Source organism: Oncorhynchus keta, chromosome 36 (assembly GCF_023373465.1).
Source record: "Oncorhynchus keta strain PuntledgeMale-10-30-2019 chromosome 36, Oket_V2, whole genome shotgun sequence".
NCBI lineage: Eukaryota > Metazoa > Chordata > Actinopteri > Salmoniformes > Salmonidae > Oncorhynchus > Oncorhynchus keta.
The window spans coordinates 10961837-11197353 of NC_068456.1; the positions used below are offsets into that span (position 1 = coordinate 10961837).

The window sequence follows — 235517 nt, forward strand, 5'->3', positions numbered from 1 at the left end:
GTAATTAAGTGCATATTGTACATATTATAGCACACGTTATTAAGATGTTGAATAGCTTATCTAAATTTAAAGATCACACCATTCCTGAAAGCCCCATTGTGTTCAATAGAGCTGTGCACAGGAAGCTGTTAGTCGGTGGGCTCTCCCTCCACTTCCTGTAGCCAGCCCAGCGCTGACCTGCCCTGTGTTGTTATTAAGCATTGGCAGCTCTGCTCTGGGGGAGAACTGCTGAGCCATCAGCTGGTAAACATCATGACGGGGACATTTACCCCATATCCATCTGCTTGGCTGCTGGCTCTGAAAGAGCAGGAGGTTTTTTTTGTCCCTTGATCCTCCTGAGCCAAACTTATAGTCCTTGAACCAGGTGGATGAGTGTTTCACCTTCAGTTTTCATTCAATAAAGTCAAGTAATCCAGCTTTGACATTAGTATTAAACTACCTGAAGCTGATGTTGCATCTCAATATTTGAGAATCCTTTTCTATCACAAAGCATGTTTTTGTGCTGTTAAAGAGCACAATTGGTTATTTGGTCTGACTTTACTGCCAGTGAAATATTCAATGCCATTTATCATACTGTTATTTCTCTGCCTGCAGGACAATGAACTGGAGAAAATCACCAGAAGATTCACCATTGAGCTGGCCAAAAAGGGTTTTATTGGTGAGTCGTGTCTGTGATCAGGGGAACACTGAAGGCTGGTGGTGAAAATGTCTGGCGGTAATGTGTATGTCCGCATGAATACATGGTCCCCTGTAGTGGGGGAGGGGAGAGGGGGTTTCATGAGCACACGGCGCAGCACAAACATAAATAACCATGATGAGAGAGGAGTTAAACAGAAGGCTTGACGAGGGGAAACTGTACACCAGAAAAAAATCTAAGACGGAAAAAAATACACCAAATATTTTTGAGGGATGTCAGAATTAAATAAGCAGTTCACATTAACTTCACGTTCTTTGTAACAGTGACCTATCATTCCCAAGGACCGTGTGTTTCAAGAGTTATTTTAGGATGATGCTTTCAAAGTATGAAGTACCCGTGACCTGACTTCAGGCTTTCGTAGGGGTTTTCTAGCCTGACAAGTCCAGTGTTTTAAATAGGTCAAGAATGGCACTCTTTATGTCTCTGTTATTCAAAGCTGTAAATGTCGTTCACATGATCACTAAATCAGGAAGTTCAGAGGAAGCCAGTTATTAAAAGGCATTCCAGGAACATTCTTCCATAGTGGGATGAGGGGACTGTTTATATAGCGACATGTCTTGGTTACACGTCATGTGACTAGACTACATACAGTACACTGCTATAGCTTCAAAGTGGGCCATGAGTGCCTCTATCTAAATACAGTACTACTGTTTCACACCAACATATTTAGATGGGTCTACATGCATTTCAGTATGAGTTTGTTGTTGGTGTATTGTTTGTTTCTTCTTGACTGAAGGCATTTTTTGTTATCCTAGAAGTTCACTTTAACCTCTCTTCTTTCCCCTGTCAGGACCTGGCATTGATGTCCCTGCCCCTGATATGAGCACTGGAGAGAGGGAAATGTCCTGGATTGCTGACACCTATGCCAACACCATGGGCCACCATGTACGTGATCTCCCTATGAGAACTCACTGCCCTGTCGTGGAAATGTCCTGTATTACCAAATCATGAGAGCAAACCACACACAAGTCAGAGTTATCATAAAGTCCATCTTTAATTATATGAGCTCCATCACAACCCTGTGACTCTCAGATCAATTCAGTGTCTATAAATGAATTCTCTGAGAGTGCTTACATATTTGCAACTGAGATCCTTTATAGCAAAGACACACATAGCCAGACAGCATTGGCTATACATTATTGTTCAGTTTGGTCTCTTAAATGAAGCTCTTATCTCGTTCTTGGTACAAAATAGTACCAAGACATTATCTCATCCAATGGTACATAACAATTGTCATTTTAGACACTCCCATCCCAAATACAACCCATCCTGGACTAGCTCACAGAGAGGAGAGTGAGCCTCTAGGTCAAGATAAGGGCAACCTCAGAGGGAACATAGAATGGTTCCAGACACTGCCATCCTCCTCTCCCCGATGGGAAAAGTAGGGAGTGACTGGCACACGGATATTGTGGAGTCAAGAGATAATTGGTTCCCTCTCAATCATCCCTTCACATGGTTTAAAAGATACGTTTACACATGACACATTCACAGATGAGACTAACCAGACCTCTCTCCTCTCTGGGCCCAAGTAACTTTCCCACATAAGCATGCTATAAAATGAATAAAACATCTTATTTATAAATGTTACCTAAAGAATTCTGATTCTGCCACGACAGCCCTCTCCCACAATAGACATGGTGTTTCCCCCAGCACTTCCTATCAACTAAGCTAAACAGCTTTGAACAATTATCGTAAACCACTTAAATGAAGGAAACTGTAATATAGATAACTTTCTCAGCTCTTCCTCTGCTTGGTATTTTTTATCACCAAGAAATATGTTCATGTCTTATCAACCTTATAACCAAGCAACTATGTTACATGACCACAAAGCAAAACGGTGTACAGTAGCTAGTGGTCAAGTGATAAGTTGTCATTGTTCTGTGTGTACACTAGCCATCCTTATTGACTTTGCGGAGTAAATATTTCCTGTATGTCACTTTTTAGTTTTTGTTCCTTTATCCCTTTTGATGATTTTAGTTTTTACACAAATTTCTGCTGGCCGTTTTATAAGACCCTTATTTTCCTGTCCTTAGGATATTTGTTCCTAGTCTACTGAAAGACAAAGCTCTAGATTCCATTAAGTTTAACTGTCTCTTGCTTTATGACGCTTATATGTTTTGTTGATTGCCAGGGAGGCGGTCGGGGAGCACTACAAAAATAAAGCATTTCAACTTTACACTAGAACTTCTACCCTATAGCTTAGTCATAGAGGTTGGCCTCAGTCTAAAATCAGAACTACAGAGATGTGCTCTTGTCCTGTCTAGGATGAAAACTTATCACAGTTTGAGGACAACGCTGTGTCCATGTAGGCCTCATGTTGGGACCTTTTTGGCATAGTCTTCCAAATAGACTTGTTTCTGGGATATATTGATGTCATTATTGTAAAGAGTCTCGCTAGAGCCTTCTCTTTATCCCTCGGATGATTGGTCTCTGGAACATCACAAAATGTGTCGATCACCATCCAGTGTGCCTCTTACAAGGTTGCAAAACTACTTCAAATAAAATGGCCGTCTGCTCCTTTTATTGGCTTATGTGAACTTGCTAACTCCACCACTAACTATCCACATGTTCCTCTCCTCTGTGTCCAGGACATCAACGCTCATGCCTGTGTGACTGGTAAGCCCATCAGCCAGGGTGGCATCCACGGAAGGATCTCGGCCACCGGGCGAGGAGTATTCCACGGCATTGAGAACTTCATCAACGAGGCGGCCTACATGAGCCAGCTGGGCCTGAGCCCTGGCTTCACCGACAAGACCTTTGTCATTCAGGTACACAGACACAGCATTTATTGATTAGGAATGGCATTTGATTTACTTTCATCAGGTCTCAAAGCACTTTACAGTGTATGGGATGGCAATATAGTAAAAGGTACAGTACCAGTCAAAAGTTTGGACACACTTACTCATTAAAGGGTTTTTCTTTATTTGTACTATTTTCTACATTGTAGAATATTTGTGAAGACATAAAAACTATGAAATTACACATGGAATCATGTAGTAACTAAAGTGTTAAACAAATCAAAATATACATTTTAGATTCATTAAAGTAGCCACCCTTTGCCTTGACAGCTTTGCACACTCTTGGCATTCTCTCAACCAGCTTCACCTGGAATGCTTTTACAATGCTCTTGAAGGAGTTCCCATATATGCTGTGCACTTGTTGGCTGCTTTTCCTTCACTCTGCAGTCCAACTCATTCCAAACCATCTCAATTGGGTTGAAGTCGGGCGATTGTGGAGGTCATCTGATGCAGCACTCCATCACTCTCATTATTGGTCAAATATCCCTTACACATCCTGGAGGTGTGTTTTGGGTCATTGTCCTGTTGAAAAACAAATGATAGTCCCACTAGGCGCAAACCAGATGGGATGGCGTATCGCTGCAGAATGCGTGCCTTGAATGTGTGACTTACCTCCTCCATGCGTCACGGTGGGAAACATACATGCAGAGATCATCTGTTCACCTACTCTGCGTCTCACAAAGACATGGCGGTTGGAAGCAAAAATCTTGTTTGTACTCATCAGACCAAAGGACAAATTTCCACTGGTCTAATGTCCATTGCTCGTGTTTCTTGGCTCAAGCAAGTCTCTTTTTCGTATTGGTTTCTTTTGTAGTGGTTTCTTTGCAGCAATTTCGACCATGAAGGCCTGATTCACGAAGTCTCCTCTGAACAGTTCATGTTGAGATGTGTCTGTGACTTAAACTCTGTGAAGCAGTTTTTGGGCTGCAATTTCTGAGGCTGGTATCCTTTGCAGCTGAGGTAACTCTCGGTCTTCATTTCCTGTGGTGGTCCTCATGAGAGCCAGATTCATCATAGCGCTTGATGGTTTTTGCAACTGCATTTGAACGTTTCTTCAAAGTTCTTGACATTTTCCAAATAGACTGACCTTCATGTCTTGAAGTAATGATGGACTGTTGTTTCTCTTTGCTTATTTGAGCTGTTCTTGCCACAATATGGACTTGGTCTTTTACCAAATAGGGCAATCTTTTGTATTCCACCCCTACCTTGTCACAACACAACTGATTGGCTCAAATGCATTAAGAAGGGGAAAATGATTTTATTTAAAAAAAAAAAATGTTTGGTTAGAGGTAGCAAAATGAGAGACTACTCTAAAGGATGGCAGCCACGCTGTTGGTATAATCACTAAATAGCAGACATAGCTTGTTAAATGTTGATGTATAGAGGACTGTCCTCCCACCTACAGTAGAAAACTGTGTTACAGCTAATTACAAGCTGTACTGATTGGAGGCTGCACCATGTGTTATCAATATCAGAAGTGATCCATAAACCCACTGGACCAGAAGACACTACATTACACTCATTAACAAGAACGTAAACATAAATGTGCATTTGGTACATACAAGCGGAACAGGCTTAACAATATGTGACTTACAAGGCACTCAGGGTAAAAACAACTCCAACCAATGTTCTTATTTTTATTCTGAAACATGTCATTCTTCCTTCTCTTCTCCCAGGGTTTTGGTAACGTTGGAATGCACTCCATGCGTTACCTACACCGTTTCGGGGCCAAGTGTGTTGGTGTTGGAGAGATGGATGGAAACATCTGGAACCCCAATGGCATCGACCCCAAGGAGCTGGAGGACTACAAGCTGGTTAGTACACAACTCATAGCTACAGTCACTAACCTACAAGTTGATCTCTCTCTGGCTGTTTCATGCCAATGTGGAAAGCACGGTCTAAGGGTGCCACCTAGGGGACGTACAGTCTTCCTACACCCAAAGTCCTCCACAGCCGTACAGCCAAGTTGGCTAACCATTTGAGGTGCATGACCAAGGATATACTTTGGTCCTGTAACTGTCTACTGTATGTCTCATTCTCTTTCTCTCTCGTTCTTCTCACCAGCAACACGGCACCATCGTGGGCTTCCCAAATTCCACACCATACGAAGGCAGCATCCTGGAGGCCGACTGTGACATCCTGATCCCGGCCGCCAGCGAGAAGCAACTGACCAGGAATAACGCCCACAAAATCAAGGCCAAGGTCAAAAGTTCAACAATCATGTCCAGACCAGCAGTAACTCTTATTACACACTGAGTAACGTGCAGTAAATCCACATTAATGCAGGCTAACGTTATATAAAATGTACCCAATCATCACTGACCTCTATTGAACGTCACTAACAGTAGAAAGGTGTTTGTGGAAAGCTGAATTCGGTATGTAAAGTGTATTTAAATTGTCTTGTTTTTCCAGATCATTGCTGAAGGAGCCAATGGACCCACCACCCCTGACGCTGATAAGATCTTCCTGGAGAGGAATATCATGGTGATTCCGGTGAGAGGCTGTATGCAGATTTCAGATTGCATATTCCTATTTTCTAAGTTTTTGCAACTTGTAACAGGTTCCATTAGATTGTGTTGGTCCTGGAGACCTAGATATTTTTAGGGCTGTTTTCACAGACCCAGATCTAAACATTTTGGCCTAGAAGTAGGCCAGGGCCCGTATCCACAAAGCATCTTGGCGTCGGAGTGCTGATCTAAGATCTGTCCATACGATTGCATTCTTATTCATTATGAACTTAAAAGCAAAAGTGATCCTAAATCAGCACTCAGACGCTTTGTGGATACGGGCCCAGATTCTGACTTGTTAAGTCTACAGTGAAGACCAGGATTTCCTGAACATTTATTAGTTGGATTGTATACCTCTGGTCTCCAGAGTCTGACTCTATTTCTTTGAATGGAGATTAATCATATTTTAAACTATTGTTTAGAAGCAATTTTATGCAGATAGTTGCTTTATCTGTCTCCGTGTAACTTACTCTTTGACTTCGCAGCTCTTGATTGCCTGTATGTTACAGCATAGCTGTAAGGTTAGTGTTTGCAAACTAGCCCACCATCTCTTGTTTATTCAGGACATGTACCTGAACGCTGGTGGAGTGACTGTCTCCTACTTTGAGTGGCTGAAGAACCTGAACCATGTCAGCTACGGTAGACTGACCTTCAAGTATGAGAGGGACTCCAACTACCACCTGCTCAGTAAGTTCGACACCTCCCAAACCGTAGGGATGCACTCACCCCTGCTAGTGCAGCCTCCTCTCTGTTATGCCACATAAATATGGATTTTGTTGGTGAAAATATTGTCAATATTTGGACTTCCGCAAGGAATGAATTTCAAGTCAAAGGTCTTCATTCCTTGGTCCGACTGCACTACCTGCGGAAGTCCAAACATTGACAATATTTTCACCAGGGCAAAGTGAAACAGTACTGGGGGGCAGTGATTTTCCTCAGTGGAATGGCCATAGAGAAACGATTGGCAGCACACATTATGGTTAAGAGAAACTACTTACCAGTCTTGGCTTTGGGCAAAGGACCAACACAGTCCACCAGAACCCTGCTGAAAGGTTTGTCAAAAGCAGGAATAGGCTGCAAAGTTGCAACCAGTACAGATTGGTTCTGTTTACCCGTCCACTGGCAAACATAATAGGATTTACAGTAAGACACAACATCCTGTTTCAGACCAGGCCAATAGAAGTTACGCAAGATATGGTCATACGTCTTGTTGACATGCCATACTATCATCATGAGGTAATCTCAGTATAACTTGTCGAAGTGCAACTGGAACGACAATTTGAGATCCACTGGGCCATTCGTCCTGTCCAGACGTAGCCCAAGAACACCATTTCCACATTAGAACACCATCTCTGTCAAATAACCCCTCTGGTGTTTGATGAAACAGCGGGTTGAGGGAAATATCTTTACTCTGTTCAGCAATCAGCTGCTTCCTAGACGTCAAAGTGTTAACTGTAGGAACCCTATCTTCCTTCAGTGGTTCTACAAATTCGCTCACCTTTGTGGTTTTCAAAGGAGAGGTCAACTCCGGTTTATTGAAATCAGGATCACCAATCTCAGACAGATCCCACCATGGGCGATCTATCGGCACACGCTGGGAACACTCTACGGTACTTTTCTGATAACCCATCAGGTTACTCTACTGAGTTCCTTGAAAACGACAGGATCTGTCACAACCTTCCCTCCATCCAAACAGTTTCCCAAAATGAATGAGACCCCCTTCACCGGTAGGTTAAGCCTCACTCAAATGACATCGGAAACAGAAATAAGATCAGACTTGAGTTCCACATTATACAAAGAACTTCCATTCAAACCATCTTCACGCTTTGTACTAACACAGTGGTTCCCTAACTTTTTATAGTCCCGCACCCCTTCAAACATTCAACCTCCAGCTGCGTAGCCCCTCTAGTACCAGGGGCAGCGCACTCTCAAATGTCATTTTTTGCCATCATTGTAAGCCTGCCACACACACACGAGGCAATACATTTATTAAACATAAGAATGAGTGAGTGTTTGTCACATCCCAGCTTGTGGGAAGTGACAAAGAGCTCTTATAGGACCAGGGTACAAATAATAATCAATAATTTTGCGCTTTATTTAGCCATCTTACGTATAAAACCTTACTTGTTCATTAAATTGTGAATAACTCAACATAGGTTAATGAGAAGGGTGTGCTTGAAAGTATGCACATAACTCTGCAATGTTGGGTTGTATTGGAGAGAGTCTCTTAAATATTTTTCCACGCAGTCTGTGCCTGTATTTAGTTTTCATGCTAGTGAGGGCCGAGAATCCACTCTCGCATAGGTACATGGTTGCAAAGGGCATCAGGGTCTTAACAGCACGATTTGCTAAGGCAGGATTCTCGGGGCGCATCCCAATCCATAAATATGGCAGTGGCTTCTGTTTTAAATTACATTTTCACAAAATCGGTAAGTGGACTGGAGGCAGGGCATGAAAGGGATAACGAATCCAGTTGTTTGTCGTCAGTTTCGGAAAAGTACCTGCGTAATTGCGCACCCAGCTCACTCCGGTATTTCGCTATATCACGTTTGACATTGTCCGTAAGCTTGAGTTCATTTGCACACAAAAATCATACAATGATGGAAAGACCTGTGTGTTGTCCATGTTAATGCAGACAGAGAAGAGCTCCAACTTAATCATAGCCTCAATTTTGTCCCGCATATTGAGTATAGTTGCGGAGAGTCCCTGTAATCCTAGATTCAGATCATTCAGGTGAGAAAAAACATCACCCAGATAGTCCAGTCGTGTGAGAAACCCGTCATCATGCAAGCGGTCAGACAAGTGAAAATTAGGGTCAGTAAAGAGAACTTTAAGCTTGTCTCTCAATAAAAATAAATGTTTAAATACTTGAAAACCAGTGCACTTCTGTATGTTGTAAAAGCGTTATATGGTCACTGCCCATATCATTGCATAGTGCAGAAAATACACAAGTTCAGGGCCTTGTTTTAACAAAGTTAACCATTTTCACTGTAGTGTCCAAAACATCTTTCAAGCTGTCAGGCATTCCCTTGGCAGCAAGAGCCTCTCAGTGGATGCTGCAGTGTACCCAGCTATGTCTCACTGTCATGGCTTTTGTGCCATCAGTACAGATACCAACACATCTTCACCGCCTAAGTCCATTTGATGTCACAAAGCTGTCCAGTACTTTAAAAATATCCTCTCCTGTTATCCTGGTTTGCAGAAGAGGATGTCTTCCTTAATTGACCCCCCATAAAGGTAACGGACATATACCAGGAGCTGTGCCAGGCCCGCCACGTCTGTTGACTCATCCAGCTGTAACGCATAGAATTCACGGGCTTGTAAGTATGCGAAGTAGTAATTGTTTCAAAACATCTCGTACCATGTCACTGATGCGTGGTGAAACAGTGCAGATGTAGTACTGCTTGTAGTAGCAGTACTACCAGTACAGCTGGTATGCGTCTCTATGGATGGGGGGCTTACTTTTATTAACAATTTATCCATTTTCGAGGAAACGGAATGAGCAGCATCTATTTTTGGCTACATACATTTTTGGGCGGCCGTTAGTGGAATTCCCGTGAGAGAGTAATGGTTAATGTGATTTAATGTTAAGTGTTTGACTAACATACCGTAACTAGTTGCTGAAGTGTCAGACAAAGGCAAAACACCCTGCATAATGAAGGATTGGGCCACCCTAATGTGTCGCAGTATCTTCACCGGCTGTTTAAAAGTATCGCCACTCTGCAGAGACACGAACCCATCTGAAACGGAGTTCATGCACATATGATCCCAAATCGTGGTTTAGGAGATCCACCATTCCCAACCAGAGACTTAATGGGCTGGAGGACTCCCACAAAAAGAAACTGCTTTTTCTCTGTCTCAAATTTCTGTTTCAACTTAGGCCACCGAGAGACAATGTGTCCTTTCTCACGGCAATGAATGACAAACTGGTGGATATGAAAAACCTGTTTTCTGCCGATCCTTATCTTTGGCCACTGTAGAAAAGGACTGAAACCTCCTCACTAGCAGGTGACTTATCTGGATAGCTTTTTGTGTAGGAATTACAACTGGGTGCTTTGTTTGAAGGTAGTTTTATGTGTCAACACAAACTCATCTGCAAAAACTTCAGCTTTCTCGAGATATCCTTGTGCTCATAAATGTGGCTTGCAACCCTTTCATGAAGTGTTGTGTTTCATAATTTACAGAACTGTTGTCTGTATACCTCTGGGACCTACTCTTAAGCCCAAAGGATAGCAGCATTAACAGTATCATCATCTGAACTCTTGTCAAGCGATAAAGTGGCGTACACTTTGAGCCTTTCCCCCAAGGACACTTTGGAAGAGTCGTGACCAAATATCTCGGTGTAGTAGTCTGCTCAAATAGAGTAAAATATACATCCACCTCCTTTTTGTTAAAAGGCGGTACCAGCCGGCTGTTCTGACCAAGATCAAACTCTGTTGAGGGTGCCAGATGCCTGACTGGATTCAGAGTGCTTCCAGGTCCATCTCTCTTAATCGAATGACATGTTCAGGTTCTTGATGTTTGGCTGCACGCTCGTCTTGTCTTTCCCTGTGCTCAAACTCTAATTTCTGTTGTTCCAACTCAGCCTTTAGTTCTAACTCTCACAGCTGTACGTTTTACAGGACTCACCCCACTACCCCTAACGCCCTTTTCATTAGCCTCTCTGTCCGAGAGGAATTCCTCCTCCACCAAAACAGTACACAACTCTTTGACTACTGCTTTTGGATCGCCAGATGCCACTTTGACGTCATAATGCTTTGCAATGATGAGCAGATTCGCCTTTGTACATGTATCTAGCATCTCCCATGTAGGATATTCTACATTCTTCCAACTTAAAGTCCATGGCTTTTTTTTAAAATGATCCTGTGTGTGTATATATGCAACGTTCAAAATGATTCCACCAATCTTATAACCCCTCAGGGTGTACTGAATTTTGAACATAAATATCTGGGCACAGCAGAGCTTCAAAGTAGTTGATTAGAGCCACTACCATACTCATGAGAAACAAGATCCCGGACGAGCCCCCATTTTGTTACGTTCCCATACGACAAACTCCGTGTCGCACACAACAAAGGGAAATAACTAAGAAAAAAATCGCTGACAAACAAAACTTAAACAGGTGGGTTTTAGGAGGGGTTCTCAAAGACACTCATGGGGCTGTCCCAGAAAGTTGACTAGCAACAAGTCTGGGTCCTAAAAGACACCCAACACGAATGCCATCTAAATTTGCCCAAGAAAAGGCAAATCAAAATAAAAACCTAAACCAACTTAGGGAGCTAAAAGCAAGTGGAGCAAACCGAAAGGGAGAACTCTCAGAAGAAGAGTTAAACTGTGGTCAATCACTTCCAACATCTCTCATGCCCACTCTCTCTCGAAACCTGTAAAACACAGACACAGGACCGGATTTAATGCAGGGGTTTACCGAGGCTGAAGCCCCTGGGCCCAGATCCGTGGGGGGCCCAAAGAGGCAGCAAAAAAAGTAAATATTTCTTTATTTTAAAACACATACTGTATATATTAGATATGTAGTATATATTTGTACTTGTAATTTTTGCTGCAACCATCAACCACAGGAGGATTCAGGAGCCTGCTCTCAATGAGTGTAGACAGCCTGCTGCCTCTGCTAATTACATTTACATTTTACATTACATTTAAGTCATTTAGCAGACGCTCTTATCCAGAGCGACTTACAAATTGGTGCATTCACCTTATGACATCCAGTGGAACAGCCACTTTACAATAGTGCATCTAAATCTTTTAAGGGGGGGGGGGTGAGAAGGATTACTTTATCCTATCCTAGGTATTCCATAAAGAGGTGGGGTTTCAGGTGTCTCCGGAAGGTGGTGATTGACTCCGCTGTCCTGGCGTCGTGAGGGAGTGTGTTCCACCATTGGGGAGCCAGAGCAGCGAACAGTTTTGACTGGGCTGAGCGGGAACTGTACTTCCTCAGTGGTAGGGAGGCGAGCAGGCCAGAGGTGGATGAACGCAGTGCCCTTGTTTGGGTGTAGGGCCTGATCAGAGCCTGGAGGTACTGAGGTGCCGTTCCCCTCACAGCTCCGTAGGCAAGCACCATGGTCTTGTAGCGGATGCGAGCTTCAACTGGAAGCCAGTGGAGAGAGCGGAGGAGCGGGGTGACGTGAGAGAACTTGGGAAGGTTGAACACCAGACGGGCTGCGGCATTCTAATTGTCAGATAGGGGAGGTAGAGGGCCCATGTAGGTAACTGCTTAATGCAAAAACAACTGCATAATCAATAAATCTAACTGTTCAATTGTGTTAGTCAGGGGCTGGGCACGAGGCAAAAACATCAAGTTAAAAAAAAAAAATATCCAACCACACGAGTTCGCTCTCAATCTTGAAAATACACCAGAGCATAATTTTGCCACAGAGGATCAATTGTTTCTAAAAAAGATAAGTGGATTAAATTTGATCAAACTTATACAGGTAACTGCCAAAATAAAGGAAGCGCCAACAAAGTGTCTTAAAAGGGCTTTGGGCCACCACAAGCTGCCAGAACAGCTTCAATGCGCCTTGGCATAGGTTCTACAAGTGGACTTAACCATGCCAGGACAATGCACACCACACACCATAACACAGACTTTGTATCCTTAATTTACTCAAGGGTTTCCTTTTATTTTGCCAGTTACCGGTTGCCTATGTTCGGGAAGGCCGCAATTTGGGCAGCATGTGTGCCAGTTATATATGTTGTGGCCATAAACATATAACCCATAGAAGGGTTTTGGAACCTCTAACCCTGGCAATTTGACTGTTTAACTCATGGGTACACTAGCAATGGCTGACTTGAATGAGAATTGCCATCTATGGATTATATTTATACTGTGTGGTTAGTTGTGGCTGTCTCTTTGCCTTTTGCAAATTACAGACAGACAGACAGACAGACAGACAGACAGACAGACAGACAGACAGACAGACAGACAGACAGACAGACAGAGTGTTGGGCACAACCCCTCTGTGCCTGGAGATATACAACATTATTGTCAGTCACATGCAGAGTTTCCAGGAAGAGGTGGTTGCTGATTGTCTGCAGGCCATGTCTGACACTCTCGCTCACCCTCTCTCTCTTTCCCGTCTATCAGCAGCATCAGTGAATGAGGCGGTCTCACATTGTGCACATGCATTTTCACACACAAACCCTTTATAACATTGAGTCACTCATGATGAGCGGATTAGCATTGGATCTCTATCCGGCTGGTCATCTTGCATTCAATTATGTCATCCTATGTAGGTTAGTGTTTTCAGTACATTGCAGGGGAGGTTTGAGCTGGGGTTATGCTTGTGACCGAATGGGAGGTTTTCTGAATATTTCAGAAGCTGAATCCATTCACCAGTCCCATGAGTGGCAGGATTGGGTAATGTTGGAGACATGGTAGAGGGCTCAGAATAGAGACAGCTGTGCGTTGGCAAAAAGTGAAAATCTATACCAGATTATTAATGCAAGTGAACAAACTAATCTAAATTTAGTTCACTTTATTGTTCAGTGAGGATTCATATAGACTAATACATATCATCTATTCATATACATATGAACTGTCTGTGTTCTCCCTCAGTGTCCGTCCAGGAGAGTCTGGAGAGAAAGTTTGGGAAGCATGGGGGAGCAATCCCAGTGGTCCCTACCTCTGAGTTCCAGGCCAGGATCGCTGTGAGTACAACCCTTTTGTGCTTCATAGGAAAATAACTCTTGTCTTTACACCTGTTCACCTAATGTGAACTCCATTGAACGCATTAACCTTGTATGGGACACCAGTAAACAATGCAACCTGATCCTGATGACAGACTATCCCCTGAGGGGATTTATCCTGGGAAAACCCGCTCCCTCCCTGATGCCACAGTCAAACAGACTCCTTTAGGACAGACTTGTAAAATCGTATACGTCCTCTGCTTGCTGTTTTCCCCAGCCACCGTTTTGTCCATTAGTCTCAAAGATTCAAACACATTACCTTAGTGTTGATAAATGAGGCGCACTGAATGACAGACTGGAGATAAATGCTTTGGTCCTGCAATTTCATTATAACCAAGTTGAGAGAGATTTCAAAGTTGAGCTGCGTTTCTCTGGAGATGAGTAATGGTTTAGTTTAGTAGGCTGTGCGCTCTGAGCCTTATTTTCATTGTATTATCTTTTGTTTGGTTCCAGGGCGCTTCAGAGAAGGACATTGTGCACTCAGGACTGGCCTACACCATGGAGAGGTCTGCCAGGGTAAGAGGCTGATTGCTTAAACATGGTTATCTGTGCTAAACTATTCCTCACAGGTCCAGAGGTTTTGTTGAAAGGAAATGCTGTCTTAATCCAACTTGATGTCCTGAGGCATCTTATTTGGGGTAAGGAAGTCTTGAAAGTTGAAGGCATCAAGTTCCATTTTCTGTTTTATACATCTCATTACTCAAACAGCACTAAGCAGTGAAAAGGCAATTTTCCCAATGCCAGCTCATAAAAGGAATCCCTCTTGAATATGCGTACACACACACACACACACACACACACACACACACACACACACACACACACACCCTCTCACTGGTTTGCTGTGCGTGCGAGCAGAGCCTATGGGTAACTGGAGAAGCCAGGGCTTTGTTAGTCTCATTCGTTAAGCCCCAGCTCTGACGCTAGAGAGAGCATGAGGATTCAGGCCATGACCTGCTCCTAATCACACGGACCACCCTCTACCATTAACACACCATATATCCAACGAACACTGATGACTTTAATGTCACGTCTGACTGAGGATACAGTAACTGCATAATACAGGGTTTCCTGTACCTCATCCCAGGAAATGTAATACTCTGTGCAGACATACTGCCTGACAGTCTGCTGGTTTATTACTTTGTTATATTTCCCTGGGGGTTATTTCTATACAATTGCACACAGATGCTTTATTATCCTGTGGAAATGGATCACTCCATTGAAAATGGAACAATAGAGGTGTATTGCTGTATGTAACAAATGGCGAAGGGAGAGGCAAGTAATGAGTACTTGGAAGGGACAGGGAGATTTTATATATTTGAGTTGATGTTCTTTGTTTTCTGTTCCCCTTTTTAGCAAATCATGCGCACAGCTAACAAGTACAACCTGGGCCTCGACCTGAGGACGGCAGCGTACGTCAACGCCATCGAGAAGGTCTTCAAGGTGTACAACGAGGCTGGTCTTACCTTCACATAGGTGGCACCTCCACAGCCTCTGTCCATCCGAGCAGACCCAGGGCCCCGCCTCTCCCAGCCTTTATCTTTATATAACGTTCACGCGTTTACATTTTACACATGACCGTTAGCTTTACTCTTTGCATATGTATTTCAAGCAAATCAATACACATTCTTTTGCATTCTCATATTATCAAGAGACCACATGTTCTAGCTTGCTTTGAATCCGCTGTTATGAAACTACTGTGCCTATGGTAATTTTTTTTGCCTGTAGTCATTCCATCGATTGAATTGCTGTTACTATATTATTATGCCAGGTAACACCAAAAACTCTGGTCTGAAGCTTTTACGGGCTAGTTATTTTCTGAATTAGTGCTGTGCTTGTTCAGTGTCTGTTACGGACATACTGTTACTTCACTGACAGAGTTGAAGAAGTTGGTTAACAGAATCTAGAGCAGGGACACACGTAAAGCCTTAATTTCTCCTGTGTTGAAGTGGAGTAGGTTAATCATTTTTATCTGTACCAGAATGTTTTTTCTATTTAAGGTCAGTCCACTTACAGTATAAAGCAGTGTCTACACTTCTCTGTTGACATGACACTAAAAGGATCAATTCCAGAAGATTGTTCTTTGTTGTTACTGGTGTTCGCTTGGGCAGCCACAGTTTGAGTGTCTTTCTCTGCGTTTTTGCCTTTGTTTAATTCTTTGTCTCGCCTCAGAACTTGATCAAGGTCGGTGTGGGTTTTTGTGCTGAATCCTTAGGGCTAATGGAAGGGGAGAATATGTGGGAACAACATTTTTCTTTATATCAGCCTTTGACTGCTTCAGGATTCTATGTAACATCATTTGTATAGCCTTTTCATTGACGAATTCATTAAACTACAAAACGATTGATTGTGTTGATTCAAACCAAACTGTGATTCCCTGTGGGGTATGTAAAAGATTTTTCCATGGAAGCAAATTCTGTTTATTTTGTATATCAACAGCTAGTTATTGGCTGCATAATCCCCACTGTACCTATTTCATCCAACACTACAACCTCTACGGGATGGGTGTTGTTAACGTGCGCTAATGTGACTATAATGACGTAAGTAACAGCCAACTTTCCAGGACATAGACTTGTCTTATATGGGCAGAAAGTTGAAATCCTTGTTAATCTTACTGAAGTGTCTAATTTACTGTAGCTATTGCAGTGAAAAATGCCATGCTATTGTTTGAGAGTGCACAATAAACGCTTATCTCGGCAACTCGTTTGATACATTCACCTCTGAAGGTAAAATAATGTACTTACATTCAGTAATCTTGCTCTGATTTTGTCATCCTGAGGATCCCAGAGATAAAATGTAGCATAGTATTGTTTGATTAAAAATCTATTTTTATATTAAAATGTAGGAACTGCGTTCTACAGTTTGAACCCCTGCTGTCTCAGTTTGAAACTTTGCACATACACTGCTGCTATCTGTTGGCCAAAATCTAAATTGATCATAAACTCCTGTGTGATTTTTAATGGCCTTTCTCTTGCTTTTCAAAGATGGAAAAAAAATGTCTAAACGCATGTTTTGTTTGTATTATCTTTTACCAGATCAAATTCGTTCTCCGACATTAATTTCACATTTCCAAACTTCAAATGGTATCAAGAATATGTATATCCTTGCTTCAGGTCCTGAGCTACAGTCCGTTAGATTTGCGTATGTCAAATGGGTCAGTTCCTTGCTCAGACAGGCATTTGAGGCGGCAGGTAGCCTAGTGGTTAGAGCATTGGGCCAGTAAACGAAATGTTTCCAGATCGATTCCCCGAGCTGACAAGGTAAAAATATGTCGTTCTGCCCCTGAACAAGTTAACCCACTGTTCCCCAGTAAGCCATCATTGTAAATAAGAGTTTGTTCTTAACTGACTTGCCAAGTGAAATAAAGGTAATAAAAAAATGAAATGTAAAAACTTAAAAAATAAATAAACGTTTTACTTACTTTTAAAATATAATACAAAACATTAACATTACACAATGCATTGTGACAGTATTGGGTTGTCAATAAAATAATATTCTTCATAAGCAATAACCATAGGTATGTCAGATTGATTATCAGGTCCTGAGTTAGATTTTGGTATGTCATTTTAGTCCAACATTTTTTGAAAAGGGTCTGATCCTTGCTCACCTGAGCATTCAACAGACTTTTGGGATAAACATTTTTATTTACTTTTCAAATATAATACAAAACATTAACATTACACAATGCATTGTGACAGTATTGAGTTGTCATAATATTCTTCATAGGCTATATCCAGAGGTATGTCAGTTTGATTGATCTGTTACCAGAATAGGCTCATCCCTAGCTCCAGTTCCTCTTATGTCAAATTCAGATCTGAGACATGCATAGACGATGTGTATATCAGAGAAATGCCCCTGGGGAGCAGGGACATCATTGAGATTGCTAGTGAGGAAAATACACACAGGCGAGAGAGGGATAGGACCAGTAAGATTACATTGAGAAAAATAAACTGCTTCAGTCTGACTCAGAAAAAAGAGACTTCCCAAATGATCGCACTTGGTCTGCGTTGCTGTTGTCCTTCTATTTGCCATCTTTCTCGCCAGATATCTCTCCTGCAATGTCTCCCAGTAGGTCGTTCAGGTCTGAGGGATAGGCAGAATTGATTAGAATTAATAGTTCGAAATTATACAGATGTTATTTATTCTGGTCTCTAAGCAGCAGCAACACAAAAATACAGCAGCAAAGGTTCTATCAGACTTTTTTTCAGGCACACCAGAATAGAATACATTAAGTTTCTACTTCATAATAGTATGTAATTTGTACTTCACTGTACTATGTAGGGCATTCAACTATAACCACATTAACTTTACCTTGGTCACCTCCTCCGCTACTTGACTCTTTCTCATCCTTGCCAGATAAGAAACTTCCAAAGCCTCCTTCCTCTTTGCCCTTGTTGCCATCCATTAATCCTCCAATACCGCCGATACCTCCACTGATATCCTTGCTGGGCTCCTTCTTCTTTGAATCATCTCCTCCAACCGTGGGCTTCACCTTCTCTTTACCACTGCTTCCCCCGCTGGGATCCTTCTTAGAGTCAAACATAGTCTTCACCTTGACTTTGGCAGCTTTAGCTGCAAAACATCACCAAATGCACTGTTTAGAAAACTAACCAGAAACATATGACGCATGGAACTAAAATGAGACTGTGTTATATTTGCCCCTACCAAGTTTTAAAGTTACAAACTGTGTGATATCATACTTGAAGATTTCAGAGAAAGCAACTGTGTACGACATAAAAAGCAACATATGTGTTTTATTGATTTGGTGCCATGTGCCAAATTCCTGATTACCGTCTATGGGTGTAGTTGTGCATAATGAACTGACAGCATCGTCCAACAACATTCCGAGCCAACACTTCTTAGGCCTACATGTTGTAAACGCCTAGGTGATTACACCGTCACGTAATTAGTTCCATGGATAGCAAAATTGAGCATAAGTAGCATAAGTGGCTTAGTTTACAACACAATCCTAAAAAACAGGTGCAATATATTGCATTTGCATGTGTCATCGTGTGCTGTGTTTTGGTTAATCAGCACACATTGATGTCAATGCCCTGAGGTACCGTACCAGTTACAGTCAAATCTTAAATGATTTCTCATCTAATTAGAGTAAATGAGAAGCTGAAAAGCGAGGCTCGGATTGTTTTAAAGCATGCTGACCTTTACAAAATCAAATTGTATTTGTCACATGCTTCGGAAACAACAGGTGTAACTTAGACTAACTACTTATGGGTTATTTTCCAACAATGCAAAGTTAAAGATAAATAAAAATAGAAAGTGACACGACAAATAAATACACAGTGAATAACAATAACGATTAAAATAACATGGCTATAAACATGGAGTACCAGGACCGAGTCGATGTGCAGGAGTACGAGGTAATTGAGGTAGCTACAGTATGTACATACTGTACAAACCATACAAACCATTAGGAACACCTTCATAATATTGAGTTGCACACCCTTTTGCCCTCAGCAGACTCTAAAAGGTGTTGAAAGTGTTGCACAGGGATGCTGGCCCATGTTGACTCCAATGCCTCCCACAGTTGTGTCAAGTTGGCTGGATGTCCTTTGGGTAGTGGACCATTCTTAATACACACGGGAAACTGTTGAGCATGAAAACCCCAGCAGCCTGGGTGTTCATGACACACTCAAACCAGTGCACCTGGCTACCATACCCCGTTCAAAGGCACATAAATATTTTGCCTTGTTCATTCACCCGCTGAATGGCACACATACACAATCCATGTCGCAATTTTTAAAAAATAATAATTTTCTAACCTGTCTCTTGCCTTTCATCTAACACTGATTGAAGTGGATTTAACAAGTGACATCAATAAGGGATTATAACTTTCACCTGGATTCCCCTGGTGAGTCTATGTCATGGAAAGAACAGGTGTTGGTAATGTTTTGTACACTCAGCGTATATAGGTCGGGGTAACAAAGAGGCTTGAGGAGTGATGGTTTTAAAAGACAAGGCCAGATCATTATTTACAGCTGAAAGAGGACTTCCACTGAGCTGCTTCAAAGAGAGTTACTGCTTTTTATACACCTATCTGAGCACACAGGACAAGGCAGTGGGAAAACAACACACAAAAACAAGGCAGGTCTGTCCAAGTAGCAACCGCCCTCAAATGCGACATTTTGTATGACAGAGCCACAACAACAAGAAAGCATATTTCTGCCTTTAATCATTTGCAGCTGCTGCAAGCCTCACTCCAGCTAATGCAAGGTATGACAGTGAAACTGCACAAAACAACCATACAGAACAGAAGTAAAACAAAGTCACCCACTTCTTCCCCTCCTCACCCAACCTCATCTGCTCCCCCCTTTACCCCCATCTCCCCCTCAGGACTCACCTGCCGTATCCACTGCCTGGTCGACATATTTGTCCGCTGAGTTGCCCAAAATGCCTTTGAGGAAAGACATGTCTCTGAACAGTAGTCAGTAGTGTCCCTAGAGCAGGTTGTGTCGTGAGAGAATTTCAAAGTAGTGTGTGGGGGCAAAGGTGGTCATGGAGTCTTATAGAGTTTGGCACTTTCTGTCCCTGATCCTATGCCTCTCAGGGCTCTGCTGATTGGCCAGAGAGGTCAGGGTGTATCTCAGGATGGTAGGGAGGTGGGCTGGCTAGACTGGTTACACTGGTTTGAGGATCGGATTCTGAATAGGTGATGTACTGTATTTACCTAGTTACCTACATACTGTATGTAAATATACAGTGGGGAGAACAAGTATTTGATACACTGCCGATTTTGCAGGTTTTCCTACTTACAAAGCATGTTAGAGCTCTGTAATTTTTATCATAGGTACACTTCAACTGTGAGAGACGGAATCTAAAACAAAAATCCAGAAAATCACATTGTATGATTTTTAAGTAATTCATTTGCATTTTATTGCATGACATAAGTATTTGATCACCTACCAACCAGTAAGAATTCCGGCTCTCACAGACCTGTTAGTTTTTCTTTAAGAAGCCCTCCTGTTCTCCACTCATTACCTGTATTAACTGCACCTGTTTGAACTCATTACCTGTATAAAAGACACCTGTCCACACACTCAATCAAACAGACTCCAACCTCTCCACAATGTCCAAGACCAGAGAGCTGTGTAAGAAAAGAAAATTGTAGACCTGCACAAGGCTGGAATGGGCTACAGGACAATAGGCAAGCAGCTTGGTGAGAAGGCAACAACTGTTGGCGCAATTATTAGAAAATGGAAGAAGTTCAAGATGATGGTCAATCACCCTCGGTCTGGGCCTCCATGCAAGATCTCACCTTGTGGGGAATCAATGATCATGAGGAAGGTGAGGGATCAGCCCAGAACTACACGGCAGGACCTGGTCAATGACCTGAAGAGAGCTGGGACCACAGTCTCAAAGAAAACCATTAGTAACACACTACGCCGTCATGGATTAAAATCCTGCAGCGCACGCAAGGTCCTCCTGCTCAAGCCAGCGCATGTCCAGGCCCGTCTGAAGTTTGCCAATGACCATCTGGATGATCCAGAGGAGGAATGGGAGAAGGTCATGTGGTCTGATGAGACAAACATAGAGCTTTTTGGTCTAAACTCCACTCGCCGTGTTTGGAGGAAGAAGAAGGATGAGTACAACCCCAAGAACACCATTCCAACCGTGAAGCATGGAGGTGGAAACATCAATCTTTGGGGATGCTTTTCTGCAAAGGGGACAGGACGACTACACCGTATTGAGGGGAGGATGGATGGGGCCATGTATCGCAAGATTTTGGTCAACAACCTCCTTCCCTCAGTAAGAGCATTGAAGATGGGTCGTGGCTGGGTCTTCCAGCATGACAACGACCCGAAACACACAGCCAGGGCAACTAAGGAGTGGCTCCGTAAGAAGCATCTCAAGGTCCTGGAGTGGCCTAGCCAGTCTCCAGACCTGAACCCAATAGAACATTTTTGGAGGGAGCTGAAAGTCCGTAATGCCCAGCGACAGCCTCAAAACCTGAAGGATCTGGAGAAGGTCTGTATGGAGGAGTGGGCCAAAATCCCTGTTGCAGTGTGTGCAAACCTGGTCAATAACTACAGGAAACTTATGATCTCTGTAATTGCAAACAAAGGTTTCTGGAACAAATATTAAGTTATGCTTTTCTGATGTATCAATTACTTATATCATGCAATAAAATGCAAATTAATGACTTAAAAATCATACAATGTGATTTTCTGGATTTTTGTTTTAGATTCCGTCTCTCGCAGTTGAAGTGTACCTATAATTTTAAAAAATTACAGACCTCTACATGCTTTGTAAGTAGGAAAACCTGCAAAATCGGGTGGTGTATCAAATACTTGTTCTCCCCACTGTATATATACATTTATGACTCGTCCAATCTTTCCTTGACAACTTTTATCCAGTGCACCAGAGGGCTTTTAACTTGCTTTTTGATCGTGAATTCCCTGACTGCTTGCCTTTCCCCCGAATAAAATATTATTTGTGGCTAGGTAGCTAATTCACAGTAGTGCAGTGAGTAGCCTGTGAATGTGTATGTTGGGGAGGGTGGGTCTTGGAAATGGAAAGGTTGGAACGCCGCTCTGTCTCCTCCCTCAGTAGGAATGCTTGAAAGAGCGGATGACTCACCATAATGATACTTTTGCTCTCACACGCAGACACAGAGATGAGAGGTGCCAAAAAGCGGTGGCCTGGATACAAATCAAATTTTATTGGTCGAATACACATATTTAGCAGATGTTATTGTGAGTGTAGCGAAATGCTTGTGTTCCTAGCTCCAGCAGTGCAGTAATATCTAACAATTCACAACAATACACAGATCTAAAAGTAAAATAATGCAATTAAGAAATATATAAATACTAGGACTAGTGGCACTTACTAAAATACAGTATATATATGAAATGAGTAAACAGTATGTAAACATTATTCAAGTGAGCAGTGTTACATTATTAAAGTGACCAGTGATTCTATGTCTATGTACATAGGGCAGCAGCCTCTAACGTAGCCGGCTACGGTTAGTTCAGGGTAGGGTACTGGATGGAGGCCAGCTAGTGATGGCTATTTAACAGTCTGATGGCCTTGGGATAGAAGCTGTTTTTCAGTCTCTGGGCCCCACCTGTACTGACCTGGCCTTCTGGATGATAGTGGAATGAACAGGCCGTGGTTCGGGTGGTTGATGTTCTACCTGTCCTGGAGGGCAGGTAGTGTTCGCCTGGTGATGTGTTGGGCAGACCTCACTACCCTCTGGAGAGCCCTGCAGTTGTGGACGGTGCAGTTGCCGTACCCGGCGGGGATACAGCACGACAGGATGCTCTCGATGGTGCATCTGTAAAAGTTTGTGAGGTTTTAGGGGCCAAGCCAAATTTCTTCAGCCTCCTGAGGTTGCGCCTTCTTCACCACACAGTCTGTGTGGGTGGACCATTTCAGATTGTCAGTGACGTGTACGCAGAGGAAATTGAAGCTTTTCACCTTCTCCACTGTGGCCCCGTTGATGTGGATAGTGGTTGGCTCCCTCTGCTGTCTCCTGAAGTCCACGATCAGCTTCTTCATTTTGTTGACGTTGAGGGAGAGGTTATTTTCCTGGCGCCAATCTTCCAGGGCCCTCACCTCCACCCTGTAGCCTGTCTCGTTATTGTTGGTAATCAGACCTAGTACTGTTGTGTCGTCTGCAAACTTGATGATTGAGTTGGAGGCGTGCATGTCCACGGAGTACAGGAGGGGGCTGAGCACGCACCCTTGTGGGGAGTTGAGGATCAGCGTAGTGGAGGAGATGTTTCCTACATTCACCACCTGGGGGCGCCCCTTCTGGAAGTCCAGGACACAGTTGCACAGGGCAGGGTTCAGACCCAGGGCCCCAAGCTTAATGATGAGCTTGGAGGGTACTATGGTGTTGAAGGCTGAGCTGTAGTCAATGAACAGTGTTCTTACATAGGTATTCCTCTTATCCAGATGGGATAGGGCAGTGTGCAGTGTGCAGTGCAATGGCGATTGCATCGTCTTTGGATCTATTGGGGCGGTATACAAATTGAAGTGGATATAGGTTGTCCGGTAAGGTAGGTGATATGGTGAGGTGATATGATCTTTAACTAGCCTGTCAAAGCCTTTCATGATGACAGAAGTGAGTGCTACATGGCAATAGTAATTTAGTTCAGTTACCTTTGCTTTCTTGGGTACAGGAACAATAGTGGACATCTTGTAGCAAGTGGGGACAGCAGAGATTGAATATGTCTGTAAACCCTCCAGCCAGCTGGTCTGAGCATGCTCTGAGGACTTGCACAATTGGCGGCTGACTAACTACCTTTTTGCCCCACTGCATATACATATATACAGTTGAAGTCGGAAGTTTACATACACCTTAGCCAAATACATATAATCCGAGGTAAAACTTCCCTGTCTTAGGTCAGTTAGGATCACCTCTTTATTTTAAGAATGTGAAATATCAGAATAATAGTAGAGAGATCGGCAGGATCAGGGATCGGAGCATGGGAATTGGTTTTACTGGTATGGGATCTTTAATTAGTATATATGTATCGGTGCATTTAGTTTTGGTATGCGGCCCTGGTTGGCCTTGGGTTTTAGTGGAGCCTTAATGCTTTTTGGGGGGAGTGGGATGGCGGTGTGCTGACGGGCACTCGGCCGGCACTTTGTGCATTGAATGTTTTGCTCATCTTTATTTATTTTGCCAAGACCTTCATTTTTTCATGAAGAATAAAACATTTACAGTTAATAGCAAAATCACAAGAATGGCTTCAGATCAAAGTCTACATTGAGAACGAAGGGAGCAATGGTCTTTAAATTTAAGACCCAGGCAGCCTCTCATTTTAACAATAAATTGTCGGTCCCCCCTCTCCTGTGTTCAATGCCAAAATAATGTAGGGATGAAATCAAGTGGTAAGCTTCCAAAAAGTGGTCCGCAACTGGGTAGGTCGATTTTGCACCTAATGGTGCTACGATACTCTGAGATTTGTACTCTTAATTGTCATTTTGTTTTACCCACAATTTTCTTGGACACAAGGACAAGTTATAAGATAAATAACTGCCTTAGTGGAGCATGTGATAACACCTTTGTTTGGGATCTGTTTCCCTGTTTGGGGGGTGTTTTTGAAGGGTCTACATCTGTAAGTGCCATTGTATTGAGCGCAGCCATTTCACTTGTAGTTTCCATCCGGTAGAGGTGCAAATAGACATTGTGCAGGGGTATTTTGGGGTGGTAAATCAGTTTGCCAATTGATCTCTGAGATTTATGCCCCGTGAGAATAGGACCAAGGGAGAGTTCAACACTTTACCGATACTGTGATCGGAGCTTAGAATGTGCCAATGTTTGTGAACGATTCCCTTAATTCAGAGCACTTACAACAGCGGGTAGTAAGACTGCAAGAATGATTATTTTTGTGAGACAGTCCTTGAAAGGGATGTCTAGATTTGTTTGTGATTTTCTCAAAGCCGGTGACAGCTATCAGCCCTTAACATACTGTTATGATCAGTAGGTTTCCTGTAAAGATCAGTGTGTAGAACATTCTCCTCACACAAAATCAGAAGATCAAGGAAACTGATTTGACGTGTGTCAGATTACATAGTAAATCTCAGGTACTCAGAACAAGAGTTAAGAAAAGCATGGAATGCCTGGAGCTGTTTTGCATCACCCCTCCATAGGGAAAAAAATCAATGTACTGTTTCCAAATAATGTTAGGCAAGAAAGCATTTGAGAGGACTGAGAATGGACTGTTTTCTAACTATTAGCATAGTTTGGAGCCACGGGGATTCCAAGGCAGTACCCTTTGTCTGAATAAAGAGAGTGAGGTTCATTGGGGTAACGTTGCAGAAGAAAATGTTCCATGGCTTCAATACCGCCCTTGTGTGGAATATTCATGTATAAACGACTCAACATCGAAAGTTACCAACAAAGTATTCTCAGGGAGAGGATCAAGAGATTCACTTCTGAGTTTTTTGTAAAAGGTGTTGTCAAGCTGTTGTCTTATGACTCAATCACATAAACTGTCCTATCCATGAGTACAACCAACCCACCCTTGTCAGCAGGGTGGGTAAGGACTGACGTATCAGATTGTAAATCAAGCAAAACTTGTTTTTCATCCATAGGTAAATGAATGAAAGATATGTACTCATGTTTGTTCTTTAGCATGAGCTGGTGCACACCCAGAGATGAGTTTTTAATTTAGAGGTGCCAACATCTTTTGTGTAGAGATTACCAACATATTTTTCAACGAGTGTACATTATGTCTCAATAGTGATTACGATTGGCTGGAAGTTTACCTTTAAGTAATTTCGTGTCCAGTGGTTTAATTTATTTTGTGTCAAATGTGAGGACACAATGAGGGGGGGGGGGAGTGCTATTCAGGGGTTCCCCTTATTATGTGCTGGTCAGCGAGCCTTGGAATGACTGGCGCGATTGTGGTTAAGAAAGTGTTACAATGTGTTATTATGAAGTACTAACAAAAAAGTTACCAGAATATGAAATGATAGGTGGATCATTCCACGAAATGAGTCCCTTTTGTGTAGAGTAACTTGGTGAATTATTTATTTTTATTTCACAATTTTAACATTCTATCATAACACTTACAACAATGGACCATGGTACTACTATGGTACTTTCATTCATACATGGTACTACTATGGTACTTTCACTCATAGCCTTGAAGTATGATGGTACTGCCATTGTACCTAAATATCACCACGGTATGACATCATTTATACCATGGTATAGATCTGAATCATGGAAATGTACAATGACTTTAGCTTTGTAGTGTGATGGTACTGCCATGCATCTAAATAATACCAATGGTATTGCCTAGTTTATACCATGGTATAGATGTGGATCATGGAAATACCATGGTTTTAAACCGCATTATGCATTCTACCATGGTAAAGCACAATTATGCTAAATGGTACCAAACATTATTATAATGTCCCATTTTATTAATTGTGTTACCATAGTTCAATGGCAGTATAATGCATTAAATAAATGAACACCCCAAGGTCAAAAGAGGATGGTTGGTATTATATTGATTAATTTATATACCAGTATGCGTAACAGAATAACTTTACGTCCGTCCCCTCGCCCATACCCGGGCGCGAACCAGGGACCCTCTGCACACATCGACAACAGTCACCCTCGAAGTCACCCTCGAGTTACCCATCGCTCCACAAAAGCCGCGGCCCTTGCAGAGGAAGGGGAAATACTACTTCAAGGTCTCAGAGCAAGTGACGTAACCGATTGAAACGCTATTTAGCGCGCACCGCTAACTAAGCTAGCCGTTTCACATCCGTTACATATGGTCAAGTTTCTATTGTTGGTCCTAGTTTGTTACATGGAAGAAATAGGGAAATTGTTGGTATGATAAAGGTGTAATTAATAGTAGTGTTTTTTTCTCATGTTTGGGTTCCCTGTGTTGCCTACTTGAAATGTGGGAGAATGTGCGATATATTGTAGCCTAATCTTTATCATTTCGTAATCATTTACAGCATTTAAAGTCAAGGGGTGTTGTGCTTGTTTCAGACAGCAGAGAGAGCCACTCGCTCTAGTGGTTGCTTCATCCGCTTACTCTTCAGTGTCGCTAGCCTGCCTAGTCGGTGTCAGTTGAATGAGAGAGTCATGCCAATTGAACTGAAGAGAGAAGCACCAGATAAACTAAATATTTTCAACGTTATCGTAACGGTGGGCATAGAAGCGAACGTCGGCTAAAGTTAGCTCCAGTCAAGCTAGCCTGTCATAGTCATGGCGACAGAACCAATGAACGTTCACACAGTGTAACTTGCAGTTTTTAGGGATATTTTGATAATTACATGATACATGTATCTGTGAGAAGATGATAATTAAAACCTTTTTACAAATATTTTTTTTATTATGGCTATTTTTATAATTGTATAAGAAGCCAAGTCAGAGCCAACTGAGAACTGTATTGAAGTGATGCACCAGATAAACATCACTATTTTAAATATTCAAAGTTTCAGATCATTCATTATTTTCACCAGTGGCTGTTCTAGCTTGTATGGCTCCCACCCCTAAAAAGCACCATTCTGCACTAACTGTAATTTTTATTCAGGCATATGGAACAACACAAATAAATGACCATAACATTTAAAACTATATAAATATACAAAAATAAAACTCCTAAATATAAAAAAGAAGTAACAATGACAAATAGAAACACATTTGTTGAATTGGCACTTGACCATCAATACATTACCCATCCCCCAACACTGTCAACCAAGAGTCAAGACTAAACCAATTCACCTGGGTGGTGTGTAGACTGGTTTTATATTATTCTTAACAATTTTACACAAACCATACAAAAATGCAACTATGTCTGTGAAACTATATATTCACAGTTATGAATGAATTGTGGTTTATTTGGTAGCATTTCATAGCCTGGCTGATTTTAATAATTGCATCAGTACAAAGTTAAAGGTGTGCTATTTTATAGATTCCCCCTACCTTGGGCTTTCAGTGGGGAGACCTAGGTCAACCTACCCCTGCCCCATCTCATACTTCTGAGTGGGAGACCTTTCCAGGCAGTAGCCTGCCTAGCTCACAAACTAGAATCAGGTCGCCCACTCCGACAAGGTTAATTGACCCACAGTCCAACACGGTGACATGATATCATTGACATGACGTGTAAATGAGCGATAGAAAACCGATCTCGCAAATGTCAGCATTCCCCCCCAAAATTGTCCGGGTGTCCCATGCCGTCCCCAGCAAGATGCCGCCCTGGGCGGCTGCCCATGTCGCCTATACCTAAATCAGCCACTGTTTCTCACCATACATTAGTAAGGTCTCAAGCAAGGTTTATGAGGATACACTACTAGACCATGTGTGTTGTGGTTTTTCACGGAGTTAAAGGGATTTAAGAGGGTACTAGGCCTATGCTTTGCCATTGCAGAGCAAGTATATTACCTGAAAATGGTGGGACACGGACATCATAATACATTGTAAACAACTACCATGCTTTCATGTTTCACTACATGCTGCTAGTACGAAAGCATGATATTTGTTTCATTGTACTACCACGGTTGATTTGTGTACCATGGTAGTACAATTGGGTGAAAAAATATGTTTTTTTTGGTCACTACCATTGCAAGAAAATACCATGGTATTTGCACCAGTACCATGGTATTTTCCTGCCATTGTAGTGACAAAAAAAAAACATGGTATTTGTTTCAATGTACTACCATGGTACATGTTTGTAAGGGAAAGAACATATGTTAAATTTAAAGAGCAACTGCCCCTAAAAACCAACACCTCATTTGTAAAACAGCCTGTGGCATCGATATGAGTTAAACATTTATTCTGTCAAAATTGACTACAAAGTGTAAATAGGATAAGTTTGGTCATAAAGTCAGTCTTGTCCAAAATGAGTATGTCAAAATGAGAAAGGAAGGTTGGGTTTATTTCAATCCTGCCCACAGCTGGCCGCACACAAGTAATCATCAAGTCAGAGTGCAGCTGCACGAGACCCGATGTTAATGCCTGTGGTAAATGTGGAATCAATTTGTATATCCCTAAGGGGCTAATTAGGGACCATTGGTAAATTACACTGTTAAAATTTCAATGACTTAAAGAGGGACTGTTTTTCCTGATTTGGCCTTGTTATAGATTTGGTATATAAGAAATGTTAGTGGCCGTGGCTGAATTCAAACATCAGTCAGGTTCCATTCATTTTTTGAACTGGTTCCAGGGAACCTTCAGACGAGTCTGGTGAGACCTGTGGGCATCCTAGAGAAGTGTGTAGTCAACTGTTTGGATGCTTGCAGATCCGCTGCACCGAAACACTTGTGGGCATCGTAGAGCAATACAGAGAACACCATTGTGTTCGGTAGACTCATCTGTCCATAGAGGGGTCATAAGTTTTGTAGGCCAAACCATTTGGACACTACAGACGATTTGGTTTTTGATTTTTGGGATGTCTCATGGTCTGACAAACACAGCTCTAGCTCTGTCACCTTCCTCCACAGATCCAGAATCGCGACATAGGTGGATGCAGTTGTTTGAGACGCATCCAATGCCAAAAAACATATCTAGCTTAAACTGACATTTTTATGGGGATTTTTTTTATTTCTGCTGGGGCGTGGACATTGACCTCAGGGTTTTAAAATAAAAAACGCAGTCGCCCACTCAAGAGGTTAAATAAAACAATTACAATATTAAGTGCCAAATAAAGTAACAGGGTTGACGATTTCATCTTAAATCTGCCATAAATCCCCTTGTGACAGGGGGAATGGCAGCTTGTTGCGTGCAACAGGGAGGGGCAATTGAATGCCAGCTTCACCATTAAAAACAAACCAAAATGCTAGCCTGTCTATCTCTGGGTAACAGGGTTGACATGTTATGCTTGAACCGTTCAGCTTTCCACCACAAAACACTAGAAAATGGCCAAAAGATATAACCAGCTCACCTGCTATTACAATATGATTTGACTATTAGAATTTCTTTAGATTGTTATTTATTTTTTATAAAAGTTTCATCATAGTTGCCCTTTCCTGCAGTCAATGACCAAAAGTTCCCTCTTTGGCCTCATGGGTGGAATGTTACTATACTGAACAAAAATATCAAGCAACATTCATTGATTTTGATTTTGAGTTACAGTTCATATAAGGAAATCGGTCCATTGAAATACATTTGTTAGGCCCTAATCTATGGATTTCATGACTAGGCAGGGATGCAGCCATGGGTGGCCCTGGGAAGGCATAGGCCCACCCACTGGGGAGCCTGGACCAGCCAATCAGAAATAGTTTCTCCCCACAAACGGGCTTCATATACACCTCTGCACCCCCTTTACCTGCTGACAATCCCACAGGTGAAAAAGCTGGATGTGGAGGTCCTGGGCTGGTGTGGTTACAGATGGTCTGCATTTGTGAGGCCAGTTGGACTTATTGCAAAATTCTCTAAAATGACGTTGGAGACGGCTTATGGTAGAGAAATTAGCATTGAATTATCTGGCAACAGCTCTGGTGGACATTCCTGTAATCCGAATGCCATTTGCATGCTCCCTCAACTGGTGTTGTGACAACTGCACATTTTAGTGGCCTTTTATTGTCCCCAGCACAAGGTGCACCTGTGTAATGATCATGCTGTTTAATCAACTTATTGATATGCCCCCTGTCGGGTGAATGGATGATCTTGACAAATAAATGTGTGCACAAAATTGTAGAGAAAAATATATTTGTCTTTATGGAAGATTTGGGGGATCTTTTATTTCAGTTCAGGAAACATGGGGCCAGCACTTTACATGTTGCATTTATATTTTTGTTCAGTGTAATTTTTGAAAATGTCATAATTAATAAAAAAATATATATAATTAACAACAAATCTGGTGTTTCTATGTCAAACAGTTTTGTTATATTTCAGTCTTCTGTGATGTACATAAAGTGTAATATTGGGACGGAAACTCAAAATGTAATACATTTCAACTCGATCTGACATGGTACAGGTCTTATTTTTTTAAGCCCATAAGCATGTGAGATGTATACTTTTTCCCCCAAGACTACCAAGAATCACTCTGTGACCCTGATTTTAGCCCAGTGCAGTAAAAGGTTAAAACGAGAGTTAAGTTCACATAAACTTAAAATGGGGGACAGTTGTTTTTGTGCCTTCAAATGAATCACTAATCACTTTAAATAAATAATAATCAATAACTAGGCCTTTACAATGTCGGTTAAAACATGGAAAAATGTTGGGGTTAAGTGGGTTAAAATCTTCCTAGAATTCACATGTTGGCACTTTAGCAAGTATTTATTCATATTTAAAATGAAATGTATAACATTTTCCATGTGGTCAATATTACTGGGAACTTAATTTAATATATTTGTAATATAGTTAACTAATTCTAAAACACTGAGAAATATAGACATTTAATTGATTTAGACATGACCCTCCCCTGGACTAAATTTAAAAAATACTAAACCTTCCCTCAGACTGAAATCGAAAAAGCATGACCCTCCCCAAAATTCCTCCATGTACCACATTCCGTGAATTCTGAAAGGTCCCTAAGAATATGAACACTTTCTAATATGAAGCCAGTATGATGAAAGCGCATTAAAATGCCTCTCCCATGTAATTTCCTTGGAGCCCAGTAAACCCTGATTTCCTGCCAGTGTCATATTGAAACATGTAAATTATGTGCAAATGTTATCGACCAAGTGAACACGCTCTACAATCTCTGGCTGTGAGAGCTGTACATACTCTGTGGCCTGTTTATTAGGTACACCCGCCTAGTACTGGGTTAGACCCCCCCCCCCAACCCTTTGCCTACAGAACAGCCTGAATTCTTTGGGGCATGGATTCTACAAGGTGTCGGAAACGTTTGTTGCTCAATTGGTATCAAGGGACCTAACGCTTGCCAGGAAAACCTTCCCCACACTAGTACACCACCGCCACTAGCCTGTACCATTGACAACAGGCAGGATGGGTCCATGGACTCATGCTGCTTACACCAAATCTTGACTCTACCGTCAGCATGACGCAACAGGAACTGGGATTCGTCGGACCAGGCAATGTTTTTCCACTCAATTGTCCGGTGTTGGTGATCGGGTGCCCACTGGAGCCGCTTCTTGCAATGTTCTTGGTAAACTATTGTGCATGAAAAGCCGAGGAGGGCGGCCGTTTCTGAGATGCTGGATCCGGCGTGCCTGGCACCGACGATCACACCATGCTCAAAGTCGCTTAGGTCACTCGTTTTGCCCATTCTAATGTTCTCTCAAACAGTAACTGAATGCCTCAATGCCGGTCTGCCTGCTTTATGCAGCAAGTCATGGCCACATAATTCACTGTAGGACATTTTTTTGTGAACGGGGTGGTGTACCTAATAAACTGTATAGTGTATGTTTGACCGTGAGTGCATCGTGTGTGTCCATGCCTCCTTGTGTGTGCACGAGTGTGTCCATTCATCCATCCATCCGTATGTGCCTGTGTATGTACTGTATGACACGTGTTCGAGGTATGTGTTCATGCTTTGAGTGGTGAAGGTGTGTTTGCTTCTTCTCTTATCCCTGGCGAATCACTCTGGTGCAAATGGAAGTGCAGGACATGTGGCTTAAATAAGTAATAGCTCTGTGGATGTTACTAACAAAAGCCAAGCGCTCTGCTTTCACCACTCAACACCAGGTGGCAGTTGGGAGAGCGTGTGACGTCTATTGCTGCCACTGCTCCTTTGCTGTTGGTCTCTCTGCAGATCAGCACAGCAGCCAGCAAGTCAATAAAATAGCAGAATGGTCATCCAGTTTACACTGTATGGTATTATTTACAGAGGCAGTAATTATGCTCCACTGCACAGATGTGTGTGGGGTGGGTGGGCTGAGAATAATAAAGGAGTAGCCAAGAATATCATGCAATAGAAAGTGTAAATAATTCAAATGAGCAGTCTAGGTATGTTTGCCTCAATTTGGTATTGTTTCGGAAATTATTATGCCACAGTGAAAGATAATAAAAACAGAAAAAAAAGGTATTTTGGATTTAAACATTTTTATTTCAGTTCAGTTGTACTGTTTATAAAAGAGTCTGCTTTGATACCAACATATATTTGCATGTCTGTGTGAATGTGTGTCACCTCTAATTCTTGGATAAATGTGTGATATGTGCATTTTAATTTGTGAGGTTGTTTTTAGTACCAATTAATGTGTGTCTGAGTATGTGTCTGGTTGTTAGTAAGGCAACATGCAATCTCGTTTTAGATGGCTTCAAAGGGCAAACACTGTAATGGTTTAAAATACCTGTTTTAGACAGGGGAGCAGACACAGGGGAGGGGCCAGGGCACATTGTTGAGTGACAGGAGGTGTGTCTTGTATGACTGAGCAGTAAAAGCATGACGAATGGGTGGAGAGATTTGTTTCCTCTGAGACCAGATGTATGGGATGTCAAGCAGTGGAGGCTGGTGGGAGGCGTTATAGAAGGATGGGCTCATTGTAATGGCTGGAATGGAATAAATGGAATGACATGAAACCACATTTGACTTCGTTCCATATATTCCATTCCAGTCATTACAATGAGCCCATCCTCCTATAACGCCTCCCACCAGCCACCACTGATGTCAAGGTATTTCACCTGGCGACTACTTGCATCCACTTCTGAGGTAGGCCTACATACTGAATCTGTTGGGCACTTTATCTTTAATCTGATCACATGCAAAAACACCTCAACAGATCTTATTTATTGCCTTTCATTGCAACTAGTGGAATTATAAAGGCCATTGCAAACTCCTGATGTAACCGTTCTCTCTTTGATAACGCTATAATTGCAGGCCCAGGTTTGAGTGGAAAGACAGCTGGAAACACCAGACAGTATCTGTTTATGAGATACATAGTTCCCTGTATGTACTGCAGCCCCATTGAAGGTGTGAGACTGGGTAATGTGATCGGTCATGTGAATATGGGGAGTAAAACAGACAATATGATACTGTTAAACCATAACTCCACTTTCACTCCGACCCTGAACCCCGATCTGTCATAATAAGGGGATGTCAGGCATTAAGACACAAGGGGTTAAATATACACAGGCTTCAAACACATATTAATCAACAAACCTGACTAAAGCATACACTGACATAAGTACATCTACAGTATAAGTACAGGTGTTACGTTAGCTGACAGCGTGAACACTACCAGTAAGTCTCACATTGCCGAAACTCTTGGGGAGAAAAACTATATATTGTTCTGAGAAGTCTTTCTCAACATTGTGGTGTATATGCGTGTGTGTACTGTATGTGTGGTAAGGTGATCTTGAGTGGGCACAGGGGATGGTGGGTGAGGATGGTCACAGTGGCAAGGTGGGTAAATGTCGGGGATGAGGTATATGGACGGTAAAGGCATTAGGGTAGGAATGTGTAGAGTGTTTATGGTTGAGGGTTGTTTTGGCTGGGGAGGATCTTTTTCATTTTTTGTTGTTGTTTCCATCGATTCACACAAAGAAAGCATCCGAGAGGAGACGCTGGGGGCAGTAAGGTTCCCCAGGACCCACGAGGTGACGATGGGATACGCAGGACAAGCAGCAGCTCTTCTAAAACAGAAGACGAGGGAGACCGCTGCTAATCACTGAGGTCAGGACCAACACTCCTGAGAGAGAGAAAGAACATTTTAAATATTGTGAGTGAGAGAAGCAGAAGTAACAGATTTCTGCTGCAGATGTATTCATCAAAATGGACTTGCCAACATGTGTGTTTTGGCAGAGTAGTGGATTATCTGGCATCTTTGGTGCCACCCTAATTTTCAGTCCCCATGTATTAAGAGGTGTGCTTTCAATATATGAGAACATGTAGTTCCTGCATTAGGATATGGTTGACTGATACCCAGGTGTAAAAAAATCCCCTAGCTCACATCTAACCCCATACCTCACACCTAACCCCATACCTGTCACTGTATGTCCATTTTGACTCTGTGCGCTGAGGCTTTTGGCCATGGCTCTTCAGTTAAACGCTTTACCTTTACATATTAGTAGATCGCCTGCTGTTATTTGGATACTGCATCAAATGTCACATCAATTTTAGGACTGCCTCAAGCACATCAAATTAACATATCGCTATTTCAAGAGGATATACCACCTTGCTCCCTGACTATACGTAAACACTTGCACATAAATATGACCACACACACCTCCATACAAGTACAAACACACACTCACCTACTGTCCGGCCTGCTCAGCTCCCTGTGAGAAGTCACCCTGAGTGGCACAAACAAAGAAAGCGGATTAGCAAGAGAACTAATATATACATAATCTCTACTACTACTACTACTACTTCTGCAGCCACCCATGCTGCTACAGAGGAGAATGGTGATGACAACTTCCTCTGATGTAATCTCCAGCTGAGCATGTGAGTAATGATTTGGAGGAGGGTTAAGCTGGAGAGAAAGAGAGATGTTAGTGTTTTCAAACCACGGTTCTGGTTAATCGACATGCACAGGCATCTCTTTAGTAGGGTAGTTATGGCTTCAACGGCAGACAATGAATTGAGATATCAGGGGCTCAGGCACTCAGGAGAAAAGATCCTTGATAGTTTCCTCAGTTGATTAATGCCCAACAATTACCATGGCAATCATCTGTATTAGGGTAGAAATGATAATTCATGGCATGGAATTAGGATATTAGTTTGGTGAATGGTGTGGAGTTTGATTGTGATTATTCATGGCAGTAGCAATATTCCCTGATTTGGTTATAGAAATGTTAATATGATGTTATTGCTGTGGGAATAATTATGAGCTCAATCACCAATATAATTATTCCTCTGATTAGAACCGGTGGGTAATAATTCTAGCAAGAAGATGCCGCAATCATGTCCTTATCACATTCTATAACAGTGACGGAAAACGTGGTAATGAGGATGATTTGTGCCATATCATAGTATGTCTACAGTTGTTTACTCTGTACCTTGCCTCTACTGTACTCTCCTACAAAAAGCTTTTTAGTGCCTTTGAAAATGAACATATAATAGAGCCGGGAGAGAGATGTAGCGATGGGAGATTGAAAAAGGAAGGGGGTTGATTGCCTGCTGCGGTGAGGAGCGATTGAGAGATTGTTAGGGCTGTGGATTTAATTACAGATGGATCTAGCTTTGTATTACAAAGAGCCTGAAAGAAGAAAGGACACACAGATGTACACTCACGCATGCCTGCATGTTCACCCACACCCACAAACAAGAACAAAGAACATATTTCAATTGAGTGGAATTAAGTAATGCTATCAATATGCTGCGAACAAACAAAGATGTTGTCCCAGAGTACACTCCATCTGTCCTGCAGCCATAGAGCCCAGCCTGCTGGGTCAGAGGCAGGAGACGCATGTTAATGTAGCGGGGACACCGCCATCTTTACTGCACTACAAATGACCACAACATACTGGAGGGCAGCTTTTAGATTAACCTTCATCAATTTCATATTTGAAAGGGATCTATTCTCTACCTTTTAAATTCATAACATCTTTTCAATGGTCTGTATTCCTTTGAATTCATTGTATGATTTGGGATTGGGGGCTTGTGTTCTTGCAATTTTTTTCTCAATGGGGCCTACACACTTCTCTTGTATTTGATATTCAGACTCTGCAGGTGTGGCAAACCTTGCGCGCTCTGAATAAATGTCATTCAATCGCTAAAAACCCATTTGCTGGCCAACAGATCTTCTCATTGAGTTTTCATTCAGTAGGGTTTTCAGTACATTTATCTTAAGCCATCCTAAATATGATGTACCTTTTTAAGTTAGATTTTTTTCGACACTCACTGGAATATATAGAGAGAAAGGGTTCCAAATATTAGAGATCATTGCTGGAAAGCCATCTAAATATATGCATGTTCGTCCTAGTTTCAGCACCAATTGGTAGTTCAAAAAAATACTCATTTTGTAAATTATTTTAGGTTTAGGAAATTATTTTTGAATCAAACAGGTTTGAAGAGCCTTTACGCACTAAAGAAGAAAAAAAAGGTGGCTTGATTCATTCTGAAAATGTCCACATTCAGTTCTTCAACCCATGGTAATGTAGGAAGAATAGTGTACAAATGAAGGTAAACGAAACAATGTAATTAAATGGACTGATAATGCAGGCTATACCAACTGAAGGGAACTAACAGTAAATTGGCAGTTGAATATGCGGTTATTAGGCCTGCAGACGGTCGATACTGATAGTGGTTCATATTTAACATGATAATTAAGACATAGTAATGCCAAAAATAAAAATAAATGACATTTGAGAGTGCCCATCTCTGCAAGGTAGAAGGCCATACAAATTCTGCATAATGGCACAGCGTTTCTTAAACTTTACTGTGGGAAAGTTAATATCCTTCAGTTTTCTGCCACATAAGTGTCATTTGTATGTATAATTCCCTTATCCAAACGCATTACTCCTTGACCTCTTATCAAGTTGTAAATTATAGTGCATGTAGAATGGTGATATTTCTATCAGGAAAAAGAAAAGAAAGGAGATACTTTTCCCACATGGACCCGGCAGGTTCGCTAGACCTTATTCATGGTTTGCTTGTGCGTAAAGATGGTGGAATTAAGTCAAGGTCAGAATAGGGTGTAGCTGTAGACACACTGCATTTATTCCATCTCCACCCCAAACAAATAGCGTTTGAATAGCATGCTATTCTCATGCTTAAATTCAAGGTCAGAAAACGCAGAGATAGAAAAGTGCATGAAAAGGTATTTACGTTCCATATCCCCACGTTTCACGTGGGTTGGAATTCTACCCAGTGTGAACATACACTCGCAGCTTGAGGAAATGTTGACTCATTTGGAGCTGAGCAGTCGCACATCCATCTGTCCTCCTTCAAGCCAACCAGCACCCAAACACCACTGTAGCCTACCAGCCAGCATCCACCTTGACTGCTAATTACTGCATATAAAGTCATGGTGCTTCAATCACAAGGCAATAAAGGCAGCAAGCATCATGCAGTGCATTCATTCATTCATTCATTCATTCGTTTGTTCTACTAAACTCTCCACCACACCCCCCTTCCAAACCAGAACCAGCCACCTCAGTTACAGCTTCTTCCTGTCCCTGTTCCTGCCAGACACCCCAGTTATGGATGGAAAGAGAAGAAACAATACAAGTTACCAACAACACTCACAGACACGAAAGGTCCAAGTAGGCTTTGATCCTTTAACTCAGCATTCCTTATAACTGACAAGAAATTTGCACACAAGTCAACTTCGAACAATCAGTGTTATTGACCAGGTTTAGATTGTTGATAGAAGGACATGTTGAAAACTCCTCTCCTGGAATCCCAAGGTTGATCTCAACTCTGTTATAACTAGGGTTGCAAAGGGGAGGGTATAATACTGGAAACTTTTGAAGTTTACCAGTAAACTACCAGAATTTTGGGAACGTTCAATGAATATGACATTTTAGCAGATGACATCTAGTGGCCTTTTTGGGTACTTCAGAGCGTTTTGGGTCTTATAAAACCATACCAAACGTAACATATCGTACTAATTTGAATGTCCCCGGATTTATATTTACTGTTATGTCTAGTCAGGCTGTGGGGTCAACCCAGGCTGTGGGGTCAAACTGGTGAGAGTTGTGAAAAAAGACAATAGTTAGAAGAGTGCCATTGTTGATTATATGCTTTTCTTGAACCCTACAATCTATCCACTAGAAACACATGGATAATATGGACTCATATGTATAGAACATAAAAAGGAATACTATAAACTAATGCATTCGGTATACGTTAGTCAAGTATAATTGACCAAAGTTACCATACATGACCTGTTAATTACAGATAGCTTTGCAACCCTTGTTATAACTGTATATGGCTTTAATTCAACCACCTCTAACCGACCAGCCCACAGTTCCCTGTAGAGGAAAGGAGTTTGTCATCTTCACAATATGAAAAGGCAGGATGTGACGCACCTGGTTCACCAATCCGGAGTTCACTGCCACATTCTCCAACCCCTCCACTGTTTGCTGAGACAGCTCATTGGCCCCGGCGACCGTTGCGTCCCCGACAATATTGGCCTGGTCAGTCGTTCTCTGGGCCACTGGGAAAAGGGGACAGGGAGTTGTCATACTCTATCCTTGGACCAATGTTTCTCCTCAGAATTTGGTATGTGAAAAAACCTGTGTGAGTCTGATCCCTGTATAGTTAGAAATGTAATGCAGTGTATTTTCTGTGGGTAGTGTTGCGCTGACCTGTGTTCACACCTGCTACCATCCCGTCCTTTGTCTTGTTCCCTGTAAAAGAGAGAAACAACCTTCTTAAAAAGAGGTCGATGATTTATGTTTAAATAGCGTTTCTCAAACTCAAAGAGCTTAACATTGGATGGGGGGTAACTCACCCCTTCCACCATTAAATGCAGCTTCAAAATCATTTGGTAATATGGAATAGCTCAGTAAGGACACCAAGTTTTGTACAATATACTATACACTCCACTACCAATTTATTTGGACAGTGAAGCTAAAATGTTTAATTTGGCTCTATACTCCAGCATTTTGGATTTGAGATGTTTCATATGAGGAAAGAGTACAGAATGTCACCTTTTATTTTAGGGTATGTTCATACAATACACAAAGTTTAGTATTTGGTCCCATATTCCTAGCACCCAATGACTGCATCAAGCTTGTGACTCTGCAAGCTTGTTGGATGCATTTGCAGTTTGTTTTGGTTGTGTTTCAGATGATTTTGTGCTCAATAGAAATTAATGGTAAGTAATGTATTGCGTCACTTTTATTGTAAATAAAATAGAATATGTTTCTGGTCACTTCTACATGAATGCTACCATGATTACAGATAATCATGAAGGAATCATGAATAATGATGAGTGAGAAAGTCACAGAGGCACAAATATCATACCTCCAAGACAAGCTAACCTCTCACCATTACCAATAACAGGGGAGGTTAGCATTTTATATCATACCTCCAAGACATGCTAACCTCTCACCATTACCAATAACAGGGGAGGTTAGCATTTTATATCATACCTCCAAGAGATGCTAACCTCTCACCATTACCGATAACAGGGGAGGTTAGCATTTTATATCATACCTCCAAGAGATGCTAACCTCTCACCATTACCGATAACAGGGAAGGTTATAGCATTTTCTGGCGTATGATATTTATGCCTCTGTAATTTTCTTACTCATCATTCTTCATATAAACAAACTGTAAAGGAATCCAACAAGTGTGTAGAGTCACAAGCTTGATGTAATCATTGCGTGCTAGGAATTAATACACATACGTTCATTTGTACAAATACTTAAAACACTTTCAAATGGAGGGGAAAGGGAAAGGGGGATACCAAGTCAGTTGTACAGATGAATGCCTTCAACTGTAATGTGTCTTCCATATTTAATCCAACCTCTTTGAATCAGAGGTGCGGGGGGCAGCCATAATCGACATCCACATCTTCGGCGCCCGGGGAACAGTGGGTTAACTGCCTTGCTCGGACTATATACATAAAAATGCTTTAATTTCTAAATAACAAATATGGATGAAAATACCCTCAAAGAAAAGGTGACATTCTGTACTGCCGACTCATGAAACATTTGATCGCAAATCCAAAATGAGTACAGAGCTAAATTAAAAGTTTTACCTTAACTGTCCAAATCAATATGTAGAGAAGTGTACATGCCCGATCAACATCTACAGGCTTCCCTAACACTTCAATACTTAATGATTTGGGCACAGAAACAGTCTCCCTCTCTCATGGTTATTTTATAGGGCCAGATCCTTGGTGTCTGTTTAAAGATCAATGGGTTCTGCTCAGCTGGTCCAGTACTGTCTGTTCTCTCCCATTCTCTCTGGGCCCTTTGGAGCTCAGCCCATCTCTGCCTCACAAAGAGTCCTTGAGGGAAGAAAAGGTCAGTCATTCCACCAGACACAGAACTGTATGGGTCGAGTCCTGCTGGCCAGCCAAACCCACTCAACGTCCTCAAAACAACTGGCATGGAGCATTGGAGTGGGTTTCCACCTCCCTCCCACTCAAATCACCAACACAATAAGCCTTGCTCTGTTCTCCCTTCTGACCCTTTGAGCTGGGAGACGTGTTTGAAAGTCCCTCCCAGTCCCCGCACAAAAACACATTTCTCTTGTCAAGCGTGTCATTGTTATTGTACTCCCTACACGACAATGGGCTAATTTAGTACTGGGGATGTAGAAATTGCCATGGGCTAAAGTCCTCCTGTCCTATGTAGAACACAGACAGACACAAGAGCCAGGCTATTGTATTGTCAATGCTGTAATCAATACAGAGGAGGTAATATCGCCAAGCAACTGTCGACACTGTAACATGGTCAGTTTTTGTGAGGAATCGAACAATCTGTGGTTACAAATACTTCCCCTGCAGCTAAGATGGTAGATACTGATACTATAATACATGACTACACATCCACAAAACACAATGTTAGAGTGATTACGAGCGAAGATAACTGAAATACAGCACCTCATTGTCTCGTAAGAACGTGATAGCATCTTTGATTTTGTATGTAGTAATCTCTGCACCCAGAACCAGATTTCACATGGACGCTGGCAAGCTAATTGTTTAGTCTGTCACGAGAGAGATATTTAGCATCACATGAACGCCACTCTGAACAACATTTATGTGTTTAGGGTGTTAATTTGAGGTGGGTTCCATTGCATCTCTCTCTGATTAATTTACACTGTCCTAGTCTAGAGTTTCCTCACATCCTGCTATGATAAGATGACACTTCTGTCAGAGACAGAAGAGGAAGCGAGACCAGAGGGAGGGAGAACAAAATGGCTAAGTGAATGTGGTGCTGAATGGAGAGCGGCACAATCTAGACATAATGGGATGATTACGTGTGCATATATACAAAGGTAACTCTGGCCTCTCTCCCTCCCTCCCCTCCTCACACTCACCATCCTGTAGCACTAGGCCTCGTGACTGTCTACCACCCACCCAGGAGCAGCTGAGCATCGAGCATCGGGCACACACACACACACAGGATTAGCACTCAGTGTAGATAGAGGCAGCAGATCAGGGACAGGGGGGGATTTGAGACGGTTCTCCTCTTTAAAAAAAATCCTAATCCATCTCTCTCATACCGTAGATGACTCAGACAGTAAAGTGCTTGATGCCTGGTGGGCCTTTGCTGTGTGTCAGTACGCTTCACTGCTCCGACCGCACACTCAGGGCACTCCCTCTTTTCTTAGTCCCTGTGGCTGTCTGTCTGTCTGTGCATATCTGCTTGCCTTTCCGGAGTAGAATGCTGCCACTCTTTTAGCCGTCACTCCAATCTCTGCCACCCCCACCTCCTTCACCCCACCACCACCCCACAGTCCACTTATCAGTGCTATCTGTCTGTCAGGATCGCTCACTGAGAAGAGGTGCAGGCAGTGAAGGAGAGCCAATGTCTTAAGACTGACAGTTGTTTGATCATAGAAAGGCAGATCTGACTGTCCCAGCCACAGTAAGTCCAGTGATGAATTTGGATGGGTATATAGGGATTCACACTGACAGGGATGGGGGGGATTGGTACGCTGCATTGACTTTCAGACGAAGAGGAGAGAACGACAAAGATTTTAAAAAGGAGACAAAAATGAAGCTGATGATAAGATATGACTGAGCAGTAATGTTAGAGGTCAGGTGATCTCTTTACATCGCTGTGAAGATCAATAAACCAGTGAAATGTGATGGGCTCTGCCCTCTGTGGCTGAATGGCTCCACGAGGTCCTTCAACAGAACAGGGTGGATCCCCTGTGGTGGGGATGCTTTTGGATTAATGGATAAGGATTATCCCACAGCCTCCTCCTCTGTCTCTGCTTATTGACAGCTAATGAATGAGAAACTGTAATTATTGGAATCTGAGAGTACGCCACCCATTCATTCATTGTCTTGTTACCTCATTGTCATGATCTCTTTTCTCTCTCTCTCTCTCCCTTTCTCTTCTCCCCTCCTTTTACCGGAAATTAAACCAGGAATCAGATGACTCTCAAATGTTTCATTCATTTGTTTATCGTTGCCCTCTTTCTCTCCTTCCCTCTTTTCCCTTTCCTCTTCTCCAGGTTGTCATCGCTGTAACAGAGACAGTGACAGAGTCATGTTTCAGCATTCTGTATGAATCTGTGTATGATTCAGTGTTGTAATGTGTCAGTGTTCTCTCGATGTCTCAGTGTTCTGTATGTGTTAGTGGTGCTCAGGGCTGTTGAACTGGCCTGTGCCGAGTTGGGTGGGGTTGGGCTGACGGGGGGGTTCTGACCATGGGGCGAGCTGCATTAGTCACGCTCCGAGACGCCCATGATAAATCTCACTGCTGCAGCGGACAGACAGGCATGTGGGTGGGTGGCATAGCAGATTCAGAGACCCCTCCCTCTCACCCCGGTAGCACCATATTGTACTATCACACATACAACCTAACAAGCACATACCCACCCATCTAAATATGTGAACACACACACACATCTATTCAGCTTGATAACACTGAGCAATATTATAGTACAATCACCCACCCCTGCTCTAAAATGTGTGTGTGTCACATGTAGAGAGATAGGAGATTGCATTTAATTTATATGACCATCAATATTATTGACAATATTTTGTTGGCCAATATCCACTACATAATGAATAGAATACCTCAGTACTGCTTAACCAGACTTTTCCCTCTTAAATTAGAACATCTTGTGCCTGAGGCATGTGCAGATAAATAAATATCTTCCTTCCTTCCTTTCTGCCCCTTTTATCTGCTCTTCTCCATTCTCTTGCCCCTCTCCTTCGGTCCTTTGTCATCTTTCTCTTTTTCCTTGTTCAAAATTCCCTCCAGCTTTCTACAGTATCTATGTTTCCATCACGAGTAAAATGTAGCACATGCACTGCCTGGATGTGGATCCCATTTTATTCAAACATCGCAGACAGACCAGTGCACTCACCCATCAAAAAACAAGCACAGCAGGCAAGCGTCACAGGATCAAAACGGAAACCAGATTATCCCACAGAAAAAAACTGTGATGTACTATTTTCAGCTAACCACCTCGGTCTATCCTCCACCATCATCACCACTCCTGTACTCACCCACATACATGACTCCCTCCTTAGTTTTGGCAGCTGCCTCCTCCACCCCTGCCTTGGTCTTCTCCGCTGCTGCCACGACGCCCTCCTTGGCAATTGAGAATCCTTTCTTCAGTGCATCCATGCTGGTCTGCTGTTATGGGGCTGTGTCTTTTAGCTGGCTCTGGCTGCGTCTTGGAGCTGGTAGATTAGGCTGCTTGGTGTGCCTGTCTGCGTGTGCGTCTGTGTGTGTGAGCGTGCCTGCGAGTGTGTATCTCTGCGTGTTGGGTGTGTGAGTGTGTGAGCGTACGTGCATGAGCTGCTCTTATGAGAGAGCGGGGCTGGACTGATCTGTACTGCTGAGGCAGACTGGAACACCCTCAACAAGGAGATCAGCTGAGCGAATGAGAGGGAGAGAGGGGGGGGGAGATGGAGAGGCTGGGAGAGAGGGGGGGGGGATGGAGAGGCTGGGAGAGAGGGATGGAAAGAGAGGGGAGAGAAGAGGTAGAAAAAGAGAGAGCAAGTGGGTGAGGAGCAGAAATGCAGAGATGGATTCCACAAGATACTGCTGCATTTCTCAGTTAAGCTACCTACCCCTATTTCTTCTGCTATCGTGCACACAGAGGCAAATACAAATAGGATTAGTGGATTATTCAAGACTGGATTTATCTGTGTGTCAACCCTAGAATGACACCTTTTCCATTTTATTCAACACCAAAACTGCAGTTCTCTGCTCTCCCTCACGACATTTAAGATACTATACAGACACTGATATATTGATATGATACAATGCAGTATACGATGATTCAATGAGATACACTTTATTGCCCATTTCCATGAAAATTCATTTTATGAAGTCAGCAGCACCTCCAACATACAGATTTAGGATCTCAATTTCAGCCAGTAACAGGAAATGTGAATTATTATGTGGATTATAATTAATGGTTTTGTAGGGGTAGAAAAAAAAATTTGTGAGGGAAAATCAAGTCTGACATTTCATTTTTAAACCTCTAGTAAACTACAAGTAAAACATGTTCTGCATTGTAGGAATGTTCTCCTGCAACAGGGTGATCAAATTAAGATCCTACATCTGTATTGTACATACTGTACATCCCACTATGCATAATTCATATACGGTACATATGTAGGATCTTAATTTGATCACTGTTTTGTTGCTGAGAATTTTCATGGAGATTAGCTTCTTGATTGACATAAATTCACTGAAAACCCACACTAACACATGGTTATATTAACAGTATTGCACTTTTCATGTAGCCTATTTTTGGCCAGCTAAAAGCCTAACCACTGATCAAGCAACATTATGGACCAAATATTCAAATACTGTTGCTGCAGGATTATTCTCGTTGTGACAATATATGTCAAATTAAGATCCTACATCTGTATATACACCACACTCACTCGTACATTAATAAGCAGGTTTCTCCCTGGAAATTGAGATGCCACTTCGATCTCTGAAACCAAGAGGACTGGGAGGAGGAATGGATAATAAAAAAAAAATATTTTACCTTTATTTAACTAGGCAAGTCAGTTAAGAACAAATTCTTATTTTCAATGACGGCCTAGGAACAGTGGGTTAACTGCCTGTTCAGGGGCAGAACGACAGATTTGTACCTTGTCAGCTCGGGGGTTTGAACTTGCAACCTTCCGGTTACTAGTCCAACACTCTAACCACTAGGCTACCCTGCTGCCCCATCATGAAGCCCAGAGCTATAATTAGCGCTTGTGAAGCTAGTTACACATGGCTGCTAAAGCACATCCATTCAATACACACAGCATCCCCCCACTCTACATCAAAGTGAATGGCAGAGAGCCCTTTTAGATTACCTGACCTGTAAAAGCTATCCAAACTCATGGTAATACTAAATGGCGGTGCAGATTTTTTTAGAGATATAGCCAAATAAATATACAGTAGTATCATTGTATATGTACGTATGCTTCAGTTTAATAAAGCTCAGGACTTTCTATAAGGAGAGTGCTGTAGTGCCATTGAGGGAAACATTCAAACAACAGGGTTTATGGTCATCATGACTTGATGTTCTATCAGAGAAACACAAGTTGTTATTGATGTCGGCTGCACTCGTCTCCACTCAACATTATCCAGCAAGAAATAGAGATCCAGACACTGTCACTCTCCTCTGTATCAGTAAGGAAATAGAGATCCAGACACTGTGTCACTCTCCTCTGTATCAGTAAGGAAATAGAGATCCAGACACCGTGTCACTCCCCTCTGTATCAGTAAGGAAATAGATATCCAGACACTGTGTCACTCCCCTCTGTATCAGTAAGGAAATAGAGATCCAGACACTGTGTCACTCCCCTCTGTATCAGTAAGGAAATAGAGATCCAGACACTGTGTCACTCTCCTCTGTATCAGTAAGGAAATAGAGATCCAGACAATGTGTCACTCTCCTCTGTATCAGTAAGGAAATAGAGATCCAGACACTGTGTCACTACCCTCTGTATCAGTAAGGAAATAGATATCCAGACAATGTGTCACTCTCCTCTGTATCAGTAAGGAAATAGATATCCAGACAATGTGTCACTCTCCTCTGTATCAGTAAGGAAATAGATATCCAGACAATGTGTCACTCTCCTCTGTATCAGTAAGGAAATAGATATCCAGACAATGTGTCACTCTCCTCTGTATCAGTAAGGAAATAGAGATCCAGACACTGTGTCACTCTCCTCTGTATCAGTAAGGAAATAGAGATCCAGACACTGTGTCACTCTCCTCTGTATCAGTAAGGAAATAGAGATCCAGACACTGTGTCACTCTCCTCTGTATCAGTAAGGAAATAGAGATCCAGACACTGTGTCACTCTCCTCTGTATCAGTAAGGAAATAGATATCCAGACACCGTGTCACTCTCCTTTGTATCAGTAAGGAAATAGATATCCAGACACCGTGTCACTACCCTCTGTATCAGTAAGGAAATAGAGATCCAGACACTGTGTCACTCTCCTCTGTATCAGTAAGGAAATAGAGATCCAGACACTGTGTCACTCTCCTCTGTATCAGTAAGGAAATAGATATCCAGACACTGTGTCACTCTCCTCTGTATCAGTAAGGAAATAGAGATCCAGACACTGTGTCACTCTCCTCTGTATCAGTAAGGAAATAGAGATCCAGACACTGTGTCACTCTCCTCTGTATCAGTAAGGAAATAGAGATCCAGACACTGTGTCACTCTCCTCTGTATCAGTAAGGAAATAGAGATCCAGACAATGTGTCACTCTCCTCTGTATCAGTAAGGAAATAGATATCCAGACACTGTGTCACTCTCCTCTGTATCAGTAAGGAAATAGAGATCCAGACACTGTGTCACTCTCCTCTGTATCAGTAAGGAAATAGATATCCAGACACCGTGTCACTCTCCTCTGTATCAGTAAGGAAATAGATATCCAGACACCGTGTCACTACCCTCTGTATCAGTAAGGAAATAGAGATCCAGACACTGTGTCACTCTCCTCTGTATCAGTAAGGAAATAGATATCCAGACACTGTGTCACTCTCCTCTGTATCAGTAAGGAAATAGAGATCCAGACACTGTGTCACTCTCCTCTGTATCAGTAAGGAAATAGAGATCCAGACACTGTGTCACTCTCCTCTGTATCAGTAAGGAAATAGAGATCCAGACAATGTGTCACTCTCCTCTGTATCAGTAAGGAAATAGATATCCAGACACTGTGTCACTCTCCTCTGTATCAGTAAGGAAATAGAGATCCAGACACTGTGTCACTCCCCTCTGTATCAGTAAGGAAATAGAGATCCAGACACTGTGTCACTCCCCTCTGTATCAGTAAGGAAATAGAGATCCAGACACTGTGTCACTCCCCTCTGTATCAGTAAGGAAATAGAGATCCAGACACTGTGTCACTCCCCTCTGTATCAGTAAGGAAATAGAGATCCAGACACTGTGTCACTCCCCTCTGTATCAGTAAGGAAATAGAGATCCAGACACTGTGTCACTCCCCTCTGTATCAGTAAGGAAATAGAGATCCAGACACTGTGTCACTCTCCTCTGTATCAGTAAGGAAATAGAGATCCAGACACTGTGTCACTCCCCTCTGTATCAGTAAGGAAATAGAGATCCAGACACTGTGTCACTCCCCTCTGTATCAGTAAGGAAATAGAGATCCAGACACTGTGTCACTCCCCTCTGTATCAGTAAGGAAATAGAGATCCAGACACTGTGTCACTCCCCTCTGTATCAGTAAGGAAATAGAGATCCAGACACTGTGTCACTCCCCTCTGTATCAGTAAGGAAATAGAGATCCAGACACTGTGTCACTCCCCTCTGTATCAGTAAGGAAATAGATATCCAGACACTGTGTCACTCCCCTCTGTATCAGTAAGGAAATAGAGATCCAGACACTGTGTCACTCCCCTCTGTATCAGTAAGGAAATAGAGATCCAGACACTGTGTCACTCCCCTCTGTATCAGTAAGGAAATAGAGATCCAGACACTGTGTCACTCCCCTCTGTATCAGTAAGGAAATAGAGATCCAGACACTGTGTCACTACCCTCTGTATCAGTAAGGAAATAGAGATCCAGACACTGTGTCACTCTCCTCTGTATCAGTAAGGAAATAGAGATCCAGACACTGTGTCACTCTCCTCTGTATCAGTAAGGAAATAGAGATCCATACACTGTGTCACTACCCTCTGTATCAGTAAGGAAATAGAGATCCAGACACTGTGTCACTCTCCTCTGTATCAGTAAGGAAATAGATATCCAGACAATGTGTCACTCTCCTCTGTATCAGTAAGGAAATAGATATCCAGACAATGTGTCACTCTCCTCTGTATCAGTAAAGAAATAGAGATCCAGACACTGTGTCACTCTCCTCTGTATCAGTAAGGAAATAGAGATCCAGACACTGTGTCACTCCCTCTGTATCAGTAAGGAAATAGAGATCCAGACACTGTCACTCCCCTCTGTATCAGTAAGGAAATAGAGATCCAGACACTGTCACTCCCCTCTGTATCAGTAAGGAAATAGATATCCAGACACTGTGTCACTCCCCTCTGTATCAGTAAGGAAATAGAGATCCAGACACTGTGTCACTCTCCTCTGTATCAGTAAGGAAATAGATATCCAGATACTGTGTCACTCTCCTCTGTATCAGTAAGGAAATAGAGATGCAGACACTGTGTCACTCCCCTCTGTATCAGTAAGGAAATAGAGATCCAGACACTGTGTCACTCCCCTCTGTATCAGTAAGGAAATAGAGATGCAGACACTGTGTCACTCTCCTCTGTTTCAGTAAGGAAATAGAGATCCAGACACTGTGTCACTACCCTCTGTATCAGTAAGGAAATAGAGATCCAGACACTGTGTCACTCTCCTCTGTATCAGTAAGGAAATAGAGATCCAGACACTGTGTCACTCTCCTCTGTATCAGTAAGGAAATAGAGATCCAGACACTGTGTCACTACCCTCTGTATCAGTAAGGAAATAGAGATCCAGACACTGTGTCACTCTCCTCTGTATCAGTAAGGAAATAGATATCCAGACAATGTGTCACTCTCCTCTGTATCAGTAAGGAAATAGATATCCAGACAATGTGTCACTCTCCTCTGTATCAGTAAGGAAATAGATATCCAGACAATGTGTCACTCTCCTCTGTATCAGTAAGGAAATAGATATCCAGACAATGTCTCACTACCCTCTGTATCAGTAAGGAAATAGAGATCCAGACACTGTGTCACTCTCCTCTGTATCAGTAAGGAAATAGATATCCAGACACTGTGTCACTCTCCTCTGTATCAGTAAGGAAATAGAGATCCAGACACTGTGTCACTCCCCTCTGTATCAGTAAGGAAATAGATATCCAGACACTGTGTCACTCCCCTCTGTATCAGTAAGGAAATAGATATCCAGACACTGTGTCACTCCCCTCTGTATCAGTAAGGAAATAGAGATCCAGACACTGTGTCACTCCCCTCTGTATCAGTAAGGAAATAGAGATCCAGACACTGTGTCACTCCCCTCTGTATCAGTAAGGAAAGTAGGATGGGGATATATCCTGAGGTAGCATGGTATTACTAATGAAGCTGATTAATGTCCGATTCTCTGTACGATGCATGTGACGTGAATGTATGAACGAAACAGACATTGAATGAGAATCACATGGAAAGGAGGGGCTAAGAGAGTGCTACAATATGTGGAGGTCAGGTGTATGGGAGATTGGGGACTTAAAGTCTGCTGTGTTAGGGCTTATTGGGATGAGAGGGAATCGGAGACCCAGAGTTTTAGTCCCAGGGGTGTGGATGTCCATTGGAGTGTAAAGAGGAACCAACCTCAGGAGTAATGAAATGGTTCTATGGACCCATTCAGACAACCAATGACCTCATCTATTAATGAGAAATGGAGGATTGGCTACACTGTGATAATGGGTTTTACAATACAGCCTACTGCTGCTTTGGCTTTAGATATACATTGGTGGTACAGAAGGGGGGTCATCCCCTAGCTCCATTTGCGACCTCATAATATTAAAAGGTAAACATTATACAATTGAAAATAATTATCCCTTAATATGTAAAAAGATAAAGCTCTTAGAATGTGAGAAAATATCTTCCCAGATGATATTTATATTCAGGGTAAGTGGCCAATTGGAAAATTAATGAAGAGCTGCAAATGGAGAGTGATAATTGGATCATTTTTTGCACCATTATCTCTGCTGAAAATCAGTTTGTTGTCCGTTCGGTTCCCCTGGAGTCGTCCATTTCAACCCTGAACAGGCTGAAAAAGGCTGACGTTTCACCCCTGTGATCGGGTTTGTTGGCCAGACACCTTGCACAGTCGCAGATTTGCAGCTGCCTCCCTCCCCTTGTGTCCTGAATCCTGGGCAGAAAACTGCGTGACTCAGAGAATAACCTCGAGCAGGCAGACAACATGGCAGCCTGCCTGCAGCCCCAATACCCGACCAGCCTCCTCCAGCCACCTTTCTCCCTCCTCCCTGCAGCCTCAGTCTCTCCTCGGATTGGCTAAGGGCCAGCGCAGGGCTATTTTTAGAGGAGCTCACTTCTCGTATAACAAGGAGAGAATGCATAGTGGATCAGCTCCTATGGGTAGCTGTGATAGCAGATCGCCCTCCTTACAGGAAGGTGTGGAGTGATACGATGGTCAGAAGAGCAGTGGTCAATACAGATTACAAGACTGTCTGTGAAATATCTCCCTCTTTACACCCTCCCTTCCCTATCATGTGCCATGGCACATGACCATGTTGGGAGTGGCAGCAGGAGGCAAGGCCTATAGACCAGGGCAAGGAGAGTGATGGATGTCCACAATCTCCACATCCACCGCAGGCTGAAATCAAATCAAATGTATTTATATAGCCCTTCGTACATCAGCTGATATCTCAAAGTGCTGTACAGAGACCCAGCCTAAAACCCCAAACAACAAGCACGGTGGCTAGGAAAAACTCCCTAGAAAGGCCAAAACCTAGGAAGAAACCTAGAGCGGAACCAGGCTATGAGGGGTGGCCAGTCCTCTTCTGGCTGTGTCGGGTGGAGATTATAACAGAACATGGCCAAGATGTTCAAATGTTCATAAATGACCAGCATGGCCAAATAATAATAATCACAGTAGGTCGGGGGGGGGGAGTAAATGTCAGGAGTAAATGTCAGTTGGCTTTTCATAGCCAGTAATTAAGAGTATCTCTACCACTCCTGCTATCTCTAGAGAGTTGAAAACAGCAGGTCTGGGATAGGTAGCACGTCCAGTGAACCGGTCAGGATTCCATAGCCAGAGGCAGAACAGTTGAAACTGGAGCAGCAGCACGGCCAGGTAGACTGGGGACAGCAAGGAGTCATCATGCCAGGTAGTCCTGAGGCATGGTCCTAGGGCTCAGGTCCTCAGAGAGAATTAGAGAGAGCATACTTAAATTCACGCAGGACACCGGATAAGACAGGAGAAGTACTCCAGATATAACAAACTGACCATAGCCCCCCGACACAAACTACTGCAGCATAAATACTGGAGGCTGAGACAGGAGGGGTCAGGTGACACTGTGGCCCCATCCGATGATACCCCCAGACAGGGCCAAACAGGAAGGATATAACCCCACCCACTTTGCCACGGCACAACCCAAGGGAGGGCGCCAACCCAGACAGGAAGATCACGTCAGTGACTCAACCCACTCAAGTGACGCATCCCTCCTAGGGACAGCATGAAAGAGCACCAGTAAGCCAGTGACTCAGCCCCTGTAATAGGGTTAGAGGCAGAGAATCCCAGTGAAGAGAGTGGAACCGGCCAGGCAGAGACAGCAAGGGCGGTTCGTTGCTCCAGAGCCTTTCCGTTCACCTTCACACTCCTGGGCCAGACTACACTCAATCATATGACCCACTGAAGAGATGAGTCTTCAGTAAAGACTTAAAGGTTGAGACCGAGTCTGCGTCTCTCACATGGGTAGGCAGACCATTCCATAAAAATGGAGCTCTATAGGAGAAAGCCCTGCCTCCAGCTGTTTGCTTAGAAATTCTAGGATTCTAGCAAGCCCATGTAATGCTTTGTAGGTTAGCAGTAAAACCTTGAAATCAGCCCTTGCCTTAACAGGAAGCCAGTGAAGGGAGGCTAGCACTGGAGTAATATGATCAAATTTTGGGGTTCTAGTCAGGATTCTAGCAGCCGTATTTAGCACTAACTGAAGTTTATTTTGTGCTTTATCCGGGAGCTGAAAGGAGCTGAAGTCCTTCATTAGGATTCAGCTTTGGCATAAAGGATGTGTCAGATGACTTACAGACAAAGTCTGCTAAATCTTAAAAAGCTCCAGTTCTCCCCACCATGTGGTCGCCTTTTATGTATTTTGTATTCAGTGGAGCATTTCAGATACAGTACAACACCTCTGTGTTGAGAACCACAGCACCCCTACCACGGCCAAAAGCTCTTCACCCCCCGCAGCAACCTGCCCAAGCGCCCCCGCTTCTCCTTCACCCAAATCCAGATAGCTGATGTTCTGAAAGAGCTGCAAAATCTGGACCCCTACAAATCAGCTGGGCTAGACAATCTGGACCCTCTCTTTCTAAAATTAACCGCAATTGTTACCACCCCTATTACGAGCCGGTTCAACCTCTCTTTCGTATAGTCTGAGATTGGAAAGCTGCCGTGGTCGTCCCCCTCTTTAAAGGGGGTGACACTCTAGACCCAAACTTTTACAGACCTATATCAATCCTGCCCTGCCTTTCCAAAGTCTTCGAAAGCAAAGTTAAACAGATCCCCGACCATTTCGAAACCAACCATACCATCTCTGCTTTGCAATCTGGTTTCCGAGCTGGTCATGGGTGCACCTCAGCTATGCTCAAGGTCCTAAACGATATCGTAACCACCATCGATAAAAGACAGTACTGTGCAGCCGTCTTCATCGACCTGGCCAAGGCTTTCGACTTTGTCAATCACCTCATTCTTATCGGCAGACTCAATAGCCTTGGTTTCTCAAATGACTGCCTTGCCTGGTTCACCAACTACTTCTCAGATAGAGCTCAGTGTGTCAAATCGGAGGGCCCGTTGTCCGGACCTCTGGCAGTCTATGGGGGTGCCACAGGGTTCAATTCTCGGGACAAGTCTTTTCTCTGTATGTATCAATGATGTCGCTCTTGCTGCTGGTGATTCTCTGATCCACCTCTACGCAGACGACACCATTCTGTATACATCTGAGCCTTCTTTGGATACTGTGTTAACAAATCTCCAAATGAGCTTCAATGCCATACAACACTCCTTCCGTGGCCTCCAACTGTTCTTAAATGCTAGTAAAACTAAATGCATGCTCTTCAACCGATCGCTGCCCGCACCCTCCCGCCCGACTAGTGTCACTACTCTGGACGGTTCTGACTTAGAACATGTGGACAACTACAAATACCTAGATATCTGTTTAGACTGTAAACTCTCCTTCCAGAGTCACATTAAGCATCTCCAATCCAAAATTAAATCTAGAATCGGCTTCCTATTTCGCAACAAAGCCTCCTTCACTCATGCTGCCAAACATAACCTCGTAAAACAGACTATCCTACCGATCCTTGACTTCAGCGATGTCATTTACAAAATTTCCTCCAACACTCTACTCAGCAAATTGGATGTAGTCTATCACAGTGCCATCTGCTTTGTCACCAAAGCCCCAATTAATACCCACCACTGCAACCTGTATGCTCTCATTGGCTGGCCCTCGCTACATATCCGTCGCCAAACCCACTAGCTCCAGGTCATCGATGAGTCTTTGCTAGGTAAACCCCGCCTTATCTCAGCTCACTGGTCACTATAGCAACACCCACCCGTAGGACGCGATCCAGTAGGTATATTTTACTGGTCATCCCCAAAGCCAACACCTCTTTGACCGCCTTTCCTTCCAGTTCTCTTCTGACAATGAATGGAACGAATTGCAAAAGTCACTGAAGCTGGAGACTTGTATCTCCCTCACTAACTATAAGCATCAGCTGTCAGAGCAGCTTACCGATCACTGTACCTGTACACAGCCCATCTGTGTATAGCCCACCCAACTACCTCATCCCCACATATTTTTGCACTCCAGTATTCTCTACTTGCACATCATCATCTGTACATCTATCACTCCAGTGCTAATGTTAAATTGTAATTATTCTGCCACTATGGCCTATTTATTGCCTTTCTACGTTTGCATATACTTTATATAGATTTTTCTATTGTGTTATTGACTGTAGGTTTGTTCATCCCATGTATAACTCTGTGTTGTTGTTTTTGTCACACTGCTTTGCTTCATCTTGGCCAGGTCGCAGTTGTAAATGAGAACTTGTTCTTACTAGCCTACCTGGTTAAATGAAGGTGAAATTTAAAAATAAATTAACAATGTTTTTCCCAGTCCAGTAAGGGCAGTAGATACATGTGCTTTACTAAGATCAGGCAGCTTTTGTTTTGAGCTCTCTCTTGACCCAATTTAAACATGTATTTTTACCATATATAGACACACCCTATGTGTTTAAATCAAATCAACTATATGCACTGAGCTTGACTGATCCTTTAAGCACACTGCTCAATTAAATCATTAAGACACACAAATGACTATAGAGGGAGTATGACCACAATTGATTTGATTGTACTCATACTTTTTCTGCCCTTTGTTAAAAAAGAATGACAGCGAGTGACTTTGTGACTAGCACCGTTGTCGCTCTCGCACCTCCATGTGCTGCAGCTACCATTACAGAACAGTGGTTATCGCGCTGAAGCTGCAACATAATTAGGGCCATTTCTGATGGAACATTTCTGTTACCGAAATCCCTCATTTGTTTAGGATAAACATGACCTATTCCCTCAACCCTTGTTCTCCTTATGACACATGTATGCATCTCATGCACGTGACCAATAGGGCCTGACCTACAGAACCAGTCAAAAGTTTGGACACCTACTGTACTCATTGAAGGGTTTTTCTTCGTTTTAATATTTTCTACATTGTAGAATAATAGTAAAGACATCAGAACTATGAAATAACTCCTATGGAATCATGTAGTAACCAAAAAAGTGCTAAACAAATCAAAATAAAAGTATTTGAGTCGCCACCCTTTGCCTTGATGACAGCTTTGCACACTCTTGGCATTCTCTCAACCTGCTTCATGAGGTAGTCGCCTGGAATACATTTCAATTAATAGAGCCAATCAGTTGTGTTGTGACAAGGTAGAGGTGGTATACAGAAGATTGCCCTATTTGTTTAATGACCAAGTCCATATTATGTCGAGAACAGCTCAAATAAGCAAAGAGAAATGACAGCCCATTATTACTTTAAGACATGAAGGTTAGTCAATGAGGAACATTTTTACTTCAAGCTTCTTTTTGCAGTCGCAAATACAGTCATGCGCTATCATGAAACTGTCTCTCATGAAGACCGCCACAGGAAAGGAAGACCTAGAGTTACCTCTGCTGCAGAGGATAAGTTCTTTAGGATTTCCAGCCTCAGAAATTGCAGCCCAAATAAATGCTTCACAGGTTTCAAGTAACAGACATCTCAACATCAACTGTTCAGAGGAACTGCGTGTATTTTTCATTTCTCATGAGAACACATTCTCATTTACAGCAACGACCTGGGGAATAGTTACAGGGGAGAGGATGGGGATGAATGAGCCAATTGTAAACTGGGAATTATTAGGTGACCGTGATGGTTTGAGGGCCAGATTAGGAATTTAGCTAGGACACTGGGGTTAACACCCCTACTCTTGCAATAAGTGCCATGGGATCTTTAATGACCTCAGAGAGTCAGAACACCCGTTTAACGTCCCATCCGAAAGACTGCAACCAACTCAGGGCAGTGTCGCCAATCACTGCCCTGGGGCATTGGGATATTTTTTAGACCAGAGGAAAGAGTGCCTCCTACTGGCCGCCCAACACCACTTCCAGCAGCATCTGGTCTCCCATCGAGGAACTGACCAGGACCAACCCTGCTTAGCTTCAGAACCAAGCCAGCAGTGGTATGCATGATGGTATGCTGAGGTAGTCGCCTGAATCAGGCCTTCATCGTCAAATTGCTGCAAAGAAACCACTACTAAAAGGTCACCAGTAAGAAGACAATACTTGTTTGGGCCAAGAAACACGAGCAATGGACATTAGACTGGTGGAAATCTGTCCTTTGGTCTGATGAATCCAAATTTGAGATTTTTGGTTCCAACCGCCGTGTATTTGTGAGACACAGAGTAGGTGAACGACTGAGCTGCCATGGTTTGAAATTAGGGGATTACAGACAACATCCGCACTGAGCTAAAGGCGAGAGCTGCAACTTTCAAGGAGCAGGACACTAATCCGGACTCATACAGTTGGGCAAAAAAGTATTTAGTCAGCCACCAATTGTGCAAGTTCTCCCACTTAAAAAGATGAGGGGCCTGTAATTTTCATCATAGTTACACTTCAACTATGACAGACAAAATGAGAAGAAAGAAAAAAAATCCAGAAAATCACATTGTAGGATTTTTTATGAATTTATTTGCAAATTATGGTGGAAAATAAGTATTTGGTCAATAACAAAAGTTTCTCAATACTTTGTTATATACCCTTTGTTGGCAATGACAGAGGTCAAACGTTTTCTGTAAGTCTCCACAAGGTTCACACACTGTTGCTGGTATTTTGGCCCATTCCTCCATGCACATCTCCTCTAGAGCAGTGATGTTTTGGGGCTGTTGCTGGGCAACACAGACTTTCAACTCCCTCCAAAGATTATCTATGTGGTTGAGATCTGGAGACTGACAAGGCCACTCCAGGACCTTGAAATGCTTCTTACGAAGCCACTCCTTCGTTGCCCGGGCGGTGTGTTTGGGATCATTGTCATGCTGAAAGACCCAGCCACGTCTTCAATGCCCTTGCTGATGGAAGGAGGTTTTCACTCAAAATCTCACAATACATAGCCCCATTCATTCTTTCCTTTCCACGGATCAGTCGTCCTGGTCCCTTTGCAGAAAAACAGCTCCAAAACATGATGTTTCCACCCCCATGCTTCACAGTAGGTATGGTGTTCTTTGGATGCAACTCAGCATTCTTTGTCCTCCAAACACAACGAGTTGAGTTTTTACCAAAACGTTATATTTTGGTTTCATCTGACCATATGACATTCTCCCAATCTTCTTCTGGATCATCCAAATGCTCTCTAGCAAACTTCAGACGGGCCTGGACATGTACTGGCTTAAGCAGGGGGACACGTCTGGCACTGCAGGATACGAGTCCCTGGCGGCGTAGTGTGTTACTGATGGTAGGCGTTGTTACTTTGGTCCTAGCTCTCTGCAGGTCATTCACTAGGTCCCCCCGTGTGGTTCTTGGATTTTTGCTCACCGTTCTTGTGATCATTTTGACCCCACGGGGTGAGATCTTGCGTGGAGCCCCAGATCGAGGGAGATTGTCAGTGGTCTTGTCAGTGGTCTTGTATCTCTTCCATTTCCCAATAATTGCTCCCACAGTTGATTTCTTCAAACCAAGCTGCTTACCTATTGCAAATTCAGTCTTCCCAGCCTGGTGCAGGTATACAATTTTGTTTCTGGTGTCCTTTGACAGCTCTTTGGTCTTGGCCATAGTAGAGTTTGGAGTGTGACTGTGAGGTTCTGGACAGGTGTCTTTTATACTGATAACAAGTTCAAACAGGTGCCATTAATACAGGTAACGAGTAGAGGACAGAGGAGCCTCTTAAAGAAGAAGTTACAGGTCTGCGAGAGACAGAAATCTTGCTTGTTTGTAGGTGACCAAATACTTATTTTCCACCATAATTTGCAAATAAATTCATAAAAAACCCTACAATGTTATTTTCTGGATTTTCTTTGTCATAGTTGAAGTGTACCTATGATGAAAATTACAGGCCTCATCTTTTTAAGTGGGAGAACTTGCACAGTTGGTGGCTGACTAAATACTTTTTTTGCCCCACTGTAAGAAATCACGCTACACCCTCCGACGAACAATCAAACAGGCAAAGCGTCAATACAGGACTAAGATCGAATCCTACTACACCGGCTCTGGCGATCATCGGATGTGGCATGGCAGGCAAACTATCACGGATTATAAAGGAAAAGCCAGTCGCAAGCTGCCCAGTGACACAAGCCCACTAGATGAGCTAAATGCCTTCTATGCTCACTTCGAGGCAAGCAATGAACCATTCATGAGAGCACCAGCTGTTCTGGACGACTGTATGATCATGCTCTCCATAGCCGATTTGAGTAAGAACTTTAAACAAGTCAACATTCACAAGGATTACCATGACACATACTCAGAGCATGCGCTGACTAGCTGGCAAGTGTCTTCACTGACATTTTCAACCTGTCCCTAGCGCAGTCTGTAATACCTATATGTGCCCAAGAATGCCAAGGTAACCTGACTAAATGATTATCACCCCGTAGCACTCACATCTGTAGCCATGAAATGCTTTGAAAGGCTGGTCATGGCTCACATCAAAACAATCATCCCAGGCACCCTGAACCCACACCAATGCACATACCGCCCAAACAGATCCACATATGACACAATCTCTACTGCACTCCACACTGCCCTTTCCCACCTGGACAAGAGGAACACCAATCTGAGAATGTTGTTCATCGACTACAGCTCAGCGTTCAACACCATAGTGCCCCCCAAGCTCATCACTAAAGCTAAGGATCCTGGGACTGAACACCTCCCTCTGCAACTGGATCCTGGACTTCTTGACAGGCCGCCCCCAGGTGGTAAGGGTAGGCAACAACACATCGCCATGCTGACCCTCAACACAGGGGCCCCTCAGAGGTGCGCGCTTGGTACACACGACTCCAACACCATAATTAAGTTCTGATGACAACGGTTGTGGGCCTGATTAACAATGACAATGAGACAGCCTATAGGGAGGAGGTCAGGGACCTGGCAGTGTGGTTCCAGGACAACAACCTCTCCCTCAACATTTGCAAAACTAAGTGGCTGATCATGGACTACAGGAAATGGAGGGCCAAGCACGCCTCCATTCACATCGACAGTGCTGTAGCGGAGTGGGTCCAGAGCTTGAAGTTCCTCAGTGTTCACATCAGTGTTCATATCTTGGTCCACACACACCAACACAGTTGTGAGGAGAGTACAATAACGCCTCTTCCCCCTCAAGAGACTGAAAAGATTTGGCATGGGACCTCAGATCCTCAAAGTTCTACAGCTGTACCATTGAGAGCATCTTGACTGGCTGCATCACCGCTTGGTATGGCAACTGTTTGGCATCCGACCGCAAGGCGCTATAGGGAATTGCGTACGGCCAAGTACATCACTGGTGCAGAGCTCCCCGCCATTCAGGACCTCTATACCAGGCGGTGTCAGAGGAAGGGCCTATAAAATGTCTAAGACTCCAGCCACCCAAGTCATAGACTGTTCTCTCTGCTACCGCAAGGCAAGCGATATCGATGCACCAACTCTGGAACCAACAGGACACTGAACAGCTACTATTCCCAAGCCTTCTAAATAGTTAGTCTGGGTAGCTATTTGGTTAACTATTTAGCCATCTGCATTGACCCTTTTTGCACTAACCTTTTTGACTCATCACATACGCTGCTGCTACGGTTTATTATCTGTCACTTTAATCCTATTTACACCGTGTGTACACAAACTGAGTGTACAAAGCATTAGGAACACTTTCCTAATATTGAGCTGCACCGCCTTTTGCCCTCAGAACAGCCTCAATTCGCCGGGGCATAGACTCTACAAGGTGTCAAAAGCGTTCCACAGGGATGCTGGCCCCTATTGACTCCAATGCTTCCCAAAGCTGTCAAGTTAGATGAACATTCTTTGGGTGGTGGACCATTCTTGATACACATGGGAAACTGTTGAGCTTGAAAAACCCAACAGCATTGTAGTTCTTGACACACTTAAACCGGTGTGCCTGGCGCCTACTACCATACCCGTTCAAAGGCACTTAAATCTGGTTTTGCCCATTCACCCTCTGAATGGCACACATACACAATCCATGTCTCAAGGCTTAAAAATCCTCCTTTAACCTGTCTCCTCCCCTTCATCTACACTGATTGACGTGGATTTAACAAGTGAGCTCAATAAGGGATCATGTGTGAATCTAAGTGTGCGTTCTCTAATTCTCTCCTTCTCTCTTTCTTTCTCTCTCTCGGAGGACCTGAGCCCTAGGACCATGCCCCAGGACTACCTGACATGATGACTCCTTGCTGTCCCCAGTCCACCTGGCCATGCTGCTGCTCCAGTTTCAACTGGCCTGGGCCCTAGGACCATGTCCCAGGACTACCTGACATGAGGACTCCTTGCTGTCCCCAGTCCACCTGGCCATGCTCCTGCTCCAGTTTCAACTGTTCTGCCTTACTATTATTCAACCATGCTGGTCATTTATGAACATTTGAACATCTTGGCCACGTTCTGTTATAATCTCCACCCGGCACAGCCAGAAGAGGACTGGCCACCCCACATATGCTCTCTCTAATTCTCTCTTTCTTTCTCTCTCTCGGAGGACCTGAGCCCTAGGACCGTGCCCCAGGACTACCTGACATGATGGCTCCTTGCTGTCCCCAGTCCACCTGACTGTGCTGCTGCTCCAGTTTCAACTGTTCTGCCTTATTATTATTCGACCATGCTGGTCATTTATGAACATTTGAACATCTTGGTCATGTTCTGTTATAATCTCTACCCGGCACAGCCAGAAGAGGACTGGCCACCCCACATAGCCCGGTTCCTCTCTAGGTTTCTTCCTAGGTTTTGGCCTTTCTAGGGAGTTTTTCCTAGCCACCGTGCTTTTACACCTGCATTGTTTGCTGTTTGGGGTTTTAGGTTGGGTTTCTGTACAGCACTTTGAGATATCAGCTGATGTACGAAGGGCTATATAAATAAATTTGATTTGATTTGATCATATCCTTCACCTGGATTCACCTGCTCAGTTTGTCATAGACAGAGCAGGTGTTCCTAATGTTTTGTACACTCAGTGTATCTACATACCTAAATTTACATTGTACCCCTGCACATCGACTCGGTACTGGTATCCTGTCTATTTCTTTTCCATGTGTTGGTCATTTTGACATGTTCTGTCATTGTAAGTCATTGATGATGCATGCTGTGATAAAACTATTTCCCAAGGTGGGATTAATAAAGTAGTACTTTACTCGCACTACATAACCAAGTTATCGTTACTCATTGTGTATCTATTATTACGTGTTTTACTTTTCTATTATTTCTCCATTTTGTTTCTCTCTGCATTGTTGGGAAGGGTCCACAAGTCAGCATTTCAATGTTAGTCGACAACTGTTGTTTACAAAGCATGTGACGAACACAATTTGATTAAGTTAAAAAGGTTGCCCTTCAGAGAGGAGAGGGAGGATAGAGCTGTGATACAGTACATCTTAGTGTGACGACCACTGCTTTATCCAAAAACCTGAAGGTGAATGACTGCTGGAGTGCTGCCTGAAAACCTATTGTTAACGTGTCCAAGATAAATAACAAAACATTTGCTACTAACACATCTGCTGTGTAGATTTGTTACTGCCAAGAAGAAGAATGGGAGGTCAATCATGTAGTTAAAAAGTCCTGTAAAATGTTGCTGTCCGGGTTAGGGTTGGGTTGATGCATTTTGGGTCACTGTTGTCATGAAAACAAAACAGGGGCATGGAGGGTCATCAATACAGGACCCATGCACGTAACCTCCCTCTCATTAAATGTCGAGAGAGGACCTATTAGCAAGGGGGTGCTAAATTACACATGGTGGTTGAAGCATGCCACTGTCTGATGTCCTCACCTAGGGTTTACTACAGTACATAGGCATGCAGTGTTACGGGCCAAGTGTATTGCTCATGGAGACTGATACATCCATCCAATGGACTGTATCAGTCCCCTAAGTCGAACAAAACAAAGGCTATCAATGAAAGAGTTATGAAAATATGGTGTAAATCCAGTTAAATTATGATCTTGCAGCAGACATTAACAGTTGGGCCAGCAGGATATCAATACTGATGCCATTTGGACTAATCGTACCCATTTACACTGGAGCTCCCCAGGGGTGTGTGCTCAGTCCCCTCCTGTACTCCCTGTTCACCCATGACTCCATGGCCAGGCACGACTCCAACACCATCATTAAGTTTGCAGACGACACAATAGTGGTAGGCCTGATCACGAACGACGAGACCACCTATAGGGAGGTCAGAGACCTGGCCGGGTGGTGCCAGAATAAAAACCTATCCCTCAACTTAACCAAGACTAAGGAGATGATTGTGGACTACAGGAAAAGGAGGACCGAGCACGCCCCCATTTTCATCGACGGGGCTGTAGTGGAGCAGGCTGAGAGCGTCAAATTCCTTGGTGTCCACATCAACAACAAACTAGAATGGTCCAAACACACCAATACAGTCGTGAAGAGGGCCCGACAAAGCCTATTCCCCCTCAAGAAACTAAAAAGATTTGGCACGGGTCCCGAGATCCTCAAAAGGTTCTACAGCTGCAACATCGAGAGCATCCTGACTGGTTGCATCACTGCCTGGTACGGCAATTGCTCAGCCTCCGACCACAAGGCACTACAGAGGGTAGTGCGTACGGCCCAGTACATCACTGGGGCTAAGCTGCCTGCCATCCAGGACCTCTACACCAGGCGGTGTCAGAGGAAGGCCCTGAAAATTGTCAAAGACCCCAGCCACCCCAGTCATAGACTGTTCTCTCTACTACCACATGGCAAGTGGTACCGGAGTGCCAAGTCTTAGACAAAAAGGCTTCAACAATTTTTACCCCCAAGTCATAAGACTCCTGAACAGGTAATTAAATGGCTACCTAGACTATTTGCATTGTGTTGTCCACCCAATCCCTCTTTTTATGCTGCTGCTACTCTCCGTTTATCATATATGCATAGTCACTTTAACTATGCAATAATGTACGTACTACCTCAATTGGGCCGACCAACCAGTGCTCCTGCACATTTGCGAACCGGGCTATCTGCATTGAGTCCCACCACCCACCACCCGCCAACCCCTCTTTTATGCTACTGCATGTTCATCGTATATGCAGTCATATCTACATGTACATACTACCTCAATCAGCCTGACTAACAGGTGTCTATAGCCTCGCTACTTTTATACCCACGCTACTGCATGTAGCCTGTCTTTTTACTGTTGTTTTATTTCTTTACTAAACCTATTATTCACCCATTATCTTTTTTGCACTATTGGTTAGAGCCTGTAAGTAAGCATTTCACTGAAAGCTCTACCTACACCTGTTGTATTCAGCGCACGTGACAAATACATTTTGATTTGATTTATGACTGCACAGGCTCCTAAACGGACCCTCTCACCATTCTCCAATGTTATATCAACACTAATGGATCAACACTAATGGAGTCAACTATAGTCTGTTAACCCCAGCTCCAAGTGCCAGAATCCATAGAGCAATATTATTGTGGTAGTAATCGGCTAACCACTTCATAGCTGTTACTCAAGGCTCTCCATATCATTCTCCACTCTCTGGCTCCTCTTCAGGCAGTGGGAGAGGACAATCCAAGTGTCCTAATGTCCGTTAACCCCAGAGTCTAAGCCCTGTACAAACCGGGGGGCTTACTGCTATTAGCCAATAGAAACGCAATGAATAATATATTCACTACATGGAACAACAGTCCCCAAAGAAATCTAAAGGAAGTTTGTTCTGAAGCGTCTGTCCTATATCTGAGCGAAATAAGAAATATCATGAAACTATATATATTTTACATGTATTTATCCCCTTTATTTGTCTTCTCCCACTGCCTTATTTTAGGCACTGGGTGAGTCTTCAGACGACAGAACGGAGAAAAGCATAGTGTCTGTGAGAGTCTCAGCTTCAAAAGAGAGTGGTCATAGTTTCTAGGCCAACCTTTCGGACGTTACAGACGTATTTGTGAGAAGACTGATTTTCGAGACGTCTCCTGTACTGACAAACACCGCTCTAGCTCTGCCATCATTAACTGCGGATGTGGAAGTGCGATATCGGCAGATATAATCCTCCCCCTATTTCTCCACCAAATGCCTCCATTCAGGGCAATGATAAGTAAAGTGCCAAATAGCGGGCCTGCTGCCAGTTAGTTCCAGACAGACCCACCAAGCAAAGGCTGCTGCCACCACACCTTGCAGATCAGTGCATCGCTGCAGTCCGTCCCATCATGCACCTGTGTATAGTCATACAGTGGGGGCCAGGCAGGAGGAGTAACGAGGCCATAAAACAAAAATCTATGACGCGAGACGCAATAGATATTACCTCAGAGCAGCCAGCCGTGGCACCAATACAGTCTGCTGCCGGCGTCCCACTGTGTCACACAGCAACATGGAAAGGGTCATGTCGCCACTATAATATTGATATGGCTATTGGCCAAATGACTATTATACAGCACTCCCTGTGAAACAGAAGTCTAATATACCCTCAAAGAGATATTATGGTTTTCACAAATTTCTCTGATTAGATTTCCTCCCCCCCCAACCCTTTTTGTTGCGTCTTAACTAACACTACAGTTCTATTTGAAAACTGCTCATGTGCATGATTTGACTGTTGTTTCCTTGTATTTTGACAATAATGGTGCAGTACCTCACATGGCCTCCTCATCCAAACAGCAAGAGGATGCTTTTATCCAATTACTGTGGGGCCCAGAATTTACAGTATCAGTATGGGTGGTGTGTGTGTGAAACAAAAGTATGCCTGTTACAAAATATCTTGGAAGTTGGCCATGGGCCCGTGACATTTAACTTGTCATCAGCTTTGTTAGAAAACTGTTGGGTGAGTCACAGCCTTGGGTTATTTCAAGAATCGCCTGCACCAGGTTACTGATGTTTTCCTTTAGGTACTCAGAGTCCCCACCGGGGTCCCACAGTAAAAAAAAAAGCTGCCTATTTCTCTCTCATTGTCTTTCAAGGAAAATCAAATCACGTTGCTTCTCTTTTGGAAAAACAAAAACACTAAATTGACAGTGTTGGAGTCCAGCTTTGCCAACTTTGATGTTGAGCTTGGTCTAACGCCACAGAACCCTCCAACCCCCCTCCCTCCCTGTCCCTTCAACTATGGCCCTGTGCACTCCTTGACCTTTCGACATTTAGGACATTCATCATCGGCCCGGAAAGGCTCTATTCCTATGTCAACTTTAAACTTCAGTCACAGTTTTTTTCTCCAAACGACATCTATTCTGTGATTTAAGAGGAAACTCATGCATTGGGCCTGCTGGGTAAATAAATTAGCTATATACCCTCCCCGCTAAAGCCAATACATCATTTGCACAGTATGGGGAACTACTGTTGGATGCATTCCACTTGAGTTTTGAAACCAGTTGGGTCTCGTATAAGTATGTGTACATATACAGTGGGGAGAACAAGTATTTGATAACCTGCAAAATCGGCAGTGTTTCGTACTGACAAAGCATGTAGAAGTCTGTAATTTTTATCATAGGTACACTTCAACTGAGAGACGGAATCTAAAACAAAAATCCAGAAAAATCACATTGTATGATTTTTAAGTAATTAATTTGCATTTTATTGCATGACATAAGTATTTGATCACCTACCAACCAGTAAGAATTCCAGCTCTCACAGACCTGTTTGTTTTTCTTTAAGAAGCCCTCCTGTTCTCCACTCATTACCTGTATTAACTGCACCTGTTTGAACTCGTTACCTGTATAAAAGACACCTGTCCACACACTCAAACAGACTCCAACCTCTCCACAATGGCCAAGACCAGTGAGCTGTGTAAGGACATCAGGGATAACATTGTAGACCTGCACAAGGCTGCGATGGGCTACAAGACAATAGGCAAGCAGCTTGGTGAGAAGGCAACAACTGTTGGCGCAATTATTAGAAAATGGAAGAAGTTCAAGATGACTGTCAATCACCCTCGGTCTGGGGCTCCATGCAAGATCTCACATCGTGGGGCATCAATGATCATGAGGAAGGTGAGGGATCAGCCCAGAACTACACGGCAGGACCTGGTCAATGACCTGAAGAGAGCTGGGACCACAGTCTCAAAGAAAACCATTAGTAACACACTACGCCGTCATGGATTAAAATCCTGCAGCACACGCAAGGTCCCCCTGCTGAAGCCAGCGCATGTCCAGGCCCGTCTGAAGTTTGCCAATGACCATCTGGATGATCCAGAGGTGGAATGGGAGAAGGTCATGTGGTTTGATGAGACAAAAATAGAGCTTTTTGGTCTAAACTCAACTCGCAGTGTTTGGAGGAAAAAGAAGGATGAGTACAACCCCAAGAACACCATCCCAACCATGAAGCATGGAGGTGGAAACATCATTCTTTGGGGATGCTTTTCTGCAAAGGGGACAGGACGACTGCACCGTATTGAGGGGAGGATGGATGGGGTCATGTATCACGAGATCTTGGCCAACAACCTCCTCCCATCAGTAAGAGCATTGAAGATGGGTTGTGGCTGGGTCTTCCAGCATGACAATGACCCGAAACACACAGCCAGGGCAACTAAGGAGTGGCTCCGTAAGAAGCATCTCAAGGCCCTGGAGTGTCCTAGCCAGTCTCCAGACCTGAACCCAATAGAAAATCTTTGGAGGGAGCTGAAAGTCTGTATTGCCCAGCGAAAGCCCCGAAACCTGAAGGATCTGGAGAAGGTCTGTATGGAGGAGTGTGCCAAAATCCCTGCTGCAGTGTGTGCAAACCTGGTCAATAACTACAGGAAACGTATGATCTCTGTAATTGCAAACAAAGGTTTCTGTACCAAATATTAAGTTCTGCTTTTCTGATGTATCAAATACTTATGTCACGCAATAAAATGCAAATTAATGACTTAAATCATACAATGTGATTTTTTTGGATTTTTGTTTTAGATTCCGTATCTCACAGTTGAAGTGTACCTATGATGAAAATGACAGACCTCTGAGACATGCTTTGTAAGTAGGAAAACCTGCAAAATCGGCAGTGTATCAAATACTTATTCTCCCCACTGTATATATACTGTACATATACACTACCGTTCAAATGTTTGGGATCACTTAGAAATGTCCTTGTTTTCCATGAAAATATACATGAAATGAGTTGCAAAATGAATAGGAAATATAGTCAAGACGTTGACAAGGTTACAAATAATGATTTTTAATAGTAATGGTGTCCTTAATAATAAGTGTCCTTCAAACTTTGCTTTTGTCAAAGAATCCTCCATTTGCAGCAATTACAGCCCTGCAGACCTTTGGCATTCTAGCTGTCACTCTGTTGAGATAATCTCACAACAGCTCAAAAGGGTTGAGATCCGGTGACTGTGGTGGCCACTCCATTATAGACAGAATACCAGCTGACTGCTTCTTCCCCAAATCCTTATTGCATAGTTTGGAGCTGTGCTTTGGGTCATTTTTCCTGTTGAAGGAGGAAATAGGCTCCAATTAAGTGCAGTCCACAGGGTATGTCATGGCGTTGCAAAATGGAGTGATAGCCTTCCTTCTTCAAGATCCATTTCGCCCTGTACAAATCTCCCACTTTACCACCACCAAAGACCATCATATTGCCTCCACCATGCTTGACAGATGGCGTCAAGCACTCCGGCAGCATTTTTTCTGCGTCTCACGAATGTTGTTCTTTATGATCCGAACACCTCAAACTTAGATTCGTCTGTCAGTAACACTTTTTTCCAATCTTCCTCTGTCCAGTGTCGGTGTTCTTTTGCCCATGTTAATATTTTCTTTTTATTGGCCAGTCTGAGATATGGCTTTTTCTTTGCAACTCTGCCTAGAAGGCCAGCATCCTGGAGTCGCCTCTTCACTGGTGTTTTGAGGGTACTGTTTAATGAAGCTGCCAGTTGAGGACTTGTGAGGCGTCTGTTTCTCAAACTAGACACTCTAATGTACTTGTCCTCTTGCTCAGTTGTGCACTGGGGCCTCCCACTCCTATTTATTTTCTGGTTAGACAGTTTGCGCTGTTCTGTGAAGGGAGTAGTACAGAGTTGTACGAGATCTTCAGTTTCTTGGCAATTTCTCGCATGGAATAGCCTTAATTTCTCAGAACAAGAATAGACTGACGAGTTTCAGAAGAAAGTTATTTGTTTCTGGCCATTTTGAGCCTGTAATTGAACTCACAAATGCTGATGATCCAGATACTTAACTAGTTTGACAAAGGCCAGTTTTATTGCTTCTTGAAATCAGAACAGTTTTCAGCTGTGCTAACAATTGCAAAAGGGTTTTCTAATGATCAATTAGCCTTTTAAAATGATAAACTTGGATTAGCTAACACAATGTGCCATTGGAACACAGGAGTGATGGTTGTTGATAATGGGCCTCTGTACACCTACGTAGAAATTCCATTTAAAAAAAAAATCTGCCATTTCCAGCTACAATAGTCATTTACAACATTAACAATGTTTACACTGTATTTCTGATTAATTTGATGTCATTTTAAAAATGGACAAAAAAAGAAATTTTCTTGCAAGAACAAGAACATTTCTAAGTGACCCAAAACTTTTGAACGGTAGTGTACGGTCGTGGCCAAAGGTTTTGAGAATGACACAAATATTAATTTTCACAAAGTCTGCTGCATCAGTGTCTTTAGATATTTTTGTCAGATGTTACTCTGGAATACTGAAGTATAATTACAAACATTTCATAAGTGTCAAAGGCTTTTATTGACAATTACATGAAGTTGATGCAAAGAGTCAATATTTGCAGTGTTGACCCTTCTTTTTCAAGACCTCTGTAATCTGCCCTGGCATGCTGTCAATTAACTTCTGGGCCACATCCTGACTGATGGCAGCTCATTCTTGCATAATCAATGCTTGGAGTTTGTCAGAATTTGTGGGTTTTTGTTTGTCCACCCACCTCTTGAGGATTGACCACAAGTTCTCAATGGGATTAAGGTCTGGGGGGTTTCCTGGCCATGGACCCAAAGTGTCGATGTTTTGTTCCCCGAGCCACTTAGTTATCACTTTTGCCTTATGTCAAGGTGCTCCATCATGCTGGAATAGCCATTGTTCATCACCAAACTGTTCCTGGATGGTTGGGAGATGTTGCTCTTGGACGATGTGTTGGTACCATTCTTTATTCATGCTGTGTTCTTAGGCAAAATTGTGAGTGAGCCCACTCCCTTGGCTGAGAAGCAACCCCACACATGAATGGACTCAGGATGCTTTACTGTTGGCATGACACAGGACTGATGGTAGCGCTCACCTGGTCTTCTCCGGACAAGCTTTTTTCCGTATGCCCCAAACAATCGGAAAGGGGATTCATCAGAGAAAGTGACTTTACCCCCGTCCTCATCAGTCCAATCCCTGTACCTTTTGCAGAATATGAATATGTCCTTGATGTTTTTCCTGGAGAGAAGTGGCTTCTTTGCTGCCCTTCTTGACATCAGGCCATCCTCCAAAAGTCTTTGCCTCACTGTCCTTGAAGATGCACTCACACCTGCCTGCAGCCATTCCTGAGCAAGCTCTGTACTGGTGGTGCCCCGATCCCGCAGCTGAATCAACTTTAGGAGATGTCCTGGCGGTTTATGGACTTTCTTGGGCGCCCTGAAGCCTTCTTCACAACAATTGAACTGCTCTCCTTGAAGTTCTTGATGATCTGATAAATCGTTGATTTAGGTGCAATCTTACTGGCAGCAATATCCTTGCCTGTGAAGCCCTTTTTGTGCAAATCAATGACAGCACGTGTTTCCTTGCAGGTAACCATGATTGACAGAGGAAGAACAATGATTCCAAGCACCACACTCCTTTTGAAGCTTCCAGTCTATTATTCAAACTCAATCAGCATTACAGAGTGATCTCCAACCTTGTTCTCGTCAACACTGACACCTGTGTTAACGAGACAATCACTGACATGATGTCAGCTGGTCTTTTTGTGGCAGGGCTGAAATGCAGTGGAAATGTTTTGGGGGATTCAGTTAATTTGCATGGCAAAGAGGGACTTTGCGATTAATTACAATTCATCTGATCACTCTTCATAACATTCTGGAGTATATGCAAATTGCCATCATACAAACTGAGGCAGCAGACTTCATGGAAATTAATGTGTCATTCTCAAACCTTTTGGCCACGACTGTATATATAAACAGTGGTGTAAAGCACTTACGTAAAAATACATTAAAGTGCTACTTAAGTAGTTTTTTTAGGGTATCTGTACTTTACTATTTATATTTTTGCCAACTTTTACTTTTACTTCACTATAGTCTTAAAGAAAATAATGTACTTTTTACTCCTTACATTTTCCCTGACACCCAAAAGTACTTACATTTTGACAGGAAAATGGTCCAATTTACACACTTATCAAGAGAACATCCATCCCTGGTCATCCCTACTGCCTTTGATCTGGCGGGTCACTAAACACAAATGCTTTGTTTGTAAATGATGTCTGAGTGTTGGAGTGTCCCCCCTGGCTATCCGTCATTTAAAAAAAAATGGTGCCGTCCGGTTTGCTTAATTTAAGGAATTTGAAATGGTTTATACTTTTGATACTTAAGTACATATTAGTAATTCCAATTACTTTGGATACTTAAATATATTCCAAATTAAATACTTTGACTTTTACTCAAGTAGTATTTTACTGAGTGACTCACTTTTTCTATTAAAGGTATCTTTATTTTTACTCAAGTATGACAATTGAGTACTTTTTCTACCACTGTATATAAACTACTATGCTGCATATAGTTACACAGTTCTAATAAAATAACACAGAGACCAGTAACGACCAGAGCTCTCCTCCTTGCCCGTCCCGTCTGTGTGAGGCAACCTCTCTCCTGGTGGGATGTTGATCCCCAGCCCCATCTAGCCATAACATCTGAGGTTACCTCTCCGCCCATAAAAGCTGGCAAAACAAGGCCCATCTGCTTTCTACGTGTAAAACTAGCGCCACCTGCTGATGATCCAGTGAACACTAATTTATCTCTATGCTCATAATTTACCCTGGGGTCCCCCGCTGCTCCGGCTGCAGCCAAGAACACAAAATCAAGTCCACGATCACACAGACCACCCGCAGGGAGCGACCCCACTGCTAGAGCTACATCTGGAAGCAAACAAGTAAAGCACAACGCAGAGGATTAAGTTCTTATGGAGAAGAAAAACATTTCCTTTCTTTTTGTTTTCCTTTCAACGGTCAGAATCTAGGGCAGCAGACCCTACACTGTCCCAGCCTGTTACTGTACTGTATATGATCATGGTAGTCTGTCTATTTTAATGGGCTTCCACAATCTGTCTGTCCTTGTATATAAGGGAGGCACTTCAGATGTCCCCAGGCCCTGCTGCTACTAAAGAGTTACAAGGGCATCCATGTTTAGGAGTACAGTAAATTATACCATAGTGAACAAGTCTGTCCTAAGCACTGGGGAAGACAAGCACAGCAACAGCACACATTCCAAGTCAACTCTTAAAGTTAATGTGACAATAACACTGTCACTGAGACTTGTACAGAAGTGTTACCATGGTAGGTGACTTTCACTATAACCACTCAACTATTGGAACATCTGTCGCCATGGCGATACAATTTCAACTCAAACACTGACTCATCCTGAAGCTAAACAACGTATCGTCATAACGTCATTCATCTCCTCTTTCTCACACTGCTGCCAGTGACATGGGGAATCCCACTAAATATTTAATAGGTGATTGATTACTCATATGGGCCAGTTTGTGATCATGGTGCATAGAGACAGAGATAACCAGAGGGGCAGTCTGAAGTCTCTCCCATGCAGATACATTTGACTGATTCACTATATCCACTGGCTAACACCCCTTTACACTCCTTTAAAAAACACGTCCAATCCCTCGCTCTCTCCCCTAACATCCTTTTCCTGCACTATGCCAATCGGAGGAAGAAAGACAGAGGCGAGGTGATAAGAACATTAGAATTCCAGTGACCTGCCAACTTGCCAAGAGAAATGGGCTGCTTCCTCACCGGCCCGGCTGGTGTGTGTGTGCTGCGTTTGTGCTTGTGTGTGTGTGGTGGTGGTGGGGGGGGGGATCCTAATAACACCTCCAGCCTGTGGGCTTGAGAGAGGGGAGAGACACACAGCCAGGCTCATTGTTCCAGGGCCTGCGACCTTTCCATAGGGAACTGGCTGGTGGGTGGGAGGCTCATTTCCGAGGATTGTTGGAGAGCTTTGAAAACTTCAGAAGGAGGGGAGATGTGGTGTGAGTGCATGTGTTCTACGAGTATATGTGAGTGAGGGGAACAGGGGGAGGGGAATCAGACTGGGGAGGATTTTTGGAGATTGGGCGGGGTATTTCCAAAACCCACTCTTTTAAAACAAATAGCAGTCCCGGAGAGGCCTCAGATGCTTTTGGCAGCTAGCTAGCGTGGATAGATCAGGACCAGGCGGGGAAGCAGACATGACAGCCGTGGGGGAACTGATGCTGCTGGTGCTGGGGCTGATGGTGACGGCCCACTGTGAGGTTAGGGCTAGAGACCCTGAGGTGGAGGAAGAGGACCAAGGCTTGCCTGTGGAGAGAGGAGGCTGGGATACCCAGGGGGTGGGTGTCCACCCTGGACCTGGGAAGTTTGACATCCCCCACCTGAGGAATGGACCCAATGGCCGCAGACCTGATATCCCTGGCTCTGCCCACCACCCCGTAAGGTACGGACCACATGGGCAACCCCATCAGGCTGGTCCTGGACAACACCCCCTGGGTCTGCTGCCCAAGGAGACTGCACCAGCACCAGGAGAGGGAGGGAGCTACCCAGCCCGCACCGGGTAAGTGTTTGTTCACAGTAGCCACTTCTCAGCTGATAGGCAGCCAGTGCAGACAAGTATCTATAGGAGTAGAAAAACACACCACCTGTAGATCTACAAACACACAGATGCATCTCAGCATGCACATCTAACAGAACATTCAATGTTTGGTCTACCAGCATGTATGTAATAGCAGCAACTACCCAGGTCGAGAACCTGGGGTAGCACACAAATGCCTAGAAATATGTCTTTTATGAGGGCTGGGTTTCAAACGGGGGTGTCTTCCTGTAGGCTTTTTCCCTCTCAGCACATTCAACTCTTTCCGACCTCTCCTATGTGGAAACATTTGGTATCTCTTCAATCTTCCTCTGCAATCAGCACGAAGCTTGTGCTCATGGGGGAAACCAAACAAAAGGCAAAGTGGTTTAGCAAATATTTACATGTGCCCTCAGCAGAAGGAGTCCGTAAACAAACTGCTACGGTTTCATTGGCCGGGTGTGTCATAACTAGGCTCATGGTTTTCCTTCGACAAGCCTAATCAATAGTAATTCATCTTAATGGCAGAGAAAGCCATAAGACAGCCATAGGTTTCCTGTACTTTGTGCTCAAAGCCCAAGCTGCTGGCAGAGCCTGATCTTTGCCCCAGACAGTTACTGGACACCGTCATTCTTCTAACCCAGATACATACATTACACCCCAAATTGTCTGATCCCCCGATAATGTGCTCCCTGAGGAGCTAGCCCAAACAGCCAGCGATTAGCCCTACTTAAGAGCAGCCACTTAAACGTTTACTTTCCGATGTTGCTCAAAGAATACCTTTTTCTTGTGTGTCACCCCCATTACTGTAATGGAGTGCAGGTTTGGGCCGGGGAGTGTGAGGTTGTGACCTGTGATATCTCTGATGGACAATTTTCATTGGAGGCTCTTCTGGCGGAGGAGGCTGGGGGGGGTTCAACTTGTGAATAGAGGTATATTCAGTCAGTGTGTGAAGAGCTCTTACTCTGCAATGGAAAAAGTATACTGTCTTTTGCTACCTCGGAATTCAACCCAGGTTCATGGTTAGACTGGATATGTGAAAAGGTATTCAGGCGAGTCCTTCCTCTTCATTGTTAAAAAAAAAATCTATGCACTTTGGCCTTGGAATCTGTAAAGGGAAAACACATTGGTTGTTAAGAATAAAACTAAACATTCTGTAAACTGAAATGTCAGAGTGAGCACTGACTACGAAAAGGAAAGTGTTTATTCTTCTTCTTCTTAAAATGTCCATTTCTTGTTGTTACAAACTTATATTTGTCCTCCAACAGTGTCGGAGTACCTTTTAGCACATGAATAACACTGACTAACAGATCAGATCTCCGTGTATTTTAGTGCTGAATGGTTTTCAGTACAGTGTTATTGGCATCCCCAGGGTGTAACAGATCCGGTTGTTTTGGTGTGTATACCGCCTGAGAGAGTGCTCAGGGTCTAGATGATACGTATGTGTGTGTGCTACGATAATAGGATCATTCTCTCCGGTGGTGCAAACATTGTGCTTCACTGCTGGGTCTGAGGAGGTTTCATTCTGCACACAATGCATATGTAAGAACCCAGGGGGTGGGGCGATGAGTGTGGATATGGAAGGGGCGTCGGGATGGACGGCTCACGGCTGACCTGAGGCTTTGGGCCATTGGGAGCTCTGAAAGGCCACAGACAGGGAGGGAATGTACTGTAGACCTGTGGGCTACTACATTGTAGCTAGCAAACAGAACTGTGTGGACGCAAAGTGGAGCAGGCCCAGACAACAGGCTAAGCAACTCAATACATGAACCCGTGAACAAGGCAAGTATGAGGGAGGAGGAGTTAACTGCTTCAGCTGTTTTAATTCATTCTGCTCAGATATTTAAATGCAACACAGAGCACTCTAGTGTGTGATGGAGGTACCATCTGTAGCATCGTCTCTCATGGCATTGCATGATTAACTGTCCTTTTAAACAAATGTCTTTCATTACGCACTATCATTACAATCAACATAATAGGAAGAAAAGCTCAAATAATGAAATCAAGACATGTTCAAGTCTAAAACCTGACGCTCCGGCTGGGGTCCGTAGAAGGGTTCTGAGGCTGTACTTAGCCCCCTCGTGGGAGGCTCTGCCGTGGGCTGATTACATCTCCCAGCTCCAGGTTCCAGAGCGGAAACTCCGTCCCATCCGCTCCCTTCCTATCTCTCAGCCGACCGTTCCGGACCACTCGGAAAAGGGCCTTCCAACCCACCACCGACGCAGCACGAATGGCTTCGTGTCTGGAATGGATGTGTGGCAAATTCTGCTTTGTTGCTGCTATGCGCTCACTTTACACTCACCCTCTGACTCACGGTCATAAAATATGGCCGAAGGGGATCAGCTTTGATTCTCAGTGTGCTTGGCCTTGCCGCTCTGCCAGTGGCATTGGCACAAAGGCCTTTTGTGTACCATCGGGTTTCAGAGTCCATGTCGACTCAATGGCTAACAGGGCCTCCATAATCATCTGGTTATTTTCTCTTTTGTTTCCGAATCAACATCTGCAGCAGTCAGGGTCCACACTTTGAACACTCTCCGACACAATGTGGCTTTTCTTGAACTAAATAAAACATGTAAAAAAGGCCACAGCGCAGTATAAAGGGGACAGTGTTATCCAGGCCAGCTGTACTGTATAAGCAACAAGCAAAGAGGAGTCTGGGCTTTGAAACTAAAAACAAAGCTCTTCTGTTAATATTAGTTCTTCACTTATCTTGCAAAAGGAGTATCTGGGTCTGGTGTTGTTAGTACTATAAAAAAAATAATGATTTAGCATCATGACATGACTCTTCAACCTTGAACAAGACTACAGAGCCTCTTAGCTAACTTGATTAACCGGGGCGGCAGGGTCGCCTAGTGGTTAGAGCGTTGGACTAAGGTTGCAAGTTCGAATCCCCGAGCTGACAAGGTACAAATCTGTCGTTCTGCCCCTGAACAGGCAGTTAACCCACTGTTCCTAGGGCGTCATTGAAAATAAGAATTGGTTCTTAACTGACTTGCCCCGTTAAATAAAAGGTAAAAAAATAAAAAACTGTTTGGCAACCTCGGCTCTCCTCCCAGCCAGAGGCCTAATCAACCCCACTGACCTCAATGATTAGACTGTGGGAGAGGCCGGTGTCGAAGTGTGAACACAGCTCTAGTATCATATCACCATGATAGAGAAACTCCCCACCAAATCTGTGTGAGGGTTTGCCAAATGCATTTGCAGTGGAAAGTGACTGGGGAAAAGGATTTGAGATTCTCTTCCCCAGAGTGTGTATGTTGTCTGTGTTTGTGTATGTTGATATGCTGCGTGGGGGAGTGTCCCAGGATAGAGTAGGTTACGATGTATGAGAGCGTCAGAGACTTCCTTCCTGGTCGACGCCAGAGATGGGAGCCGTAGGCCTACAGGAGGTAATTACACAGCTATTGTGCTCTCCCAGGAATGGCCCTCCATGATGTCACAGCAGACCAGGAGGAAGTGACATGGGGCAGATCTGACGCAGACCTGCCAAGCGAGTAGCATGCCGGTGGGGTTGAGCGTGGAAGGGGCAAGTAATCGTAGAGGTCAAGAGGACAAATTAACTAATTGGAATTCACATTGAGAAATGTGAATTTCCAATGAAAATGTTCAACTGTTCAGGCAAGCAGTATGTGAGAAACCTAATTCCTAGAATTTTATGAACCACATAGCCACTGCTGGGGTCTGGTAAGAATCCAGTCTCCACTTTTTTCTCGGCCAGAAAGTGAGTGCACATTTCACTTGGGATGGCAGAAAGAGCAGGGGTCACCAGACCAACGTTCCCATATTGTAAAAAATGGCATAATATTGTTCTATTGTGTAATATCAAAAGACGAGCTCGAGCGCAGAACAGCGTTTGTGACACACTAGAGGCCAAAACAAACTGTACGGGGACAAATAGTCAAAGTATCAGTGACCCTCCAGTCATTCCACCAAACATTCCACACTCGGAGTTTACATTCAGTCCTGCTGAACAAGGATATTGCTCAAGATTTGATCTGTTTGGCATCGGAAGGGAAACAATCTCCTTGTATTTGCTGTCTTATGGCGATCCTCACGTACTGAGCATTTATTAGAGGAGCTTGTTTGTTGTGGCACTGTTTAGTCTGTGTGGAGGTGAACACTGTGGTAGAGCTGGAGCCTGTTCGAGGGGGATCAAGAGACCGTGTTCTCTCAGTTTATGAAATATGAGATTAGTGCTGGGTTGTTGTGACACCCCTCCCACTAACTCTTTATTCAGCATGAGTTCCCCTCCTACAGAGCCCACGCATTTATAGCTATCCTGGCCAAGAGAAAGACAGGCTTGGATCGGAGTGAGGGAAAAGGTGAACCCTCTTGTTCTCCTCATCAGTAGAGGTCAAATGTCTCCGGTCTACACATTCTCAGGCTCTGCAGTCTGGAATAATTCTCAAACGAGCCGTGGCGGTACGTGTGTCTGTACAATACATGAAGGACTTTGGCCACACTCCAATATCAGGGCCACAACGATGTGGTCACTTGCTTGTTAACCACCTGTTGTCTTGGAAACAGAGGAAGTATTTTGGTTTAATCCTCTCCACTCCTCTGCAGCTGCACCCCTGAATACTTCAAGGGTCTTTGTTTGGAGTGGCCTGGACACAGAGGTGGTAGATTAGAGAGCTAATGACACACTCATGTTGAGGATCCTCCAATACAAGGTCCTGGTACCATGACTGAGGAACAGAGAGGGGGGGATAAGGCTGAGAATGGCACATGCATTCATAGCTATGTCTAAAAGGGATTCTTAACCTTGAACGGTTGAGCTAGGTCAGATAGAGCTTGTCCTACTCAGGAAAACCTCGCAGTCAAACGCACATAAACACACACACGCAGAGTTAATTAACCCTTGACCCGTGTCCCCTCCGTACAGTGCTACAGACCACAGTGGGAGGGAGTGGTTTGGCAAAACATGACAGCCACTTCACTTTGCCTTTCCATCCACGTGGGGTCTCTGAGTCACAGGTTCAGCAAGGTGAGCCAGAAAAAACACTAAACACCAGATCTGACGTGTCACACTCTAACTGCTCCCCCACCACACACGTCAGTTCGAGGGGCCCCAGGGCGCCTGCTCGCCTGGTGTTTACAGTCAACTCTTTCCCTCGCTGATGACCTCACGTCTGATCGTGTCTTGATTGCGAGGGACAAGGGGGCGTGGGGTTCGTCTCAGACAGGGCCACCCAGGAGCGGTGAAATCCATCCCCCCTCCACACCTGTTTCACCTGGGTCAGGGGCCGGTGGAGAGATGACCCCTGCTGTGATGTAGACTGACCCCTGGCTATCTTTCATCTTCTCTAATGGGATGTTTGGACAGTCGGTCTGGAACAGGTTAGCACAGATCAGTGACGTGCTGGTTAGGCAGGAGGGGAGAGCCGCTGTAGCAAATGAAGGTCATGGGGGTCAAATGGAATACGACGGCATAAGTCTCCAGAAACCATCTGAGATAGATAAATACTTGTGGAATTCATTGATATCAAACAATTCTGCTGGAAAATGAAAGGGAATACCATTTCCCTGATTAGATATGCAGACAGCGGTGTGAAGGTCCTGAAAAGAAATCCAGCCCATAGATGTCTTTGGCCGGTCATTAGGCGCTATGTACGTGCTGAGAAGGCAGAGTTGTAAGCAGGGAATCCTTGTTTCAGCACTACCCTTGGGAGGAACCAGGCGGGTGAGTCACCATGCCAAGGCTCTGAAGCTGACTGTACAAGTGGGGGGGTGGATAGGGGTCAGGAGGGAGACCGCACTAGGAGCGATAAGACAACTCAACAACAAAGCCCCGGTAAAACGGAAAAATATTTGTGAAACGCCTTTTGAAATGCAGGCCACCCAAACACACAAACAATACATGCTTTAAGAGTATAACACCAAATAAGGTCGAATGAAAAGGCAGATGCTGCCGCATGGATTTGAATGTTTGGCCCTGTTCACAATGAATCAAGATAAATGAAAAGGAACACTATGCATTATAACTGTTAAGTTATGGGAAAGTCCAGTGGTCGGTGCCTCTCTGGAGCGGATGTTATGTTTGTAGCCCTGACCTGTAGAAACAGGAAGGATAACCACAGAATTGCAAACAAGCAAACTGTGAGACAGCAGCAGCAAAGACGGAGAGAACTATAAGTCCAGGAGGAAGATGGACCTTCACCCCTGGCAACCTGATTATCTCAACCGCCTCCCAGCTTCCTGTTCCATTACACATAGATATTGAACAGTATCAATGGAACGCTGTGTGCTTGTGTCCTCTTCCAGAAACTGGTGTGCGTTCGTGCACCGCCGCATTGAATCCATTGTTGAATCCTGTGGCACAGAAAAATACACCATCAAGTCCCAGAGCCCCTGTCCCAATGGCACGCCTGACTGCCAGCTCGTCATGTGAGTTCAGCCCACTGTGCATTCAAACGTCAACTTCAACCACATGTTAACAGCACACTGCATTACATTACAGATTGACAATGCACACTCAAATTCCCCACACACTGCTCGATCCAGCATTCTCATATAATAACAATGATAACACAAATGTCTCCAACACACATCTTATTTACGATCCATCAGTTCAATTTGCAGGCGAAATCCAATGTGTGTGTGTGGTTGTAAACCTTGTTTTCTGTGTTTAGGTACAAGCTCTCTACCCGGCCAGTGTACAGAGAGAAGCAAAAGATCTTCACAGCCCTGTTGTGGAGGTGCTGCCCAGGACACGGAGGGGAGAACTGTGAGGAAACAGGTGCTGAAACAGAGATGCACACATGCTGTATACTTTAGGACCCCTAGTAGTGGCGATTTTAGCATGTACATCTTGGTGGGGCAAACAATCAAAATATGTTCAGATGCATGCCAGAAAAGACACTACACTAAACAATACATTAATTGCACTATAATGGTGACAAGCGGTGCCCACATACTGTTAGGGCCTAGATAAAGCTGTCCCAACAACAGAGCTTTCTTTCCAGTAAAATGGAGTGAATCCTTACCACTGCTACACCTGGCTATCAGCGCAGCCTTGTCTGGCAACGAAACAGTTCATTCAGTCCTTTACTGCCTTTTTAAAAACATAGTCGATATGGCTGACTTGCTTAAACAAATGTGGGTTCTACTGACAATTGAGATGTAGAAACTATGGCATGAGGGAAAGATGAGCGGATAAGAGGCATTCTGTAATTTCGATTAAGGCATTAATGAGCGAGCTACGATGGACGTAGTCAACATGACTATGTGTTCAGCACTTTTGAAAACTACAGCGACAGAAGGCAGAACATGGTCTGCTCTTACAGTATTTTCCCTGTAACCAAGTCAGAACCGTTGGTATAAATAAAGGGGGCATAAAAGCAGACAATGAAAGCTCTTACAATATTAGATGACATTTCTCAAACAGGTTATAGGCTACATGTGCAGCACCACCGAGTCAGAACAGTAACGTTAGGCGAAATTAAGAAGTGAAAATACACCAAATTATTAGCGTGATGCACATGGGCTACTAACAGTTTACTACACAACAAACACTTTGTATTACACCATGGCTTGTGATGTGCTCACTTAAACATGAAGGTGGTGCGGTGGTTTTGTCATCAAACTGTCAAAGTTTATCATTCTCTGGATTTATGGTGGGAACTCTGAGAAAAAAAAGAAACACAGCTACTCCATTGAATAGCAGGCTACTGTTTGCTTTGCAGTGCTTGCAGTTAGCCACTGATTCCTTCCAAATGACTCATTGAATTTGCAATTTCCAACCTGTTGTGTAATCTTCATGGCCGATGAGCACCGATACGTTTTATCTATAATTTCTCTTCATATGACAATGATTAAAAATTATTTGCCAGTAGATTGTCGACTTGATTCATGATGATGACTGCTAACTAAGACTTGGAAAGTAAGATGTTGACATGATCAGTCCAATCAAAGCTACTGTACATGTAACGTGATTTGATGTAATTTTATCTGTGGCCAATGACCTGGAGTCTTCTTGGAAGGCCACTTGTAATATAACTCTATGGCAGGACCCAAAGGGCTGAAATTTTGGATGTCTACTCTTAATAAGGACATAAACTTGGCAATGACGTTGTGTCCCCATGAGTGACAGAACCCTGAGCCAATCACGGCAATATGATCCTATTTTATGCTGGCTTGCCCCACCACCACCACCACCACCACCACCACCACCACCACCACAGAAAGCACTGAGCTGAAACACCTGCATTTTGGAGCTTTATTTGGAGCTTTATATGCAGCTTTATTAACTGAATGAGAGATGTAAAAATTAAAAAAATTATAAATATATATATTGCTTTCATACTGATATGACACATATTAATGCCAAAATAACATGCAAAACAGGCAAGACCCCCCCCTGCCCTGAATGATGGGCTGCCACGGCCCCTAAGTCGACAAGCATCAACACGGTTGAGTGTTAGTAATTGCATTTTGGCATAAGAAGTAACCTCATGGTGCAATATGTTTCCACAGGCCTACTCGAGACTTTCTCCAGGATTAGTTAATGAGTTTGGCTCTGACTCTTTGTACTAAGAGCAAGATTTAGGTTCATTCTCAAACAGATTTCCCATGCGTGAAATGGCCCTTAACTCGGCGATAGACACTGGCTGAGAAAGTCATGTGTTCACGAAAGCTGGTGGAACCAATAAAAGTAACATCCACTCCCTGCTATCCTCTCGCTTCCTCTTTCCCTCAGTGTCTGACCCTGCGGACCCTACGGTGGCAGGACGACCACATACCAGAGACACTGAGCCTCACCACACAGGTAGGTCTGCTCATCTGACCCGTCTGTTTACATGTTGGGGGGGTTGACTGGGTAAGCTGGCCTTCAATCAAACGCCCCGTGCCGCCCTCTCTGCCTCAAACAAACTGAGGAAACGCTAGTGCGCCAGAAGAAGGAGCATTTGTATAAAAGCTATAGCAGGCCGTGGGAAGTTCATCTCCCAGGGGAGGGAGGAAAAGGGTGTGTGAACCGTTCTCATGGCATCAAGCAAGGCTGTAAAGGGGGTGTGACCTAGAAATAACTAGGGACCTAAAAATAACCCTCTGCCCTTTTGGGCCAATTCTAGGCCAAAATAAAGACGTAACGTCCTCCGTTATCGGCTGGTCCACTTTCAGTACCTCCACACCCCTCATAGAGAGGGCTTCCTAAACCACAAAGGTCTCATAACTAATTCTTGACCACTACTGGAGTCGAATAGCCATTGTGTTCCACACACTAATCAAGCACACTCACACACACAGGGTTGGCTGAAGTGGGGTCAGAAGTGGGGGGACAGAGAGCTAACCCAAGGCTATGTTCTCATGGTCAGGGAAGAGAGACACAGCTACTACTCTGTGCTACTGTGTTGAATGAAAGCCTCTCCTAACATCCCATCAATCTGTCTGTTGGTCTAGGTGCACAGTCTAGACTCACCCACCAGGCTGAGAGGGAGCAGAATGACTTCCAGGCGTCTGAGAATCCTCTGTACGAACTCCATGCCTCAGAGGCTGACAACAACAACAAACACACAGAGTCCCGAGAGTCCCCCTCATACCCTCGACAGGCCCAAGAGCACATCCCTCACCATGGCTACGACCACCCCCACAACCCTAACCACCACCAGCGGGATTTCAACCATGGAGGTAAGTTGGGACCTTAGAATCACCAGTGCTGTACTAACATGTTAATCACAGTGGGGAAACATTAGGATGCCTGGTTAAATAAGCTATAAGTTAGGACCACCAAGGCCAGGATTGTGACTGTGCTTTAGGAGGTAAATCAGGGCCATGAAAAGGAGGCAGGGTAATCATCAACACCCCTAAAATCAGGGCCATGAAAAGGAGGCAGGGTAATCATCAACACCCCTAAAATCAGGGCCATGAAAAGGAGGCAGGGTAATCATCAACACCCCTAAAATCAGGGCCATGAAAAGGAGGCAGGGTAATCATCAACACCCCTAAAATCAGGGCCATGAAAAGGAGGCAGGGTAATCATCAACACCCCTAAAATCAGGGCCATGAGAAGGAGACAGGGTAATCAACACCCCTAAAATCAGGGCCATGAAAAGGAGACAGGGTAATCAACACCCCTAAAATCAGGGCCATGAAAAGGAGGCAGGGTAATCATCAACACCCCTAAAATCAGGGCCATGAAAAGGAGGCAGGGTAATCATCAACACCCCTAAAATCAGGGCCATGAAAAGGAGGCAGGGTAATCAACACCCCTAAAATCAGGGCCATGAAAAGGAGACAGGGTAATCAACACCCCTAAAATCAGGGCCATGAAAAGGAGACAGGGTAATCAACACCCCTAAAATCAGGGCCATGAAAAGGAGGCAGGGTAATCATCAACACCCCTAAAATCAGGGCCATGAAAAGGAGACAGGGTAATCAACACCCCTAAAATCAGGGCCATGAAAAGGAGACAGGGTAATCAACACCCCTAAAATCAGGGCCATGAAAAGGAGGCAGGGTAATCATCAACACCCCTAAAATCAGGGCCATGAAAAGGAGGCAGGGTAATCAACACCCCTAAAATCAGGGCCATGAAAAGGAGGCAGGGTAATCATCAACACCCCTAAAATCAGGGCCATGAAAAGGAGGCAGGGTAATCAACACCCCTAAAATCAGGGCCATGAAAAGGAGGCAGGGTAATCAACACCCCTAAAATCAGGGCCATGAAAAGGAGGCAGGGTAATCATCAACACCCCTAAAACCAGGGTCATGAAAAGGATGCAGGGTAATCAACACTCCTAAAATCAGGGCCATGAAAAGGAGGCAGGGTAATCAACACCCCTAAAATCAGGGCCATGAAAAGGAGGCAGGGTAATCAACACCCCTAAAATCAGGGCCATGAAAAGGAGGCAGGGTAATCATCAACACTCCTAAACCCATGTATGACCCCTGCTCTAACCTCTGAGACACTCATGCAAAGACACATACTGGACACACCTGCTCACTCACCATCTCATAGTCAATAAAAAAAGTAAATACAATGTTAATACAAAACTGACAGTGAAATACTCCTATTTCTCTAAGCTCCTGTCTGGCATGTTAATACTCCCAGCTGTTATTTATGCACTACTGTCTGGTCAACTGCCTGTCTCATTCACATCCTCCGAGAGAATCGACAGGCTTTAGAATAGTGCTGTAAAAATAAACACAGTTGAAAGGGGGAAGGCTTGATCAGGAAAAATACACGTACATCTATGGGGAGCATTTCCACGACTCCATCCCTCCACAGTGACACCTCTAGCTTAGTGCCTCCCCCCTTTATACTCATTACAGCTTCCTTCTCAGGAAATCCTCTCTTTCTTCTGGGAAAAATCCCCCCTCCATTACATTGTGTGTGTGTGTGGATGATGTAATCCGCAGTGGGATGGTGATATAGCGTGAGGTCTCATATTACAGCCACACACAGTGAAGGGTGCCATAGTTTTTGCTGCTGTGGTATATTTTCACTTCCTGTGACATATTATTCTTGTTTGGGAAAGACTCAACAGGCTAAGACCATGACGTAATGTCTGGATGAATAAATTACCAATCAGACTTCCATCAACTCAGACTAAAGACAAATCGGCCTACATGTTATTGTTAAAGTTTCTCTTTAACATAGCAGGGAAATTAGTGAAATTATTTGAAAACACTACTTTCCTACTTCTTTTCATCGGTGGGATTTAAAAAAAAAATAGAGAACCTCTTCCAACTTTGTAGAACTCTCATGGCAGGGGGCGACCTGATTTCCTCTCTCAGTATGACCTCACTGTATCTGACCTCTTAGAGGGAAAGCATAAGGGAACAGTGTTTTTCTCCCTGAATTAATGGAGGGTCTTTCCAATGTTATTAGAAAAACAAGCCCTAAATGACGAGAGGCCCTCTGATCACATAGATCACACTTTAAAGCAGAGCAGCTTGGGGGTCTGGACTCTGTCCAGATACAAGGGTGACAGTGTCAGAACTGGGACTTATTCCCAGGGGGCATACATGTGTAGCCTCGCAAGTTGCCTGATCTCGTGAGTTTACATCAATGTTCGCTGCACAGCAGTAATCAGTCTGGTAAGACCAATACATAAGGGAAATTAAATGTCCAAATATAGGTCTGAAAATGTTATTATTCCTATTTTTGGCAGCTTGCCATTTGACTTTGAAAACAATTTTTGGGGATAAAACCAAACACATGTTGAATATTTCTTGAAAGACAAAGGGCTCTCATAACTGTTCCTAAAGAACTAATGGCACAACTGATATGACTGGCCTTTACAAGAGAATACATTCTAACAGGTATTGAAAAGGAGTCTTGCTCTGTTCCTATACACATTAATGTGTGTAGAATTGTTGAGGTGTCATCTCAGCCTTGTGCAGTTACAAAGTGGATACGTCTAAAACTGAAAATATGTCTAGTTCTGATGCTTTAAACCGATTGATGTGAGTAAATATTGTGCTCTGACTTCCTGGATTGTCTCCCAGATCCAATCAGGGATGAGGTGGAAGCTGTCCCTCTACTGCCCTACCAAGACTCCCAGTCTCCCCTCCCTCTACTCCACATGATGGCCCTGCTAATGTCCCAGCTCCAGCCCATGTTGGATGGCTACAACCGCACCTTGGAGCACCTAACCCAGGAGGTTGAAGGTCTGTCCCGGGATGTGGCTCTGCTCCAGAACTCTCAGTGGGAGGTAGAGGAGGCAGCCCTGCGTGGAGCAGGGGCTGGAGAGGGTCCCGAGGCCTTGGAGGCTAAGCTGGAGCAGAGTTTCCAAGACACCAAGGAGGTGAGGAGGGAACTGGAGAGACAGAGAGCTGAGATGGCAGACAGGCTACACTCCCAGCATGCCATGCTGCACTATAACATCACCAACTTCAAGACAGATATTGACGGCAAGATCAAACGCAACCACAAGATGTTACAGGTCAGCGAATCACTCATTAATGTATCTCATGGCATGGTAACGCAACTATTTCATAATTAAAAACTTTTAGATTTAGTTCCTCACTTCTGCGTTAGTAACAGACTTTTAAGACTTGCACATTATGGGCATTAAGTGAGAAAAATATTCTTCATGTCTTTCATGGCTCCTGGGTAGGTTAATCTCCAGTCCATGAATGCCACCCTGTCAGACATGAAGCTGGAGCAGGACCGTCTGAGTGAAGTGCTCCAGAGGCACCTGACCAACCCAGGGGCCAGGAGAGAACCCAGCCAGGTCCATCCCAGTCAGGCCCAGCAGCCTCCAAAGGACTCAGCAGTGTGGGAGGCTATCGCCCGTCTGGACAACAAGGTGGTCAACAACACAGTGAGGGTAAATGCCCTGGTGGAAGACCTAGAGATGGCCAATGACAACGTCCTGGACCTGAAGAGGGGCTTCCGAGACCTTGAGGAGAACATTGCCCAGACGGGGAGGAACAGCCAGATCCAGTTCATGGAGACGGGCCTGGAGGTGGAAGCGGCTAAAGTAGCCGTGCTGAACCGCGTCAATGAACTGGCCAGCAACCTGACCATCCACTCGGAGCAGCTGCAGGAGATGGAGACTGACATGGACTACCTGTACACACAATTCTACCAGAACGTCAGCGCTGCCGGAGACTGTGACTGCCAGGCATTCACCGCCTCCTTCTCCCGTCTGGAGCAGGGCCTGACCAACGTCACCGAGCTGGCCAACGACAATCGGCTGGCCCTGGATGGAAGCACCGATGCTGGGTCGGAGCACTGGGGTCCCTCTGTGGACGACGTCATGGCCTCCCTGGCCTTCGAGCAAGAGAAGACCAGAACTCTCCAAAACAACCTGACTCAGCTGATGACCTCAGTCCTGGGCAGCCACAGGGACGTGCTCAGCCTGCAGGAGAGCGACAAGAGGTTGGAGGCTGAGATGCGCCACCTCTCCAGCTCCTTTTACTCTTTGTTGAAGGACGCCATCCGCCACACTGAAGTGCTGGAGATGCTCCTGGGGGAGGAGGTGATGGGGTTCATGGACTGGCCCCTCCACAAACAGGAGGCTCACTCCATCCCAGCGCTGCAGAAGAGGCTCCAGCACATGCAGCATCAGATCAGGGGCCAGAACCTCAGCCTCACCACCCTGCTGGAGGCTGTCCGGGCAGAGGAAGTCCCATCCTCAGACGAGCCCTCCGTGCTAGTAGACTTGGCCTCCCGCGGGCTGAAGAGGAGGAGTGGAGACCAGAGGAGTGACCACCTCATGGACTCAGCAGCCTCTGAGGACAGGCAAGACTACTCGGACAGTGACCTGCGTAGCCTTGAGAAAGCAGTGGAGGAGCTGGGGGAGAAGGTCAACAGGCTGGAGTACAGGCCTTGCCCTGCCAGCTGCAACATCACCAAAGACAGCACCGCTGGTGGTGTGGAGGCCAAAATGCAGGTGGAGGTGGCCTGGCTGAGGAAGGGTCTAGAGAATCATCTGCGGCTCTTTAAGAATGTCTTCAGTAACTCAGAGGGGCTGGCCGAATCAGAGAGCACCCTGGACCTGGACCAGCTGTGGGCCCTGATGAAGAGGAAGGAAAGGAAGAGAGAGAGGAAGCGCAAGGACAAGAAAGAGGGGATAAAAGATCATATTGGAGAGCGCGCTAACCTTCGCAGCAGGAGGGATACATCAGGTAGGCATCAATCTATTAAAAAAACAGGGAAATGCCAAGATAAAGGAAACACTTGAGGAATGCAAATTATATTGAAAGCAGGTGCTTCCATACAGGTGTGGTTCCTGAGTTAATTAAGTAATGTCCCATCATACTTAGGGTCATGTTTAAAAATGCCCAGTTGCTCATTATTTTGCCTACAGTGGCCTTTCATCTACTGCATACTCCTCATGTCTTCTCCTTGCCTCCTTTTCAAAAACCCATTGGAAGAGAAGGTCAGAGGGGAGGGACCTCTGGCTTTCTCATCCAATGGGTTTTGAGGAGGCGGAGAAGAGAGGACATGAGGAGTATGCAATTGAGATTCTAGCAAAGACTTCGAAAGAGGGGTGTCATAGGAGCATAGGGGGTTAAAAGGGTGTGTGTTTGTCAGTCACCAGATCGCAACCCAATTGGAATACTTATGGGAGATTCTGCAGAGGCGGCTGAGACAGCGTTTTCCACCGCCATCAACAAAACACCAAATTATGGAATTTCTCATGGAAGTAGTGTCGTATCCCTCCAATAGAGTTCCAGACACTTTTAGAATCTAAGCCAAGGAGCATTGAAGCAGCTCCCCGTCGTGGTGGCCCAACACCCTATTAAGACACTGTTGGCGTTTCCTTTATTTTGGCAGTTATCTGTACCTCTATCATGCTGGGCCACATCTCTTTCTAAACCTCCCTTAAGACCAGAATGCACTTTAAACAAAGAAAGATCCTTGGGGATCTATACAGTGCAACACCCTCAAGTAAGTGTTAGCAATGGGTTAAAAGGAGCTGTTAGCATGACTGAGGGTATCAACATTACCAGAAACACTAACAGACAACACAAGACTGCCCCCTGGTGAACATTTCTTTTTTTTTAGTTCAAGCTTATTAAGTGATCCAATCATGTGAGTGTCTATGACAAGGGTTCATATGAACAGATAGCAGAGAACAGCTGACAATTCCCTGTCTCTTCTCTTTCAGTTCTATCCAAGCTGAGGGACAGTCCCCTGATGTTTTTGGCCAGAAGCATACAGCGCAGCAGACCAAGTGACAGCCTGCTGGTTTCGGGGGACACATACCTAAACCTCGGCCAGATGTACTCCACTCACACTGGGATGTTCCAAGCACCTTTAGCAGGGGTCTACCTCTTCGTGCTGACATTGAACTTTGAAACTGGTCCCTCGCTATCTGGGCTGAGGAGAGAGAATGGGGAGCTGGCTGCCACTCTGCATCAGGACAAGATGGCATTGTATGGCCCCGTCACCCGTGTGTGTCTCCTACAGCTGCGCCAAGGAGAGGAGCTCCGTCTCGAACTGTTGGAAGGGACTCTGGTGACTGATGACCCTAAGGACAACGTCTTCGCTGGGCTTCTCCTTCATCACACCACCTGAGGGAGCTGTGGCCGGTCTGCAGTCAGAGGAGAGACGTTGGACTGAGCGAAATCAAATCACTAGACTAACAGCTGCTATGCCACCCGTGTTTCGATCTCTTACATTGATACTGGGAGGAGCGTATATAAAATGGTTGAGGGAGTATAAACATGTTTCCTGTGTCATACAGTATACCACTTAAAAGTGTTGCAATACAACTTCCCTGTTGTAGGCTGTTATAAGGGGAACGGGAGCATGAGCATTCTGGACCATAAAACCATATTCTATAGAAAACACTGACTCAGAATAGAAGGTGGGCTCTTTAAGATATCACATGCTACCATAATAGTGTGCCTTCAGTGCTTTATGACTGCAACATTGCTTATACATGTATGAGGACCCAGGTATAGAAAAAACATTTTCTACAAGACACTGGCTCCATACAGACTACAGTGAACATAAATCAATGAAGTGAAGGGACTGAGGAATTGATTGTGTGAAGAGGTGAACTCTATATTACAGTACATCAATATGCTGTATGTTTCTCCTCCAGTAGACGGACGTGCTAGACACCTTACTAGGTTAAGCCTCATCAAAAAGAAAGCGTAAATAACCCAAGGCCAGACCACAAAGTTGTGTACTAAAATAAGGTTATTTACTTAAAAATGGATACATTGGACAGGCTGTATAGAGAATAGTTTTCTTTCCTTGGTAAACTCAAAGGCCCGATGCTGTACAAAAACACATTAAAGATTTACACATTAAGAGATTATTCTAGATGGTTTTCTTGCATGTTACAAACGACAGGAAAACACTAGTTACTGCTTGGGTGAAGTATTTTTCTTAAATATCTACCATGTACTGTTAGCTTATTTCACAGAGAAACTGTCCTGACACACACACACACACACACACACACACTAGGATTTCAGCGGACATGCACACTTAAACATAAGCACACATTATGAGTGCAAACCCACAAGCACTGCTAAAGCTATGCAGCATATATGTTGTTTTACGCATTTGTATGGACAAAAGTGAAGCAAAAGCATTAGATAGAAGAGACAGCAGACACAATAGGACCAGGGACTTGAAAGAGAATGTTTTAAGAACACACTGGCCAAAACATAGAGCCTATGCAAGAGGTTGAACCATAACTTATCAGGGGCACAATCTCTGACGAGGCTTCCTCGTCATCATCACACCGGCAAGAGGTAAGGACAGTGGTTCAGATGAGGGGACATTAAGTTCTCACTTCATATTTCTCCTTTCTGTCCTGTCTGAAAAGTGAAAGATCTAAAAATGCAGTTCCTCTTGTGGTAAATGGTAATCAATGGGCTGGCTCTACCCTCCGCACTGGCCCACAGATAACGGCACTAAGGAAACCTGTGGATTTGTATATACAGTTGAAGTCAGAGGTTTACATACACTTAGGTTTACAGACAGATTATTTCATTTATAATTCACTGTATCACAATTCTAGTGGGTCAGAAGTTTACATACACTAAGTTAACTGTGCCTTTAAACAGCTTGGAAAATTCCAGAAAATGTCATGGCTTTAGAAGCTTCTGTTAGGCTAATTGGCATCATTTGGAGGTGTGTCTGTGGATGTATTTTAAAAACTACCTTCAAACTCAGTGCTTCTTTGCTTAACATCATGGGAAAATCAAAATAACTCAGCCAAGACCCCAGAAAAAGAATTGTAGACCTCCACAAGTCTAGTTTATCCTTGGGAGCAATTTCCATTTGCCTGAAGGTACCACGTTCATCTGTACAAACAATAGTACGCAGGTATAAACACCATGGGACCACGCAGCCGTCATAGCTCTCAGGAAGGAGACGCGTTCTGTCTCCTAGAGATGAACGTACTTTGGCGCGAAAAGTGCAAATCAATCCCAGAACAGCAGCAAAGGACCTAGTAAAGACGCCGGAGGAAATGGGTACAAAAGTATCTATATCCACAGTAAAACGAGTCCTATATCAACATAACCTGAAAGGCCGCTCAGCAAGGAAGAAGCCACTGCTCCAAAACCGCCATAAAAAAGACAGACTATGGTTTGCAACTGCACACGCGGACAAAGATCATACTTTTTGGAGAAATGTACTCTTGTCTGATGAAACAAAAATAGAACTGATTGGCCATAATGACCATTATGTTTGCAGGAAAAAGGGGTATGCTTGCAAGCCGAAGAACACCGTCCCAACCGTAACGCACGGGGGTGGCAGCATCATGTTGGGGGAGTGCTTTTCTGCAGGAGGGACTGGTGCACTTCACAAAATAGATAGCATCATGAGGATGGAAAATTATGTTGATATATTGTAGCAACATCTCAAGATATTAATCCAGAAGTTAAAGCTTGTTCGCAAATGGGTCTTCCAAATGGACAATGACCCCAAGCATACTTCCAAAGTTGTGGCAAAATGGCTTAAGGACAACAAAGTCAAGGTATTGGAGTGGCCATCACAAAGCCCTGACCTCAATCCCATAGAAAATTTGTGGGCAGAACTGAAAAAGCATGCGTGAGCAAGGAGGCCAACAAACCTGACTCAGTTACACACGTTCTGTCAGGAGGAACGGGCCAAAATTCACCCAACTTATTGTGGGAAGCTTGTGGAAGGCTACCTGAAACATTTGACCCAAGTTAAACTATTTAAAGGCAATGCTACCAAATACTAATTGAGTGCATGTAAACTTCTGACCCACTGGGAATGTGATGAAAGAAATAAAAGCTGAAATAAATCTGACATTTCACATTCTTAAAATAAAGTGGTGATCCTAACTGACCTAAGACAAGGACTTTTTACATGGATTAAATGTCAGGAATTGTGAAAAACTGAGTTTAAATGCATTTGGCTACGGTGTATGTAAACTGTCGACTTCAACTGTACTCGCATGCGTCTCGAAACAGTCTAAATTCGGTGTCGCGATCTACTGCAAGTTCACTTTACTTGGCTGTAATTCTGTCTCGCACACCTGAGGAAGCTTGATGGATCAACAAACTTCATTGGCATTACAGCTCTAAATGTTTTTAGCACAAGTAACTGTCATTTACCATAGCATTGAGTAAGCTATATATTTGTACTTTAAGTTAATAAAATATGGCATATTTTCCAAACTAATGTGGACTTCTTCATTACTGCAGTCCAATGGCCGAGCTCACATGATGTTTGGCAATATGAAAGTTGGCCACTCATAGAATATCTATAACTCAACATGGAATTAAAAGCAATAGTGAAGAGCTGGAGGGAAATACAGCTTATAATATCTATGAACAAGACTCAATGTTTAGTGTTCTGGACATTCCTCCCAGAAGACATAGCGTATATACACAGAGGAACAAATAAGGGAAGAAGGGGTAAGCATAGCGACAGGACGGGACACAGATTGACTTCCTATTTACACATTTCCTTCTGAATAGAATTATGCAGCAAATATTTTTCTCCCCAGTTGTCCTTTTCATGTCAAATGTGACAGGAGAAGTTACCGAGTTGAACTTTGTTATAGGAAGCACAGTGAGTTGTTGACTTAAGGCAAGCCGAGTATCCCCTCTTACAATGTCCTTGGTTGTCTGGATTTGCTCGTAGCTCTTGAAGCAGGTCGCATTTGAAGCCCACTGGACGTGAATACCATTGCAGTATGGTTCTTTTTTTGTAGGCACAGCATCTATCGATCCAATATACATTTACATTTAAATTCACATAATTATAGTACCTTATTTCATAATTACTCTACTTAAAGAGTCAAGAGTTATATTTCCATATGGCAGGAGAAGACTGTCCTGAAGAGGGGGGGAAAAAATTGGCATAAAACATTTACAGGCTAAAATTGAACATGATTGGCGGGGAGGTGACGATTGCGAGGGCAGTGTCTTGGTTTGAAGTGTGGCTCTAAAGTTCCTACATAATATGACTTTGTCCATCAACATGTGAGCAGACACATGTCCTTCCCCCTCCTCACACCATGTCATGTTTTGGCTTTCACAGAAAGCGTCAAATCGCAGTACGTTGCTTCCTACAACCCAGAACTCCTCTGGCCAGGGAGGGAATAGGCGGGAGAGTGAACCTATACAGTTTCCTTTAGTCAAAAAACACCTCTGCAGCAGCGTCTGTCCATTGTGGTTATAGAGATTCATAATGTCCAAGGCCCTGTGGCAGGGTCCCCCCTCCCCCCATCCACTGTTTCTCCTCCCCCGCCTCCTGAACAGAGGTGACATATTCTGCATCATGACATTAGGACACACTGGGGAGTTCGGGCTCTAGATCGAGCTGTGTTGAGTACGTAGGGGTAAAATATCACATTTTGATGTCCTGTGATTCCACCATTTTGGCCAGGGTCTTCTTGACTCGTAAGATGGTGAGGCGTGAGGCGGGGTTGTGGGCCCAGCACTCAGACATCAGCTTCAGCATGGTTCTCAGACACTGGAGAAAACACACACACACACACAACATTGTAGGAGTTGTTTTTCCTTCTGCTTATGCATTGTTTTTAAAGTGCTGCTAAGCTTGCATATATACCACTCTGAAAAAGCACTACTAATAAACACAAATGCATTCTCGCCAACACTGCTACAATAGGATAATCGCCTTTGTGTAAATGCCAAGTATACGCTCTTCACTTTCTGAAACAAAACAATCAAAACAATATTCCCCTGATAAATCATGTCCCCGCAGTGACGCAGGTGTTGACATTCGTGGCTAGCTCCACTCTCAGACTCACCTCGTCACCGTTCCACCTGTTGGACACGGTGGGCCGCAGCCCTTTCACACACACCACCTCCAGCATGTCCTCGAAGGACGGGTCTGACGGCACCATCTCATAGTATGGCAGCTGATGATCCTCCACTATACCTGAGAGAGATGAGAGAGAGAGAGAGAGAACGGTGTGCGACAGAACACTGGTTCAACAATACCGTGTGTAGTGCTTTTCATAACCAGTTGAAATCTTACGCCCATTACTGTTTACGTAGTGACTGGTCTGGATTGCCAGTATCAACGGGTACACAAATACCGGTATGCCTGTAGGTTCAGAACTATAATGTGTGTGTGTGTGTGTGTGTGTGTGTGTGTGTGTGTGTGTGTGTGTGTGTAAGCGTCTATGTGTGTCCGTACCTCCTGTTATACAGCGGCGGGCAATCTCCCAGATGACGAGGCCGTAGCTATATATATCAGCCATGATGTAGGCCTGGAAGTGGTTCTTGTTCAGGGTCTCGGCCAGCACCTCTGGGGCCATGTACCTCCGGGTCCCCACCCGTGTACTCAGAGGGACGTCTACCTCGTTGGTATCACTGAGGACAAGAACGGGAATTCAGAATAATCTACAGGGAAATGGTCAATAGCGCTCCAGAAACAACAGTTCAGAACTCTTCAGAGGAACGGCCATATGTGAAAACATGGGTTGTGTACATTAGGGCACACCGTAGCAAAGTGTTTTATAACACAAAATGATTGCTGCTCATCGGACAAGCTCAGCTACTCCCCCTCCCGATTTGTCAGTTTTCTTTATTTGTGGCTAATATATAGAACCTGGATTAAAATCTTCATTGCTGAGCAGCATCCTACCTGTTGAACTTGACGGCCAGGCCCAGGTCAGCGATGCAGCAGGTGCCGTTCTTCTTCATCAGGATGTTCTTGCTCTTCAGGTCTCGGTGGGCGATGGCCGGCTTGCCCTGGGTGCCGTAGATCTCCGTGTGGAGGTGACATAGGCCGCAGGCGGCGGAGTAGGCCAGTCGCAGCAGGCTCTGGGTGTCCAGCGTGGTGAACCTCAGGTAGTCGTACAGGGAGCCGTTCTCGTGGTAGTCTGTGATGAGGAAGAGCTGGGTGAAGGCCCCGGTACCCTTGATGTCTGCCGCTATGAAACCTGCAGACGTGAGGAGAGAAGTGAGGGGTGTTTAGTGCTGCAGTGAGATGTAGGCCTTGCCCTGATATATGACTGTTGACCTCAGCCATGTATGTACAAGGGCAAATGTAGACCTAAGATCACAGTCAATCAAGGCTCTCCACATTACACCTAGATTGAGACTAATTTAGACTAAAGTAAACGGCAGTATATGGCTTAGATGGAGGCAGAGATAGCTGTCGTCTTTGCTACATGCGAGTGGTAGGAACGGCACTTACCCAGTATGTTCTCGTGCCTCATGAGGACTGTCTGGTAGATCTCGGTCTCTCTGAACCAGCTGGCCTCCTCCCGGGTGAAGAACACCTTGACGGCCACCTTCTCTCCCCGCCAGCGGCCCAGCCACACCTCGCCGTAGCGCCCCTTGCCGATCTGACGCACCATCTGGATCTGCTTGGCAATGGTGCGCTGCACCTACAAGACACATCAGGGAGAGAGGCACTGAGCATTCATATCAGATCAACAGTAGTTTACCACAGATCATACCTACTACAACCTTTACCATTTGTTAATTCGGTATTCGCTGTTGCAAGGCGGTATTCGCTGTTGCAAGGCGGTATTCGCTGTTGCAAGCCAGATGTGCACGTTTTGCTTTGTAAGGCCCATGATGTTATACTTAAGCAATAAGTCCCGAGGGTATATGGCCAATATACTACGGCTAAGAGATGTTGTTAGCACGACGCAATGCGGAGTGTCTGGATACAGCCCTTAGCCGTGGTATACTGACCATATACCACAAACCCACAGAGGTGCCTTATTGCTATTATAAACTGCTTACCAATGTAATGAGAGCAGTAAAAATATGTTCTGTCATACCAGTGGTATACGACTGTCAGCCAATCAGCATTCAGGGCCCGAACCATCCAGTTTATAATTTACAAATTCACTTAACCTAATATAACCTCCCTATGGACAAAGACACACACATAACCGCTGTTACTCTTTCCTGGAAAGCAGAAGTCACATTTTGAGTCACCTATTATGTAACCATAGCTAAAGGCTTTTCACCCAGGTCACATGCTCCAAAGCCCCTCCCTGTGCAGTGAGGGGTCCTTACCAGCAGGGGGAGCCCAGAGCCACTGCCAGAAGATTGGCACTGGTTGATGAGGTCTTTGAGAGACTCTCCCACAGGGATGAAGGCCTCGTCCTGCTCCAGGTCCCGGTGGTACTGCTGCCGCTCCGTCTGCCACTTGTACCTGACAGGAACACATACAGATCAGTACAGGGCACACATGCTAAAGCTACAATAGATTAATGTCAAGCGCAGTACTGTCGCAACAATCTGCCTTTACCCCCAAACAGTCGAAAACAGTCCAACTTAGCCACAAACCCATGAAAGTATTCATAGAAATGCTAACTGACACCAACATGTGACTGACTAATATTCTCCCACAAGTTAAGTTAACCAGGACTCAATTCCCATATACATATGGAAATAAAGTTGGAATCTCGCTTTGTGTCAGTTTTGTCTCTGGAGTAGTCCTACCTGTAGTAACAGACTACTGTGATGCAGATGAGAGTGCAGCAGCATACGGTCATTGATATAAGGAACGCCAGCCAGTGGGCACTGCCAAAGTAGGAACCTGCAAGAACACCACGAGTCCCCAAATTAAATTCAGTATCAGACCCTGACATACCAGCACAAGAAGAATACTCTTCTGGGGCCACTATACAGAGGAACACCAGCAGTAGAGTAACATAGTTGGCCCTAAGCCTCACCAGTGTCCATTGGGGGAGGTAATGTGGGCTGCAGGTCCCGATTACAGAAGTCCGTCCCGCAGCATTCGATCGTTCGCCTTGTCTGAGCCCTGGGCGAATCCTGAAAATAATGAAATGAAACCATGTTTTTTGTTGTTGTTGTGGCACTCAATTCAACAGGGGTTATTCAAACAATAACTCAAATATGAATAATAGCTATATACACACACACACGTATAATGACAATACATGTTACAACATATAATTGACACCCCTGTGTCACGGTCCTGCCCCCTTCCATACAGACCACAACACACGCTTACCTTGCATTGAAAATGTGAGCCTTCATACTTCATGCAGCCAGAGGTCAGAATAGCTTCTCCGTTCTCATCCTCCTCTATGATGGCAAAACATTGGCCATTCGTCCTGCAATAAAAAATGTATAATTCAATGAGTACAGTTCCCAAACACACTTACGTCTCGATCACACCTTCAGAGTCATTGCACAAAATGGTACACAGTATCATCTGGATATGTATGCAACAAAGGTTCAACATTCACCCTCTGCTACCATTTCTGTCAAGTCGTTTACGCATACAGTTTGACGCATACGTTCGATAAATCCAACGTACGCACCACACCGAACGCACTGCAACGCAGCGAGGCAAACAAATCGTTCCATTGGATATTAATGTACTTCTGGTGTACCAAAAGGCAATGGCGCTGAGATCGAGGAGTTAAGTCAGAGTTGACATTCATCACAGACCCAAAAGTCAGAGTTGGAACAAACATATCAATTAAGAATTTGGCCTTGGTTGGTTACTCACTCGCAGGTGTTATTTTTGTGGTCCTCTGGACAGTAACCCGAGCAGTAGCAGCTCAGAAAGCGGGCGGCGTCCTCTGGAGCCACCGTGGTGTCGTCCCCGGGCTTCCTGGATTCATGCTTGTGCCCGGTGCCATGGAGCATGTGGTCTGGATTCTGACCAGCTGGATGGACAGAGGGAGAGAGAGAGGGGGGGGGATGGTTTCGTTTTATAATGACAGTGAAAATGTCACAATCCATCCTTTTTCCCCCTCCATCTGGGAGACACTGTCTGCCGTCGCAAAAACACAGGTTTTCACTGCACACGTCACTGTTGCCAGAAATACAGAACATAAACACATTGTGTAACATTTTCATTCCCCCGCCTAACACAACATCTGGTTTGAAGAGTTAGAGTAGTCAAATACTAGGCTATATATTCATAGTAAACACAACTGTCCTATGGTGGGTTTGATTTATCTGCTGCCCCCTATTTGTTTTTATATGAGAGCGGTCCGCTCCTAATTGTGTGCGCATGTGATAAGTCTGATCCATATATGGCCAGAGGGCTATTTATACTCTGTGCTAGTGTCCAGTTAGAGCCATCACATGCATGAGCGTAAGCAGAGCAGAATACTGGCGGGCCAAGCCAACATCTGTTGTTCGCTACATTATCACTGTTGTCAATCTGATTGCAGTTACATATGAAATTGAAAACAACGGCATGGTTTTAACGGAGGAAAAACCTAATATTCATGCAGGCCATTATGTTGTGGTTCTTTATAAATGGCAAGGTTTAGTACACAGCAAATGTTCACTGCTAAAATCAGTTTACGCTGGTTAAACTAGCCGAGAGGGCACTGCCAGGACTCTGTATTAACCGCACCTAAATAAGGGGCCTTGGCAACAAATCTACTGACATCTTAAGGAGCCAGTCAGAGCCATTAAGACTAGATACATGGCACCATGGATACAAAGCCAGGAAGAAGACATTTTACAGAGAGGCACACTAATATACGTTAAGTCCCTAATGCTGCATTAAAATGTTGAGTATGAGCTCACTGTGTGACTACTCCTACCCTCACATTACTGTCTGGTACTCCCTCCACCTCTTCTCATGCCCTTTCTCCTGATCTCTTTTCCTCTCCCCTTGCAATGCCCTGACCCACTTTCCTTATCAGTCCTCCTCTTGCCCGCTTCTTTTTGTACAATCTTTTTGCTTCTCCTGTCTGTTGTTCCTCCATTGTCCTCCTTGTTCCATATCCTTCTCTTCTTGACTTATACCTCGTCCGAGCCCCTCCTTTCTCTTCCCCTCCCCCTCTCAGTCTGCTGCCCCCCTACCTCAGGAGAGTGGACCTGGGCTGTGGGGCTCCTGTGAGTCGTGAGCATAAAGCACAAAGTGATGTCTGTGCGCAGCGCTCGGCGCGGCTTCGGCACTTCCTCTGGAGCATGACGCGACTCGAGCCTGCTCCAGTTCAGACATGTCTGCAGAGAGCCAATCACCTGCAAACCTACACTTTGAAACGTCTCGGCAGCAGAACGGCACCCTCCCTCTTCCGGCTGCTTGTCTCCAGCTCCGCATTCCTTCCCGAGACCCCATTACTGGCTTCAGGGTTGCTGTTCTTGTTTTCCTCAACTTCTCTCTTTCCTTTTACAACTGAGTGCCCTAGTGGCTCTAGATTCAGGCTGCACTCTCAGAGTAATTTTACTGGTAAATGACCATTTAAAAGGAGAGCCCGAGAGATAAAAGGAGCTCCTTTTGGGCTTCGTTTCCTTTTTTACAGTTCATTTGTACGCTGATCATGTACTTACAGACTCACCGGCTTACTGACGTCAGACAGCCTAACAGTCGACCAGGACCACTACTTCTACGAACGCTTCACTTTTAGTGTTGTACTTCAGCCAAAACGATGGAACCCCACAGGGTGGCAGACAAAAGTGTGCCAGTCTTAACTTAGTTTTGGGATCCTTTAGAATCAAAAGCTATTATGTAAAAACATAACTGTATCAAATTAAAAGCAACTGTTAGGCCTCTGTATAACAACTAAAGCAAAGCAGACCAGAACTCTTCAGTAATATTTTAAGACAACCAGGCAAGTGACTCACTACAATCCTCAATGTGGTCAACACTAAGGTCATATCACCAGAGCAGAGAGAAATCACTGTGGCGGGGGGGTTGTGAGATCATAGTCGTATGCTTGAGCTGGGGTCCTCGGGGCATAGAACAAACCCTAATCTGTTGTACAAACAAGGGTGGCAGGAGTTATCGGTGGCGGAACTGACGGCAACACCCTGAAAGAAAAAAAAAAAAGAGGCCCGAGCAGTTCTCGAGTGAGATAGCAGAGCCGGTCTCAGAAGCTGTGAAACCCGGGGCTTTTGATGTCCGCCTTCTACCAGTGAAGAGGAAAAGAACACACCGATTACAGGACTCCAGAGTTCCAACCAAACACTCAGACCAACATCCTCCTGGGGGGGATAAACTCAGTCTCTTTACTCTACATGCGTGTCACACACACACACACACACACACACACACACACACACACACACACACACACACACACACACACACACACACACACACACACACACACACACACACACACACACACGATCCAAAGAAATAAAGCTCCTAAAAGGAGGCAGATAGTCTAGACCTCTTGCCGTTGATATTACACACAGGAGATTTAATCAAAATAATATCTGAAATTGTTGCACTAATAAACTATACTTAAGTGGTGGCATGGTCCAGGGCCCAGTTTCAGCTGGGCTGTCCCCTGGCGAAGTCAGATTGGCACAGAGCAGTGTTGGGAGGCAGTGTGGAAACTTATAAACACACAGCAGACTGGAACCAGATCAAACGGGCCAAGCCCCAAATAGAAACCAGAGAGCTGAGGGTAGATGGCTCTCTTTCTCCCTCCCACAATCCTTCTCTCTCCGCTCCTTCGCTCTCCCTCTGGGAGCTGTGCTCGGTCTCGACTGGCTTGAGTCATGTTTGAGGGATGGGGAAAGGGATTCAGGAGGCTCCCGGATGCTTTGATGAGGTGATGAAAGCCTCTTTATAGTCCCTGAGTAAGCACATAAAACACGGGACACGTTTTTACTGTAGTGACTGGGAGCGTCGAGGACTTCTGAGGCCTCTCTCCCACTGGAGTCTACAGAGAAAGCCATGTTGACAATACAAGACTTAAAGTTCACCATCAAACCCCCAAAGAGCCTCAAGGCCCTTTTTGTTTCTATTTGGCTGGGTCTCGCTAGTGAAGACACAGAGTACTTCTCTTCCCCTCTACTAGGAGGCCTGTGATTGGCTGGGGGCCGTGATTGATGGGGAGCAGCGGCTGTCAGTGGGGCTGGAAATGGCTGCTGGTGCTCTCTGCCTCCACATGTGTGCTTAATTCTGCCGCCAGTCACGGCGGAGTCTGAGGTCTGGCAGAGCACCCCCAGTAATGAGCCTCTCCATCTCCAGTCAGCCACATGTTGCACTCTTAAAGGGCCAGCACACTCCAATGCTAACGAGCCAACCCATCTACTGGCAATGGAATGCAGTGCTCTTAAAGGGCCAGCAGCAGAGCCTGTTTTTGTCAGAGCCAGCCATAAGAGTGCAGCGACATGAGATAAACAGTGTTCTGAACTGGTTGTTCTTCTAACAGGACACACTGTGGAGGTGAGGGGAGTCGTATATCTGCATACAAACACAGTCACTGAAACCTGCCCTCTCCTAAAGTCTCAGGCGAAATTGAGTAAGAGTGTGTGTGTGGGTGTGTGTGTGAATAACAAGTGAGAAGAAAATGAGAGAGCAAGGTAGAGAGAGAGAGAGAGAGAGAGAGAGATCAGTTCACAGCAACAAACCCCAGAGACGATCAACCTTCCTCTCTGACCTTGGGGGATCTGGACGGGGAGAGAAAGCTACCTGAAATTACAACTCTTGAAGTGGGTGAGTCGACAAGTAAATGAGAAGTTTGGAGGTATTAGCTGACAAGTATATACATCTTTGATAAAGATGAGCAAAAATGACTGCATTCAATAAATAATAACAAATACTGAGCTATATTGTATTCTCAAAAAAAGTATTTATACTAATACAATTGCTCAGAGAAAGATTTGTTTAACAAGTTGTAAAACATTCTCAAAAAAGGTAGGGGTCCACGTGTTTGGCAACCCTGTTTTCAATGACAATAACAGCAGAGCCTTTTTCTCAAATGTTTTCTGAGTTGGAGAACCCATTGGGAGGGATCTTAGACCAATCCTCCATACAGAATCTTTCCAGATCCTTGATATGTAGGCAGTCATTGTAAATAAGCATTTGCTCTTAACTGACTTGCCTCGATAAATAAGGGTTAAATAGAGAAATAAAAATCATGTCTGTGTTTATGGACTGCCCACTTCAATTCAAACAGGTTTTCAATGGGTTTTGTCTGGAGACAGATGGCCATTGCAAAATGTAGATTTTGTGCCCAATTAACTATTTCTTTGTGGATTTGATGTGTGCCTGAGGTTAATGTCTTGCTAGAAGATGCACCTGTGGCCAAGTTCCAGCCTCCTGGTAATGGCAACCAGGTTTTTGGCTAAAAATGTCCTGGTAGTGGGTAAAGTTCATTATGCCATTGACCTTAAGGGCCCCAGGACCAGTGGAAAAGAAATGGCCCCAAACCATCAAAGAGCCACCACCATATTTTACAGTAGGTGTGGGGTTATTTTCTGCTTATGCGTTCTCATTTCAACACCAGACCCAACACTGGTGTGTGTGGTCAAATACCTCTATTTTCATGTCATCTGACCAAAGTGCCGGTTCCAATACAATGACATTTAGCAAACTCCAGGCGTTTAAATTTTGGGGGAAAATAGAGCTCGTTGGTGATGTATTGAAAGGTATTGAAAACAGGGTAGTTTATCATTTTTACCCCTACCTTTGAGGGGGGAAAAAGTAGTACTTGTTAGACAAAATCTATTTCTGAGCAATTATATTCATATAAAATAATATAAATGTTCCACTTTTTGGAGAATACAATATAGTTCCAATATTAAAAATGATTTTTGCTCATCTTTATCAAGGGTGTCAATCATTTCGGACCCCCACTGTAAGCCTTACAAGTGAACCCAGAGACTTCGATGGCTCCCCCTTTCAGCTCCATCACCACTTTCCCAGTGGCAAAGGACAGTATACAGAGAAGATATTTATACTTCTTGCATTGTTCCTCCAGTTTGTGATGACAATAGAAAAGTGACAGCGGCTGTTACCAAATCTCCTCCTCGCAGGTAGTGTTACTGGAACCTCTTCACCACAGCACAAATCCAATACATTCTGTTCATCTTAGTCAGTGATTCACTACAAGGCTTTTGCCCAAGATGTAGGACAAAAAGAGAAAAAAACCCAGTGTGTGTTCTTTGAATGTTATTGGAGAATTTCCTGAGGAGTTCATTCAACAACCTCGGTTACCTGGCAACAGTTAAATACCTTGAAATAGGTATTTAACAAGCTGCAACAGCCTCACGCTAATTAAAACTCCTCACACATGGAAAACAACAGCAAATTAAAATAACTAGACCTATAAAACATGCGCCTTTTCCCCTTGGTGAGACAAAAGTGGAATTCTAATTGGTTTGTTGACACATCAGGAGCAAAAAAAGTGAGTGTGAAAAGAGCATTCATGAGCTAGCACAGCAGGCCCCTTATACAGCCACTCTGGCAGCCTCTTGCCCAGCGGGCACCTCTGTCCCTGCCCCCTCTCCCCATAACGCTTGGCATATGCCAGGCCCAGGCCCCACACTCCCTTACTAATCAGCAAGCGCAGCGGGGGAGAAAAAAAGAAAGAAAAAAAAGCGATAGAGAAAAACCTCTCTCGTGGGATTGAATTATTTCCGGAGAACAATGAATGTTTGGAGTATTTTTTGCCCTGTAACGACTGACAGTATTATAGAGGAAATGGTTCACGTGAAAAAAGGAACCCAGAGTGCCAACAATCACTTCAACAGCTTCCTGTAGTGAGAGGGGGGGGTTCTCTGGTGGGTCACGACCATCAATGACTGAGCTGCTGGCGGGAAGGAAGGAGAGAGGCTAACCTGGCCCTGCCTGGGTACAGATGCACTGTTTCACTGTACAGTATGCCTGGTACAAGGTAGACATGGGAGACCCAGAGTTAACGGAGACAAATCAAAACAATAGCATGGGCTCTTTGTTAACAAAACAGGGTCCCAACCAGTCTCAGAGAGCGACGCTCTGATTTAATCATCCCTAAGACTTGGACCGGCCTTGCCTTCCTCTTATCAGCCTGCGTGTAGGTGTGTGTGACGGAGTGCTAAAAAGCTCTGCTTTTAGAGTAATCAGATCGTGATATTTGCCTTCACATCTCATTGGCTGGTTAAAGGTGACCTTTTACGAGCCTGAGAGCTCCGTCTTTATGGCCCTGGTTGGCTTTATGGCTGCTGGTTGGTTCCCTGTGGAGGCCCCGCCGGGCAGGCAGTATGAGAGCAACAGTAGGAGCAGATAGAGGGAGGCCCTTTTATGAGGCCCCAGCCCATTAAGATCCATATCCTCCCGGCATCAAACATGTCCGGGTAAAACCAGCGTTATACTTGAGGCCTGCGTGTGCCCGGTACATAGAAGAAAACGATCTTGGTGACTAAATTGTGCTGTGATCAGAGCGTATTCAGTGTCTCTTCCATACATCGTTCACTCACATATAGCATGATCTCTCACGACACAAGGCAAAATGAGGCAATATCATCGGAACATCACATGATATTCAACATGGTCTAATCTCATTGAGAACAGGGCATTTCCCAAGTGGGAAATGGGTGTTTCTGCACATCACGGTAACCTTGATATTGAGAGAAAGGACTGAGTTGTACCTATGGTGCTTGGTCCCCTAATTAGCATATATGCAAAAGTTCAATGTCATTGCCATAGTATCCTGTTAGGACCTCATGGAGGTTTTGTTACTATTATTTAACTAGGTAGCTTACTCGGGTCATGCATTTCAAAAGGCATTGCATCACCAGCTAATGAATTCCATCACGGCCATTACAATGGCTTAAAATACTGATCTCTCCATAGTGGGGGATGGGGGACTGTGGGTCACATAAGGGCCTTGCTTAAACAAAAGCAGAAACAAGTGTTTATCCTAATTTAGTTAAATGTTGTTCATCATGCCCCTCCTCCATATGCAATAGATGGAGTGTTTCAAAACTTCTTATTTTGTCTTGGTGTCCCCCTTCGTAACGGAGATCAACTTGAAGGTAAATATTTCAAATCCTGTATTTACAATATTCGTCACGTGCCCACACACCTCTAATTCTGAAACGTAAGCATACATCAGAGGGGTTGCCCTGGTAGTAATTGTAGGTGTTTATAAAGCACCCAAGACCAACCTGTAAATTCATTTGACAATTGGAAAAAGAGCTAGTGTCAATACTGCAATGCGGGTTGGATTCAATTGAGCCCCTAATCTTCATTGTCAAGGTGATGATAGCATGTTTCTCCCCAAAACAATAATCGCAATAAATGTGAGTCCACGTTCCAAATATCTTTTTTTTTTTTTTGCGGCCCACGGGGAATTCGAACTTAGACCGCAAGTGGTAATAGATGTCAGGAACTTGATGCCTTACAGCTGTAAGCCAACGGTCCAGAGACGTATTTGCTTGCGATGCAGATCATCTTATTATCAGAGCCTGCCAGTGGACTTCTGGTTAGTATGCTTTACTGAGAAAGTGTTGGTATCATGTTAGGGCTGACCACATTTAGTCGAATGGTTGATAGGCTGTTGATCGTCCGAGATTTCTTTAGTCAAGCAGTAGCAAAAAATATATATAAATAAATTAATGGTGTACAAGACACCTGTCTGATTGGCGCCTGTGAGTGGACTGATCCATTGTGGAGGACGTTCGAATGGCACAGTTCATCACTCTAAGACATGTGCTACTGAAATTGCATATGTTTATATTATGTAAGAACAACAGTGCAACACTAATAAAAATATGATTATTTTATAACTAAGACTCTTTCTCCTGAGTTGGATAGTGGTCGCTGTCCGCGGTTCTGAAACATTATTGCGCTGTTGAATTGGTGCCTTTTACTAGGCCATGTTGCTTTGTGCATAATAGCAAAGTTAACCAACATCTTGGTGTTGAGAACAATGCAGCGGGGGCAGCAGCAGAGATAGGAGACAAAAAGAAAAGTGAGGCGAGAGGAAACCAACTTAATTAGGTCTATAATCAATAGACAAACTTAAAATGTTGCAAAATCCTCCATATATACACATTGCATTAGGAAAGTATTTAGACCCCTTGACTTTTCCCACATTGCTACATTACAGCCTTATTCTAAAATGGATTAAACAGTTCCCCCCCCCTCAATTCTACACACAATACCACATAATTACAAAGCAAAAACAGTTTAGAAATGTTTGCTAATTTATTAAAATACTGAAATTACATTTACATAAGTATTGAGACCCTTTACTCAGTACTTTGTTGAAGCACCGTTGGCAGCGATTACAGCATCAAATCTTTTTGGGTAAGATGGCACACCTGTATTTGGGGAGCTTCTCCCATTCTTCTCTGCAGAGCCTCTCAAGCTCTGTCAGGTTGGATGGGGAGCATTGCTGCACATCTTTTTTCAGGTCTCTCCAGAGATGTTTGATTGGGTTCAAGTCCAGGCTCCGGCTGGGCCACTCAAGGACATTCAGACTTATCCCGAATCCACTCCTGCATTGTCTTGGCTGTGTGCTTAAGGTCATTGTCCTGTTGGAAGGTGAACCTTCACCCCAGTCTGAGGTCTTGAGCGCTCTGGAGCAGGTTTCATCAAGGATCTCTGTATTTTACTCCACTCATCTTTCTCTCGATTCTGACTAGTCATCCCTGCTGCTGAAAAACATTGCCACAGCATGACGCTGCCACCACCATGCTTCAACATAGTAATGGTGCCAGGTCTTTTCCAGATGTGAGGTTTGGCAATCAGGCCGAAGAGTTTATTCTTAGTTTCATCAGATCAGAGAATCTTGTTTGTCATGTTCAGAGTCCTTTAGGGGCCTTTTCACAAACTCCAATCGAGCTGTCATGTGCCTTTTAATGAGGAGTAGGTTCCGTCTGGCCACTCTACCATACAGGCCTGATTGGTGGAGTGCTGCAGAGATGATTGTCCTTCTGGAAGGTTCTTCCATCTCCACAGAGGAAGTCTAGAGCTCTGTCAGAGTGACCATCTGGTTCTTGGTCTCGAGTCTCATAAGGCATTCCTGTTTTGAAAATATTTGCAAACCTGATTTCGCTGTGTCATTTAAGTTAATTTGTAGAATGCTGAGGATATTGTTAAAAAAAAAAATTTTTTAGGGTAAGGCTGTAACGTAACAAAATGTGGAAAACGTCAAGGTCTTGAACACTTTCTGGAGGCACTGCATATCTACAGAAATAAGACAGACCCTGCCTCTGTTGGCTGCTTGGTTGATAGCCTACTGATTCCATGAGCACCAATCCTCATGCAACAATTTCCCAAATTCAGCTGTTTTTAATCTTTGCTATTAAGTAATAAATGCTTTACACTTTCTTTTTTTATCACTTATTTAATTTTGTTCAAATTTTCAAAATGGTCATACAAATTCTATTTCTAATAACCCTCTTTCCTCAATCTCCTTATGGTTGTTATTATGATCATCATTAAATCAAATTTGATTAAATAACATTTTATTCATCACATACATGTTTAGCAGATGTTATTGCAGATGTAGCAAAACGTTTGCGAAATGGATAAGTAATGTTGTAATTAGTAGGCTTATACCCTGACTACACCGCTCGCGTCATGTGCGCTAGCGTTTCAAAATAAGAAATCTATGTTATTCAATTATTGCACCCACACTGCTCGCGAGCGTCACCAAGGGTTAAAATAGAAGTCCTTTCTATTTCTGACGCAGATCGCGCTGCAAGTCCTGCCTCTCCCCATCGGTTTATAGAAGCAGGTACCCACGTGCCATCTCCTCATTGGTTATACCCACGTGGGCGATTGAAAGACGAACTGTGTTGCTGGTCATTGTGGTAATACTATGAAAGTTTTGATGCCAATCACCATACAAGTTCAAAGATACTTCCGGCGCCGACAGAGATGGCCGCCTCGCTTCGCGTTCCAAGGAAACTATGCAGTTTTTTGTTTTTTTTACGTGTTATTTCTTACATTAGTTCCCCAGGTCATCTTAGGTTTCATTACATACAGTCGAGAAGAACTACTGAATATAAGATCAGCGTCAACTCACCATCAGTACGACCAAGAATATGTTTTTTGCGACGCGGATCCTGTGTTCTGGCTTACAAACAGGACAACGGAATGGATCGCATGCAGCGACTCCGAAAAAGAGGGAAACGAGGCTTCTGGTCAGACTCCGGAGACGGGCACACTGTGCACCACTCCCTAGCATTCTTCTTGCCAATGTCCAGTCTCTTGACAACAAGGTTGATGAAATCCGAGCAAGGGTAGCATTCCAGAGGAACATCAGAGACTGCAACGTTCTGTGCTTCACGGAAACATGGCTCACTGGAGAGACGCTATCCGAAGCGGTGCAGCCAACGGGTTTCTCCACGCATCGCGCCGACAGAAACAAACACCTTTCTGGTAAGAAGAGGCCATATGCCTTATGGCTAACGAGACATGGTGTGAAGAAAGAAACATACAGGAACTCAAATCCTTCTGTTCACCTGATTTAGAATTCCTCACAATCAAATGTAGACCGCATTATCTACCAAGAGAATTCTCTTCGATTATAATCACAGCCGTATATATCCCCCAAGCAGACACATCGATGGCTCTGAACGAACTTTATTTAACTCTTTGCAAACTGGAAACCATTTATCCGGAGGCTGCATTCATTGTAGCTTGGGATTTTAACAAGGCTAATCTGAAAACAAGACTCCCTAAATTTTATCAGCATATCGATTGCGCAACCAGGGGTGGAAAAACCTTGGATCATTGTTACTCTAACTTCCGCGACGCATATAAGGCCCTGCCCTGCCACGCACCCCTTTCGGAAAAGCTGACCACGACTCCATTTTGCTGATCCCTGCCTACAGACAGAAACTAAAACTAGAGGCTCCACACTCCAAGACTGCTTCCACCACGTGGACTGGGATATGTTTCGTATTGCGTCAGATAACAATATTGAAGAATACGCTGATTCGGTGTGCGAGTTCATTAGAACGTGCGTTGAAGATGTCATTCCCATAGCAACGATTAAAACATTCCCTAACCAGAAACCGTGGATTGATGGCAGCATTCGCGTGAAAGTGAAAGCGCGAACCACTGCTTATAAACAGGGCAAGGTGACTGGTAACATGACCGAATACAAACAGTGCAGCTATTCCCTCCGCAAGGCTATCAAACAAGCTAAGTGTCAGTACAGAGACAAAGTAGAATCTCAATTCAACGGCTCAGACACAAGAGGCATGTGGCAGGGTCTACAGTCAATCACGGACTACAAGAAGAAATCCAGCCCAGTCACGGACCAGGATGTCTTGCTCCCAGGCAGACTAAATAACTTTTTTGCCCGTTTCGAGGACAATACAGTGCCACTGACACGGCCTGCAACGAAAACATGCGGTCTCTCCTTCACTGCAGCCGAGGTGAGTAAGACATTTAAACGTGTTAACCCTCGCAAGGCTGCAGGCCCAGACGGCATCCCCAGCCGCGCCCTCAGAGCATGCGCAGACCAGCTGGCCGGTGTGTTTACGGACATATTCAATCAATCCCTATACCAGTCTGCTGTTCCCACATGCTTCAAGAGGGCCACCATTGTTCCTGTTCCCAAGAAAGCTAAGGTAACTGAGATAAACGACTACCGCCCCGTAGCACTCACTTCCGTCATCATGAAGTGCTTTGAGAGACTAGTCAAGGACCATATCACCTCCACCCTACCTGACACCCTAGACCCACTCCAATTTGCTTACCGCCCAAATAGGTCCACAGACGATGCAATCTCAACCACACTGCCCTAACCCATCTGGACAAGAGGAATACCTATGTGAGAATGCTGTTCATCGACTACAGCTCGGCATTCAACACCATAGTACCCTCCAAGCTCGTCATCAAGCTCGAGACCCTGGGTCTCGACCCCGCCCTGTGCAACTGGGTACTGGACTTCCTGACGGGCCGCCCCCAGGTGGTGAGGGTAGGTAACAACATCTCCTCCCCGCTGATCCTCAACACTGGGGCCCCACAAGGGTGCGTTCTGAGCCCTCTCCTGTACTCCCTGTTCACCCACGACTGCGTGGCCACGCACGCCTCCAACTCAATCATCAAGTTTGCGGACGACACAACAGTGGTAGGCTTGATTACCAACAACGACGAGACGGCCTACAGGGAGGAGGTGAGGGCCCTCGGAGTGTGGTATCAGAAAAATAACCTCACACTCAACGTCAACAAAACTAAGGAGATGATTGTGGACTTCAGGAAACAGCAGAGGGAACACCCCCTATCCACATTGATGGAACAGTAGTGGAGAGGGTAGCAAGTTTTAAGTTCCTCGGCATACACATCACAGACAAACTGAATTGGTCCACTCACACAGACAGCATCGTGAAGAAGGCGCAGCAGCGCCTCTTCAACCTCAGGAGGCTGAAGAAATTCGGCTTGTCACCAAAAGCACTCACAAACTTCTACAGATGCACAATCAAGAGCATCCTGGCGGGCTGTATCACCGCCTGGTACGGCAACTGCTCCGCCTCAACCGTAAGGCTCTCCAGAGGGTAGTGAGGTCTGCACAACGCATCACCGGGGCAAACTACCTGCCAGCCAGGACACCTACACCACCCGATGTTACAGGAAGGCCATAAAGATCATCAAAGACATCAACCACCCGAGCCACTGCCTGTTCACCCCGCTATCATCCAGAAGGCGGGGTCAGTACAGGTGCATCAAAGCTGGGACCGAGAGACTGAAAAACAGCTTCTATCTCAAGGCCATCAGACTGTTAAACAGCCACCACTAACATTGAGTGGCTGCTGCCAACACACTGACACTGACTCAACTCCAGCCACTTTAATACTGGGAATTGATGGGAAATGTAAATATATCACTAGCCATTTTAAACAATGCTACCTTATAATGTTACTTACCCTACATTATTCATCTCATATGCATACGTATATACTGTACTCTATATCATCGACTGCATCCTTATGTAATACATGTATCACTAGCCACTTTAACTATGCCACTTTGTTTACATACTCATCTCATATGTATATACTGTACTCGATATATACTGTACATGTATAAAAATAAAATACTCTAGTACGCTTGTAATTTATTCAGTGTTGTTTACATTGTTCCAAATGGCGAGAAAAATATTGTGATCTAACAGCACCTGTTTGGCACACATAATATGCGCACACCGCTTGCTCCATACCTTATTTTACCTTTATCTCCAATATTTTCCACAACTAGTCACATTTATTCCACACAGCTGACTTCCCCTTTACCTCCTAAGCAACCAGTAAACACATTCCCTGTTTCTAGTTTTTCACGTCCTCTGCATCTATTTTGCTTTCACATGTGTGACAGTGTTCAGAGTTTGTTATAACCAATTTATTGATGCGATTATGATATGCCATAGGTCAGGCCCGATTGGTCACGTGCATGCGACGCATACATGTGTCACGTAAAGAGAGCAAGGGGTGAGGAAATGTTTTTTCCTAAACAAATGAGAGATTTCTGTAAGATACCTTTTCAGTTAGAAATGGCTGTAATTATGTTGCAGCTTCAGGAACAGAGCTATACACACAGACATTCTGTGGTGGTCACTGCAGCAGGGAGGAAGGAGACAACGGGTGCTAGTCACAGTCAGGTGCTGTAAGTCAGAGCCCGGCGGCACAATCAAATCAATTGCGGTCGGACTCCCTCTAGTCATTTATGAGTCTTAATTATTTAATCAAACAGTTTGCTTAAGGCATCAGACAAGATCAGTGCATACAGTTGATTTGATTCAATTACATAGGATGTGTCTATATATGGAAAAATACAAGGTTAAGCAATTGGTCAAAAGAACAAACGACTCTTGGTCAACCAAATTTGTTTTGGTCTGGGACAGTCCTAGATCAGGTACAACTATGAATATTTATGAGCAATTCTCCCAACACACAGTTACCCAATAACCTTACATTAAAAACAGCATATTAGAGTATCCTTCCAACTAAAGAGAGTGGGAGGCACAGACAGTTGTGCGTAGTAATAAGAGAGGTGGCGGGGGCAGTGGGACAACAATAACAGAGGAGCCAGTCTTACTTTGAATACCTTCAGCTCTAATCACCAGTAGGATCCAGACTCCCACCGCAGCGATGAAAGAGGGAAGCACTGTCATCTTGGCACAGTGACTTGCTGAGTGGGCTGGACTGTGCTCTGTGGGAGCTTGTTGGTCACTGGTGGTCACCCCTGTGGGCTCTGATGGTGTGCCTCGTCCTGTCCCTTCCTGGTTCAGCTCAGGGAGAGCAGGAGCATAGTTTTCCCCCGTTGGGGGAGTGGAGGTACGGGTGAATATGTACGGGGAGGGTGAGGCAAGTGGGTGAGGAAGGATGGGTAGGATGGCACAAAAACAAAAAACAAAAATCTTCCTTCTCACAGGCTACCTCGGTTGGAAACCCTGGAAAATTAGAGAGAAAAGGGAAATATTGTTAGAGAGGAAGTACAGTATAAAACACAGCTTCTAGAACACTTTAACACCATTTTACAACCTGGATTTTCCTTGCATGTGTCACTGCAAAGTGGCAGGCCCTTGCACAGCAATGTTGTGATCAAGTTTGGAGAAGCCAGCGGGTTGACACTAACAGTCAACCCCTATTGTCTTTGTAAGCCCTCGGCTGCATGTGATCAGATTTGCTGAGCAATTTAGCACAAATTGGGAGCAAACATACCAGACTGTGGTGGATAAAAACAACAATGTTCACTGGAAAATGAGAAAAAAAGCGTCAATAGTACGGTTGATCCATTTTGAAACGCCACAGCCAATGCATTTGGAAAGTATTCAAGGCCCCTTAACTTTTTCCACATTTTGATGTGTCACAGCCTTTTCTTAAAATTGATTAAATAAATAAAAATCCTCAATCTGCACAAAATACCCCATAATGACAAAGCGAAAACAGGTTTAGACGTTTTTGCAAATGTATTATGCACAAACTATTCCAAACTGTTTTCGTTGGAAAGCTTGCGGTCACCTTAACACTCCTCCCAACTAACAAATGGATTTTCCACTAAAGGATGTTACTTTGACAGAATAAAATGACACAGCAGCTGCTTCCCAACCGATTAGATCAGCTCCTTGGGCCAAAAACAGCAGACAGAAAAGCCACTTATGATCGGTTGGGTATAGGTATTGGGAAAAAGATGCCCTGCTGTACAATCTTTTAACAAAGCAGAACACTTCCTCTGTCATTTGAACAGGTGATTCCATTGTGGCATTACATGGCTGATGCAAGAGGTGCTTGGGGCTAATGGTGCTTTCAAGACAACACGGAAACTAGGAACCTCCAAGTTAAAACTTGGGATTATTTTTTGCAGAGAGCTTCCTATTGGTTGATTCTGATACTTTTTAAGTGGGAAACTGAGCTCATCTGTCTATAACGAGTTTACAAGTCAGAAATGTCAGAGTTTCCAAGCTGTCTTGAACGCGGAATAAATGGTAAGAAGGATATAAGGCTGATATGACCCTGCTGACTTCTAACCTTACACTTTAGTGATCAGAGGGACTAAGCCAATGGGGCAAGGCAGGGCTCTCTGTCGCTCTTATAGCTAACGAACATGTGGGGTGACAACCAGCCTCGGATGAGAACCCCTCGAGAAGCCAAAACTGCACTTCATTCTCCCCTTTTTAATTCTCCTTCTATTATTGTGTGTGTTGTCCATCTTTGCCGGCTTGACCCCACGACCCTGGTCAGGCTGGCGCTACTCTTGAATGGCTAAACATGCCCAAATTATTTGTTGAAGGATGTTTCGCAATTACCCGTGTTGGCCTCGTCCAGCGTTAATAACGAGATGTGTCTGTTCCCTGCGCGTCTCACTGCAATTAGCGGCCCTGAGAAGTGCCCGTTCCGAGGGGGGACGACAAATTAGTGGCGGAGCGGCCGGTGTCTGTCACTTTTGATTTGCCCGAGGGGGACAAAGAGCCCCGACCTGTGCCCCACTTTTCACACATCCCTGACTGGGTAATGAGGGAACAAAGAAGGCCTCCTCAAGGCTGGGGGACAAGACAGCCAACCAGGCACCTTTAAAGAGGGAGAGCAGCAGGACACACCGTGTGTGTGAGGGATTAGGTGCGATGGAGAGAACGGAAAGAGAGAGCGAGAGAAAGGGAACAAGTGTGTTAAGGGGTGATGGTCAGGACGACAACTGTAGCTAACCGTTTGCATCTCTTCGAATGACTAAGAATTTGACCTTTCTTTTATAAACCAAAAATGAGACAAATCAAGGTTGGAACTTTACCAAAGTGGTAGTCTAATCAAATGTATATGCAATCTTCATTACTTTAAGCCAAAAAACAAAACTATATTGTAATGCAGACATAATACAAACAAACAATCTCAGCCCTGGGAGAGGAGTTGTTACTATTTATCCTTAACGTTAAGAAAAGTCACTAACGGAAAACAGTTGTGCCCCCCCTCCCACAAAAAAATGCTCTCTTTTCGCTAATGATGCACGTGTGTGTTCAGTCTTCAATCTGTTGGGTGTAGAATATCCTAGACCATTTCTTGATGATAGGCCCTGCTTTACTGAAGTTGCGAGGCATTGCAAGCCAAGTAATACGGCATTCCATTTCGAGAAACAGCTTTTGATTGCCGATGGATAGGCCTAGTTCACGATTCCGACTGTCTGCCTGGTGGCCGACCTGACTACACTGTGCCCCTCCCCTCTCTCTCTGTCCCTTGGTAGCTCGCTATAAAAGATGCAAGTGTTTGTGTTCTCAGAAGTACGGCAACTAATCAAGTCTCCTACGTTCAAAAAAATACATAGAGGAAGATGTATGTTCTTTCTACTAAATGTCTTGGTAAATCACAGTATTGAAACTTAAAAAGTAATTTCTTAGGAGAGTGGTCTGCGAGCAGGGAGTTCAAGATTATTTGATTGACAGTTTTCAGGACTGGACATAACATTTTTTTCACATCAATGTATGATGCAAGGAACCACTTTACAAAATACCATAGATAATCATACAAAACTGTAGGCTACACCCTGCCTATTGGCTTCTTGCATATTCAAGCCTGTCTCAAAATACAACACTGCCCCTTTAAGGCTCTCCTGGAGGATGGTTGGCCACCATTGCTACCCTATAAAATATTGCAACATTACAATTACAACCAAATAATTGTCGTTATAAAATAATTCCCAACCAGGATTCAAAATTAAGGGTGTCCCGTCGTCCTTCAGACAAAGAAAATGTATACGGTTCAAAACAGACTCTGGGACAGTTCAGAGAGCAATGAGGCTGAAGCAACAGGTCAGACAGTTTAGCTTAAAATGTTGATAACATCTTATTTCTTCATATTATAAGCTCAACAATGCGCACATGGCTGTAAACTATTATAGGCCTATGCATGTATATAGCAAAATGCAATTAGTGGGAAAACACCATTCTCAAAAGCGCACCGCAAGCCGTTTCCTGTGACAGAGATGATAATCTCAATTAGAAAAACATAGAAAGAGGGGAAATCTAACAACAACTAGGATGAGTTCCTAATAGGACTAGGATTCTGCCTTTGGCTGCAGGATAATAAAAGAAAGTTCATTTGACAACCAACAGAACATGACAAAAAGGCTGGTTTCAATGGCCTATGAAGTGTTTAAGATAATTCCCTCAGCATTTCAATGAACATTTGAGCTGAACGAACCGTGCTTTTAGAAGTTAATTATCCTTCATTCCATTTGTCAAACATGACTGGCGTTTAGCCTATATCTATGCAATTAAAAGTCTCACGTCAGCATCGTTTGGACAAGGGTGTAGCCTATTCCTACCACGTAGACTTCAGGATTAATGAAGGCCTAAATGAAAAATAGATTTGAATATTATTCCAATGTTGACCTCTGATCCAATTCTGATCGGAGTAATTGTTTGATAGTGATGTGATTTTTTTTTTTTTTTTTTCAATTGTTCATTCGGACAACTTAAGCCTATATTATTCTTGTCTGACTACTTTTTATGAGCAACGAAGGAAGTAAAATGTGTGCTAAAATAAGTGCTATGATTCGTTGATTTAACTCAACTTACATGACAAAACATACATTCAATTAAATAAGCCACATAATTTTGAACATTCTAGAAGTTAATGTCGAGCCCTGGTTCCGGTCGCCTAGTGATGAACGTTAGTCCCGCTTCAGAAGCAGCATTCCTTTACAGAAGTAAAATACCTGTTCAGTGGAGCTTCAAAACCATCTCTAGAGAAGGTTTCGTGTCGACATTTCAAAAGTCGTAGTGTACCCTTTACAGACAAACAAACATGCTGTAGCCGAGACTCTTTAAGGGCGGGCGCCCGCCCGCCCCCCCATTCGAGTCAATTCTGGCATAATGGATGGACTGGAAGCCATTGTGAGTATACCCACAGGAGCAAAGCGGGAAGCTGTCCCCATCACCCCTGACACATACACTTCCCTTCCTAAACATGAGATGAACAGGGCACAAACATAACAGCTGGGGTTGCTGATTGACATGGAGACACACTATCCCTTCAAAAACAGTCACTAGATACTAGCGTAGCTGCTGGCTTTTCTCTGAGATTAACAGAAGCCAACAAAAAGAGGAAAACTGACTAGTAAAGTAACCAACAAAGGGCATAGCCTACAGTTAAGACAGGCAACAACTATTAAAAAAACACCTACAATCAAAAGGAGAATGAGACTAGCATTGAGGTACTAAAAAAAAGTGGACTTGGACTTAAGAGGCTTAAGATCGTCATCTTCTAGTCTCTGCGATGGTGTCAGGTAATTTTTTGCTGAGTACTAACGCCACCTCTACATGGCTCAGGACTCCGCAATATCTTCTTATGACTTGTCAGAGAGCTAGCAGACTACGCTACATGACCAACAGGTCTGTGGACACCTGCCCGTCGAACATCTCTTTCCAAAATCATGGGCATTAATATGGAGTTGGTCCCCCTTTGCTGCCATAAACAGCCTCCACTCTTCTGGGAAGGCTTTCCACTTGATGTTGGAATGTTGCTGCGGGGACTGGCTTCCATTCAGCCGCAAGCATTAGTGAGGTCGGGCACTGATGTTGGCAATTAGGCCAAGCTCACAGTCGAAGTTCCAATTCATCCCAAAGGTGTTCGATAAGGTTGAGGTCAGGGCTCTGTGCAGGCCAGTCAAGTCCTTCCACACCGATCTTGACAAACCATTTCTGTATGGACTTTGCTTTGTGCAAGGGAGCATTGTCATGTTTAAACAGGAAAGGGCATTCCCCAAACTGTTGCCACAAAGTTGGAAGCACAGAATTGTCTAGATTGCATGTTAATGCTGCAACGTTAAGATTTCCTGTCACTGGAAGAAAGGGGCCTAGCCCGAACCAAGAAGAAAACAGCCCCAGACCATTATTGCTCATCCACCAAACTTTACAGTTAGCACTATGCATTCAGGCAGGTAGAGTTATCCTGGCATCCGCCAAACCCAGATTCGTCCGTCGGACTGCCAGATGGTGAAGCATGTGTCACCGCTCCAGAGAACACGTTTCCACTGCTCCAGAGTCCAATGGCAGTGAGCTTTACACCACTCCAGCCGACACTTGGCATTGCCCATGGTGATCTTAGGCTTGTGTGGGGCTGCTCGGGCCATGGAAACACATTTCATGAAGCTCCCAACGAACAGTTCTTGTGCTGTCATTGTTTCCAGAGGCAGTTTGTAACTCGTAGTAAATGTTGCAACAGAGGACATACTATTTTTACGAGTTACAGCACTTGGTGGTCCCATTCTGTTAGCTTGTGTGGCCTACCACATCGCGGCTAAGCAGACATTTTACGAACTGACTTGTTGGAAAGGTAGCATCCTATGACGGTACCACGTTGAAAGTCATTGAGCACTTCAGTAATGCCATTCTACTGCCAATGGTTTTCTATGGAGATTGCATGGCTGTGTGCTCAATTCTCAACTCACGGTGCTGAAATAACCGTGAAATAACAGTATCCACCTCATACTTTTGTATATATATAGTGTAGCATTACAAAATAAATCCCCCATCGTTTGGGTGGGAGCACTTGTGTTTGGGTTGATGTGGTGAAGCAGAATTAACACTGCATACATGTTTACCTGGTATTGCTCATTTTAATCTCAAACCTTGGTTGCGACCATCCAGGAAATGTACCTTACCCTAAAGCCGTGGTGTAGTGGGGGTTTTACGCGGGGATATGGCGTATACACACACACACTTTTTTTTTTCCTTCTTCAGTGGGTATTGCTCACTTCTTAATCCCCGATGCATACCAAAGTAGGCTGTGGTGTAGAACAATGGCGAAATCATGCACAAAGCAGCCTACACAAAAACGCAAAGCACCGTCACCCGGGCCCGCACATATAGCCTAGTTTCAGCAGAATATATGGCATCAAGAGCACACAGTTCTCAAACCACATCGGTAGCCGGTACGGTAGGATAGATGTTTCAATTGATGGGATCTACCAGCTAACACAGGAAACACATTTTTTATTTTACCTTTATTCAACTAGGCAAGTTAGTTAAGAACAAATTCTTATTTTCAATGACGGTGGGGAACAGTGGGGGCAGAATGACAGATTTGTACCTTGTCAGCTCGGGGGTTTGAACTTGCAACCTTCCAGTTACTAGTCCAACGCTCTAACCACCAAGGCTACCCTGCCGCCCCAGGTATACAAACAAATGGGTATGCAAACAAATGGGTATGCAAACAAATGGGTATGCAAACCAGGTATTGTAAAAGTTTGGTCTGAAGACTTAGTTGAATCGGTTCAGTCATCACGGGCTGTTTCAATGAACATCTCTAAATGCTGCCCCTGCCCAAAAAACCTTCCTAATTAAATGTTGACTAAAAAGTAGGCCTACCCCTGTGTACCTGTAGTAGGCCTGTATGACTCAATTAGTAGAGCACGGCACTTGCAACGCCAGGATAATGGTTCGATTTCCGGGGCCACCCATACGTAAAATGGTTGAGCGCATAACTAAGTCACTTTGGATCAAAGCGTCTGCTAAATGGTGTATGTTATATTTTACCCAGCAGAATGTTATGATGATTTGTATCAAATCGGGAGGGAATTTTGCGTCGCAAACTCTGCACCCCCCCCCCGAATCGGCCTACATTGCTGTACAGTACAGAAACACCACTAGCAAAACCGTCTCATGCTAGGTGGGCAACTGAATTGAAGGGCAACTACCCCCTCCCAAAAATATTTATATTTTTCCCCAGACATCAAAAAGGGTCTCCTGATATGGTTTAAGCATTGTTGTGGACTAAAAAAACACAAAAACCTAATAACAACTCAGATGTTCTAAGTGATTTTGAACTTGAAACCCCGCAAACTTTATCCCGCTGGATAAAGTTTGCAGGGTTTCAAGTTCAAAAATCACTTACAACATCTGAGTTGTTAATGTCTGGGACATTTTGGGCAAAATGTGAGTATGCCCACTTCTCCAGGCACCACTATACCACTGCCTTAAAAGGAAAACTTTACCAAGAGGTCTACTGAAACATGTAGGCCTATAGGTAGCTGGAAAATTGCATCACTGCTCACTCTTCCCTCAGATGAAGAGAATGAAAGGGGGCATTGTCATGTGAAAACAGTGGTGCCACCTGTATAGAATAATCATTCTTATAGCGAACCACTGATGCATGGTCATCCCCCTAGGGAAGGAATTGTGGGTCGCACCACTCAATGGATGCCAGGAAATTCAATGGGCTGGAAATCCAAGGAGTGGCTACAGACAGGAAAACACTGAGAAAACGCTCCCAAAGAGGTCTTTAAATCCCGTCTGGAGACTGAGGTGAACTGATAAGAGTCAAAATCACTCCATTAGGTCAGAGACAACAATGATGGAAATGAAATTGGCATCGTTTCAGAAAACCGCAGGGTGCATATTATTAGGACAAGTGGGAGCACATCTAGAAAAGGGTTTAACTTGAGGTGAATTTGAAATGGTAACTCATTCCTCTGACACATTTAGATTTGACTGAACAATCCCTTAAAAGCTGCATATGGTAGAGCCAGAGTTGGGAATGATCTTCATATGTCCAATTCTCACAAAATGTATATAACTAATAGGCCTATTTTACAAACGTTAATCTCAAAATTCTTCTCTTACAGGTCAGTTTATTCATTAATCCACTCTTCAACTGAGATATGGTTTAGACCCTGACGCTGCTACACCCATATTGTAATAAAGCTAATTTCCCACTCTGGAAGGCTGCAGTCTGAATAAAAACAAAGCTTCCTGATTGACTACAATGCTTTATTTCCAACTCCAGAGCTACAAAAAAATATATATACACAGTGGGGCAAAAAAGTATTTAGTCAGCCACCAATTGTGTTCTCTCACCTAAAAATATGAGGCCTGTAATTTATCATAGGTACACTTCAACTATGACAGACAAAATGAGGGAAAAAAAATCCAGAAAATCACATTGTAGGATTTTTAATGAATTTATTTGCAAATTATGGTGGAAAAATAGGTATTTGGTCAATAACAAAAGTTTCTCAATTTGACCCCACGGGGTGAGATCTTGCGTGGAGCCCCAGATCGAGGGAGATTATCAGTGGTCTTGTATGTCTTCCATTTCCTAATAATTGCTCCCTCCCACAGTTGATTTCTTCAAACCAAGCTGCTTACCTATTGCAGATTCAGTCTTCCCAGCCTGGTGCAGGACTACAATTTTGTTCCTGGTGTCCTTTGAAAGCTCTTTGGTCTTGGCCATAGTGGAGTTTGGAGTGTGACTGTGAGGTTGTGGACAGGTGTCTTTTATACTGATAACAAGTTCAAACAGGTGCCATTAATACAGGTAACGAGTGGAGGACAGAGGAGCCCCTTAAAGAGGAAGTTACAGGTCTGTGAGAGCCAGAAATCTTGCTTGTTTGTAGGTGACCAAATACTTATTTTCCACCATAATTTGCAAATAAATTCATTAAAAATCCTACAATGTGATTTTCTGGATTTTTTTTCTCTAATTCTGTCTGTCATAGTTGAAGTGTACCTATGATGAAAATTACAGGCCTCTCATCTTTTTAAGTGGGAGAACTTGCACAATTGGTGGCTGACTAAATACTTTTTTTGCCCCACTGTATAGTATTGGGCTTTGCTGTTTTAGGGGAGGGTAAAAATGTAGACTTGACCAATAAGGGCCTGGTGAATGGGGGTATTCTGGAAAAAGGGGTATAAATGAAAAAAACAAGTACAACCGAACACTCTCGCTACAACTCTCACACAGCCTTGGAAGGAGCTTTTCATTGCAGCCCTGCTGCCTATAAAGTGAACAGAGTGATGTGGTATGTCATTTGTCTCCTTTCTACCTTTCACCCCCCTCCTTCCAGCCTGCTCGCCCACTCGCTCTCCATGCCTTGGCCCAGATCCATGGCCTCTCCTGGGGCCCCTCCTTTCAGGCAGCCCTCTCCGTGCTGCAGGCAGCCTTCTCCGAGTATCGGCGCCCCGACCAACATGCCTTTCAAGGCCTGCTAGACTGCAGGGCAGACTTTCTGGCTCCACTACCATTGTTTGCTTGGCTGCTTTGCGCCTCATCCCGGGAGTGGATTAGCATAAGAATACCCATCCACACGGAGCTGCGGCCTCCAACCCACACCCTCTCCTCTCATTCCCCATCCTTGACTTCTGCATCTTCCACTTGACTCCCTGAGCCATACTCCAGTGCTGAGTTTCCACCCAAGACTTACCCCAGTGTTTTACCCAAAAGGCTCAGACTTTTCTGTTTACATCTCTACGGACCGGTACCCGTGCCTCACTGGGCCATGGCCTCTGCGGACCTGCTCTGACTTGGGGCCAAGGCCTGGCCACTGTTACGTTTTAACCGTCATTTATATAACAATGGCTAAGTTTGAACATGGGTTAACATCCTATGGTTAGCACCTACTCACAAAGCAACTGTCTTGATGATGCACAGGTAGATGATACTGTCATCGATAGTTTACTCCATCCTGCTCGCTGCAAGGCTTTAGTGTTCAAATCAAATCAAATTTTATTTATCACACACACATGGTTAGCAGATGTTAATGCGAGTGTAGCGAAATGCTTGTGCTTCTAGTTCTAGATCTTACAAACCTGGGAGGTAGGTAGCCTAGTGGTTAGAGCGTTTGGCCACTAAACGAAAGGTTGCCACTACGAATCCATGAGCCGACAATATGAAAAATCTGTAGATGGGCTGACGCTGGTCGTGACCCCACTCTCCAAGGGTGTCTCAGGGGGAGTTGGGATATGCAAAAAACACATTTCCAATTCACATGTGTATAATACACACTTGTACATGTGTGAAACAGGATAGATCTAAGCACCCATCAAATGATTAACATTTCTTGTAGGGAGGCGTACTGCATGACCAAATTTGGAGAGACAGTTCATCTGCAAAAATGACAGGTAAATTAGTTGGTGATGGTGATTTCAGAACCATAGTGGGGTGGTAGATGTCTAGTCTCCCTTATGGCTCAAATCAGGTGAATACAAAGAATAAGCACCCGCATATACTTGGGGGTAGAAAACCAATAGATTTGGCTTGTGATAAAAATAAATTGTTAGGTCACGCTCATAATTCAAGCCAGTCCTCAATGAAAGCAAATCAGTTTGTCCTTTTTTTTTTTAAATACACTTAATCTGTATGCAGGAAACAGCCCCTTTGTGTGTAGTTTATTCCTTTCAAAAAGGTCTGAATTAGTTACCATTAGACCATTCCTTGTAAACAAGCAAACCATTAGGCTACAGCAGTTCTAATGGTCTTCAATGGTAAAAGTCCCAAAAACACTATAGCGTTTTGCAATTGTAATAGTATTGTGTTGCGTTAGGTTTAATAGTAAATGTCACTAATCACAATACCTTGCCCAGGTAAATAAAGGTTCAATAAAAATGATAAATCCCTATTGTGTTTGTTGGCGTTTCATTAATATTATTATTCCTCTACTTCCGTAAGGCCAACTTAAAATGCAAATTCACGTGACATGACCAAAGGCCACACTCTTTCATGCAATGCCATGCCAATTGGCGGTGCTATATCCGCCTATGAACCCGAGTTATACTGTTAGCACTGAGACGGATTGCCCGAGTAGGAAGTCAGCCTGCACTATCAGCTCAAACACAAATATTACTGTCATGTCTTCCTCTGATAAGCCTCCCAGTAAAAGCAATACAAACAAAGAATCTGAGAAAAGTGCTAAAAATAGGCTACATACGTTAACGTGGGCTAACTTGCTAGTAATGGATAACATTCATATACTGACTATCTCTGAATCTCACTTTGAAAATACCTTTTGATGATACAGTGGTAGGCAATACATGGTTTCAACATCGTCAGAAGAGACAGGAATCCAAATGGTGGAGTTATTCCTGTAAAAGGTTAGAAAGGTAAAGGACCAAAGGCCACACCCTTGCATGCAATGCCATGCCATTTGGCAGAACTATAACACACATTGCTGTAGAAGTAATATGGCTGCAGGTCCAACTGCCTCACCTAAAAACCATTCCTTTTGGGAAGCTGCGATAGACCTCCAAGTGCTAACAGTCAGTGTCTGGATAATGTGTGAAATGTGATATCAACAGAGGCATATTTTCCGGGTGACCTAAAATAGGACTGGTCTATTGTTTGGTCGACAGAGATTTCTTTAGCCGAGCAATAGTAATACAAATATTTCATGGTGTACAAGACACCCTTCTGAGTGGACTAATCCACTGTGGAGGCAGTGGGGATGCACAGTCCATCACTAAGTCATGTGCTACTGAAATTGTAGATGGTTGTTACGTAACAACAACAGCGCAACACTAATAAAACATTTAATAACAAAAGGCGCTTTCTCCTGCTTTATGTGCATAATAGCAAAGACACCAGCATATTGGTGTTGAGAACAATGCGACAGAGGCAGCAGCAGAATGAGGAGATGTGAAAAAGAGCCCGTGTCTCATTGTCTAAGAAAAGTGAGGAGAGAGGAAACAAACTAAATAAAGTCTAAAATCAATAGCCTAACTGTTAAATATGGCTTTATTTATCATCCATATACAGTACCAGTCAAAAGTGTAGGCTACTGTATCAATCATTAATTAGTTTGTGTCATCACACAGCATACGAGTCATTCGTGATTTGAAATGTAATCAAGCATTTAGTTTTAAATAGGCCGAACCCGTTCCATTTCGGGAAATTGCATTCATGAATGTGACTGTTTTTAGTCTTTGCTGTAATAAAGGCTTAAAAATCTGCACAGCTTCTTTTTTTTTGACAACAGACTCTCTGGTACGGTTATAATGTATTTAGAGTTGTTTACATTTTTTCTGACCATTTGGAACATTATATTGTAATTTAACAGCACCTGTTTGGTACACAAAATATGCACATAGCGCTTGCTCCTTAACTTATTTTTCTTGATCTCCAGTATTTTCCACAACTAGTCACATTTATTCCACACATCTGACTTCCCCTTTACCTCCTGAGCAACCAGTAACATTCCCCCGTTTCGAGTTTGTTATAACCAATTTATTAAGTGATTATGATATGCTATAGGTCAGGCCCTATTGGTCACATGCATGCGATGCATACATGTGTCATAATGAGAACAAGGGTTGAGGGAATAGGTCATGTTTATCCTAAACAAATGAGGGATTTCGGTAACAGAACCTTTCAGTCAGGAATACTGTAATTATGTTGCAGCTTCAGCAACACGAACAGCGCAATAAACACTTATGTTCTGTGGTGGTCGCTGCAGCAGGGAGGAGAGACAATGGATGCTAGTCACACTATCACTTTGTCTTTTAACACAGCGCAGGAAGTCTGAGCCCGGCACGGCACAATCAATCAAATGCTAGTCGTTCTCCCACTAGTCATTTGACCGTCTTATTTAATCAATGTGCATAAAATATGCTCAGTGAATATAGTTGATTAAAACCACAGCATGTGTCTACAGTGCATTCAGACCCCTTGACTTCTTCCACATTGTTAAGTTACAGCCTTATTCTAAAATGGATTTTAAATATATATATATATAATTGTCAATCTACACACAATACCCCATAATGACAACCTAGTGGTTAGAGCGTTGGGCTAGTAACCAAAAGGTTGCAAGTTCAAATCCCCGAGCTGACAAGGTACAAATCTGTCGTTCTGCCCCTGAACAAGGCAGTTAACCCACTGTTCCTAGGCCATCATTGAAAATAAGAATTTGTTCTTAACTGACTTGCCTAGTTAAACAAAAAAAAAAAAAAGACTTTTGTACATTCGTAAAAAAAGAGAAAAACAGAAATCACATTTACAAATATTTTAGACCCTTCACTCAGTACTTTGTTGAAGCACCTTTGGCAGCGATTACAGCAGAGTCTTCTTGGTTATAACGCTACAAGCTTGGCACACCTGTATTTGGGGTATTTGTTGGTACAATTCCCCAGATTTGTGCCTCGACACAATTCTGTAAAGGAGCTCTACGGACAATTCCTTCGACCTCATGGCTTGGTTTTTGCTCTGAGATGCACTGTCAACTGTAGGACCTTATATAGACAGGTGTGTGCCTTTCCAAATCATGCCCAATCAATTGAATTTACCACAGGTGGACTCCAATCAAGTTGTAGAAACAAAAAGGGTGATCAATGGAAACTGGATGCACTTGAGCTCAATTTTAAGTCTCATAGCAAAGGGTCTGAATAATTATGTAAATAAGGTACCTTTTGAATTTGTAATAAATGTACAAACATTTCAAAAACTGTTGTCGCTTTGTCATTACAGGGTATTGTATGTAGATTGATGAGGGGGGAAATATATTTCACACATTTTTTAATACGGCTATAATGCAACAAAATCTGGAAAGAGTCAAGGTCTGAATACTTTCTGAATGCACTGTATATATGGAAAAATACACCAGGGGGGGGGCGCTATAAAGAATGATTGTAATTTTTGGAACTCGGTTCCATCATTTACTGAATCAAATGGCTCATTCATCACAAAACTCACTGATATCGCCAACTATTGGCAAGACTAGCAAACTGAGGCATATGACATGCCAACACCACACTAATGTTCCAAATGTCGGGTCACTTAGAAATGTCCTTGTTTTTGAAAGAAAAGCATTTTTTGTCCTTTAAAATATCAAATTGATCAGAAATACAGTGTAGACATTGTTAATGTTGTAAATGACTATTGTAGCTGGAAACAGCTGATTTTTATTGAATATCTACACAGACGTACAAAGGCCCATTAGCAGCAACCATGAACTCCTGTGTTCCAATGGCATGTTGTGTTAGCTAAGCCAAGTTGATCATGTTAAAAGGCTAATTGATCATTAGAAAACCCATTTGCAATTATGTTAGTACAGCTGAAAACTGTTGTGCTAATTAAAGAAGCAATAAAACTGGCCTTTAGACTAATGAGCATCAGCATTTGTGGATTCGATTACATGCTCAAAATGGCCAGAAACAATTAACTTTTCTTCTGAAACTAGTCAGTATGTTCTTGTTCTGAGAAATTAAGGCTATTCCATGCAAGAAATTGCCAAGAAACTGAAGATCTCATACAACGCTGTGTACAACTCCCTTCACAGAACAGCGCAGACAGGCTCTAACCAGAATAGAGAGAGGAGTGGGTGGCCCCGGTGCACAACTGAGCGACAAGAGGACAAATACATTCGAGGGTCTAGTCAACAGTGAAGAGGCGACTCCGGGATGCTGGCCTTGTAGGCAGAGTTGCAAAGAAAAAGCCATCTCTGTCCAGTGTCTATTCTTTTGAGCATCTTAATCTTTTCTTTTTATTGGCCAGTCTGAGACATGGCTTTTTCTTTTTTCTCTGCCATTAGAACAAACTGAATTGCATTCACGGAAGACTGGCTTGAATTGTGAGGATGACCTAGAGCTGGGCGATATGGACAAACATCCATATCACAATAAATTGCCTGAATTGATGTGATAATGATAAACAGAACAATACATTTATAATTTTAATGTGCAAAGAAAAACCAAATACTAGTTTGATGCCTGTAGCCACCAATTGCCCCATTAACAAGCACCCATATTAGCAAACTTACTTAATTTAAAAACTTCACTTCTATATAATATAAGCTAGTTATTGTAATGAACAATATCAGCAAAATGCCTGCGATAAGTGATCGGTATGGTTGCTAATTTTCAGTTTGTCATCCCAGTTCTAGGATGACCACACAATTTATTTCAATGAAACAAATCTTAGTTTTCGACCCAAATTGCAAACATCTATTCAATAAACACAATAGACAAGAAACATGTATAAAAGATTGTGGCGGTATAGCAGAAACAGCGACATCTAGAGGTCAACACATGTTACTGTCACACTAGTTTATGGCAAATAATGCAAGCGGCTTCAATGACAAATTCTCTCAAAGGTGAAAAAAACAGATTCACAGGGAATACACTGCATAGTATGGAGAAGCAATACTCCAAGCCGCAGCTTCATACTACTTAAACATAGAGAACTGATACTGGTTCTGGGTATGGGATTGGCATGGGGTGTGGGGATCCGTGGGTGTCTTACTCATTGGTAGGAAGAAGTTTGGTTCAAATTGGATGTTGATTACTATCTGAATCCCATAAATGTAAATGGTCAATTTGGGTGAAATCAATTAAGAATAATTTCTCAGATATAATTTCAAACAAAATGTTTCAGCACTGCTAATCTTATCTGTTACTAACTACAGAAACAATCTGTGATGGTGGGTGTCAATCCTCGTGTTTTTTGTGGAACGACACATGCTAATGGTTTTCACAGACAAAGTAAAACTACACAAAATGACTTTGTAAACAGGTAAACACTGAGGTGAGAAGATATGGTGTTGAATAGAGTCCTCTCGCTCTCTGGAGTGGAAGGTTTGTTAACGGAGCCAGTGTTCCTGACTCTGACCAGGCCTCCCAGGGTCTGAGGTTACCCTCCATAGACAGAGTCAATTACTGCAACCACGGCTTGAGTCTCTAATAGGCATGCTTACACACACACACACACACACACACACACACACACACACACACACACATGGAAGAGTAGGCCACCCTCTTATCAAACCACACAGTACATGGTAGCTGGCGTTTTACAACACTGTTTGGCATAATATTTTGATAATACTATCTGAACTCAACTGAACACCCTCTGATCTAAACAGTGTTGGCACCCTTGTTGAAACAGAGGTCCTCTTCAAGAAGGCAGAGGAAAAAAATAGAACGTCAAAGCAGGCCAATTCAAAACCACTATTTTTTCATTGACTTTCCTTTGACACAGGCTCTGCTCCGGCAAGGTGCCCACTATCACTCAAATTTCCATGAGCTGAGATTTTCTGCCAGTTTATTTTCCATTACCTGCTCACACATTCCACTAGCGGGGGGTGCTGATAAGAGCTGGGGCCAGGCAGCGCTCCAGAACTGCAATCCTCCTGAGAGAAACCATCCCACACGGAGACACAGGCTGAATCCCAAACCACATCCTTCCCCTCGCCCCTCCATTTGCACGTTCATGCACACCTCCTCCATTTGCTATAGTGTCCCAAAGCTGAGGGAGTGAACATTATTGATGATGGTGTAGGGGCTAATTAGTCCCCCGATAGCCACTTTGACCTAGCCAGCACAGATGCAGGCTTCAGAGCAAAGTGCTACCCCAACACGAACTGCGATATGTTAGGGGCCAAGTGCATTTGTTTGTCTGATTTGGAGACTTGACACATGTAACAGATTAAATACTCACAAATAAATAAATAAAAACACTGAGGTTTAAAACAGTAGGTATTTGTTCATTAGAATTTCATACTTGTATCATTTAAAAGTGGAACATGAATTGCATCATTCAAGTCACAAGTGTGTCCTGCAGTTTATGGGTTTATTGATCCCCTCGCCACTCTCTAAGTTGTCAGCAACATGTGACAACAGAGGGCCCTCCGAGCCAGTTAGGGTGCGAAGGGGTAGTTTGGGATTCACTGACAGATCCCTCACAGAAGATGGTCTGAAATAAGGCTTTGTCAGGACTAGGGATGCAAATTCCGGGTCAATTTTGCTCCCGACTAACCAACCCTCATTAACCGGTCGACAAACAGCAAAAAAAAAATCTAAAAAGTTAAATGAAGTGAGCAACAAAAAAAAAACTATGCATGCAAGGAACGGACATATTTCATTAAGAGCTTAATGAAAACATGCAACAATAGCAAGCCTATAATCTTAGTCAAAAGACTGTGGCCTATTATTGAATATGCAACTACTGTAATGAAGCAACTATTAAAACCTAATTCAAGCATTTGCCAAAATCCAATTGGTGGGTCACCACCGTTCTAAACAGTGCTCCTAATGCAAGTGGTTCCATGTGTGACAGATGAAAATCTCCATTAGAAACATAGAAAGAGGGGGACTGGGATGGGTTGCTAATATAAACCACTTTTTTATATGAAAACCAATAGAACCAATAGAACAAGAGAGAAACGCAACAGTAATGGCATGAGGAAGTCTTCATAAAATAATTGAAGCAACACAAGACATTCCTCATTAAGTAAAGTCAAACGTCCAGGTTTCAAACAATTACACTGCCTCTAGCGCACATTTCAAAAGTGTGCCTACCGCTGACTATAGCCTATGCATTCCGATGGCGAATGGGAGACTCGTTTTAATTACGAGTTGAGAAAGAAAAAAATTGCTCTTTTTAATCTTGGTCATCAAAACAGTTTAACACACATTTAGAATTGTTATTTGTTGCGCAGTGACTGGGCTTAAAAAAGCATGTTTCACTCCAGGTGATAGGTGATAGGCCATTCTGCTCCTCAAACTAGCCTCTGTATTCACATTTTGGAATAATGGGTATAGGCCTAGCAGTTCAGTGGTTTGAACTGACCACACATAGGCTTAAGGCTTCATCCTTAATACTTAGACTGGTTTGCATTCCAAGATGTAACCAGACAACAGAAGAAAAACACACCTAGTCTTGAATGTAGCTGCCTGGTTGTAAATATCTTGTGCGTTAGCTGTACATTCAGGTAACTGACAAAATAAAGGAAACACCAACAAAGTGTCTTAATAGGGCATTAGGCCAACACGACCGGGAATAGCTTCAATGCTCTTTGGAAAAGATTCTACAAATGTCTGGAACTCTATTGGAGGGATGCGTCAAAATTCTTGCGCAATAAATTCTATAATTTGGTGTTTTGTTGATGCTGTCTCAGGTGCCGCTCCAGAATCTCCCATAGCACCATGCCCAAACCGGACACCATCGTGCGCAAATTGATTTTGCCCCCCCCCCCCCACACCAAACGCAATCACGACACACAAGTTGAAATATCAAAACAAACTCTGAACCAATTATGACAGTGACATTGTGCCAGCAGAGATGGTCGCTTCGCGTTCCTAGAAAACTATGCAGTATTTTTGTAATTTTAAGTATTATTTCTTACACTGTTACCCCAGGAAATCTTAAGTCTTATTACATCCAGCCGGGAGGAACTATATAAGAGCAACTTCAACTTATCAATATTACGAGTAGGAAAACGACTTTCCCGAAGCGGATCCTCTGTTTGGACCACCACCCAGGACAATGGATCGGATCCCAGTAGGCGACCCAAAACAAAGCCGCCGCAGAAGGGGCGGTCTTCTGGTCAGGCTCCGTAAAACGGGCACACCGCTCACCTCTACTGAGTATACTACTCACCAATGTCCAGTTTCTTGACAACAAGGTAGACAAAATTTGAGTAAGTGTTGCCTTCCAGAGAGACATCAGAGATTGTAACATTCTCTGTTTCACGGAAACATGGCTCACTTGGGATACGTTAGTCGGTACAGTCACCCGGTTTCTTCACGCATCGCGCCGACAGAAACAAACATTTCTCTGGTAAGAAGAAGGGTGGGGGGTGTATGCCTTATGATTATCGAGTTGTGGTGTGATCACAACATATAGGGATTCAAGTCCTTTTGTTCACCTGACCTAGAATTCCTTACGATCAAATGCCGAACGCATTATCTACCAAGAGAATTCTCTTCGATTATAATCACAGCCATGTGTATTCCCCCCAAGCAGTCACCTCGACGGCCCTGAAAGAACTTCATTGGACTCTATGTCAACTGGAAAACACATATCCTGAGGCTGCATTTATTATAGCTGGGGATTTTAACAAAGCTAATCTGAAAACAAGGCTCCCTAACTTTTATCAGCATATCGAATGCACGACCTGGGCTGGCAGCATTCTGGATCATTGCTACTCTAACTTCCGTGATGCATACAAAGCCCTCCCTCACCCTCCTTTCAGCAAATCTGACCACAACTCAATTTTGTTGCTCCCAGCCTATAGACAGAAACTAAAACAGGAAATGCCTGTGCTCAGGTCTGTTCAACGCTGGTAAGATTCCACACTTCAAGATTGCTTCAATCACGTGGACTGGAATATGTTCCGGATAGCCTCAAACAACAACATTGATGTATATGCATTTGAGCAAAACTGAAAGCACGAACCACTGCTTTTAATCATGGTAAGGTGAAAGGAAACATGACCGAATACAAAAAGTGTAGCTATTCTCTCCGCAAGGCAATCAAACAAGCTAAGCGTCAGTATAGAGACAAAGTAATTCAACGGCTCAGACATGAGAAGTATGTGGCAGGGTCTACAGTCAATCACGGATTACAAAAAGAAAGCCAGCCCCCACGAGGACACCGATGTCTTGCACCCAGACAAACTAAACTATTTCTTTGCTCGCTTTGAGGACAATACAGTGCCACTGACACGGACCGCTACCAAAACCTGTGGGCTCTCCTTCACCGCAGCCAACGGTGAGTAAAACATTTAAACGCGTTCAGCCTCGCAAGGCTGCCGGCCCAGACAGCATCGCTAGCCGCTTCCTCAAGAGCATGCGCAAACCAGCTGGCTGGTGTGTTTACGGACATATTCAATCAATCCCTATCCCAGTCAACCATTCCAAAAAGGTTTCAGGTGGTGAGGGTAGGAAATAACATCTCCACCCACTGATCTTCAACACTGGGGCCCCACAAGGGTGCGTTCTCAGCTCTCTCCTGTACTCCCTGTTCACCCATGACTGCGTGGCCATGCACGCCTCCAACTCAATCATCAAGTTTGCAGACGACACTATAGTGGTAGAGTTGATTACCAACAACGGCCTACAGGGAGGAGGTGGGGGCACTTGGAGTGTGGTGTCAGGAAAATAACCTCACACTCAACGTCGACAAAACAAAAGGAGAAGTTTGTGGACTTCAGGAAACAGCAGAGGGAGCACCCCCTTATCTATCCACTGACGGGACAGTACTGGAGAAGGTGGAAAGTTAAGTTCCTCGGCGTACACATCACAGACAAACTGAAATGGTCCACCCAAACAGACAGTGTGGTGAAGAAGGCGCAATAGCGCCTCTTCAACCTCAGGAGGCTGAAGAAATTTGGCTTGTCACTGAAAACACTCAAACTTTTACAGATGCACAATTGAGAGCATCCTGTCGGGCTGTATCACCACCTGGTATGGCAACTGCTCCGCCCACAACCGTAAGGCTCTCCAGAGGGTAGTGAGGTCTGCACAACGCATCACTGGGGGCAAACTACTTGCTCTCCAGGACACCTACACCACCCGATGTCACAGGAAGGCCAAAAAGATCATCAAGGACAACAACCACCCGAGTCTCTGTCTGTTCACCCCGCTATCATCCAGAAGGCGAGGTCAGTACAGGTGCCTCAAAGCTGGGACAGAGAGACTGAAAAACAGCTTCTATCTAAAGGCCATCAGACTGTTAAACCGCCATCACTAATATCGAGTGGCTGCTGCCAACATACTGACTCAAATCTCTAGCCACTTAATAATTAAAAATTGGATGTAATAAATGTATCACTAGTCACTTTAAACAATGACACTTTATTTAATGTTTACATACCCTACATTACTCATTTGTATACTGTACTCTATACCATCTACTGCATCTTGCCTATGTCGCGCGGCCATCACTTTTCCATGTATTTATATGTACATAGTCTTATTAATTCCTTTACATTTGTGTGTATAAGGTAGTTGTGAAATTGTTAGATTACTTGTTAGACATTACTGCACGGTCAGAACTAGAAGCACAAGCATTTTGCTACATTCGCATTAACATCTGCTAACCATGTGTCTGTGACCAATGAAATTTGATTTGATTCATTTGGGGACAGGTCGAAAAGCATTAAACATTTATGGCAATTTAGCTAGCTAGCAGTTGGTAGCTAATTTGTCCCTGGACATAAACATCGAGTTGTTATTTTATCTGAAATGCACAAGGTCCTCTACTCCGACAATTAATCCACACATAAAATGGTCAACCGAATCGTTTCTAGTAATCTCTCCTCCTTCCAGGCTTCTTTTTCTTATTTGGACTTTATATGGCAATGGGAAACTAACTTTCATATTAAGGTGCATTACCACAACCGCCCTCAGTTAATCTTTCAATCACCCACCTGGGTATATGTTCCTAAAAACCAATGAGAAGATGGCACGTGGGTATACGTTTCTAAAAACCAATGAGGAGATTGGAGAGGCAGGACTTGCATCGCGTTCTGCGCCACAAATAGAATCAACTTATATTTCAGCGCCTGGCAACGCAGACGTTTGTTGGTGCGCGCGAGCAGTGTGGGTGCAATGATTGAATCACATGCGTGTACATTTATTTTGCAATTCTTGCGCACGTGACAAGTCCGGTTTGGGCATTGCTAACGTGTGCTAATGTGACTAGAATGATGTAAGTAACATCAACATTCCAGGACATAGACATGTCTTATATGTGCAGAAAGCTTACATTATTGTTAATCTAAGTGTGCTGTCCAATTTACAGTAGCTATTACAGTGAAAAAAATACCATGCTATTGAGGAGAGTGCACAACAAACTTTTCTTATGGCACTTGGTTTGACACATTCACCTCTGATGTACTTAAATTCAGTAATCTTGCTCTGATTTGTCCTCCTGAGGCTTCCAGACATAAAATGTAGCATAGTTTTGTTTGATAAAATCTATTTTTAAATTCAAAATGTAGGTACTGAGTTCTAAAGTTTGAACCCCTGCTGTTTCTGGGAAGACTTGATTTAAAAAAAAAAAAACTGCACATACACTGCTGCTATCTAGTGGCCAAAATCTAAATAGCGCATAAACAGCAATATTATATTATGGCCTTTCTCTTGCATTTCAAAGATTATAATAAAAAATAACTTGTTTTTGTTTGCATGATCTTTTCCCATATCTTGTGTGTTATATTCTCCTACATTAATTTCACATTTCCACAAACTTCAAAAAGGTTTCCTTTCAAATGGTATCAAGAATATGCATATCCTTGCTTCAGGTCCTGAGCTACAGGCAGTTAGATTTGGGTATGTCGTTTTTAAACCCCCTATGCTCCTTTGAGACCCCTCTTTCCAATAACAGATCTCTTCTCGCCATGGTAGCCAAAATAATGGGCAATTGGGAATTTTTATACATGAACCTAGGCATGATGGTATGTTAATTGCTTAATAAACCCAGGAACCATACCTGTGTGTTTCAATATACTTTGTGTCCCTCATTTACTCAAGTGTTTCCTGTATTTGGGCAGTTACCTGTATGCCCCCCTCCTGTTTTCTTATGCATCTAGAACTGTGCTGGATTGGAACTCTGCTGACACATACCAGAACAATGGAGCAAGGCCGAAAGGCTCTCAACTGCACAGAGCCAAGTTTGGCTAATCTGTCAGGATAACTGCTAGCTTCTTCTGTCAATAAGCCAGGAGTCACACAGTTAGGCTACTGCTGTAATTAACGGTCCAGTGGGAGTGCAAGCTTCCCACAATAAAAGCCTCACTTTATCCCTGTCAACTGGACCCCTCCCCCCTCTTCCAGAGACTAGACCTGTGTCACCCTCAACCACTACCTCTATAAGGAGAGAAGATCCCGGTTGCTTTCTTAAAGTCACACCACTCTTCAGTCTATGAGTGATGATTCAGGAGAAAAAGTTGGACACAAAAGTAGACCGGCACAAATTGGGAAACTCACCAACTCGCCTTAAGTCGTGTTTAAAAGTGAGGACGTGAAATACATTGGGTTCCACATCCTCTGCGAACATATGGTAGCAATTTGCTCGAGTAGACTCCCTGACTCTGTTTGAAGGTCTGCCGGCAGAGTGCGCAAACTCAGGCTCAGTGTTTTAGTTTTTTCCCTCAAACAAAAACAAAGGAGAATATATAAGCCACCGATCACTTCATTGTCGTCTCATCTTTTATACGTGTTTAAACTGTGAACTAAGATGGTGACTTAATGACAAGGAGATACCTCTTTTTAAAAATGTATTTTATAATAAGAGAACGTCCCCCGCCTAAAAATAACCCATTCTAGATGTTCTCTCATGGTGGGAGTCACTCCACCCATGAAAAACTCAGATGTGTAAACCTCCGGGAGCATGTGCAATCAGGTCCTTTCCTGCTCTTATTCCTCTAGTTATTAATCACATCAGCAGACAGCTCCAATGACCCAATCTGCGCCGGCAATTAAGAGCCGGGTAACCACCCGCTGATTGGCCAGCTCTGTCTGCCGGGAGAGGTCAGGGTTTAATCTCCTCAGAGGGGGAGGGGTATAATCAGGTTGTGTGGTAATCACCGGTGCTCTCCGCAGAAAAACAAACATTTGTTAGGTTAAAGAAAAAGGCTCAGAGAAGGAATCCAAACAGAGATGCATTCACCAACCAAGCATGTGACCACAACACATCTTGCACAAATCACACACCGTATGGGGTTGAACATGTATCATCACAAGTATAATCTAAAGCAGGAGTGATCCCTCGGATTCACTGTAACAGCCAGAGAGAGCAGCCTTACCTCACTGGGGGATCCATGGTGCAGGGGCATGTTGAGGAAGCTTGTAGAGAGACCAGAGTTGGTGCTGGGGGTCATACAGATCCATGGGGAGAGAGAACATATTGATGGTGGAGACAGAAATCCAGCATGGCACCATGGAGACCTGAGCAGGAGAGAGTGTGAGCCTCAAGTTAGTCACGCACCAAGCAAATGGGACGTTGTAAATGGACCAAAGTGTGTCAACAACAGGTTGGGAAGGACTGCATATCACCAGTCTTGATATGTCTGCATGAAAATAAAAAGTTTTGATTTAGCCAAACATTTCCATTTTATTTCTACCCTAAAATTTTGCGCACAACCCCTATAGTAACATAAAGCAGGCAGAGGGGGTTGCTGGGAAACCCAAGCTGTGCGGAGGTATCAGATGACGGGGCAGGAGCCGCAGCACAGCGCTGCAGACAGACTGTCACCGAGGCCCAGAGCCCAGGGACCCAGCCGCAGTACACTACGACCTACACTGATGGAAAGACATTACACATTACTGCAGCCCACAACTAACATCTTCCAACTTTAAAAGTTATTAGCAGAGCCGGATCGGTGTGTGTGTGTGTGTGATTACCGCCACTTCAGCATCACTGTCTCCAGAAGGACACCACCTCAGAGAAACAGAGGCAAGTTCAAACAGGAATATAAGAGCTGAAGCTCTTAGAGGGCTTATCAAAGTGTGATTTCTGTGTCTGACAAATTAATGCTGGATACTCATACATTGACTCACTTGTGTGATTAGTCAAGTCTGTAAATAACAAAAATGAAAGATGTAACTTTTTGGGCGACCCAACCAAATTCATTAGAGATCTGCATTATAGATGTGTCACTTATTGAAAGCAAGTCTAAGAAGCAAGCGGTAGATCCGTAGATCCGATCTATGTGCCTTATTTCTATGCCTCACGTTTTTAAGTTTTGTTTTTGTGTCTTTTACATTCGGTTTTGTACACCAGCTTTAAAACAGCTGAAAATACAATATTTTTGGTAATGGAAAATATATTTCCCAGCTGTTTAGATGGTACAATGATTCTCTACACTACTTGATTGTTGTCACAACTGAAGTTAGGCAAACTACTAGAATTTTAGCAACCAGGAAATGGCAGAGGGTTTTCTTCATAGTGGATCTTTATGTTTAGTCTTTCAAAACAGCTTTAGGCCTTGCCTACATGAGCCTGAAAACATACTAGGGGCAAAGAGTGTCAGTCACTTCCCTGTTCAATACCAGGGAATCCTCATTTTGCTCACAGTTTTAGACATTTCAGCTCAGATACCCCAACAGCACATTTGGACACACAAAACATCTGATTTTAGACCCGAGGGATGTGCTATTCCAGGGGGTGGGAGAGGAGGTTGTCCATGGTGTACCCATAAAGCCTCCTTTGAGTGGGCAACTGCGGGCCAAAAGCCCCTGCTGTGGCAGGGAGATAAGTGGAGCAGCATGGTCTGGATGTGGCCCAGCAGCCTGAGAGCCAGCCACTGCTCTCAGCACCAACACAGGGGCTATTCTTCCACATGGGAGAGCTCCTTGTGACTCAAAGGGCCTTTTAGTCCATGAGCCAGACAAATTTGGGCCATCAGGCTCACTTGGGCCAACGATGTCTAAGTAATTTTATTGAAGCTCTGTCCCTAGAGTTGAAAAATGTGTGATAGCACTACATCAAATGGTAGCATTCTCTGTGCTACTCTTTTTCATCCCTCCCATAGGGTTCAGTATACAACAAGCTATTGCTCACATCAATAATATATTACTGGAAAGCTTAGATTCACAGCTATCAGACACATTTTTGGAAAGTTCAAGTCAACAGAACCTTGACCTCTAGCATACATAACTCATAACTCATCAAAAGTATGTGGACACCCCGTGAAATTAGTGGATTCTACTTTTTCAGCCACACCAGTTGCCAACAGGTGTATAAAATTGAGCACAGAGCCATGCAATCTCCATAGACAAACATTAGCAGTACACCGACCTTACTGAAGATCGCCGTGACTTTCAACGAGGCACCGTCATAGGATGTTATCTTTCTAACAAGTCAGTTCGTCAAATCACTGTCCTGTTAGAGCTGCCCCGGTCAACTGGAAGTGCTGTTGTGAAGTGGAAACGTCTAAGAGCAACAACGCTCAGCCGAGAAGTGATAGGCCACACAAGCTCAACAACAGGTCCGCCGAGTGCTGAAGCATGTAAAAATTGTCTTTCAATGAAATGGGTTTCCACACACAAGCAAAGAGCACCATGAACAATGCCAAGCGTCGACTGGAGTGGTGTAAAGCTCGCCGCCATTGGACACGCGTCCTCTGGAGAGGTGAATCACACTTCTTCACCTGGCAGTCCGACGGACGAATCAGAGTTTGGCAAATGCCAGGAGAACACTACCTTCCCCAATGCATAGTGCTAACTGTAAAGTTTGGTGGAGGAGGAATAATGGTTTGTGGCTGTTAAGGTTTGGGTTAGGCCCCGTAGTTCAAGTGAAGGGAAATCTTAACCCTTAAATCTTAGCATACAATGACATTCTAGACAATTCTGTTTTCCCAACTTTGTGGCAACAGTTTGGGGAAGGATCTTTCCGGTTTGAGCATGACAATGATCCCGTGCACAAAGCGAGGTCCATACAGAAATGGTTGGTAAAGATCGGTGTGCAAGAACTTGACTGGCCTGCACAGAGCCCTGACCGCAACCCCATCGAACATTGATGAATTGGAACACCAACTGCGAGCCAGGCCTAATGCACCAACATCAGTGCCCGACCTCACTAATGCTCGTGGCTGAATGGAAGCAAGTCCCTGCAGCAATGTTCCAACATCTAGTGGAAAGCCTTCCCAGAAGAGTGGAGGCTGTTATAGCAGCAAAGGGGGGACCAACTCTTTATTAAATGCCCATGATTTTGGAATGAGATGTTCGACAAGCAGGTGTCCACATGCACTACATATAAAAAAGGAAACCCCCGATACATTTTAACCTTTGACAAGTGGATCTGGAAATGTCACTGAAAGCACACCAGCTACAACTCTTATTTAAAAATAACCCATATTGTGCCATTGACGTTAGAATGTTGGAAGCTTAGCCATAGGAGTCCATGTGGTGGGGCAGTTTTTGGAATGTACCTTTGGTGATAAAGGCACCACATTTGACACTCACAGCTAGAACAGGGTTTTAAAAAGATTTCTAGATACAGGGCCATCACAGGATTCACATATGCACAGGAGTTATTATTAAGGCTATGGGAATGGATATAGAACTACAGTCAGTGCCTAGATTTCAGTTTCCATTTAACCGATCTAAACAGCAGGCTACAGTTCGCTTGAAGTCCCCATCTTGTGACTGTGGAATTTGTATAGCGCCTCACAATCACACATAACATAGCTATCATCCTCTTTTACCATTTTACCAAATCATTATGTTCAACTCTCCATTTCGTAGCATTTCTCTTAATGAAATTAAGTTCGACATTGTCCTTCTTGCCTCCGTGGGTCTACGCTAACTTTTTCTGCCTGTTTCCAAAAGCAATTGGTGTGTAAGCTATTTGGTGCGAGTACAGTTATGTGTAAGCTTGAGGCCTAAATGCCAGAAAGAAAGAAAAATGAAAGAAAAAACCTCTATATAGCCTATAGATATAAACTACACAAGAATGAAACCTTTATTCCTTTTATTCAACCCCACACAATATTTAATGACCCCAAACCCACCTGCCCCGCAGATATAACCGCAGGGACAGCGGGTTTTAAGTTAACCTGCTCATCACTAACATAAGCCTTCAAGAAAATCACTGTGAGACATCGTCTGCCCAAGTGAGCCTGACCGACCCCCCTGGCTCATGGACTATCTGCTGGTGTAAAGGCATTTGAGGGCCTTCTAGCCAAGTCAAAGTGACCTTGTAAAAGGACATAACTGCAGTCGGCATTCCATGCGCCAACTATTTTTAAGCCGAATGACAAGAAAATAGCCATTTGAAAGTGCTAGAGTGGTTAGTATGAGAAAATACAAAACAAATCGAAGAAAATAGATGAACACACACAGTGAGCACGTTCATAACACTGAAAGGCAATAGAGGGAGATCAGCTGTGCTCATCTGTTTACAATACTGCTTCAGTGTCTCCTCACCAGGCCAAGGTCACTCAAGGGTGCAGCCAATAATTGGCAACTAACTGCGCTGGCTATTTATAAAGTCCTGAGAGCATGCAGGAATATATTCTGAGGTTGCGAGCTGTCACAGTACAGGGGCATGGCTTTGGGGAGATATATTTTGAGTAAAAGCAACAATGCAGAGAGAAATAAAGGAAGCGTGTTAAAAGGGAATACGAAAGTACTAGACATCTTGTAGTTCTACTCAAGCTTCAAAGCAGTCAGACAAATGGACTCATGTTTTAAGTTGGAGAGTTAGCCTATCGCATACTGTGATCCGCAAAACAGACTTAAGGTTGATGGACAGACCACTCTAACACGATATCTGTTGTGAAAAGGGAAAAGCATCTAGTGCCTCGTAGCTTTATTATGCAAAATCCTCACAACACCAGGTGTCAGTGAGGTGTTCAACTTTACTGTCTGATGGGAGTTGTGTAACCAGTTTTTGGAAGAGAACTATGTCAGCCATGAGAGAACACCGCGTCCCAAAAGAGCGCAGAGAGGATCCCCGCGGCACTGAAAAAACTAAAGTCAACAAACTAAAAAGAAACATTATTGGGCTGATATGTGTGAGCTTGTGTATGTGACATAGGCTTGAAAAAGGAAGTGGAAGTCAAGCATTTGGCGATTCCATCGCTGAAGTTAATTCCGTCGGCTTTAGCAAAACTAACAGAGTGGCACGAGAGCAGAGGGAAATGTGTCGAGGCTTGGAGGAGCGACTAATGCCATCAAAGTGAACGATCAGCCATAGCTAATTGAAATTAAAGACCATAGAGGGGGGCTCCAGTCCATTCACAGGGCCCGTTCTGTGGGAATGCTACCTTACCAGGGCCAACACCAGATTTCCCCCTTCACTCTCAACACCTCCAGTCCAAATGCCTCCTTACAGTAAAAACAACCTACTGTCAACTAGATACTTTTTCATGAAGCCCTAACCTATATCTTACATCTGCTGTTTGGCTTTTAGTAATACATTTGCTGAGTTAGCAAGTAGATCTGTTGCTAGCTAGCTGAGCAAATAGCTTTATGACTAGCTACCATGTCATTCCGGCACAGCTACCAGTTTATTCCAAGTAATCAAGGCACGACCCACTAAATTCATCCATACTGACAAATAAGAAATGGCACATTATCCCTGTCAATAGTTGGGAGTAGGATGATTGAAGAGCACCCTGCCTCAGTGGCGGGATGTTCATTTTCTAGCTGCCAAACTACATTCCTTTGCTGTGATGATTTATTTTTTATTAATTCTCGTCCCTCACTTTTGTCTCACATGATCTCCTCCGCTCTCCAGTGTCCTGCTCCCAGAAATCAACCAAGTGCTATTCACTCACCTGTGAGGAGAACCATCCTACTGCAGTTTGAACAAGCCCTGCCAGAGTTCTGATTGGTTACAAGTTCAGTAGTTCGGCATATTTGCCTGAGCAGACCGTGTTGAAATATACTTATGAGAAAATGTGTAAGAATTTAATAATAATAATAATAAATGCCATTTAGCAGACGCTTTTATCCAAAGCGACTTACAGTCATGTGTGCATACATTCTACGTATGGGTGGTCCCGGGAATCGTATGGGTGGTCCCGGGAATCGAACCCACTACCCTGGCGTTACAAGCGCCATGCTCTACCAACTGAGCTACAAATGTTAAATGTTAAAGTCATCATAAGAATGTTTTACGATCATACACAAAATGTTTTTTTTTAAACATCTCCTTCGACAGGGATAATTCTTTCTTACTCCTTTATCCGTTTTTATTCAACTTCATGTGTCATATTTTAAGACTGAGGTATTCTGATTGGAGTGGAGATGAGTCTTGTGGGTTGGAGTCATCTTCCCACCTCATTGGGCTCCCAAGTGGTGCAGCAGTTGAACCTTTCTAGCGCAGGCGTTCCGCTAGCGCAACCCCTCGAAAACATTCCGCTGAAAAGGCAGCGCGAGAAATTCAAAAATATATATTTTTAGAAATATGTAACTTTCACACTTTAACAAGTCCAATACAGCAAATGAAAGATAACCATCTTGTTAATCTACCAATCGTGTCCGATTTAAAAAATGCTTTACAGCGAAAGCACAACATCTGATTATGTTAGGTCATAGCCATGTCAAAAAAACACAGCCATTTTTCCAGCCAAAGAGAGGAGTCACAAAAATCAGAAATATAGATCAAATGAATCACTAAACTTTGATGATCTTCATCAGATGACACTCATAGGACATCATGTTACACAATACATGTATGTTTTGTTCGATAATGTGCATATTTATATACAAAAATCTCAGTTTACATTGGCATGTTACGTGATTTTGCAGAAACTCATAATAAACGTTGATAAAAGATACAACTGTTATTCACAGAATTAAAGATAGACTTCTCCTTAATGCAACCGCTGTGTCAGATTTTGAAAAAACTTTACAGAAAAAGCATAATCTGAGAACAGCGCTCAGAGCTCAATCCAGCCAGAGAAATATCCGCCATTTTGGAGTCAACAGAAGTTAGAAATAACACTATAAATATTCACTTACCTTTGATGATCTTCATCAGAAGGCTCTCCCAGGAATCCCAGTTCGACAAAAATGACAGATTTTCTCCATAAAGTCCATAATTTATGTCCAAATAGCCACTTGTCGTTTAGCCCAGTAATCCATCTTCATGAGGCACGAGCACTTCGTCCAGACAAAAACTCAAAAAGTTCCATTACAGGTCGTAGAAACAAGTCAAATGATGTATGGAATCAATCTTTAGGATGTTTTTAACATCAAAACATCAATAAGCTTCCAACCGGAGAATTTCTGTCTGAAGAAAAGCACTGGAACAAGAGCTAACTCTGTCGGGAGCGCGCGTCACAAGCCTGAGACACTGCCAGACCACTGACTCAAACAGGTCTCATGAGCCCCTCCTTAATAGTAGAATCCTCAATCCAGTTTCTAAAGACAGTTGTCATCTAGTGGAAGCTGTAGGAAGTGCAACTTGACTCCATAGACACTGTGTATTCGGTAGGCCAAGCTTGGAAAAACTACAAACCTCAGATATCCCACTTAGTGGTTGGATTTTTCTCAGGTTTTCGCCTGCCATTTGAGTTCTGTTATACTCAGACATCATTCAAACAGTTTTAGAAACTTCGGAGTGTTTTCTATCCAATACTACTACTAATAATTTGCATATATTATCATCTGGGACAGAGTAGGAGGCAGTTCACTCTGGGCACGCTATTCATCCAAAAGTGAAAATGCTGCCCCCTATCCTAAAAAGGTTAAAACACTGCATCTCAGTGCTAGAGGCATCACTACAGACCCTGGTTCGATTCCAGGCTGTAGGCTAACATCCATTATTACTCAGGTGAAAAAAGGATACCACTGCACTTACCTTAATAATGCTCCCAACATTAAATTATTCTCATAATTGTGAGCATACCAGTTAACATTGAATAGCATGGCAAATATTAATGGATGGCACACACCAGACATTACACAGCCAAACAGGTCAAAAGGAAAAACAAATAACAGCCTGCTGTCATTTGAAAATTAAGCTGTGAAAATGCAGGCCTATAGTAAACTTACTCAGCCATGTTTTTCATGAGTTAATCTATTTTAAAACACTTGCCAGCCTACCCTAAATCTTATAAAACAAGGGCCTAGGTTATGTACTGCAGTGGTTCATGACATAGTAATTAAAATACTTGTGTGCATTTAACTTGTGTCAAAGAGGGGTAGAACAAAGGAACAATAATAAGAACAAAGAAAGAAGAGGCTAGTGTGGGTGCATACTTTTGTTCCAGCCAAGCAGTAACACTGATTCAACTAATCAAAATATTTGACTTGGCAGTAGGCCAGTTGGGGGGTTAAGTTGTTGGGGATATTCTGGGGATTACTGGCTCTGGTTTTTCACTGATGTAGTAATGGCAGCTGCTGTAGACTAACGGGCACAGATAGAACAAGGAGCAAGTTATACAAATCTTTGCAATGGATGCATCAAAAGTAATTAACTGGTAAAAAAATAAAACATCAGGTCTTCTGTTTTTACGGCAATTTTTCTACTCACCTACACTGGATGCTAGCTAGATAGCTAAATATTATAGCTAAAAAAGCTTGCAGCCAAAGAGCTTGCCAAGTCTATGTATATAATGTGTTAAATAAATGTTATTTCAAAACATTAAACAGTTAGCAATGCTTTATAACTATAATAACTATAATAAAGCTAGCATTAGCTAGCTAATGAGAAGCTGATATCTGCGGGATGCTTTCACATTTAGCTCATCTGGGTTTGTTGCTGTTAGCTAGCACATGGACAAGCAGTAACCTACTGCAGTAGTCAGACATGACACGAATTACCAACATAGTTGGATCTAGGGCAGACCCGAGTCTGTTTTTACATCCATTGAGAATGACAATAGCTCCTCAACGTAGCCCATTTGATCATCTTCTAGCTGTCTTTCGATAACCACTCAGCGTGAAAGGGGGGGGGATGCTCTGATCCGGTGGAAACGTCATCAAATAGGCCTACCTGATTACTTCTTACCCTTGCGCAAATAGCCTACAGCATTGTCTGTCCGGAGCTCACTGGCAGATGTATATTTTATACAATGTTGCAGGTTTGCTAGCATGAGGTTCAGGCCTGAGCCAAGTTAATAGTTGATACAACGTTTCAAGTTCCTTGCAGACAAGCCATGCGTTTCAATGTGATTTATACTATTTATTTTTAAAACCAGGATATATTCTACCTGCAGGCTGCAATGTTTTTATTTTTTGGCTTTAAGTAGGCTATTTTTATAAAGTTGGCAATATGCATTACTTTCACAATTTCGATTAACCACAATTATTTTGAGATACGAAGACAATAAGTTAAACTGTTCCTCGAAAATGTGCTTATAAAAATCATAACTGGGAAGCAGATCGGTAAAGGCAGTATTAGGATCGTAACAGCAGAATCTGCGAAGGCCAGCAGCAGTGGGAGGAAGATTTTTCTTCTTGTTAGGCTCTTTCCCTGAAATATTTGTATAACGTCACAAACCCTGCTGCTGACGTTATTCGGTGGCAATTGCATTGGCATATGTTCTTTAAAGAGAGGACGCCGTAATGAGAGAAAATGTAGCCTAAGCTACTGAAAATAGACCTTTTACAAGATTACATCATGACAGGGGCGTTTGATTCTTCTTAAAGAGATGGAGTCCAGTCAGGGTACTTTAGGAAACTTTCTGGACGGACAAATAGACCTATAGAGAGAATGAGGGAACTCACACGCACACCCGCCAATCAAAGCCACCAGCGCTTGTCAGAAGAGCAAATATTTATTATCCTTTCCTTAAATTTTTAAAAACCTTACTGCATCGGAGCTCCTAGAGTGTGCGCCTCTTCTTTTTCAAGCGTTCTACTCCGCTAGCCAGCACCTCAACTTAACAGGTGTGCGTTTCTTTCAGCTCCAAAAAAACCGAGGCCTACCTTAGGTTTTCCAAAAGTAGAATTTACCATCTATTATCAGAATGCTAACAAAATTAGCTGTAGTAATAACAAATGTCCCCTGGAGGCTGCTAGCTAAATATGCTAAACAACACAAATTAGGCAATCCAGCTCATATAGTTACACATTTTGGTGAGTTTGGACTTTTACAAGAGATTGTAAACGAGAGACATTGTGCAAATGAACAAAGTTGACGCACGCTTGTCTGAAGGAAGAATAGTTCTGCTCTGGAGCAGCATGTGTTCACGCTGTGTCTGTGTGGAGTCTGGAGTCGCTAGGGCAACAGGCCTGCCTGCGCTGCTTGAAGAGGCGGAGGAGCAGACGGGCCGAGAACAAAGGAGAAAAAAAACCCACAAGGAAACCAAGACAGCAGTGGCAGAGAACTCATCCTCAGGGCTTTGCCTTTTCAAAACACAGCAGAAAGCTAAAACACAAAACAAACATCTTGTAGATCTAAAATGCTTCTTATTGTAATTTCTGCTCGGCATCAGACAAATTTCGTGCTTCAGTTGCACTTCTCATTTGGATGAGAATTCACGAACGAGCATTCAGCTATCTGACTGATGTGTAGTTACTTTTCCTGGTGTAGCAGTAAGCTTCATAAGGTTACAGGTGAAATGAAGTATGAGACCTGCTTTATCTCCTAATGTATTGCACAAGTTGACTTCAGGCATTTACTTACAAAATAGCTACAATGTATTAAAAAAAATATCCTGTGGCTATTTCCAAAACCCCTAGAATTGACAAGTATAAAGGGGACAGCTATGCTATAGTATAAAGAGGAAAATCATTAAGATAGACGCAGCCTGTCCACAGCCTATTTATCAGCAACACCGATTACCGAGGGGGAGAGCGCTGGAAAGATTTTTCAAATACTGTGAGGAGCCATTATAAATTTGAATGGATGTAAAAATGTAACATATATCCATCTTTGTTGAATTACTGTGTGAGGTGAAGACAATGTCTGAGAAGCTCAGCTTATTAGTGGTGGTGAGTTAAAAGACAATCAAAATAAAAACATTTAATAAAAAGCCAAACAGACACTTCCCTACATTTGAGGCCAGGTACTTGTGCGCTCAGGCACGCAGGCTCCATTAGCATTAACAGGACAGAGAAACCAGACACATGTTCATTGCTGACATGAAGCGTGTAAATGGTATGAAATAACCCAAAATGGGTTTCTCACAAGTGTTGCAGGTTGTGAACTCTGCAAACAGCATTTCCTCTCCGAGAATGAGGACAGTAAAATTACTAATTAATACATGCATCAACAGAAATTAATGTAACCAAATAAGGAATTAACAGTAAATTTCCTGTTTTATAAACGATAAGCTTACCACATGGCCTGTAATGCAATTTTATGAATGTTCGACACTGTACAGCTCCCCCATTCCAGCATTGGGGAAACTGACTTACCCAGTTGAATAAAATGGGAAATAAAAAATATATATACACTGCTCAAAAAAATGAAGGGAACACTTAAACACAATGTAACTCCAAGTCAATCATACTTCTGTGAAATCAAACTGTCCACTTAGGAAGCAACACTGATTGACAATGAATTTCACATGCTGTTGTGCAAATGGAATAGACAACAGGTGGAAATTAATGGCAATTAGCAAGACACCCCCAATAAAGGAGTGGTTCTGCAGGTGGTGACCACAGACCACTTCTCAGTTCCTATGCTTCCTGGCTGATGTTTTGGTCACTTTTGAATGCTGGCGGTGCTTTCACTCTAGTGGTAGCATGAGACGGAGTCTGCAACCCACACAAGTGGCTCAGGTAGTGCAGCTCATCCAGGATGGCACATCAATGCGAGCTGTGGCAAGAAGGTTTGCTGTGTCTGTCAGCGTAGTGTCCAGAGCATGGAGGCTCTACCAGGAGACAGGCCAGTACATCAGGAGACGTGGAGGAGGCCGTAGGAGGGCAACAACCCAGCAGCAGGACCGCTACCTCCGCCTTTGTGCAAGGAGGAGCAGGAGGAGCACTGCCAGAGCCCTGCAAAATGACCTCCAGGAGGCCACAAATGTGCATGTGTCTGCTCAAACGGTCAGAAACAGACTCAATGAGGGTGGTATGAGGGCCCGACAGCCACAGGTGGGGGTTGTGCTTACAGCCCAACACCGTGCAGGACGTTTGGCATTTGCCAGAGAACACCAAGATTGGCAAATTCACCACTGGCGCCCTGTGCTCTTCACATATGAAACAATGTTCACACGGAGCACATGTGACAGAGTCTGGAAACGCCGTGGAGAACGTTCTGCTGCCTTCAACATCCTCCAGCATGACCGGTTTGACGGTGGGTCAGTCATGGTGTGGGGTGGCATTTCTTTGGGGGGGGCCGCACAGCCCGCCATGTGTTCGCCAGACTGCCATTAGGAACCGAGATGAGATCCTCAGATCCCTTGTGAGACCATATGCTGGTGTGGTTGGCCCTGGGTTCCTCCTAGTGCAAGATAATGCTAGACCTCATGTGGCTGGAGTGTGTCAGCAGTTCCTGCAAGAGGAAGGCATTGATGCTATGGACTGGCCCACCCGTTCCCCACACCTGAATCCAATTGAGCACATCTGGGACATCATGTCTCGCTCCATCCACCAACGCCACGTTGCACCAGACTGTCCAGGAGTTGGCGGATGCTTTAGTCCAGGTCTGGGAGGAGATCCCTCAGGAGACCGCCACCTCATCAGGAGCATGCCCAGGCATTGTAGGGAGGTCATACAGGCACATGGAGGCCACACACACAACTGAGCATCATTTTGACTTGTTTTAAGGACATTACATCAAAGTTGGATCAGCCTGTAGTGTGGTTTTCCACTTTAATTTTGAGTGTGACTCCAAATCCAGACCTCCATGGGTTGATACATTTGATTTCTATTGATAATTTGTGTGATTTTGTTGTCAGCACATTCAACTATGTAAAGAAAATATTATTTAATAAGAATATTACATTCATTCAGATCTAGGATGTGTTATTTTAGTGTTCCCTTTATTTTTTTGAGCAGTATATATATATATATATATATATATATATATATATATATATATATATATATAATGAAATAAACAGTCCCCCTAGTAGGTATAGTTTATCTATATGAAAATAGTATTTTTTTTTAACCAATCCTAAAATTAATGTAGGCCCATTTTAGAACGGTTTTGACAGTTATTTTTCACAATGGTCTTCATCCATAACCAGCAGTTACCCGGTTATTCTAGTAGTCAGAACGTGGGGCCAGTAACCAACAGAATCCTCGATATGACAAGGCCAAAATCTGTCTTTCTGCCCCTGAGCAAGGCAGTTAACCCACTGTTCCCATCTCTGATTGAGAGGGGTTGGGTTAAATGCAGAAGACACATTTCAGTTATGTAACTGACTAGGTATCCCCTTTCCGTTTTATTTGATTACTGTCACAGCCCTAACATACATTTTTATTCCCATATTCTAAACAGAGGTACACTACAACAGGACTTTCTCTTGGTTTGCACCATCTCTATTGCAAAAAGACCATTTGCCTTAGACCGAATATAGGATTTCCCAGATTTCTCCCAAAACAGATGTCCCAACCCGGAAATGAGAGAAAGGCCCGTTGATACCCACATCGGCCACCCATGCTCTAAAGGTTGGAAGACTCACTAAAAAAGCTATTCTGCAAATGTATGGTCAAATCCAGGTGGGAAACGGATGACAGAGATAGTTTACAGGGGTTAGGAAAGGAGCTGGAGCCATACTAACTTCAAAAGATTAAATCACACAACTCAGGCAAAATAATTACCCCAAAATAAAATGCAAACCCTCCAAGAGAAAGAATGATGAACACTATAAACTTCACCTCCTTTCCTTCATCTGGGTAATCCAGTATTTACAATCATGGCACAGTTTGAAAAAGAAAGCAGAACAGAGGATAAACTGCATCATATCATAGGCATTAACTGTTTATCAACTTTTCTTCTTTACAAAGACAAAACAAGACAAAAAGATTCAGAACCCCCCCCGGTTTCTGAATATTCCAGCATTTGAATTCTCCAGGAATGCTATCCTTTTAGTTGCCTTCAACATTTAAACACACCAAAAAACAGCATTCTTTCACAGAAGCATTAAGGTCTCCATCATACAATGCTTGTTTTTAAAAATCACATTGCTCAAAATAAGAACATTTTCTTAGTTCACAAATAAGGGATTTCCCAATATAAAACTATGTAAACAAACTCCCTGGCCTTTTCTACTTTATCCATTAAAAGATATAAAATCATTTCAGTTGCCATCCACACAATCTCTGTCCCTCCCTCTGTTCACATTAGCGTGAGCTCTAAATTATTCACTCGGATGGCTCAGTGTATTTAAAGAAAGATCAATACCATTAAAGGACAACTGAAGCTTGCATGGTAAATATCATCAAGGCCAGTCATTCTTAAACCAATCATGTAGAACAAACCTATACCATGCCACTAAACTCTTCACTGCATGTCAATGAAAGGCTGTTGAATCGAAATGGATGGAAGACAAACGTTTGCACACCTGAACCCTTCTAAGTCAATCACTATTCAACAAGTGCAGGGAAGATGTAAACATTTGAAGACTTGATAAATGGCTTCTCACACACTGTGTGTAAATATTGGAAAAACTAAATGGGCTATTCCTTTACAGGCAACATGTTGAATTAGGGCTGGGTGATATCGTTGTTTAAGGTATACCGGTATGGATCCACAAACAGCCTAAAATGTTGATACAATGCACAAAAAAAATAAAGAAATTGGATTACTTCACTAGCTCGGTTTCCATCCAATTGGCAACATTCTCATGTGAATATTCTAAAATCTGCACACATATTCCCACCAGATGTTTCCACCAACTGACTTGTTGCCGATAAAAGGCTGTGCGTGATGACGTGGTGCACATCAAATTAGTTTTGCAGTTAAATTCCAATGTACCAAATAAAAAAATTAATACATGTTAAATGGGTTTATTGCATTTAACTCTACTGATGGGTTGCACCAAAAAAATTATTGCTTTGTATAGCGACTGTGCCCCACTCTGGTATTGGCACGTGCGCTCTAGCCAACAGTGCTGTCTGTGAGCTGCTGGCTCGAGCGCACATATAGCCTACATGAGATTATATGGACAAAAGTGAGATTTCTATTTTTCCAAACGGCAGCCAAATATTGATTATCAACAGAATAAGACTAGATATTTATTGGAAAGGAACATCAAGCTCATCCCCCCCTTGCACTTTCACCACCTTGTGAAGATCATAATTTATTTCATCTTTAGTTTAATAAACTGCATGCTTTCCCAGCAAGTCCTAATGGGAGGACCACACAACGTGACATCGAATTTACTTCGATATGATGGTTATTATATCAATATTTGCCCATAGAAGCAGTTCCATAGGACATTTATCGCATAATTTATTTTACCGACACAAAAAGATCACCTTGTCTAGCATATTTTGTTTCAACATTTGGAAAGTTTAACAAAATATATTCAGTTTCCATCAAGCCTGTCATTTTTTTTTTATCCGACATGTAGTTTATTCGCATAAGAAAGGTTGGCTGTAAACATGGTTATAGTCAGTTGTCCTCGTTTGGTTCAGTATAAAACAAAATCAGAATTTAAATTTTTTTTTTTTATTTCACCTTTATTTAACCAGGTAGGCTAGTTGAGAACAAGTTCTCATTTGCAACTGCGACCTGGCCAAGATAAAGCATAGCAGTGTGAACAGACAACACAGAGTTACACATGGAGTAAACAATTAACAAGTCAATAACACAGTAGAAAAAAAAGGAGTCTATATACATTGTGTGCAAAAAGCTTGAGGAGGTAGGCGAATAATTACAATTTTGCAGAATGGAATTCATTTGTTGCCATCCAAGGGTCATGCACTACTCATAAAACGTATTTAGAACTTATATTGTTCAGAAACATAAAATGAAACGCCATATCGGAATTTTTTAATTTTTTAAAAGTGATATAGCCTAATATTTTGGTCATATCGCCCAGCCTTATGTTGAATTGTTACATATGTAAATAAATCTTTGCCACAAGAAAACAAAGTGTACAGAATGCAAATGGATGAAATGTCAAGAGAATAAAATGTGCGGTGTGAATTGCTACAGGTTTATACAGCCTACGGGGAGCAGAGCAAACTTAGGCTGTAAACTGTATATTGGGGTATTTGGAAAGAGCGACAGGGTGTTTTTTCAATACAATCTAAACAATTTATTCGAAGTTTAATACATTGAATATGTATAGCTTCACCTGTCAGATTATTTTTCATTATGAAGCTTAGTACCCAGTATTATGAAGTAGTACCCAGGCACGTGGTGTTTATTTACAAGCACACAATGAAGAGAGACCGTGGCCTTGAGTCACTTAATGTTGTGCGGCACGTGCCAGGTGATCTAGTTACAGACTGGAATTCACAATTAAATGTTTGCCAGCAAGACATCTTATAACTATTATGTGCTAAATTCTCTGCAGTTCTACATTTGATTTGATAATATAGTAACTAAGTTCGTTATCTAGCTTAGTGTTTTGCTTGCCGGTAACAGCAGAGAATCCCCTACTTGTTAGCATTGCTAACCTTAGGATTACAAAAGCTCAGAGGAGTTTGAAAATAGCAGCCCTTGTATTCAGTGTTGGTATTACCAAATATCCCAGTATGGCACAATGTCGGTATGAAGGTATGACAATCTGGATACCGCCCAAGCCTAGAGCACTCCTAAACTCCATCGTTCTCTGGCTGAAACAGTGCTCTGTGTACATTCTAATGGTGATGGGTTAGATTTAAAGTCTCTATTTATCTGCTTCTCTACGCTCCAGAGAGGCTGCTGGAGTCTGAGGTGGATGTATGGAGAGAGAGTAGGATTGCATGTTTTCTTCCGCCATCTCAGCCACTCTGTCTCCAGGCTGAGGGGATGGGGAGGGGGGTTATGGGAAGGAGAGGGGGGTTGGCGCAGCAGAAAGAGGAAGGCGTTGGGATGTGAAACTTGATCCGTGCGCTGCCCCTTCCCTCCCTGCCTTCATCTCCACCACCTTCCCACTGCCACCTTGCCAGAAAGCCTTTGAGACTCCCCGAGCAATCTGATCCCTCACTCTGCCCCAGATTGGAAACGCTCTCAGAGAGGGGAGAGAGGGCTGCAAGACAACAGAAGCAAGGCAGGGGGAAAGACATTCTTAAACATAAAGGGAGGTTAGAAAAACAAGCATTGTGGATTTAAAGTGCTTGAGAAAATATATGAGCAGGAGAATGTTTTGCTTCCCTCTTTCCCCTCACTAAGAGCAAGCAAGAGCAGGCAAGTTCTGGTTTATGTTAGACTTTAGTACTAAAACAACTGTATTTCTAGGAAATAAATAGTTCTATCAATACACACACCACATACTAAAAATGGACTTCATGAAAACAATGTAGGTTATTTAATGAAAGTACATTCATAAGCATATTTTGATTTCCCACATGTAGGCTATGCCCATTTCAAAGTTAAACTGCAATGGCAGCTGTCGAGCAGGAGCATGGGAGACAAAACAAATGGCCCATGCGTGATAATCATTCTATTAAAAAGATGATACTTCCATCTAGCTATATCCTCCTGATAAACAGCAAACCTCTGATCTGTACATCATGTGCATATAAATCATATCGGAATTATGTACCGGTTACTGAATCCATGCCCATTCCTGTCTAAACTCCATTACGTTCACAGTAACAGAGCTCTGGCTAATGAATCACCCTCCGCTGCAGAGCAGGGCTAGACTCCTGCTATAGTCACTGTGTCAGATCAAGATACTGGGTACACAATTACTGCTAGAGACACTAGGCTTAGGTCTATATGAACTATGAAGACTTTCAGCTATGTCTAAATATTGACAAGTGCTTATGGTTTGAATACTTGGAACAATCCTCACCATGAGATTATTAGCCATTCTTCCTCTACCTCTTTATCCTCACCTAGTCTCCCTCCCCAACTACTGGCCTGTGTTATTTCAGTAATGGAGAGCCCCGGGGTAAGCCATAGAATGTTCAGCTGTCTGGCATATGTATAATGTTAGACTTTAGATTTAATTTATTTTTCCTCCCCCTTTATAAATCTACTTCTCCTACCCCATGCCTCTCCTCCAGGCCCCTTAAAGTAGACAGTTTCACAGTCAGGTCCTCCATCTGGTTTTTGACCTCCCTACGTTCCAGACCCCTTTCACTCCAAGGTTGCCTTCAGCATTGGATTGCGGGTAGCACAATGCAGTGCCATCCCACTCCAGGCTCAGATTAAAACCAGCTTTTCACTTTGTACAGATGAGAAAAGCATGGCCAAAAACGTTCCATTCAGATGTGACTGACACCCCATGAGAGAGAGGAGACACTGAGTATTTTCCCTGTGAAAAGCAGACCTCTACTGAAGTAGTGTGTGTATGAGTGTGTGTATTACCAGATTTGAAGGTGTCTCACTAACAAGGTTCACTGATTGAATGTGGTGTGTATAATTGAGGCCTACAACATTAGATTAAATATTGTGCCATACAACTGTAATTTCAATTTAGGACACATACCACATCCAGACAAATGAACTAGCAAGGGACCAAAAACCTGAATTAATACTTTCATAATCCCTGAGGACTTTATCACATTACATGTTGATAGAACAATTTATGATGAGCAATGATGATAGTCAACAGGGAATTCAACCATTGACCTGGCACCATTTTATGGGCTCCTAACCAACTGTGCTATTTTTTTTTTTTCGCAATGTTTGTAACTTATTTTGTACGTAATGTTGCTGCTACAGTCTCTTATGACCAAAAAGAGCTTCTGGACATCAGAACAACAATTACTCACCTCGAAATGGACAAAGATTCTTTCTTTAATGAGTCCTACGCAAAGGATATACTGCTTTCCCGAGACCAGGCCCAAATCAGTGTAATTCGCGTGAAGACGGAAATACAGGGAGCGGAGTTTGGGGCGCCTTGCGAGAATTCGTCGGCGAGTGGGTAGACCGCCACTACCATCCGTCCTATTGGCCAACGTGCAATCACTGGAAAATAAACTGTATGATCTACGATCAAGACTATCCTACCAACGAGACACTCAAAACGGTAATATCTTCTGTTTCACCAAGCCGTGGCTGAGCGACGACACAAATAATCTAGAACTGGCTGGGGTTTCCGTGAATCGGCAGGACAGAGCAGTTACGTCTGGTAAGACGAGGGGCGGGGATGTGTGTCGATTTGCCAATAACAATGTCTAATATTAAAGAAGTCTTGAGGTATTGCTTGCTTGAGGTAGAGTACCTCATGATAAACTGTAGACCACACTATCTACCAAGAGAGTTATCATCTATATTATTCGTAGCTGTTTATTTACCACCACAACCCGACGCTGGCACTAAGACCGCACTCAACGAGCTGTGTAAGGCCATAAGCAAACAATAAAATGCTTATCCAGAAATGACGCTCATAGTAGCCTGGGACTTTAATGCAGGCAAATTTAAATCAGTTTTACCTAATTTCTACCAGCATGTCACATGTGCAACCAGAGGAGAGAGAAAAAATAAAAAAAACTCTAGACCACCATAATTCTATCCTCCTAATTCCTGTTTACACGCAAAAACTAAAGCAGGGAGTACCAGTGTCTCGGTCAATGACGCAGATGCTACAGGACTGTTTTGCTAGCACAGACTGGAATATTTTCCGGGATTCATCTAACGGCATTGAGGAGTATACCACCCCAGTCATCGGCTTCATCAGTAAGTGCATCAACGACATCGTCCCCACAGTAACCGTACATACATATCCCAACCAGAAGCCATAGATTACAGGACAGAGATATACATTTTAATTTATTTATTTAAAACTTTATTTTGTCATTATTTTCTGAACTATTTAAAAACCCCTTCATTCAAACTACGTGTGTGCTTATAGCTAGCTAATTGAGAGCTGATGTGAAGTCTCATTATTTAAATAGCGCTACACATAGGATTAGTGTAGGGAATTATTGTACCATAGATTTTTTATATGTAAAATATATTTTCAATTAAACATTTGTTTTTACAGGTGTTTGTAAAATGTTGGACCAAATCCCAAAGTAAAAAAGGCTCAACTCCCACTTAAAATAAATACCCCCCCCAGCGGAAGAAATCAATAGGCAAATATCTCAGCCAATCAACACTGGGGGGTTAGTAATAGTGTGAAACACTATCATTACACTATTAGCAACATGTTCTGAAATGCAAAAAAAAATATCCTGTGTGTAACACCTATCTATACATAAGCATCATTAATGCCCACTTGGATGATTATTTGTTATCAGTACTTGAGGTGGTAGGTAACATTATGCCTTCTTCAATCTTCTGGACCGTCAACACTTGTTACAAAACACACTCACAACGACAGAACAATGAATTGGCCTACTTTGAGACAACTGACTGTTATTATCAGTGAACAACTAAAGTTACTGTTAGCAATGTATAATCAATACATTTAGGAACGTTAGGCTTTAGCCTACTAGCTAGACTTGTAAGTAAGTAAATTCAAAGATATTGTCTAATGTTACTTGTCAACAATGTTGACTATTAACTAAACGCAGTCAACCTCCGCAGAAAGGGACAAAGACTTGATTAATATCATAATTTGATACAAATGGGTCCAACCTCATGACATTCACTCAGTACAATTTGTAACACATTGTTACAGTGTCTCCGGAAGCGCAGTTAAGTACAATAATTGTTGCTGGCTAGCACCGCTCTGTGCTAACTAGCAAGACAACTTTCATTGTGTAACGAGTGAATTAATTTATAAAACAATTTAAACTAGAGGCAAAAAATAAACACATAATACTCTGGATAACCAATTCTGTAAATATCAAAGTTAAGTGTTAGGTTTGCTAGTCGAAGTAACGTTACTAGAAAACGAGTTAAGTGGCTAAGCTAACGTTAGCGAGCTAGCGCCAACAATCTAGTTCACTTATAGTAAACTCTGGCAAACAAGTGGCTACATTCAAAACACTGCCAACATAGTCTAACAAAAATAAAACTACAGCAACTTTTATTACGAATACAACTTTTCTTTAGCTACATTATGTTATTTTTCAGAAGCAAAAACAAACTTTTTCCACAAAGTCAGAACAGAATTCACAGGTTTATGATGTAGCCAAGATGTAATCCCACCTCACCTTTTTCTCCAGCAGATGTGGCCAATCCTTTTGGTTCCGGGCGATCACTCCCTTATATCTATATATTTCGTATTGAAGTTGCAAAATGTTGTGTATATTTTCCAAATATTCTGTTACCTCGGCCCAGCTCTCCTTGCTATGTTTCAGGCTCCGACTATGTCATTTGATCAAGCGCACATACCCAGTCCTGCGCGAGAAGAGATCATTCCAGACCAAAACCTTCAAATCACTGCAGCGAGTGCGCAACCATTTGAGGGGGAGCGGGTCGCGGTGGGAGTATTTCTGTGGATAATTCAAGTATGTGCCAATTACTTCTAACGCCCCCTGGCGTAAAATGGACAGATCTACTGTATTCGTATTTCTCTGACATGAAATTAGACACACGCATGCAGTATTCTACTCACAAATAGAACAGTCTGGAGAGGAAGAGACATATGTCAGAGAAGAAGGGTGGCGTGGAAGAGGGAGGAGGCAATGGGCTGGACAAGTATTGCAAACTGGAGAAGTAAAGAGAGGCTAAAAAAGGAGAACAAGGTGGAAAGGGCGAGTGAGGAGATGAGGGATTCAAAAACATGGATAAAGGAGATTAAGAACTAAAGGGTGGAAAGGATAGTGATGAGGAGGATAGGAGATGAAGAATAAGGGAGATGAGGTGGAACGATAAATCAAGGTGAAAGACATTCACGCTGTGAAATCAAATGTTTATTGACAAATTTCAAAGATTCATACCAGCAGCCTTTCAACATTGACTCCCATAATACAGGCAAACGTGTGGTTGTAAAACAAAAAATTGTAATTGGTAGTCTTTACTGAACAATATACAGGACAATAAGATCATGGTATTCAATACACAGCGTGCATAAATTAAGGCCATCCTTCTAACACGGTCCATTCAGGATGTCCTCAATAGAGAGGAAATCAAGCCCATTTCCTTCCCAAGATTGATACACACGCACAGATTCATCTCATACAATTATATATACCATGTCACAGTAGACTACTGTTCAAATCTAAAATCTTCAATGTATATCCTTTCTCCGTGTAATTCTGTTCTGATAGCAGTCAAATGCAGTTCACTAAAAGCAATGCATAAAACATTTTCCTATTTTGATGCATAGTTAGTGTTATCGCAGGCCAGGCATTTGAAATATGGGGTTTTACACTCCAAATACATCAATGTTCCACATACAAATACCTTGTTCATAAAGACGATATGGTTCTAAGTACAAATGCAGCAAGATATGAAACAAGGTAATGTGTTATTGATAATATACAATAGAAAAATGACAATCCTATTCCTCCAACACAGTCCAGCCCCCAAAAATAAAATCATACAACTACTCAAAGATCAAGGCCACATTTCAGTTAGTGCTTCAAAAACAAATGAATGTAAATAAGTAAATAAATTATCAGATTTAAGTGGTTGTTATATCATTCCAAGTATGTCTATTTTAAGAAAAATACTACTCTAGAAAAATACTTTCCCCCATCAAAACACAGAACATGGAAGAAGAAGCAATCCCTTTTACACACTGGATATACATCTTGCAGCCTTACAAGTGTTTAATATACAGCAATACAGAAATAACATGTGAACCAAAATCAATAAGACCACTCAGCAAACTAAAACTGACATTAAAAGGGATCATCTTAATACAGTGTCATAGCAAAGTAACATGTGTGTCATAGATTGTTTAGGGAGAACTAGCCAGGAGGGAGGGAAGAATTGAGAGTGAAGTGAATGATGAGGATACTTATGGTCTCTCTATACAGAGGGCAGAGATGCACCAGAGAGACCTCTTACCTAAATGGAATGAATGACTAACAGCAGAGAGAAGTTATGGTCATATTTGGGAATGGACTGTGAAATTATATAAAACTGTAATATATGTGATACACTATTGTTTTATAGTGTTATTGCCAATGTTGACTACAGAAGTGAGCATTGGAACCACATCCAGTATCAGTCAAAAGTTTGGACACACCTACTCATTCAAGGGTTTTTCTTTATTTTTTACTATTTTCTACATTGTAGAATTCAGAAATATGGCACGAGGGTGTGTGGTATACAGTCTGATATACCACGGATGTCAGCCAATCAGCATTCAGGGCTCAAACCACCCCGTTTATAATAACAGTGAAGACATCAAAATTATGAAAAAGCACATATGGAATCATGTAGTAACCAAAAGTGTTAAACAAATCAAAATATATTTTATATTTGAGATTCTTCAAAGTAGCTACCCTTTGCCTTGATGACAACTTTGCACACTCTTGGCATTATCTCAACCAGCTTCATGAGATAGTCACCTGGAATGCATTTAAATTAACAGGTGTGCCTTGTTAATTTGTGGAATTTCTTTCCTTCTTAATGTGTTTAAGCCAATCAGTTCTGTTGTGACAAGGTAGGGGTGGTATACAGAAGATAGCCCTATTTGGTAAAAGACCAAGTCCATATTATAGCAAGAACAGCTCAAATAAGCAAAGAGAAACGACAGTCCATCATTACTTTAAGAAATTAAGCTCAGTCAATCCGGAAAATTTCAAGAACTTTCTTTCAATCGCAAAAACCATCAAGCGGTATGATGAAAATAGATCTCACAAGGACCACCACAGGAAAGGAAGACCCAGAGATACCTCTGCTGTAGAGGATAAGTTCATTAGAGTTACCAGCCTCAGAAATTGCAGTCCAAATAAATGCTTCACTGAGGTCAAGTAACAGACACATCTCAACATTAACTGTTCAGAGGAGACTGGGCCAAGAAACACAAGCAATGGACATTAGACCGGTGGAAATCTGTCCTTTGGTCTGATGAGTCCAAATTTCAGATTTTTGGTTCCAACCTCCATGTTTTTGTAAGATGCAGAGTAGGTGAATGGATGATCTCTGCATGTGTGGCTCCCACCGTGAAGCTTGGAGGAGGAGGTTTGATGGTGTAGCAGTGCTTTGCTGGTGACACTGTCTGTTATTTATTTAGAATTAAAGGCACACTTAACCAGCATGGCTACCACAGCATTCTGCAGCGATACGCCATCCCATCTGGTTTTCGCTTAATGGGACTATCATTTGTTTTTCATTAGGACAATGACCCAAAACACACCTCCAGGCTGTGTAAGGGCTATTTGACCAAGAAGGAGAGTGATGGAGTGCTGCATCAGATGACCTGGCCTCCACAATCACCCGACCTCAACCCATTTGAGGTGGTGTGGGATGAGTTGGACCGCAGAGTGAAGGAAAAGGAGGCAACAAGTGCTCCTCATATGTGGGAACTCCTTCAAGACTGTTGGAAAAGCATTCCTCTTGAAGTTGGTTGATATAATGCCAAGAGTGTGCAAAGCTGTCATCAAGGCAAAGGGTGGCTATTTTCAAGAATATAAAATATATTTGGATTTGTTTAACACTTTTTTTGGTTACTACATGATTCCAACTGTGTTATTTCATAGTTGTGATGTCTTCACTATTATTCTACAATGTAGAAAATAGTAAAAATAAAGAAAAACCCTTGAATGAGTAGGTGTGTCCAAACTTTTCACTGGTACTGTATATTGACAGTTTGGGCTGATGACAAGGTCTTTCGGATACCAGGTAATACAAAATCGCATTGCCTAAAAATGGCCTTACTGGGATGCACAGCCATTTTATCATCAACTTTCAGTTCTACCCATCTTGATTAAGCATTATGTCCTCTTCCTCTTGGCAAAATTCACAATATAGATTATGTATCTGATTATGGAGGAAGTGTCAATACAGTATATGGCTGACACATGGGGTCTGTAAAAAATATTGACATTGAGCTGTGGGGTGACACATGGGGTGACAAATGGCTTTGCAGTGTTTGCTGGGGTGGGGCCAAGGGAACATACAGTGAGTGTACAATGTATAAATAGTAACTAGCGTGTGAGGCATACCAAGTAGCCAGCATGGTTTCAACACTCTGTTGCACTCTAGTGGTTGGAAACTATATAACTAGTTTCGATATGCTGAACTTTTAAAAAAACGAGTTGCTTAAACAACTATTTAGCAACAATTCAAGTTTCCCTCAATGGTACCATGTAAGGTTTATTCTGAACTGGCACTGACTATGCTTTCCTTACTCGTTGATCTACATACATACGCATATCAAAAGTACTTAGTCTAGTGTTCTCAGAGTTATGTCAAATCACAATAAAACTTGCTATTCTAGTGGCACAAATACATACAGTAACTAATACTGATGTTGCCTCAGTAGACATGCACTGACAATCATGTACAAACTCTTGCATGCATACATACACAAACACAGAAAATACACAGATGTACAAAATAAACTCAAAGTAAAGCATCTGTACACAAGCACAAGGTCACAACTGACCTTTAAGGTGTGTGCTAGTGAGAGCGAAATGATTGTGAATGGCTGTTTTTGGCCTTGACAGATATTTCCTATAAATTCTTGTTTAATTGTAGCGCTTCATACAGAGGATGCATAGACTTTTGCTGCGTAAAATGTATTTGTAAGACCCCAGGCCAGTGCTCGTCTCTCTTACATGCTGTAAAAAGATCCAGGGTACTTCCTCGATTTCCACGTTTATGAGACACATTCCAAAGCTCCTAACTTCCCTACCCCATAAATAGAGGTTTCCTCATCTTCTACCTGTATCCCTAAAGATGTATGTTACTACTGTATCATAATGTAACATATTGCTATCTTTGTATTGTTTTTTGACTGGATCTCAAATGAATCCAGGATGAAAACGTTTGAGTGATGTACTTCATATAATACTATGAACCTCTGTATCATGCAGCTGTCAACAAAAGGCAATAACTTGTTTTGCTTTATCAGCAATATAAACATCCATGCTTTCATTTGATTCTATGTAAATAAATAATATAACGGTCAAAGTTGCAATACATATCACCTACTAAACTATAATGTATAATAATAGCTCTGTGAAATCCAACAGTATTAGTAGGCTTACATGTGTCATGATATACTGTAACAGTTCACAGTGTGAGGCATTATGTTAAATCTAGTGTATACAATCCTAAAACAGTCTTACTACATTCACTGCAAGCTATTTGTGTTTCGCTATTTGTGGTTTTACATTCAAAACAAAGCACACAGTGTTGCTGTGAAATAAGGCATCTTATTTACTGAAGAACCCTGCTACTCCACTCAGTCTGCATGTGTCTGTAGGCTGTATCTCCAACCTCCCTGGATTGAGGCCCTCTAGGAACTCAGTGGAATAGCAAAGGGTTTACATCAGAATTCTCTGATATAAAATATACATTAGAATTCATTTGTCAGTGAAATTAATAAACACAAACCTAACTAATATTTTGTCACGACTGACGGTCAATCTTGCCGCTATCATCTTCAGCTTGTGTTTTTCATCATTTACACTGGGATCAATGCCCCCTCTACAGGGCTCATTGCCAAGGCTTGGGCATAGCTACGTAAGTACCTGCCCACCACCCAATAAGGCTGCAGATGGAGCATTTACACGTTGATGGCGTGAGCGTGCTTCTTGCACAGGGGCTTGTCTTTCTTGGAGTAGAAGGGCTGGCCCTCCAGGTTCACATGGCACACCTGTGTGAGACAAACAGAATTGTGAATCTCACAAACCATCCATTTTTGTTATATTCCCAGAGATCTTAGTTATAACAGTTTTATACATCAGAAACATGTACAGCTGTGTAGTCATTCTTACTGCACAGACAAAGCAGGTATCGTGCCAGGTATGACCCAATGCTTCAATGAACTTGTCTCCCGCTTCTACTGGGAAGTCACAGCCATGGCATTTGGTGCTGAAAAGTGAAATGTAATCTGAAAGAGAGAGGATAGACTGAAAACACTAGCAAATGGTGAAAATAGTAACAAAGTTACATGCATAAAAACTGTGTCTTTATGTGTATAATTCAAAATGTAGTTCAGTTGCAGAAGCTGCTTGCACAGAGTACATTATGGCAAAAATGTCAGCAGAAGCTGGTTTGGGCTCTAAAGGAAACATTTAACATTTGTGGCCTTTCATTATGTGCCATTCCATTTACGTAAAGTACCTTTCTCGCAGTAAGGCTCCCCATCCTCCATGTGGAATAGGCTGTTTCCAAAGGCATTGCCACAGGCAGCACACACAAAGCAGGTGGTGTGCCATGTCTGCCGCAGAGCATGCATCACCTCCTGCACAGGGACAAAAGGTTATTGTCTGGGTGCATTTGTGATTATATGTTGCATAGGCTAAACAAAGCGCTTTTGTGTGTGTCGTACATGTCTGTGTGTTTGTATCTGACATCTCACCCCCATGATCTTGGTGTTGCAGCGTGCACAGGTGGGGGCAAAGAACTCTCCGTAGCAGTTCTCACAGTACACTGCGTTCTGCTCCTCCACAAAGCTGCAGTCTGCCAGCGATGTGTGGCAGTAGTGACAGTTGAACTCTTCTGGGTGCCAGGAGCGACCCAAGGCCACCAGGAAGGGTCCCCTGTAACGACAGATAGCGAATGAGGACAAAAGGGGTGACAACGGCCATTTCTGAAGCCAAACACTGTGTTTCTGTTTGAGTGGCTGTGTTTCCACTGACGGTGTATCGTTGTTGTTACCGGATCATGTTGTTGCAAGCGCCACAGAGGGGTGCTCTGCTGCTATTGGCAGCAAAGCGCTCCGCCCTTTGGGCTACGCCCCGGGCAATGGGAGGGAAGGGGGCAGGGGCGGGGTTGTAGGGGGCGGGGTTGTAGGGGGCGGGGCTGGGATTATAGGCAGGGCTTGGGGAGGAGGGAGGGGCGTGGGCGGAGCCAGGGTTTGGGATGTAGGCCGGTGCTGGTGGGGCACTCTGAGGTAGAGCGGGCACTTTCATGCTGGTGCTGGTGCTCTTGCTGGGGTCAAACTTGTTGGCAAAAGAGTTGTCTGTGATCCAGGGTGGCCTGCTGGAGGGGGGTTCAGGGGCGGCCGGGGCTGTGGCTGGGGTTGGAACAGGGGCTGGAGCTATGACCCAAAGAGACACACGGTTAAGTCAACACTATCCATACTTACCATATTATTAACACAAACATACGGCCACACAGCACCACCTGCTGTAACTACCTGGCACAATGCAGGCTGTGCTGACCACCTTGGGTGGAGGAGGGCCCACAGGGATCTGGATGGAGCTTTGCTGCATGGGAGGAGGCTGCTGCATGGGATGTTGCTGCATAGGCGGGGCCTGGTGCATGGGGGGCCCCTGGTACATGGGTGGTCCCTGGTGCATTGGAGGTCCTTGGTACATGGGAGGTCCCTGCTGCATAGCATGCCCCTGGTACATGGAAGGTCCCTGCTGCATGGGAGGTCCCTTCTGCATACAAAGCCCTTGGTACATGGATTGCCCCTGGTACATGGGAGGGGCTTTTTGCATGGGGGGAGCCTGGCCATATAGGCTGCAGAAGGATAAACAAGAAGCTGAGTGACATCATCACCACCTAAATTCAAACATATCTCTACTAGTCTTATTACTTCAGAAGTTTTCTGAACTGTCATTGATATATTATATAAATCTAAATTAGGAAACTGTACAAGTACCAGTTACTCATAAGGATACTGTTAAAGGGATACCTCAGGATCTTGGCAATGAGGCCCTTTATCTACTTCCCCAGAGTCAGATGAACTCATGGATATCTAGTAGTTTGAAAGAAGTTGCTAACTAGGGCTAGCACAACTGCTTACTAGCATTGGCTCGAAGTCCTTGCGCTAGTTAGCATTGGTTCGCAAAACTACCTCTAACTTCCTTCGTACTGGATGCAGAGACATAAAAATCATATCCACGGGTTCATCTGACCCTGCCAAAATCCTGACGTATCCCTTTAACACTAATATGCCTCATGATAAAACCTAGTATGCTGAACAGCCACTTATCTCCTTCCTGACTCTGTGTCCACATATGTTTTGAATCTTACCTGGATCTCCTCCACTTCCCCAGACATGTTTAACGTAAAGGTTAGTGGGAGTTTTATATAGCAGAGACCCACAGAGCGAGAGAGAGAGAAAGAAAGACAGCCTGGTATCAGAGAGACAGTGTTAGAACAGAGAGCCTCGGTTATAGAAGTGAGGGAGATTCACAGAGCCGCCAACCGATTTCATTTGAAAGGAGAGAGAAACAGGTTTTGATACATTTGTAAGAAAGGGGAAGGTTAAAACGCAGGTTAAATGAACACTGTCAAAGCATGATTATCATCCTTAGAGTTATAAATAGAGGGAGGGGAATAAGTGTGTGTTATTTCAAAGGTGAAGTCGACAATAAGGGAAGGAAGCACACTATCCAGATGTTCTATGAGCAGTGCCATCTGGATAAGCCTCCCCACAGAAGTACCTGGAGACGGAGGCAGACTGTTGCAGACTATAGCTATAACGCAACAGAAAAGGGTCTGGGGTCAAAAACGGGTCAAACACAGTTCTTTGGATTAAGGTCATGTACACCTATACCTGCAAGATGCCGTTTATTACCAATAATGGCATCCAGTTTTTAAATATTTAATTTGCAGATTTTTCCATCTAACTTCTCCATTGTTTACTCTAAGATGGGGTGTAAATCAAGAATCATCCGATTTCTCATAAATTGTAACATTATCAGATCGCATCTGTTTCATGCTAACTGCTAGTCAGCCAGCCTAGTTTGACCACATAGTCAGCTGTGTAGCTTTTGAAGAGGGCGGCACCCAATCAGCAGTCCCTTTGAGGTGTTGGTGAACTTGGTTTCATAGTAATACCTTTGTGCGAGCACACATTCACAAAGGAAAAATGTATGTCCTAGAGAGACAAATAAAACAGGTTCTGAAAATCCAAGACCCTAACACTGCCAAACCAAATGAAATTGATACACAGCTCTGCTCCTATATACCATATTTGTATTCATCACCATCAATCAAGGAAACCATATATGATACTGCACACACACACACACACACACACACACACACACACACACACACACACACACACACACACACACACACACACACACACACACACACACACACACACACACACACACACACACACACACACACACACACACACCACTCATATTCTACACTCTGCACACAACCACTACAACTGGCTCCATTGCAAAGGCCAACACGCCTTGCAACATTAGTTAACACATCCAATCCACATGAAAGAAAAAACAATGACATCAATATTAGGAATCTGTAAGGTGAGCCAGAGGACCCACTTCTCACAAATACACGAACATGCAGGCGAGATAAATTCACTTCAAACAAGTGGTGTAAAGTACTTATGTAAAAATACTTTAGTGTCATGCCCTGATCTATTTCACCTGTCCATGTGATTGTCTCTACCCCCTCCAGGTTTCGCGTATTTTCCCCAGTGTATTTATCCCTGTGTTTCCTGTCTCTCTGTGCCAGTTCGTCGTGTATGTTTCTGAGTCAACCAGTGTTTTCCCACATTCTCCTGCTTTTTGCATTCTCCCTTTTCTAGCCCTCCCGGTTTTGACCCTTGCCTGTTTCATAACTTTGTACCTGCCTGCATGACCATTCTGCCTCCTGTGTCTGCATTTGGGTCTTGCCTTGTGCCTTGATAAAAAGACTACTTAAGTCGTTTTTTGGGGGTATCTGTACTTTGCTATTTTTATTTTAGACAACTTTTACATCACTACATTCCTAAAGAAAATAATGTACTTTTTACTCCATACATTCATTTTCCCTGACACCCAAAAGTACGTGTTACATTTCAGATGCTTAGCAGGACAGGAAAATGGTCCAATTCATGCACTTATCAAGAGAACATCCCTACTACCGCTGATCTGGCAGACTCCCTAAACATAAATGCTTAGTTTGTAAATTATGTCTGAGTGTTGGAGTGTGCCCCTGGCTATCCATAAAATTAAAAAACAAGAAAATCGTGCCGTCTGGTTTGCTTAATATAAGGAATTTGAAAATATTTTTTACTTTTGATACTTAAGTACATGTTATCAATTACATTTACTTTTGATACTTAAGACCAAATACTTTTAGACTTTTACTCAAGTAATATTTTACTGGATGACTTGCACTTTTACTTGAGTCATTTTCTATGAAGGTATCTTTACTTTTACTCAAGTATGACAATTGGGTACTTTTTCCACCACTGCACATCATAAGTTGATATAACGTTCACAGTTTTAAGCAACTGTGGTCACCACACTGGCTCCAGGAGATCCCTATAAAGTACCACTATTACATTAAAACTAAAGGGTGGATGGATGTGTTTCCTTATTTAAGCCCGCTGTTTATACAAAACAAAAATGACAATGGTTGGCTGAACGACACAAACTGAGGGAGTAATATGTACCATACTCCTTGTTATGCAAAACTAACCAATGATTTAATATTATCCTCACTAGACACTTACAAATCGGATGAGGGTATTTTACGAGCATATACAATTATTTATACGATGGTCCTCCTTTGTGTGAGTCCCATTTAAAATGTTCACATGAGTACCAAATTCTACATCATTTGACCTTTTCAGCCATTGCACTTTTAAGCAGTACATCTATCAACAGCTGCTATTGCCTGTTGCCACTAGTTATCCATTCAGTAGTTGATTAGAATGGTGCATCACAGCCATATAAAAGTCCCTTTTTCAGGACCCTGTCTTTCAAAGATAATACGTAAAAATCTAAATAACTTTACAGATCTTCATTGTAAAGGGTTTAAAAACTGTTTTCCATGCTTGTTCAATGAACCAGAAACAATTAATGACCATGCACCTGTGGAACGGTCGTTAAGACCGTAACAGCTTACAGACTGTTAAGGTAGGCTGTTAAGGTCACAGTTATGAAAACTTAAGACGCTAAAGAGGGTCCTGACATGACCCTCCAGCATGACAATACCACCAGCCATACTGCTCATTCGGTGTGTGATTTCCTACAAGACAGGAATGTCAGTGTTCTGCCATGGCCAGCGAAGAGCCCGGATCTCAATCCCATTGAGCACGTCTGGGACCTGTTGGATCGGAGGATGAGGGCTAGGGCCATTCCCCCCAGAAATGTCCGGGAACTTGCAGGTGCCTTGGTGGAAGAGTAGGGTAACATCTCACTGCAAGAACGGGCAAATCTGGTGCAGTCCATGAGGAAGAGATGCACTGCAGTACTTAATGCAGCTGGTGGCCACACCAGATACTGACTGTTACTTTTGATTTTGACCCCCCCTCTGTCAAGGGACACATTATTCCATTTATTTTAGTCACATGTCTGTGGAACTTGTTCAGTTTATGTCTCAGTTGTTGAATCTTGTTAAGTTCATACAAATATTTACGCATGTTAAGTTTGCTGAAAATAAACGCAGTTGAAAGTGAGAGGAGATATTTTTTTCTTGCTGAGTTCATCATTGATTTGCAGGATACAAATGATTGTGATTGACATTCAAGTGTCACGCACTGCTGTTCTTTGACAAACTATCCCCCAAAATCATAATGAGTCCAGCCAGTGTGTGAGCTCGCAGTTGAGCAGCGACATGCAGAGTGAGCATGGAAGAGTGTGGGATAGAGGAGCTACCATCATCACTCGATGTGGTGCGATCTCCAACTGTGACTACTAGGTGCTCAACCAAGTGAGCTACTGTCATATCAATAATTGTGTTGCCTTCACAGGGTGAACAGTCCCCATAAATGCCAATTCCAAGAGTATGCTTCTCCTTACTATGGCATGCAAAGGTCCAGACTTGAATGGGCCTGTAGGGATTTTGTGCGTTTGTTCATTTAAGAAACTGGTTGACCTGCAAATTCCAGATCAGAGATGGAATGTCAAAAATACTACTTCAGAGTAATGTTAGCTACATTCTGCATTAAACAGGCATTTTTATATTTGGGTCAAACATATTTCACCATTAATGCTGTGAAGTGACTATTGACATTGTGGAGGAAGAGGTGCAAATTAGTCAAACAAAAACTTGAGTCAGCAATCGCAAATGCTGCCAAACCCCCACGAGCTTACACAGTGTACTTAAGCAGTCTGCAGTGTACATTCTGCACATCAAACCTCGTGGACCTTTTCCTTTCCATTCAGCTGTGATGGAGAGAGCTAATTCAAAGAGCATTGGAAAGAAGTTTGTCCCTGTGCAGGCAAGCAAAACAGTTGCGCAGACCTAATTGCACTCAATAGCATGTTTCCAATTGGGGGCTGTTGCAGTTCATTTTGCACCACTTTTCAGATATAATTATTTGTATTTTCTTATGAAACATAGCCAATGTGAATAAAGCAATGCTGCAGTCATGGCCTTGCTCGTTTGATCCGGATAGTGTCCCACTCCCCAGTAAAAGTTTACATGTTTGTTTTTTACTCTCCTGTCCCTTTATTCCACACATACCTAAGCAACTCCGCACACCACCTGTCTGTGATGTGGTCAGTCTGTCTGTCAGTCACTGTGGCAGTCTGTTATGTTGCGTGTATACCTCAGGTGCTCAGTTCGGAAACCCGAGGACAGGACTTTCGTTTCGGCAAAGTGCTGGTTCGGAACCGGGTGGGAGGTGGCCCTTGCTTCTAAACCTAGTTTCTTGACGAGAGTCAACAAGAGAGGTTTGAGAGACGGTTTAGGGCTCACTCCACATACACATTGATTACTTTGAATTTCTTATACAATCTTAAACCCTCTCTGAAATACTACACTGTAATGGAAAAAATAAAGCAACACTATTTGGATAGTCCCTAATAGATGTGTTAGATACAGTACCAATCAAAAGTTTGGTCACACCTACTCAATCAAGGGTTTTTCTTTATTTTAGAATAATAGTGTAGAATAACAGTGAACACTTCAAAACTATGAAATAACACAGTTGGAATCATGTAGAAACCAAAAACAAAAGTGTTAAACAAATCTAAATATATTTTAGATTCTTCAAAGTAGCTACCCTTTGCCTTGATGACAGCTTTGCATGCTCTTGGCATTCTCTCAACCAGCTTTATGAGTAATGCTTTTCCAACAGTCTTGAAGGAGTTCCCATATATGCTATGCTGAGCACTTGTTGGCTGCTTTTCCTCTGTGGTCCAACTCATCCCAAACCATCTCAATTGGGTTGAGGTCGGGTGATTGTGGAGGCCAGGTTATCTGATGCAGCACCCCATCACTCTCATTGATCAAATAGCCCTTAAACAGCCTGGAGGTGTGTTTTGGGTCATTGTCCTATTGAAAAACAAATGATAGTTCCACTAAGAGCAAACCAGATGGGATGGTGTATTGCTTCAGAATGCTGTGGTAGCCATGCTGTGTGCCTTTAATTCTAAATAAATCCCTGACACAGTGTCACCAGCAAAGCACGCCCACACCCCCTCCTCCATGCTTCACTGTGGGAACCGCACATGCGGAGATCATCCGTTCACCTACTCTGCATCTCACAAAGACACGGTGGTTGGAACCAACAATCTCAAATTTGGACTCGTCAGAACAAAAGGACAGATTTCCACCGGTCTCATGTCCATTGCTCGTGTTTCTTGGCCCAAGCCAGTCTCTTCTTCTTATTGGTGTCCTTTAGTAGTGGTTTCTTTGCAACAATTTTACCATAGTGGCCTGATTCAACCAGTTTCCTATGAAAAGTTGATGTTGAGATGTGCCTGTTACTTGAACTCTTGTGAAGCATTTATTTGGGCTGCAATCTGAGGTGCAGTTACAGTTGAAGTCGGAAGTTCCCATACACCGTAGCAAAATACATTTAAACTCAGTTTTTCACAATTACTGACATTTAATCCTAGTAAAAATTCCCTGTCTTAGGTCAGTTAGGATCACTACTTTATTTTAAGAATGTGAAATGTCAGAATAATATTAGAAAGAATGATTTATTTCAGCTTTTATTTCTTTCATCACATTCTCAGTGGGTCAGAAGTTTACATTACAGTCAATTAGTATTTGGTAGTATTGCCTTTAAATTGTTTAACTTAGGACAAAAGTTTTGGGTAGCCTTCCACAAGCTATCTGTCGATATAGGACTCGATATAGGACTCGTTCTACTGTGGATACAGATACGTTTGTACCCGTTTCCTCCAGCATCTTCACAAGGTCCTTTGCTGTTGTTCTGGGATTGATTTGCACTTTTCGCACCAAAGTACGTCCAGCTCTAGGAGACAGAACGCGTCTCCTTCCTGAGCGGTATGACGGCTACGTGGTCCCATGATGTTTCTACGTGCGTATGATTGTTTGTACAGATAAACATGGTACCTTCAGGCGTTTGGAAATGGCTCCCAAGGATGAACCAAACTTGTGGAGGTCTACAATTCTTTTTCTGAGGTCTTGGCTGATTTCTTTTGATTTCCCATGATGTCAAGCAAAGAGGCACTGAGTTTGAAGGTAGGCCTTGAAATACATCCACAGGTACACCTCTAATTGACTCAAATGATGTCAATTAGCCTAACAGAAGCTTCTAAATCCATGACATAATTTTCTGGAATTTTACAAGCTGTTTAAAGGCACAGTCAACTTAGTGTATGTAAACTTCTGACCCACTGGAATTGTGATACAGTGAATTGTATAAGCTAAATAATATGTCTGTAAACAATTGTTTGAAAAATGAATTGTGTCACGCACAAAGTAGATGTTCTAACAGACTTGCCAAAACTATAGTTTGTTAACAAGACATTTGTGGAGTGGTTGAAAAACAAGTTTTAATGACTCCAACCTAAGTGTATGTAAACTTCTGACTTCAACTGTAACTGATGAACATATCCTCTGCAGCAGAGGTAACTCTGGGTCTTTCTTTCCTGTGGTGGTGCTTATGAGAGCCAGTTTCATCATAGCACTTGATGGTTTTTGCAACTGTGCTTGAAAAAACTTTCAAAGTTCTGGAAATGTTCCACATTGAGTGACCTTTATGTCTTAAAGTAATGATGGACTGTCATTTCTCTTTGCTTATTTGAGCTGTTCTTGACATAATATGGACTTGGTCTTTTACCAAATAGGGCTAACTTCTGTATACCACCCCTACCCAATTGATTGGTTCAAATGCATTAAGCAGGAAAGAAATTCCACAAATTAACTTTAACAAGGCACACCTGTTAATTGAAATGCATTCCAGGTAACTACCTCATGAAGCGGGTTGAGAGAATGCCAAGAGTGTGCAAAGCTGTCATCAAGGCAAAGGGTGGCTACTTTGAAGAATCTCAAATAACATATCTTTTGATTTGTTGAACACTTTTTTGGTTACTACATGATTCCATGTGTTATTTCGTAGTTTTGATGTCTTCACTATTATTCCACAATGTAGAAAATAGTCAAAATAAAGAAAAAAACTTGAATGAGTAGGTGTGTCCAAACTTTTGACTGGTACTGTATGTTCAATTAACTGTCAACATTATATTTGTATTATGTCAATACATATGGCCTTTCTTGGTCCCCTAGATAGGACACAAAACGTTTATTAACATTAGACATCCTACGGACAAACTACCATTCATCTGCTGTGAAGGCCAAAACATGGTTATCTTTGAGGGTCCAAAACATGTGTATAAACACAGCTCGGAATGGTCCAAAAACCAAATCCAGGAGTCCAAGGCAGTGGCAGTGATGACCAACAACAGAAGCAACAGCCTGCACAGGCCCAGGGCATATGTTGTGTTAAGGCTGGTCAAAAAAACTAAAACAGGATTAAGATGGATGGATGGTTATGATGATGAGGGCGTTAGGGGTTAAAGGATGATGGTTTTTGCAGACTCGCTCTGTATGACTACAGCACTCCACTGCATTGAGGCTCTCTGTTCTCACACCGCTCACAGACATGGGAGGTCAGGTCTTCCCAGTGTCTCTCTCCTCACAGGTTCCACACAGTCCCGGTGATCACAACATCAGACTGTTTGACTTACCTTGGACACTGAATATGGACACTCTCCCTTGTGAATGTACTAAACCCAAAGCCCTAGCCACTTACACACATACTGCTCATGAAACCTTTTACCGGTTTAGCTGGAACATGAAAACAAAAACACACATTTCAATCTAATGTTCAATCAATCACGAAACAGATGACAAACGGGGAAAACATCAGAACAAAACAGTCCCCCTCAACGAAGGTACACACACAAATATAGCTACACACCAATTAAAGGGAAGAGCACCCAGTTGGCGGAGGACAATAAAACCACAACAGGCAAAAATGTTCAACCCACACAGAATTACCTCTCAGGGGTGGGTTCAGGGTCTACGGGGGCAGGCTCTGGAGACTGGTAAGCAGCAGTAGGCGAAGCTGCCTGATTGGGCGAAGCAGCGCTAGCAGGGAGAGCGACATGTGTGGGGCTGGTGGAAACTGGAGCATGCTCAACAGGGCTACTGCATAAGGAGGTTAAATTGCATTGAGAGAAAACCATCAGTAGCCTGGGGCCGAAATCCATATGTAGGGCTGTGTGTATATGAACTAGAGGGTTAATGTCAGCACAAATAGACCTGTAAGGTTATATGGCCTCAATCACATGCAAAACCAAAAGCCTTGATATTGCTCAGCCCAAAGCAAGGATGTCCATCAAGGAACAAATGGAGAAAGAGTAGGAAAATAAATCAATGACAATTATTCACCAGCCTCATCTTTCAATATCAGGATTTAGTGCCAGAAGTGAGGGAAAAAAAACCTCTGCGGGAAAGAAAAAACCCTCACAATCTGCTCATAATAAGATAAAAACGAATGTTTTAACTATCGATGTTGGGTGAGTCACTGGAGAAAGAGCAGAGACTGGCAGGGGTGAGTGGGGTGATACCTGGTTGTAATTCACTCTTAATGGAAAGCTGCCTAGCTGCTACTGCAGAAATCGATTGAGCATAATGGGGAATGATTAAATAACTGCGTCAAGACGAGCGCTTCATCAACCATGTCCAGGGCCAGAGGGCACCACCTCACTATATGCTTGACATACACAGTCCTTACGCAATTAACACAGTGCATTACACATTGATTTGGAACTGTATAGTGTATCATACTAATATAATATAATCAGAGACAATCTAAGGTGTTGGGAGAGTTTCAGCCATAAACTCTGTTGGGGAAAAGGATTAAACAGAGTATTTACCAACAACAGCAAAAAGGAGAGAAAAATGAACACATGGCCTAATCAATGAGTGTACGCTACAGAACATTTGTGAATTTACTTTTAAACATGAGTGAAAATGAACAGTGGCGGCTCCCCAGATCTTGACATTTAAACACAGCTGACTTTGACATGAGGCCAAAACATTAAGTGAATGACTGTGAGAGAAGGTGGGGTTGAGGATTGGGGAGAACGGAATGAATGCAATGCCCAGGGGGAGCTACCCAGGCTGGTGCAGGTTGGGGGACAGAGAGGGTGGCAGGCATCTAGCAGCAACAGGCCTGGTGGTGGTAGACCGATGGCTGACCCCTACTCACTTCCAGCACCCTGACCTCCTCTCCTGGACATCAATCTGACCAGGAAACAGTGGTCTCAGGCGGTCATTTAACCCTTCATCACTTTCTGTGGTGAACTTTGGAGGTTAGCAAGTGCTCCTAGGTTGTGGTGATAGTGGGTCTGTCTATGGTGTGTCTCACAGCTAGATGTGTGGAGCGAGGAGTGGAGTGTTGGCATGGGAGGTGGGAGGATCAGCACAAATAGACAGGTGGTAGATGCTCTCAGTTTGAGGGACAGTTAACAGAGGAAGTGCCTTTGAGGCTGGGTACAAGGACAGGACAGGCCACAGTCACACAGATACAAAAGCCACTATCTTCAATTACTTCTGAATCCAACCAATGAAACCTATTACTAGGATAAAGTATTATAATCTAGAACACCTGATTTTAATTATTAGCTGGTTGATAAGCTGAATCAGGTTTGTTATAAAACAGGAGTTGGATTGAAAACCTACAGGAGGGGGGCTCTCCAGCAGCTGGGTTGAAGAGCCCTAGAGAGACCTCAACAAAGTCCCTTTTAGCAGATGGGAGTGTAGGAAACCCCTCTCAATTGTGTTTCAACCGGCCATAAGTTACATTAACTCATCTGGCATAGGTACAGACATCTAACTTCAATACCACTGGATCTCTATTTGAACGCAGACAGCCATGTACACAGACACAGACAGACTTGCCTCACAACAAGGGGTTTACATAACTGGGCATTCTGGGCAGGTCATTAGGTACACACTGAGGACACTGGCCTTCAAAAAACGCATTTACCCTCTTCATGCAGGATTAATAGATTGCATTGGCTGAATTGCTGGGATGTATTTCCAGATGTTTCCGGGGGAATGACTGTTTCAAGTTAGGGGCAGATTATGGATAGTGTGCTTTGAAGGCTGAAGTCAAAATCTGGTGCCTCAGATTAACAACACAAGGGGAACTACATAGAAATAGAAAGAGGCCACACCTGACAGAGATGTTCAAAATAGAAGATTGCATACATGCACCACTCTTTCATCTGCCAATGATCTATAAACAGTTTGGAATTTGAAATACTTGATCCGTAAACTAAATGACGCCATTTCATTTCTCACTTTATCTCACCGTGGAAGGGAAAAACTTGAGGACACTAATTTGAGGATAGTTTTAAAGGGTAACAAATGTATAGCGCCCCCCCCCCCACTGGTAACATCTGCTTGGCACAACTGTCAACATAGGGAAATTGTGATCTCTCCCACTAAAGCAGCTGGGTTAGTAAGGCAGCTCCATAGGCAGGCAACCTGACACCTCGCGTACCATTTCACTCTGCTCCTCATTCTCTGGGAGAGACCACTCCGCGGTAGGTAGGCAAACACTGGCGTGTGTTTGCATGATACTGGTGAGGTGGGCAGGCAAGTGCAAGGGCAGGGGAGTCTTTAGCAAGGGGGAGAGAGAGACTGGTGCGTGCTCTTACAGGCAATTAGGAGGATGAGAATTGAGATTACAGATAGTCAAGGAACGAGCAATGGGTCTAGTACTAGGTGGTTTAGAGACATCAAACAGGTATGTATTTTACCATGTTCAGCTGTCTACTGTACATCAAAGCAGTAGTACGCTTTAACCATAGAGGTTAGGATTCGTGGGAGGGGGTTGAGGGAGGGGGATGGATGGGTTACTGGAGAGCTGTCGTAGATGAGGAAGACACTGACTGACAGGTGATACAGGCAAGACTAAACACAAGGAAACACAATGATTCAGACACACAACATGAAGACAGACACAAACACATAGCTGTCCACAGGTACCCCTCACCTTCTGTGCCCTTTACCTGGTTCTCAAACGGGACGTACGGTAGGTCTACATTAACTCTACCTTCTTGATTGCCAAAAACTGTCATTAGTCCCATGAATTAAACCTACAACATAACTTCTTATCGCCTACTGTCACAAGCTAGAGGCTATAATATTGAGACAACTAGTTGGGCCCTTGAGGCTTTTGAAAACATTATAATTTTCAAAAATAATCATTAAGAAAATAGGAAGTCACGTGAGCCCCGGGACCCTAAAATGAGCATTAGGTCCCAAAAATGAGCCCTAGGTCCGAGAAGTCACAAACTGCAAAAACACAAATCCTGCCGGGAACTGAGCACACACACCAAATTACTTTCCACTAATTTGGAGTTGAGGGTGGGATGAGATAGCTATGGAGTGATGTGCCGAAATGTGATGCAAAGCAATGGCGCAGGTCCTGATGTTTTGGGATGTCTGGTGTGTCAGTTCTAGAATCTGTGATGAAAAAAAAGAGGGAGTGAGGGATAGGAGGAGCAGAATACTGAATGGAACTGAAGTGTAGAAGGAGATCTTGTATGTGGGGCGGAGACTGAGGCCTGAGTATGATAGAGGAGGAAGAGGAGGCGTGATGAATGGCGAGAGGGGGTCAGCCACCCAGAGGCACTCCAGTGCAAACACACTGTCTACCCAGCATGCATTGCATGCAGGTGGAAATATCCCTCAGGGGAGGTGAAGAAGAAGGGGGAGGAGGAATGATGCCAAGGAGCATGTCCAGGCAGGGAAGAGGCAGTTAGCAGAGATTTCCAACAGTTACAAACGGCCAGTAATAATCCACTCATCAGCCCACAGCAGAGCTAAGTAACACCAGTTCCCCTAATGTTACAACCAGACAAGCAGAGTTATCTTTCAAAGGGCTTTCAACACCTTCAAACATCGCCTCGCCGACTCTCACTACTCACATATTTGACTTCCTTTTCGCCTTTCTTATGCAGGAGGATGGGACGAAACCCAACAGGGTGTTGTCTGACGGCTGTGCTTGAATCCTGATATGATAGTCCCTAACTTCAGCCACATCTGACCTCCTTATAGTTAGCAGCTACAGAGACTCTTGCCTCATGGACAGACCATTGATATAATACTGCTTCTACGTAATAACAGACGATCAACAATTGCTAACAATTGATGGCATGATTATACTAGAGCTAATGATGGCTGAGTTCAGTACAATAATTACACAAAAAATGGCCCTGTGGAACAGACTAAATGGCATGTGTGGAGAGGAACAAAGCCCTGTTTTCTAAAGGTGTACCAATGAAGCACGTCAGTTCATCCTTCTGTGAGTCATGTGATAATTAGCCTGGTTTATTTTTACAGTGTTTCTGAAGAACTTTTCGGGATAACATTAAACAATCGCTTTGAGATTGTATTTGTAATAGATATCTTACAAAACACTTGACATGATGCAACATACAGTAGGTTGGAATTATGTATGGAAAAGGTTTTGCAAAGCCACCCGCTTGATATCAAATCTCTCCGTTTCTTTCTAGGTCAAGTTGTGTATATAACAGCTCAAATGCCAAAAGGCCTTTATCAGGAGCTTCTGTGGGGGAAAAAAATCCTTGACCAACTTGCTTAAATAGTGAATAGCCCTGCCCCTTGGTAGCTGAAAAGAAAACAGCTATTCAAAACTTTTCAATTACCAATGATGAAATTGAAGGATTACCGTCAAAGACAATGGGTGAACTTCTCTGATTGATGTCAAAAGCAAGGTCATGGTCAATATGGAATCCAATCATTTCCCTTCTGATTGAAGTCATACTCGTAATCACGTGGCCACCTGGCCATGAGCCAGATTGGAACCTATCCCTTTTCATATGTTTAAAGAGCAGTGCATTGCACAATGCAGGCAGCACTCCTAATTATCCTTAGTTTACTTTATGCCATTCATCCTCTCTGGGAAAATCTCAAATTCCTCACTTTCTCATTGGCTGCAAGGGTTTGCTGCTCTCCACACATTCCAATGAGTCAGAGCCCGGGGATAAGGAAACAAACACGCCATGTTTCATCGGTGAGGGATTCATCTTGAGATTCAATACGACGTTTGCTGATATGGGGGAATTGTTTATCCTTAACTGGACCCTTGATATCTTGTTTAAGTTCTATTTAATGGTTCCTTGGTGAAATGGTTCCTGTGAAAGTTAATAAATATATATATATATATAAAAAAACTGAAGTTTGTGATGACTCATATGTATAATTGTTTATTGTCTCTAAGAGGGTGTTGGGTTGCTATGCTATAAAGGTAGGCAACTACTTCCTCCATAACTTCCATTTAAAGCCTGTAAACTGCTACATCAAAACATCATCTCTTCTCTTTTCAGAGTAACAATCTGATATGAAAGCAACTAAAGGAACATTTTTTATTTAGTGGCATTGTTTTTATTCATACTTATCACAATGTCAAACTCAAATAGTGATAATTTACGGGTTGAAATATAATACAACTTTCTTATACAGCTGCAATTACTTTAGAAAGCTAGCATCAACTTAAATAGCCAAAATAAGAAGGGAATATGACATTGGGCTAAAATCTTCATTACAACATGTGATCAACAAGTATTGAACAACCCTCTTTCCACGAACTCACATTCCAGTATCTTTAGCCTGACCTTCTCCTCACTCACAGTCCAACTGTTTTACCTGCTCTGCACTTCTCTGGTTGCTACAGTTACGTTCGGTCTGACACATATTTTAAACCACGGCTTTTTCTGGCAGGTTAAGGATTTGAGCAGACAGGCCATTGTGCCAATTTTTCAATTTGGCAAAACGTGGACCTTTAAATTCCGTGTCAAACTTTTCCCTGTGGCGTGAGGAAAGAGAGAAAGAAAAATGGGGGGAAGAGAGAGAAAGGAAGAAAGGGGGGGTGAGAGACGGGTTAGGGACTGTGGCCTCCACTCCCCTGCCTGAGTCCTGTGAGGGTCAGAGTGCACTGGGGGCTCCCAAATCCTCAACAAACACAAATCAACACAACCCCACTGGTTGGCTCTATGATGTCCTGCACCATACTGTATCAGGGAATAAGCCCAGGCTTGAGAAATGCCTCATGAAGAAACAAAAAGGGATATTTCTGCTCTGTGTGTGTGGCAGCAACACGTTACGTGGTATTTCAGCTAGAGAAGTCTAACAGACGGCTCATCATGAGGGCTATCCGTAATCCATGTGAGGGGGACTGCAGCGTCGAAACACCTCATGCTATTCTCACGGTTGGCTCAGCAGCACATGACTCACACTCTAACCTTCAAGTTCACCACAGAGAGTGGTGTGGAGCTGGGCCCTTTGGTAGGGCTGAGTGACTCAGTGACCCTTGACCACTAGCTAACAGCAGAAACTCTGCTCTGGGATCATCTGGGGCAATTACCAAATACAGCCTTTTTGCTAGGCCACACCGGTCGCTGCTGCTAGCTGCCTACCTTGATTTCCTCAGATGTTCCACGTCTGGGTCTTGCACTAAACGGAGACGGAGAGAGAGAGAGAAGAACCATCAGTAACTGAGTGTGTGGCAGGGTAAGAGGGGTAGACTAAACTAAATTAAACAAGAACAGAATAGAAATAGAAAAGCAGCACCACTTACTGAACTCCGTTCCCGTGATGTGGGCGAGGAGGCGGAAGGACTTGGACTGCACCTGGGAGGAGCTGCGGGCCCAGTCATTCAACTCCGTGTCCCTGTCTGCAGTCTTGATCACAGCCTGATAAACTGGGGAGGCACTGTCTACCTGAGCATCTTTTACTGGGAGCGAACTGGAACCACAGAGAGAGAGCTGGCTCGTCACACTGGCACTAATTCATGCCCACCATAGCCTGACAGCAATCAGGGCGAATAGGAAATGTGGGGTGTTAATCGAATTCTGATCACAGTGTTACAAACTTCAGTCTGGTGGTGATTTTTTATTACTGGGGTATGTCTGAGTGTATACATATAAAGTACTATAACTAACCTTTGTAGCCTACTTAGATGACTAAGGAGCATTTAGGAGAATGGGGAGAGGATCTATTTCAAAGGCTCCCTCTTCACTTTAATTTGAGATGTAAAAAACAGGCTCGGTCTTGCATAAGGGGAGCTGCAAGAGAGGAGCTAAAAACTGGACATTGAAAAGCAGCATCTGCTCACACAAACCAGTGATAAAATGGTAAAAAGCTGTCAAATAGTTCCCTATTTGCAGAAGCTTTGCACGCAAAGCACTATGGCTACATAACAAACCCTGTGGCATCTTTTCTCAACAGCATATTTCAGAAATCTAATTTCATAAAATAAAAATACACATACTGTACCTCTAGCAGGAGGAAAGAGCTCAGAACATTCAGTTTAGTGTCATTATTAAACTAGTATAGTTCCTGGTATATGGCATAGCTAGTGCTGGTCAGTTGCACATTACTGATTGGGAAGTTCAGAGTATTGAGGCCAGCACTTAATGTGTTCGTCCTCCGTTCATTTCCTTTTTATATCCATATAAATCATGCAGTTCTTTTGCAATACAAGAGACTACTGACCTGTGATAATGTCGCAGCTGACAATAAAATCTATTTTACAGAGAGCCTTGAAACATAAATTATCCCTGTGTAGCCAGCAGGGCAGTGGACGCCTAAGAAACGGTTTGCTATACCAAGACAATAATAATAATTTAAAAAAATAACAAAATAACAAAATAATGATTCTGTGGTTGACCTGTTGAGCAATATCGGTTTGCAACACAACTCTGCTTTTCTAAAAACAAAATCTTTGTTTGGCATGAAAACTACTAATCCATGTCTGTTTTCCATGCATTTCAATCACAATACAATTTCAGCACAATTTTCCAACGGAATGAAAAATTGTTTGTTAGTAATCAGTCATTGATAAAGACCCACAATCCCTGAATATCAAAACACCATACTTATAGTGATGTCCTCGACAAACAGCTGCTCTGCAATCGACTCCCGTCAAACTATGACGTCATCATTGCATTACGGTGTAGAGGCAACATCCGGCAATTCTAGACATCATTCCATCAACCCACAAACTATGCCAATTGGTGGCGTGTAGAAAATTGCCATGGGTAACAAAATCTCCAATCAGAGTGAGGATGTAGTGGGTTAGCAGTGAGGGGTACGGACGTAAGGAGGGAGGAGACAGCACACAGGCTGTGCTCTGTTGTCACAGAGAGGTCTACTTACGCCAAGGGGGAGCCGGCTGGGACTTCCTCTCTGTTCGGCAGGGAAGGGGTGGGGCGGGGCGAGGTGGGGCAGTGGATGGATGGATGGAGAGGGGTGGGGGAAGCAGCATGGCATGGTGGGTGGGATGGACAGTGCGGTGATTGGGTTTGTTGAGGAGGAACCGAGGAAGTGAAAGAGGGAGGATTAGATATGGGCCCCATAGCGGAAGGAAGGCATAGAATGAGACCCTCAGCTTTCGTTAATCTCACCAAGAGAAATTTCCCTTTTCTCCACATATGAACAAAACAATTTTTCTGGTTATCAATTTCTAAAGAAAGTTCTCTGTTTACATGAAGCATGTGTGTCTATATATTTACATACATTGATACAAATCAAGAGTTTACAGTCCCTTTCATTAAACTATACATTTTGTACTGGGATGTGTGTACTGGGATCTTCAGGTATTTGAAAGACAATTATGAGTGTGGGTGAGGGTATGTAAAAGGGTGGCAGGTAGCCTCGCGGTTATGAGGGTTGGGCCAGTAACCTAAATGTCGCTGGTTTGAATCCCAGAGCAGACTTAGTGAAAAATATGCAGATGTGCCCTTGAGCAAGGCACTTAATCCTAGTTGCTCTGGATAAGAGCATCTGCTAAATTACTCAAATTCAAAAAGATCAGGGAAGGCTTGGTGACTAAAGGTGATTGGGTGGCTTTATGCTTGAAGGTGAGCAGCATGAAGACATTCATAGAATGGATGGAATCTAACAAATACACTTGAATATTGCAACAGGTGACCTGCATTTGTAACAAGGAATATAGATCAATTAGCTGATAACGTCACGAAAACAGAAGTCAGCATATTATTGTGATTCTGGATGGCCAGATAGCTACCAACAATGACAAGAAACTGCAATGTCGGGAATCGTAAGTGGCTCGTTTCAACTTGTTCTTGATACCAGGTCTTGTTTTGAGGTGTTGACTGATTTCATGCTAAAATGGCAAAAATTCGCTAGCTAACTAACTAACTAACAACTGTAACAATGAATTTGAGAGACAAGAAGTGCTCATTGCGCAAATGTACAGTACCAGTCAAAAGTTTGGACACAACTACTCATTAAAGTATTTTTCTTTATTTGTACTATTTTCTACATGGTAGAATAACAGTGAAGACATCAAAACTATGAAATAACACATGGAATCATGTAGTAACCAAAATAATTGTTAAACAAATCAAAGTGCAGTCGCAAAAACCATCAAGCGCCATGATGAAACTGGCTCTCATGAGGACTGCCACAGGAAAGGAAGGCCCAGAGTTACTTCTGCTGTGTCTTTGTGAGACGCAGAGTAAGTGAACGGATTATCTCCGCATGTGTGGTTCCCACCGTGAAGCATGAAGGAGGAGGTGTGATGGTGCTTTGCTGGTGAAACTCTCTGTGATTTATTTGGAATTCGAGGCACACTTAACCAGCATGACTACCAAAGGATTCTGCAGCGATACGCCATCCCATCTGGTTGACCAAACACACCTCCAGGCTGTGTAAGGGCTATTTGACTAAGAAGGAGAGTGATGGAGTGCCGCATCAGATGACCTGGCCTCCACAATCACCTGACCTCAACCCATTTGAGATGGTTTGGGATGAGTTGGACCACAGAGTGAAGGAAAAGCAGCCAACAAGGGCTCAGCATTTGTGGGAACTCCTTCAAGACTGTTGGAAAAGCATTCCTCATGAAGCTGGTTGAGAGAATGCTAAGAGTGTGCAAAGCTGTTATCAAGGCAAAGGGTGGCTACTTTGAAGAATCTAAAATATATTTTGATTTGTTTAACACATTTTAGGTTACTACATGATTCCATGTGTTATTTCATAGTTTTGATCTATTCAGTATTATTCTACAATGTAGAAAATTGTTAGAATAAATAAAAACCATTGAATGAGTAGGTGTCTAAACTTTTGACTGGTACTGTATTTATTTTTTCAATAAACATAAATATACAGTTGAAATCGGCAGTTTACATACACCTTAGCCAAATACATTTAAACTTGAGTTTTTCACCATTTCTGACATTTAATCCTAGTAAAAATTCCCTGTCTTAGGTCAGTTAGGATCACCACTTTATTTTAAGAATGTGAAATGTATAGTAATAGTAGAGAAAATAGTAGGTATAGTAGTAGAGAAAATAATAGTAGAGAAAATAATTAATTTCTTTCATCACATTCCCAGTGGGTCAGACGTTTACATACACTCAATTAGTATTCGGTAGCATTGCCTTTAAATTGTTTAACTTGGGTCAAACATTTCGGGTAGCCTTCCACAAGCTTCCCACAATAAGTTGGGTGAATTTTGGTCCATTCCTCCTGACAGAGCTGGTGTAACTGAGTCAGGTTTGTAGGCCTCCTTGATTGCACACGCGTTTTCAGTTCTGCCCACAAATTTTCTATGGGATTGAGGTCAGGGCTTTGTGATGGCCACTCCAATACCTTGACTTTGTTGTCCTTAAGCCAATTTTGCCACAACTTTGGAAGTATGCTTGGGGTCATTGTCCATTCGAAGACCCATTTGCGACCAAGCTTTAACATCTTGACTGATGTCTTGAGATGTTGCTTCAATATATCCACATAATTGTCCTTCCTCAAGATGCCATCTATTTCGTGAAGTGCACCAGTCCCTCCTGCAGCAAAGCACCCCCACAACAAGATGCTGCCGCCCCCATGCTTCACAGTTGGGACGGTGTTCTTCGGCTTGCAAGCATCCCCCTTTTTCCTCCAAACATAACGATGGTCATTATGGCCAAACAGTTCTATTTTTGTTTCATCAGACCAGAGGACATTTCTCCAAAAAGTACAATCTTTGTCTCCATGTGCAGTTGCAAACTGTAGTCTGGCTTTTTTATGGCGGTTTTGGAGCAGTGGCATCTTCCTTGCTGAGCGGCCTTTCAGGTTATGTCGACATAGGACTCGTTCTACTGTGGATATAGATACTTTTGTACCTGTTTCCTCCAGCATCTTCACAAGGTCTTTTGCTGTTGTTCTGGGATTGATTTGCACTTTTCGCACCAAAGTATGTTCATCTCTAGGAGACAGAACGCGTCTCCTTCCTGAGCAGTATGACGGCTGCGTGGTCCCATGGTGTTTATACTTGCGTACTCTTGTTTGTACAGATGAACATGGTACCTTCAGGCGTTTGGAAATTGCTCCCATGGATGAACCAGACTTGTGGAGGTCTACAATTCTTTTTCTGAGGTCTTGGCTGATTTCTTTTGATTTCCCATGATGTCAAGCAAAGAGGCACTGAGTTTGAAGGTAGGCCTTGAAATACATCCACAGGTACATCTCCAATTGACTCAAATGATGTCAATCAGAAGCTTCTAAAGCCATGGAATTTTCCAAGCTGTTTAAAGGCACAGTCAATTTAGTGTATGTAAACTTCTGTCCCACTGGAATTGTAATACAGTGAACTATAAGTGAAATAATCGGTCTGTAAACAATTGTTGGAAAAATGACTTGTGTAATGCACAAAATAGAATGTCCTAACCGACTTGCCAAAACTATAGTTTGTTAACAAGAAATGTATGGAGTAGTTGAAAAACAAATTAATGACTCCATCCTAAGTGTTTGTAAACTTTAACTGTAGCTTACATGTCAAGAATCTAAGCCAACCCCGTCTGCTTTGCTCTACATCTGTGCCTTAGAGCATCAAACCAAACCCCTCCAGGCAATACAAATAGTAACACACCACAAACACCACCCTTAAACAAACAGATCTCACTGCTACCTACTTGAAACAGTCTGAGTTGTATGTTCCTTCTTGACACATACAAAATACACTTAGGATATACAGTCCTGTAGAAATATTTTAAAGGATGGTAACAATCCTAGATAATCAGGACCTGAAAAGGCATCCTGATGAAGTAAGTGTGCGGCTTTAGCTTCTCCAGCACAGCGCGGCTACACTACACTGTAGTGCTAGGCTAGTTCAGCACAGCCAGCCAAGGAGAGGAAAGGAGGGGTACTACTTAGGTCATGCAGGTTGGGGGAAAGGTAGAAAGAGAAGGAAAGTGAGGGAAGGAGTGCAGAGGAAGGGAGGGTCTTACCCGGCCTCGTGGCCCTTGGACTGTCCGGCGATGGCGTCCATGATGGCGTCCTGGGAGTACATGCTAATGGGGGTGTTGTACTGGGCATGGATTATGGTGGCCTTGCCCCCAGGACCCTTCACCTCGATGGGCTTGTGGGTGGACAGGGCAGTGTCCTTCAGCGCAATGGGGTTGAAGCTGGGCACATACTCGTTGCTGTCGTGGAGCGGTAGAGGGTTGGAGGAAGTTGGCAGGATAGTGATGATTAGGGTGAAGAGGAGAACAAGTAAAGACGGAGAAAGAGGGAAACGTGAAGGAAAGTGAGGAAGGAGGGTGGCAGTGGAAGGAGAAATGGTGTGAGATGTTAAGTGAAACAGTGTAATAGCCTGTTAGCAGATCCGTTTGTGCTCGAGCCAACTCCTCTGTCGTGTATAATGCCATGCGGAACATCAACATGTACAGCACACAACACCGGGTGGCACAACAAAGGAGTTGGCTAATGCACAAAAGGGGACAATTAAGACTGGGGACATTCACGCCTTTTCTATGCACTTCTCAGTATTTGCTATACAGCCTTACCTTATTCACCTGCGTAACGTGCTCTGCAGGTATGGCTAACTTGCTTTGAATGAATTGAATTCAACCTCTGAATACGTGCAGAGAGAAAAAGGTGCATGAAAAGGGAATTAAGTTCCATTTACTCGTGCTTAACACGGGTCAGAATTCCCCCCATAGAGATCTGCTACTACAACAGCGTGGGGTTTTGAAGAGAAAGGCGGATAAAGAGCCATCGAGGCGCTGTATGTTACACAGCAAACATGCTCTGTAAATCCCCCAGTAGAGCAGGCACAGCACAGCTCACATATCTGCACACACACACACTCAGGTTTCCCTACAGATACAGGTCAGCCCTCCCAGGTATGTGGGTGCCTACAGGCTCAGATGATGTTCTACAGCTGGCCCACAACTAAACTGATCAAGATAAAGAGCAAATGGATGTGTTAATATCAACATGCGCTGTCATCTAAGTTACAAAAGCACAAAGGCTAACTTATTGAACCACTGCATCATCATTCAAATCCCACAAATAAAACACAGTTGATCAACGCAGGCAATGCAGTTTCAAAACGTTTTTTTTTTTTACATCATATTAGCCATCTATGCAATAAAAGTCAATTACACAAGCAAATACTTCACACGTCCAGACGCTCCACCTACATGCCATACTGTATGTACATGGCTGATGGCTCATGGGAGAATTTAGCATAATGCCAGAAAAGGACCTTTATTCTCTCATACAAAATATCCCAAAACCGCTATTAATGAACAGGGATCTCGTCTGCGAGGGGTTTTCAAGTTAATGAGCACAGGCAAATTTGTTTTATGATAGGTTAGGATTTATTAGACGGTCACTCCCCTTTTTCTCTGGGACTTTGACAACCATTACAGACCAAACCAAAACTATCATTATCATGACCGATCCTAGAACTGCTCATCGGTCTCAAAAAAGGCATAATCACTACACAACAAGCCAAGGCGATGCACATCCACTTCACACCAAAGAGCCTGACACGATAACGTTAACGTGACACACTACACCATGCAGCTGAATCGCGGAAGCGTTCGGGGGCGATCGCTGCTACGCCACATGCACGGTAGGGTACTAACTTGGCAGGAGTGTTGGAAATAACCTGAGGCGGCGGCAGAGGAGAGAGAGAGAAAGAGACAGTGATTAACAAGGCAATTACACTCTACCACCCGCCACCGCCGAGGTCGCTGATTCGGCGTGAAAGGAGAAAAGATAGATGGAAGAGGGTGAATACTGAGAATCACACAATACAACAGTGAAAGCCATCAGTGAAAAAAATATGTTTTCACCTTTGTTGCCGTTCATTCTTGATTATGATCATTACTGAGGCTCGTCCATCACTAATATAAAGCCGTGGCATTGCAGGCTCTTTAAATCTATAACGTGGCGCTAAAATACTATTTTTACGTCAGAGCAGTGGTATGAAGTGATAAAGAAAGTGGCAGAGAGAGTGCAACAGACCAAAGAGAACTTTGTACTGTATGTTTTGTAGACTAGGGTAGAAAGCGAGATAGAGAAATAAATAAAAGAGAGAGAGGGTCAGACGAGACAGAGGCAGACATATTGGGGTGCTGTATGTTTAGAGATGGGAGCAGAGCAGAGAGGAACCTGAACCTAGCCATTCCATGGCTTTCTAAAGAGACAACAAGAACAGGTGCTGGCCCTGAACCATAGTCACGGTGTCTTATAGCACTCCACAATTATTGTGGGAACCCCATGCCTCAGATGTGTGTGAGGTTTTTTAATTAGGACTGCTTTCTATTTTAGACAAAACTAGGGGAATGCTAGTTCCACGGTATTCATCACAAAGACTGATATAAAAAACCCTGCTATTAGCGATTCACCTCTTTTAGCGATTCACCTCTTTTAGCGATTCACCTCTTTTTAGCGATTCACCTCTTTTTAGCGATTCACCTCTTTTTAGCGATTCACCTCTTTTTAGCGATTCACCTCTTTTTAGCGATTCACCTCTTTTTAGCGATTCACCTCTTTTTAGCGATTCACCTCTTTTTAGCGATTCACCTCTTTTAGCGATTCACCTCTTAGCGATTCACCTCTTAGCGATTCACCTCTTAGCGATTCACCTCTTTTAGCGATTCACCTTTCTCACTTTAAAGAAGTTCTGCTATTAGCGCTTAACTGACACATCAGACACATACTGTGCAGTCCATCCTGGCCACGTTTAAAGCAATAGTTAGCTCTTCATATACACAAGCACTGTAAGGCTTGCCTGGGACGTCACATGTTCAAATTTTGGCAGAGGGGACACCTAATCTCCCGGGGGCTCTTCGTATTACCTGGAGAAGGGCCACAGCCTGAGCTAGGGGCCTTTACTGTGCTGCCTGCCCTGCACATTCCCCTCTGGGGGAACCTAAATCACTAGAACCCATTAGGGTCACCAGGCTGTCTAGAGCCCAGCTCGGGATCAGAATACACAGCTAAATCTGAATGTTCTGAGGCGTTCTATCCTTCTGCACCACGAGGGCCGGGTCAGCAGAGCAGCAGGGACTGGGTGGAGTAGGGTGAAGCCCCTTGGAGTAGGGTGAAGTTGGCCATAGGCACTGATTTATGGTATGTTTTGAGGGGGGGGTTCTCTCTGAATGTTGAAGGTTAGGCTTTGGAGAGGGCTGGCTAATCCGACACCTGAGCCTATAGGCAACTTCCACCCGGAGCTTCTACCCCACTCCCTCCTCTTCACTATGGGGTTCACCAGGCCTGGCCACCCCTGGCTGATGTTACTACTGTCTGATCCACTTGGTTACATACCCCACTGAGAGGCCTGCTGCAGAGCCCTTTCCTCTGTGGCTCTCCTGGAGCTGAGCCATCTCTTGCAGGGTCTCAGCTGAGTACAGCCCAATAGGAGTGTTATACTGTGCCTTCTTTGTGGGGGTCGTCTTGCCCCCAGGGCTTGGAGTTTGCCTCTTGGTGGGCGACCCCGAGTAGGAGTTTTTCTCGCCAGACGCCTCTAGTGACACGGAGGAGGTATTGCAGGCCGAGAGGCCGCCATTTATTTTGGTAGTTTGAGCCTTCAGGAGGGAAGAGACGTGGGTGAGGTGGATAAGGGGGAAGACAGATAGAGGCGTGGTCAGAGAGTACAACGCAAAAGGTACTATATGATTCTCAAAAATATAGCTGTTTGAACTTAAACTTGGAAGGCAGGGAGGGTGCTGCATTGTCCCCAGTATCACCAGTAGAGGGCAGTGAGAGACAACATAGACAGTGCCTGAGCGGATCAGCCCAGCACGGCCCAGGGCTGTTCTTACAGACCTCAGAGCTGGATGTGCTGTGCTGCCTCTATGGCTCCTGACACCCCTAATTGAGAAACTTTGCATGGAGCCTCCTGAAGCTCCCTATGAAGCCTCCGGTCTGGAAGAAAGAAGTGGTTTCACTGAAAGTCCTCAAACCACTTCGATCCCATATGAGTGTGACTGAAGAGTGTGTGTATCTTTTATTTATAAGTGCGGGCAACAAATTCTACAACTAGGGAAGTATGAAAACGTAGCATTCGGTGTGCTGAATATGTTAGGAGAGTGAGACTGAACAGAGTGTTGCTGCCTGCGGTTATGCTTACCTTCTGGTGAGGGATCTGTTGCATGGGAGAATCCATTCTTTGGGTGGATGTGGAAAGTGGAAATGGGCGCTTTGACCTGTAGCAAAACAAAAAACAGATACATTAGAAGATGTTACAGTTATTAGAGTGTGACTTGGAATTCTACCACATAACAAGTGGCTGCCAGAAAGCTGTTCTGCACTGAAATCTTTTTCATGGTTTATGAGAGAGATCGAGAGAGGCAAAGTCTACCGGAGAAAGACCAGTGTCCAACAAGCTCATTCCTACTTGGATACAAGGAGCAAAAAGGTCAAAGGTCCCAGAGAGAGGTCCACAAAGAGCTAGGCTAAACCTGAAACCTTCACAGACCACTCGGATACAAACGGTGTACCCTCCTTATCATAAGTGGTGGTGATCCATTTCAACAAGAACAAAACATAGATTCCAGAGCCAGAATAAAGCCAATTCCATACAATTTTAGAAGAGAAAATGTATATTCTCCAAGCTCAGCAAGAGTCAATCCACCATATTGTTCGCACCGCCAATGTTTACATGAAACAACAATGAGGTGGGGTCTAAATCAGAGAATAAGGTGAATGTTTACTTCAGAGATTGATCCCCCATGTTGTTTGTCTACACTCTTAGAAAAAAAGGTTATCTAACAACCTAAAAGGGTTCTTCGGGCTGTCCCCATAGGAGAACACTTTTGGTTTCAGGTAGAACTCTTTTGGGTTCCATGTAGAATCCATTCCACAGAGAGTACATGATATTCAAAAGGGTTCTACATTGAACCTAGGTTCAAAATATTTAGGTTAAGACAAGAGGAATTTAATATTCCAAGAGGATATCAATCTATTTGTTTATTTTCTAACACTTCCAAATGGAATTACTTCATTGTCTTCCCCTTCCCATCTTCAACCCAGCCTTGAACCAAAAACGGTTCTACTTGGAACCAAAAAGGGTGGATGTGGACAGCCGAAAACCCCTTTTTGGAGTGAACCTTACTCGTTGTAGACCCTGACCTAGATCTATGGAGGTGGTATAAGAGTATGCTCAGGCTCATGGGTTGAGAACGTTCGGTTTTAACACTGTTGGTCAAGTTCAGATACACAAGTGAAATGGAAAAAAAACAGTACGTGGGTGCTTCATCTTTTGAGTGAGTCAAGACTTGGGAGTGCTTGCCTTTCTGCACTTATCAAGCCCCGAATGCATCTTGAAGGACACATTCAGTATTTTCTTATTGACATTCCAGCACAATGCACACAGATGACGCATAACACACAGTGCTATATGACAGTCGAGGACGAGGTTTCCTAACTTCAAATAAATTAGTAAGTGCATATTGTAAGTGTCCAATGTTTTAAGTCTTCATTGTAGAAGGTTGTTAAATCTCTGCATTGTGTTCTTCTGTGCCGTACAGTGGTTATCCAAATAGTGGTTATTTATACTGAACAAAAATATAAATACAACCCTAATCTATGGATTTCACAAGGCTGGGAATAAAGATATGCATCTGTTGGTCACAGATAAAATGGGTTTCACAATGGGCCTCAGGATCTCGTTGCGGTATTTTTGTGCATTAAAATTGCCATCGATAAAATGCAATTGTGTTCGTTGTCCGTAGCTTATCAAATCAAATGTATTTATATAGCCCTTCGTACATCAGCTGATATCTCAAAGTGCTGTACAGAAACCCAGCCTAAAACCCCAATGCAGGTGTAGAAGCACGGTGGCTGGGAAACTCCCTAGGAAGAATTGAGGGGTGGCCAGTCCTCTTCTGGCTGTGCCAGGTGGAGATTATAACAGAACATGGCCAAGATGTTCAAATGTTCATAAATAACCAGCATGGTCAAATAATAATAATCACAGTAGTTGTCGAGGGTGCAACAAGTCAGCACCTCAGGAGTAAATGTCAGTTGGCTTTTCATAGCCGATCATTAAGAGTATCTCTACCACTCCTGCTGTCTCTAGAGAGTTGAAAACAGCAGGTCTGGGACAGGTAGCATGTCCGGTGAATAGGTCAGGTTTCCATAGCCGCAGACAGAACAGTTGAAACTGGACCAGCAGCACAGCCAGGTGGACTGGGGACAGCAAGGAGCCATCATGCCAGGTAGTCCTGAGGCATGGTTTTGCTACACAAAAGACCCAAATGGCTCTGGCAAACAAATTGAGCACTAAAGAAAAGGATTCAATGACCTGACGACCGAGTGTTCTTATCAAAAGTTCCAATTTACCAAAAGGTTTTGGCATTAGATTAGAATGGCTTCAGAATGTAAGGGGTGAAAAAACACTGACAAAATGCACATTTATAATAGATGCTTCATGTGTTGACTACCTGCATTGCTCATCAACTCTTGACTGTCTTCACCCGTCTTTATAGCTCTTAGTCTTATGCACACTAATACGCTGTTCTCGTGGTGTTGGAAATGAAAGCCACAAGAGCCCATGTAGAAATACTGACACATTGTTTATTTGGTTGACGCCGTTATGAGTGACCTTCCTTAAGGCATTACTTCAGTCTCACACACCATCACCTCAACACGTGGCAGCACTGGACCGCAAAGGCACTGTGGAATAGCTGTGCCCTGCTGACCTGAAGAGTGTTAAAGACAGAGGGTTGACCTCCCCACTGCTAATCTCCCACAGTACGCAAACAGAGTAGAGGGGGTGAAGCGGCTCCTTTTTAAGCTCCTTTTTCTACGACCGACTGAACCGCAGATAAACCTCTCTTGATTGACTTCGGGAGTATATTTATTGGTATTGCACACAGCAGTATGAGAAGATTAAGGTCGTTTTGAGGAACCCATCATTTGAGGATTAAAGGACTATCTGGTGCAGGTTCCTTCCATATGGTGGTAGACACAGTGAACCTGGCATGCCTCCTCTGTTTATGCACTGCTCTCACATCTCCCACACATTATACAAGCAGAGGTCAGATCCATCCACAACACCCTCCTCTTATCCGAGCGGGATTCTTCTCTGTCTGGTGGTGAGAGTTTGTTTTCAACCCATTTTTTAAAACAAGCTCTCTCTGACAGTGGTTGTTTTTTTTCGGCAAAAGAAAAACTAAACAAGAGGAAAAGTGTTTCTTGGGAAAAGGGAGAAGAAAAATTGAGGAAGAGGAGAGACGATGACAAGCACTGGAAAGGCACGGCGGAGTGCCTCCTTGAATCAATCAACCAGGGGGAGGACAAGCACTTCATCAATCCAGCCTATGCCAGCCTATGCCAGCCTTTCCTCCCCGTTTTACAACAATCAGACGGCTGATGAAAAGCAGCCTGTGGAACCACAGGAGATGAGGGGAGGGAGGTTGGGGTGATTGTGGTGGGTCTCAGCTGTGCAGGCCGGAGTGGGCGGAGTACGGGGGGGAGTTGAAGTTGAGGAGCAGGTGCAGATGTGAGGAGATTGGAGGGACACTTAGGACCCTACTCAAACCCCTCCACTATAACGGAAACAACCTCTTCTTAAAAATGTACTGTACTGTATGTGTGTGGTTGTATAATATACCCATCAAAACAAGGAATCACCACATTCCTTTGACATGTGTAATGAGACACACCGAATTGGCCCAGAGTGTAAAACACTGTTACTGAGAGCAGCCCGACTCAGACTCTTGACATCTACCACAGTACAGAGATGGCTGGGAGTGACTCTTAAGTAAATTAACACGTTCCAAAGCAGAGCGCAGGCCATTTGTGGCTCCTCTGAGTGTCCGAATGGAAAACAAACTATTAGGCACCTCTGGTCTGAGGTGAACAAACACAAATCTCCCAAAATAAAGTAGAGGTAGAGTCAGTGGGGATTAAAAAGTGAGACCTAGCATGCTTTAACCCCTGACCTGAGTGAGTTAGTTGTTCAGCCAGTTAAAAGACAGGGTAAAAGCAGTACAGACAGCTACCAAAGAGCCACGAGATGGTTAGGCTATGCAAACGTCTCCCTAAGGGTTACAGTCCGGTAAGAGGGAGAGTGTCCAATGTAATACCCATCTGTCATGATAAATACCATAGCCTGTCACTTTGCTAATTGACTTGGAGATGAAACAGAGAAAATAAAGTGCCTTGACCTTTTCACTGCCCCCCTCTGACAAAGGACAGGCCAATCGGATTAGGAATAAGAATAACATGTAATTGAATAGGATCTCTAAAGGACAGACACTGTCTGGTTTTATGTAGGGGTGCATTAAGGGACTTAGCCTTCATAAAGGTTTGTGTAACAACAACACTGCCAGTAGACTTAGAGCGCAAACACAACAAACAATTCATACCAGAGTTCAAAATTGTTTAAACATTTTTTTTTTTAAACTGTTATGAGATGGTAGGTTGAAAGGAAATGTCACCCTGGACCCCAACATAGTCTTCATTTCAGCGACCCATTCACTGTAGTGACGAAGGCTGTTGCCTTATAGAATCCAGAGTCAGGGAAGTTATTCAAATGATAATAAAGTGATAGAAAGTGAAAAGGGGCTAGAGTTCGAGAAACTGGCCCATCACTAATGATTAACCAGAGACTGCCAACCCAACCCTACCCTCCCCGCCACTCCTTTGTGATTTTTGAAATGAGTTTTATAGTTGAGACGTAATTTAACTGTAAATGTGCCATGAACACAACCACTCATGATGTTATCATCTGATTGTCAAACAAATCACTCCCTTCACACATTTAGCCAAAATAATTCCAGCATCCGATGAGTGCACGTGTGTTCTTTCGTTCAATTCGCAAGTGGATGAAACTACCTCAACCGAGAAAGCTTCCAGGTGAGCGAAACATCGCCCCTCTGTCTTACTATACAAATCCCATGTATCTGATGCTGTCTAGACAAAATATATATATATAAAAAAGGTATGACATGCCATACTCTTTTTGGCCAGACAGCATCAGATACATGGGCTACACATATGTCCTCTGCCTCAACAAAGATGACAGTATTATCAGCAGCACCAGTCTTTTTACTACAGAAATGCGTATTGTATCTCCCTAGAGTCTAAGGGCCCGAGGCTGGGTTTCTACTAAGCTAGCCATGTCAAGAACCAGGCTTGCCTTGTTCATGGCAGAAAAATAGCTAAAAAATGGGTGAGTCCCAGTGTAAATCAGTGACACCTCACTACACGTCAAACCAATCGAATGCCTTGGCTTGGGCGGAGCACCAATAGTGCTCACTAGATTAGTGTCATAGGTGAAACAGTGCGTGACAATTCTTTTTTACAGTCTATGGTGAGGATGGCCGGGAAATCTCAGATTAAAACCCCATCAAAACATGCTGACGTATGCAGACAGAGCTGACAAAACACAATTAAGCTTTTCGTCCATTTTCTGCAATGGTGCAAACTAGCATACGGAACAACTCTCTGCAAAATGTGTCAATCCCTGTCTGAAAACAGTGACAAACATAACACGTAGCACCAACAGGCATGTGGTAGAAAGGTTCTTGAATTGTAGCATCCAATCAAAATTTGGTCGCTGGGAGTCAGCGGACCAGTCTTAAAAGTTTTTGCAATACAAAATTCTTTAGACTTCCAAGGGAGGCGTGACAGTGACGTGACTAAGCTAGCATATGGAATTGTTTTAAGATTGTCATACCAAGGATAATTTAGCTATTTGATTCAGAATTGTAAGACCCCTGTATGTATAAAAAATTATATTGAAAAAAATGATGTTGAAACATTGAATTTGGCCTTACTGCTATTAGCCCAAAGAAACACAATGAATAATAGTCAAGATGTTTATCAAAAGGAAGTATGTTTTGAAGTATTAGTCCTATATCCAAGTGATATAAGAAAGCTTATTTTACCGTGGAATTACCTGTATACCTTGCACATGGAAATGCGCTATTCACTTCTAGAAATGTTTCGGCTCGGTACCGGCTTATTAGCGTTCGGACGCTACAGACGTTTTAGTGAGAAGACAGATTTTTGAGATGTCTCCTGGTCTGACAAACACCTCTGTTGCTCTGCCACCTTCCACCGCAGATTCAGAAGGCCGATATCGGCGGATGCGGGGGATTGAGACGCAGCCCGTGCAGATATCTCTATCTTAAAACAGATTTTGATGGGGATTCTTTATGTATTATGCCTCGAGTAGAGCCTGGCGGCACCTCTGGCCCCTTGATGATGTGAGGCCTGGGGCAATTGTCTCTTCTGCCTAATGGCAAGTCCGCCAGTGCTAACATCTCACCCTAGACATTCAGCAGTCTATCATTAGGATGTATTTGGCTGATTGTATGATATAGGAAGCATTCATATCACACATGCACACTATAGCTATATTGCGGTGCTTTTTTTCATTAGCACTTTATCTGGTCTCTGCAACCTTGGAAGTCATGTGTGTGTGCACACGTGTAAGTAATTGAAGGCATCCACTGTGTTTGCCCTAGTTTAAACGGCAGGTGGTGAATCAGCAGTAGTCACGCCTTGCAGCAAAGCAGATTCAAATGAATGAAAAGACGACATGGGACACTATTAAGGACAAATGGTTTCACCTACAGTTGAAGTCGGAAGTTTACATAAACCTTAGCCAAATACATTTAAAGTCCGTTTTTCACCTTTTCTGACATTTAATCCTAGTAAAAAATTCCTTGTCTTAGGTCAGTTAGGCTCACCACTTTATTTTAAGAATGTGCAATGTCAGAATAATAGTATAAAGAATTATTTCTTTCAGCTTTTATTTCTTTCATTACAATCCCAGTGGGTCAGAAGTTTGCATTCGCTCAATTAGTATTTGGTAGCATTGCCTTTAAATTGTTGAACTTGGGTCAAACGTTTCGGGTAGCCTTCCACAAGCTTCCCACAATAAGGGGTCAATTTTGGCCCATTCCTCCTGACAGAGCTGGTGTAACTGAGTCAGGTTTGTCAGGCCTCCTTGCGCAAACATGCTTTTTCAGTTCTGCCCACAAATGTTCTATGAGATTGAGGTCAGGGCTTTGTGATGGCCACTCTAATACCTTGACTTTGTTGTCCATTTTGACACAACTTTGGAAGTATGCTTGGGGTCATTGTCCATTTGGAAGACCCATTTGCGACCAAGCTTTAACTTCCTGACTGATGTCTTGAGATGTTGCTTCAATATATCCATCCTCATGATGCCAACTATTTTGTGAAGTGCACCAGTCCCTTCTGCAGCGAAGCACCCCACAACATGATGCTGCCACCCCCGTGCTTCACAGTTGGGATGGTGTTCTTCGGCTTGCAAGCCTCCCCCTTTTCCCTCGAAAACATAACGATGGTCAATATGGCCAAACATTTCTATTTTTGTTTCATCAGACCAGAGGACATTTCTCCAAAAAGTCATTTGGAAATTGCTCTCAAGGATGAACCAGACTTGTGGAGGTCTACAATGTTTTTCTGAGGTCTTGGCTGATTTCTTTTGATTTTCCCATGATGTCAAGCAAAGAGGCACTGAGTTTGAAGGTAGGCCTTGAAATACATCCACAGGTACACCTACAACTGACTCAAATTATGTCAATTAGCCTATCAGAAGCTTCTAAAGCCATGACATCATTTTATGGAGTTTTCCAAGCTGTTTAAAGTCACAGTCAACTTAGTGTATGTAAACTTCTTACCCGCTGGAATTGTGATACAGTGAATTATAAATGAAATAATCTGTCTGTAAACAATTGTTGGAAAAATGACTTGTGTCATGCACAAAGTAGATGTCCTAACTGACTTGCCAAAACTATAGTTTGTTCACAAGAAATTTGTGGAGTGGTTGAAAAACGAGTTTTAATGACTCCAACCTAAGTGTATGTAAACTTCCGACTTCAACTGTATATTCATTCTGCAGCGACGGGTCTTCTCTGCTAAATTATTGCCACCACTCCCCCAAAAAATAAGAATTTTTCAGGATGGTAAAAAATGTTTTCAGTTTAAACTTAAAACAACTACAACACATACAGTGCCTTCAGAAATAATTGACACCCCTTGACTTCTTCACATTCCGTTGTTACAGCCTGAATTGAAAATTAATTTAAAATATTTTTTTTTTGTCATTGGCCTACACACAATACAACATAATGTCGAAGTGGAATAAAGTTTTTAAAAATGAAAAGCTGATATGTCTTCAGTCAACTCCTTTGTTATGGCAAGCCTAAATTTCAGCAGTAAAATTTGATCTCAACAAGTCACATAATAAGTTGCATGGACTCACCCTGTGTGCAATAATAGAGTTTAACATGATTTTTGAATGACTACTTCATCTCTGTACTCCACACATGCAGCTAATTGTGAGGTCCCTCAGTTGAGCAGTGAATTTCAAACATATATACAACCACAAAGACCAGGGAGGTTTTCCAATGCCTAGCAAACAAGGGAACCTATTGGTAGATGGGTAAAATACTTAGGTTTTGCTGTGAGATATGGGTCTGTACACAAGCATTTGTTCCAAACTAACTCAATTCAAGCATGGTCCACAGACCGATGCTGCATGCTAATAATATTGTTACACTGATTTTCTTTTTCCTATCGTAACATTGACAAAAGAATGAGTGCACTTCTGGTTATTTCTATGGGGAGCACACTGTGTCAGAGGGAAAAAAAGTATCATCGTATTGATGTATATCCCATGATAAAAGTATACCAAATCCATCTTTGGTTCTCTAGTTTTAGCCAGGACAACAGGTGTAAAAATATTATTATTTCTATTCCCTCCCTCCATACATTCCCTCTCTCCTCAATCCTCAGATGACAGAAAGGCCACATCTCTACCTCTAAAAAGATCTGAGGCAGCCCACTGTCTCCCTGTGCGTGTTTAAAATGACACCTAATATCTCTGTCTGATCATCAATAATGCCACTATAAGAGTTGGCCCTCAGAGAGGAGAGGTGTGTGTGTGTGTGTGTGTGTGTGTGTGTGTGTGTGTGTGTGTGTGTGTGTGTGTGTGTGTGTGTGAGAGACGTACTTCTGCATGGTGAGGGCCAGGTTGAAGCTGGCAGACTTGATCTTGTTCTGGGCCTCTAGGTGGGTCATGCCTTCAGTGCTGACCCCGTCGATGGCCACGATGATGTCACCCTGGATCAGGTTGCCCTGCTGTGCCTTACTCCCTGGGGTGATCTGTGGACGGTCAGCACACACATAGGTCAATCATAATGTGCTTTGTCAAATGGATACTAGTGCTAAGCGATTAACCAAAATGTCTAAACATAAAAATAAAAAAATACAAAAAACAGCTAATTAACAGACATCAGTTCAATTATTATAATAACATTTTGTTCTGTTTTATTCTGTGAGCTTGATGGTCAGTTTCTATAGAGAGAAATTAGATCAACCCCGAACTTTGAAATTTAGTAAGGAGTTGTAGTTTCCAACAGGCCAATATTCTACATAGTTCAGTGCAAAAAATGTGGTGATTAACTACAATGACCATAATCCATGGTCCGCCCGCTTACTAGCACTAGGTCTCGGTCTGTGTGGAGCAGACACTAAGAGCTTGTTGAATGAGAGACAACGCACGAGAGGGATAAAATCAGTTGCATTGCAGGACTTCCTCTACCTGAAAATACATGACGTAAGTGATTGATAGTTGGTATTCAACAGTCATAAAAGTATGCCTTATTTACTATCACTTAATCACAGCAGAGAACTAAATATCCTAGGTCAATGAAATGGGAAGGGAATTGATCAATGGTGTTATGAGTGAGCTGCCGTCACGTAGGGCTCGGCTTAAGTCTCTCAGAGGTGCAAAAGCCTCCTCCCAATCACAGTCAGGTGGAGCCCGACAACCTGTTTACACTGGACACAATAAGAGGACACAAGTGTACAGGCAGGCCTCCATGTCTAATCTTTGACAGCTGACTACATAACCTAACATGCGGAATATTCTGTGATTATTACATTATCTCAGTTGTAGTACAGCATGTTATTATGGGTGTAGAAGAATGAACTTGGACGATCAGTTCATCAGTAATCACGGTCACACTTTATTTGGATAGTCCATCTGTAGATGCTCAATAGATGGTCATACTATCACCAAACTATCTGTTGATAAGCAACTGCGTGCTATGGTTCGGTTTAGAATAAGGGTTACGTTTAGGGTCAGGATAAGGGTTAGGGTTAATAGATACACTATATATACACAAAAGTATATGGACATACCTTGAAATTAGTGGACTCTGCCATTTCAGCCACACCAGTTGCTGACAGGTGTATGAAAGCACACAGCCATGCAATCTCCATAGACAAAACATTGGCAGTCAAATGGCCTTACTGAAGAGCTCAGTGACTTTCAACGTGGCATCATCATAGGATGCCACCTTTCCAACAAATGTCAAATTTCTGCCCTGCTAGACCTGGTCAACTGTGTTGTTATTGGGAATTGGAAACGTCTCTGAGCATTTAAAAAAAACCTAATTTGAGTCATTTAGCAGATGCTCTTATCCAGAGCAATTAGGGTTAAGTACCTAGCTCAGGGGCACATCGGCATATTTCATCTAGTCAGCTTCAGGATTCGAACCAGCAACCTTTCATTTACTGGCCCAACCTCTTGACCAATAGGCTACCACCCAGCCACAGCAACAACGGCTCAGCCGCAAAGTGGTAGGCCACAGAAGTTCCAAACTGCTTCTGGAAGAAACGTCAGCAAAATAATTGTTCGTCGGGAGCTTCATGAAATGGGTTTCCATGGCTGAGCAGCCGCACACAAGCCTAAGATCACCATGCGCTCGGCTGGAGTGGTGTAAAGCTCACCGCCATTGGACTCTGGAGCAGTGTAAACGTGTTCTCTGGAGTGATGAATCACGCTTCACCATCTGGCAGTCCGACAGACGAATCTGTCCCTGCAGCAATGTTCCAACATCTAGTGGAAAGCCTTCCCAGAAGAGTGGGGGCTGTTATAGTAGCAAAGGCGGGGACCAACTCCATATTAATGCCCATGATGTTGGAATGAGATGTTCGACGAGCAGGTATCCACATACTTTTGGTCATGTAGTGTAGTTAGTTGAAATGTTAATGATACGCCATCTGTAGATGCTCTACAGACTAATCTAAATAAAGTGTTAGCGTAGTCACCAATGCGATTCATGCCTCCGAACAAACCAGGAAACATCTAATTAAGTGCCCAGGATCATTAGTACACTGGAAACTCTGTAATTTCCACCATTTAATGATGAAACTAGGGGAGAAAGGATGGGGAGGCTTCCATACCACTCATTAGCCAAATTATCAGAGGCAGGGTTTTATTTATTTTTATTTTTGCCTCCCCCCTCTTTAACCCTCCAGTTTTGACACCATCTGCCCTCATTTATAAAAACCACCCTCGCCCCAAAATATCCCTCCTGATAAAAACCCTTACCTCACCTAATCTAATGGTCTTTATCCCCATCTTTTACTCCCAGGAGTAGTACACAGTAATTGGCAGCCTCCTGTTCAAACTGCCTGACATTTCTTACTTACTCACTTGTCACATTCCCGCAATAATTTCCATCATTCAGGAAGAGAGGAATAAAAAAGCGAGAGAAGTGAGAGAGCTCTCATAAAGCAATCTAACTGACTAAATCCCTTGAGTGGAAAATGAAAGTCAGGGTGGCTTATTCATTATTACTGTTAAAAGAACATGGAATAACATTGCAACAATAGGGTCTGTGTGCACTTTCATCAAAGTGAAGAGAGTGAGTCGGCTGTAGACCGAGACACACTTCATTCATTAGAATGAGATTTTTATTTATTTTATTGAACCTTTATTTAACTAGGCAAGTCAGTTTAAGAAAAAAAATCTTATTCACAATGACGGCCTACCCCAGCCAAACCCGGACGATGCTGGGCCAATTGTGCCTCGCTCTATGGGACTCCCAATCACGTCCGGATGTGATTCAGCCTGAATTCGAACCAGGGACCTCTTGCACTGAGATGCAGTGCCTTAGACCGCTGCGCCACTCGGAAGACAAGATGATTGGGCACCGACTTCACAGAGAAGAGAGAAATGCAAATGAGCACAGAAAATGGAGAAGTGAATGGGCACTGACTTCAGAGAAGTGCAAATAAGATTTTAAAATCAAAGTAAACTTTAGCATTAAGGGGTTTAGTATCTGTGATTGCTACAACCATTTATGGACTGTTAAATTAATGATATATAGCCATAGAAGTTTTTAAGAATATAACTTATAACTGTCTATGAGTTCGAGAGTGGTTACATTTCTCCCGCCCCATCACACACTGTTGCAGACCCGTTTGAGTGTGTTGTTGAAATTTCTCCACTAATCAGTTATATCCAGGGGGGCTTTTCAGCTGTGCATTTCGGGAAACAAGCACACCCACCCCCGACAACCCACCCAGCCAAGCAGCCATTCCCTCACATGAGTCAAGCTGAAGTGATGCACAACAAATCTGTGGTTTTGAAAAGCAGTAGCATCTCTTTACTTTTAGTCATAGACGAGTATCCTCGGGAGGAAAACCCCCCGCCCCCCCCCCTTCCTTGTCACTCCTCACAGTTCTATGAATTAAACTAATTCAAATTGGCCTACACCTCATTCCGGTAAAAAACAGACTGTCCCACAGCGGTGCAGAAGGCTGTCTGAGGCTGGTATCAAGCTCCACCAGCCATCTCGGTCTGTTGCCTTCAAATATATCCCTCTCTCGCTATCTCTTCCACTCTCCCCCTCCTTTCCCCTCTTTAATTCCCTTCTTCTTACTCCTTCTCTCTATCCCATTATCTCGCTCCCTTTCTCACACCCCGCTCTCCCTCTTTTTCTCTCCCTCTACTCATCACTCTCTCCTTCCCTCCCTCCATCCCTATCCATCTCTCTCGGAGTGAAAAAATGTAATGGGTCCCTGTCTGTATCTCCCTGGGGAGCTCAGTTGTCACTAGGCACGTGCAAGACAGCCTGCAACTAGCTGGTGAGACCACTGTGAAGAGCTCATTTAAAAACACACACCAACAGGGAACTGGAACTAACCGGTGTTGGAAAATATATTCTCAGGGCCTTCAGAAAGTATTCACACACCCCTTGATTTGTTTTTACATTGTCGTGTTACAAGGTTGGATTAAAATGTATTTAATTGTCCTTTTTTGTCAACGATCGACACAAAATACTCTAATGTCAAAGTGGAAGAAGAATTCTAACATAGGTAAAAAATGTATAACAAATAAAAACACTAATATATCTTGATTACATAAGTATTCAACCCCCGGGGTCAATTTATGTTAGAATCACCTTTGGCAGCGTGTGTCTTTCTTGGTAAGTCTCTAAGAGCTTTGCCCACCTGGATTGTACAATATTTACACATTATATATTTTTTCAAGCAGGTTGTTGATCATTGCTAGACAGCCATTTTCAAGTCTTGCCATAGATTTTGAAGCTGATTTAAGTCACAACTGTAACTAGGCCACTTGGTACGCAACTCGAGTGTACATTTGACCTTGTGTGTTTTAGGTTATTGTCCTTCTGAAAGGTGATTTTGCCACCCAGTGTCTGTTGGAAAGCAGACTGAACCAGGGTTTCCTCTAGGATTGTGCCTGTGCTTAGTTCATTCCATTTATTTTCATCCTAAAAACTCCTTCGTCCTTATCAATGACAAGCATACCCATAACATGATCCAGCCACCACCATGTTTGAAAATATGAAGAGTGGTACTCAATGATGTGTTGTGTTAGATTTGCCCCAAACACAATGCTTTGTATTCGGGATAACAATTTAATTTCCACAATATTTTTATTTCTGTTCAGGCTTCCTCTTTGCACAGTAATTTAGGTTAGTATTTCAGGGCAACTACAATGTTGTTGATCCATCCTAAAAATGTTTTATATCACAGCCATTACACTCTAACACCATTGGCCTCATAGTGAAATCCCTGAGCGGTTTCCTCCCTCTTCGGCTACTGAGTTAGGAAGGAGGCCTTTGTATCTTTGTAGTATCTTTGTAGTGACTGTGTGTATTGATACACCATCCAAAGTGTAATTAATAACTTCACTATGCTTAAAGGGATATTCAATGTCTGCTTTTTTCTACCCATCTACCAATAGTGTTCTTCTTTGTAAGGCATTGGAAAACCTCCCTGGTCTTTGTGGTTAAATCTGTGTTTGAAATGACCGTGTTTGACCTTACAGATAATTGTATCTGTGGGGTACAGAGATGAGATGGTGTTTAACATGATTTTGAATAACTATTATTATTCTTTTTTTATTTTATTTAACCAGGTAGGCCAGTAGAGAACAAGTTCTCATTTACAACTGCGACCTGGCCAAGATAAAGCAAAGCAGTGCGACAAAAACAACAGAGTTACACATGGGATAAACAAACGTACAGTCAATAACACAACTGCACACAGAGTGAGTCCATGCAACTTATGTGACTTGTTAAGCAAATCTTTACTCCTGAACTTATTTAGGGTTGCCATAACAAAACTTCTTGATTAATGTCATGAGATGTTGCTATAATATATCCACATAATTTTCCATCCTCATGATGCCATCTATTTTGTGAAGTGCACCAGTCCCTCCTGCAGCAAAGCACCCCCACAACATGATGCTGCCACCCCTGCTTCACAGTCTTCGGCTTGCAAGCCTCCCCCTTTTCCCTCCAAACATAACGATGGTCATTATGGCCAAACAGTTCCATTTTTGTTTCATCAGACCAGAGGACATTTCTCTAAAAAGTACGCTCTTTGTACCCATGTGCAGTTGCAAACCGTAGTCTGGCTTTTTAATGGCGGTTTTGGAGCAGTGGCTTCTTCCTTGCAGAGCGGCTTTTCAGGTTATATCGGTATAGAACTCGTTTTACTGTGAATATAGATACTTTTGTACCTGTTTTCTCCAGCATCTTCACAAGGGCCTTTGCTGTTGTTCTGGGATTGATTTGCACTTTTCGCACCAAAGTACGTTCATCTCCAGGAGACAGAATGCGTCTCCTTCCTGAGCGGTATGACGGATGCATGGTCCCATGGTGTTTATACTTGCGTACTATTGTTTGTACAGATGAACATGGTACCTTCAGGCGCTTGGAAATTGCTCCCAAGGATGAACCAGACTTGTGGACGTCTACAATTTTTTGATTTTCCCATGATGTCAAGCAAAGAGGCACTGAGTTTGAAGGTAGGCCATCAAATACATCCCAAGGTACACCCCCAATTGACTCAAATGATGTCAATTAGCCTATCAAAAACTTCTAAAGCCATGACATCATTCTCTGGAATTTTCCAAGCTGTTTAAAGGCACAGTCAACTTAGTGTATGTAAACTTCTGACCCACTGGAATTGTGATACAGTGAATTATAAGTGAAATAATCTGCCTGTAAACAATTGTTGGAAAAATTACTTATGTCATGCACAAAGTAGATGTCCTAAACAACTTGCCAAAACTATAGTTTAACAAGAAATGTGTGGAGTGGTTGAAAAGAAAAAAATAGTTTTAATGACTCCAACCTAAGTGTATGTAAACTTCCCACTTTAACAGATAGATAGATAGATAGATAGATAGATAGATAGATAGATAGATAGATAGATAGATAGATAGATAGATAGATAGATATCCTAAGACATTAACAGAATGATTAAGTGATTTGTATTTCCTGCAGCTTCCTGAAGAGGCAATGAGAATGCCCCTGTCTGTATATGATGTGCGCATCTACCGCTTTGTGTAACCGTTAGCGATGATGCTAATGAAAACAGTCTTCTGGTAGGTCTAGATGGAAAAGCTTTCCCAAAAACCTTCAATTAAAATGTTAACTTCAAAGTTGCCTATGCTTACCTGGCAGAATGGTATCACGATTATTTGTATCAATCCAGTGAGTATTTTCAAACTCTACCATCACATATGCACTACAAAAACACTGATAAACAACAGCCTCTTGCTAGGTGTGCACTTGAATTAAAGGGTAACTACACCCCTAAAAAAATATGATCCCATTTTTCCAAGACCTCAAAAGGGGTCTCCTCATGTGGTTGAAGCATTATTGTGGACTTAAAACATGCAATGTTGTTGTTGTTTTTCCATTTTAAAACAAAGTGTGCTTTTGAGTGCAAAAAAAAGGGAAAAACAGCCCCCCCCACAATACACATTTATTTTTCAAAAATAAAATACATAATTTGAAGAACAATGGCATTTATTATATTGCAGTGATCCTGTAAATAAGACTTTATTCTCAAGACAGGTTCAAATGTTAAACACGGAGCCTGCTGCTGTATTTAGTGGGGAGTCCTGAGTACCGCAGAGGAAACTAACCATTGGGACAGGGAATGTAACCGATGACAATCTCCTCTGTGGACAGAGGTAATAATGACATTGCTGGTGTACACTACATTTTTAGAGATGGGTCACTGCTAAACCACAATCTAAGGCCCTTCAAAAGCCTTCGATAGCCATTAATGGCTATTGATTGCCCCACCCTCAATTGGTAAAACTGACTTTCTATTCTACTGCCAAAACCACTGCTGGATCACAGAGTGGTTTGTCATAAAATCCTGTCCCTAAATCAAGTGTTTCTTTATCACGGTAAGGAAAATCTCCTGAGCCAATCATAATGCATTAATGGAGCTCCTAGAAATTGTGTCCGTGCTGTTTCTCACATTAATATTGAGGGGAAAGAATGATGACAGTCATTGTGTATGACAGGGTCCAGGACAATTGACAGGAGCTTATTAATATAATTTATGCTTTGCTATATGAAAAGGTTGTGATTAAAATAATAATTTGAAAAGGAGACTAAAATGCCACAATGTTTTAACGTCCCCCCCCCCCAAAAAAAAAAAATCTGATCAAGCCCCTCTAAATATGTATTATTATCATCATCCATGAATACATCAAACTGTACTCAGTGAATGTCTGAAAATGTGTCATTAGTCTGAGGGGATAGACTATAGGGACAGGCGGAGAAACCGAGAGACTGGCAGGTTTTACTGCTAACCTACAAAGCATTACATGGGCTTGCTCCTACCTATCTTTCCGACTTGGTCCTGCCGTACATACCTACACGTACGCTACAGTCACAAGACGCAGGCCTCCTAACTGTCCCTAGAATTTCTAAGCAAACAGCTAGAGGCAGGGCTTTCTCCTATAGAGCTCCTTCTTTATGGAATGGTCTGCCTACCCATGTGAGAGACGCAAACTCGGTCTCAACCTTTAAGTCTTTACTGAAGACTCATCTCTTCAGTGGGTCATATGATTGAGTCTGGCCCAGGAGTGTGAAAGTGAACGGAAAGGCACTGGAGCAACAAACCTCCCTTGCTGTCTCTGCCTAGCCGGTTCCCCTCTCTCCACTGGGATTCTCTGCCTCTAACCCTATTACATGGGCTGAGTCACTGGCTTACTAGTGCTCTTCCATGCCTTCCCTAGGAGGGGTGCGTCACTTGAGTGGGTTGAGTCACTGACGTGATCTTCCCGTCTGGGTTGGCACCCCCCCTTGGGTTGTGCCGTGGCGGAGATCTTTGTGGGCTATACTCGGCCTTGTCTCAGGATGGTAAGTTGTTGGTTGAAGATATCCCTCTAGTGGTGTGGGGGCTGTGCTTGGCAAAGTGGGTGGGGTTATATCCTGCCTGTTTGGCCCTGTCCGGGGTATCATCGGATGAGGCCACAGTGTCTCCTGACCCCTCCTGTCTCAGCCTCCAGTATTTATGCTGCAGTAGTTTATGTGTCAGGGGGCTAGGGTCAGTCTGCTATATCTGGAGTACTTCTCCTGTCTTATCCGGTGTCCTTCGTGTATTTAAGTATGCTCTCTCTAATTCTCTCTTTCGGAGGACCTGAGCCCTAGGACCATGCCTCAGGACTACCTGGCATGATGGCTCCTTGCTGTCCCCAGTCCACCTGGCTGTGCCGCTGGTCCAGTTTCAACTGTTCTGTCTGCGGCTATGGAAACCTGACCTATTCACCGGACATGCTACCTGTCCCAGACCTGCTGTTTTCAACTCTCTAGAGACAGCAGGAGTGGTAGAGATACTCTTAATGATCAGCTATGAAAAGCCAACTGACATTTACTCCTGAGGTGCTGACTTGCTGCACCCTCGACAACTACTGTGATTATTATTATTTGACCATGCTGGTCATTTCTGAACATTTGAACATCTTGGCCATGTTCTGTTATAATCTCCACCCGGCACAGCCAGAAGAGGACTGGCCACCCCTCATAGCCTGGTTCCTCTCAAGATTTCTTCCTAGGTTTTGACCTTTCTAGGGAGTTTTTCCGAGCCACCGTACTTCTACACCTGCATTGCTTGCTGTTTGGGGTTTTAGGCTGGGTTTCTGTACAGCACTTTGAGATATCAGCTGATGTACGAAGGGCTATATAAATAATTATGATTTGAGGATCAAAGCACACCCTCCCTGTCCATTGTGAGCTGCTGTCCCCCCCTATTCAATTTAAAATACTTTATTGGCATTGAAAACATATGTTTACTTTGTCAAGGCAAGTGCAATAAGACAAACAAAAACAGAAATAAACAAGGGAAATAAATACAGTAAACTTTACACTCACAATTTTCTTTAAAGAATATAGACATTTCAACTGTTATATTATTTGCTATGTCAAGTGTTGTAACAATGTGCATGTAGCTGAGGTATGAAAGGGAAAATAAAACGGATAAATGTGCTCTTTCATGCCATCCCAAAGAGGGGACTCTCTCTACCGCACCTGCTGTCTCGAACTCTGAATGATCGGCTATGAAAAGCCAACTGACATTGACTCCTGAGGTGCTGACCCGTTGCACCCTCTACAACCACTGTGATTATTATTATCTGACCCTGCTGGTCATGTTTGAACATCTTGGCCATGTTCTGTTATAATCTCCACCCGGCATAGCCAGAAGAGGACTGGCCACCCCTCATAGCCTGGTTCCTCTCTAGGTTTCTTCCTAGGTTCTGGCCTTTCTAGGGAGTTTTTCCTAGCCACCGTACTTCTACATCTGCATTGTTTGCCGTTTGGGGTTTTAGGCTGGGTTTCTGTACAGCACTTTGTGACATCGGCTGATGTAAAAAGGGATTTAAAAATACATTTCATTGATAAATATACGTTGTATTTACAATGGTGTTTGTGCTCCACTGGTCAGTCAAGTCAACTCTATTACAATTGGTGCCATAAAGGACAATATAGTTTGATCAAAGAGTTACTAGTGACCCTCTCCATCTTACAATCAAGTTGACCATCAGGGTCACGCCGTAATAATGAAGGAAATTAGATAACACATAGATTACATTGCTACTGGAGGAAAACATGCAACAGGTGTTGCTCCATTTTTTAGACAATCTTTCCCCCAATGATGACTAAAATGGAAAACTTCCTCCATCAATAAATGAGTAGAATCCCCCCGCTGACTAAATAAGCTACAAAATCCAAGTTCATTGAAACTTCTGTTTCTCACTGGAGCCACCAAGCAAATAACAAGAAGAAATGTTGGGGCAACCAGGAAAAACAAAGGGCTTGAGAAAGAGGGTGGGGAGTAGATTACCAACTGGCTCACAAAACCTGTACTAACCCTCCACCCCGACTCTAGTCTATTGATATCTGGGTGAATGGCTGGCTGATATGCCAGCTCAAATCTCCTGTGCACTCACAACACACAAAGGACTGGCCTGTTCTATGGGCCAGGCAAAGACCATGGGGGAAAGTGGGGGCACAGAGAGAGAGAGGAGAAATATATGGCCATAATGACATTTCAAATGTCTCTATTCCGTTGGAAGGTTTGAGTGTTTACTGTTCCTTATTTATTTCACTTTTGTTTATTATCTATAACATATTTTGCCAATAAAGCCCTTTGACTTTAAATAGATAAAGGCAAAACAATAGAGAGAGAAAGAAAGAGGGAAATCAGCAAAGAGTCAGAAGTACAGTAGCTAACTAAAGAAAGAGTGATCGCCAGCCAAAGAGCTACAGTATCGATATGATGAAATGAGGCCCCACACTCTTGTATCATAGTTTAACTGGCCTGCCACGATGTAATGACTTCATCAGATCATGGTTTGATTCATATTTTGTTCATTATGGGTTTGTCCACTTATCATGACACAGAACTTCTGATTTGATTCATCTATGTGTCCCCAACACATTTGATTCAATACGTATTAATTCAAACTGCTCTTTCACAAGATCATTCTGAGGTTTCAAAAGTACACCCAATGCTTTTACATAAATTAACAACAGGTTTATGAGAGGGAAACACTTAAAAACCCAGAAGTTCTCTTGCTAGTACGGTATTCATTTCAGGGGAAAATAAGGTCTACACCAAATTTACACAGAATATAGTGTTTCATTTGTCCAAAATATGTGTAATTTTACAAGCCACATACTTGAAGACCAAAGCTTGAGTCTTAGGTTAGTTTCTGCTAGCGAGCACAAAAAGAATCAGGGTGACCCGATATCCTATCCCCCACACCACTGCTCTACCCAGCAGTCCTAGTCTGCCTTGGGAAAGCCTCAATGCTTCTTCACAGGTCAACAGTCCAGATTACCTCTCAGTAACAGCAATTAAACACCATGAGAACACAGCCATCATAGGCTCCAGGAGACATTAACCCACCGCTGACTCCAATGGACAGCTAAGAGAGGCCGAGTCCCAACCCGGTCCCCTGACCCCTGAAGGGGTGGAGGTGGGCACTGTTGGTATATATAGCCCTCACAATCTGCCGAGCAGCGCTGACCTTCAGTGGCTTGCTAAAAACAGCCTTGCCTGTCAGCAGCCCCAGTCACTGACTCTCGTACCACAGGCCTGGGGGGTGCTGGAATGCAGAGGCCTGTGAGACCCGGGCTAACATCACAGACACGTTATCAGACTGAGTCAGCAGCCTACTGACTGCTCAGGACCTCAATCTTCAGTCTGCTACTGTGGGGGGAGGGTTACATCTTGTTTAGAATTGCAGCGAGCTTGATTGATAGGAAGAGGGAAATTAACTGGGGAGGAAGATACGGCCCATAAAACTATTTAACTGGGGAGGAAGATACGGCCCATAAAACTATACATAAACCCGTATAGATTCGGAGAAGTGGGGGAATTCAGACCGCACAGTAAATTGAAAGGGTACAAACTGCATCAAGCAGACCTTGTTAGATCCTGGGGGCAAGGGGAGGAGTTTGACATTCATCTAATGTACACCAGATGAGTTTAGAGGGTGTGCCTTGTCTGCTGATTCTAAGACAGGTACAGTATTTAAGTCTAGTGTGTGACACGGATTTATGGCAAATCTACAAGGTCGACGCTCTACAACTCAGCGGTCCAAAGGTAAAACAGACAGTGCTATTCTACTAGATATTGCCTATAAACATGATGTGCTTCACCCTCACACAAGGTTGCATTTAGCCTACGTTAAGATAATTAGACGCGTTTAGTGATGGCTGGATGGTGTACTGCATTTACTGATTTGAATGAACGAATCAGCTCGTCAAATCCACCTTGTCACAGACAGGGTCACATACCCAACATGAGGATCAGTGTATGAGAGGCAATGACTCTAAAGTTGGAAAGCATGGCCCCATTTGCCCTCGATCTCGGTCCGACACTCAAACAGAAAGAACATAGTCACCCGCATCCACTCCAGGGGATGTGTTCATCTGTCAATATCAAATCTCACAGCCAGACTAAAGGCCGTAAGCAATGACCACTTTACCGCAACATACTATAGCCGAGAAGCTTCAACTAAAACTGTCAGATGAGCCCTTCTGTGTTGGATAACCAGCCCTCCCTCAATTGAAACAAATACTATTGCGGAAGGTAAGAAGACACTCGAAACTCAACAACCTAGGCCACTGCCCAGAGGAGGAGAAGAGACACATTTTAATAGCAGCATGACACAGCTGAGGCCTCAAACTGCAAACAGAATTTCCGTAAAGGATTATTACAGATCAGATTAAAGCCTGTTGTAAAACGTGATCTTCTGAGGCTATATTGGAGGACAGTCGAAGAAGCTCAAATAAATGACATTTTGTTTTAATCACTTTCATGAGTCCCATAAACATCTTGATAACATGAATTGTTGCGAGCCAAGGTGTCCTAACAGGCAACGCAGAATAGAAAGGATCATATCACAACCAGAAATCCTGCATGTGCCTCTCAATCGCGCGGGTAGGAGCGTTGGGCCAGTAACCGAAAGGTTGCAGGATCGAATCCCTGAGCTGACAAGGTAAAAAAAAAGATCTGTCGTTCTGCCCCTGAGCAAGGCAGTTAACCCACTGTTCCCCGGGCGCCAATGACGTGGATGTCAATTAAGGCAGCCCCCCGCACCTCTCTGATTCAGAGGGGTTGGGTTAAATGCGGAAGACACATTTCAATTATACAACTAACTAGGTATGCCCCTTTTCCAATTCAGTGCTATTCTCCTTACTGTACCCCAGAGATTTGCCATGTACACATTTTGCATTCCGAGTTATTGGATCTCCTTGCTGACATTTCTCTCAGACATCTTATGAAGGCCACATTAGTTTTTAATAGCAGTCCAATATTAAAAGGAAATGTCACAGTGCTCCCTCATAACTATGGGGAATTTATAATCCAATAAAATGGTGACTCACATCCGGGGAACTACAGGAAAAGGCGGGCCGAACAGGCCCCCATTAAGATTGACGGGGCTGTAGTGTAGCGGGTTGAGAGTTACAAGTTCCTTGGTGTCCACATCACCAACGAACTATCATGGTCCAAACACACCAAGACAGTCGTGAAGAGGGCACGACAACACCTTTTCCCCCTCGGGAGACTGAAAAGATTTGGCATGGGTCCCCAGATCCTCAAAAAGTTCTACAGCTGCACCACCAAGAGCATCCTGACCGGTTGCATCACCACCTGGTATGGCAACTGCTCAGTATCTGACCATAAGGTGCTACAGAGGGTAGTGCGTACTGCCCTTTTACATCACTGGGGCCCAGCTTCCTGTCATCCAGGACCTATATAATAGGTGGTGTCAGAGGAAAGCCCATAAAATTGTCAGAGACTACAGTCACCCAAGTCCTAGACTGTTTCCTCTGCTACCGCATGGCAAGCGGTACTGGAGCGCCAAGTCTAGGACCAAAAGGCTCCTCAACAGCTTCTACCCCCAAGCCATAAGACTGCTGAACAATTATCAAACGACCACCGGACTATTTACATTGACCCCCCCTCCATTTGTTTTGAACATTGCTGCTCCTCGCTGTTTTTATCTATGCATAGACACTTCACCCCCACCTACATGTACAAATTACCTCAACTAACCTGTACCCCCACCCACTGACTCAGTACCAGTACCCCCTATATATATATATATATATATATATATAGCCTCATGTTGTTGTTATTGTGTTACTTTTTATTATTTTTTTATTTGACCTCTGTTTATCTGGTAAATATTTTCTTACCTCTATTTGAACTGCACTACTGGTTAAGGGCTTGTAAAGTAAGCATTTCACTGTAAGGTCTACACTTGTATTCGGCGCATGTGACAAATAAAGTTTGATTTGATGAGTCGTTCTCTTGAGGACGACAGAGACAGCAGCTAATTTTTCTCACACAAAGAAGCCAAGTCACATGCAAGCCAGCCAGGACCGGAATGTGGACAAATTAAGTGCCCAACTTGAAAACAGAGGACATTTTTTTTTTGAAAGGCCCCTCTTCCAACAAGGTTTATTTTCATCCCAACCTCACAGTGTCCCACTTGAAAACTGCAGAAATATTTTTGAAAGGCCTCTCTTCCAACGAGGTTTATTTTCATCCCAGCCTCAGAGTGAGGTATTTATCACGGTCTGCTGCTTGATATTATAGCAGGGTTTCAAGTTCATGCTTCCCATGTGGTATCTGCTTTAGCATCACTCCTGTTTTCACCTCTACACCAGGGGTGTCAAACCTACGGCCCGGGCGCTCCAATCCGGCCCACGGGTGCTCCAATCCGGCCCGCGGGTGCTCCAATCTGGCCCACGGGTGGTTGGAGTCATTTAAAAAAAAAAATATTGAAACTGTGTAGAAATAATAATGGACCTACATTCATACAGTTTATTGATGGCCCAGCTAATAATCATTAGACAGTCAGAGAGCATTAAAAATTCCAAAAACAATAGAGACAGGACAATTTTTTGCAAATGTTTGCAAATGTTGATGGCAAGGAACTGGTGGCGGCAGGGTAGCCTAGTGGTTAGAGCATTGGACTAGTAACTGAAAGGTTGCAAGTTCATATCCCCAAACCGACAAGGTACAAATCTGTCATTCTGCCCCTGAACAGGCAGTTAATCCACTGGCCGTCATTGTAAATAAGAATTTGTTTTTAACTGATTTGCCTAGTTAAATAAAGGTTAAATAAATAAAAATGAAGACCGAATGCGGCCCCTCGGGCAAACAGAGTTCATAAACCCTGGTCTACACGGTTGTTATCGCCTCTACGAGACAGGGGCCATTATCTAATGTAGATATCTCCAATTCCAGGGGTATCGATGAATTGTAAACATTTCACATGAACCAAACCACCGGGGTTGATTTGTTCCATTGCTGTACATGGTATCTTAGACAACAGACTGAGCTCAAATGCTTTAAACTTGAGCCACGAATTTAAATTACATTTCACATGCAAAAGTGATGGTATCTAATTCATAGCCCACATGAATAAAAAAATATTTTTTAAAGAGGTCATTGAACCAGGTATTTTGTATAAAGTTAGACAGAGCTCTTAACCTATACCCAAAGCCAGACCTAGAGTTTAAGACATGCTCCAGAACATTCGCGGCTACCAAGTATTTTCAAAACCTTCCACTTTGGGTTGGATGTGTCAATGTGTAGTTCATACATCCATCGTCTTTGAGCACAATTACGGTCTTCCCTCAATTAGCCACAAAACCCAGTTTGAAAAAAACGTTTTTTCTGGATGCTGTACTGCACCATTTTCCCTACATTTTCCCCCCATGTGGGCCAGCCCCCTAGCCATTCCAGTTCAACCAATGAGCTTCAGTCCCTTGCCATATGAGTGACAGCTAGCAAGATGCAGATGATTCATCCATAGCAGAGAGAGAGCAATGATGTGGTGCATATACAGTGCATTCGGAAAGTATTCAGACAACATTGACTTTTTCCGCATTTTGTTATGTTACAGCCATGTTCTAAAATTGATTAAATTGTTTTTTTTTTACTCATCAATCTACACACATGACAAAGCAAAAACAGGTTTAGAATTATTTTCAATAAAACTGAAATATTACATTTACATAACTATTCAAACCCTTTACTCAGTACTTTGTTAAAGCAGAGATTACAGCCTCAAGTCTTCTTGGGTATGACACTACAAGCTTGGCACACCTGTATTTGGGAAGTTTCTCCCATTCTTCTCTGCAGATCCTTTCAAGCTCTATCAGGTTGGATGGGGAGCGTCACTGCCATGTCCGGGCTTTGGCTGGGCCACTCAAGGACATTCAGAGACTTGTCCCGAAATCACTCCTGCGTTGTCTTGGCTGGGTGCTTAGGGTCGTTGTCCTGTTGAAAGGTGAAAATTTTCCCCAGTCTGAGGTCCAGAGTGCTCTAGAGCAGGTTTTCATCAAGGATCTCTGCTCTTCGCTCTGTTCATTTTTCCCTCGGTCCTGACTAGTCTCCCAGTCTCTGCCACTGAAAAACATCCCCACAGCATGATACTGCCACCACTATGCTTCACTGTAGTGATGGTGCCAGGTTTCCTCCAGATGTGACGCTTGGCATTCAGGCCAAAGAGTTTAACCTTGGTTTCATCAGACCAGAGAATCTTGTTTCTCATGGTCGGAGTGTCTTTAGGGGCCTTTTGGCAAACTCCAAGCGGGCTGTCATGTGCCTTTTACTGAGGAGCGGATTCCCTCTGGCCACTCTACCATAATGGCCTGATTGGAGTTCTGCAAAGATGGTTGTCCTTCTGGAAGGTCCTCCCATCTTCACAGAGGAACTCTGGAGCTCTGTCAGAGTGAATATCGGTTTCTTGGTCAACTCCCTGACCAAGGCTCTTCTCCCCAGATTGCTTACTTTGGCCGGGTGGCCAGCTCTATGAAGAGTCTTGGTGGTTCCAAACTTATTTCATTTAAGAATGATGGAGGCCACTGTGTTCTTGTGGACCTTTAAAAAAAACTATTTTAAAACAACATAACATAACAAAATGTGGAATAAGTCAAAGGGTCTGAACACTTAGCTGACTTGCCGGGGTGGCAGGTAGCCTAGTAGTTAGAGTGTTGGGCCAGTAACCGAAAGGTTTCTAGATCGAATCCCCGAGCTGACAAGGTCAAAATCGTTCTGCCCCTGAACACAGTTCCCAGGCCGTCATTGTAAATAAGAATGTGTTCTTAACTGACTTGCCAAGTTAAATTTTAAAAAACTATCTGCACATATGTACGTAATTTTCGGGGACCACTTTTGGCTCGTGAGCTCCTATTTCAGAACTACTGGCTAAAAAGTATACAAAAGTACTCGGAAAATCCCTTTAACTATTCTAACCCTGATAAACCCAGTGTAATATACAGTAAAGCATGCAGACAAATGGGAAGAATAGTCTACAGCGTCAAAAATGGAATGTTACTTGTGCCCGCATCAAGGAAGTTTACTCAACCTTCACAGCTATACTGTTATAATAATGTTTCAGATTTGAATTTTAGTCATGTTTTAAGTCGCTTGAGATGTACTGCACACAGAGCACCTTATAACACAACATCTTTTTACAGCCATAATCCATCCAACCAGACCTCGGCCCTGGGGATCTGTCTCACAGTGCTAGATCTTATGTAGCCAGCTATATCACGGACATACTGTAACATGACATGGGTAATTGGAACCACCACAGTAGCCGTTGCAGTATGCGTGTACAGGGCTGAGGTTGTGCAGTCCAGGCCGTCACATGTGAGTGACACGAGCAGCAGCTTGGTCATCAGCAATTTAACAACCCAACCCAATCCCCCCTCCCCCTTAACTTCCCTCTCTATCATACAGTGCACGCAAAGTATGTAGGCTACAACACAACACACATTCTCTCCCTCTGTCACACCTGGCTATGGAAAAAAAAGACAGCAGTCATGGACCACCCAAACAAACAGCATTGTCCACCGGTGGGACAGGAACTATTTATAGGCGGGAGCAGCAGCTCTAAGCAGGCGGAAGTTCCTCTCCACCTGTCAGAGTGCTGAGTGACTGGGCCTTGTGCTCCTGTGCTGCAGACTGGAGAGCCCAGCTTGAAGGCCTCCTCTATACAAGACTGTACAGTAAGGTATTCATCAACCAGTTCTAAAGGCTCACTGAAATCAAAGTTAGTGCGTGCTGAGGCTACATGTATGCCCCAATTCCAAATGGACCCCTTGCCCCTATCCCTATCCACTTCCTGTAGATCTGAAAGGACTGTATTAACAATAGTAATAGCAATACTACTTTGCCATTTTAAATGCGACAGTAGGTGGACTTTTTACTGTGTGGCTTACACTTCTCCAATCCTTTCAGATCAAGTAAGGAGAAGGGGCAATAGGTTGATTTGGAAATAGCTGCATTCTCCATGCCAACTTCTGCCTCTCTGATGTGCAGAGACAGAGCAAAGACAGAGACATTACTTTGACAGGCACGGCATCTGGCTGTGCATCTTTCTATTCTGCGGTGTGGGTGCTGAAAACCAGTCCATGGCAGGGAGTCTTCATCACCGTAGAGGGATAAATGGAGAGCCTGTCCAGTGAACATTGTTCTGTGGCCACAATGTATCTGTGGATGGGTGACGGAACACCATTGAATCCTTTCAGTGTGGAGCACATCCAACTGCCACTGTTTGATACCCCTGGGTCTAATTATATGCCTCTATTTTCTCCAACCTCAGGTTCCTCTAATGCCAGTCAGTCACACAACTGAGTGGAGAGACTTTCCTCACCTGGGGCCTAGGAATAGAAAAGGATCTGTGCGCGCACACACACACACACACACACACACGCACACGCACACGCACACACACACACGCACACACGCACACGCACTTACAGTCACCAGTCCTAACATACTGTCAAGGTAATCTACAAGTGAGTTATGCACATATATCCAAAGATGCACCTGTTATGAACACATATGCTTCAGGAATACACACCAGAGCACACATACCAGACTCCTATTATTCCAGTTTCCTCGTTTCTTCTAAGAAATATATCTTCTACAAATGTTCATTGAAAATTGATTTTTTTCTTCCCAGAAAATAACTTGTAATATTCAGGTCACAACACCTCTGAGGTGTTGTGGGGAAATACACCTCGAAACCTCAAAATTACAGGGTGAAAAAAAAACAATTGGTTCAGTTTTTGGAGAGGAAATGGCAATGAACCCACATATTGGGTCGTGACAGCACAAACGCAAAACACTCAAAAAGGCATAACCACACCTGGAGTAGCAACTGAAGTAACTATGTACGTCGTGCCACGATTCCAGACTGAAAATACACAAGTTGGCCGACATCCTCACCCATCCACCAACTTCGGGTTCTAGGTTCACATGGCAGAGTTTTGGCATCATTTTATGCATGGCCTTTAGGGCTTTACAATGTGTACGGTGAACATACTACTACAGAAAAAGGTCAAACACAACAAAGCCTATTCTCAGACTTCAGCAAAAGCCAAGCTTTATCACTGAATTGTCAATACCACACAATGATACCAACCAATGTATTGAAACTACTACAATAAACACTGCATCCCGAACAATCTATCAAATCAACCAACCTTCCCAAAAAGGACCACCATGTTTAACATAGCAGTAATACAATACTCAACGTCATACAAGGGTTGGGTGACTGCGTCAAGCACCGACCGTCATGTAAACCACAACATTGAGATTCAAGCTTAATGCAGGACAAAGGATCATCTCATTGGTCAAAAGACACATGGGCTATGGGATGTAGAAATATCTTCATGTGTGTGTGTGTGTGTGTGTGTGTGTACACAAAGTATGGTTATATGTACTTTGAATTGGTTGATTCAAGCTCTTACCCTGGAGATGGTCAGGGGCATGTTGAAGTCCTTGCCTCCCTGCAATCGGAAGCCCCATGGGGCCGACCCACTCAGAGAAATATTGTAGCTACTCATTCTTCCAAAGGCTTTGATTGCTTGTGTGGTTTAATCTTCCTGCAAAGTGGTGTCCAAAAATGGAGGTAGAGGGGGTGGGGCAGGAGCCAAGTAGCCTCTGAAAGCAGATAAAAAGGTGCAAAAAAAAATAGAAGTACAGGTGAGGACAAAAAAAAAAAGATACAATATCTCCCCGAAATGTCAAATGAGACTGGGAGCACAGCAAATTAAAAACCAACCCAGTTCAGCCACAGACAAATATGTAATTCACGCCTAACCCTTTTTAAATAATGACAGAAAGAGAGACAGAAGAGAGAAGAGAGCCAGAGGAAGAGAGGTCTTGCCTGTTTAGATGAGCTGAAGTGACAGCCTAAGAATAGTCACCCCTCTACAGAAAGCAATAGCACAGTGGCAGTGGGAGGGGGGGGGGGTCCCTTATATGGCATGTAAGGGAACACCCAGCACGCCAGGCATGCCATGTTTCACGGGGCTAATATAGCCTCTTCCTAGGCCAACTCCAGACTAGGGTCTTCCCAAAACCGTGTCTCGTCAACACCTCACAATGTGGGTGGTTTCAGGAAACATCTCGTTAATATTACAGTAACAGTACACAGGTTGCAAAAGACATAGTCTCGATTGTTAAGTCGAGGCTAAGGTTTGATCCCGTTTGATTTCTCCATGTGCTCCACTTCCACAACAATCTACCCCAGTTTAGATTCTCAACAGTTGAGCAACAGGTTAAAAACTGACCACCATCAGAGCCCATTAAATTTGGCATTTTGGCAAAAAGACACTTCTTTGTACACCATACAGTACCAGTCAAAAGTCTGGACACTCATTGTTTTTACTATTTCCTACATTATAGAAGACATGTAGTAACCAAAAAAAAGTGTTAAACAAATCAAAAAATATTGTATATATTTGATATTGTTCAAAGTACCCACCCTTTGCCTTGATAACAGCTTTGCACACTCTTGGCATTCTCTCAACCAACTTCATGAGGTAGTCACCTGGAATGCATTTCAATTAACAGGTGTGCCTTGTTAAAAGTTAATTTGTGGAATTTCTTTCCTGCTTAATGCGTTTGAGCCAATCAGTTGTGCTGTGACAAGGTAGGGGTGGTATACAGAAGATTGCCCTATTTGGTAAAATACCAACTCAATTTTATGGCAAGAACAGCTCAAATAAGCAAAGAGAAACGACAGGCCATCATTACCTTAAGACATGGTCAGTCAATGCGGAAAATTTCAAGAACTTTGAACGTTTGTTCAAGGGCTGTCGCAAAAACCATAAAGCTCTATGATGAATGATTCTCATGAGGAACGCCACAGGAAAGGAAGACCTGGAGTTACCTCTGCTGCAGAGGATACCAGTCTCAGAAATTGCAGCCCAAATAAATCCTTCAGAGTTCAAGTAACAGACATCTCAACATCAACTGTTCAGAGGAGAAATCAGGCATTCACGAACAAATTGCTGCAAAGAAACCACTACTAAAGGACACCAATAAGAAGAAGAAGACACTTGCTTGGGCCAAAAAACCTGAACAATGGACATTAGACCAAATCTGACCTTTGGTCTGATGAGCCCAAATTTGAGATTTTTGGTTCCCACCGCCGTGTCTTTGTGAGACACAGAGTAGGTGAAAGGATGATCTCTGCATGTGTGGTTCCCACTGCGAAGCATGGAGGAGGTGGTGTGATGGTACTTTGCTGGCGACACTGTCAGTGATTTATTTAGAATTCAAGGCACACAACCAGCATGGCTACCACCAAATTCTGCAGAGATACGACATCCCTGTGTAAGGGGTATTTGACCAAGAAGGAGAGTGATGGAGTGCTGCATCAGAAGACCTAGCCTCCACAATCACTAAGGCAAAAGGTGGCTACTTTGAAGAAACTAAAATATATTTTGATTTGTTTAACAATTTTTTGGTTACTACATGATTCCATGTGTTATTTCATCATTTTGATGTCTTCACTATTATTCTACAATGTAGAAAACAGTCAAAAACAAAGAGAGGCCCTTGAATGAGTAGGGGTGTCCAAACTTTTGACTGGTACTGTGCGTTCAGAACCCAAAGAGAATCTAGGTAGTGTAGTTCTGGGAAAAGAACAAGCCGGATCATGCGGCCATGCCCTGCCACGATAAGGAGCAGTGTTCTGATACAGGCAGGCAGGCAGGGTAGTGTGTCACAGGGGCTGTGTACTGACACAACACAGGACAAGAGATAATAATTAAGGGCTCGCTCCCCAATCTGAAACCCAGCCTAATTTGGTTGACACCCTCCTAAAAAGACGTCACATGCACTAAGTTTAGCTCTCATTGTCAACGGAGGAATACGTTGGAAAGAGTGAAGACGGTGAAAGAAACCGTTGGTTATGTTTGGCAGTCATTCACTCCACTGAATGACTCTCCTGGGAGTCTGGCTGGGATAAGTGAGAGTCCAACCTCTGACATGATGTGAACTACAGTGCAGCATCATCTAATACAGGGATGGGCAACTGGTGGCCTACCCCGTGGGCTCGATATCAAACACCTGTTAGCAACGGGTGTGGCTGAAATAGACGAATCCACTCATTTGAAGGGGAGTCCTCATACTTTTGAGTGATATTCTATATATATATATATATATATATATATACACACACGCATACACACACTACCGTTCAAAAGTTTGGGGTCACTTTGCACCTTGTGTATTCTACTATTCGAACTCTCAACAAGTTGAGCGCCCGACTGAGTTGCCCCAAAAATAATATATATATTCACTACCGTTCAAAAGTTTGGGGTCTCTTAGAAATGTCCTTGTTTTTGAAAGAAAAGCAATGATTTTTTTCTCCATTAAAATAACATCAAATTGATCAGAAATACAGTGTAGACATTGTTAATCTTGTAAATGACTATTGTAGCTGGAAACGGCAGATTTTTTATGGAATATCTACATAGGTGTACAGAGGCCCATTATCAGCAACCATCACTACTGTGTTCCAATGGCACGTTGTGTTAGCTAATCCAAGTTTAGCATTTTAAAAGGCCTATTGATCATTAGAAAACCCTTTTGCAATTATGTTAAGCACAACTGAAAACTGTTGTGCTCATTAAAGAAGCAATAAAACTGGCCTTCTTTAGACTAGTTGAGTATCTGGAGTATCAGCATTTGTGGTTTGTTTCTGGCCATTTTGAGCCTGTAACAAATGCTGATGCTCCAGATACTCAACTCGTCTAAAGAAGGCCAGTTTTATTGCTTCTTTAAATCAGTTAGTCATTCTCACTCAGATATATTAAAAACTGCAAACATTTCTCTCCGTCCCATGACAAAATGTGTAGAATTGAAGTAAAGAACTCTAAAACGTATATTTCTCTCCGCTGTCAATGTTTTGCCCAAAAGGCTGCATGTGTGGGTATGGATGTGGGTACGGATGTGGGTACGGATGTGGGTACGCAGACCTGTGAGCTACTGCGGCCCCTCATGATGGGGTTCATATTTTTTGTGGCCCCAAACCCCATCAGTGATCTAATACATCTAATTTAGAGTGACCTTTCGGGAAGAGTTATCCCTAAGAGACATTGTTTCTCTCTCTGTGTGTGCTTGTGTGTTTATTTGTAGCTCACCGTTGTCCTCAGCAGTAGAGTCAACTATATTGTGATGGGGCGTGTATATGTCCTTTGAATAGCCATGACTTAATGTAGGATCAAAAGGAGGGATCCGACTGTGAGTCTGCACATGCCATTGTGTTATTAAACCCACTCTCACCGTATCTCCCCAGGATCCCAATCCACACACACAGCCAGGCTGACCTTCCATCCAGGACAAACACAAAAGGGAGGTTTAATCCTAGTGTGTTGGGTGCCCTCCCTGGAACTCACGCTCCCGAGAGGGCAGACTAAGTACCAGTGGCCCAATTCCTGCCAATTCAAACAAGCTCAGAGCTATAGTCTCATCAGCTGCGGGCCTCTGAAAGTTAGACCACCTGATGTTTAGGCAAAGTTAATTTAGTCTTTGACAGACACCAAAACCATAAAACACACCATAAAAACCTGAAGCTTGCTACTATTGCTATTAGTATTTTCAGAGCAAACTGCAAAGCCTTTTTGTGAAGCATCCATCACATGACTACTACATATGTTACTTAAAACAAAAGAAAATGCAACCTGGGCTATTGTACTTAGCTAAGCTAATAATAAGAGACCTCTCAGCATAATAAGTATCTTGTTAGCTAGGCTAGAAAATATCTCTTACATGGACTTTATGCTCAGGATATGCATAGATTTATAAACCTTGAGCCTTTTGAGACATGGATTATGTATATGTGACATTCAGAGTGTGAATGGGCAAGACAAAAGGTTTGAGTGCCTTTGAATGTGTTATGGTAGTAGGTGCTAAGAGCACCAGTTTGAGTGTGTCAAGAACTGCAACGCTGCTGGGGTTTTCACACGCAACAGTTTCCCTTGTGTATCAAGAATGGTTCACCACCCAAAGGACATTCAGGGGTGGTGCTCACTCTCTCTGGTCTGCCATCTCCTGAGAGGGAGCCTGGAGCAGAATGCTTTGAAAATGGACATTGGAAAACACTTTCAAAGGCTTTGGTCCATCTACCTACATGCCTCCTTGGACTGGAACTCAATAATAATGTGCACAATCCAGGCCCCTCAGAATCACAAGTTATTACTATAGTCATGTTCCATTTCTGTCTGCAAAGACAGACTTTCTGTCTATAGTTGGAAACATCTCGTAGATTATCAATGAGGAAAATAATTTGGTTAACAAAAGGTAACTGCCAATAATGTGACAATATAATGCCTATATTGACTAGAAATATTGAAGAAAAAAAGTGAGTTAAATATATCAAAAGGCATATTCACAAATTGTTATAAATGGAAATGTCCTACTAATGAACCCATTCAAACATGCTGAAAAGTCAGAACATGTAAGACCTCTAGGCTACATAGGGATTTGAATGTGAACAAGCACAGGCTTTGTTTGCACAAAACACATTTTGTAGTGACCGTACAGTGAGCCTGTTGCATCCAATGGCGACCAACAAGGATTATTGTAAAGAACTACAATTGCTTTAAATTGCATTCAGTTCAGGGCTCACGGTAAGCGCGCTAAACAAGCGGACGGCTTTAACGTTACTACCTGCCGTTGTTTTTGCTGTTCTCCTTTCCGTCCAGTCTTGTGTTGCCGCTATGTTACTCGGGACAACATTATCTGATCCCCGGGACCCGTGGCTGTTGTTAACCGTGGATTTTCATTCAAGTGGGATTATTAAAGCGACAGTCGTCCTTTATCTATCTACAGGCTATCTCAGAGTTACATGTTGAAGCACCAAAACAGGAACGATATATATATATATATGCATGTTTTAGTGTCAATGTTGTCAAATGCACAGTAGGCTAGGCAGGTAAGATTAAATAGCATTTATTCACCTCATTGCAAGAGAGATGACTTTCTGTTTGATGAAGATTATATGTCACAAATATGCTGAAAATTGCATATTTTGCTCTAGGTGAGACAATGAGAGAAGATAATGTCCGAATGTTTTCCTACATTGATTCTATAGTTCATGGACTCACAGCAGGCCTGAGATCAGTGAGGGAAGGATGTGTCCAGGGGACTCCTTCATGTCATCTCCTCACCTGCCTCCCAGGCCCTGAACTCTGAGCACACATACCCTCTCTGTGGGGGGAATCCAAATGGAGAAGGAAAAGGTTCTTCTAAATTGTGAATTTCATAGGTAAGGAAAATCATTGTACATGTATTTTTCCTACCTTATGGAGAGTGATGGTGTAAATGCAGTGGTATGCTACATATACAGTACCAGTCACAAGTTTAGACACACCTACTCATTCAAGGGTTTTCCCATTATTTTTTTACTCTTCTACATTGTAGAACAATTGTGAAGACATCAAAACTATGAAATAACACTTGGAATCATGTTATAAGCAAAAAAGTGTTAAACAAATAAAAATATATTTGAGATTCTTCAAAGTACACACCCTTTGCCTTGATGACAGCTTTGCACACTCTTGGCATTATCTCAACCAGCTTCATGAGGTAGTCACCTGGAATGCATTTCAATTAACAGGTGTGCCTTGTGGAATTTATTTCCTTCTTAATGCATTTGAGCCAATCAGTTGTGTTGCGATAAGGTCGGATGGTTTACAGAAGATAGCCATTTGGTAAAATACCAAGTCCGTATTAGGGCAAGAACAGCTCAAATAAGTAAAGAGAAACAACAGTCCATCATTACTTTAAAACATGGTCACTCAATCTGACAAATTAAGAACTTTGAAAGTTTCTTCAAGTGCTGTCACAAAAACCATCAAGCGCTATTATGAAACTGGCTCTCAGCAGGACCGCCACAGGAAAGAAGACCTAGAGGTACCTCTGCTGCAGAGGATAAGTTAATTAGAGTTAACTGCACCTTAGATTGCATCCCAAATAAATGCTTCACAAAGTTCAAGTAACAGACACATCTCAACATCAACTGTTCAGAGGAGACTGCGTGAATCACGCCTTCATGCCCAAATTGCTGCAAAGAAACCACTACTAAAGGACCTTTGGTCTGATGAGTCCAAATTTGAGATTTCTAGTTCCAATGGCCATGTCTTTTGTGAGACACAGAGTAGGTGAACGAATGATCTCTGCATGTGTGGTTCCCACCATGAATCATGGAGGAGGAGGTATGATGGTGTGGGGGTGCATTGCTGGTGACACTGTCTGTGATTTATTTATGCACACTTAACCAGCATGGCTACCACAGCATTTGCAGCGATACGCCATCTCATCTGTTTTGAACTTAGTGAGACTATCATTTGTTTTTCAACAAGAGAATGACCCGAAACACACCTCCAGGCTGTGTAAAGGCTGTGTAAAGGCTATTTGACCAAGAAGGAGTGATGGAGTGCTGTGTCAGATGACCTGGCCTCCACAATCATTTGACCTCAACCCAGTTGAAATGGTTTGAGATGAGTTGGACCGCAGAGTGAGGAAAAAGCAGACAACAAGTGCTCAGCATATGTTGGAAAAGCCTTCCAGGAGAAGTCGGTTAGAGAATACCAAGAGTGTGCTTGGATTGCGTCCTACCTGACAGGTCGCTCCTACCAGGTGGCGTGGCGAGAATCTGTCTCCTCACCACGCGCTCTCACCACTGGTGTCCCCCAGGGCTCTGTTCTAGGCCCTCTCTTATTCTCGCTATACACCAAGTCACTTGGCTCTGTCATAACCTCACATGGTCTCTCCTATCATTGCTATGCAGACGACACACAATTAATCTTCTCCTTTCCCCCTTCTGATGACCAGGTGGCGAATCGCATCTCTGCATGTCTGGCAGACATATCAGTGTGGATGACGGATCACCACCTCAAGCTGAACCTCAGCAAGACGGGAGCTCCTCTTCCTCCCGGGGGAAGGACTGCCCGTTCCATGATCTCGCCATCACGGTTGACAACTCCATTGTGTCCTCCTCCCAGAGCGCTAAGAACCTTGGCGTGATCCTGGACAACACCCTGACGTTCTCAACTAACATCAAGGCGGTGTCCCGTTCCTGTAGGTTCATGCTCTACAACATCCGCAGAGTATGACCCTGCCTCACACAGGAAGCGGCGCAGGTCCTAATCCAGGCACTTGTCATCTCCGTCTTGATTACTGCAACTCGCTGTTGGCTGGGCTCCCTGCCTGTGCCATTAAACCCCTACAACTCATCCAGAACGCCGCAGCCCGTCTGGTGTTCAACCTTCCCAAGTTCTGCACGTCACCCCGCTCCTCCGCTCTCTCCACTGGCTTCCAGTTGAAGCTCGCATCCGCTACAAGACCATGGTGCTCGCCTACGGAGCTGTGAGGGAACGGCACCTCAGTACCTCCAGGCTCTGATCAGGCCCTACACCCAAACAAGGGCACTGCGTTCATCCACCTCTGGCCTGCTCGCCTCCCTACCACTGAGGAAGTACAGTTCCCGCTCAGCCCAGTCAAAACTGTTCGCTGCTCTGGCCCCCAATGGTGGAACAAACTCCCTCACGACGCCAGGACAGCGGAGTCAATCACCACCTTCCGGAGACACCTGAAACCCCACCTCTTCAAGGAATACCTAGGATAGGGTAAGTAAGGGTAAGTAATCCTTCTCACCCCCCTTCTCCCCCAACAAGATTTAGATGCAAGTGGCTGTTCCACTGGTTGTCATAAAGGTGTATGCACCAATTTGTAAGTCGCTCTGGATAAGAGCGTCTGCTAAATGACTTAAATGTAAATGTAAATGTAAATGTGTGCAAAGCTGTCATCAATACAAAGGGTGGCTACTTTGAAGAATCTAAAATATAGTTTAATTTGTTTAACACTTTTTTTGGTTACTACCATATGTGTTATCACTGCTATTCTACAATGGTAGAAAAAATAAAGAATATCCCTTGAATGAGTAGGTGTGTCCAAACTGGCACTGTATAATCACAGTAGCGGTACACCAGTGCAAAAATATCCCAAGTGCTAGTACAATTATATAATCCCCATCACATGATGCATGTTTACCTGGCATTTTAGCCTCTGTCCCTTTCATATGGACCTTGTTTTGGGTTTACATGACCAGCCCCAGAGCTCTGTAAAATGTCCAAATAGACCCTGAAGTTTTTAAAACCTCAAGTCAGTGTGATAATGTGATAGTCACAATTTTATAAGTGCCCTCGGATGAGAAATGCGGCTAGCTGGCTTACAACAACAGCGGCAATTTATGGGGCAGAAATACTCATTTCACACACTATATTTATCCATCTTTCTGATTCCATTGCTGTCATGAAACTGTAAATAACAGACCAAAGGGTGACTGGTGTGGCACAGATAAGTATATAATTTATCTGTCCGGAGGACATACTGTCTGACTTTTCAAAACCCCTAAAAAAAAGCGTAAATTGTGTATGAAATAGCAAAAGTCCTCCTAGACAGGGAAACAACATTTGTTTCTCAGAACAATCTGTCTGTTCGGTGAATAACAGCCTCGATATATGAGTTGTTTATTTCCTGTCATCAAAGAGAGTGCACAGAGATTTCACCTGAAATTGCAAAACCATTATGATGAAACACAAAGGTAGTGTACAGAGAATGTGTAGTTTGTCAGTTGAGGCATGTACTTCAAGACCTTTGGACACTGTATAATCTTATTGTTGATCATTCTTCATGTGTAGTAGTTGGAGCTATATCCTGGAGTACCTGTCGTTCTCTTGTTCTTCTAGGCCTATGGGCACAACCACTTATTACTGAGCATGCCACATGAATGTGGGAATGATTACTTTTGTATTAAAGAACATCCCATTGCAGCCGGATTTACATACAGTGCCTTGCAAAAGTATTCGGCCCCCTTGAACTTTGCGACCTTTTGCCACATTTCAGGCTTCAAACATAAAGATATAAAACTGTATTTTTTTGTGAAGAATCAACAACAAGTGGGACACAATCATGAAGTGGAACGACATTTATTGGATATTTCAAACTTTTTTAACAAATAAAAAAAAATTGGGCGTGCTGCACCTTCTTCACCACGCTGTCAGTGTGAGTGGACCAATTCAGTTTGTTTGTGATGTGTATGCCGAGGAACTTAAAACTTGCTACCCTCTCCACTACTGTTCCATCGATGTGGATAGGGGGGTGTTCCCTCTGCTGTTTCCTGAAGTCCACAATCATCTCCTTAGTTTTGTTGACGTTGAGTGTGAGGTTATTTTCCTGACACCACACTCCGAGGGCCCTCACCTCCTCCCTGTAGGCCGTCTCATCGTTGTTGGTAATCAAGCCTACCACTGTTGTGTCGTCCGCAAACTTGATGATTGAGTTGGAGGCGTGCGTGGCCACGCAGTCGTGGGTGAACAGGGAGTACAGGAGAGGGCTCAGAACGCACCCTTAAATGTAAAATGTTGTGGGGCCCCCGTGTTGAGGATCAGCGGGGAGGAGATGTTGTTGCCTACCCTCACCACCTGGGGGCGGCCCATCAGGAAGTCCAGTATCCAGTTGCACAGGGCGGGGTCGAGACCTAGGGTCTCGAGCTTGATGACGAGCTTGGAGGGTACTATGGTGTTGAATGCCGAGCTGTAGTCGATGAACAGCATTCTCACATAGGTATTCCTCTTGTCCAGGTGGGTTAGGGCAGTGTGGTTGAGATTGCATCGTCTGTGGACCTATTTGGGCGGTAAGCAAATTGGAGTGGGTCTAGGGTGTCAGGTAGGGTGGAGGTGATATGGTCCTTGACTAGTCTCTCAAGGCACTTCATGATGACGGAACTGAGTGCTACGGGGCGGTAGTCGTTTAGCTCAGTTACCTTAGCTTTCTTGGGAACAGGAACAATGGTGGCCCTCTTGAAGCATGTGGGAACAGCAGACTGGTATAGGGATTGATTGAATATGTCTGTAAACACACCGGCCAGCTGGTCTGTGCAAGCTCTGAGGGCGCGGCTGGGGATGCCGTCTGGGCCTGCAGCCTTGCGAGGGTTAACACGTTTAAATGTCTTACTCACCTCGGCTGCGGTGAAGGAGAGACCGCATGTTTTTGTTGCAGGCCGTGTCAGTGGCACTGTATTGTCCTCAAAGCGGGCAAAAACATTATTTAGTCTGCCTGGGAGCAAGACATCCTGGTCCGTGACTGGGCTGGGTTTCTTCTTGTAGTCCATGATTGACTGTAGACCCTGCCACATGCCTCTTGTGTCTGAGCCGTTGAATTGAGATTCTACTTTGTCTCTGTACTGACGCTTAGCTTGTTTAATAGCCTTGCAGAGGGAATAGCTGCACTGTTTGTATTCGGTCATGTTACCAGACACCTTGCCCTGATTAAAAGCAGTGGTTCGCTTTCAGTTTCACGAGAATGCTGCCATCAATCCACGGTTTCTGGTTAGGGAATGTTTTTATCGTTGCTATGGGAACGACATCTTCAACGCACGTTCTAATGAACTCGCACACCGAATCAGCGTATTCGTCAATATCTGACGCAATACGAAACATGTCCCAGTCCACGTGATGGAAGCAGTCTTGGAGTGTGGAGTCAGCTTGGTCGGACCAGCGTTGGACAGACCTCAGCGTGGGAGCCTCTTGTTTAAGTTTCTGTCTGTAGGCAGGGATCAACAAAATGGAGTCGTGGTCTGCTTTTCCGAAAGGGGGGCGGGGCAGGGCCTTATATGCATCGCGGAAGTTAGAGTAACAATGATCCAAGGTTTTACCACCCCTGGTTGCGCAATCGATATGCTGATAAAATTTAGGGAGTCTTGTTTTCAGATTTGTTAAAATCCCCAGCTACAATGAATGCAGCCTCCGGATAAATGGTTTCCAGTTTGCAAAGAGTTAAATAAAGTTTGTTCAGAGCCATCGATGTGTCTGCTTGGGGGGGGATATATACGGCTGTGATTATAATCGAAGAGAATTCTCTTGGTAGATAATGCGGTCTACATTTGATTGTGAGGAATTCTAAATCAGGTGAACAGAAGGATTTGAGTTCCTGTATGTTTCTTTCATCACACCATGTCTCGTTAGTCATGAGGCATACGCCCCCGCCACTCTTCTTACCAGAAAGATGTTTGTTTCTGTCGGCGCGATGCGTGGAGAAACCCGTTGGCTGCACCGCCCCGGATAGCGTCTCTCCAGTGAGCCATGGTTCCGTGAAGCAGAGAACGTTACAGTCTCTGATGTCCCTCTGGAATGCTACCCTTGCTCGGATTTCATCAACCTTGTTGTCAAGAGACTGGACAGTGGTGCACGATGTGCCCGTGTCCGGAGTCTGACCAGAAGACCGCTACGTTTCCCTCTTTTACGAAGTCGTTTTTTGGGGTCGCTGCATGGAATCAATTCCGTTGACCTGTTTGTAAAGCAGAACACAGGATCCGCGTCGCGGAAAACATATTCTTGGTCGTACTGATGGTGAGTTGACGCTGATCTTATATTCAGTAGTTCTTCTCGACTGTATGTAATGAAACCTAAGATGACCTGGGGTACTAATGTAAGAAATAACACGTAAAAAAAAAAAAAACTGCATAGTTTCCTAGGAACGCGAAGCGAGGCGGCCATCTCTGTCGGCGCCGGAAGTTAACCTCAGCTGTAGATCTCTGCAGTTCATCCAGAGTGATCATGGGCCTCTTGGCTCCATCTCTGATCAGTCTTCTCATGTATGAGCTGATAGTTTAGAGGGACGGCCAGGTCTTGGTAGATTTGCAGTGGTCTGATACTCCTTCCATTTCAATATTATCGCTTGCACAGTGCTCCTTGGCATGTTTAAAGCTTGGGAAATCTTTTTGTATCCAAATCCGGCTTTAAACTTCTTCACAACAGTATCTCGGACCTGCATGGTGTGTTCCTTGTTCTTCATGATGCTCTCTGCGCTTTTAACGGACCTCTGAGACTATCACAGTGCAGGTGCATTTATACGGAGACTTGATTACACACAGGTGGATTGTATTTATCATCATTAGTCATTTAGGTCAACATTGGATCATTCAGAGATCCTCACTGAACTTCTGGAGAGAGTTTGCTGCACTGAAAGTAAAGGGGCTGAATAATTTTGCACTCCCAATTTTTCAGTTTTTCATTTGTTAAAAAAGTTTGAAATATCCAATAAATGTCGTTCCACTGCATGATTGTGTCCCACTTGTTGTTGATTCTTCAGAAAAAATACAGTTTTATATCTTTATGTTTGAAGCCTGAAATGTGGCAAAAGGTCGCAAAGTTCAAGGGGGCCGAATACTTTCTCAAGGCACTGTATATTATTTGTCAAGTGGTGTGTTCAATTATGGGCCATCCCATTCTTGCATATAAATGGACAGTTTATATGCAAAATGCATTTGAGAAGACTGAACTGACTTGCCTAGTTAAATAATGGTGAAATGTAATGGTGAAATGTAAAACAACATATATATATTTTTTTCACTTTCTGACTACTGGGGCCATAAATCTGCTGTTTCATAAGGTCCACCCACCAGTGATTGCCCCTTACCAGGCTCAGGAGATCAGAGGTTTTAAAGGAAGGTGTGCGTGCGTGAGTGTGCGTGTCAGTATGCGTGTGTTTGTTAAAATAGCAGCCTCCTGAGAACAGCGTTCCATGCCGGACAGGTTCAGCCCATACGCAATCTCTGTATTTAAAAAATATATATGTTGTTTTACATTTCACCATTATTTAACTAGGCAAATCAGTTAAGAACCAATTCTAATTTACAATGACGGCCTACCCCGGTGACGCTGGGCCAATTGTGCGCCGCCCTATGGGACTTCCCAATCATGGACTGTTGTGATACAGCCTGGAATCAAACCAGGGTCTGTAAATGACACCGCTTGCACTGAGATGCAGTTCCTTAGACTTCCCATCCCATGTTGTGTAATGTGTGAATCCATTATCTGGGACATGACTAGGGTTGCAGTAAGCAAGCAATACCAAATCCCCAATGGAGCAGACATGTTGAAATACATTCTTTTTGCGTATTCAGTTGAGTTAGATGTACAGAATAGCATGTTACAGACTCACCATTGCAGGTCTGATGATATGAGTGGTTTGTATAAACTGGTCTGTCCAGATAGCCTTAAGTCCATATGGATGAGAACTCACGACTGCATGTTGAATGTTTGCATAACGTCTTCATAGTTGGATCTAGCTATGCTTGTATATTTTTTAAATGTTGTTGGTGAAAACTTCTGTTGGTAAAACAGCTTCCATTATTTGCCAGGAGATGGTATCTGACGTCAACACGTTCTTCCTTACTCACATGGTCAATGTTCAATTAGAAACATGAGAAGGTTTAAGATGCCAATGTCAAGTGCAATGGAAACTCCTTGTATCATACGCATGTATGGAGACCATAAGGTCATACATTCTTTTCAAACACGTAGAAGTTGAAAAAACCCTGTTTATCAGTTCTCCCACTTAAGGGTATACAGACCCACTGCTTTTGTCATCAAAAATTAAGTTGCAGGAAATCTCAGGAGGGAATACTGTAAAAATAACCTGCCTAATGCTCTCTTTGAAGCCTACTAAAGTGGCCTACAAGTACATTATGACTCTAAGTATTGATCCTATAGGTGTTTTGCAGTTCAACCTCCTACCAGAGGAGGTCGGATCAATTCTGCTAGTGGCCAATGGCCATATACCTTGGGCTCAGGGGGTATCTAATGAGAACAAAGTGGGTAACAAAGCATCCATAATTCTTCATTCCTAAATTCACTTTCTGACTACTGGGGCCATAAATCTTCTGTTTCATAAGGTCCACCCACCAGTGATTGCCCCTTACCAGGCTCAGGAGATCAGAGGTTTTAAAGGAAGGTGTGCGTGCGTGAGTGTGCGTGTCAGTGTGTTTGTTAAAATAGCAGCCTCCTGAGAACAGCATTCTATGCCGGAACCCCAGGGAGAGAAATCAATGAGGTAATGATGGCTGACAGGGAGCATGGCTGCTGTAGGAGTGCCAGGAGAATGGTTAGAAAGAGACTGCAGAAACCTCTAATGGTGAATAAATTACAACAACCACATACTGTACTGTGTTAGTAGACTAAGTGTAGAATAGATGACTATTTTACTCTTGCAATCATAGTAATTATGATGTCGACGTGGACCTAAGCTGTCTCACATTTTGGACCTTTTATTATCTTTTATTTGCCTCTTGTTTGGACAATTCTTTAAAAATACTGAAGCATCACAAGGTAGAGGATACATTGAGTAATATATATTTATTTACAAAAATAAATAACAATAACACTGATTGGACATACTTTAAGTAACAAATCTACAGTAAATCCTTTTTCATATTTCCAAACATATAGTCCTTTTCTGTAAGATAGATGTCTCTCAATTATACAAATACACATAAACAAATGAATTAAACACCTGTATTTAAGTTAAACACTATTATACTACAGAACAACAAAATTAAATTACAACTTAGCATTTGATAAGACTGAATAACATTTATTTTGAAAACATTGGGCAAATGAATCCATTTTAGGGACACTTTCTCCTCTGAGAGCGGAGAGGGGGGAATAAAGTTATCTTTCATTGTTAGGAATGCTTTTGAATCAACCTTTCAATCTCAGTCCATCTGAAATGACGCGGAGCTCTCAAATCTCTCGCCATGAGACATTGGGAACACTATTTACATGTCACTGTGTGGCTCAATCATATATAATCACGGGCATGGTGACACTGGCACAATCGTCCCCTATGTACTTGTGTAGTTCGAGAGGATTTGACACATGGCAATCAATCTGGTAATAGCGCCACCTTGCCCTCTGATAGGCTAGGTGGAAGTTTCACCATACCAAAATCTCTCAGATATCCACAAGTGCATAGGGCTTAGGTTTTATGGGACGATTTTTGGATTGGTCCACAGTTTCCCTTTCCCAAAACATTATATGGATGACACTACCCACTGAGTTTCCAGTAAGATATAATAACCAAGCATGATCTGACAAACAGGCCGTCTTCATGATTGAGTACCAATGCAATTGCCAAGGGGCAATTTATGGTCAATTTACTCTGATGTATCAGTCAACGGGAAGTGTGTTTCCCACTTCCTAGGGACATGGCTCAGTGAGACACATCCTGTACCGCAATGAGAAAGCTTTGTAAAAGTGTAGTTTACTCATACAGGCAGATAAATTGCAAACACTAGGGTGAGGTTATATTTTGTTCACATTCTAACTTTCCAAATTAGACAACAAAACAACTTGTTTCACTTGACTGGACTTTTATGAAGGCTATATAACAGCTGAGGTACAATCAACAATAATGTTCCTTTTTGCCACCCATACAAACACAGGGAACATTGAATTCACATTCTACAACACTCCTCATAGAACTGTACTGTACAATGCACTTTACAGTTACTTCCAAAAGCTTGAATCACGAAATAAAAGCAGTACAACACAAATATACAGAAGCGAATAAGAACTGTTAAAAAAAAAAACTTAAATATACAGTATGTACTTTACAAAAAATTGCTTCTGCAGATCATAACATTATTGGATGATTTAGAAGTTTGATTTCACAAGAGTGGAGTTATCATTAACCCTGATGCCATTAGAGCATTAAGCTCCACAATGAATCGTCTGATACTGATTCTTCCATGAATTACAAGCAGAAAGACCCCCATGGGGCATAAAAATAAATACTTATGGTTATCTTGGTGTGGAAATATTTTTAGTATATTAAGCAGTGGTGTAAAGTACTTTACCATATTTTATTTTTGACAACTTTTACTTCACTACATTCCTAAAGAACATAATGTACTTTTTACTCCATACATTTTCCCCGACACCCAAAAGTTACATTTTGAATGTTTAGCAGGGAAATGGTACAAAATAGTACAACACACTTATCAAGAGAACATCCCTGGTCATCCCTACTACCTGATCTGGCGGATTCACTAAATACAAATGCTTTGTTTGTATCTGTAAATTAGAAAATCTGGTTTGCTTAATATAAGGAATTTTAAATGATTTATACTTTTACTTTTGATACTTAAGTACATTTTATTAATTACATTTAATTTTGATACTTAAATATATTTAAAACCGAATACTTTTAGACTTTTACTCAAGTAGTATTTTACTGGGTGACTTTCACTTTTACTTCAATAATTTTCTATTAAAGTAATTTTCTATTCCATGAATACATGCCACTAGAAACTGATGAAACTCACCTCAGGAGGTTGTAGAAATGTGGCTTGTCACCGAATACCCTCACTAACATTACAGGTGCACAATTGAGAGAATCCTGTCAGGCTGTATCACCGCCTGGTACGGAAACTGCACCGCCCACAACCGCAGGGTTCGCCAGAGGGTGGTGCGGTCTGTATAAAGCATCACCGGGGGCAAACTACCTGCCCTCCAGAACACCTACAACACCCGATGTCACAGGAAGGCAAAAAAGATCATCAAGGACAATAACCTCCCGAGCCACTGCCTGTTCACCCCGCTTCCATCCAGAAGGCGATGTCAGGACAGGTGCATTAAAGCTGGGACCAAGAGATAGGAGCTGTTTTTCAATCTCAAGGCCATCAGATTGTTAAACAGCCACCACTACCACAGAGAGGCGGCTGCCTACCTACAGACTTGATATCATTGGGCACTTTAATAAATGGAACACTAGTCACTTTAATAACGCCACTTTGAAGAATGTTTACTTATCTCGCATTACTCATGTCATATGTATATACTATAATCTACACTATCTATTCTTTACTATCTATTGCATCTTAGCCGCTCTGTCACTGCTCATCCATATATATTTCTATATTCTCATCCCATTCCTTTGCTAGATTGTGTCTATTAGGTTTGGTTGTGGAATTGTTGATATTACCTGTTAGATACTGCTGCACTGTCAGATATAGAAGCATAAGCATTTCACTACACTCGTAATAACATCTGCTAACCAAGTGTATGTGACCAATAAAATTGGATTTGATGCTGGAATTCAAATCTGCCATAGACCACGTTTACACAGTGCCTTTGTTTAACAACTAAGCTACTGCCTATGGACCAACCACGTATTATTCAGTAAACTGGTTGCATCTAGAATAGCTTAAACCGTTCTGTGATTTTTTTTTTTAAAGAAAGAAAATGGGGCTGGATTCGATCCAGGTTCAAATGTAAAGGTCATTTCCGATTGAGCCGAACGCGGGAACATTGCCTTTAAATCTCAATCGCGCCATAACGTGAATCTTCTGCAATACGGATTGAATCTATACTGCATAAATACAGCAACAGAATACTGCATTACAATGTAGGTTCTATCAAATTCAGCGTCTTACACATTCTAATGGCCAATTACATTTAAGTCTCTCTTTCTCAAGGCCCACGGCTGTGTGACGGAATCTGAATTGACTACAACCTGGATCCACAATAAGGACAATATCCTAAACAGCCTGATATTTCTCCCAGCGAAGATGCTCTA

The 235517-nt window shown here is 43.2% G+C and overlaps 6 protein-coding genes across 18 annotated transcripts in view; 2 read left to right on the forward strand and 4 right to left on the reverse strand.

Annotated features, from left to right (window-relative positions):
- The window catches only part of LOC118369616 (glutamate dehydrogenase, mitochondrial-like), a 36916-nt gene extending 20516 nt beyond the window's left edge, over nucleotides 1-16400 (forward strand). Inside the window, exons 4-13 of the mRNA XM_035754127.2 lie at nucleotides 595-658; nucleotides 1488-1582; nucleotides 3286-3465; nucleotides 5172-5309; nucleotides 5560-5697; nucleotides 5908-5988; nucleotides 6566-6689; nucleotides 13570-13661; nucleotides 14154-14216; nucleotides 15057-16400. Of these exons, the coding sequence (XP_035610020.1) occupies nucleotides 595-658; nucleotides 1488-1582; nucleotides 3286-3465; nucleotides 5172-5309; nucleotides 5560-5697; nucleotides 5908-5988; nucleotides 6566-6689; nucleotides 13570-13661; nucleotides 14154-14216; nucleotides 15057-15176 (1095 nt within the window). The 3' untranslated portion in view covers nucleotides 15177-16400. The remainder of the gene's footprint in view (nucleotides 1-594; nucleotides 659-1487; nucleotides 1583-3285; nucleotides 3466-5171; nucleotides 5310-5559; nucleotides 5698-5907; nucleotides 5989-6565; nucleotides 6690-13569; nucleotides 13662-14153; nucleotides 14217-15056) is intronic.
- A 693-nt stretch (nucleotides 16401-17093) lies between these two features.
- Nucleotides 17094-20240, reverse strand: LOC118369617 (uncharacterized). Its single transcript, XM_035754128.2, has 3 exons — nucleotides 20059-20240; nucleotides 18012-18272; nucleotides 17094-17783 (listed from the first exon to the last, which is right to left on the reverse strand). The coding sequence occupies exons 1-3, from the start codon at nucleotides 20126-20128 to the stop codon at nucleotides 17722-17724; spliced, it is 393 nt and encodes a 130-aa protein (XP_035610021.1). The 5' UTR covers nucleotides 20129-20240; the 3' UTR covers nucleotides 17094-17721.
- A 12882-nt stretch (nucleotides 20241-33122) lies between these two features.
- Nucleotides 33123-44472, reverse strand: LOC118369618 (synuclein-like). Of its 2 annotated transcripts, XM_035754129.2 has the most exons (6): nucleotides 44127-44472; nucleotides 39292-39333; nucleotides 39013-39140; nucleotides 38134-38163; nucleotides 35293-35331; nucleotides 33123-34727 (listed from the first exon to the last, which is right to left on the reverse strand). In XM_035754129.2, the coding sequence occupies exons 1-5, from the start codon at nucleotides 44245-44247 to the stop codon at nucleotides 35293-35295; spliced, it is 360 nt and encodes a 119-aa protein (XP_035610022.1). In that variant the 5' UTR covers nucleotides 44248-44472; the 3' UTR covers nucleotides 33123-34727. The 2 variants fall into 2 exon arrangements, with proteins under 2 accessions (XP_035610022.1, XP_035610023.1); XM_035754130.2 differs by lacking the exon at nucleotides 38134-38163 and having other exon boundaries at nucleotides 44127-44468.
- A 28282-nt stretch (nucleotides 44473-72754) lies between these two features.
- Nucleotides 72755-89921, forward strand: mmrn2a (multimerin 2a). The gene is made up of 8 exons (XM_035754131.2): nucleotides 72755-73187; nucleotides 79467-79589; nucleotides 79835-79941; nucleotides 81901-81969; nucleotides 82602-82829; nucleotides 85653-86089; nucleotides 86264-87779; nucleotides 88766-89921. The coding sequence occupies exons 1-8, from the start codon at nucleotides 72826-72828 to the stop codon at nucleotides 89173-89175; spliced, it is 3252 nt and encodes a 1083-aa protein (XP_035610024.1). The 5' UTR covers nucleotides 72755-72825; the 3' UTR covers nucleotides 89176-89921.
- On the reverse strand, nucleotides 89788-156540 carry LOC118369398 (bone morphogenetic protein receptor type-1A-like). Of its 2 annotated transcripts, none has more exons than XM_052498490.1 (13): nucleotides 156257-156540; nucleotides 135499-135640; nucleotides 111814-112159; nucleotides 97573-97732; nucleotides 97069-97171; nucleotides 96767-96866; nucleotides 96534-96630; nucleotides 96105-96243; nucleotides 95269-95461; nucleotides 94714-95011; nucleotides 94264-94439; nucleotides 93872-94002; nucleotides 89788-93573 (listed from the first exon to the last, which is right to left on the reverse strand). In XM_052498490.1, the coding sequence occupies exons 3-13, from the start codon at nucleotides 111878-111880 to the stop codon at nucleotides 93448-93450; spliced, it is 1590 nt and encodes a 529-aa protein (XP_052354450.1). In that variant the 5' UTR covers nucleotides 111881-112159; nucleotides 135499-135640; nucleotides 156257-156540; the 3' UTR covers nucleotides 89788-93447. The 2 variants fall into 2 exon arrangements, with proteins under 2 accessions (XP_052354450.1, XP_052354449.1); XM_052498489.1 differs by having other exon boundaries at nucleotides 111805-112159.
- A 400-nt stretch (nucleotides 156541-156940) lies between these two features.
- LOC118369399 (LIM domain-binding protein 3-like) lies at nucleotides 156941-222882 on the reverse strand. Of its 11 annotated transcripts, XM_052498480.1 has the most exons (14): nucleotides 217550-217896; nucleotides 197635-197786; nucleotides 188767-188842; nucleotides 186275-186297; nucleotides 184628-184822; nucleotides 180558-180587; nucleotides 178978-179144; nucleotides 178817-178853; nucleotides 163312-163640; nucleotides 162831-163212; nucleotides 162532-162712; nucleotides 162294-162414; nucleotides 161945-162060; nucleotides 156941-161823 (listed from the first exon to the last, which is right to left on the reverse strand). In XM_052498480.1, the coding sequence occupies exons 1-14, from the start codon at nucleotides 217643-217645 to the stop codon at nucleotides 161734-161736; spliced, it is 1995 nt and encodes a 664-aa protein (XP_052354440.1). In that variant the 5' UTR covers nucleotides 217646-217896; the 3' UTR covers nucleotides 156941-161733. The 11 variants fall into 11 exon arrangements, with proteins under 11 accessions (XP_052354440.1, XP_052354437.1, XP_052354436.1 ...); XM_052498477.1 differs by lacking the exons at nucleotides 180558-180587; nucleotides 184628-184822; nucleotides 186275-186297 and adding exons at nucleotides 187962-188221; nucleotides 222765-222882 and having other exon boundaries at nucleotides 217550-217742; XM_052498476.1 differs by lacking the exons at nucleotides 180558-180587; nucleotides 184628-184822; nucleotides 186275-186297 and adding exons at nucleotides 187962-188221; nucleotides 217969-218045 and having other exon boundaries at nucleotides 217550-217742.
- Nucleotides 222883-235517: the final 12635 nt, after the last annotated feature.

Coding starts and splice junctions, on each gene's coding strand:
- LOC118369617 (XM_035754128.2), bottom strand. CDS start 20,128: ATGTCTTTCCTCAAAGGCATTTTGGGCAACTCAGCGGACAAATATGTC. Junction 18,273..20,058: donor CCAGGCAGTGGATACGGCAG/GTGAGTCCTGAG, acceptor GATGTTTTGCAG/CTAAAGCTGCCAAAGTCAAG. Junction 17,784..18,011: donor TAGCGGAGGAGGTGACCAAG/GTAAAGTTAATG, acceptor CCTATCCCTCAG/ACCTGAACGACCTACTGGGA.
- LOC118369398 (XM_052498489.1), bottom strand. CDS start 111,880: ATGACAGTGCTTCCCTCTTTCATCGCTGCGGTGGGAGTCTGGATCCTA. Junction 96,244..96,533: donor ACAGTAGTCTGTTACTACAG/GTAGGACTACTC, acceptor TGTTCCTGTCAG/GTACAAGTGGCAGACGGAGC. Junction 94,003..94,263: donor CCGCCGCTGTATAACAGGAG/GTACGGACACAC, acceptor CATCTCTCTCAG/GTATAGTGGAGGATCATCAG.
- mmrn2a (XM_035754131.2), top strand. CDS start 72,826: ATGACAGCCGTGGGGGAACTGATGCTGCTGGTGCTGGGGCTGATGGTG. Junction 73,188..79,466: donor AGCTACCCAGCCCGCACCGG/GTAAGTGTTTGT, acceptor GTCCTCTTCCAG/AAACTGGTGTGCGTTCGTGC. Junction 81,970..82,601: donor CACTGAGCCTCACCACACAG/GTAGGTCTGCTC, acceptor CTGTTGGTCTAG/GTGCACAGTCTAGACTCACC.
- LOC118369399 (XM_052498477.1), bottom strand. CDS start 217,645: ATGAGTAGCTACAATATTTCTCTGAGTGGGTCGGCCCCATGGGGCTTC. Junction 163,641..178,816: donor GAACATCTGAGGAAATCAAG/GTAGGCAGCTAG, acceptor ATCCTTCTGCAG/CCTATATGGCCAGGCTCCCC. Junction 162,415..162,531: donor GCAACACCAAGATCATGGGG/GTGAGATGTCAG, acceptor GTCCCTGTGCAG/GAGGTGATGCATGCTCTGCG.
- LOC118369618 (XM_035754129.2), bottom strand. CDS start 44,247: ATGGATGCACTGAAGAAAGGATTCTCAATTGCCAAGGAGGGCGTCGTG. Junction 39,334..44,126: donor GGAGGGAGTCATGTATGTGG/GTGAGTACAGGA, acceptor TCTCTTTTACAG/GGAACAAGACAAAGGACGGG. Junction 38,164..39,012: donor ACTCCGGATTGGTGAACCAG/GTGCGTCACATC, acceptor GGTGTCTGGCAG/GAACAGGGACAGGAAGAAGC.